This window comes from Tinamus guttatus, unplaced genomic scaffold (genome assembly GCF_059628265.1).
Source record: "Tinamus guttatus ecotype Peru unplaced genomic scaffold, ASM5962826v1 Tinamus_guttatus_pri_ptg000087l, whole genome shotgun sequence".
Taxonomy (NCBI): Eukaryota; Metazoa; Chordata; class Aves; order Tinamiformes; family Tinamidae; genus Tinamus; species Tinamus guttatus.
The window spans coordinates 1,770,781-2,049,330 of record NW_028288621.1 but is presented as its reverse complement, the minus strand read 5'-3'; the positions used below and the strand labels follow the sequence as shown (position 1 = coordinate 2,049,330).

Below are 278,550 nucleotides of genomic sequence, written 5' to 3'. Positions count from 1 at the left end.
CCTGTGGCATTTCTGGATATGGGATCAAAAGCTAGGAAAAGGGTCTAGAAAATACTTTCAAGGGCTTGGGCAAATGCATGTGGATGGGTGTCTTACCAACAAGCAAGTGCCCTGGTTGATGCCAAGATTGAAGATACTCTGTGCCAAGTGAAGTGGCTGAAGTAGGAGGGACCATGCAACCTTATGTTACTCATTGGGGACTCATTGAGTGTTTAGGAATCTTAAGAGAGAAATAAGTTAGAAAGTAACTTCCAGAAATGCCTGTGATGGGCTGAACTGCCATTGTTGTCTCAGGCTGAATCAGTTAATCACTTCCAGCCTTGATTTGGTCAGGGTTTGAACAGCTTTTACAGAAGCTGTGCTCAGTGTTATCAGGACTTAGTGTGCTCAGGGATGTTATCAGGACTTCTCTGTGCATGCTGGAAAAAAAGTGTGTGAAAATGTCCTGTAGGGCTTAGACAATTTTGAGAGGTATTAAAAGGCATCGATTTACCTGGCTGCTCCTGCCAAGCTGGGTGTGTGAGAGGGGTGCCCAGCTGTAGCCGGGGGAGTGAGTTACGCACCCCCAAACACAAGTGTGAGGGTTTGAGATGTGGAAGAGCAGCCGTCGGCAGCATCCAGGTGACAGCCCCACTCAGATGCTGTGAAACAGCCTCTCGTGTGCCCGTAGTCGTGTACCCTGCCCGCCTTGATGTGCCCCTCTGAAGGGGGGCTCTCTCGATAAGAGCTTGTTCCTCACCGCGCTGTTTCTCGAATCCAGGGAAGTTGCTAGCTGGGATAACTCCTCTAGGATGGTACTAAAATGCTTTTGGAAAGCAGCCCTTGGATTCCTGCAGTGCTAGCTGCAAGGAGTAGGCACGTTGATGTGATCAGTTTGTCTTTGCAGTGCCACAGTATTTTTGAAGGTCTCTTTTCTAGACACATTGAGCAGCCTGGGCCAAGGAACCTTTGCAGCTCACACTGTGGTGGTGCTGATAGAGATGCATGGTCCCAGCCTGCACTATGTGAAAATATTTCTGTCAAATTTCATCAGAAAGCAATAGCTAATTTGTTCTGAATATTTGCCCTAGTTTGTTCTGAATATTTTGTACTGATACATTAGTTTTGTATAATCAGTAGGGCTAGGATGCCTCGCTGCAGTGCTCTTTGGAGGACATTAATGTTTGGAGCAGCACTAGCAAGTCACAGTTATCATTTAGTCCTAATTTAGGATCATGGGTATTTTTTTCTTTTGAAAAGTAAAAAACCTCAGACAAAAATACAGCTCCTGTCCTGGAGATTTGTTAAGCACTGAGTGTTTCTTGTGATGTGCCGAGTGTCCTTGGCTCATAAGCACTTATCACTCAAGGAAAGAAATATTACTATAGGACTAAGCCCTATATTAAGTGGTTTTTCACAGTGATGAAACTCGATTGCTACTTCCATGCCATGTAGATCCACAGGAAGTGGAACATTTTTTTCCAAGTCCAGAGCTGTTTTCATTTTGTGAATTAAGTTGTTGTAAGCCATTCTTCTTAATTAAATTTTGCTGAGCTGCAAGAATTGATTCCTAACTTCCATCTTGGGTTTTTAAATGTATAGTTTGTCTGTGTTCAGCATGAAAAGCAGTCCTTGGCACCCCATGTCCAAAGCTAGACAGTTATTTCAGTGATCCTCTTGTTCCTGTGTTTATCCTTCCTCCTTGGTTTCTGCCTAGCTTGACTGAGTCCAGTTAGAATAACCTCTGCCCATGTTACTTTTTTCTTCAGGACTTCTTGACAGATTTGGTGATGTCTGAGATAGATCGTTGTGGGGACCACGATGTCTTGATCCTCAGGGAGAACACACTTGCTACCAAAGCTGTTGAGGAATACCTAAAATTGGTAGGGCAAAAGTATCTTCACGATGCACTAGGTAAGAAAGTGCCAACCTGTCTTTTTTTTTTTTTTTTTTTTTGGTATTGCAAGGGCTAATCCAGTTGCAGAGAACAAGAACTCAAGGAACTGGACTGGACTCTGTGTGCTGGGGTCTGGGAGGTGACCCATCCAAGGACCACGGCTGTAGTGGTGAAGCAGGAATGAAAATTAATGACTTTTATCCCGTGGTCTAGAACATTGGTGCTGAGTGATAAGACTGTAAATCACCGATGTTAGAGATGGAAATACGCCGTCGGTTGTGCAGCCTGTCTGGTGCCCAGGGCAAGGCTGCTCGTGACAATATATCCCTCTCATTCTTCATCACGTGCTGAGTGTCGCTAGGCAGTTCACTCCGATGCCGTGCTCTTTGAAAGAGTTAGTGACATTACGTTGGTGTGAGCTGTTTATTTTATCTGCGAGAGCGTCTCAATACACGATTAATACAGAGCCTCATGGACCACAAAGAATGTCTTTCAAAGACATTTAAGGGAAAAAAATAACCCAGGAAGCAACAGTTAAAACAGAGCTCACCCACAGAAGTGATGCTGATTGGTTTAGCAAGTAAGTGATCTAGATGCCCTCAGCAGGAAGATTTTGGACCTAAGCAAAACAGTTTAAGAAAATGTGGCAGCTGATCTGCTTGCAAGAACACTGCTGGCTTTAGCTTGGACGGGCTTGATGGTTGGTTAAGGCTTTTTAAGAAAACAGAGGTCGAAAAACACAACCCCTTTGCACGAACAAGCCTTGGAGTGTTAGCTCAGAGCCGGCAAGGTCATGGCAGGAGGTGAACTCGGAAGACACTGAATCATTAAACAAATGAATGAAGGTTTTGTCTGGTGAACAGCAGCAGTTTAAAAAACATTTCTTAGCATAAGTCCAAAAAAAAAAAAGAGAAAAAACGGTGAATGGTGCATTTAAATATATTAAGCAAAAGAAACCTCATCCTTTTTCGAATGTGTGTCCAAGGACTACAGAAACGCAAAGGACTTTGAAAGATGCAGGCGACAGAGGCATTGTGAGATGTTCCTGTAAGAAACTGAGAAAACAAGCAGAATTTATCTCACGCTGGAGTATTAGTCTTATTCCTGAGACAGATTTGAAATGTAAGGAGAGCGAGTTTAGAGATAATAAAAATAAGCATCACTGTCAAGTGCATTTCCTGGGGAAGGCCTGAGGACAAGTAGCAAAGCCTCATTCCTCTGGGAGAGCCAGAGGAGCCAGGCCGCCAAGGTCTGGTGTCTGGAGGCCATGTCGCAAGGCAGCGAGGTTGCTCTGGAAAGGCACAAGCAGGATTGAAAGGTGCGTCAGGGAGGCTGTTCCTCTAGTGACTGTGGTCTGTCATCCTCTTCCCTGTGTCCAGGAGAGTTCATCAAAGCTCTGTATGAGTCAGATGAAAACTGCGAAGTGGATCCCAGCAAGTGCTCACCCAGTGAATTAACAGACCATCAGAGCAACCTGAGAAAGTGCTGCGAGCTGGCCTTCTGCAAGATCATCAATTCCTACTGGTGAGGCGCTCTCTCCTCCTTCTCCCTCACAGCTCTTTTGAGTGGAAAGTGTGAATTCCTCTTCTGAGGATGTGAAGCCAGCAGTCGTGCTAGGAAGTAGCCGTCTATCTTCTGAGACTGCCTTGTTTCCTTTTCTTGCTGCCTTATTACCTGGGGCGCAATATCGTGGGTGACTTTTCTGCCTAAACCAGGGGGTTCCAGCAGGAGCTTCTGCTGAAATCCTCTGCAGGGGACAGATAGTGAGTTGTGCCTGAACAAGGAGGGAGTTAAGGGAAAAGACAGCTTAGTGGGAGCTCGGAATAAAAAGTGGGTTTGGTATGTATAGACAACTCTGTCTCAGCCCCTTTAGAATGGTAAAACCAAAAAGTGTGGGAAATCACACTGGCCGAAAGATTAATAAAAATCTCTGCTAGTGAGTGTCCTTGGAAAAAAAATGTCCTTTCTGCTTCAGGGCAAAATATATGCAAAGCAGTGGAAGAGCTTTACAAGCAAAATACAAATTTCAATTATAGTTCATATAGAGTTATATAGTTCATTTTGATCCAGTTTGTTTTAAATATCTGGAGCACTCTGTTCCAGCGTGGTCGTGGTGGTTTTTAGTCTGCACATCGGTGGGTCTGAAAACAGCTTCATTTCACATGTTTGAACAAGGGATGATTTAACCAGTACTTAAGAATCACCAGATTAAATGGTGGTCTAAGAATAGATGTTTAATGACATTTTCTGGCCTAGAGAGGTGGAGTGAAAATATAAGTCAAGGATGATTTCTCACAGTTAATTATTTCAAGCGATTGGTCACCATTTGGACTTTCTGCCTGTCATTGCCCACACGGTTTTGTGTCTCTGCTTGCTGTTTTTCAGCGTGTTCCCTCGGGAGCTGAAGGAGGTGTTTGCATCGTGGAAGCAGCAGTGCCTGAGCAGGGGCAAGGAGGACATCAGCGAGCGCCTGATCAGCGCCTCACTCTTCCTGCGCTTCCTGAGTCCTGCTATCATGTCCCCCAGCCTCTTCTACCTCATGCAGGAGTATCCTGATGACCAGACATCCCGCACCCTCACTCTTATTGCTAAAGTGGTTCAGAATCTGGCCAATTTTGCTAAGTAGGTGGTGGGGATGACCTTGAAATCTCTACTTCTAGGGGTGCAAATCAGGTCAAGTAAGGAGAGCCCTGCCTAGTGGTCATTTTTGCAGACTGCTGATTCTTGGGCAAATTGGAACAGACTTTAGAAAGGAAGAAATTTCCTCCGTTCTCTTTGGAACAGCCCAGAGCTGAGTTAGGCAGAGTCAATTTGAATGCAGACTGGAGGTGCACTGAATTCAGTAGAGGGACACAGGAGAAAAGCACAAAGAGGTTAATGGTTTAGCATGCCTGTGTGTGCCTGTTCTTTGCTATTTTAAAAAAAAAAATGCCGTTCCTGCCAAGGATCATGGTTTTTTTCCCCTTCTACCTCCCAGGTTCCCAGCTGAATGTAGGCCCAGGAGCACTTCTCCGTTAGGGAAAGGGGTACAGGGAAGGTGCTGGAGAGAAACCAAGTCTGTGGGAGGGAAGAGATGTTACCAACCCCCTTGTTGACAGTATGAGTGGTGAGTTACTAGTATTTAACCAAGTCGAGAAAGCAGGGAATCTCTTAAATTGCCCATTTTCTCCCCTTCCAGACACCTTTTCAGAAAGGCAAGTCAAAAGATAACCATGAAATGTTTTCGGACAGTTATTTTACTCTTGTGCTTTTTTGTGGTGGTTGTTGACTGAGTTTTCCCTCCCCTTTCTTGCAGGTTTGGTAACAAGGAAGAGTACATGGGCTTCATGAATGACTTTCTGGAACATGAGTGGGGAGGAATGAAGCATTTTCTGCTCAAGATTTCTAATCCAGAGAGCATTTCCAACATGCCCGGATTTGAGGGCTACATCGACGTGGGCAGAGAGCTCTCTGTTCTGCATTCCCTCTTGTGTGAGGTTGTTTCCCAGCTTGATGAGGTAAAGTGGAGCGGAGGCCTGGGAGGGCGAACGCGGCGATTGTAGCGTAGCGACCGTAAACACGAGGAGACATCAGGGGAGCAGCCGGAGCCGCGCTGGGGAGAGAGTGCCCAGCGGCTGGGGAGAGGAATGTGCGATAGGGCCATTGCCCAACGGTTCCCTCGCGCTCCCGCTGCGGCCCCGCCGGCTCCGGGAGGCCCCAGGGCGGCTGCTGGGGGCGGCTGGGCCCCATTCCTGGTGCAGACACCCAAATCAGGCAGAGAGGGCAGCACTCGAGTGCTTGGCTGGGAAATGGAAATGCTGGGGGGTGGCTCTTTTGGATGCAAGTTGAGGCACCTGGCTGGACCCTCCCCTGCCCAGCTTGGGCTGAAGTCGTGTCCTGGCCAGGCAGAACTGCTCTCCTGGAAGACCAGGGCCAAACCCGCTGAGATTCGTCCATTTCTGTGATGTTTACATTAGCTTTTAGCTTAGGGGGTGGCCTTGCCAGAGCCACGCTCCTTCCTCCCCACGGGAGACGCTCGGCTGCAGCTCTGAGCACTGGGGCCATTGAACTGCACAAGAGCAGAGTCTGGGTTGTTCTACCCCAGCTACATTCCCTGCAAGACCCCAGATCATTAAAACCTTGTTAACAAGTAAAGCTGACAAGAGTCAGAAAAGCTGAGCTCCATGTCAGCATTTTTTTTTCCTGAAAGTACTTAAAACTGTTCCATATTTGCACATCTGAAGCTGCATTATCTTGTCTGTATTCCGTGTCTTTTGAAACTGGAGAGCTGAGGTGACTTGCAATGTGTTGCTAATAATTTTTGTTGCTAGAAGGGTCTGCCAAGATAATGATTTGTTGGATATTTGTTTTCTCACAGCACATTATCTAAAAGAAGGCACTGAGCTTTGTGCATCAGAGTAAATCTAAATTTCCTTGACTCAGAAGGATAATGTATATTAATCTCAGTTAATCTTAGGCTGGTAACAGTTTGTGGTCTTGTTTATCTGTTTCCGTCACACATGTGCAGAGTTTGCACTCCTGGTGTCACAGGCAATAAAATCTTTGTTATAAAGACAGCTCAGCAAGCTCGGAAAAACAGGCAAAGGGAGCATGTAAAAGACCAGTTCCACCATTTCCATAAGTCGGGGTAAATCCATCAGTGCCACAAACTGTTCCACCTTCCTCCAGCTGCTCAGGCCATCAGGTCAAGGGAAACCCAGTTTCTGCAGGGCAAATGGGTACTGCTCTCCAAACGAAAACGTCCTAAATGTCTCGGGCAGCTGGAAGGGGAAGGAGCCAGACGTAAAGCTTTAAAGCAGATGTGCTTTGTCCTTTCTGTAGGTTAGATGTATGGATCTATCCTAGCAGGCCCCTGGGAGCTGGCATAGTGGATTGCTATAAAGAGAACTAAGGGATAAAGTTACACTGCAGTGCTGTTCTACTGTGGGTAGTGAGTGGGAACTGAGGAGACAAGTAACCTCACAGATCTTAATAGAGCAGGAGATGCTCTGTAAGAAAGCTTCTGTAAAGAGACCTCTCTCTGGAGTGACCGGATCCTTGCTCAAGGGGAAAATAAGGACATCTTTGAAAAGAGGAATGTCTTTGAGGGAGTTTTACTTCAGCATTAAGTCTGTACTGCTTTTGTCTCCTGCTTTGGGCGCAAGAGCAAGCAGCACCGTGTAGCTGCTACAACCAGTCTTGACCCAGAAAGGGCAAAAATAAAGGAGAAACTTCCCCTTCGGGCTGGTGCCGTGCTCGGCCTGGCCAGCACCAGGCTAGGGCAGGATTAAACCTGAAGCCAAGCGTTTAATCCCACCTTCCATGGCAGTGTTGGAATGAGGGTCGCTGGTGTTTTCATGCAGTTGCTTTTAAGAAGGGAGGAGCGCCTTAGTTTTTGATAACCGTTTGCTGCAGGAGATGGCATCAGCGTGACATGCCAAGCCCAAAGGCTTCTGAAATGAAAACCTTCTTTTCCCCACCTCCCTGAACCCTCTCAAGTCTCTCATGACCCTCGAATGCCGCATCCCTTGTCTGTTGGCATGCATTTGTTTTACCACATGACTCGCTTTGCCTGGAAAGTTCCCTCCCACTAGCTGAATCTGTAGCCTTTAAACCCCCCTTAATGAGTAGATACTGTAGTTTTCACTTTGACCTCACCCAGCCTGGCTTTAGTTTGCTTTGCATGATAGTTTTGCATTGGAATGGCCACAGTTTGGTTTTGTTGAGCATGATTTTTGTTTGTTTTGTATTGTTTTGGGGGATCAATCCTAATTTCTTTTCTATTTCCTTTTCTTTCCTCAATGTCTGCTGCACCCCGTTGGTCTCCTCCATCCATCTCGTCGCCGTGATTACGCTGCTCCATAACACTGCCTCCTGGTCCGGGCACACCCGCACACAACCACCCACCCTCCTTCCTTCCACCTCCACCCCTCCACCTCTGGGCATCGTGATCCAAAACCTGGCGGGTGTCACGGTGCTTGTTGTCCAATTAGGGTGAAAATTCCTTCCTACAGGCGACCGTGGCAAAGCAGGGACCTCTGCCTCGCATTCTTGCGGACATCACCAAGTCCCTGACCAACCCTCCGCCCATACAACAGCAGCTGAGACGTTTCACTGAGTGCAGTTGTAGTCCCAGCATCAGTGGCAGTCTCTCCTCAGGGCTTCAGAAGATATTTGAGGACCCCACTGACAGGTTGGTCACGGCCGGAGCTGGAGGGGAGATGGGGGATGAGGAGGATTCACTTCAGAGCGCCCAGGCAGTGGTGAATGCCTTGTTGCTTGAACCTTCCCACACCATAGGAGTGATTCATGTGAAGCAAAAAGCTGGGAGGTGGCAGAAACACCAGAGATCTTGCACAGGGTGGCCTGTGCCAAGCTTCTGCACCGTCAGGTGTAGCTCCCGTTGCAAATGCCGTCCCTCCAAGCTGCCTCGATTTACAGGAGCTTTCAGATAGCTCCTGCTGAATTTTTAGACATATGCAATAATATAGAGCTGGGGAAGGGTTAAATAGGGTCTGAAATGTTCCAAAGTCTTGCTGAGAAGAGAAGAGTGTGAGAGATGGGGGAATTGGTGGGAATGGTTTGCATTGCACCTGTGAAAAATAAATGTGAAGCACTTCTTGAATCAAGCCTAATGCTCAGAGGTAAGTGGTAATTAAGGAAGAGTGTGTTGCAACTTGAAACACTAAGAGCTCATAAAAGGAAATCTGGTTCCTTGAGTCTTTCAGAGCGAGGAAGTTGGCGCAGGGGTTAAATGAGGTAGAGAGGCTTCTCTGGGACAGATCTTGTAGGGATGCGGCTCAGTTAAAAAATAACCAAATTCCTTTTTACTCCACAGTGACTCGCATAAGATGAAATCTCCAACACAGGAAAATGTAGATGGACATTTTAGAGGCAAGACCTTGCTGTTGGCTCAGGAGGCATCTACCCAGAGCATGAGTTACTCAGATGAGGACGAAAGGGAGAGCATCCTGCCCAACGGCCGCAGCATCTCCCTCGTGGACCTGCAGGACCTGCACACAGCCCACGGCGAGCACGGCGCGCTCGTGAGCGAGGCACTGCTGTGCCTGGCGGGCAGCCAGGTCTCCGTGGCCCAGGTGGCCACCATCAAGCAGCTGTGGGAGACACAGAACACACCCCAGAGCGCTCCCCTGTTGAGAAGGCCTCTGCGCCCAGCTTTGAACCGACAGGGCAGTCTCCAGCCCCTCTCCTTCCAGAGCCCAGTTTAGCACCTCAACAACCCTCCCGTGCCAATGCTGAAGGCCTCGGTGGACTCCAGCCTGGAGAACTTGAGCACTGCCAGCTCCTGGAGCCGAAGCAGCAGCAAAGACTTCAAACTCAGCGGGCCCAGCAACAGCAGCCTGGAAGACTCCAGCAAGCGCAGCACGCAGAGCGAGGACTTGTCGCGGCGGTGCGCAGCGCCCGACAGGCCCGTCCCCGTCGCTCTGCCCTGCCAGAACAGCAGCAGCCAGGAGCAGATCCGCAGAACGGAGGTGTGAGAGTGTGTTTGTCTCATGGTGCTCGTTTAAAATCAGAGCCACCTAAAAAGAGACATGAATAAATACAAAATACCACTGGGTAAACTGCTGTCTGTTGTTTTCTCTGGATTCGCTGGAGCACTCGCTCCTGCTTCCCTCACAGAGATCGGTTTGTTCCTCCCTCACCCTTACCCCGCAGACACGTCTCAGTGTGTGCCAAGCCGAGCGGCCGCAGTGTTTTGGGAGACAAGTTCCATTGCCTCCTTTTAATTGCAAATTGGGCTGTGGAATTCTCTTTTCTCCTTTTTTTTTTCTTTCTGTTCTTTCTTTCCTTCTTTTTTAATTTCAATAAGAACAGAAGCTTGGCATGTTCTTCCCGGGCGAGCTTTGTGGGCGTTATAATTATTGGACTCTGTTCTCTGCAAGCCCCACTTGTTCCTGAGCGCAGAGGCAGCCCCTTTGCTCGCTGGGAGAGGTCAGCTTTGCCTCCCATTTCCATTGGGGAGGTAGGTGGGAACAGAAGTGTCACTGTGTTCCTCTGCCAGGGGGGCATAGAGGGGGATTAATACACGTTCCTAGAGAGCCTCTCTCTTTATTCTTTTCCCCTATACCAGAATAGCTCATAACCCTTTCGCAGCTAAAGTCCTTGCCCTCCACTTCTGCTGGCTCTCTGGAGACTTTCCGTGAAACCAACAGGTTTTGCTCAGTTCCTTCTCCTCGTGTCCGCCTTTATTGCCGTGCTTGCTGCAATAAAACATCTAAGTCTGGGAGACCCTGAAACGAGGACGTTGCAGCTCTTTGCTGCTTCCAGGCAGCGCTGCATCCCGTCGCAGTCACGTGGGCCGGTGCTCCCCGGAGCCGGTAGCCAAGGCTGCTGTCCCGCTGGCTCCCAACCCTCCGAAGAAACCGGCCTCCCGCTCCTTGCGGGCGGCGAGTGACGCCGCCTTGCTCTGTTTGTGGTGTGAGAGAAACCTAGGATTGCAGTAGCCTTGCTGCAAAGCTAAGCAGGGGGTGGGTGATAACTGGGTTTGCAAATAAGAACTTCCCCAGAAAGACAGGAGCTCACCTAGGCAAAGAAGAAATTCAGGATTTCGTAGATTTCCTTCACTTTTGATTTTCAGAGGTCTCTTTTTGGGTTTTGTTTGTTTTTGAGGAACTCACATGAATGCTGTGTGTCCAAAGTCTAGTGAGGATAAGGCATCTCTGGAAGAGGGGTTTGGGGGAGGCTTTGAGACTAATAGCTTGGTGGCCATGTTTTCTGCTCTGAATAAATGTGCTTTCAGTGCTGATTCATACGTATTTTCTTTGACAAACGCTTACAGGCATCTCTGCTGCAGGTTCACACACCTGTGGACTCTGCCACGATGTCACCAATGGAGAGGACAGCTGCATGGGTCCTCAATAGCGGACAGTACAAGGAAGTGGAGGAGCACGTAGAGCAGAACCATGATGAAGCCAAGCTTGCTGAGAAGGTAGGGTTTATTCAGCACGCGACAGCCTTTCTGGCTTCCAGCACCCTTCAGCTGCTTTCAAAGTGGTTTCCAGGTGCTGCTGTGCCAGGGTCACACACTGGTCTTCCCACTGGACACTCTTTGTAGAACAATATCCCACACTACAGATTAATCTAGGTGCAGGCTGTGCCATGTCAAATGGGTGCACGCAGACATATCTGAGAGTTCCTACATTACAGGCTGATATTTGGCATTTACCTGCATCATAAATCACGCCACCTCAGTGCTCAACTGGATGTCTTTCATGACAAGATTATAGTTACAATATGCTGCCATTTTTCTGCACTTGCAATATGTATTAGTGATCGTGAACTACATTAAAAATGATCATTAACTCAGCTGAGTGCAGTTTGGTATGCCCTAAGTGCTGGTACAAGTCTCTGCAAATGCAATTCAATCTTGATAGCAGCTGCGTTCGGATTTTGTCTTGAGCTTCACCCAAGGCAAATGTCTGTCATCTAGATGGTGGAGTATTTCAGGGCTAGCCAGAAACGTCCATCATCTCCTGAGATGCACTTTTTTAAGTGTATTTATTTCCCAAAGTAAATGTGAGATGTGACTTTTTTTCCAAATAAAGGGTTTTTTCCAAATAAGAGGTTTGGTATTCTGAGAGGGCGGGATGAAAAGAGGAGAATATTTGATGGACAAGAAGTAGCAACAGAAACAATTTAAGAAAGGTGAATGAACCAAAACTGAAGTGGAATGTGCTGAGATTCATTGTACTATTGCACAAGTGATTATCCAGAGGTGGTAGGTGGAAAAAACAAAACTTCAGCCAAGTAAATTTGCAGACTATACGTAGTGAGTGATGGGCCCTGCCTTCAGCCTGGAACAATTGGTTTCATGTTCCTCAGGTCCTGAGAAACGAGTTATTTGGGTCCCTTTCACAAGTTTGGTCACCCCAGGACATCTGTTTACAGCTGAGCACCATTAGCAGCTTGTGTCTGGGAACTCATTGGGTCTGGAGTAAGTGGGGTTCTTACCAGGCAGGACTGAGGAGCCATGTCAGAGCTATTTGAGGGCTTAAACTGGGCTACAGGAAGACATTCCACAGTGTGGGAATAACCTAATGCTCAGTGGGAGCCTCCGTACTCCTTTGGGGTTGCCCACAGTTGTCTGCTTGTCATTTCCTTTGCTCCCATCAATTTATTTTTAATGAAAGCGAGCGGTGGCTTTCTCTCAGCAGCAGCAGAACATAATAATCCAATGGGTTCCTTTCTGCTTTGCATCTGACTCTTTCCTGCTCTGCTCCCGTCCCTGCACGGTACGAGCAGGAAATAGCGAAGCTGAAGAAGCGCCTGAAAGTGTCCAGCCACCAGCTGGAGAAGTACAAGCTGCGCCTCCTCGTGCAGGAGGAGAATATACAGAGGCTGCTCATGGAGTACAAGTCCACGCTGGTAGACAGGGAGGAGAGGCTACAGCGGCAGCAAGAGGAGAAAGACAGCCAGATGAAGAGCATCATCAGCAGGTGAGACTTGGCTGCAAAGTCTGCAGAACATGGAGAGCAGGAAGCTCCCCCTTGTCACATTTATCCTTGACAATAAAGAGAGCAGTTGTGTGGGCTTGATATTCCTGGACTGACACCACTCCTGCCTTAGAGATGAGGAAACTGAGATATGAGTGTTGAGACTTGCTTCAGATTGTCAGGAGAGCAGACAAAAAGATTTAGGAATTTCTAACCCCAGTCTCTGCTATACCTCTAACTGGTCCATTTGCTTTGTTTGAAAACTGTACTCATGGGGTGGTTTTACAGGACAGTTAGATTATTGGCAATACCCACTTTGAATATAATAAATTCAGCCAGCTGGGGCTGTGAGAAGGATCGATAACCTTTCTTGAATGCAGCAGACTTCTTGCAGAAAAGAGGACAACCGGAGAAGTCAAAGCAACAGCCCCAGAGTAGCCAAAACACCCAGGAATAGTTTTAAACTGTCCTAATTCTCTCTTTTTGCACATCAGACTCATGGCAGTTGAAGAGGAGCTGAAAAAGGATCATGCTGAGATGCAAGCCATCATTGATGCAAAGCAGAAAATCACTGATGCCCCCGTAAGGAGCTCAGGATCTCCAGGAACTGAGTGCCCTGTGCCTAGAACCCATCATTCTTCCCTATCCTCCTGTCCCAACGTTATGATCTAGATGCCAAGGCAGTACTGGCCATGGTGTTGCACATACGACTTACTGCCTCCTAGGAGAGAATTGAGAGTTCTGTACAATAAAGACCCTACTGTCTGAGAGCAGGCTTTGAAAAGTCAGAATCACAGGACTTCTCTACTTGAGGAGAACCCAAGTGGTGAAGGAGCAGTGGAGCATTGTGTGGACACTGCTCCAAGCGTGGGCCTGGCAGCTCTGGAGCAGCTGTGCTTCTTAGCAGCATAGGTCAGTGGCCATGTGCATGCAGCCCAGCTGTGCACGCTCAACCATGGCTCGGAATGGCAAGGGAATGGCACGCTTGCCATGGAGCTTGCCCTGTCTCGCTTGTGTAGCATTTCACCTCATCTGACTCTCCGCGTCAGCCCGCTTGGCCACCAGGCCAAGACAACACCCGGTCAACACAAGTCACTTGTGGGAAGTGGGACCCAACGGGTGTGATGCATGTGAATGTGTCATGTGGGGTAGTGGTGTGTCTGCTGTGCCCTTGCTGATGCCAGAGAGCAAAACTTAGACAACAGAACCTGAGGCCGATTTGATATATGCCTGTTAATGGGGGCGAATTTTGTGTTTAGGGAGCATCTTTCCTGTTGCTGGGCTTTTTAATCGCTCCAGCTGGATGATTTTTTCATAGATGATCTTTTAAGAGGATTACACGTTTCAGCAAAGAACACCTTAAAAAAGTAACAAACCTGTTTTTCAAGCTGTATTTTTATGCTAGTAGCACTGGACTGTGTGGTCTGTGAGATCCATCTCTGCATTTCATTGCCTGGCTTTGTTCTAAAGAAGATTTATTTTTGTTCTGTGAATAATTTTTGAAGGTTCTTGTATATGTACAGACACAGATACCTTTGAGATCTTTTATGGATATTCCTACAAAGAATACAAAATAACTTTAAACAGTTTAAACCTCTTGAACCTGTGCTGATTCAAAATGCTGTTCTGTGTCGTGAAGCTGGATTTTGTGTAGCTGGGGGTGGTGCGGGAGCACCAGGCAGCGCCGGTCAAGGTTTCGGGTGACGGGCGCCGAGGCCGGGCAGCCCCTGGGCAGAGCGAGTCCCCAATCGCGTGTCCGGGCGCCAGGACCTGTATGGGGAGAGCCACGGGGTGCAGGGCTGCGGCCCCAAGCTCTGCCTCCCTGCTACAGGAGCCGCCCGTTCCTGAAGCCTTCCACATTCCTGGGAATAGCTGGGATGTGGAGGCAGAGAGCGACAATCCATGGCAACGCGGAGAACTGCTCCCGGCTCTGACGTTCTGTACAAGACTGGGCCTTTTTCTTTCTTTTTTTTTTATGAAGCTGAAAGACTTCCTGGACTGAAATCCTATCTTAGGCAGGGGATTTTTGGTTGCTTCATTACTAGCAACTTCAGTGGTGAAAAAGGAACTACATTGCATTAATTGGGCAGGGCGGCGCGCAGTGCCTTTTCCTGGAGGAAACAGAGGGCACCCCAAAAGTTACCCCGTGGCAATGGCTGAGGCAAGCCCAGCACAACCAGCTCCAGGCCTCGTGTGGTGGCTGCTGCTGCATCTGTGGGGGCTGGAGCCTGCCCAGCCACGAGGGCACAGGGCAACTTTTGGGGCCCCAAGAGAGGGGCTTCAGCTGGCACAGGCGGCCACGGCCTCCACACTGCAGAGCCCCCATAGCCTGAAGGGCCACAAGCAGAGCCTAGTCCTGCTGGGGACGGCACAAGAGGGGCGCTCGGGGCTCCCCCGTCCCCCTCCCCGCCGCCACCCCACCCCATTGCCAAGGAGCTCCCAGTCACAGAGGAGCTGCTGCAGTCACAACGGAGGGGCTGCTGTGCTGTCGCCCTGGCTCGCGGCGCCTGCCAGTCTGCGCCTCCTGGCCACGGCGGCAGCATGGCGCACGTGCGGAGGCCAGGCCGTGCTGCGGGCAGCGGAGCCAGGGATGCGTCCCAGGCGCTCCCCGAGCCCGACAGGAACGGGCCGCGCACGCTTGCGCGGCGCCCGGCACCTCCCCTGCTGCGTGCGCCCGACTACCAGAGCCTGGAGCAGGGCGGGCAGCGCAGGAGGAAGCTGGGGGCTCCCCAGGACAGGTGAGCGCTGCTCGTGCTGCGCACCCAGCACAGGGCGCTGCCCTCGCGCAGCCTCCCGGCCCCCAGAGCCCCAGACGCCCCGGGCTGAGCCACCACTTCAGCCTCTGTGGAGGGGCAGCTGCAGCCAGGAGCTGCCTGGGCCACCCCTTGGCCACCAGCTGCCCTTGAGCAGTGTCCCGGGCCCTGCCAAGGGAGCTGCCCGTGCCCACGTGCACCTGCCCCGCGCTGACCCTCTCTGCGGAGGGCAAAAAGTCCCTGGCAGCTCTCGCACAGCCCTGCTCCAGGGCCAGCCGCACGCTGCATCGGGGAGCACTTGCTTGCCCAGCTGGGGCAAGCTCAGCAGGCAGCCGGGAGGCCAATGCCAGCCCAAGCTTCTGCTGCCGCCCAGGGCCTGGCTGCCTCTGGGGCCCTGCCAGGTGCCCGGGGCAGCTCTCAGCAAGGACGCTGCTGCCCAGTGCGCAACCTCGGGGCTCTCTCTGCTCTCTTGCAGCGTGGACACCTTCTCCCGCATCTTCCATCGGGAGAGAGAGCCGCGAAATGTCCTGGAGGCAGAGAAATGCACCCCCAAGCCACCAGAAAGGCTCCCCGAGCTGCGCAACAGCCCCCATCCCCGCCACATCCGCAGGATCCCGGCCATTGGGCAGGGCGGCGCGCAGTGCGTTTTCCTAGTGGAAACAGAGGGCACCAAGGAAGATCAGGTAGGAAGTGCTGCCTCGTGGGACTGCAAGCAAGCAGGGGCCATGGGGAACAAGAGCTCTGGGCAGGCCACAAAGGGCAAGGAGAAGCAGTGGGTGCTCCGTGGCCTCCCATCCAGGCCAGGGGCCACTGCCTCCAGCACCCCCAAAGCTGCCTGCCCCGTGGAAGACACACGAGCTCCTTCCGACCCTTCCCTCCCTTGGCAGGCTCGCTGGTGGCAGTGGGCGCGCACCTGCAGCCCCAGGGATCGCTTCAGGAGGCCGGCGGGTAAGTTGTGTCCACCGCAAAGAGCCCGCGCAGAACCACCCTCCCCTTGGGGGCTGCTGAGGAGCCGGGTCCCTCGGGCCGAGCCCCTGTGGCGGGGGTTTCCCCGCTGCCCTGGAGAGGCGCCAGCCCTCCCTCCGTGCCAGCGGGACCACAAGGCCCAAAGCTCTGGCCGGACTCTCCAAGGGCACCAGGTGCTTGGCACCTCCTCTCAGGCAGCCGCAGCGCTGCTGTCTCTGGCTTGTCAGGGCTGCAGCAGGGCAGCCCTTCCTCACGCACTGCTGGTCCCTCGGCCAGCCTTCCTGTGGCCCCTGCACGTGTCCCCCTTGCAGCCACCTTGCTCTGAGCCTCAGCAGCTCTCAGCCTCCTCTGGGGGCCTGGGCTCCACAGTGCCACCTCCTTGCCCTACAGGGCCCCTCACAGCTTGCCCAGCAAGAGCGAAGCAGCCTGAGATGAGCCTGCTCAACAGGCCCCGCAGCGTTTCTCACCGCTTGCCTTCCTCTCTTTTCCCAGGGCCACAGGAAGCCTCTGTGGAGGCCGTCAGGTTTCCCAGCCTCTCCTGAGCTGCACGTGTTGTGCAGTCCATGCCCAGGGGAAGGCAGGAGGCACGGGGACCTGCCCAGGAACAGCAGCTTGGAGGGAAGCAGCTGGAGCAGCCCCCGAGTTACCGACTGCCCCTGCACAGCCCAGTCGAGCTGCTGGGGGCCTGCAGAGCCCTGTGAGGGCCAACACCTCCTTTCCCTTGCAAGCCAAGGCTCTGTTCATGCTGGAGGCTGCAAGGAAGGCCCAGTTCATCAGGGCTCTCAGCACTTACCTACTCTTTCTTATTGTTGACAGTAATGTTGTTGTTGTGTTTATTGTTGTTATTTTTGATGTTACACTATTGCTGTTTTTCTTGTTGATGTTGTGGTTAGTGTACACATTGTTGTTTTCATTGTTGGTGTTGCTGTTTAAGTAAATATTCCTGTTCCATTCTTTGGGTGTTGTGTGTTTTTTCCCAGGGAGCTCAGGCACAAAAGCATCCCCACTGCAGCTATGTCTGTGCAGAGCTGTCTTCTCAGGCTCCAGGTGCAGGGGAGCACCAGCAAAAAGCTCCCTCTCGGATTTCCCTTGGAACGTGGCTCAGGGGATGCCCAAAGAGGAAGGTGCCACAGCCCTAGTGCAGGGCAGCCCTGATGCTCTCAGGGTGCCTGAGACAACAAGTCCTCGCAGTGCCCAGGCCACGGGCAAAGGGCAGCTCTTGGGTGTCAGGGACACGGGGCTGTGAGATGCAGAGCCGAGTGCCCCAGCCCCTGGGTGAGCACAGGGCCCATCAGGACTGGGACATGCTCAGGGATGGCAGGAAGAGGGTGTGTGCAGTCTCCCCTCAGGAGCTGCTGCAGAAATTGCCTCCTGTCAGGAACAGCCCCGTGCTGGGGACCATCATGGAGGCTGCTCTGTCCCTCTGCAGCCCCACGGACAGGGACCACATCACCAAGGCAGGTCCTCCTGCTCCATGGGGATTCTGGGCTTTCCTGTGGAGGGCCCATTTGCTCTGCTGCATTTGTGTGACACTCAAGTCCTCGGGCTGCCAACAGCCTTTCCCAGCCTTTCTCTATCCTGGGCTGCCCGCCATTCCCTCTGCCAGGAGCTCGAGGCAGAGCTCAGCGCTGCGTGTGAGCGCTGGCCCAGAGGAGCTGGGCTGGCCAAGGGGCCGCCCCTGTGCAGAAGACCCAGAGCGCAGCAGTGCAAGCTGCGAGCTCCCTGCCGTGGGGAGAAGGCAGGAGCTGCCCAGAGCAGGGCCCGGCACTGCCACAGCTGGGAGAGCAGGTGCCACAGCTGCTCTCTGCAATGCACCACTTTGCAGAGGCACCTTTGGCACCAGGGTGCAGTGGGGCCCTGCGTGCAGCAGCCAGGGAGGTGTCCCCATGCTGGGGGAAGGTGTCCTGCCCTCACCACCACAGGGAAGAGCTTGGCCCCATCCTCTTTACATTCTCCCTCAGCTATTCAGACCTGTTGATAAAACCTCCTATCAATCTCTTCTCCTCGCTAAAAAGGCCTGGCCTGTTTAGTCTTTCCTCATAAGAGGGATATATGTGTCCCTCAATCACAAATGCTCACCATCGGGATGGAAGTTGTCGCTCTGTGCTGCTGGCTCTGGAGAGCCCAGGAGAGGTGAAACGGCCTCTCCTCGAGCAGAACAAGGGCCCCAGGCCCTTGGTGCCTCCTAGGACAGAAGGAGAGAAGCTGATGTTAGGTACGGTTTTCGAATTGACAGAGAAAGAGGCAAACACCATCGATATATTGTGCTTTTTAATAATAGGAGAAAGATAATAAGTATTACCAGCTAGCTGGGTTCCGGGCTTTCCCACGCAGGGGTCACACCACGGACCCCGACTACTTCGGTCTTCCCTCTTTTATACCGTTTTCACCCCAAAAATGTTCCCCCCTCCCGTTTCTCTGTTCTACTTTCATGTTAATGTTATCTATATTTTATTGCTAACTAGGAGATCTGGACAGGCAACCCCTCCATGTGGAACCTCCTGACTTGCCATTTTTCAGGAGTCGTCCTTGTAGATAGGCAACCCTTCCATGCAGAGCCATCTGTCATGCCATTTATCAAGAGTCCTTGCATTTTGAGACTAAGTATTGACTAGCTTATTAGTACACTCTACATTAACTATTTAATCCCCATTAGTACACTCTACATTAACTATTTAATCCCTACACTGGGTGCAGTATCTTTGGGCTGGAGAGCATTCCCCAGGGCAGCAGGACCTCAGCTCTGCTGCACACCGAGGCGCTCCCGGCTGAATGCCTGCGCTCAGGCAGTGCAAGAGAGGACAAGCTGATCCTCAGGAGAGCACACACTGCTCTCTGCATGGGAAGGGAGCTCCCAAGGCCCTGCCTGAAAAGCAACAACGTCACCAGCGTTTCCTTTGTAGCCAAGTGGATCCATCGCACAGAGGGGCAGTAGAAGGACTCACTGGGGTCCGGAGATGGGAGGGAGCGGGTGCTGCAGGGCAAAACGGCACAAGCAAGGCAGGAGACCAGGAGGCTGCGGGTAGATGAGCTCTAAGGCAGCACTGCCAGCCCAGCGGCGCGTGGCACACAGGGAGCAACTGCGTGCGCGGAGCAGCCTGCGTCACTGCGGGCAACGCTGCAGCGACCACCCCTCGGGAACCAGCTGGCCCCGTTCTTGCTGGACTCGTTCAGCCCTCTCTTCAGCTTCCCACAACGAAGCTGCCGTGGTTCTTCGGCCTCTGTGCATGTCTCTTGTTTATGGAGACAGGCCCAGAGGGCAGCCTGACATCCTCCAAGAGCCACATTGTCCTGATGAGGGGCAGGATGTTCCCTCCTTCCAGCAGCTTGGAACACAGGAATAAGGAGGTGGGGAAAGGAGGCAGAGGAGAGGAGGAGGGCAGCTTTGGCCCAAAGCGCGCTCTCTTGAGATACCCCAGGGCAAGAAAATGACCCTACTCTCTGCAAAGCTCCAGCCCCAGCTGCGCTTCAGCTGTGAGCGCATTTTGTGCACACTGAGGCCTTGTGCTAGTTTGCCCATGAGCCAGGCCACAAAATGGGCTGTGGGAAAGAGGATGGGCTCTGCCCTCATCGCCTGCAGCCCCGGCCCTGGCCTGCTGGCTCCAGGCTCCCTGCTCTTGGAGGCCTGGGCTCCAACCTGGGGTTCTATCTCCTTCCCAGTTAAGAGCTTCCCATCCACAAAGCCATTGTGTGGCACCAGCCCACGCAGCATAGGAGCCTACACAGACAACCCTTGCTCCATTTTGTGTAGCTAAAACTACTGCTCTTAACTCTGCTATTTGTGCACTGCCTTCACTTTCTTCTATTACTTCTTCACCAATGGTAATATTTAATGCAACAGCCTTTTATAGCTGTTTACCATTTAGTCTTTTTGCTGAAGCGTCTCTAAACCACGTTTTCTGTTGGTGTTTCATCGATGACAGATGGTACATTCAGAAAGCTTAAGAAAGTTTAAGAGCTTGTCCCAGTGCTAAAGGATTTGTTTTTACAGGCATCTGCAATTTGTGAACCTTAGTGTGCCCTTCAGTTAGCTGCATATTTTCTGCTACTCCTGTTAGGTAGGCACATCATTTTGTGGTAGTGGGGTTTGGTGCAATTCCTTCTGGGGGAGCAGTCCCCTTTAGGATTGCTTCTAGTAAATTAAACGGTCCTCTAGTTTGCACAGGTTGTCCTTGATGTATTATCTCAACCTGTTTAACTACTGGGACTAAGGATAAAAGTCTTTTTTCTCCCATTCAGAATATTGTAGTTACCTTTCTTAAATGCAGTCAAGCTAAACAATAAAGAATAAACAATATACTTTTGTTCCATAAGGGACAGCCTGTAAGCAAGTTACACTAAGTAACAGTAAGTTACTGTAACAACAAATTACAGTAAGTTCATAGCAGTAAGTTACTTGTTGTAACTTACAGTAAGTAGCATGATCAGCAAAACCCCATTCAGCTGTAAGAGGGTCGTGGGGGTGTTCTGGTCCCAGTGACTGAAATGTTTCTAATTCTCCAGTCGGAGTTTTGGCTGACTCTTTGTGTTCTAATTCCCACTTCCAAGGTTTGCTTTTCCTTAAGAGCAAATATAAAGGAGGGGCAGTGATAGAAAATCCAGGTAGGTATTTTCTCCAATATCCTAAAGTTCCCATCAATTGTTGTAATTCTTCCCTTGACCGGGGCATTTGCAGCTCTTCAATATTTCTTAAGGTATCTGCAGGAATCCCTGCACTGCCAGCTATCCACCAGGTCCCTAGGAATTTTACCTCTTTGCTTGGTCCCTGGCATTCCTCAGGTGGTACCTCAATGTCAGCTTCAGGTAGGATTTGCCATACTGCTGTGGCTACTTTCCCAACCTTCTTGGGAAAATCACCCCCAATTAAGGATGTCATCTATGTACTCGCATATGCATTGGCATATGTATATGCATTATAAAATATAAATGGTCACACACTACTCTACCAATAACTGAAGGAAATATTATGGCAGACAAATTGATGATGGCAGCAGTACTGCCGTGCAGTTTGGAGCAAGCCCGATTATCTCACCATTTCTTTCATAAAAATGCCTCTTCCTTACATAAACAACTTGCTTTGCCCTGAGAACAAGCCACAGAAATTGTCAGTGCATGCCCTGATTGTCAATGTATTACACCAGTATCATCATACACAGGAGTGAATCCTCGAGGTTTACGAACTAATGAATTTTGGCAGAGTGATATCACACATATATCAACATGTGGCCAACTGCGTTACGTGCATGTTAGTGCGGATACCTTCCCAGGGTTTCTGGTAGCCACTGCACATACTGCAGAAAAGGCACGGAATATGAAACACCTCTGCTTAAGATGTTTTGCCACTATGGGCATTCTGAAAGCAATTAAAACTGATACTGGTCCTACTTATGTTTCACAAACAATTTCTGTCTTCCTAGAAGACTGGGGTATACAACACGTTACAGGTATACCGCATTCCCCCACTGGACAAGCCATTACTGAACGTGTCCATGGGACTCTCAAGGCTATGTTAAATAAAAAGACAAAGAGGAAATCCTATGGACAGTGCTACCCCACAGGAACAGTTAGACAAAGCATTATATGTGCTTAATCTTTTGAATCCTTCTGATCCTCAGTTATTTACACCAGCAGCTGACTGACAATTCAAGATGGTCCCTGCAGTTGTGCCTCCACCAAAGGGATGGTATAAAGAATTTGGAGAACCACCAGGGAGAGGCTCCATAGAGCTAATAACATGGGGAAGGGGGTATGTGTGTGTTCTCCTTCCCACAGGTGCTCACTGGTTACCAGCAAAAGATGTAAAGCCTCAGCTGGCAACAGAGCAGTCACAGCCACAGGAGAATTCCAGCCAAGTCTAGGAGTCAAAAACCATTGAGCCATCAGAGTGAATCATGAATCATTTATAAACATTTGGTGCAGCAGGGAATAGATGTAGTGATGTTTGCAATTCTATGCTTTTATGTGTATTGGTCTTAACCTATATAATTAAGAGTTTATGTTTCTATGTACTTTGATCTTCACCTATATTCTCTCTATATATAACCTATATATATTCCCTGGTTCTCATGGGGGACTTCAACTACCCCGACATCAACTGGGAGGACAACACAGCCAGGCACAAACAGTCCTGGAGGTTCCTGCAGAGCGTCGACGATAACTTTTTGACGCAGGTTGTGGAGGAGCCGACGAGGAGAGGTGGGCTACTGGACCTCGTGCTATCAAATAGGGAGGGCCTAGTAGGAGATGTTAAGGTGGGGGGTAGCCTCGGCTGCAGTGACCATGAGTTGGTGGAGTTCAGGATTCAACGAGGAGGAGGCAGGGCTGTAAGTAGCCTTGCGACGATGGACTTCAGGAGGGCCAACTTTAGCCTCTTCAGAGACCTCCTCGGAAGAATCCCATGGGCTAGTGCTCTAGAAGGCAGGGGGGCCCAAGAGAGCTGGTTAGTTTTCAAGCGGCACTTCCTCCACGTCCAGCAACAGTGCATCCCTGTGTGTAGGAAGGGAGGCAGAGGGGGCAGGCGACCTGCGTGGATGAGCCGGGAGCTTGTGGCAATGCTCAAGCAGAAGGCAGCGGTATACAGAATGTGGAAAAAAGGACAGGGCCCCTGGGAGAAATACAGGAACGTAGTCAGGGAGTGCAGAGATGCGACAAGGAAAGCTAAGGCATGTCTGGAAGGCAAGCTGGCAAGGGACGTTAAAAATAACAAAAAAAAATTTCTTCAAATACATTAACAGCAAAAGGAAGATCAGGGAGAACGTGGGTCCGCTGGAGGACGGGATGGGCACCTTGGTTACAAATAACACAGAAAAAGCAGAGTTGCTCAATGCCTTCTTTGCTTCGGTGTTTACCAAGGGCAGCCCTTTAGAGCCCCAGGCCCTAGAGGCAAGAGAAGAAGCGGGTGGAGAGGAAGACTTGCCCTGGGTAGAGGAAGATTGGGTCAGAGAGCACCTAAGGAACCTCGATACCCACAAATCCATGGGCCCTGATGGGATGCACCCCAGAGTGCTGCGGGAGCTGGCAGATGCCATAGCTAAGCCGCTCTCCATCATCTTTGAAAGATCCTGGAGAACGGGGGAGGTGCCGGAAGACTGGAAGAAGGCCAATGTCACGCCAGTCTTCAAAAAAGGCAAGAAGGAGGACCCAGGCAACTACAGGCCAGTCAGCCTCACCTCCGTCCCCGGAAAAGTGATGGAACGGCTCATACTGGCTGTTGTCTCCAGGCACATGGAGGACAAGAAGGTGCTCAAGAGTAGTCAGCATGGATTCACCAAGGGGAAATCTTGCCTGACTAACCTGATAGCCTTCTATGATGAAATGACCGGCTGGATAGACGAGGGGAGAGCGGTGGATGTCGTCTATCTCGACTTCACCAAGGCTTTTGACACCGTCCCTCACAACATCCTCCTGGGCAAGCTCCGGAAGTGTGGGATAGATGAGTGGACAGTGAGATGGATTAGGAACTGGCTGGATGGCAGGGCCCAGAGAGTGGTGATCAGCGGTGCAGAGTCTAGTTGGAGGCCTGTGGCTAGTGGGGTCCCCCAGGGGTCAGTCCTTGGTCCAGTCCTGTTCAATTTATTCATCAATGACCTGGATGAAGGCACAGAGTGCTCCCTCAGCAAGTTTGCTGATGATACCAAACTGGGAGGAGTAGCCGATACCCCAGAGGGCTGTGCTGCCATCCAGAGGGACCTGGACAGACTGGACAACTGGGCGGTGAAAAACCTCATGCAGTTCAACAAGGCCAAGTGCAAGGTCCTGCACCTGAGGAGGAATAACCCCAGACACCAGTACAGGCTGGGGACCGAGCTTGTGGAGAGCAGCTCTGCGGAGAAAGACCTGGGTGTCATGGTGGACGACAAGTTGACCATGAGGCAGCAGTGTGCCCTCGTGGCCAAAAAGGCCAATGGGATCCTGGGCTGCATTAAGAAGAGCGTCTCCAGCAGGTCGAGGGAGGTGATCCTGCCCCTCTACTCAGCCCTGGTGAGGCCGCATCTGGAGTTCTGTGTCCAGTTCTGGGCTCCACAGTACAAGAGGGATGTGGAGCTGCTGGAGAGAGTCCAGCGCAGGGCTACAAGGATGATCAGGGGCCTGGAACATCTGCCCTATGAGGAGAGGCTGAGGGAGCTGGGCCTGTTCAGCCTGGAGAAGAGAAGGCTGAGAGGGGATCTAATCAGTGTATATAAATACCTCAAGGGAGGGAGTGCAGAGGACGGTCATGGTATCTTTTCAGTGGTGGCCACTGATAGGACTAGAGGAAATGGCCGGAAACTGAAACATCAAAAATTCCATAGGAACTTAAGGAAAAATTTCTTAACAGTGAGGGTGACAGAGCACTGGAACAGGCTGCCCAGAGAGGTTGTGGAGTCTCCTTCTCTGGAGATCTTCAAAACCCGCTTGGATGCAGTCCTGTGCCACGTGCTTTAGGTGTCCCTGCGTATGCAGGGGGGTTGGACTAGATGATCTCTAGAGGTCCCTTCCAACCCTAAGCATTCTATGATTCTATGATTCTATGATATTCAATTTATTCCTCAATGACCTGGATGAAGGCACAGAGTGCTCCCTCAGGAAGTTTGCTGATGATACCAAACTGGGAAGAGTAGCTGATACCCCCAAGGGCTGCACTGCCATCCAGAAGGACCGAAACAGACTGGACAACTGGGAGGTGAAAAACCTCATGAAATTCAGTAAGTCCAAGTGCAAGGTCCTGCACCTGGGGAGGAATAACCCCATGCATCAGGACAGACTGGGGACTGACCTTCTGGAGAGCAGCCCTGCCAAGAGGAACCTGGGCGTCGTGGTAGACGAAAAGTTGACCACAAAGCAGCAGTGTGCCCTCGTGGCCAAGAAGGCCAATGGGATCCTGGGGTGCGTTCAGAAGAGCGTCTCCAGCAGGTCGAGGGAGGGGATCCTGCCCCTCTACTCAGCCCTGGTGAGGCAGCATCTAGAGTATTGTGTCCTGTTCTGAGCCTCACAGTACAAGAGGGACGTGGAGCTGCTGGAGAGAGTCCAGTGCAGAGCTACAAGGATGATCAGGGGCCTGGAACATCTTCCCTATGAGGAGAGTCTGAGGGAGCTGAGACTGTTTAGCCTGGAGAGGAGAAGGCTGAGAGGGGATCTAATCAGTGTCTATAAGTACCTCAAGGGAGGCAGTGAGGAGGATGGTGCTGGCCTCTTTTCACTGGTAGCCACCGACAGAACTAGAGGGAATGGCCACAAACTGAAACACCAAAAGTTCCACAGGAATTTAAGGAAAAAATTCTTGACAGTGAGGATGACAGAGCACTGGAACAGGCTGCCCAGAGAGGTTGTGGAGTCTCCTTCTCTGGAGATCTTCAAACCCGCTTGAACGCAGTCCTGTACCACGTGCTCTAGATGGCCCTGCGTGTGCAGGGGGTTTGGACTAGATGACCTCTAGAGGTCCCTTCCAACCTTAAGCATTCTATGATTCTATGTAAGGATAAAGCTGGGGGGTGGGAGAGGCTTTGCTGACTGCTGTGAGGGGTAGCAAGGGGCCAGGTTATTGGCTTCAGCCTGCTGCAGAGAGCACGTGCCCAACTCTTCTAAGAGGGGGACCCCAATCCCTTCACAACCTGCGTTTTCTACTGCTTGGTTTGCCAAAGAAAAGACACGACACACGGTGAAGAGACAGGATCGTTTCTTTAAGGAGGCCTGTGTGCAGAGCAGCCTGGCATCAGGACGTGGCCGAGCGCCAGCAGCAAAGACTGACACCTTGCAGAGGGCAGTGCCGCCTCTCCCACGCTCTCCTCAGGCGGTTGCACAGGCCTTCCTGGGTGCCCGTGGATGCAGCCCCCTTCCCTGCAGCTCTCAGGATCAGCATGGTTTGGGTGGCCAGGGAAGAGATGGATGGGCTGCTGTCCTCCTGCAGGCCTTTCAGGGCTGAGGGGGGAAGCACGAGCTCACATGAAGCCCCCATATCCCCCAGGCCCCAGGCCTCTCCTCCTAACACCACCAGTCCCACCCAGCTCTTGCCACAGCCAGGATGGACCCAGGGGCTCTACTGGATTAGCTGGCAGCTGCTGCCCAGGAATGTGCCCAAGGTGCCTGAAATCTCTCTCTACTCTCCCCGCACCACCCCTGATCCGCTCCTCTCGGGCAGCAGAGCCCTCCTCACCTACGCAGGGATGGGAGCTCCTTGGCCAGGGTCTCTCTTCATCCCCCCAGCCCCGTGTGACACCCTGCTTGCCCTCACTCACTCTCACAGATGACCTCCACCGTCTCCTTGCTCTGCTCCCTGGTGTGCTGCCCAGCATGCCCTAGGCACACACACAGCGCCCCATAAATGCTGCTGCTCAAAGATGTTGCCCCCAGTCCTGCCCACCTGGCCAGGCACCCACCTCCCCTCAGGCAGGGCTCACCCCAGTTCCCTTTCCCCAGTGTAACCCGCAGGGCTCCTGCTGCGAGGGACTCCCACCAGCCCCACCGCTGTGGGCAGAGATGGCTGAGGGTGGCACGGAGCCTCCAGGCGCCCAGGCGCTGCCTCAGGCACGCGGGGCTGCAGCAGTCACAGGGCTGCTTTTGCTGCCAGCGCAGCAGCCGGGGCTGAGGCCGAGCTGTCCCAGAACAGAGATGGAGCCCAGGGCTCAGGGCTCACCCAGAAACCTCACGGCCGCCTCGCGCAGGGACTCCTGGCTGCTCTCCAGGTAGGACAGGCTCTGGCGCAGGTATTCGTCCGCCCTCCTCCTGCCCCTGCTCCCGGCCAGCTGGGGAGAGCACAAGGCTCAGCGCACAACATCCTCTCACCGTCCTTCCCCAGGAGCAGCCGGCCTCCCCCTGCCACCACACTCAGGACCCCGCGCAGACGCTGGGCAGCACCGAGCCAGCATTGGAGGCAGCAGAGGGACGGCTGCTGCCCAGGCATGCTGAGGGGCCCTCCTGCTGCAAGGCCCTGCTGGGCCAGGGGCAGCTTCAGCATCCCAGGGCTCAGCAAAGGCAGAGGAGCCTGCAGAAGAGTCCGCGAGTGCTGCTCCTGCACCCAGAGCCGTCAGCCCCACACACTGGGCACGGAGGAGGAAAGAGCTGCTCCGGGCTGGGCTGCAGCCTGGGGACTGTCCTTACCAGGCACTTGCTGATCAGCCAAGTCTGCTGGCTCTGAGCCAAGCGCCTCAGCTCCTTCCACTTGAGGAGCTTGGCGGCACCAAGGAGGGCTTCCTGAGCAGCCTGCACATGGGAAAAATGGGGAGATGCCACCGCAGCCCATGGGACAAGAGCCTGTGTCCCCCCACCACCCTCCTCTTGACAAGACTCAGGGCATTTGCCCTTCATGGTAACGCAGGGCACTGAATCTGCTTTGGGGTCCTTGGCCCCCCTCGCTGGGCGGAAACATGGAGCAAGCACCACCTGAGCCACCCTGTCCCGAACAGGCAGCACAGCAGAGACTCCCAAGAGCTGCTGAGCTGCAGCCAAGGCCAGCAGGAGGCTGAAGGGCTGCAGCCCCAGAGACATCCAGGCAGGACTCAGCCAGGACTACCTCCCACGGCTATTCCCAACGTGGCTACTCGGGTCCCCAGTGTGCCCCATTGCTCAGCCATACCTCGACCACACTGGGGCTCTCATCCTGAAGATGGAAGAGCAGTGGCAGCGTGCTCGTGTGCACATGCTGCTTCATCTGCTCCTTTGCAGTGCCCGCTGCTGTCTCCACGAGCTTGCTGAAGAGCTGCATGGAGAGCTTTCGTGTGTGCTCGCGCTCCTGGTGGCAAGGAAGAGAGAACTCCTCAGCACTGGCACCGCACGTGGCAGCTTCCTGCACAAGCTGCATTGGTGCAATGCAGCCGTGCAGCCCAGGACAGCACGGGCAGCACAGGACAGTATCCCAAGGGCCCCGGGCAGAAAGGCTCCTGGCAGCCTCCCACACACCAGCCAGCCCCACGGCTCTGCCCCCCGCCTTACATCCTCAAAGAGTGGCAGGAGTTTCTCAGCCAGTTCTGGAGCCATGTCCGTGAGTGCTGGTCTCTCCAGGACACGGACCACATGACTGAGCACGAGAAGAGCCTGGCTGCTCATGTCCCTGTCCTCGTCCTGCAAGTGTCTCATGACCAGAGGCATCAGGACATGCATTTTTGTGACCTGTAAGTGGGAAGTACAAGCTCAGTTTAAAAAAAAAAAAGAAAAAAGAAAAAAAAACAGAAAAAAAAGACTACCCTGGCACCTTATTAGACAGCAGCTTCCCTCAGTCTCACACCCTTTCAGACATGGCTTGCTAGGTGCTGGGCTGAGATCTGCAGCCCCCTCAGCTCCCGAGGCCCAGCAAAGTCCAAGCCAGCCTGTTCCTTAGCACCCAGCACCCAGCTCACACAGCTTCCCCCCAGTGATGCCCTGCTCACCATCTCCTGTCTGCTGCACAGCATGAGGAGGCTTCTGAGTCCCAGCTTATGCATTACCCTGCTGTGACTCTTCAGGGACACCACAGAGATTCCCAGCAAGACATCTTCATCCGCCTGAAGGTCACTGCAGGCCAGCAGCTGCAATGCACAGCACAGAGAAGGTGGCAATGGCTACAGCACTGCCTGTGTCGGACACCACTGGATCCCAGCAGTAGCTCAGGGCAAGGGCAGTGGGCTCAGAGGAAGGCTGGCCCAAAGGCAGCAGTGACTGCAGGGAGCCCCTGGGACCTCCCTCCCTGCCTGGGGCCTCAGGACACAGCTCAGGGCACAGCTTTGGCCTGCTCCTCCCCTCCCTGCACCAGCCTCCTGTCCTCATGCTTTGGAGGAGCCCTTCAACAGAGACGCGACACAAAAGAGACATCAAAAACACGTGGGGACAAGAAGGAGCCCGCTGCAGAGGGGTGAAGGCCGAGGGGACTCATGGCAGATCACCCACTGCCCCACTTGCGCTCGTTGCCCTCCATCCCACAGCTGGGGCTCGCAGAGAGCACTGGAGCTAGAAGCACCCCAGAAGGGCAGTGCCCACATGAGGCTCACCTCCACCAGGAAAGCCATGGCAGGGATCTCCGTGCAGGGCTCCTCGCCCAAGAGCAGCACTGCCAGCTGTTGAAATAGCAGAAGGCGCAGCGCTCTTGGGCTCTTCCTCATCTCTCTGGCAGAGGGAAGAAGGCACTGTGAGGCCTGAGCAGCCCAGGCAAAGCTCTCCTGAGACTGCACCCTCATTCCTCCCATCACATCCCTTGGGCCACCACGCACAGAACAAAGCCACCTTTGCGTGGAGAACTGGGCACCCCTGTGGGCTCTGAGAGTCACCCTGTGCGCAGGGGCGAAATGCTGCAGCAGAGCAGGGAGACAGGGGCTCTCACCTGGCCAACAAACCCACTCCCTGGTGATGGGTCTCAGCATGCAGGAGCATATCCCAGCTGCCCTTCTTTGCCATTGCCAGCACCACGTTCTCATAGCCGGCACGGCACAGCAGTGCTTTCAAGGTCTGCACTGCAAGCCTGTGTGCAGAGAAAACACCCGCTCACACTCGCACCCCTGGCCCTGCCTGCAGCCCTGCGTGCCAGGGACAGTGAGGATGTGATGGAGCACCTCACGGGACTGCTGCACGTGGACTCCTCCCTTCTGCATCTCCCCCACAGCGCGTCCGACTGCTCCTGCTCCAGCGCTGCCAGGAAAGAGCTCTGGAAGAGGAGCGCTAGCAGCAGCTGGGGGAAGAACGCCCCTAGCACGTGCAGGCAGTGGGGCTGGTGGAGGATCTCCTGGAGCACACGCGTTGCCTGCAGAAAAAGCCCAGAGACAGCCCTTGCTGCTGACATGTCCCTCCCGTGCTGCTGGAGCTCGGGGGTGAGGCTCCTAGCAGTGCCCTGTGCCTTGGCAGAAGCAGGAGGGGCTGCCTGGGCTGCCTGGCCAGAGCAGAGCCATGGCAGCTCCTGGGGCTCGGCGCCTGGGTGCCACAAAGCCACCACAAGCCTTCCTGGGCAGTGAGGACATCCCCGGGAGGGCCACACGTAGCCTGGAAGCTACCCTGGTTCCCCTGACTTGGCCCTGATGATGTTTCTGCTGCTTGGAACCCTAACGTGGCCCCGGACCCTAATCCTGTCCCCAGAGCAGGCTGAGCGCGTGCTGCACGAGGCAGGGCCATGCAGAGGTGGAGGGAGACAGCCAGCCGCTCAGGCCAGCTCCATGTGTCTGGGTGTGCAGAGGGCCCCAAGCAGGCCCAGTAGCCCAGCAAGCTGGCGCTGGCCAGGGCCCTGCCAGCCGTAGCCCCGTCCCGCGCTGGGCCTGTGCATCCCGGGGGAGGCCCTGGCCTGGGGCTGCATGGAGAAGGGCAGCGGGAGCCCTGCCTCTCGCCCGCAGGGGCAAGGGCAGCCCGAGGGGAGAGCGGGGCTTCCTCCACAAACTCACGGCCAGGGAAGAGACAGGCGAGGCCGTTTCCTCGGGCAGCCACCAGTCCTGCAGCGCAACGAGCAGCTCCGGCAGCACCCGCTCCGCGGCGCCAGGCCTGGACACCAGCACCTTCCACATGGCCCTGGCGGCGCTGCGGGCCCAGAGCACTTTGTCAGCGGCTGCCGCGGCTGCAGCCCCGTGGCCTGCGAGGCCGCAGCCCTGTCCCTGCCCCTGCCCCGGCCAGCACAGACCTGTCACATGAGGGGCAGCAGCTCAGCAGGCTCGCAACCACCTTGTCTGGGCACGTGCTGCTCAGCAGGAGAAGAGCCCTGTCCAGGCTGAGCCGTGCAGATGCATCTCGCACGGCCAGGATGTTTTCCCACACGTTCTTCACGAGCCTTGGTGCCTGCAGACCACATGGCAAAGTGTGAGGCTGCTGCCGCACTGCAGCCCTTTGCCCAGCTCCCACGGAGAATGCCTGCCCTTGCCACCACTCTGGGCTGGCCACAGAGGCAGTTGGGTGCTGGTACACGAGCACTCAGGGGAAAAACAAGCCCCCAAAGGGCCTGAACCCCGGCCGTGCCACCCGCAGGCTACTCACATGCTCCAAAAGGCACGCGTCATCCATGACAAGCTCGTCCAGCATGTGAGCAGCCGCCTGCGTGTCATAGCTGCTGCAAGCTCTCATGCCCCTGATGGCTACGAGGATGGCCTCTGCCTTCTCGTCTGGCTGGAGGTGTTTCCCAAACATCTAGGGCACAAAAGAAGGCAGCCCCGAGAGAGATGTCACAGCCAGGCTCCCAACTGTGTTGCCTGGCTGAGCAGCTCGTGGCCCTGGAGAGCGACATGGGGCAGCGAGTCCCTCCGAGGCAGGAGCTGGGGCTCTGCTGGCTTGGGTGATGGTGCTGGGATTGGGCTGGGTGCTTGGGGTTAAGGTCTCCACCCGCTGCTCCTGCAGGGAAGCAGGGCTTGCAGGATGCAGGAAGGAAGCCCCTGGCTAGTCCTGGCCTAATGAAAGTGCAAGCCCTCTCCTCAGCCCCACCTGGCAGCCACCCCTCTCTGCGTCCAAGTTGCAGGCTGACCCCACAGCTAGAAGTCCCAGCCAGGGAGGTGCTCCTTACCCTGCTCATTTCCCTGGAGTCCTTGGACCGGGAAAGCCTCAAGGTGCCTGCAGTTTCCCACTCCTCTCGGAGCTCTTGCTGCCAGGCACTCTCCTGTGACGGCTCCCTGCCTGCACAGGAAGGGAAACACAGGGCATTCAGCATGAAGGCTGCACAGCTGGACACAGCCCACGAAAGGCGTCAGGGACAAATATCCCCTGGCAGGCGAAAAGGCCCTAGCAGGGAAGAGTGCGCAGCAGGACGCCCAGGGAGGCGCTGGGCCTATTGCAAGGGGTGGGCAAGGGGAATTGCTTGCAACCACACAGAAATTCTTACTCTCTCCCTGCAGCAGGAACTCATAGAGGTGCCACAGGGCCTCCGCGGCCTCATCGCTGCTTCCCTCGTCCTTGCAGGCGCTGCACAGGGTGAGATGTCCCACCAGCTGCCCCAGGACTGGCACGCTCTTCTCCAAGAAGCTGCCACAGCTGGCACCGCCTACTTGGAAGCATTCGCGCACCTGGGGGAGGGAGGCAGTGCTGACACGAGGCCAGAGGGGCAGCGCTCAGGATCAAAGCCCTGGGCCCATGCTCCTTGCAGGCTTGGATCCGGCTGAGCCAGAGCCTTGGTGGCTTCCCTTGGAGGCAGCCTGGAGCTACAGGACATGGCTGCACACTGACAAGGGACAGGCAGTGGCTGCAGCTTGCCTGCACCATAGGCTCCTTACCGACACCAAAGAAGAGCTGGTCAGGAGATCCCCCAGCTTCACAAGGCGTCCCACAGCCCTCTCGTGCACAGCTGCTTGCCGGCACTCAGCGTAGGGCAGTAGGAGCTGCAAGGAGAAAAGCTGCTGCTCTGTCCTGTGTCCCAGAAAATGCCTGGCAGGTTTGTGCCTTGGAGCACCGGCAGAGCCCGGAGAGGGGATCTTGCATCCAGAGTCCTTTGTGACTGTGGAGCAAATCTCCCAGACAGGCCTGATGTGACAGCAGGAGCCCATGGGGGTTGTAATGAGTGCAGGAGCGGGTTGAGGAGGAGGGGATGTTGGCTGTAGCCAAGGGACACTGGGCTCGCACAGGAGAACTGTGGGGATCCCCAGTCCCATGCGGGAGCTTGTCCCCTCTCAGCACTGGGCTTTCTCCAGTGGCTGCTGGACTACTCCCCCCTGTCCCACCACAGGGCCTGGAGCTGACAACTCTGCTCCTGGCAAATAGCAGACCTGCAGGATGGTCTTCATGTCCACCACGCTGGAGGAAGGGCTGCCAAGCATCAAGGCCTTCAGCATGCCGTCCATGGCATCCAGCAGCTGCAAGGGGGACAGAGGGTTGAGGCACTTCTTCCTCAGTGCCCCACAGCTGTCAGAGAGGGCTTTGAATTCCTCCTGTGCCAGGGGCACATGTAGAGTAGTGCTGAGGGCAGGAGAGCCCTCAGGACAGGGGAGCTGCTGCTGCTGCTGCACAGGGCGCAGCTTGGTGACACTGCCCATGGCCCTGTCCAGGGCAAGGGGCAGAGGGCATGGGCGAGGGAGAGGCAAGCTGGGAGCCTGCCCTGAGCCTCACTTAAGCAGCCAGCACCCACCTGGGAGTAGAGAGCAGGATCCAGATGCTCCCGTGGAGGCAGGGAGAAGACGCTGGAGAAGCAGGCTTCCAGCAGGCTCTCCAGCTCGCTCTCCAGAAGCAGCCCAGCTTTGCTGCAAGCACAGAGAGGGGCCTTTCAGTCCCTGGGGCTGAAGCAGCCAGCAACACCCTTCTGTCCTGGGAAGGTGGATGCACCCAGGGCTTGGGAGGCCCATGAGGGCTAGCCACGCCAGGTGGGGAGGGAGCCCCATAGAGAGTCACCTCTTCTCACTAGCATGCTGTCCAGGGACAGAGGACACAGCTGGCAGGTGGGGCCCAATGATCTCCCCACCTCCCGCCTCACCCCTGGGGAAAGATCCCGCACCCACGGGAGAGCTCCAGGGCCCTCTCTGCTCTCCCGGCTCCAACCCTCTCTGTCCCACCAGATGCCAATGGGAGACTCCCTCAGGAGGAGGGAAGGCTCCCTGCCAGGACTGGGGCCCTATGGGATATCTGCTGGGGAGGCTGTGGCCAAGCCAGGCTCTGGGGCAGCTACCTCATGGCACTGATGCTGAGCATGACTTGCTGCCGCACTGCCGTGCCCAGGTGGTTCCTGGGCTCCTCTTGCAGCAGCACCTGGAGAGCACAAGCGGGAAGGCTCTTACGGAGCTGCCAGGGCCCCACAAGTGGCTCTGCCCACCAGCCAGCACCCCACACCTCCCCGCACTCTTCTGCCTGCAGAACTGGGCCGGTGCCCTCCCAAGCAGGCCTCTGGGAGTCCCGCGCGCCCTCACCTCCAGCGCCTCTGCCAGCTGGGATTTGCACTGCCACAGCTCCTGGCGCAGCAGCAGAGCAGGCAGGCTAGGCGAGCAGGACGCTGTGCAGAGGGTGCAGATGCAGGCCAGAAACTGCAGCTTCTCGGCCTCTTCCTGCTGCCAGGAGAAGAGGGACGAAGAGAGAGCGTAAGAGGGGCAGGCACACAGCCAGCAGCACCAGCACACGGCAGGGGCTGCAGCGACACGTGGGCACCTGGGAGGGAGCAGCCCCCAGCGCCAGCAGCCACGTGGGGTCGTCTGAGCGTGGAGCGCCCCGAGGGAGACGGCAGGAGATGCCGGTGCAGCCCCGAGCGGGATGGCGACACTCACCTTCCCTCCACGCCTGAGAAAGGCGCGCACGTGCTCCAGGGCTTCCTCTGCCTCCTCTCCAGGCAGATCCGCACTGGGAGCTGACAGGGAAAGAGAGCGGGCAGAGCTGCAGGGCTGGCGCGGAGAGGGCAGGAGGCAGCGGAGCGCTCTCCCCCAGCGCACGCTGCTGCCAGCCGCACAGCGAGAGCTCGTGGCCCCCGGCGCGGCCAGCGCTGCCCCCGCACTCACCCGACGGCGCCTCCTCGGGCGCACGGCTCGAGTGGGGCTCCAGGTCGCACACGCTCGCTGCAACCGCCCCATCCTCCTCCTCCTCAGCAGCCACTGAGCGGTGGCTGGGGAGTCGCTCCGCCATCCTGGCCGCGTGGCCAAACTCTGCGGAGCTGCCCGGGGGCAACAGGGAAATTCTTGGGTGCGCTCAGGGGGCTTTTTGGCCAGCACCTTCGCTCCCGTCCTCTCCCGTTGCCGTCGTCCCGAACACTGCGGGCCGAGCCCCCTGGGCCAGGATGTCACAGCAGCGCAGTCACAAAGGGCCCCGCTGTCACCTGAGGCCACCTGTGACCCCGCAGCGGGTGTCCCTTCAGGGGCGCACACCTGAGGGGTGGCTGCAGCAGGCTGGAGACCTTCTTGCCCGGGCACATGCTGCTCGGCAGCAGAAAGGTCCGTGCTCGGCCACGCAGACGTGTCCATTGGACGTTTCTGCACCCGCGCTGCACCAGCCTTGGCACCTGCAGCCAGGATGGGCTGCTGAGTGTGGGGCTGCCACCAGGCTGCAGCCATTTGCACAGCTCCCACCGCCAACGGCAGCCCTTGCCACCCCTCTGGGCTGGCCCCGGAGGCTGCTGGGGGCCTGATATTCTGGGCACCAGCTTGAATGTCAAAGTTTCTGAACAGACAGTCAAAAAAAAAAAAAAAAAAAAGAGTAGGGGTGGATTTTCAACCCTGGCAAAATAATCCAAGAAACTGAATACCCACCAGCTGACTCTTCCATGCATGAGTTGACAATGGTATAGAATCACAGAATCATAGAATGCTTAAGGTTGGAAGGGACCTCTAGAGATCATCTAGTCCAACCCCCCTGCACACACAGGGTCACCTACAGCATGTGGCACAGGGCTGCGTCCAAGCAGGTTTTGAAGATCTCCAGAGAAGGAGACTCCACAACCTCTCTGGGCAGCCTGTTCCAGTGCTCTGTCACCCTCTCTGTTAAGAATTTTTTCTTTAAGTTCCTGTGGAACTTTTGGTGTTTCAGTTTGTGGCCATTACCTCTAGTTCTGTGAGTGGCCACCACTGAAAAGAGGCCAACACCATCCTCCTCACTGTCTCCCTTGAGGTACTTATAGACACTGATTAGATCCCCTCTCAGCCTTCTCCTCTCCAGGCTGAACAGGCCCAGCTCCCCCAGCCTCTCCTCACAGGGCAGATGTTCCAGGCCCCTGACCATCCTTGTAGCCCTGCGCTGGACTCTCTCCAGCAGCTCCACATCCCTCTTGTACTGTGTGGCCCAGAACTGGACACAATACTCCAGATGTGGCCTCAGCAGGGCTGAGTAGAGGGGCAGGATCACCTCCCTCGACCGGCTGGAGATGCTCTTCTTAAGGCACCCCAGGATCCCATTGGCATTCTTGGCCACGAGGGCACACTGCTGCCTCATGGTCAAGTTGTCGTCCACCATGATGCCCAGGTTCCTCTCTGCAGGGCTGCTCTCCAGAAGGTCAGTCCCCAGCCTGTACTGGTGTCTGCGGTTATTCCTCCCCAGGTGCAGGACCTTGCACTTGGCCTTGTTGAATTGCATGAGGTTTTTCACTGCCCAGTTGTCCAGTCTGTTCAGGTGCCTCTGGATGGCAGCACAGCCCTCGGGGGTATCACTTACTCCTCCCAGTTTGTTATCATCAGCAAACTTGCTGAGGGAGCACTCTGTGCCTTCATCCAGATCATTGAGGAATAAATTGAACAGAACTGGACCGAGGACTGACCCCTGGGGGACACCGCTAGCTACAGGCCTCCAACTAGACTCTGCACCGCTGATCACCACCCTCTGAGCTCTGCCATCCAGGCAGTTCCTAATCCACCTCACTGTGCACTCATCTATCGCGCACTGTCGGAGCTTGCCCAGGAGGATGTTGTGAGGGACAGTGTTAAAAGCCTTGGTGAACTCGAGATAGACGACATCCACCGCTCTCCCCTCATCTATCCAGCCTGTCATTCCACCATAGAAGTCTATCAGGTTAGTCAAGCAAGATTTCCCCTTGCTGAATCCATGCTGACTACTCTTGAGCACCTTCTTGTCCTCCATGTGCCTGGAGACAACGGCCAGTATGAGCTGTTCCATCACTTTTCTGGGGACAGAGGTGAGGCTCATTGGCCTGTAGCTGCCTGGGTCCTCCTTCTTGCCTTTTTTGAAGACTGGTGTGACATTGGCCTTCTTCCAGTCCTCCAGCACCTCCCCTGTTCTCCAGGATCTTTCAAAGATGATGGAGAGTGGCTTAGCTCTGACATCCGCCAGCTCCCACAGAACTCTGGGGTGCATCCCATCAGGGCCCATGGATTTGTGGGTATTGAGTTTCCTTAGGTGCTCTCTGACCCCATCTTCCTCTAACCAAGGCAAGACTTCCTCTCTCCAGGCTTCTTGTCTTGTCCCTAGGGCCTGGGACTCTAAAGGGCTGCCCTTGGTAAACACCAAAGCAAAGAACGCATTCGGCAACTCTGCTTTTTCTGTGTTATTTGTAACCAGGGTGCCCATCCCCTTCACCATCGGACCCACCTTTTCCCTAATCTTCTTTTTGCTGTTAATATATTCGAGGAAGTTTTTCTTATTATTTTTAACGTCCCTTGCCAGATTGTGTTCCAAATGTGCCTTAGCTTTCATTGTCACATCTCTGCATTCCCTGACTGCGTTCCGGTATTTCTCCCAGGGCGTCTGACCTTTTTTCCACATTCTGTATACCACCTTCTTCTGCTTGAGCATTGCCACAAGCTCCCTGCTCATCCACGGAGGTCTCCTGCCCCCTCTGCCTGACTTCTTACACACAGGGATGCACTGTTGCTGGGCATGGAGGAAGTGCCGCTTGAAAACCAACCAGCTCTCTTGGGCCCCTCTTCCTTCTACAGCTCTAGCCCATGGGATTCTTCCGAGGAGGTCTCTGAAGAGACTTAAGTTGACCCTCCTGAAGTCCATTGTTGCAAGGCTACTTACAGCCCTGCCTCCTCCTCATTGGATCCTTAACTCCACTAACTCATAGTCACTGCAGCTGAGGCTACCCCCCACCTTCACATCTCCTATAAGTCCCTAATGTCAAAATGTCAGTGATGGAGAAGAGCACTGTGGTCTCGACAAGGTTCTGCCTGGAGAAGGTATGAGAAAGGGCTCCTGAGGGCAGGCCCCAGTGCTGACCCCTCAGCAGCGACGGCTTCCCTTGCTGCGGCCAAGCCCAGGAGGGAGCAGGCTGCTGCGGTGCTCTGGCTACAGCAGCCAAGCCAGCTCCCATGCTGAGAAACTTTCCTGCAGCAGGAGGCAAGGCTGTGCCCCTTGCTCTCCCCTGCAGTCTCCCCTCCTGCACTGCGAGAGCAGGAGCCGCTGGGCTCTCCTTTGCACACCAAGGGCTGCGAGTGCCTGTGGCTCAGCACCACAGAACTTGCCCAGAATTTGCAGGCACTTGTGCATCACAGCCTAGAGCTCTGTCTGGGCACTGGAGGCTCCAGTGTCTCCACGGAGGAAACTCTTCACTGCCACTGCCTGCAGAAGCCAAATGCACCAGCAGGAAGATATTGGAGTCCCTCCTTTGCAGTATTTGCCCAGAGATTTGACACCTTTCAGATGAGGTTTTGGCACCTCGTGATTTCTCTCCTACAAGGCCCTTCTTCTTCAAGGCTACACTGTGGTCTCTCCCCACCCCACAGGGCATGACTGATCAGCCAGAATTCAAGCAGGAATCCTTACGTGGCCATGCCTAAAGGAGATCGTGTCACCCCATCCAGGAGGCATCAGGCCTCCAGGGCCCTTTTACAGCCAGTGCTTCTCAGTACATCAGTGTCATAGGGAGGAGGCCTCATTGTACCCAAGGGGTCAATGTGAAGGGCTCAGCAGACAGATGTTCAAAGTTCTTCTTGCAGAGAAGTAGATAACATTCTCAACTCATGCATGAAAGAGTCAGCTGGTGGGTCTTCAGTTTCTTGGATTATTTTGCCAGGGTTGAAAATCCACCCCTACTCTTTTTTTTTTTTTTTGACCTGTCTCTTCAGAAACTTTGACATTCAAGCTGGTGTCCAGAATATCAGGCCCCCAGCAGCCTCTGAGGCCAGCCCAGAGGGGTGGAAAGGGCTGCTGTTGGCGGTGGGAGCTGTGCAAATGGCTGCAGCCTGGTGGCAGCCCCACACTCAGCAGCCCATCCTGGCTGCAGGTGCCAAGGCTGGTGCAGTGCGCGTGGAGAAATGTCCACACTGCCACGGACACGTCTGCGTGGCCGGGCACGGACCTTTCTGCTGCCGAGCAGCATGTGCCCGGGCAAGAAGGTCTCCAGCCTGCTGTAGCCACCCCACAGGTAGCTATTTCCACCTGCCAATATTGAAACATTTTTTTTAAAAAAGATTAAATTATCGGGGTTCTTTAAAATCACTATAGACTACAAAATAGATGGTATACCAGATTAAGTACATATTGTTTAATGCCATGTATCCTACTTAAATACTGAGATCATAGTGGATTCTTCTAGCTAAGAATGCTATCAGCTTCTTTATATGCGCTAATTACTAGTCCCCCCCCCCTTTTTTTTTTTTTGAATTCTGCATATAAACGAGGACTTTATTTCACCCAAGGACTTTATTTCACCCAAATGTCAAGTTAAACAGTTTTTAATTATTTATTTTAATCATGGGACACAGGAGACTAAAAATCCACTAAAATGGCCAGGCAGACTCTCCCTTTAAATAAATTATCTCTATGTCTTAAGCAAATGATTTCTACTCCTCACAATTAAATAGTCTAAGATTTTTGGAGGGGGGTTCTGGCTTCAAATCCAAAGCTGAAGAATTTCAGTGGCTGAATGTCAGCCAATATCTTCATGGTCATCTCGGCACTAATCCCTGACTATTGCTCGGTAAACAACTAGTGGCTAACAGAAAGTTTTCTTAACGCCCTCAGACTATCACAGGAATAGTCACGATTATTCTCTAATTCCCACCCATCTGAAAACTCTTTAAAGCACCATTTAGTGACATGACTAATCATCAATCAAGTGAAGGAGAAATCCCAAGAGAGGTCGGAAAAGAGGTAGGATTTTTATAGGAGCGGATGACCTTCTCTGGAAAAGTCACCCCACTTCTAGGGTGCGGACGTTAAGGTTAATGTAATCACGGTTCTTTTGTAGCATTTCAGCTGCAGATTTAACATAGCACCATTCACTGTATATACTATTACACTTCCTTTTTAAAGGTATTAAATGACCAGACATAGGAAACATAGGAATATATTACCTGGTAAAGTTAAATTCCATCTCAAAGGAAAAGGGTGGAAGCATGTCTGAGGACAATGAGGTATCCGAAAGAGGTGGAATCATTTCTTCCATTGATGATGAAGCATTTTCATTGAGATATTGTCTTAATGAAGGTTCCTAAGAAAAGAAGGACATTCAAATATATTTATCTGAATCATGTATAGTCAGCTGAGAAGGAATTTCTGCCTGACTGAGGCACTTTGGTTCTAAAATTCTCCTGACTGGTAGAGGGGCAACTAATAGCTGGTAAATGCGGATCCACTTCTGCACCTACAAGCAGCTTTCGGAAAAACAACACATTAAAAAAAAATCTTTCAAAGTTAGTGTTTCCCCCTCAGCTTTTCTTGTAGATGAGGTAAGCACGAAAACCTGTTCAGCTTCAATACAGAGACAGGGAAAAAACTTCCGCACCTCCATAGGGCACCCAGGTTCAAACACTCCTGACAAACTTTCAAACGAGGAGCGACATTTAAAGGAGGGGTTTGTTTATCAGCACACAACCAATGTAAGCAACTAAAACCCCTCTAGTTCTGCTGTGTGGAAACTGGGCTGCACAACAAGCAGGGCTCCAGGGCAGGGCTCCCCGGAAGAGCAGAGTTTGGGTCTGTATCCGATGGGCCCTCCCTCGCCCCGGCAGTGTGGAACATCCCGTTGGGAAGAGCCCTGCCTGGGAAGAATGCAAGGGGGTGGCAGATTTTGAAAGATGCATTAAAATCAACGAGCTTTTCCACCTGAAATTTTTCACTTAGGAGTGGTAACAGCGCGGGGATGTAGACAGCACAGACATGTAACCCCCTTTAGAACTGTGCAAGCTGGTGATTCCCAAGGTTTTGCCCTTAGGTTGTTTAAAAAATAATAATAACAAAAAATCTTTAACCATTTTGGGCTATGCAAATGGCTGACGTAATTAAGTACAAAGTAAACATGATTTCTAAGCACTGCTTTGCTTTAAAAGCCCCCCCAATGGTAACTCTACACTTTTCCCTGGAGCGTGTGTCACACCTAACTCCCATTGCCCACTGGAAAGCAGTTACAGATAAAACACTCCATGTCAAACATTATTTTTGATGTACATAAGCCATTAAAATGATACAAACTCTCCCTGTAAGTGTCACCTTGGTTATCTTAAAAGGTTTCTAAGGTCTTTTCAGGATGATTACTTTTTTTTATTATTTTTTTTCCCCCCCCGAGGAATGAAGCTAACCAAAGCAAGCTGTGATCAGGAAGCAAATTACACTGAATTACGGTACTCAGACCTGCTTTGGAGCACTTCCTGCCGCTGCAGGCAGCTCAGGGACTGCCTATCAGCAGGGATCAGTTCAGGCTGCCTGGAGCTGCCCTCCTTGCGCAGCAAAAATGCATCAGTTTGGGTGATGCTGATGCCCTCTGCACCAGGCGGATGCAGAGCAGGGGCTTTTCTAGCTGCAGCGGCTCAAGCCCTGTGGAAACTTCCTTTAAAGGCTTTGCTTTCCCTCACAGGCAGCCCTGCCCCGGGGTACCACAGCCAGAGGGGGCGGGTGAGGGGCTGCCCTGGGGCCGCCACGGCCCCTCTGCGCGCTCCGGGCCGCCCTCCTGCAGCCACCCGCGCCCTCTGCCGCGCTCACTCCCTGCTCCTCCGCTCTCGGCGCCGGCTCCTCCGTGGCACCATCCGAGGCGGCGGCAGCAGCGGGCCCGGGTGGGTCCAGGCGTGAGGGCCGCCGTGCGGTGGGGGGAGCTCATGGTTGGCCTGTACGTCCTGAGTGCTCCCCAAGAGTCACTTCTGGATTCATAGGTGAGAGGGACACGAGCATGTCCTGATGTCCCTCCACAAGGAAAACATATCCTTTTTGCCCAAGGCAACATATGGCACCGCACACCTAAAAAGTCACAGAAAGTCCAAAAAAGAGCTGCAGTCCCAACCACTCACAACTCACTCCTTGCCTCCAGAGGTTAAAGCTTTGCAGGTGAGAGCTGGCAACCAGGCACCTATAGAGGAATGGTTAGACAGCTGGGGCCATGCTCTCCCGGAGGACCTGTACAACCCAGGCCTTCAGGTGGAGACTTGCCCCTAACCTTTCCTTGATCCGGTAACAAGAGGGAATTAGGCTGCCTAAAGAAGTAAACCGGATGCCTAGGCAACCGCAAATTGGGAGGAGCCCTGTTGTAATCCAAGGCACGGAAACATAACGCCAGCCAATGATACGTATACACGAACATGGGCTGTAGCCAATAGGGAGCTGTTTGAGGCGCGTGCACACCACGTGGGCGAGGTTAAACTGTATAAAAGTGCTGTTATTGAGTTAAATAAACGAGTAAGATTCTTAACTCACATTGAGTGTACATCTTGACTCCAGCTGACTTCCAACATCTGGCACTCGAACAGAGACACTGGAACTATGCTTTAATGCAGCTTGCCTAAGCACTGAGAACCCTTGAATCTGCATCCCGAGGACATGGGTCAAGGAGACAGACGAAGGGTTGGAAGTCAGAGGCAGAAGGTCGGCCCAGATAGAGCACGCAAAAGGCACAGACCTACTGTGGTAAGACTGCCGAGAAAGGAAAAGAGAAGGGCGAGACAATGTATCGAGAGGCGGCACTCACTTTGCTGGGGCAAATTCTCGCTAAGCGAGAGGCCAGCGTGAGTATGAAGAAGCTTTATGAGCTATGCAAATGGGCACGAGACAAGGGACACTTGCAAAGCCCCAAGCTCCTCCAACATATTCTCTCTAAGAGATGAATTAAGCATGATGAACAGACCCTCTGCAAGCTTTCAATCTGGTGCAGAGAGAATGGGTTCAAAGCCAAGCCCCACCTAGTATTCGATGTGGAAACATGGGAAGACGTGGGGCGGCAGCTTTGGGATCGCATCACCAGCGAGGATAAAAATGTGAGAGACCTGACGACTACATGGAAGTTGGTCTTGTCTATCCTATCGAGCACTTCAGGCACAGGGCCACCGTGGCATTGGAAGATGCTGGTGTTTGAGGAGCAACTTGCGCCTGCTCCATCCGCGCCTCCATTGCCGGACCCTCCACCCGAGAATGAAGAACGGCCTGGCTGGGCCAAAGGCTTACTGGATCATCTTGAGACGCTTAAAAAGGGGACTGAGAGCGGAGGGGAAGCGGATATGGTAAAAGAAACTTGCTTTGATATGGGAGAAACAAGTGAGTGGGGAGTCATACATGTCATTCCTTGATCGCTTAAAGGAAGCCTTAGTGGGTGTCTCCCTGACACCTCAGGCAAGGGAGGCTATACTGATGTAATGAATATGTCATGCTCTTAAAGCAGATTGTTAGTTATACCCAAGTTAAGAGTTGTTGGCTTTGTGGAACAGGAGACCAATGTGACAACTTGTTAAGTGGATGGGGAATTTCAGGATGGTTACAATTGTTAATCCGAAGTGCAGGGATGGTGGTGTTGATATTGTGTTTTGTTGATGTTGTGTTAATTGTATCTTGCTTGTTGAAATGTATGTCTAATACGATTGAAAAGGCCTTAGGGAAGGGTTGGCTGGCTGAAGAACAAAAAGGGGACAGGGTTACTGTAGGTCATGAGCTGCAGAAAAGAGGAAGCAGCAAGGAACGAAACTGAAAGCAAGTTTGGGGAGGTGTGGCTTATGTACAGGCCAATCAAATAAACGCGTGAGCGGCTAGCAACAACCAATCCCGTGCGTCACATTGCGCAAAGACAGCTGTGTGTAACCAATCACAAGCGGCAGAGCGGCAGGGAGCAGCCTGTGGCCCGTGTCTGCTGGGCCAGGCCAAGGGCTGGGCCTGTGGTCTAGCGGGGATGGCAGAGCAGAGCGGGGGCACTGTGGTGGGGGGAATGGGGCCTTGCTGCCCTTTGGGCTGTGCTCCCAGGGGTCGGGGGCTTGCCTGTGCTGCAGGCCAGGCAGCCCTTGGCCCTGGAGGCTGCAGTGGGTTGGTCTCCTAAGCACGTCGATGTGCGCTCTCTCTCTGTGGCAGTCATCGGCCAGAAGGTGAACTTGGCAGCCCGGCTGATGGAGTGCTATCCTGGAGGGAGCCTTCCCTATGTCCTTGCTTTCCCTAGGGGATGCAGTGCTAGTGCTGTGGCGAGTAAATGAAGCCCAGGTGAGCGACACCATCAGCTTGGTGCTGAGGTGTAGCCAGCGGATCCAGCAGATGTACAGGGTGCGGAAGACAGATGTGGGCCTGAAGCTGTGCCTCAAGATAGGTATGGGGAGTGCTGGGTTGGCTGCAGCGGGCGCAGAGGCGTGCGTGGGGCTGTGCAGAGCCACAGGGCACTTTGCAGCGTTGGGGAGAGGTGCTGATCCCTCCCTGCTCGGGCGGCTGCAAGTCTTTGCTGTGGGAGGCCCCTGTGTGTTCTCAGGCAGCCATTTAGGAGCTGCCTGCATGCAAACCATGCAGAGAGTGAGCACAAGTGCCAGTGTGCTGAGCCCATGGTGGAGTTTCCAATGGAGCCTGGGAAGAGTCCAACTGTGGGGGGCTGGGGAGGTGCAAAGGCAGTGTGCCTCAGCTCTGCCTGTCTCTCCCCAACAGGGATCTCCGCAGGGCACATGTCCTATGTGACTGTAGGAGATGAAAAGGAGAGGCGCTTCCTGATCCTTGGCCAGGCTGTGGATGACGTTTGGCAGGCCCAACATGCTGCCAATGCGAGCGACGTTATCCTGTCAGCCCACTGCTGGGAGCTCTGTGACCAGAGCAGGATCAGGACAAGGAGAGTTGATGGTTGTGCAGTGAAGGTGGGTGGGATGGCCTCTAGAGCAATTTGGAGGCCCTAGATGTGGGCCTGAGTTTGGAAGGTGTGAGAAGGCTGAGGAGATGAAGGTGGATGGAGTGGCAGGTGTTGATGTAGATGGGGAGCTGTAGCTATTGCCCTTCTATCTCAGGGATAGCACTGGACTCTGCTTACTGGGTTTGAGGAGGGGGTCGGGGCACCTGGAAGGCTTTGGCCTTCGTCCTCTGTGGGTCATGGAGCTGTTCTTGAGCCCTTTTTGTTCTCTGTGCCTTTAGGCTACAGGCATGGACCAGGTGTTTGAGGGTGAATATGAAGACATCTTGCCCCAAGTGAAATGAGGCCGGCTGAACTCCTCTGTGCCTCAACGGGCAGGTAAGGGCCAACTCTGTGCTCTTCTGGGGCCACCCAGAAAGATAGGGGTGGGCTTCTCCAGGGGCCAGCGAGGAATGCCCTGTGCCCTCTCTCGCTTGCGCTTAGTGCTCATGCCTGTGAGCTTCATCCAGGGGCTGGCTGCTCCCTCCTCCTAGAAGGGGGCTGCTCTGGCTGAGCACCTGCAAGAGGAACAGAGATGCCAGTGGAGAAGAATTGTTTTCCCTGCGTTCCCGTGCCAGCCCCTGCTTCCCAGCACCCTCCTAGGCAGGCTCATGGCACCATGGCACCCGTGACCACGTGGCTCTTCCTCCCTTAGGCATCCTGAGGCCTGCTGTAACCCTACCCCCTTATAATGTTCTGGGGAAGCAGCTGCACAAGTACATCCCAGCAACTGTTGTGCGGAAGGTAAGCCTGAGCTGCTGGGAGATGCATTTTGGGAGGGGAGGAGGGCTTGTGCACTGCACAGAGGGAGTTCTCGAGAAAGCAGGCAAAGAAAAGGCTGGCTTAGAGAGAGCCTGGGGCTATTGGGCACTGAGTGGCCCATGCCAGGAGCCTGCCCGCCCGGTGCTCCTGCAGAGAGAGGTGGGTGGTGGGAGGTGGATTTCCCTCTGCGTTTTCCAGTGCTACGGCTCTGGACATGCCTGTGGGCTAAGAAGGAGCTTCCCCTGGATTCCTAAGAGCATCACTGAGGGTGGCCTGTTGTGTCCATACCTGTAGCAAGGTGGTGTGTTCCTGGCAGTCATTTCTCTGCTTAGTGATTCATTGCAGGATTGTGTTGCTTGTGCTGATGCTGGCTTTGCCCAGAGGGGAGGATTTATTCCTTGCTCTGACAGCACCTGCTCCTGCCCAGCCGTGCGCTCTGCCCTGGTCACTGCTGCAGGCAGCGGGGCCTCAGGCAGAGGCGGCTGCTGAAACTCTCCTGCTCTTGTCCTCCACATCAATGACGGACAGACGCTGGACTGCTTATCTGAGCTGCGTCCGATCAGCTGCCTCTTTGTCAAGCTGCACTTTGCAAGGGACGTCAGCTTAGAGCACATGTGCAAGGGGATCCAGGACAGCAGCGTCATTATATCGGATATCATCTGTCCTTACAAGGGCGAGATCAACAAAATCTGCCTGTTTGACAAAGTGAGTGTGGGGGAGCTGTGCACCCCACAAAAGTGTGGGCAGCGAAGCAAAGGGAAGTGGCTCTGCCTCTTGAGCAGTGGGCAAAAGCAAAGCAGCTCTGCCTTGGTGCTGGGATCAGCAGGCTTTTGCTTGAGGCTGCTCTGAAGCTCCACTGGGCTCCACGGAGCCTGGAATCACTTGGAAAGAGCTGATTGCTGTCGCCCTTGTCTCAAGGTGCGCTGCCTCCATCCTTGGCAGGGCTGCACGCTGCTGTGTGTGTTTGGACTCCCTGGAGACAAGGTGCCCAGCAAGAGCATCCACGCCTTGGAAAGTGCTCTCCGAATCTCCAAGGCGTGCGTCTCGAGGTTCACGAAGATCGAGTGAGTGGGCAGGCGTGAAGGGAGGTGGGCAGGCGTGAAGGGAGGTGGGCAGGCAGGGCTGTGCCCGGACCCTGCTGAATCCCTGTCCCTCTCTGTGTGTGCCAGGGCGGTGTCCGTTGGGGTCACGACCGGGACGGTGTTCTGTGGAGTCGTCGGCCACCGCGTGAGGCACGAGTACACAGGTAGGACTGGGTCACCCGAGGAGCGCGCGCCTGGGGGCTCTGTGCAGGCAGAGCCGCGCGCCAAAGGAAGCGGCGGAGCGGCAGGGAGCAGCCCGTGGCCCGTGTCTGCTGGGCCGGGCCTAGGGCCAGGCCTGTGGTCTAGCGGGGATGGCAGAGCAGAGCGGGGGCACTGTGGTGGGGGGAATGGGGCCTTGCTGCCCTTTGCGCTGCGCTCCCAGGGGTCGGGGGCTTGCCTGTGCTGCAGGCCAGGCAGCCGTTGGCCCTGGAGGCTGCAGTGGGTTGGGCTCCTAAGCATGTCGATGTGCGCTCTCTCTCTGTGGCAGTCATCGGCCAGAAGGTGAACTTGGCAGCCCGGCTGATGGAGTGCTATCCTGGGGTAGTGTCATGCGACACAGCGACCTACGCTGCCTCTCAGCTGCCCCATAGCTGCTTCAAGGAGCTGCCCGAGGTGAAGATGAAGGGCGTTGTTGATCCTGGCCCCATCCATCAATATCTGGGCATCTCGGAGGAGCTGTGAGTGTCCTTGTTGAGCAGGCTGCTTGGGGGCACGTGGAGTCATGGGTCAACTCTTGGTCAGCACAGAGCAGCTGTGCAGAAAGAGAGCAAGCTGGGCCCTGCCTGGGCCTCCGTCCCTGGGGTTGAGAACATAGAAAGCCAGGACAAGGCTCTGCTTTTGGCCTGCCTACCCATGGGTCTCCTGCTCTTAGGAGACTAGGAGTGATGCCGTAGGGATGGAGAAGGCTGGTGGGTGTCTGTAGGCACACAGGGCCTTGCAGCCCCTCTCCAGGTAGCAGGTGCTTTCCGCCTGTTGTGCTTGCTGCATTTGAATGTTATCCTGGCTTGAACAGATAGTTTTTTTCTCTTGTTCGTCTTCACCTTTGCAGCATCTGCTGTAAGGCCCTGCTTCTCCAAGTTGCTCCTTGTGAGCAAAGTCCAGGGAAGCAGTTGGCAGGAACAACTGCTGGAGTGTGGGCAGCACACGAGGCCACTGCAAAGAAGAGTGGGCACCCAAGGGCACACCCACAGCTCCATGCGTGACACTACACCCTCCAGCTTCTGCCTACTCAATTGACTTTATTTTTTCTCTTTCTCCTGCTAGCATGTTTGGCATGGAGCTCAAAAAGGAGAGGCCCAAGAATTCCCCCTTGCTCGGTAGGTAGAGAACACCTTGGTCTCCTGAACGCCCATCTCCTGCCCTTGAGACCAGCTAGTCCCACAGAGGAAATGGGGAGGCAGGGAGGGAGGGCATGTGCCATGGTGGCAAGAGGGAAGGGTGCCAACGGTTCTTTGCTTTTGAGCTTGCTGCAACTGCCTGCTCTCTTGCTTGCCTTTGCAGGCCGGGAGGAGATTGCCCTCTTTCGAAGCTATGTGCAAGGCTACGTGGCTAGGAAGGAAAGCTGCATCCTGGCACTTGAGGGCATGAAAGGCTCTGGAAAGAGCCATTTACTCGCTGAGCTTGCCAATTTAAGTCGGGCTGCTGGGCACAGGTGAGTGCAGTTGAGCAGTGTGGGTGCATTGCCTCCCCTGCCTTCCTACTGATACTCACAGGATCCTCAAGGTCCCCTGCCAGTGTGCCTGGCCCTTGGGCTCTAGCAGCCCTCATAAGGCAACGTCTCCGTGCGCCTGGGAGCAGAGCAGCCGCGTGCTCCCCTCCTAGGTCTTGAGGCCTTCTGCAGCCCCTGCTGTTGAGCTTTGGGCCAGGCACAAAGCGAAGTAGAGCCTGAGCCCATGGCATTTCCTGCAGCTGCAGATTGAAGGGAAGAAGCCCAAGTGGCCTGCCTGACAAATGCTGCAAGCACTGAGGGGCTGGCCTGGGGCTGTATGTCCAGAGTGCCCTTGTTCTCAGCCCCACATTGTGCCTCTCCCTAAGAGTGTTGCTTTAGAGGTCTGGGACTCTTGGGGGCCTGTCTGAATCTCGGTGCCTTTTGCTTTTGCGCAGCAGGGTAGTGGCTGTGGAGCTGACGGAGCTCAGCCTGAAGCAGGACTACTCCGTCGTACGAGTGATGCTGGCCATGGCAATGGGTCTGCAGGCCTGCAAATCCTGCAGCGCCAGGCAACTCGTACTGCAGGAGAATGTGGAAGAGTGGCTGGCTGATCAGGGACATCTTGGGATACACAACCCGTGCCTTGTCAAGTAATGTACAGGGGGGTGGCAATGATCTGTGCTTGACCAAGGTGAAATAAGGAAGCTGCTGTTTCTAAGCAAGCAACTTGCTGAAACTTGCCCGTACCGGTTAAGGAAGGAGGCTTGTGATTGGGCCATGCAAATGCAGTTTAGCAATCTGCTAAGCAACAGCCAACAGCCAATCCTGTGAGCTTGGGAAAGCCCCTGGATACCTGTAGGGTATAAATGTTCACATACCTGGGTTAATAAACGGAGCAAGATGGAAAACTCACACTGAGTCTCTATCTTGTAATCCGGGTCGATCTCCTTCAGGAGAAGCTCAAAGGAGTCCTGGAAGAGAGCAGCTACTGCCTCCTCAATGCCCCTTTCCTGGTGAAGGTGAGAGCGAGAGCCCTTTCTGGCCAGGGCCAAGGTCTGCTTGTGAGACGTCCCACGGCATTGGTAATTTGGCTGCTCTCCTAGGCAGTGGCCTTAGCTTCTGGTGGAAGAGCCGGGGGATAGCACACAGCTGGTGTAGTCCCAGCGTGCAGCTCCCTGTTTGGAGTGAGTTCAAGTGCCAGGCTGCTGCTGGCAGTTCAGCGGCCTGGAAAGGCCATTGCAGAGAGGCGGCTCTGAGATGGGGCTTATGAGCTACTGCTGAGCTCGCCACTGCCTGAGCGCTCTACCCCATCCCAGAATACCCACTGTGAGGAAACAAGCTCTTCTCCTCTTGCCACCCTCTGCCTTCCTCCCTCACTTCCAACACACTGGCTAGAAGCCCTCTGCCAGAGAGCCTCAGCAGGAGCTCTTCTCTAGGCTCAAGCTGGCGTCCACACTGTCTCCTCCCCATTGTGTGGAGGAGAGCTAAGAGGCTGAGGGCAGCACCGTTTTGTTCGGTTGGGCTTGCGTGCTGGGTTGTCTTGCTGAAATGCCCTGAAAGGCTGTTTCTCTGTGCCTGTGCTTTTTGGCCAGTTCCCCGTCTCAGAGGTTTCACAGATGAGCGGCGCTCAAAGGGCAGTAGAAGAGGAGCTGGCTTTTAAGAAAGTGCTGCAGAAGGTGAGCAATTCTCTCCCTCACGGACCAGAGAAGGAAAGCAAGCCAACAGGTTGAGGGTTCTGCAGCAGAGTGCTGGGAGGTGGCAGGAGGATGATGTACTGGAGTCATTGCCCATCAGAGGCTAAACGTCCCGTGCCAACCCCCGGGTAACTTTCCTCCTGTCAAGACAGAGGACTCGTAGTCAGGAGGAGGAATGGAGTCTTTCTGCACCCCCTTGTCCGAGAGACCTTCAAGTCTCAGAGAAAGAAAGAGTTGGGGAGATACTGAACCGCTAAGTAGCTAGGGAGAGGAAAGAGGCTGCAGAGCGTTCTCTGTCTGGAGAGGGGCTGGCCAAAGTCCCTCCCAGTGAAGATGCATGAGAATTGCTCAGAATCCAGCTTGAATAACCTGTTTGTTTCAGACTTTTGAAGACAACATCCTCTTTCTCGTTGACAACGCGCACCACATCGACTCTTCCTCCTGGGCTGTTATGTCACACGTGCTCAGAGACGTCCCAAGTTTTATGGTCATGGGCTTTGCTCCTGATCCCTGCAGAGGACAGAGGCTCTGCAAAGCTGCAGCAGACATCATGAAGTTGCAGCAAACAACCTGTATTCATCTGGAGGAGCTGAACCCTGCAGCAGTCGTGCAGAAAGCCTGCCAGTACCTCGGAGTGGTCAGTGTGCCCCATGACCTAGAGACGTAAGTGGCAGGCAGGGCCGCTGAGCTCTGTTTTTTCTGTGGCTTTCAGCAAGCGCTGTGTCTTCAGGACAGCTCACGTGCCAAAGACAGGGGGAGTCACAGCTGGTGAAGAGGCTGCTCTGAGGAGGGTCCTGCCTTCCTTTGCCTGTGTCACTCCCAGCTGCATCTGCTCCTTTCCAGGTTCCTGATGCAGAGAAGCAGTGGGATGCCCTACTACTGTGAGGAACTGCTGCGCTACCTCCACGAGCACAACATGCTCTTGCTCCGTCCCCTACGGAAGGATGATGGAACGGAGGCCAAGTGGGAGACCCTCTTCAGTAAGCACCTTTGTGTCTGACTGCCTAGTTGGTGTGGTCCATCTTCCACTGCCCCTTCTTGTCGTGTTCCCCTGTGAGTTTGGCACGGCCAGATGGGGCAGGAGTCCAGAGCCTGGTCTCCATCAGGTGTGGGTTCCTGTGTGCCTTGCTGCTGCAATAGGCCAAGCACATGCTGGGGACTGGGGTGGCTTTGCGAGGGTCAACAGCAATGCCAATGTGGCAGAAAATGTCAAATGGCGAGAAGAGGTGCTCCCTGGCACTAAGCTAAGCCCTGCTGTGGTCAGGAACGAGCATGAGCTGAGGTGGTTCATACCTGGAGCAGTGCTGCGAGTCCCGTGGCTGCAGTTTCCCTTGTCTGCAGCCCTGCAGCCAAACATGGCAGGATTCATCCTGCTGCTGCCAGGCCTCGGCTGCTCTAAGCCCTGCTGGGGGTGAATGCGAAAGAGAGGAGGATGGAGGGAGGGAAGATCCGTAATCCTCACAAGCTCAAGCTGCGGGACGAAGGGTCTCCCTCGTGATAACCGCTTTATCCTGCTCTCTTGCTCCGCTCAGCTTCTGTGATGGAGGCTCCTCGTGTCGGCCCATCCAGAAGGTCCAGCATGCGCCAGGACTGCAGGGTGTGCACCATCAAAGCTGATGTGAACCTGCAGCACACCGTGCTTCCACCCACCCTGAAAGGTGAGGGGCTGAGCCCTGCTGTACCTGCAGCATTCGCTCGGGGGTTTCTCCTTTCCCCGGTCCCTGCTCCGTGTGATTGCAGGGGAGCTGCGCCGTGTTCAAGATGTGTGCCTTGCATTGCCCTTGACCAATGGGTTTGGTCCCAAGGAAGCAAGGCTAAATGCCAGTGCTTCCTGCATTGAAGAGAATGCAGCCTCGCTGGGCTCAGCCTTGGGAGAGGGCAGGAGACAGATGCCTGTCCTGTTTTTGTCAGGGATTGCGCTGACTGAGCTGGACAGCATGAATTTCTCAGAACGGATGGTTCTGAAGTGTGCAGCCATCATTGGGCCGATGTTCACCACGGAGCTGCTGTTCCACATCCTTCCCAAGTGGACCAGGGCCAAGATGAATCAGATCCTGACCATGTTGGTGAAAAGCAACATCTTGAGGTGGCAGAATTCCAAAACGGTGGCAGAAGACAGCAGTGTTTCCCTCAAGTGGTCTGCCACAACTCAGGAGGAACAGAAAGGTAAGTGGTGATAAGAGGAGCCCAGGAGCACCATGGGCTTCTGCTGCTCCTGGCACTGCTCCTGCTGGGGCTCCGCAGGGCACGGCGCACTGCCCCTCTGGCCGTGTGTAATGGCCAGGGCAGCCTCACTGTTGGGGTTGGGTTGGGATGGGGAGCATAGCAGGGAGGGACTGCTCTTCAGAGATTGCAAAGCAGGAGCTGTCTGAGGCTTCCTTGTGCTGATGGTTGCAGTGCAGCTGACTGCTGTCTGTTGGGACGCAGAGCAGAGCAGCAGCCTGTTGCATGGGCCATGCTAGTCTCAGCGAGGCAAGGGGACCCTTTTGCTCAAGTGCGGCGGGGCACTGAGTGCAGGAGCGCTGCTTTCCTGCCAAGGATCCCCGCCGAGGGCTCCCCGTCCTTCATGCGCTGGCTGTGACGGCCCTGAGCCGTGGCCCCAGCTCTGGCTGTTGCAGCACCCCGTTGCCTTTCAGAGGAGCAGCAGAGCGAGGAGCTGCAGGCTGACGTCCTGGCCTTCCGCGCGCCGCTGCTGCGGGAGGCCGCCTACGAGCTGTGGCCCAAGGCGCAGAGGGCGGCCATGCACCGCAAGTGCGCAGCCTTCCTGGAGGAGCAGGCGCACAAGTGCCAGTGCTGCGGCGGAGGGGACTTTGTGGCCTTCCACCACTTGGCCGTCAGCAGCACCCAGGAGGGAGAGAGCTGGGACAACGATGCTGGCAAAGGCTGTCCTGCCAGCTGGACAAACGTGGAGACCGTGGGGGATGAGCTCCTTGCCACTACGGGTATGCTGCCTGCGTGCTCTGCAGCCTGGGCCTTCCCACGGTGCTTGCACTGTTCCTGGGGGTGCTCCTCTGTCTCCAGCCGTGTCTGCAGAAGCAGTTCCCCGAAACACAGGGGTGCTTTCAGTGCCGTGCACATGCTTTCCCAAGACTAGCTGAGTCCTCCCCTGAGCACAGCTGCACAGCTCAAGGCATGCTGTGCACAGAGCAGAGAGCATCTGTCCCCTTGGGCACCTTCCTGCCTTTCCCTCGAATCACCAGAGAGCAGCCCCTCTCCCGGCAGTGACAAGAGCCTTGGGGTGCACCCCGCAGCCCAGCAGGTCAAGGTGCATTTCCTGATGGGTGCGCTACCCTTGCCCAAAACATAACACACCTGCAGAGAAGGGAGATCTTGGGGAAAAGTGGCCAGGAAAGGAGGTGCCGTCCATGCCGTGGCTCTCCTTTCTTGCTGACAGATTATGCAAGATGCAACTTGTGCCCCTTGAGAACTGAGGGAATATTTAACTCACGCTTTGTTTGCAGATCCTGCAGGATCCCAGCAGAATAAAATGAGCTTCTGGGATGAGACCTTACGGTGAGGAGAGCAGCATTTGATTATTAGTGGAAGTCAGTGGCCTCAGGGTCTCCAGCGGGGCATTGGAGTTCCCAGCTTTGCCTACTGGCTGTGACCCCAGCCGAGGAAAGGGCCAGCCTGCTGGGTGGGAGCTGGGATGTGATGGCTTGAGGAAGCCGGGGGGATCACAGTGAGGACCGTCCCATTGTGGTGCAGCAGCCCTGGCATCCTAGGGTTTTCTGGCTGTAAGAGAGCCCTGCTGCAAGCTGGGCATTGCAGTGCTAGAATGCGAGTGTCAGGTGCGCTAGGACGTGCTCTTCCTCGAGGCAGGCAGAGCAGGGCAGGTGATGCTAGCGTGTCTCCTCTTTCTCTGTGATCTTGTCTCCAAACAGAACCACAGAACAGTTTATGGCCAGGACAGAGCCGACGGTGCCCAACAAGACCAAAGAGATGCCCAGTGCCACCTGCTCCTGTGAATGCAAGGCCACTGTGGACTTGGTGCTCGTGCCCTTGGCTCACCACCACCTGGAAATGGGCAATGATGCCAGGGCAATTTATTACCTGCTGGAGAGTGCTGCTGCCTACTTGCACGTCTCCAACAACTACCTGGTGAGCCGGCCTGCTTGCCAGAGCCCCCTGCACATGGAGTCCTCCCAGTTGCCTTGCCCTGGGCAAGCCCATTTCCCCCTTGAGAAAGGACAGGCCTCTGTGGCACCTGGGCATGAATGACTGTGCTCAGACCCAGGCTCTTCCTCCTGCTTGCCTCTCCTGTGGCAAGAGGAGCACGACCTTGGCACGAGGTGCACCTGCAAGGAGTGCTGTGCTGTGTGTGAGGGTGGGCATTGCTGGGGCAGAGGTGACCCGTCCTCAGAGAGATGCGGGAGGCAAGCAGGTGGCAGTGGTGGGGCTTCATGCAGGATCCGCACCGACGCTCACCTGCTCTCCGTGTGATTGTCCAAAGGCCTTCACCAGCCTGAAGAAAGCCGAGGCCCTGAGGAGCTCCTTGAGTAAGGAAGGCAAGGGGCTGGCCAGCTTTGAAGAAGCCGCCTTCCTCAGCCTGAAAGGGGAGGTAAAGTGACAGAGAGGACCTGAGGGCTCTGCTGGCGGGAGGACTTGCACAGCCTCCTGGGGGCCCTGGGGCGGTTGTGGGGACATTCCTGGCATTTGGAGGCACGGGCGGCTGCTCTGCACAGTGTCTTCTGTGAGCCCTTCGCCCTCCAGCCAAAGGCAGTCAAGGCCCTTGGCCCTGAATCAGCCACAGCCTTGAAAGTTGGTGTGTCCTCAGTGGGAGCCCCTTGGGACTGTCCTTACAGCCCTTCTCCCATGCAGGTCTGCTACAATATGGGGTGCATGGACTTGGCAGAGAAGACCATCAGAAAGGCACTGAGCCTGCTGAAGAGGAAATTCCCAGTCACCTCGGCGGGTGTCTTCTTCAAGTCTCTGCTGGAGAAGTCACCCCATGGCTCTTATAGGAAGAGCAGAGACTCCTCCACCCCTCAAGAAGCAGGGTAAGACCCTGACGGGAAAGGGAAGGCAAGAACGAGCCATTTCCGTGCTGGCCTGAGGCCCTTGGCCCACACCTGCCTCAGCTTCACTGCAGAGCGTAGCTCTTAGCATGGGGAAAGGTGCAGAAGGCCCTGGAGGCTGATGGATGGTGGGGTGGCCTGTGCTGGGTGTTCGGGATGGTGTGGGTGAGAGCAGGGAGCTGTTAGCCGGGGTAGAGGCTGCAAAGGCAGTAGCCAGTGACCAGGCTGCCATGCAGCAGCCCTTTTGCTCCCTGCACCGTGGTGCCAGCACGTCCTTGTGAGCAGTCATCTTTCCCCGGTGCTGCTTATTGCCCCCCTCCCACAAGCCCTGCCTGCCTGAGCAGCCTCCTGTGCTCCCCGGCTGCCCCTGGCCCCTTCACTCAGCCCCCTGTAGCTCGTAGCTGGGCCCAGCAGCTTCTCTTGTGCGGCAGGAGGGAGAGGCTCCCCTGGCTGTTCCGGCAGAGCCGCTGCCTTGCCCTCCTGCGGCAGCTCTTCAGCCAGCGGAACACGTCCAGCGGGCAGAGGCTCTCGCGCCTGGCAGCGCGCATGAAGCTCCGCGCGGACGTGGAGTCTGCGCACGCGAGTCACGTGAGTGCTGTCTCTCTGCAGCAATAGCAGACGTGTTTCTGACAGAGCTCCTTTGCCCTGCTGGCAAGAAGAGGCCAAATGCCACGGGGATGGCCACATGGTTGAGGTTTTTTTTTTGCAAGCCTCTAGGAGGCATGGGTGTTGTTGGTTTGGGTTGCTCCTCCCATGGGACTGGTTTCCTGATTGTAACCAGTTTCTGTACTGTGGGATTTCCTTGTGACCATTTATATAAACCTAGTGTTTAGAAGCACTCTGTGGCCCTTGTCGTGACATGGCCATAATCAGAAGAGCATAAGAAGAGTTGGTCATCTGAGACCAACTCTTGGGTGAGAGGCTTGTGAGTAAAAGAGAAGAGAGAAAGCGCCCATTGGATTCATGGCCTGTGTCCCCTAGGCCAGAGAATCCCCTTGGGGAGATTTAGTGTTTTGCACACTCACCTCTTTGGACCATTTCAGATCCTGCGGTCCTACATGGAGCACGCGCAGCACTGCCAGGAGCTGGGCAGCCTGGATGAGTGGCTGCAGTATGGGTGGGCGGCCGTGCGGCTCAGCGCTGACGTGGAGCCTTTTGAAGGAGGGGTGCTCAGTGCTGCGGAAAGGGCCCAGGCCCTGTCCCATCTGAACCTCAGCCTGGGAAATCTGCCCCTCTCTGTCACCGTCGGTAGGTAGTGCCCGCACTCCCTGTGAGAAGAGCTCTCTGCAGAGAGAGCCTGTGCGAGTCTGCTTCTGTCTCGCCAGGCTATCGCGCCATGAGCCTGAGCATGGAGCTGGAGAAGCCCGACCTGGACTCCAAGGTCCTCAACCCGCTCTTCACCGCGCTCTTTCTGCAGATGAGGTAATCCTGCTGCTGCACACCCTGCCCTTGCGCGGTGTCAGGGGGTCACTGCAAAGGCCAATGGAGTTGGCAGAAAGAGCAAAGGAGGGAAAGGGCGGGAAGATGGGAGGGGAATGGGAAGCATTTGGAGGTGCTGGCTTGGATGCCACACCAAGGAGGTGCTCCATGGAGTCTCGTTGTGTTCCTACGCAGGTACCCAGAGTGTGCAGAAGTGCTCTCCAGGCTAGAGAAGCAGGTGGCTGGAGAGCACAGGATCTCTGGGCAGGCCTGCTTCTTCTCCTGCTGCCTCGACCTCCTGCTTTATGCTGGTAAGTGCTCAGTGAGGAGGTCTGCAGAGAGGCAGGAGGCTTGCAGAAATGGCTTTTCTCCTGATACAACACTGAGCCCAGAGGCTCCAAGCAATCCTTTGGCTCCTTCAGCAGTGTGCTTGCCCATTTGGCTCTGTGGGTGTCTCTCTTTCCTTCCCTCTCCCGCTTCCTCTCTCTTTTTCTGCATTGTATACAGATGATCCCAGAGTAAAGGTCAAAATGCTTGCAATTCCCATCTTTGCTTGGTGTGTTTCGGGAGGTTCTCCCTTCTGAAAATTCTTCTCAGGCTCCCTCTGCTCTGGCTCCTGGGGAAGCGGGCACAGTTGTGCTCGTGTGTGCCTGACCAGGAGGTCCCTTGGAGCCCATGCACTGCAGTCACTCTCATTTGCTGATCAATGGCAACAGCTCTCGGTTGGTGCTAGCAAGCTGCTCCTTAAAAGGACACTGATGTGAAGATTGAATAGCCCTGAGGAGCTGGGGGAGAGCTCCAGGCCTTGCATTGCTCCTCTTAGTTTTTGCTTGCCCTCTGAGTGCTTCCCAATCCTAAAATGGGCCAGCTGTGCTTGAGCTTTCTCCTACTATGAGGGCCTGAGGAAAAGCAAGGCAGCGGAGGGCAGTGCTGCTTCTCTGAGATATGTTTGTATTACACAGGCTGGGAGTACAAGTCATTTGAGGAGTGCTGGAGATTCATAGAGAAGAATAAAGACAACTGCACCCTCAAGTCTCAGAATAGCATCCTGCTGCGGCTGTATTCGTCCCTGGCTCTTTGGTACGTTACACACTTGCTCTGAGTGGAGTGGCAAGAGGCCCCCAGCAGTGAGTGATTCTCATGGGGGAGGTGGGAGCTGTGGGTTTTTCATGTCACTCGTCCTGTGTCCAACAAGGCGGCTGTCCCTGGGGATGAAAAGGACTAGTGGGGAGAGGCTTTGCACTGGGAGCAAGATGGCCGGGAGAGAGCCCAGAAGAGAGCCCAATTCCTGCTCGTCTCTACACAATGCACAATGTGTGCCTGTTTCTCTGTAGGTTTGCGAGGCTTGGGCAGTGGGACAGCTTCCAGCAGCCCTTTGAAAAGGCCAAGTGGCTGCTGAAGAGAGCCGATAGCTCCTTTTTGGCTACCCAAGCCCGCACGCGGATGCTGGAGTGCTACACCCTGGTGCTGAAGAATGATCTGGAGCACAGCTTGTCGAGGGCCCATGAGAGAAGCCGAGGGGCTCTAAGGGTGAGGGACAAGGAGGAAGGGCATGTGCTGTGAGGGGGTGCAGGGAAAGCTGCCGTGGCCTAACAAGGCCGGGTGGAAGCAGCTGTGATGGGATGGAGCCAGGGCACAGGCAGAGCAGAGTGGCTTAAGAGAAGACCATGGCAAAAGCCTCCTGCTGTAATGCCTGCTCTAAAGGAGGGCTTGTGGCTCCGCAGAGCTTTGTGCACTTTGCCTGCCTTGCCAGCTGTGCACTCCTGGTTGCTTTGTGGCTGCTTTTCTCCTTGGGGAACAGGTGCTGCAGTGGAGCTCCATGCCTTATCCTGACGTTCCTCTCCCTTGTTCTCTCGGTAGCTTGCAGAAGAGGTTCTCTGTCGCTGCTTTGCATGCCCCGTCTTCTACCCCAGAGTCCAACACCTGAGAGCCTACCTTTTCCATGTGCTGGGGAACAAAGCAGAGAGCCTTGCATGCCTCAACCAGGCCCTCCAAGCCTCTAAGGTGCATGGCAACCTTCTGGAGAAGACATGGCTGGAGATGAGCACCGTAAGTTGATGTTCCTTGTCTCTGAGTTGCTTCCTGGGCAGAGGAGCAGCATGCCCTAGGAGAAGGTGGCACCAAGAGCACTGCAGCAGGTGGATGTAGGGCCAGCACCCAAGAGAGCCTCAAGAGCAGGCTCTGACAGCCCTTGGGGAGCCCCTCAGCAGGAGGGCAGTGGCAGCTGCGCTGTGTCTCACGCAGGCAGGGCTGGAAGGGCACCTGAGGAAGCAGCAGGCACTGCAGCTGCTCCTCTGCGGCATCTCTGCTGTGCTGAGGAGAGGTGAAGCTGAATCTTTGCCTCTCCCTTAAGGCAGCTGTGGGAGCCTAGCAGTCGTCACTTGCTTTCCCTCTCCTTGCCCTCCCTCATGGGCTTTTGCAGTATGGCAAGAGGGTTGGGGGAAGGAACAAGCTCCCACGAGAGGCTGTGCTTCCTTTTCCAGACAGCAGTTACAGCTCCGGGGCTCTCCTGTTCTTCTCAGCTATCACTTTTTTTTTTATTTTTCCTTAGGAGTTGTGGTTCAGTGAACGGGGCCCTGTGGAAGATCTGTGGCTGAAGACAGCACCCCATTTTCCACATCTGTTTGAAGCAGAGCCAGAAGAGTGCAGCTGCAGGTACCTGCTGAAGCTGCCCACACTGCAGCGTGAGGATGCGTTCTGAGGAATTAAATAATTAAACCATGCCGTTCTCTCTGTGGTCTGTGGATCCAGGCAGAACACTGAAAGAGGACGCTGAAGGCGTGCAAGGAGTGTCTGGGGCCTGGGTGGTTTATGGAGAAAGCTAGACTGTGGGGAAGCTGTCACTGAATCTTGGAGTCTTTAAGAGATCCAAGAACGGCTGTAAAGCAGTTCAAAGTATTGTCCCCCCCGTCACTGCCTCTGTCCAAATGAGCATTGGGAAAAAGGCACCACAAAGCAGGTGGGCTCTGAGGGCTGCCTGTCTGTGTGGTGTGGATGCTCACACATCAAAGACATCCATACATCATTGCACGGAAGGCCCCCATGGAAGGCTCCAAATAGCCTGCAGCCGTGCGGTTTTGTACTCTAAGCGCGAGGCTACTGTCTGGGACAGTTGACTTCAAGGTGGCACCCTGGAGAGCTGGCTTTTTCAGACTTTCTTTTGGGCAAGAAATCTGTAATAAACTGCTCCCAGGTAGAGGAAGGCTGCTCCAAGAAGAAACAGGGAAGCCTTCCAAGTGTGGGCGCAATCCTATGTGTTGTACTCTATGTAAGCTAGCTGTGAAGTGGAAAAGCTGCTAGCCTTCTATGCTAAAGAAGGATGCTAAAGAAGGATGGCCAAGAAGCAGGAAAAAGGGCACAGTCCTGCAGCGTATGATGTGCATGGACTCCAGTATAATGAACCAAAGATGTTTTATCAAGCATCAGATACAACTTATATACCATACTAAACCAAATATAATTCCTTATTTGCAAAAAGCATGCGAAGTGCAGTTACTAAATAAGCCAATAGTATAAAGAATCCATCAAAATTATCTAATAAGCTTCTTAATCACATGCCATGTGTGCGGTTGCAGTTTTCCTCTTTTTTTTGCTTTGTTCCTTATCCGTTGATAAGATGTTCTGTACTGTCGTCCCTGAGGTGAATTAACAAGACACCTGGACTGCCACCCTTGAGGTTGGTTATCTGCTAACAAGGCATCCTGTACTGCTGTTCTTGAGGTGGGCCTCCACACATGGGGAGATCTCTGGCCCCGGGGAGATCTCCTTCCCCATCTGCCCTCGGCTTTCGCATCGTTACCTCAAGGCTGGGAATTGCGCTCCCTTGGAAGCCAACCTTTCAGCACAGTGCTCAGCAGAGCTGCAGCAGCTGCAGGGCCCTGCTGCTTGGGGCATGTATGTGCCTGCCCTCCCCTCTGCAGCCCCACCAAGCCAGGCCATGGGCAGGAGGGCAGGACCAGACCAAGGCTGGGCTCAGCCACAGGCCACGGTGCCTGCAAGGTGCCCGGCAGCTGAAGAGAAGGAGACCAGTTTTACATCAGGGCTCCCAGGCCACTACCAACCCAAAAGGGCTCTGCTGAGGACATGCACACCTCCCAGCTGGCCAGAGTTGCCCTTTGGGCTCATTGGGCTACCAGGGAACATGTCTCCACCATGGAACACAAACCTTTCTGGAGGAATCACATGGGAAGGGCCATACTGGAACAGGGACGAAGGAGCAAAAAGATGAAGAATGCTTGTGGAGGCCGAAGCAGCACGCCAAGTGGAGCTCAGTCTCGGAGGCAGGCACCCACCAACACCATCATGGGACTGCGTGAGGAGACCCCATGGCCACCCGGCAAGCCCAAGCCCACGCATTACTCTCTGCCGCCGTGCTCATCAGTGTGGGGTGAGTCCAGCACACAAACACCCTTCCTCACTGCATCCCCCTGTCCCCTGCCGCTGCCCTCTTCCCTCCCCACCTCGATGCTGGAACATCCCAGAGGGGCAGTTATCGCCATGGGAACACGGATGCTTCCCAGGGCTCCGTCCCGCTCTGCCCCAGGGCTGCCCAGGCAGCAGCAAGGCCACATGTGGAGCAGGGCCACACAGCACCAGGGGCCACCAGCGGTGCCCAGGAGATGCAGGGAGCTGCTGGGCTCCAGGGCAACCTGCACGATGGCTCACAAGGTAGGACCCAAATCCACCGCGGGTCTCATGGCCCTCAGACCACTGACATTTCCCTTTTCTCTCCTCCACTTTTCCCTCGTTCCCTTCCTGCAAAAGGGGCTGTCCATGGCAGGGAGGGAGGGAGGGAGGGAGGCTGATGCAGCTGAGCATGATCTCTGCCATGCCACACTGCTTGAGAGTGTTTTTGTTGTTGTTACCCTGGATGTTGTTTAGTTGATGATTTTTTTGATGTTTCTAAAATATCTATTAGTTACATATTTATTAAAGATATAATCTTGCAGTGTTGTGTGTTGATTCCAAGTGAGCTCTAGCACAAAAGCCTTTGCCACTGCAGGTATGTCCACAAAGACCCATTGTCACCATTTGGAACAATGGTAGAAATGTGTTAGCAGAACACCTGGTGGTTGAAAGTGCTCTTACAAGGGAAACTATGGCCTGGATGAATTAACTGAAAACTCATCAAAACTGAAAAAGGAAGCTGAATAGAGCAGCCTGAGCAAAACAAAACCATACATGGAAATAAGCAGCAAAAAGTTCATGAAAAGGACATCCGGAACCGTAATAAAGAGAATGCTTCCTAAATCTACCCTGGTGTTAATAGTTTTATTCCTGATTAGGGTGACAAGCTGTTTCTTGTGCCTAACAGATAGATGACTGCAATAAACAGTTCTTTTTCTCTAATTTCAAACAACTTACTTGACTGCTGTCAGGGGGACCATTCTCTTAGGTACCAACCAACAGCACCATCTTCTAAGGCACCAGGATTCAAAGGGAAGGCTAAGCAACGGATGGGGAGGTGGACTGCTCCAGGCTCTTGTCATTGCAGTTACAGTTGGCAAAACTTGTGCTTGTCTTCATATAACTGAACACTTCTGAGAACCAGATCTTTTCTCTTAATACTTCTGGACTGCAGGAGACCAGAATGGTCCTTTTGTTCAAATTCCCCCACAGTTCCAGTTCTAAGGAGCTCTCCTCCCATCATCCATTTCAGGGGAGCTTCCTGGCAAGTGCCTCGTCCCCCAGCTGAGCAGTTCTACATGCGGCATAAAGGGGATCACAGTGCCGGCAGAAGGAGTGGGCAAGAGCAATCCTCCTGCGAGGTGAGAGCCTGGGAGGAGGCAATGGAGCAAATCCTGTGTTCTGGTACTTGTGGGAGGCAGATGCGTCTCTCGGAGTGGTTGCTCCGTCCCACCACACGCTGGGCTTTCTTGCTGCACAACCAGCAGGTAGCAGTGTCAGGATCATCTCTCTCTCTTCTTCTTCATTCCAGGGGCGCATGCAAGCTCTTGCCAAGACCTCCACCCCTGAGAGCAGTCAGTTCACATGGAAGACTGAACCCAAAGAAGAGTGGGCAAGAAGAGGCTGGTGATGACAACATCAGCAAAGGTAATGTAAGACCTGGTAGGAACTTGTTCAGAGGTTTGCTCCCCTTGCTAGGAAATTCTAGTCAAGGCACTAAAGTCATGCATGGACTAGCACAGGTGTTCAGCTCTCTCTTATCCCCACTTTCAGGAAGCTCTCTTGGGTAGAGCCTGCTTCCCCAGCAGAGCCACTGTTCAGGGAGTCTGAGTGGGGTCACAGCACCAGCTGAAAGAGAAGGGAAGAGCAAGGCTCCCGTGAGGTGAGAACCTGGGAGAGGGCCCTTGACCTAATACTGTGCGCTGGTACTTGTGGCACGGGGATGTGTTTCCTGCACACATTGTCCTTCTGAATTAAGAAGGGTGGTTACCCCCTCCCACCATGCCCTGTGCTTTCTTGCTGCAGGATGAGCACGTACCTGGAAACAGTGAGTCTCTCCTCTTAGGCTGCTTTTTCTCTTCTGGCTTCCAGGTCCAAATACAAGCTCTTCCCAAGACCTCCAGCAGCAGTAGCAGCAGTGGCCCGTGCTCCTGTTATTCCCAGCACCCAAAGGAAGGTGGAAGTAGCGGCTGGTAAGGACAGTTCCAGCAAAGGGAATATAACACCTGACAAGATTTTTTAGTCCTCTTTGCAGAGTATTCAAGCCAGGACAGAAATGGTAGAGTATGGCTGATGTTCTCTCTCCTATGCCCTTTCAGGGAATCTTTCTGGGAAGACCCTCTTTTCCCATCAGAGCCATTCTTCCAGAGACGTAGTGGGCTCATGGTGACAGCAGAAGGGAGAGAGAAGAGCAAGTGTCCCAGGAGGTGAGAGCCTTGGAGAAGGCAAGAGGGCTGCTGCTGTGCTCTGATCCTTGTGGATGGGAGATGTGTGACTGGGGTGTAAAGCCCTTCTTGACTCGGAAATGCTGTTACATGCTGCCACCATGCCCTCTGCTTTCTTGCTGCATGGCAAACATCTAGCAGCATCTAGTGAAACTGTCATGAAGTTTCCCTGGGACACAAAGTCTCCCTACGCTCTGGAAGGCTATTGCCTTCCTGTCACTATGACCTGGCTTTTCCTGGTGCCAGGCAGGCAAGTGCAGAGCAGCAGGCGAGTGCTGCAGATCCTCTTTCCCAGAGACTGTCCTATCTGATGCATCGTTATATGCTTCCTCTTTCCAGGTGCGAGCTTGAGAGGTTACCAGAAAGAGCAGGCTGTAAATACACCGTCGCCTATGCTTCACCTGCCCAAGGTAGTAAGCTGCCAGATGAAGGAAGCACTGCCATTAAGGTCCCGAGGGGACAGGAGCTGAGGGCCTTGGCAGAGGGGGAAGCATTGTATGACTGTCTTCAGCTACCCAATGGGCCCTTTCTCCTGATCCATCCTTTCAGGGAGTCCAGCAAAGTGCGTCATTACCCTGAGGAGACTTCGTGCTCAAAAGTGGGCACAAGTTCATGTGCTGCCCACCATCCAGGAGGAAGCAAGGGAGGCAGCCAAAACACTAGTGTTTTTTCCCAGGTGAGAGTCTTGGAAAAATGGTTTTGAGGAGCCCTGTGTTTCCGTACAGTGTTTCATGCTCAGGATAACAGTGGCGCGGAAGCACCTCCTGTTGCAGAAGCAGGTGTGCTGTCCGGGAGCGCAAGGAGAAGAAACTCATCCCACACGCTCATGTCCTCCTCTCCTCATATGTTTTCAGATTGCCACGCTGTCCCAGCAATTCCTGAGGGCAGACAAGCCCTGCAACCCAAGGCCAGGCAGCAGCGCCTCGTTGTGAAGGATGTCCAACTACAGCACAGGTAGATCGGTTGAATGGATGGGTAGGATGTTTGTGTCAGCCTGGAGACAGCTCTGTGCACACACTTGACTGGCTGCTGAGGAGTGAGCACGTGCTTTGAGGCCACTGGAATAAGCAGTACCTTCTTCAGACTCTGATTTTCAAGATGCCACTTGTTCCAAATTTTCACGGGGTATTCTTCCTACAGATATTCTCAGGAATATCTTCAGAGCATTTTCTTTGGGCAATATTTCTCCCAGCAATATTAATCGTGAAACTTTATGTGATAGAAAATATACAGTTTCCTTGTAGATCAGTGATCGTTTAGATCTCTATTCAATGCAGAACGGGGCCCTGCACTGTGCCTTGTGAGCAAAACACTGCTGACAGAAAGGCACAAAGAGAAGGCACAGAAGAGCACAAGCTACCCCTCTGAAAAGGAAAAAAAAAAAAAAAAAAAAGATAAAATCTGAGACTCATATTCTGTGATATTGCCTTTCTGTGGCCTGCAGGAAATGTGCGCCCACTGCCTGAAGGAGGAGAAAAAGATCTTCTGGGCTTCAGTGGCCAAAGATATAAAAAGGAAGGAAAGGGAAGAAAGAAGAAGATGGCAGGAGGGGCGCAGAGCAATGTTAAATAGAAGCAATCTTCAAACAAACAGTATGTTCTCCTCTGTCCTTTTCCATTGAAGTGTTTCCTGCTTGCTCAAGAGACGGGTTAGAGAGCTTTCCAGCTGAAGGGCCTTGGTGCTGCTCACTGGAACGCCCAGTCTGTGGCAACAAAAAATTGGGAGGTCACTGGGGAACCTGGGAGGACTGTTAGAGAACCTGGGCTAAGGGAGGAACTCCTGGCCTTAGGGGCCGTTAACATGAAGTGGGGCTAAAGAGAACATTCTCCCTTGGAATTATTTATTTATCAGTCTAAACCTTTCTAAATTATCGAGTAAAGTCAAAAGAGTAAAGTGAAAGGAGCAGTAAAGACAGAGGAGCATCTCCATCAAAGCAACCTGTTTCCATTGCATTGGAGTAGGATGCAGATGTCCCTCAACTAGAAAAAAGCTCTTGATTTCTGTATCTGTTGGTGTGTACAGTGTGTGTGGTGTGCCTAGACGCTCTGAGAAGAAAGGTAGGTGAGATGTCTGAGAGAGAAGAAACAAAAGAGAAGCCAAAGAAGCGGTGAGGGCAATGCCTGTGCCTGGCTACCACAGGAAGGCTGTATTTTGGCCACGAAAGCCCTTCCTTGACAAGCCTCAATCTACTTGCTTTTCTTAGTCCAAGCAGGTGTAAAAGCCCTTTGAGCCTTTCGTTTGCCTTCAGTGGGGTCAAGCACTCTCAGTGTTTCTTCTGCATTGTGCTTGCCTCTTTCACCAGCAGTCCCTCTGGATGTGGGGCAGCTTGGGTTTGCAAGAATTGGGAGGGACTTTTCTGTAGACTTCTGTAGTGTGTGGGGGGGGCACTTAGTTCCACTCTGCATGTGGAAAGACTTTCTCTTGCAAGAAACACTGCTATGGCAGTGATGCTGCGTGAAGAAAAATATTGGAGAGGCTGGTGCTGAAGTCCCATTGAGCTCTGTAAATGCAGGAAATAGCACCAGTCACTGGGGCTGAGGAGTGAGGAGGAAGAACAAACATGAGGGGAACGTGACAACTATGGAACTGCTCTCATTCCTGTGGGATATTCTCCTTCCTTCCTCAGGGAGGTGGAGCACTGCTGAGGACATGGAACACTTCTAGGGTTTACTTTGTGTTGTGAGATAGATAGGAAATTGTAAAGAAAGAGGGTAAGGGCAGTTGCTTGTCGTGTAGCACTCCTGAACTGAGAGCCTCTGCAGCTTCTCTTGGCAGCCTGAGGAAGTTCCGTGGGCAGATCCATATGGTCCAGCAAGTATAGGAATATGTAGGAAGAAAAGTAGGTGTAGCCAGGGATGAAAACAGTGGCCTAATTACTTGATGGATAAAGGATTTTCTGAGGCCAACCAATATGGGAACATATAGGATGAGAGAGAAAGAGCTGTGAGGATATAAAGGTCACCTGGGAAGGTTGTTGAAATACCCTGGATCCTGGGTTTAGAGGGAGCCTCAGTGTCAGTCCTGCTCCTCTGGCTCCCCACAATCAAGTGCCTAATGCTCCTGGATTTCAGAGGCACCTGAGAGTCACCTACTTGATAGTGAGCATTTGGAGCCACTTTCTTGCCTAGCCAGAATGCATAGCATTTCATCGCCCTTTCCCATCTCCTGCTGGTCATGGACACGGTTAACAGTCAGGAGTCTGTCTGTCTGCAAAGCCTTTATCCAAAGCAGTGCAGAGCAAAGGAAAGCAGATAGAGAGCACGCTGTCCTTGTGCTGCCCATGGGAGTGAGAGGTTTAGGCACGGGAGGGCAGAACGGTGCCTCTCTTGGTGCCGTCTCCGTGCTGTGCTGGAGGCAGCTTTCCTGCTCTCAGCAGAGAAGTGGGTGGTGGCAGGGGGACGAGGAAGAGGCGACCCGACCTGCGCAAGCTTGGCAAGGCTGCAGAATGGAGAGGCCTCTCATTTAGGTCCTTTCACCATTTTAGAGCTCTCGTTTGGATGGTATTCCCAGTGCCTTGACTCATGGCAGCTCTACGAGCTTTTTTTTGGGACTGGAATTGACGGATCCTCTTCTGACATCAGCTTGAGGAATCCCACCTATATGCAAGCATCATTGCACAGTGTTCTTCTCATCTAACAAGGCTTTTATTTGAAAATTCTAACCTTTGTTTTTAAAACTAACGTAATTTTAATTAATTTAATCCTGGCACTTAGAAAACAATTTTGATATTACAATTCTACCCCTTTGACGAAGAGCACATTTTTGTCCTTGCCAGAGTTGGAGATGGAGTAGCGATGAATGAAGCTCCATTAAATCTAGCTGCTCCACTTGTAACTAGTATTTTGTGTAATGCTTTTCATGTCATTCTCTTCTCATTCATGCTCTCATATCATTCACTCTAATCCTCAGAGTCATTTGAGCCTAATTTAAAGAAAGGCTTAATTATTTGACTGGAATGCCATTCTTCTAGGTGTGGCAGAATGTCCCTGTACCCTCCTCCTCCTCCCCCAAGAGCTTGCTTAGGAGCAGTTTTTACATAGCCGATAGTCGACAGACAAAGGAACACACACGAGAGGGTAAGTTGATAACAACACCAGTCATTTTATTTGGAAAACGTAAGGGACTATCTAGAAAGGAAGGGGAAAAATAAAAAAACGAGAGTTTCTGGAGGTGGCTGAGGCAGCAGTGCTGGGAAGGGCAGGTTGGGTGCAGATGCTCAGGGGCTGGCACGCTGCAGAGAGCGGCAGCTCGCCGTAGCAGAGGGAAACCCTTGCTTCCCTCCTGGCAGCAGGAGCGATAGCGCTTCTTCGGCGGGAGCTGTTCAGGACACCTTTCCTCTGGAGACTGCTCCGTAGGTGTGGGAGGGGAGGAGGGGGAAGCGAGGCTCCTCTTGCGATTCCCTCTTGGATTCTGCTTGTGGCTGCTGCCTGATGCTGCTCCCAGCTCAGGCTGAGGGTGGTCGGTGTCTTTGCTGGCCACAGTCCATAGCACATTGTGTGGCTGAGCAGCAGTACTGGGTGTGCTGCAGCCTCAACACGACAGCAGTGCTCTGGTGGGAGTGGAGTGCTGTTTTTCACCTCTGCGGCCCTTTCTTTGTCACGACGCACCTCAATATACATCTTCCTGTTGTGGGGTAACAGCCTTGGTCTCTTCTTGGTGGAGGTTGAAAGCATCAAATCTGTAATGCAGATTTGGACAAGCTCCTCCTTTTCCAAGGGATCTTTGAATTCTTCCTTGGAGATGTCTTGCAAATCCTCTTTGCAGGAAGGGATGTTTAGTGGCTTGTCGCCTGTTGGAAAGGGGTTGGTCTCGTGAGCCGATGTGCCATCTGTATGCTTGGGAGAGCCCGGTGATTCTGAAAGAGATGGGGGTGTCAGATCCCAGGGCTCTTCTAATTCTTCTTCAGAAATTTCCTCCAGATCCTCAATGTGGTTGAAGACAATGTTCATGGGGGCATTGCCTGTGGGATCGGGATGCATCTCGGGAGGCAATGTGCCATGTGTGTGCTTGGCAGAGCCCGGTGCTCCTGGCAAAGCTGTGGGCGCCAGATGCCAGGGCTCTTGTGGAGCTGGCACCTGGAGCTGGTCAGCCCTTGTGGTGGAGCTGCAGCTGGGCTGCTGCCCCTCATGGGCAGCACAGAGAGGTGCAGGCGCGGGTGCTGGCTGCAGCTCTTGCGTGGAGGTGCCGCTGGCTGCCTGGCTGGCTGTCAGCGGAGGAGCAGAGGAGCTCTCGCCCGGCTCCTGCTCCTGCTCTCCAGGGCAGGCACGCATGCTGGCGCCTGCTGCACCTCGGCCGCTGCGCTCCGTTTGCTCAGCCCTTGCTTTAGCCAGGCCGCCTGTCCCTTGGAAGGCTCTTGCTGGCTTGAGATGGGAGGGAAAAGGAGCAGTTGTCCTTTAAAGAAGGCAGGGCAAAGTAGCGATGCTCCAGCTTAGGGAGGAAACGGTGTCGAAGCACAAGCGCTGTCCAGGGAGACTGCAGGTTCCAGAGCAAACATTCCGCCAGAGCAGCTGGCAACCAGCTGCGGGGGCCAAGCAGCCCTTTGAGCCTTGGATGTCACAAACACAGAGCCATCGGTGTGGTGCCTTTGCGACGTGCCATCCCTGAGCAACGGCCTCTCCAGTAGGATGGAGGCTGCTCCCAGCCATAGCAAGTGCTTTGCCACCAAAGGCACCTCTGTCAATTCTGCAACAACAGCTCTCTGCTGTGTTTTGTTTCAAAAGGCCAGTCCAGCTCCCCACTGCAGGACTGAAAGTTACGCCTGACCATGTCTAAGGGACTTGTCTAAGGGTAGCTTAACCTTTAGCTTCAGTGCTTCCATATTTCATTGACTTAAAACAATTCTGTATGAAACCTATCTAGCTTTCAGCTAGAGAGAAGCCACCCTAGGTATGAAACGCACTGCAAGGAAAACAGGGACTGCGTCTGCCTTAAAGCCACCCTCATCCCTCAGTGTGTGCAGGGGAAGGAGAGGAGGATTGAAGCACAAGAAAGCACATGCCCTTTAGCTGTGCTCTCCCTAACGCAGGACTCAAGAGGTAGGAAGATGCCATTGAACTACCCTTGGGCCTTTCTAGAAATGCTCCAGAAATGTTCCCACTGCTCTCATCACTCCATCGGTTACTCACCAGGGTTATGGCTGTGGTTACTGATCTGGCAGGATTAAAGTGAGGCAAGGTTTGCAGGGCCACCTATCTTCCCTTTGCTTTTTCTGCACTCATTCGACACAGAGGAGCAAAAGGGATTTTTTGTATCCGATAGCCAAGAAGGAGCACACACCAGAGTGTAACTTAAAAACGCCAGTCATTTTATTTAGAAAACATAACGAACTTCCTAGAAAGGGAAGAGAAGAAAAAGAGAGTTTGCTGGAGGTCGCTGAGGCTGCGTGATGTATGGCAGGAACAGCATTGGGACTGTCTATGAATACTGTGATAATGAAATCCAAGCAAAACAAGACACACACACACCCCAAAGGAAAGCAAACAGAGCAGCACCGGCTCCCATCACCCCCAGCTACCACCAAACAGGAGTGTCCTGCATCTATGCACAGTGTCATCACTCTGATTAGAGAATGGCATTCAACATGGGGAAGTACAAGTAAGCTCATCATTCCAAGGCCCTTTGGCCCTATTGCCCTAGGGCTTTATCCTGAGCCTTTAGTCTTATCCCTTTAGCCTAAATTTCTAACTCTTTCTTCCTATCTCTTTAGCCCCAAGCTGTAGCCCTAGCCCTTTCATCCTAGCCCTTTCCCACTGCTTCTCCCATCCTAGCCCATGGGGAAATCACAGAGGAGCAGGAACAGCTCAGCAACCTCTTCTAACTTCAGGGTTTCGGTATTTCTACAACCTTCTTACCTGGGGTGCCAATAACCCAGTGACCAATCCCAGAGAAGGGCACTCCCTAATCTTCTACAGGTGACCTTTATATCACCACATCTCCTTACCTTCACGAGGTGATCCTTATTAACCTTTCCTCCTAACTATTCCCATAATTATTGGCCTCAGAAAATCCTTTATCCACCAAGCAAGCAGATAATTGTTTTCATCCTTGGCCATAACAACCTTTAATCTATATATTCCTATACCCACCTTTTTGCCCTTCATTCCTGTCCTAGCCCTTTAGGCCTAAGCCCTAGCCCTTTAGCCCTAGTACTAGAGCTTTTTACCACCAGCCTTTTTGCCCTGGACTTTTAGTCACAGATCTAGTGCCCTAAGCCCTTTAGCCCTGGGCCTTTGGCCCTAAGATCTTGTTAACCTTAGCCCTTTAGCCATTCCCTATAGCCCTTTACCACTAGGTCTTTCTCCCTAAGCACTATCCTTGCAGTCCTAAGGCCTTAATCCTAAGGCCTTTAGCCCTAAGCCCTTTTCCCTGTAACCATAAGCTCTTTAGTCCTAAGCCTCTTAGCTCTCACACTTTAGCCCCAAGGCCTTTAGCGCTAACTCCCTTAGCCCTTTAAGCCTAGCCCTTTAACCCTGAGTCCTAGCCCTTCAGCGCTGGCCCTAAGCCCCTTAGCCCTAAACCCATTTAGTCCCAACTGCTAGCCCTCTAATCCCAGCCATTTAAAGCTAGCGTTGAATGGTACCCTTTTAAGTCTAACTCTATAGCTTTTTAGGCATTTAGTGCTAACTGTTTAGCGCTAAGCCCTAGCTTTTTATACCTGGAGCATTTAGCTTTTTCCCTTTAGTCTCAGTCCTCTAGTCCTAACCCTTTAATCTTTGCCCTTTAGCCCTATAGCTTGTTATCGCTAGCCCTCTAACCCTAAGCCCTAGCCATCCAGCTCTACCCCTTTAAGCACTTTCACTCTAGCCCTTTAGCTCTTGGCCCTTTAACTGTTGCCCGTTAATCCTCACCACTAGCGCTTTAGCCCAAACCTCTTCAGCCCTATCTCCTTAGCCCTAGTCCTGTAGCCGTAAACCTGTTAATCCCAGCCCTTTAAGACTAGCCCTTGAATCCTGGCTCTTTAACCCAAGTCCTTCAGCTGTTTGGCGCTTTAGCCCAAGCCCTTTAGCCCAAGCCCTTTATCCCCACCCCTTTAGCCCTGAGCTCTAGCCCTTTGGCCCTATCCCTTTAGGGCAGCCTCTACTTCAATGAAGGCAACAAAACAACACCTCTATCTTTATTTGAAATGAGACACCACACAAACATCTTTATTTGAAATGAGACACCACACAAACATCTTTATTTGAAATGAGACACGCACTCCAGCACTTTCTGCATCTTTATTGCTCAAAAGAACGTACAACCGTGCCATTCTCGCAACCTACTTCGCAAATCTAAACTTACCCTATAGACTTAGGAGGATCCTATAGGGATGCTATAAGGCTGAGGGCTCTGAGCCTAACGGGCTAAAGGGCTGACGCCAACAGGGCTAGGGCGAAGGGCTTGGCCTGAAGGGCTAGGGCTGGAAGGCTGAGGCCTATAGGGCTTAGGATCTTCCTTTCCATTTGGCCCCCCATCTTCTGCACCTGCAAAACCAAAAAACAGGTCAGTTAGCATGCGTGTTCCTTTTTAATGTAAAGCCTAACAACCCCCCAGGGTGCATCAGCGGGACATCCCCCTCAACAGCCGCCTCTGCAGCCTCACCACTACTACTCACAGCCCCCGGCACACACTCTGCCTTCCTGCTCTAATGGGCAAAGGCCACCGGATTCCCAGAGGGCACCTGGAAACGGGGTAACCAAGCGCCTCCAAAACCTCCCTGCTTTGAAAACCCCAGCTCCAGGACGGAGCTCCCTGCAGGCGCTGGAGACGATCGACACCTCACAGAGCAGCCAGGACAGAGGGAAAAGCCCCGACTGAGGTTAAAAAAAACAGATCTATTCCTTACCTTATTTCTAATGCTTAAACAATTCTAAATGCTATCTACAACCTGGAAAAGAAAAAAAAAATCACTGCACACAAAGTTAGACCAAACAACCTGCAACACCCGTCCATCCCCACAGCATCACAGCCAGCAGCACTCTACCTTCCTGCTCTAAGGGGCAAACACCACCAGATTTGCAGAGAGCACCCGGGAATGGGCTGACCAAGCGCCTCCGAAAACCGCCCTGCCTAGGAAACCCAGCTCCAGGACCCAGCTCCGTGCAGACACATTCAATAGCAAAAGCAGCCAAAGCGCAACTGCCCACCAAAGCTCAGCATAACTCCTGCTATTAGATCCACCTGCTTCCAGCATTTGCTACATAAGAGTGTATTGGCATGGTGGGGAACACCCCAAAATGACAACCAAAGATCAATCAGTCAAACAAGCAAACAAAATCTTTAACCCCAACCTAAACCCTAACCCTAAACCCTAATTCTCCAATGGTTTTTGCTCCAAGGCAAAAAGGATAATGATGCTGCTCGGTTCTTCTTGTCTGGGAAGAGGGATCACTCCTCTGCCGACCTGTGGTCCCGCTCGTCACTCTCCAAAAATCCACAGCACGTTGACTCCTGAAGCACCGAGACTGACGCGCCTGCAAAAAGAACATCACAGTCACAAACCAGCGGCAAGTTAAAGCTCCTGTTTACACCCCATCTTCCTTACAAGGAAAACTTCTTCATCTGCAGCTGGCACAAGACCAAGGAGAAACCTAAAACGTTTCCCGTGTGCTCACGCTCACCCAACTGACACAGTCCTACAGAACGGCTGCCCTTACTTAAAACGCCAGCAGGATTTTAAAACCGTCACCGCCGTCCCACGGAGCAGCCTCACGGCACCTCAGCACCCAAAGCTGCTGCTCAGCTCTCGCCGGCAGCACGAGGGGACCCACGGGGCGACACTTACCCGAGCATGCCCGATTCCCTGGTCTTGATGATGTAGAGGAACAGGAGCAACGCGTGGAGCAGGTTGTTTCTGCCCTGAATGCGTGGGAAGAGAGAAGACTTTGGGAGCGACTGCAGGGACAAGCACTCACACCACTATCTTAGAGAGAATGTCTTATGCAAACGAACGGGCACATCCTGCCCTTAGCTTAGCCACAGCTGTACAGCTTTTCCTTCAAATCTTTTGGCAAGGTACGTATGCAGGGGGTGTGCACCATAATAGAAAAGGTTTAATAACCTGAGATGAGGAAAGACTATAATAGAAACCTCAAAAACATGGTACAACAGCCTGGGGGATTGCCTCAATATTTACCTCTCACTTAGACAAACATCAGAAAAAAATGATTTTTGAGGAGTTTTTTTGATGGCAACCATCCTCAAATACTCAGGAGTTCTTATGGCATTTTTCTGAAATTGGCGACCAAGTCACAACCCAGGGCTCAAGAGAGTATGAAAATGTGCAGGAAAAATCTGGTAGCTTGGCATTGAGACGAGATGGTTCCCTCCACAAACTCCTAGAAGGAAGCCTCCGGCTTGTTGGCATTCAGGAATAACAGCTCACATCAGAGCTTACAGAAATTAGGGTCTTAGAAGAAGTCATGAGAAAATGCACAGGAAGCTGCTTTCTGCACTGAGCCAGCCCACATCTAAATGTAGATGTGGCTAGTTACAATAAATAAATAAATAAATAGAACAAAAAAAAAAAACCCAAATCAGTTCTGCTGAACATTTCCTGTCAGCAGAACACACCTAACATGCTCCTACCTCCTGCACGTTGTAGACGTGGCCGTGGTAGATGACCTGGTAGTGTGGTGGGTTGATGCTGCTCTGGTAGATGCAGAAGAGCTTCTCATCCGTCAGGTCTGGGAATGAAGGTCAGAAAAGAAAAGAGGGATTTTAAGGGTGCCCATGGGATGCAAGGGGCAAACAGCAGCTAAAGCAGCAGCCCAAGAATGCCAGTACCTGGTTCATGGGGTGTCTGGACGAAGTGCTGGGCAGTGAAGGTTTTGCCATCGGGATATTGGATGTTCCATGGCAGCCTGGAGTCCAGATAGGTGCAGAAGATGTGCATAAGGATCTGTGCAAACAAACCCAAAATTCACTTGAATGCCGTCAGAAAGACCGAGGAACCAAAGGCTACAATGCAGCAGCAACTCTCTTGCCATAATCTCAGGCATGAGAACAAATACAGGACACAGTCAATCACATGACTGATTTCATGCTAGTTTAATTGGTTTAATGCCTTTTTTCTTTCTTTCTTTTTTTTTTTTTTTCAGTGCTGGTTTTCCTTCAAATACAGGCTAAGAGGGACAGTGTAACGATTGTTTTCCACTCCCTGGCTTATTCTGCAGTCTCTCTTTTAACTATTTCAGGTGAATTATCTCAGGCTGCTGCCCTCACAGTTACCTGTGGGACATCCCACAGGAGTCTAAAGAAGAGGCCGCCCCCAGACTAACACACACAAGTGCATTTTTGTGATCTGCACCACGTCCAGGCCCCTTTGCATTATTCAAAACTGCGATTCTGAGGATAAGCGAGGCAAAGAGGATTTGGACTTCTTGCAGCCACCCACAAATGCCTCATCCTGAAAGACGAGCAGCTTTAGGAAGTTTTACCAAGGCATCTTTGAAAACTTACAGCGGAGTCGGTGGGCAAGTCAGCTCCCCACTGCCGGCCTCTGAAATCCCCTCCTCTGCCCCAGCGGAAGCTTCCCTGGGACAGCTCTGGAAACAACAACACCTATTCAGGTACTGGCGGTGGAAGGTGCAAGGAAGACCTATTTTGCACTAGCTTTGGGAACCCCACACCTCCGTGTGCATTGCCAGGGCACCACATTCACTGGGAGGAATAACTGAACTCATTAAATGCTTGCATATATTATATATACTCAAGGCAGTTGAGTTTACAAGGGAAGTTTTATTCCTAATTAACAAAGAGATTGAATAGGACACTTCTTGCCCGGCTCCGATTGAAATGAGAAATAAAACCTTCTAAAACCAGTCCCGGGCCCACACCACCACATTGCTACGAGCAGAGAAAGCTGTCAAAACACCCAGCGCTGCTCCTTGCAAAGCAGCTCTCTGCCCTGCTGGGACTGCAGCCCGAGCGTCTCCACTGACGGGGCATCTGGCACCACCAGTGCTTGACCCAGCTCAGCGAAACGCTCCCGAGTCTCCAAGGGGAGCACGTACCTTTGATCCGTTGAACCAGGTACTCCTGGTTGGCCGTGACGCCCAGGTACCGTGTGATGGTGAGCAGGCTCTGCCGAATGGCTGTGGCTTCAGCCAGCGCTGCCTGTTTCATGCTGCTCGTGCTGACTTGTGCGCGGAAGAAGAGCCAGCGCGTCACCTGCACCCACGACTCGAACGGGATCAGCCGCCCTGCCAAGGGGTCAACAAACGCACTGTTACAAAGAGGAACTGCCTCCTCTGCTCTAACTACTTGCTAAGCTCAGAGCTCAAGCTCACACCTTAGGCAGTGCCCCACACGCTCCCTACCTGGCCCCATGGAGCACTCGCTGCCTCCCTCCCAGCACAGAGCAGAAACCCTGTGCAGGGCTGGGCAGGCACAAAACCCTCCCTTGAAGGCTGCCTGGCGTAAGGAAGGAGAAACAGAGAGAGGCTGGAAAGGGAAGAATCAAAAGGAATTTTTAACAGAGAGCAGCAGAGGAACAGGGAGGTGCACAAGAGGCCAGCAACGGGGCAGTTCTTCACAGGCATCACAAGGGATGCGGGTCTCAGTGGAGACTACAAACCGGAGCACAAAAAAGCAGCCCATGTTGAAATGCAGCCAATCGAACCCTGCTCTGGGGGAAGGAGATGTCCGTGTGAGCTGCCCATGGAAGGGGCCCCTTCAGACTTGGCCTGGGAAACTGCAGCTGCAATTTCAACTCAGGGAAATGGAAAAACAAATAAACAAAATACCCTCAAAACATAAAAACACCCAGAACAAACCCAAAATAACAAAGCCACCACCAACAAAAAACAAAATTATCCCCAACAAAAACACCATTTCCTCCTACCCCCGACCAAGACCATTTCTTCTAATGCTCAGAGCTCTCTCAAATCCACCTCAGATTGCCCTGCCCAACCCCATCAGCATGACAAAAATCTACTACCAAGATCTTAAAGATGCTACATAACAGACAGGAAGAGCTCAGAGACAGCTCTCCTCATAACACAGAATTGTGTTTGGACACTTGAACTTCCACATATCTTAGGAATAACCCTTCCAGGAAAACACAATGCAACCCCATGGCTCCTCCTATCATCCTACCTCCGCTTGGCATTGCGGGGTACCCCATTCTTCTCAGCTGAGCGCTCACAGACTCCATCTCTTGGACAAGGGGCTCTAGAATTGTCTGCAAAATCCACTAGCAAAGAGAAATGCAAGCAGTGAAAAGGTTAGAAGCAACAAGGTGCTCAGGAAGCTGCTAAAGGACACCATCTCAGATCTCAAGAATCTTTACTGTTCAACCCCCCCACTCCTTTTAAAACAAACAAACAAACAAACATGCAATTGTATTTCCTTTGCTACAATGACTCCTGCTCCCAAGACTAAAATGTTCTTTTTTTTGTTTGTTTTCATTTCTTTCTTTATTATGCTCCTCGAGACTGTCAGGAAAAGCCACTGTGCTGGCATTTTCCATGCTTTACTTGAGCCCAGGAGAAGGAGGTTGAAAGTCAGGAGGAAAAAAAGCAGTTTGGAAATCTGCATTTTAGAAAGAAAAAAAAGCAGTCTTATCACATGCAGTGTGCATTAAGATATATTTGTCTCCTGCACGTGGCCTCCTCCCATCGGCATCTCCCCCACAGCGCGTCCGACTGCTCCTGCTCCAGCGCTGCCAGGAAAGAGCTCTGGAAGAGCAGCGCCAGCAGGAGCTGGGGGAAGAACTTCCCTAGCTCGTGCAGGCAGGGGGGCTGCTGGAGGATCTCGTGCACGCGTTGCCTGCAGAGAAAGCCCAGAGACAGCCCTTGCTGCTGACATGTCCCTCCCGTGCTGCTGGAGCTCGGGGTGAGGCTCCTCGCAGCACCCTGCGCCTTGGAGGGGCTGCCTGGCCAGAGCAGAGCCACGGCAGCTCCTGGGGCTCGGGTGCCACAGAGCCACCGTGAGCCTTCCTGGGCAGTGGGAACATCCCCCTGGAGGGCCACACGTAGCGTGGAGGCCACCCTGGCTGCCCTGACTGGGCCCTGGTGACGTTTCTGCTGCCTGGAGCCCTCACGTGGCCCTGGCCCCTAGTCCTGTCCCCAGTGCAGGCTGAGCGCGTGCCGCACGCGGCAGGGCGATGCAGGGGTGCAGGGGGACACGCACCTGCTCCGGCCAGCTCCGTGTGTCCGGGTGTGCAGAGGGCCCAAAGCAGGCCCAGCAGCCCAGCAAGCTGGCGCTGGCCAGGCCCTGCCAGCCGCAGCCCCCGTCCCGCGCTGGGCCTGTGCGTCCCGGGGAGCCCCCACTTGGGGCTACATGGAGAAGGGCAGCGGGAGCCCTGCCTCTCGACGCAGGGGCAAGGGCAGCCCGAGGGGAGAGCGGGGCTTCCTCCACAAACTCACGGCCAGGGAAGAGACAGGCGAGGCCGCTGCCTTGGGCAGCCGCCAGTCCTGCAGCGCAATGAGCAGCTCCCGCAGCACCGGCTCCGCGGCGCCAGGTCTGGACACCAGCACCTTCCACGTGGCGCTGGCGGCACTGCAGGCCCAGAGCGCTTTGTCAGTGGCTGCCGCGGCTGCAGCCCCGTGGCCTGCGAGGCCGCAGCCCTGTCCCTGCCCACTGCCCCTGGCCAGCACAGACCTGTCACATGAGGGGCAGCAGCTCAGCAGGCTGGCGACCACCTTGTCTGGGCATGTGCTGCTCAGCAGGAGAAGAGCTCTGTCCAGGCTGAGCCGTGCAGATGCATCTCGCACGGCCAGGATGGTTTCCCACATTGTCTGCACCAGCCTGGGCGCCTGAAGCCCACATGGCAGAGTGTGAGGCTGTGCCGCACTGCAGCCCTTTGCCCAGCTCCCACAGAGAAGGTCTGCCCTTGCCATCGCTCTGGGCTGGCCACAGAGGCAGTTGGGTGCCTGGTACACGGGCACTCAGGGGAAAAACAAGCCCCCAAAGGGCCTGAACCCCGGCCGTGCCACCCGCAGGCTACTCACATGCTCCAAAAGGCACGCGTCGTCCATGACGAGCTCATCCAGCATGTGAGCAGCCGCCTGCGTGTCATAGCTGCTGCAGGCTCTCATGCCCCGGATGGCTACAAGGATGGCCTCTGCCTTCTCGTCCGGCCACAGGTGCTTCCCAAACATCTAGGGAAGAGAATAAGGCAGCCCCGAGAGACGTCACAGCCAGGCTCCCGACTCCATGGCCTGGCTGAGCAGCACGTGGCCCTGAGAGCGACACGGGGCAGCGCTGGCACAGCGAGTCCCTCCGAGCCAGGAGCCGGGGCTCTGCTGGCTGGGGTGACGGCGCTGGGATGGGGCTGGTGCCTGGGGTTAAGGTCCCCAGCCGCTGCTCCTGCAGGGAAGCAGAGCTTGCGGGATGCAGGAAGGAAGCCCAGGGCTAGTACTGGCCTAAGTGCAAGCCCTCTCCTCAGCCCCACCTGGCAGCCGCACCTCTCCGCGTCCACGTTGCAGGCTGACCCCACAGCTGGAGGTCCCAGCCAGGGAGGCCCTCCTTACCCTGCTCATTTCCCTGGTGTCCCTGGACCGGGAAAGCCTCAAGGTGCCTGCGGTTTCCCAGTCCTCTCGGAGCTCCTGCTGCCAGGCACTCTCCTGCGACGGCTCCCTGCCTGCACGGGAGGGGAAACACAGGGCACTCGGCATGAAGGCTGCACAGCTGGACACGGCCCACGGAAGGCATCAGTGACACACCTCCCCTGGCAGGGGAAAAGGCCCCAGCAGGACAGAGAACGCAGCAGGACGCCCAGGGAGGCGCTGGACCTATTGCAAGGGGTGGGCAAGGGGAATTGCTTGCAACCACACAGAAATTCTTACTCTCTCCCTGCAGCAGGAACTCATAGAGGTGCCACAGGGCCTCCGCGGCCTCGTCACTGCGCCCCTCATCCTTGCAGGCACCACACAGGGTGAGATGTCCCACCAGCTGCCCCAGGACTGGCACGCTCTTCTCCAAGAAGCTGCCACAGCTGGCACCGCCAACTTGGAAGCATTCGCGCACCTGGGGGAGGGAAGCAGTGCTGACACGAGGCCGGAAGAGCAGCGCTCAGGATCAAAGCCCTGGGCCCACGCTCCTAGCAGGCTTGGATCCCAGCTGAGCCAGAGCCTTGGTGGCTTCCCTTGGAGGCAGCCTGGAGCTACAGGACATGGCTGCACACTGACAAGGGACAGGCAGTGGCTGCAGCTTGCCTGCACCATAGGCTCCTTACCGACACCAAAGAAGAGCTGGTCAGGAGATCCCCCAGTTTTGCAAGGCGTCCCACAGCCCTCTCATGCACAGCTGCTTGCCGGCACTCAGCGTAGGGCAGTAGGAGCTGCAAGGAGAAAAGCTGCTGCTCTGTCCTGTGTCCCACAAAATGCCTGGCCAGGTTTGTGCCTTGGAACACCTGCAGAGCCCAGAGAGAGAGATCTTGCATCCAGAGTCCTTTGTGACTGTGGGGCAAATCTCCCAGACAGACCTGATGTGACAGCAGGAGCCCATGGGGGTTGTAATGAGTGCAGGAGTGGGTTGAGGAGGAGGGGATGTTGGCTGTAGCCAAGGGACACTGGACTCACACAGGAGAAATGTGGGGATCCCCATTGCCATGAGGGAGCTTGTCCCCTCTCCACACTGGGCTCTCTCCAGCCACTACTGGACAACTCCCCCCTGTCCCACCACAGGGCCTGGAGCTGGCAACTCTGCTCCTGGCAGATAGCAGACCTGCAGGATGGTCTTCATGTCCACAACGCTGGAGGAAGGGCTGCCAAGCATCAAGGCCTTCAGCATGCTGTCCATGGTGTCCAGCATCTGCAAGGGGGACAGAGGGTTGAGGCGCTTCTTCCCTATTGCCCCACAGCTGTCAGAGAGGGCTTGGAATTCCTCCTGTGCTAAGGGGACATGTAGAGTAGTGCTGAGGGCAGGAGAGCCCTCAGGCCAGGGGAGCTGCTGCTGCTGCTGCTGCTGCACAGGGCGCAGCCTGGTGACACTGCCCATGGCCCTGTCCAGGGCCAGGGGGAGAGGGCATGGGCGAGGAAGAGGCAAGCTGGGAGCCTGCCCTGAGCCTCACTTTAGCAGCCAGCACCCACCTGGGAGTAGAGAACAGCATCCAGATGCTCCCTTGGAGGCAGGGAGAAGACGCTGGAGAAGCAGGCTTCCAGCAGGCTCTCCAGCTCGTTCTCCAGAAGCAGCCCGGCTTTGCTGCAAGCACAGAGAGGGGCCTTTCAGTCCCTGGGGCTGAAGCAGCCAGCAACACACCTGTGGGGTGGCTGCAGCAGGCTGGAGACCTTCTTGCCGGGGCACATGCTGCTCGGCAGCAGAAAGGTCCGTGCCCAGCCACGCAGACGTGTCCGTGGCAGTGCGGACATTTCTCCACGCGCGCTGCACCAGCCTTGGCACCTGCAGCCAGGATGGGCCGCTGAGTGTGGGGCTGCCACCAGGCTGCAGCCATTTGCACAGCTCCGACCACCAACGGCAGCCCTTGCCACCCCTCTGGGCTGGCCTCAGAGGCTGCTGGGGGCCTGATATTCTGGACACCAGCTTGAATGTCAAAGTTTCTGAAAAGACAGGTCAAAAAAAAAAAAAAGGGGGGGGGGGGCGGGTAGGAGTGCATTTTCAACTGTGGCAAAATAATCCAAGAAACTGAAGAGCTGACTCTTCCATGCATGAGTTAAGAATGGTATAGAATCATAGAATCGTAGAATGCTGAAGGTTGGAAGGGACCTCCAGGGATCATCTAGTCCAACCCCCCTGCACTCGCAGGGTCACCTAGAGCACATGGCACAGGACTTCATCCAGGCGGGTTTTAAAGATCTCCAGAGAAGGAGACTCCACAACCTCTCTGGGCAGCCTGTTCCAGTGCTCTGTCACCCTCACTATCAACAATTTTTTCCTTAAGTTCCTGTGGAATTTTCGGTGTTTCAGTTTGTGGCCATTACCTCTAGTTCTGTCAGTGGCCACCAGGGAAAAGAGGCCAGCACCATCTTCCTCACTGGCTCCCTTGAGATACTTACAGACACTGATTAGATCCCCTCTCAGCCTTCTCCTCTCCAGGCTGAACAGGCCCAGCTCTCTCAGTCTCTCCTCATAGGGCAGATTTTCCAGGCCCCTGATCATCCTTGTAGCCCTGCGCTGGGCTCTCTCCAGCAGCTCCACATCCCTCTTGTACTGTGGATCCCAGAACTGGACACAAGGAATCTGCTCTCCTGAGACAGGCTCCACAGGCCCTGTGCTTTTAACCGTGCTCAGCAAGGTTCCTTGGTTTGTGCTACCTGAGCTAGAGATGCTCTGTCAGGAAAGAGCAGACGTGCCCTTAACTCCTTCCTTCCTTCCTTCCTTCCGGAGGGCTTTAGCTGGGAGGCTGGTTCCTGCCATGCTCCAAAACTATGACTCATGCCAGGATTTTTGTATCTCATGAATATTTCCCAGCTTTCCTTTGTCTGATGCCTAGGAAAGCCATTTCTCATCTTGGGCCTGCATTTCAGCTTGGTCACAAGTTGGGGAGATGACTGTCTCCCAGCTCCCCAACTGCTGAAGCTTGTGAGCATCCCCACAAGCAACATCCCTCTCCTCCATGTCCTTGCACAGTCCTGGGGCCAATCTTGCAGAAGAGAAACCCCATCCCCCTTGAATGCTGTCAGAGCTGCAGCTTTGCAAGCCACTGCAAAGGACAGCAGGACCTTTACTCATTTCTTTGGGTTGCTTATTTGGCCTCTAGCACCCTGTCTATGTCACAGGGGGCTGCACTTTACACCTGGGGCCTCTCCCCTTTCTCTCCCCTTTCTCCTGTGTGTGTGCTCAGCTTCCTCTATGCACCAGGATCATGGGAAATAGTGGTTTGGGCGAGTTTCCTTGAAGCTGTGACAAGTTGTGGAGCTGAAGGCCTCATGGAGGGAATTCTGGCACATGGCTGTTTCCCCATGCTCCCTCCTGCTCCCAGCCTGAGGGCTTCAGAAGGTCTCCAGGAAGAGCAGAGCTTTTGGTGTTGGTGGCTTGGGCTTCCTTTGACATCCCCAAGTCCTGCATGGGTTCCTCTGAGCAGCCAAGGAAATCTCTCTTCTCTAGGGTCCTGCATCAGAGGTTTCTCCCTACTTTTGCACAGAAGCGCAGGCGACTCCAGGATCCCCATGAAGAGCATTTGCCCACATCAGGGCCCAGGACTCCCAGGAGCTGGTGGCTCTCCCAGTCCCATATGTCCTGCTTAAGCTGACAAATTCTAACATCACCTTTCATCTACCCTCCCTAAACCTTTCCAATTAGCTGTACAAGACTTGGAGAACATTACAGGAGGAAACAGTTGGCCAGAGCTTTTTGCTTTTCAGTGAGCCCTATGGCATATTTTATGCTGAGTTCATGAACCTCTCTTGGTGAGGGGACAATGAACAAAACATTCAAGAATTCAAAGTCAGGCGTTGACTCCTCCAGGGCGGCCAGTTGCACCACAGCACTAGCCTTCAAGTGACATTTCTTCATCATAATGTTCAGTCTGAACTTTCCAAGCTGTTTTATTATTGTTTTTTTCTCCAGACATTTTCCAATCTGCTTCCCACTATCAAGGAAATCTCTTGGCCGTCCCACAGTGTTGGGAACAATATAACCTTGTCTATCAGGACAGACTGGAATGTGAGGAAGTGGGGACTGGCCTGAGGAGAAGAGCCTGGGTGTTAGGAGCAAGGCCATATGAGCCAGTGGTGCGTGTGCATGTGAATAAGGTGTAAGGGACTGTTTTGGAGTGTGTTTGTCTCAACATGGTGGCTGTACCATTTAGGACTTCTTGACCTTCCTATTGCTGTTAGCAATATGGAAATGTAGAATGCAAGAGAAGATGACAAACAGCTCGTCCTAGAGACCATCTCTAGGCACATGAAGGAAAAGAGGGGGCTCAGGAGTAGTCAGTGTGGATTCCCCAAAAGGGAGTCATGACTGGCTGGTTGGATGAGAGGAGAGCGGTGGATGTTGTCTGCTTTGACTTCAGCAAGGCTTTCGACATTGTCTCGCACAACATCCATGTGGGCAAGCTCAGGAAGTGCGGGTTAGACGAGTGCACGGTGAGGTGGACGGAGAACTGGCTGGACGGCAGCACTCAGAGGGTTGTGATAAACGGTGCCTAGTCTAGTTGGAGGCCTGTGGCCAGTGGCGTCCCTGAGGGGTCAGTACTGGGCCCAGTGCTGTTCAATATATTCATCAGTGCTGTGCAATTTATTCATCAATGACTTGGAGGTGTGGACAGAGTGGCCCCTCAGCAAGTTTGCAGATGATACCAAACTGGATGGAGTGGTTAACACTCCAGGAAGCTGTGCTGCCCTTCAGAGGGACCTCGACATGTTGGAGAGTTGTTCAAAGAGGAAGCTCATGAGGTTCAACAAGGACAAGTGCAGCTCCTGCACCTAGGGAGGATTAACCCCAGGCAGCAGTGCAGGTTAGGGGCTGACCTGCTGGAAAGCAGCTCTGGGGATAGGGATTGGGAGTTTTGGTGGGCAACAAATTCACCATGAGCTAGCAGTGTGCCCTTGTGGCCAAGAATGCCAATGGGATTGAGGCCTGCATTAGAGCAACCAAAAGGATCAAGGGACTCGAGCGTCTATCTTACAAGGAAAGACTAAGCGAGCTTGGCCTGTTTAGCCTGTTTAGGAGAAGACTGAGACCTTCTCAACATGTACAGGCACCTGAAAGGAAGATGTAGAGAGGATGGGGCCAAACTGTTTTTGGTGACGACCAGTGCCAGAACAAGGGGTAATGGGTACAAACTGAAACACAGGAAGTTTCATCTCTATGTGAGGAAGAACTTCTACTACCGTGAGGGTGACAAAGCTCTGGAACACGCTGCCCAGGCAGGTTGTGGATTCTCCTTCTCTGGAGATATTCAAAAACTGTGTGGATGCAACCCTGCGCCACGTGCTCTGTGGTGTCCCTGCTAGAGCAAGGGGTGTTGGACTAGGTGATCTGTAGTGGTCCTTTCTGACCTCAACCATTCCATGATTCTGGGATTCTGGGAAGGAGCCTTGCTCCTTGTGCTCTTGGCCCTGTGGCCAGTGCGGAGCTGAGCGTATGCGATGCCCTGTGCTCCCTTCTCAAGGGGACGCCTGGAGTGCCCGCTCTTAGGATGCTGACTAGGCCAGTGTTTGTGCTTGGGAATGCAGGAAGCAGCTGCTTCAGGCACAGGCAGACATCAGTGAGCACGTGAGCCTCCCTCCAGCTCCATACGGGAGACGCCAGCATTGCGCTGGAGTAAGGAGGAAGTTGGGCAGCTCTGCAACACGGGCTGGTGAAGCAATGCCTTGCACAGGTGATCTCTGTTAGCCAGACCTGTAGCGTGGTGTCAGCTTATGGGTAACTGCTGACACGTGGCCGATGTCACTGTGAGCCGCTTGTGACCCTGCGTTGGTGGCAGAGGGCTGGCCGTGCCTCACAAGGGCCCGGGCTCAGTGCGCGAGTCTGCACAGCGCTGTCTGGTTGTCCTTCCTGCTGGGCACGGTCGTCTTCTTCTGAGGTACCGCAGATACCACAGGGCGCTGACGATGGCTTGTGCTTGGAAGCAACGCTCAAAGCGCTGCTCGCTGCTGGGGGAAGTAGTTGCTTTCGTCCCCGACTTGGTGTTGGCTGAGGACTTGAAGCATGAGATCCGCCTTGCTCAGGGCTTCCATGGAGTCCTGCTCTTTGCGGATGTCTCAGGTGGGTGCAAGTGTTACGATGGGTAGGCATTGAGGAGAAGTCAGCGGCCCGTGCCACTGGGATTTAGTGGGCCTTTTGGAGCATCGTAGCGAATGGCTCAAAGGTGATCTCTTTGCTGCTGAGGTCTTCCCTTTGGGAGAAGTACCACTTGGATATTGCATGGCCATAGGCATGAGGTGAGGTGGCTGTGGGACATGCTAGAGAGCCCCAGCCAAGGGCTGGCGCTTGCTTATAATGTCTAGGGGTGAGAAGGGGCAAGCCATGCGCTCATGAGTGCGGGTGGAATGAGGCGGCTGTGCCCGCTGCCAGGGGCCCCTGCCTGTTCTCCTGGCTTGTGTCTCTCTCTTGAGTGGGTGCAAGTGATGTGGGAAGTGCCGTGTCCTTGGTCCATGGAGACACTTGCTGATTTCTCTGTGCCGCTGTGTCCTTGTTTCAGGCTTCACTGCTCTGACAGAGAAGTTCAGTCAGAGCACCAGCCTCGACCGGGGTGCGGAGGAGGTGACGCAGACCCTCAACCTCTATATGGGTGACATCTTGGAAGGTAAGTGCTGCTCTGCAGGCGTGTGTGGGATTGGGCCATGAGGAGATGATGGTGCTGGGCAGCTGCTGCTGCCTCCTTGAGCGGGCTGGGCCTTTCTGTGGCCCTGAGGGCCAGTGAGGACAGCTGGGCAATGCTTCTCCTGCTTTCTTTTGTGTGCAGAGATGTTGGCTTTTGGAGGGGACATCCTGAAGTTTGCTGGTAAAAGAGACTCAGCGCGGTGTGCTGCAGCTGCAGAGGAGCGCTGGGGGAAAGGAGGCCGGAGGCGCGGGGTGGCAGGGCCCGCAGGGGTGGCTCTCTTGGCTCCGTGGTGCTCGGGGGAGCTCTACATGGGGACCCAGGCTGGAGCTGCAGTGGGACGGCAATGACGGCAGCGGCTGTCAGGGCACCCTGGGAGCCTGGGCGTCGGGGCAGCCCGTGGGAGAGGAGGGGTGGGGGTTGTGTCTGGGCTGCATGGCACCGGCTAGGAGGGAGGCCCATGTTCATCCAGCCGCCCGGGGCACCCTCTTCCTCTGCCCATGTGGCTGCTGCTGCAGCTGGCCAGGACGCGGGGAGGGTGTCCCCGTGCACAGGGTGCTGCAGTTTGGGAGCAGGTCTTCACCCAAACACTGTTTCCTCCGCGTGCCTGCTGGCTTCTGCTGTCGCGGCAGCTGCGGGAGGACTGTGTCTGATGGGAGCCTTCCCTGTGCCCTTGCTTTCCCTAGGGGATGCTGTGCTAGTGCTGTGGCGAGTAAATGAAGCCCAGCTGAGCAACACCATCAGCTTGGTGCTGCACTGTAGCCAGCGGATCCAGCAGATGTACAGGGTGCGGAAGACGGATGTGGGCCTGAAGCTGCGCCTCAAGATAGGTATGGGGAGTGCTGGGCTGGCTGCAGTAGGCGCAGAGGCGTGCGTGGGGCTGTGCAGAGCCGCAGGGCACTTTGCAGCGTCGGGGAGAGGTGCTGATCCCTCCCTGCTCGGGCGGCTGCAGGTCTTTGCTGTGGGAGGCCCCTGTGTGTTCTCAGGCAGCCGTTTAGGAGCTGCCTGCATGCAAACCATGCAGAGAGTGAGCACAAGTGCCAGTGTGCTGAGCCCATGGTGGAGTTTCCAATGGAGCCTGGGAAGAGTCCAACTGTGGGGGGCTGGGGAGGTGCAAAGGCAGTGTGCCTCAGCTCTGCCTGTCTCTCCCCAACAGGGATCTCCGCAGGGCACATGTCCTATGTGACTGTAGGAGATGAAAAGGAGAGGCGCTTCCTGATCCTTGGCCAGGCTGTGGATGACGTTTGGCAGGCCCAACATGCTGCCAATGCGAGCGACGTTATCCTGTCAGCCCACTGCTGGGAGCTCTGTGACCAGAGCAGGATCAGGACAAGGAGACTTGATGGTTGTACAGTGAAGGTGGGTGGGATGGCCTCTAGAGCCATTTGGAGGCCCTAGACATGGGCCTGAGTTTGGAAGGTGTGAGAAGGCTGAGGAGGTGAAGGTGGATGGAGTTGCAGGTGTTGATGTAGATGGGGAGCTGTAGCTATTGCCCTTCTGTCTCAGGGATAACACGGGACTCTGCTTACTGGGTCTGAGGAGGGGGTCGGGGCACCTGGAAGGCTTTGGCCTTCGTCCACTGTGGGTCATGGAGATGTTCTTGACCCCTTCTTGTTCTCTGTGCCTTTAGGTTACAGGCATGGACCAGATGTCTGAGAGTGAATATGAAGACATCTTGCATCACGTGAAGCGAGGCCGGCTGAACTGCTCTGTGCCTCAACAAACAGGTAAGGGTCAACTCCGTGCTCTTCTGGGGCCACCCAGAAAGATAGGGATGGGCTTCTTCAGGGGCCAGCGAGGAATGCCCTGTGCCCTCTCTCGCTTGCGCTTAATGCTCATGCCTGTGAGCTTCATCCAGGGGCTGGCTGCTCCCTCCTCCTAGAAGGGGGCTGCTCTGGCTGAGCACCTGCAAGAGGAACAGAGATGCCAGTGGAGAAGAATTGTTTTCCCTGCGTTCCCGTGCCAGCCCCTGCTTCCCAGCACCCTCCTAGGCAGGCTCATGGCACCATGGCACCAGTGACCATGTGGCTCTTCCTCCCTTAGGCATCCTGAGGCCTGCTGTAACCCTGCCCCCTTATAACATTCTGGGGAAGCAGCTGCACAAGTACATCCCAGCAACTGTTGTGCGGAAGGTAAGCCTGAGCTGCTGGGAGATGCATTTTGGGAGGGGAGGAGGGCTTGTGCACTGCACAGAGGGAGTTCTCGAGAAAGCAGGCAAAGAAAAGGCTGGCTTAGGGAGACCCTGGTGCTACTGGGCACTGAGTGGCCCGTGCCAGAAGCCTGCCCGCCCAATGCTCCTGCTGAGAGAGGTAGGTGGTGGGAGGTGGATTTCCCTCTGCGTTTTCCAGTGCTACGGCTCTGGACATGCCTGTAGGGTAACAGGGAGCTTCCCCTGGAGTCCTAAGAGCATCACTGAGGGTGGCCTGTTGTTTCCATACCTGTAGCAAGGTGGTGTGTTCCTGGCAGTCATTTCTCTACTTAGTGATTCATTGCAGGATTGTGTTGCTTGTGCTGATGCTGGCTTTGCCCAGAGGGGAGGATTTATTCCTTGCTCTGATAGCACCTGCTCCTGCCCAGCTGTGTGCTCTCCTCTAGGCACTGCTGCAGGCAGCAGGGGCTCAGGCAGAGGTGGCTGCTGAAACTCTCCTGCTCTTGTCCTCCAGATCAATGACGGACAGACGCTGGACTGCTTATCTGAGCTGCGTCCAGTCAGCTGCCTCTTTGTCAAGCTGCACTTTGCAAGGGACGTCAGCTTACAGCACATGTGCAAGGGGATCCAGGACAGCAGCGTCATTATATCGCGTATCATCTGTCCTTACAAGGGCCAGATCAACAAAATCTGCCTGTTTGACAAAGTGAGTGTGGGGCAGCTGTGCACCCCACAAAAGTGTGGGCAGCAAAGCAAAGGGAAGTGGCTCTGTGTCTTGAGCAGTGGGCAAAAGCAAAGCAGCTCTGCCTTGGTGCTGGGATCAGCAGCCTCGCACTTGACGCTGCCCTGAAGCTCTACTGGGCTCCACGGAGCCTGGAATCGCTTGGAAAGAGCCGATTGCTGTCGCCCTTGTCTCAAGGTGCGCTGCCTCCATCCTTGGCAGGGCTGCACGCTGCTGTGTGTGTTTGGACTCCCTGGAGACAAGGTGCCCAGCGAGAGCATCCACGCCTTGGAAAGTGCTCTCCGAATCTCCAAGGCGTGCGTCTCGAGGTTCACGAAGATTGAGTGAGTGGGCAGGCGTGAAGGGAGGTGGACAGGTGTGAAGGGAGGTGGGCAGGCAGGGCTGTGCCCGGACCCTGCTGAATCCCTGTCCCTCTCTGTGTGTGCCAGGGCGGTGTCCGTTGGGGTCACGACCGGGACGGTGTTCTGTGGAGTCGTCGGCCACCGCGTGAGGCACGAGTACACAGGTAGGACTGGGTCACCCGAGGAGCGCCTGGGGGCTCTGTGCAGGCAGAGCCGCGCGCCAAAGGAAGCGGCGGAGCGGCAGGGAGCAGCCCGTGGCCCGTGTCTGCTGGGCCGGGCCTAGGGCTGGGCCTGTGGTCTAGCGGGGATGGCAGAGCAGAGCGGGGGCACTGTGGTGGGGGGAATGGGGCCTTGCTGCCCTTTGGGCTGTGCTCCCAGGGGTCGGGGGCTTGCCTGTGCTGCAGGCCAGGCAGCCGTTGGCCCTGGAGGCTGCAGTGGGTTGGTCTCCTAAGCATGTCGATGTGCGCTCTCTCTCTGTGGCAGTCATCGGCCAGAAGGTGAACTTGGCAGCCCGGCTGATGGAGTGCTATCCTGGGGTAGTGTCATGCGACACAGCGACCTACGCTGCCTCTCAGCTGCCCCATAGCTGCTTCAAGGAGCTGCCCGAGGTGAAGATGAAGGGGGTTGTTGATCCTGGCACCATCCATCAATACCTGGGCATCTCGGAAGAGCTGTGAGTGTCCTTGTTGAGCAGGCTGCTTGGGAGCACGTGGAGCCGCGGGTCAACTCTTGGTCAGCACAGAACAGCTGTGCAGAAAGAGAGCAAGCTGGGCCCTGCCTGGGCCTCCGTCCCTGGGTCTGAGAACATGGAAAGCCGGGGCATGGCTCTGCTTTTGGCCTGCCTAGCCATGGGACTCCTGCTCTTAGGAGACTAGGAGTGATGCCGTAGGGAGAGAGAAGGCTGCTGGGTGTCTGTAGGCACAGGGGGCCTTGCAGCCCCTCTCCAGGTAGCAGGGGCTTTCTGCTTGTTGTGCTTGCTGCATTTGAATGTTATCCTGGCTTGAACAGATAGTTTTTTTTCTTGCTCATCTTCACCTTCTCAGCATCTGCTGTAAGGCCCTGCTTCTCCAAGTTGTTCCTTGTGAGCAAAGTCCAGGGAAGCAGTTGGCAGGAACAATGGATGGAGTGTGGGCAGCACACGAGGTCACTGCAAAGAAGAGTGGGCACCCAAGAGCACACCCACAGCTCCATGCGTGACACTACACCCTCCAGCTTCTGCCTACTGAATTGACTTTATTTTTTCTCTTTCTCCTGCTAGCATATTTGGCATGGAGCTCAAAAAGGAGAGGCCCAAGAATTCCCCCTTGCTCGGTAGGTGGAGAACACCTGGGTCTCCTGAACGCCCATCTCCTGCCCTTGAGACCAGCTAGTCCCACGGAGGGAAATGGGGAGGCAGGGAGGGAGGGCAGGTGCCATGATGGCAAGAGGGAAGGGTGCCAATGGTTCTTTGCTTTTGAGCTTGCTGCAACTGCCTGCTCTCTTGCTTGCCTTTGCAGGCCGGGAGAAGGAGATTGCCCTCTTTCAAAGCTATGTGCAAGGCTACGTGGCTAGGAAGGAAAGCCACATCCTGGCACTTGAGGGCATGAAAGGCTCTGGAAAGAGCCATTTACTCGCCGAGCTTGCCAATTTAGGCCGGGCTGCTGGGCACAGGTGAGTGCAGTTGAGCAGTGTGGGTGCATTGCCTCCCCTGCCCTCCTACTGATACTCACAGGATCTTCAAGGTCCCCTGCCAGTGTGCCTGGCCCTTGGGCTGTAGCAGCCCTCGTAAGGCAACGTCTCCATGCACCTGGGAGCAGAGCAGCCGCGTGCTCCCCTCCTAGCTCTTGAGGGAGCTAGAAGGGTCTTCTGCAGCCCCTGCTGTTGAGCTTTGGGCCAGGCACAAAGCAAAGTAGAGCCTGAGCCCATGGCATTTCCTGCAGCTGCAGACTGAAGGGAATAAGCCCAAGTGGCCTGCCTGACAAATGCTGCTGGCATTGAGGGGCTGGCCTGGGGCTGTTATGTCCAGAGTACCCTTGCTCTCAGCCCCAGATTGTGCCTCTCCCTAAGAGCGGTGCTTTGGAGGTCTGGGGCTCTTTGGGGCCCTCTCTGAAGCTTGGTGCCTTTTGCTTTTGCATGGCAGGGTAGTGGCTGTGGAGCTGACGGAGCTCAGCCTGAAGCAGGACTACTCTGTTGTGCGAGTGATGATAGCCATGGCAATGGGTCTGCAGGCCTGCAAATCCTGCAGCGCCAGGCAACTCGTGCTGCAGGAGAAACTCCAAGGAGTCCTGGAAGAGAGCAGCTACTGCCTCCTCAATGCCCGTTTCCTGGTGAAGGTGAGAGCGAGAGCCCTCTCTGGCCGGGGCCAAGGTCTGCTTGTGAGACGTCCTGTGGCAGTGGTCATTTGGCTGCTCTCCTGGGCAGTGGCCTTAGCTTCTGGTGGAAAGAGCTGGGGATAGCACAGACTTGTGTGTGGTCCCAGCGTGCAGCTCCCTGTTTGGAGTGAGTTCAAGCACCAGGCTGCTGCCGACAGTTCAGCGGCCTGGCAAGGCCATTGCAGAGAGGCTTTGAGAAGGGGCTGATGAGCTGGTGCTGAGCTCGCCACTGCCTGAGCACTCTGCCCCCTCCCAGAATACCCACTGTGAGGAAACAAGCTCTTCTCCTCTTGCCACCCTCTGCCTTCCTCCCTCACCTCCAACACACTGGCTAGAAGCCCTCTGCCAGAGAGCCTCAGCAGGAGCTCTTCTCTAGGCTCAAGCTGGCGTCCCCACTGTCTCCTCCCCATTGTGTGGAGGAAAGCTAAGATGCTGAGGGCAGCGGAGTTTTGCTTGGTTGGGCTTGTGTGCTGGGTTGTCTTGCTGAAATGCCCTGAAAGGCTGTTTCTCTGTGCCTGTGCTTTTTGGGCAGTTTCCTGTCTCAGAGAAGATTTCACGGATGAGTGGAGCTCAAAGGGCACTGGAAGAGGAGCTGGCTTTTAAGAAAGTGCTGCAGAAGGTGAGCAATTCTCTCCCTCACAGACCAGAGAAGGAAAGCAAGCCAACAGGTTGAGGGTTCTGCAGCAGAGTGCTGGGAGGTGGCAGGAGGATGATGTACTGGAGTCATTGCTCATCAGAGGCTAAACGTTCCGTGCCAACCCCCGGGTAACTTTCCTCCTGTCAAGACAGAGGACTCGTAGTCAGGAGGAGGAATGGAGTCTTTCTGCACCCCTTTGTCCGAGAGACCTTCAAGTCTCAGAGAAAGAAAGAGTTGGGGAGATACTGAACTGCTAAGTAGCTAGGGAGAGGAAAGAGGCTGCAGAGCGTTCTCTGTCTGAAGAGGGGCTGGCCAAAGTCCCTCCCAGTGAAGATGCATGAGAATTGCTCAGAATCCAGCTTGAATAACCTGTTTGTTTCAGACTTTTGAAGACAACATCCTCTTTCTCATTGACAACGCGCACCACATCGACTCTTCCTCCTGGGCTGTTATGTCACACGTGCTCAGAGACGTCCCAAGTTTTATGGTCATGGGCTTTGCTCCTGATCCCTGCAGAGGACAGAGGCTCTGCAAAGCTGCAGCAGACATCATGAAGTTGCAGCAAACAACCTGTATTCATCTGGAGGAGCTGAACCCTGCAGCAGTCGTGCAGAAAGCCTGCCAGTACCTCGGAGTGGTCAGTGTGCCCCATGACCTAGAGACGTAAGTGGCAGGCAGGGCCGCTGAGCTCTGTTTTTTCTGTGGCTTTCAGCAAGCGCTGTGTCTTCAGGACAGCTCATGTGCCAAAGACAGGGGAAGTCGCGGCTGGTGAAGAGGCTGCTCTGAGGAGGGTCCTGCCTTCCTTTGCCTGTGTCACTCCCAGCTGCATCTGCTCCTTTCCAGGTTCCTGATGCAGAGAAGCAGTGGGATGCCCTACTACTGTGAGGAACTGCTGCGCTACCTCCACGAGCACAACATGCTCTTGCTCCGTCCCCTACGGAAGGATGATGGAACGGAGGCCAAGTGGGAGACCCTCTTCAGTAAGCACCTTTGTGTCTGACTTGCCTAGTTGGTGTGGTCCATCTTCCACCGCCCCTTCTTGTCGTGTTCCCCTGTGAGTTTGGCACGGCCAGATGGGGCAGGAGTCCAGAGCCTGGTCTCCATCAGGTGTGGGTTCCTGTGTGCCTTGCTGCTGCAATAGGCCAAGCACATGCTGGGGACTGGGGTGGCTTTGCGAGGGTCAACAGCAATGCCAATGTGGCAGAAAATGTCAAATGGCGAGAAGAGGTGCTCCCTGGCACTAAGCTAAGCCCTGCTGTGGTCAGGAACAAGCATGAGCTGAGGTGGTTCATACCTGGAGCAGTGCTGCGAGTCCCGTGGCTGCAGTTTCCCTTGTCTGCAGCCCTGCAGCCAAACATGGCAGGATTCATCCTGCTGCTGCCAGGCCTCGGCGGCTCTAAGCCCTGCTGGGGGTGAATGCGAAAGAGAGGAGGATGGAGGGAGGGAAGATCCGTAATCCTTGCAAGCTCAAGCTGCGGGACAAAGGGTCTCCCTCGTGATAACCGCTTTATCCTGCTCTCTTGCTCCGCTCAGCTTCTGTGATGGAGGCTCCTCGTGTCGGCCTATCCAGAAGGTCCAGCATGCGCCAGGACTGCAGGGTGTGCACCATCAAAGCTGATGTGAACCTGCAGCACACCGTGCTTCCACCCACCCTGAAAGGTGAGGGGCTGAGCCCTGCTGTACCTGCAGCATTCGCTCGGGGGTTTCTCCTTTCCCCGGTCCCTGCTCCCTGTGATTGCAGGGGAGCTGCGCCGTGTTCAAGATGTGTGCCTTGCATTGCCCTTGCCCGGTGGGTTTGGTCCCAAGGAAGCAAGGCTAAATGCCAGTGCTTCCTGCATTGAAGAGAATGCAGCCTCGCTGGGCTCAGCCTTGGGAGAGGGCAGGAGACAGATGTGTGTCCTGTTTTTGTCAGGGATTGCGCTGACTGAGCTGGACAGCATGAATTTCTCAGAACGGATGGTTCTGAAGTGTGCAGCTGTCATTGGGCCGATGTTCACCACGGAGCTGCTGTTCCACATCCTTCCCAAGTGGACCAGGGCCAAGATGAATCAGATCCTGGCCATGTTGGTGAAAAGCAACATCTTGAGGTGGCAGAATGCCAAAACGGTGGCAGAAGACAGCAGTGTTTCCCTCAAGTGGTCTGCCACAACTCAGGAGGAACAGAAAGGTAAGTGGTGATAAGAGGAGCCAGGAGCACCATGGGCTTCTGCTGCTCCTGGCACTGCTCCTGCTGGGGCTCCGCAGGGCACGGCACACTGCCCCTCTGGCCGTGTGTAATGGCCAGGGCAGCCTCACTGTTGGGGTTGGGTTGGGATGGGGAGCATAGCAGGGAGGGACTGCTCTTCAGAGATTGCAAAGCAGGAGCTGTCTGAGGCTTCCTTGTGCTGATGGTTGCAGTGCAGCTGACTGCTGTCTGTTGGGACGCAGAGCAGAGCAGCAGCCTGTTGCATGGGCCATGCTAGTCTCAGCGAGGCAAGGGGACCCTTTTGCTCGAGTGCGGCGGGCACTGAGTGCAGGAGCGCTGCTTTCCTGCCAAGGATCCCCGCCGAGGGCTCCCCGTCCTTCATGCGCTGGCTGTGACGGCCCTGAGCCGTGGCCCCAGCTCTGGCTGTTGCAGCACCCCGTTGCCTTTCAGAGGAGCAGCAGAGCGAGGAGCTGCAGGCCGACGTCCTGGCCTTCCGCGCGCCGCTGCTGCGGGAGGCCGCCTACGAGCTGTGGCCCAAGGCGCAGAGGGCGGCCATGCACCGCAAGTGCGCAGCCTTCCTGGAGGAGCAGGCGCACAAGTGCCAGTGCTGCGGCGGAGGGGACTTTGTGGCCTTCCACCGCTTGGCCGTCAGCAGCACCCAGGAGGGAGAGAGCTGGGACAACGATGCTGGCAAAGGCTGTCCTGCCAGCTGGACAAACGTGGAGACCGTGGGGGATGAGCTCCCTGCCACTACGGGTATGCTGCCTGCCGTGCTCTGCAGCCTGGGCCTTCCCACGGTGCTTGCACTATTCCTGGGGGTGCTCCTCTGTCTCCAGCCGTGTCTGCAGAAGCAGTTCCCCGAAAACCCACGGGTGCTTTCAGTGCAGTGCAGTTGCTTTCCCAAGACTAGCTGAGTCCTCCCCTGAGCACAGCTGCACAGCTCAAGGCATGCTGTGCACAGAGCAGAGAGCATCTGTCCCCTTGGGCACCCTCGTGCCTTTCCCTCGAATCACCAGAGAGCAGCCCCTCTCCCGGCAGTGACAAGAGCCTTGGGGTGCATGCTGCAGCCCAGCAGGTCAAGGTGCATTTCCTGGTGGGCGTGCTACCCTTGCCCAAAACATAACACACCTGCAGAGAAGGGAGATCTTGGGGAAAAGTGGCCAGGAAAAGAGGTGCCGTCCATGCCGTGGCTCTCCTTTCTTGCTGACAGATTATGCAAGATGCAACTTGTGCCCCTTGAGAACTGAGGGAATATTTAACTCACGCTTTGTTTGCAGATCCTGCAGGATCCCAGCAGAATAAAATGAGCTTCTGGGATGAGACCTTACGGTGAGGAGAGCAGCATTTGATTATTAGTGGAAGTCAGTGGCCTCAGGGTCTCCAGCGGGGCATTGGAGTTCCCAGCTTTGCCTACTGGCTGTGACCCCAGCCGAGGAAAGGGCCAGCCTGCTGGGTGGGAGCTGGGATGTGATGGCTTGAGGAAGCCGGGGGGATCACAGTGAGGACCGTCCCATTGTGGTGCAGCAGCCCTGGCATCCTAGGGTTTTCTGGCTGTAAGAGAGCCCTGCTGCAAGCTGGGCATTGCAGTGCTAGAATGCGAGTGTCAGGTGCGCTAGGACGTGCTCTTCCTCGAGGCAGGCAGAGCAGGGCAGGTGATGCTAGCGTGTCTCCTCTTTCTCTGTGATCTTGTCTCCAAACAGAACCACAGAACAGTTTATGGCCAGGACAGAGCCGACGGTGCCCAACAAGACCAAAGAGATGCCCAGTGCCACCTGCTCCTGTGAATGCAAGGCCACTGTGGACTTGGTGCTCGTGCCCTTGGCTCACCACCACCTGGAAATGGGCAATGATGCCAGGGCAATTTATTACCTGCTGGAGAGTGCTGCTGCCTACTTGCACGTCTCCAACAACTACCTGGTGAGCCGGCCTGCTTGCCAGAGCCCCCTGCACATGGAGTCCTCCCAGTTGCCTTGCCCTGGGCAAGCCCATTTCCCCCTTGAGAAAGGACAGGCCTCTGTGGCACCTGGGCATGAATGACTGTGCTCAGACCCAGGCTCTTCCTCCTGCTTGCCTCTCCTGTGGCAAGAGGAGCACGACCTTGGCACGAGGTGCACCTGCAAGGAGTGCTGTGCTGTGTGTGAGGGTGGGCATTGCTGGGGCAGAGGTGACCCGTCCTCAGAGAGATGCGGGAGGCAAGCAGGTGGCAGTGGTGGGGCTTCATGCAGGATCTGCACCGACGCTCACCTGCTCTCCGTGTGCTTGTCCAAAGGCCTTCACCAGCCTGAAGAAAGCCGAGGCCCTGAGGAGCTCCTTGAGTAAGGAAGGCAAGGGGCTGGCCAGCTTTGAAGAAGCCGCCTTCCTCAGCCTGAAAGGGGAGGTAAAGTGACAGGGAGGACCTGAGGGCTCTGCTGGCGGGAGGACTTGCACAGCCTCCTGGGGGCCCTGGGGCGGTTGTGGTGACATTCCTGGCATTTGGAGGCACAGGCGGCTGCTCTGCACAGTGTCTTCTGTGAGCCCTTCGCCCTCCAGCCAAAGGCAGTCAAGGCCCTTGGCCCTGAATCAGCCACAGCCTTGAAAGTTGGTGTGTCCTCAGTGGGAGCCCCTTGGGACTGTCCTTACAGCCCTTCTCCCATGCAGGTCTGCTACAATGTGGGGTGCATGGACTTGGCAGAGAAGACCATCAGAAAGGCACTGAGCCTGCTGAAGAGGAAATTCCCAGTCACCTCGGCGGGTGTCTTCTTCAAGTCTCTGCTGGAGAAGTCGCCCCATGGCTCTTATAGGAAGAGCAGAGACTCCTCCACCCCTCAAGAAGCAGGGTAAGACCCTGACGGGAAAGGGAAGGCAAGAACGAGCCATTTCCGTGCTGGCCTGAGGCCCTTGACCCACAACTGCCTCAGCTTCACTGCAGAGCGTAGCTCTTAGCATGGGGAAAGGTGCAGAAGGCCCTGGAGGCTGATGGATGGTGGGGTGGCCTGTGCTGGGTGTTCGGGATGGTGTGGGTGAGAGCAGGGAGCTGTTAGCCGGGGTAGAGGCTGCAAAGGCAGTAGCCAGTAACCAGGCTGCCATGCAGCAGCCCTTTTGCTCCCTGCGCCGTGGTGCCAGCACGTCCTTGTGAGCAGTCATCTTTCCCCGGTGCTGCTTATTGCCCCCCCTCCCACAAGCCCTGCCTGCCTGAGCAGCCTCCTGTGCTCCCCGGCTGCCCCTGGCCCCCTCACTCAGCCCCCTGTAGCTCGTAGCTGGGCCCAGCAGCTTCTCTTGTGCGGCAGGAGGGAGAGGCTCCCCTGGCTGTTCCGGCAGAGCCGCTGCCTTGCCCTCCTGCGGCAGCTCTTCAGCCAGCGGAACACGTCCAGCGGGCAGAGGCTCTCGCGCCTGGCAGCGCGCATGAAGCTCCGCGCGGACGTGGAGTCTGCGCACGCGAGTCACGTGAGTGCTGTCTCTCTGCAGCAGTAGCAGACGTGTTTCTGACAGAGCTCCTTTGCCCTGCTGGCAAGAAGAGGCCAAATGCCACGGGGATGGCCACATGGTTGAGGTTTTTTTTTTGCAAGCCTCTAGGAGGCATGGGTGTTGTTGGTTTGGGTTGCTCCTCCCATGGGACTGGTTTCCTGATTGTGACCAGTTTCTGTACTGTGGGATTTCCTTGTGACCATTTATATAAACCTAGTGTTTAGAAGCACCCTGTGGCCCTTGTCGTGACATGGCCATAATCAGAAGAGCATAAGAAGAGTTGGTCATCTGAGACCAACTCTTGGGTGAGAGGCTTGTGAGTAAAAGAGAAGAGGGAAAGCGCCCATTGGGTTCATGGCCTGTGTCCCCTAGGCCAGAGAATCCCCTTGGGGAGATTTAGTGTTTTGCACACTCACCTCTTTGGACCATTTCAGATCCTGCGGTCCTACATGGAGCACACGCAGCACTGCCAGGAGCTGGGCAGCCTGGATGAGTGGCTGCAGTATGGGTGGGCGGCCGTGCGGCTCAGCGCTGACGTGGAGCCTTTTGAAGGAGGGGTGCTCAGTGCTGCGGAAAGGGCCCAGGCCCTGTCCCATCTGAACCTCAGCCTGGGAAATCTGCCCCTCTCTGTCACCGTCGGTAGGTAGTGCCCGCACTCCCTGTGAGAAGAGCTCTCTGCAGAGAGAGCCTGTGCGAGTCTGCTTCTGTCTCGCCAGGCTATCGCGCCATGAGCCTGAGCATGGAGCTGGAGAAGCCCGACCTGGACTCCAAGGTCCTCAACCCGCTCTTCACCGCGCTCTTTCTGCAGATGAGGTAATCCTGCTGCTGCACACCCTGCCCTTGCGCGCTGTCAGGGTGTCACTGCAAAGGCCAATGGAGTTGGCAGAAAGAGCAAAGGAGGGAAAGGGCGGGAAGATGGGAGGGGAATGGGAAGCATTTGGAGGTGCTGGCTTGGATGCCACACCAAGGAGGTGCTCCATGGAGGCTCGTTGTGTTCCTCCGCAGGTACCCAGAGTGTGCAGAAGTGCTCTCCAGGCTAGAGAAGCAGGTGGCTGGAGAGCACAGGATCGCTGGGCAGGCCTGCTTCTTCTCCTGCTGCCTCGACCTCCTGCTTTATGCTGGTAGGTGCTCAGTGAGGAGGTCTGCAGAGAGGCAGGAGGCTTGCAGAAATGGCTTTTCTCCTGATACAACACTGGGCTCCAAGCAATCCTTTGGCTCCTTCAGCAGTGTGCTTGCCCATTTGGCTCTGTGGGTGTCTCTCTTTCCTTCCCTCTCCCGCTTCCTCTCTCTTTTTCTGCATTGTCTACAGATGATCCCAGAGTAAGCTCAAAATGCTTGCAATTCCCATCTTTGCTTGGTGTGTTTCGGGAGGTTCTCCCTTCTGAAAATTCTTCTCAGGCTCCCTCTGCTCTGGCTCCTGGGGAAGCGGGCACAGTTGTGCTCGTGTGTGCCTGACCAGGAGGTCCCTTGGAGCCCATGCGCTGCAGTCACTCTCATTTGCTGATCAATGGCAGCAGCTCTCGGTTGGTGCTAGCAAGCTGCTCCTTAAAAGGACACTGATGTGAAGATTGAATAGCCCTGAGGAGCTGGGGGAGAGCTCCAGGCCTTGCATCGCTCCTCTTAGTTTTTGCTTGCCCTCTGAGTGCTTCCCAATCCTAAAATGGGCCAGCTGTGCTTGAGCTTTCTCCTACTATGAGGGCCTGAGGAAAAGCAAGGCAGCGGAGGGCAGTGCTGCTTCTCTGAGATATGTTTGTATTACACAGGCTGGGAGTACAAGTCATTTGAGGAGTGCTGGAGATTCATAGAGAAGAATAAAGACAACTGCACCCTCAAGTCTCAGAATAGCATCCTGCTGCGGCTGTATTCGTCCCTGGCTCTTTGGTACGTTACACACTTGCTCTGAGTGGAGTGGCAAGAGGCCCCCAGCAGTGAGTGATTCTCATGGGGGAGGTGGGAGCTGTGGGTTTTTCATGTCACTCGTCCTGTGTCCAACAAGGCGGCTGTCCCTGGAGATGAAAAGGACTAGTGGGGAGAGGCTTTGCACTGGGAGCAAGATGGCCGGGAGAGAGCCCAGAAGAGAGCCCAATTCCTGCTCGTCTCTACACAATGTGTGCCTGTTTCTCTGTAGGTTTGCGAGGCTTGGGCAGTGGGACAGCTTCCAGCAGCCCTTTGAAAAGGCCAAATGGCTGCTGAAGAGAGCCGACAGCTCCTTTTTGGCTACCCAAGCCCGCACGCGGATGCTGGAGTGCTACACCCTGGTGCTGAAGAATGATCTGGAGCACAGCTCGTCGAGGGCCCGTGAGAGCAGCCGAGGGGCTCTAAGGGTGAGGGACCAGGAGGAAGGGCATGTGCTGTGAGGGGGTGCAGGGAAAGCTGCCGTGGCCTAACAAGGCCGGGTGGAAGCAGCTGTGATGGGATGGAGCCAGGGCACAGGCAGAACAGAGTGGCTTAAGAGAAGACCATGGCAAAAGCCTCCTGCTGTAATGCCTGCTCTAAAGGAGGGCTTGTGGCTCCGCAGAGCTTTGTGCACTTTGCCTGCCTTGCCAGCTGTGCACTCCTGGTTGCTTTGTGGCTGCTTTTCTCCTTGGGGAACAGGTGCTGCAGTGGAGCTCCATGCCTTATCCTGACGTTCCTCTCCCTTGTTCTCTCGGTAGCTTGCAGAAGAGGTTCTCTGTCGCTGCTCTGCATGCCCCGTCTTCTACCCCAGAGTCCAACACCTGAGAGCCTACCTTTTCCATGTGCTGGGGAACAAAGCAGAGAGCCTTGCATGCCTCAACCAGGCCCTCCAAGCCTCTAAGGTGCATGGCAACCTTCTGGAGAAGACATGGCTGGAGATGAGCACCGTAAGTTGATGTTCCTTGTCTCTGAGTTGCTTCCTGGGCAGAGGAGCAGCATGCCCTAGGAGAAGGTGGCACCAAGAGCACTGCAGCAGGTGGATGTAGGGCCGGCACCCAAGAGAGCCTCAAGAGCAGGCTCTGACAGCCCTTGGGGAGCCCCTCAGCAGGAGGGCAGTGGCAGCTGCGCTGTGTCTCACGCAGGCAGGGCTGGAAGGGCACCTGAGGAAGCAGCAGGCACTGCAGCTGCTCCTCTGCGGCATCTCTGCTGCGCTGAGGAGAGGTGAAGCTGAATCTTTGCCTCTCCCTTAAGGCAGCTGTGGGAGCCCAGCAGTCGTCACTTGCTTTCCCTCTCCTTGCCCTCCCTCATGGGCTTTTGCAGTATGGCAAGAGGGTTGGGGGAAGGAACAAGCTCCCACGAGAGGCTGTGCTTCCTTTTCCAGACAGCAGTTACAGCTCCGGGGCTCTCCTGTTCTTCTCAGCTATCACTTTTTTTTTTTATTTTTCCTTAGGAGTTGTGGTTCAGTGAACGGGGCCCTGTGGAAGATCTGTGGCTGAAGACAGCACCCCATTTTCCACATCTGTTTGAAGCAGAGCCAGAAGAGTGCAGCTGCAGGTACCTGCTGAAGCTGCCCACACTGCAGCATGAGGATGCGTTCTGAGGAATTAAATAATTAAACCATGCCGTTCTCTCTGTGGTCTGTGGATCCAGGCAGAACACTGAAAGAGGACGCTGAAGGCGTGCAAGGAGTGTCTGGGGCCTGGGTGGTTTATGGAGAAAGCTAGACTGTGGGGAAGCTGTCACTGAATCTTGGAGTCTTTAAGAGATCCAAGAACGGCTGTAAAGCAGTTCAAAGTATTGTCTCCCCCGTCACTGCCTCTGTCCATTGGGAAAAAGGCACCACAAAGCAGGTGGGCTCTGAGGGCTGCCTGTCTGTGTGGTGTGGATGCTCACACATCAAAGACATCCATACATCATTGCACAGAAGGCCCCCATGGAAGGCTCCAAATAGCCTGCAGCCGTGCGGTTTTGTACTCTAAGCGCGAGGCTACTGTCTGGGACAGTTGACTTCAAGGTGGCACCCTGGAGAGCTGGCTTTTTCAGACTTTCTTTTGGGCAAGAAATCTGTAATAAACTGCTCCCAGGTAGAGGAAGGCTGCTCCAAGAAGAAACAGGGAAGCCTTCCAAGTGTGGGCGCAATCCTATGTGTTGTACTCCATGTAAACTAGCTGTGAAGTGGAGAAGCCGCTAGCTTTCTATGCTAAAGAAGGATGCTAAAGAAGGATGGCCAAGAAGCAGGAAAAAGGGCACAGTCCTGCAGCGTATGATGTGCATGGACTCCGGTATAATGAACCAAAGATGTTTTATCAAGCATCAGATACAACTTATATACCATACTAAACCAAATATAATTCCTTATTTGCAAAAAGCATGCGAAGTGCAGTTACTAAATAAGCCAATAGTATAAAGAATCCATCAAAATTATCTAATAAGCTTCTTAATCACATGCCATGTGTGCGGTTGCAGTTTTCCTCTTTTTTTTGCTTTGTTCCTTATCTGTTGATAAGATGTTCTGTACTGTCGTCCCTGAGGTGAATTAACAAGACACCTGGACTGCCACCCTTGAGGTTGGTTATCTGCTAACAAGGCATCCTGTACTGCTGTTCTTGAGGTGGGCCTCCACACATGGGGAGATCTCTGGCCCCGGGGAGATCTCCTTCCCCATCTGCCCTCGGCTTTCGCATCATTACCTCAAGGCTGGGAATTGCGCTCCCTTGGAAAGCCAACCTTTCAGCACAGTGCTCAGCAGAGCTGCAGCAGCTGCAGGTCCCTGCTGCTTGGGGCATGTATGTGCCTGCCCTCCCCTCTGCAGCCCCACCAAGCCAGGCCATGGGCAGGAGGGCAGGACCAGCTGGGCTCAGCCACAGGCCACGGTGCCTGCAAGGTGCCCGGCAGCTGAAGAGAAGGAGACCAGTTTTACATCAGGGCTCCCAGGCCACCAACCCACAAGGGCTCTGCTGAGGACATGCACACCTCCCAGCTGGCCAGAGTTGCCCTTTGGGCTCATTGGGCTACCAGGGAACATGTCTCCACCATGGAACACAAACCTTTCTGGAGGAATCACATGGGAAGGGCCATACTGGAACAGGGACGAAGGAGCAAAAAGATGAAGAATGCTTGTGGAGGCCGAAGCAGCACGCCAAGTGGAGCTCAGTCTCGGAGGCAGGCACCCACCAACACCATCATGGGACTGCGTGAGGAGACCCCATGGCCACCCGGCAAGCCCAAGCCCACGCATTACTCTCTGCCGCCGTGCTCATCAGTGTGGGGTGAGTCCAGCACACAAACACCCTTCCTCACTGCATCCCCCTGTCCCCTGCCGCTGCCCTCTTCCCTCCCCACCTCGATGCTGGAACATCCCAGAGGGGCAGTTATCGCCATGGGAACACGGATGCTTCCCAGGGCTCCGTCCCGCTCTGCCCCGGGGCTGCCCAGGCAGCAGCAAGGCCACATGTGGAGCAGGGCCACACAGCACCAGGGGCCACCAGCGGTGCCCAGGAGATGCAGGGAGCTGCGGGGCTACAGGGCAGCTGCACGATGGCTCACAAGGTAGGACCCAAATCCACCGTGGGTCTCATGGCCCTCAGACCACTGACATTTCCCTTTTCTCTCCTCCACTTTACCTCGTTCCCTTCCTGCAAAAGGGGCTGTCCATGTCAGGGAGGGAGGGAGGCTGATGCAGCCGAGCATGATCTCGGCCATGCCACACTGCTTGAGAGTGTTTTTGTTGTTGTTACTATGGATGTTGTTTAGTTGATGATTTTTTTGATGTTTCTAAAATATCTATTAGTTACATATTTATTAAAGATATAATCTTGCAGTGTTGTGTGTTGATTCCAAGTGAGCTCTAGCACAAAAGCCTTTGCCACTGCAGGTATGTCCACAAAGACCCATTGTCACCATTTGGAACAATGGTAGAAATGTGTTAGCAGAACACCTGGTGGTTGAAAGTGCTCTTACAAGGAAAACTATGGCCTGGATGAATTAACTGAAAACTCATCAAAACTGAAAAAGGAAGCTGAATAGAGCAGCCTGAGCAAAACAAAACCATACATGGAAATAAGCAGCAAAAAGTTCATGAAAAGGACATCCGGAACCGTAATAAAGAGAATGCTTCCTAAATCTACCCTGGTGTTAATAGTTTTATTCCTGATTAGGGTGACAAGCTGTTTCTTGTGCCTAACAGATAGATGACTGCAATAAACAGTTCTTTTTCTCTAATTTCAAACAACTTACATGACTGCTGTCAGGGGGACCATTCTCTTAGGTACCAACCAACAGCACCATCTTCTAAGGCACCAGGATTCAAAGGGAAGGCTAAGCACCGGATGGGGAGGTGGACTGCTCCAGGCTCTTGTCATTGCAGTTGCAGTTGGCAAAACTTGTGCTTGTCTTCATATAACTGAACACTTCTGAGAACCAGATCTTTTCTCTTAATACTTCTGGACTGCAGGAGACCAGAATGGTCCTTTTGTTCAAATTCCCCCACAGCTCCAGTTCTAAGGAGCTCTCCTCCCATCATCCATTTCAGGGGAGCTTCCTGGCAAGTGCCTCGTCCCCCAGCTGAGCAGTTCTACATGCGGCATAAAGGGGATCACAGTGCCGGCAGAAGGAGTGGGCAAGAGCAATCCTCCTGCGAGGTGAGAGCCTGGGAGGAGGCAATGGAGCAAATCCTGTGTTCTGGTACTTGTGGGAGGCAGATGCGTCTCTCGGAGTGGTTGCTCCGTCCCACCACACGCTGGGCTTTCTTGCTGCACAACCAGCAGGTAGCAGTGTCAGGATCATCTCTCTCTCTTCTTCTTCATTCCAGGGGCGCATGCAAGCTCTTGCCAAGACCTCCACCCCTGAGAGCAGTCAGTTCACATGGAAGACTGAACCCAAAGAAGAGTGGGCAAGAAGAGGCTGGTGATGACAACATCAGCAAAGGTAATGTAAGACCTGGTAGGAACTTGTTCAGAGGTTTGCTCCCCTTGCTAGGAAATTCTAGTCAAGGCACTAAAGTCATGCATGGACTAGCACAGGCGTTCAGCTCTCTCTTATCCCCACTTTCAGGAAGCTCTCTTGGGTAGAGCCTGCTTCCCCAGCAGAGCCACTGTTCAGGGAGTCTGAGTGGGGTCACAGCACCAGCTGAAAGAGAAGGGAAGAGCAAGGCTCCCGTGAGGTGAGAACCTGGGAGAGGGCCCTTGACCTAATACTGTGCGCTGGTACTTGTGGCACGGGGATGTGTTTCCTGCACACATTGTCCTTCTGAATTAAGAAGGGTGGTTACCCCCTCCCACCATGCCCTGTGCTTTCTTGCTGCAGGATGAGCACGTACCTGGAAACAGTGAGTCTCTCCTCTTAGGCTGCTTTTTCTCTTCTGGCTTCCAGGTCCAAATACAAGCTCTTCCCAAGACCTCCAGCAGCAGTAGCAGCAGTGGCCCGTGCTCCTGTTATTCCCAGCACCCAAAGGAAGGTGGAAGTAGCGGCTGGTAAGGACAGTTCCAGCAAAGGGAATATAACACCTGACAAGATTTTTTAGTCCTCTTTGCAGAGTATTCAAGCCAGGACAGAAATGGTAGAGTATGGCTGATGTTCTCTCTCCTATGCCCTTTCAGGGAATCTTTCTGGGAAGACCCTCTTTTCCCATCAGAGCCATTCTTCCAGAGACGTAGTGGGCTCATGGTGACAGCAGAAGGGAGAGAGAAGAGCAAGTGTCCCAGGAGGTGAGAGCCTTGGAGAAGGCAAGAGGGCTGCTGCTGTGCTCTGATCCTTGTGGATGGGAGATGTGTGACTGGGGTGTAAAGCCCTTCTTGACTCGGAAATGCTGTTACGTGCTGCCACCATGCCCTCTGCTTTCTTGCTGCATGGCAAACATCTAGCAGCATCTAATGAAACTGTCATGAAGTTTCCCTGGGACACAAAGTCTCCCTACGCTCTGGAAGGCTATTGCCTTCCTGTCACCATGACCTGGCTTTTCCTGGTGCCAGGCAGGCAAGTGCAGAGCAGCAGGCGAGTGCTGCAGATCCTCTTTCCCAGAGACTGTCCTATCTGATGCATCGTTATATGCTTCCTCTTTCCAGGTGCGAGCTTGAGAGGTTACCAGAAAGAGCAGGCTGTAAATACACCGTCGCCTATGCTTCACCTGCCCAAGGTAGTAAGCTGCCAGATGAAGGAAGCACTGCCATTAAGGTCCCGAGGGGACAGGAGCTGAGGGCCTTGGCAGAGGGGGAAGCATTGTATGACTGTCTTCAGCTACCCAATGGGCCCTTTCTCCTGATCCATCCTTTCAGGGAGTCCAGCAAAGTGCGTCATTACCCTGAGGAGACTTCGTGCTCAAAAGTGGGCACAAGTTCATGTGCTGCCCACCATCCAGGAGGAAGCAAGGGAGGCAGCCAAAACACTAGTGTTTTTTCCCAGGTGAGAGTCTTGGAAAAATGGTTATGAGGAGCCCTGTGTTTCCGTACAGTGTTTCATGCTCAGGATAACAGTGGTGCGGAAGCACCTCCTGTTGCAGAAGCAGGTGTGCTGTCCGGGAGCGCAAGGAGAAGAAACTCATCCCACACGCTCATGTCCTCCTCTCCTCATATGTTTTCAGATTGCCACGCTGTCCCAGCAATTCCTGAGGGCAGACAAGCCCTGCAACCCAAGACCAGGCAGCAGCGCCTCGTTGTGAAGGACGTCCAACCACAGGACAGGTAGATCGGTTGAATGGATGGGTAGGATGTTTGTGTCAGCCTGGAGACAGCTCTGTGCACACACTTGACGGGCTGCTGAGGAGTGAGCACTTGCTTTGAGGCCACTGCAATAAGCAGTACCTTCTTCAGACTCTGATTTTCAAGATGCCACTTGTTCCAAATTTTCACGGGGTATTCTTCCTACAGATATTCTCAGGAACAACTTCAGAGCATTTTCTTTGGGCAATATTTCTCCCAGCAATATTAATCGTGAACCTTTATGTGATAGAAAATATACAGTTTCCTTGTAGATCAGTGATCATTTAGATCTCTATTCAATGCAGAACGGGGCCCTGCACTGTGCCTTGTGAGCAAAACACTGCTGACAGAAAGGCACAAAGAGAAGGCACAGAAGAACACAAGCTACCCCTCTGAAAAAAAAAAAAAAAAAAAAAAAGATAAAATCTGAGACTCATATTCTGTGATATTGCCTTTCTGTGGCCTGCAGGAAATGTGCGCCCACTGCCTGAAGGAGGAGAAAAAGATCTCCTGGGCTTCAGTGGCCAAAGATATAAAAAGGAAGGAAAGGGAAGAAAGAAGAAGATGGCAGGAGGGGCGCAGAGCAATGTTAAATAGAAGCAATCTTCAAACAAACAGTATGTTCTCCTCTGTCCTTTTCCACTGAAGTGTTTCCTGCTTGCTCAAGAGACGGGTTAGAGAGCTTTCCAGCTGAAGGGCCTTGGTGTTGCTCACTGGAATGCCCAGTCTGTGGCAACAAAAAATTGGGAGGTCACTGGGGAACCTGGGAGGACTGTTAGAGAACCTGGGCTAAGGGAGGAACTCCTGGCCTTAGGGGCCGTTAACATGAAGTGGGGCTAAAGAGAACATTCTCCCTTGGAATTATTTATTTATCAGTCTAAACCTTTCTAAATTATCGAGTAAAGTCAAAAGAGTAAAGTGAAAGGAGTAGTAAAGACAGAGGAGCATCTCCATCAAAGCAACCTGTTTCCATTGCATTGGAATAGGATGCAGATGTCCCTCAACTAGAAAAAAACTCTTGGTTTCTGTATCTGTTGGTGTGTACAGTGTGTGTGGGGTGCCTAGACACTCTGAGAAGAAAGGTAGGTGAGATGTCTGAGAGAGAAGAAACAAAAGAGAAGCCAAAGAAGCGGTGAGGGCAATGCCTGTGCCTGGCTACCACAGGAAGGCTGTATTTTGGCCACGAAAGCCCTTCCTTGACAAGCCTCAATCTACTTGCTTTTCTTAGTCCAAGCGGGTGTAAAAGCCCTTTGAGCCTTTCGTTTTCCTTCAGTGGGGTCAAGCACTCTCAGTGTTTCTTCTGCATTGTGCTTGCCTCTTTCACCAGCAGTCCCTCTGGATGTGGGGCAGCTTGGGTTTGCAAGAATTGGGAGGGACTTTTCTGTAGACTTCTGTAGTGTGTGTGGGGGGCACTTAGTTCCACTCTGCATGTGGAAAGACTTTCTCTTGCAAGAAACACTGCTATGGCAGTGATGCTGCGTGAAGAAAAATACTGGAGAGGCTGGTGCTGAAGTCCCATTGAGCTCTGTAAATGCAGGAAATAGCACCAGTCACTGGGGCTGAGGAGTGAGGAGGAAGAACAAACATGAGGGGAACGTGACAACTACGGAGCTGCTCTCATTCCTGTGGGATATTCTCCTTCCTTCCTCAGGGAGGTGGAGCACTGCTGAGGACATGGAACACTTCTAGGCTTTACTTTGTGTTGTGAGATAGGAAATTGTAAAGAAAGAGGGTAAGGGCAGTTGCTTGTCGTGTAGCACTCCTGAACTGAGAGCCTCTGCAGCTTCTCTTGGCAGTCTGAGGAAGTTCCGTGGGCAGATCCATATGGTCCATCAAGTATAGGAATATGTAGGAAGAAAGGTAGGTGTAGCCAGGGATGAAAACAGTGGCCTAATTACTTGATGGATAAAGGATTTTCTGAGGCCAACCAATATGGGAACATATAGGATGAGAGAGAAAGAGCTGTGAGGATATAAAGGTCACCTGGGAAGGTTGTTGAAATACCCTGGATCCTGGGTCTAGAGGGAGCCTCAGTGTCAGTCCTGCTCCTCTGGCTCCCCACAATCAAGTGCCTAATGCTCCTGGATTTCAGAGGCACCTGAGAGTCACCTACTTGATAGTGAGCATTTGGAGCCACTTTCTTGCCTAGCCAGAATGGATAGCATTTCATCGCCCTTTCCCATCTCCTGCTGGTCATGGACATGGTTAACAGTCGGGAGTCTGCCTGTCTGCAAAGCCTTTATCCAAAGCAGTGCAGAGCAAAGGAAAGCAGATAGAGAGCACGCTGTCCTTGTGCTGCCCATGGGAGTGAGAGATTTAGGCGTGGGAGGGCAGAACGGTGCCTCTCTTGGTGCCGTCTCCGTGCTGTGCTGGAGGCAGCTTTCCTGCTCTCAGCAGAGAAGTGGGTGGTGGCAGGGGGACGAGGAAGAGGCGACCCGACCTGCGCAAGCTTGGCTTCCTGCAAGAAAGCTGCGAGGCTGCAGAATGGAGAGGCCTCTCATTTAGGTCCTTTCACCATTTTAGAGCTCTCGTTTGGATGGTATTCCCAGTGCCTTGACTCATGGCAGCTCTACGAGCTTTTTTTTGGGACTGGAATTGACGGATCCTCTTCTGACATCAGCTTGAGGAATCCCACCTATATGCAAGCATCATTGCACAGTGTTCTTCTCATCTAACAAGGCTTTTATTTGAAAATTCTAACCTTTGTTTTTAAAACTAACGTAATTTTAATTAATTTAATCCTGGCACTTAGAAAACAATTTTGATATTACAATTCTACCCCTTTGACGAAGAGCACATTTTTGTCCTTGCCAGAGTTGGAGATGGAGTAGCGATGAATGAAGCTCCATTAAATCTAGCTGCTCCACTAGTAACTAGTATTTTGTGTAATGCTTTTCATGTCATTCTCTTCTCATTCATGCTCTCATATCATTCACTCTAATCCTCAGAGTCATTTGAGCCTAATTTAAAGAAAGGCTTAATTATTTGACTGGAATGCCATTCTTCTAGGTGTGGCAGAATGTCCCTGTACCCTCCTCCTCCTCCCCCAAGAGCTTGCTTAGGAGCAGTTTTTACATAGCCGATAGTCGACAGACAAAGGAACACACACGAGAGGGTAAGTTGATAACAACACCAGTCATTTTATTTGGAAAATGAAAGGGACTACCTAGAAAGGAAGGGGAAAAATAAAAAAAAATGAGAGTTTCTGGAGGTGGTTGAGGCGGTAGTGCTGGGAAGGGCAGGCTGGGTGCAGATGCTCAGGGGCTGGCACGCTGCAGAGAGCGGCAGCTCGCCGTAGCAGAGGGAAACCCTTGCTTCCCTCCTGGCAGCAGGAGCGATAGCGCTTCTTCGGCGGGAGCTGTTCAGGACACCTTTCCTCTGGAGACTGCTCCGTAGGTGTGGGAGGGGAGGAGGGGGAAGCGAGGCTCCTCTTGCGATTCCCTCTTGGATTCTGCTTGTGGCTGCTGCCTGATGCTGCTCCCAGCTCAGGCTGAGGGTGGTCGGTGTCTTTGCTGGCCACAGTCCATAGCACATTGTGTGGCTGAGCAGCAGTACTGGGTGTGCTGCAGCCTCAACACGACAGCAGTGCTCTGGTGGGAGTGGAGTGCTGTTTTTCACCTCTGCGGCCCTTTCTTTGTCACGACGCACCTCAATATACATCTTCCTGTTGTGGGGTAACAGCCTTGGTCTCTTCTTGGTGGAGGTTGAAAGCATCAAATCTGTAATGCAGTTTTGGACAAGCTCCTCCTTTTCCAAGGGATCTTTGAATTCTTCCTTGGAGATGTCTTGCAAATCCTCTTTGCAGGAAGGGATGTTTAGTGGCTTGTCGCCTGTTGGAAAGGGGTCGGTCTGGTGAGCCGATGTGCCATCTGTATGTTTGGGAGAGCCCGGTGATTCTGAAAGAGATGGGGGTGTCAGATCCCAGGGCTCTTCTAATTCTTCTTCAGAAATTTCCTCCAAATCCTCAATGCGGTTGAAGACAATGTTCATGGGGGCATTGCCTGTGGGATCGGGATGCATCTCGGGAGGCAATGTGCCATGTGTGTGCTTGGCAGAGCCCGGTGCTCCTGGCAAAGCTGTGGGCGCCAGATGCCAGGCCTCTTGTGGAGCTGGCACCTGGAGGCAGTGGTCAGCCCTTGTGGTGGAGCTGCAGCTGGGCTGCTGCCCCTCAAGGGCAGCACAGAGAGGTGCAGGCGCGGGTGCTGGCTGCAGCTCTTGCGTGGAGGTGCCGCTGGCTGCCTGGCTGGCTGTCAGCGGAGGAGCAGAGGAGCTCTCGCCCGGCTCCTGCTCCTGCTCTCCAGGGCAGGCACGCATGCTGGCGCCTGCTGCACCTCGGCCGCTGCGCTCCGTTTGCTCAGCCCTTGCTTTAGCCAGGCCGCTTGTCCCTTGGAAGGCTCTTGCTGGCTTGAGATGGGAGGAAAAAGGAGCAGTTGTCCTTTAAAGAAGGCAGGGCAAAGTAGCGATGCTCCAGCTTAGGGAGGAAACGGTGTCGAAGCACAAGCGCTGTCCAGGGAGACTGCAGGTTCCAGAGCAAACATTCCACCAGAGCCGCTGGCAACCAGCTGCCGGGGCCAAGCAGCCCTTTGAGCCTTGGATATCACAAACACAGAGCCATCGGTGTGGTGCCTTTGCGACGTGCCATCCCTGAGCAACGGCCTCTCCAGTAGGATGGAGGCTGCTCCCAGACATAGCAAGTGCTTTGCCACCAAAGGCACCTCTGTCAATTCTCTAACAACAGCTCTCTGCTGTGTTTTGTTTCAAAAGGCCAGTCCAGCTCCCCACTGCAGGACTGAAAGTTACGCCTGACCATGTCTAAGGGACTTGTCTAAGGGTAGCTTAACCTTTAGCTTCAGTGCTTCCATATTTCATTGACTTAAAACAATTCTGTATGAAACCTATCTAGCTTTCAGCTAGAGAGAAGCTGCCCTAGCTATAAAACGTGCTGGAAGGAAAACAGGGACTGCATCTGCCTTAAAGCCACCCTCATCCCTCAGTGTGTGCAGGGGAAGGAGAGGAGGATTGAAGCACAAGAAAGCACATGCCCTTTAGCTGTGCTCTCCCTAACACAGGACTCAAGAGGCAGGAAGATGCCATTGAACTACCCTTGGGCCTTTCTAGAAATGCTCCAGAAATGTTCCCACTGCTCTCATCACTCCATCGGTTACTCACCAGGGTTATGGCTGTGGTTACTGATCTGGCGGGATTAAAGTGAGGCAAGGTTTGCAGGGCCACCTATCTTCCCTTTGCTCTTTTTCTGCACTCATTCAACACAGAGGAGCAAAAGGGATTTTTTGTATCCGATAGCCAAGAAGGAACACAACAAGAGTGTAACTTAAAAACGCCAGTCATTTTATTTAGAAAACATAACGAACTTCCTAGAAAGGGAAGAGAAGAAAAAGAGAGTTTGCCGGAGGTCGCTGAGGCTGCGTGATGTATGGCAGGAACAGCATGGAACTGTCTATGAATACTGTGATAATGAAATCCAAGCAAAACAAGACACACACACACACCCCAAAGGAAAGCAAACGGAGCAGCACCGGCTCCCATCACCCCCAGCTAACACCAAACAAGAGTGTCGTGCATCTATGCACAGTGTCATCACTCTGATTAGAGAATGGCATTCAACATGGGGAAGTACAAGTAAGCTCGTCGTTCTAAGGCCCTTTGGCCCTATTGCCCTAGGGCTTTATCCTGAGCCTTTAGTCTTATCCCTTTAGCCTAAATTTCTAACTCTTTCTTCCTATCTCTTTAGCCCCAAGCTGTAGCCCTAGCCCTTTCATCCTAGCCCTTTCCCACTGCTTCTCCCATCCTAGCCCATGGGGAAATCACAGAGGAGCAGCAAGAGCTCAGCAACCCCTTCTACCTTCAGGGTTTGGGTATTTCTACAACCTTCTTACCTGGGGTGCCAATAACCCAGTGACCAATCCCAGAGAAGGGCACTCCCTAATCTTCTACAGGTGACCTCTATATCCCCACATCTCCTTACCTTCACCAGGTGATCCTTATTAACCTTTCCTCATAACTATTCCCATAATTATTGGCCTCAGAAAATCCTTTATCCACCAAGCAAGCAGATAATTGTTTTCATCCTTGGCCATAACAACCTTTAATCTATATATTCATATACCCGCCTTTTTGCCCTTCATTCCTGTCCTAGCCCTTTAGGCCTAAGCCCTAGCCCTTTAGCCCTAGTACTAGAGCTTTTTAGCACCAGCCTTTTTGCCCTGGACTTTTAGTCACAGACCTGGTGCCCTAAGCCCTTTAGCCCTGGGCCTTTGGCCCTAAGATCTTGTTAACCTTAGCCCTTTAGCCATTCCCTATAGCCCTTTACCACTAGGTCTTTCTCCCTAAGCACTATCCTTGCAGTCCTAAGGCCTTAATCCTAAGGCCTTTAGCCCTAAGCCCTTTTCCCTGTAACCATAAGCTCTTTAGTCCTAAGCCTCTTAGCTCTCACACTTTAGCCCCAAGGCCTTTAGCGCTAACTCCCTTAGCCCTTTAAGCCTAGCCCTTTAACCCTGAGTCCTAGCCCTTCAGCGCTGGCCCTAAGTCCCTTAGCCCTAAACCCATTTAGTCGCAAGTGCTAGCCCTCTAATCCCAGCCATTTAAAGCTAGCGTTGAATGGTACCCTTTTAAGTCTAACTCTATAGCTTTTTAGGCATTTAGTGCTAACTGTTTAGCGCTAAGCCCTAGCTTTTTATACCTGGAGCATTTAGCTTTTTCCCTTTAGTCTCAGTCCTCTAGTCCTAACCCTTTAATCTTTGCCCTTTAGCCCTATAGCTTGTTATCGCTAGCCCTCTAACCCTAAGCCCTAGCCATCCAGCTCTACCCCTTTAAGCACTTTCACTCTAGCCCTTTAGCTCTTGGCCCTTTAACTGTTGCCCGTTAATCCTCACCACTAGCGCTTTAGCCCAAACCTCTTCAGCCCTATCTCCTTAGCCCTAGTCCTGTAGCCGTAAACCTGTTAATCCCAGCCCTTTAAGACTAGCCCTTGAATCCTGGCTCTTTAACCCAAGTCCTTCAGCTGTTTGGCGCTTTAGCCCAAGCCCTTTAGCCCAAGCCCTTTATCCCCACCCCTTTGGCCCTGAGCTCTAGCCCTTTGGCCCTATCCCTTTAGGGCAGCCTCTACTTCAATGAAGGCAACAAAACACCACCTCTATCTTTATTTGAAATGAGACACCACACAAACATCTTTATTTGAAATGAGACACCACACAAACATCTTTATTTGAAATGAGACACGCACTCCAGCACTTTCTGCATCTTTATTGCTCAAAAGAACGTACAACCGTGCCATTATCGCAACCTATTTCGCAAATCTAAACTTACCCTATAGACTTAGGAGGATCCTATAGGGATGCTATAGGGCTTAGGGCTCTGAGCCTAACGGGCTAAAGGGCTGACGCCAACAGGGCTAGGGCGAAGGACTTGGCCTGAAGGGCTAGGGCTGGAAGGCTGAGGCCTATAGGGCTTAGGATCTTCCTTTCCATTTGGGCCCCCATCTTCTGCACCTGCAAAACCAAAAAACAGGTCAGTTAGCATGCGTGTTCCTTTTTAATGTAAAGCCTAACAACCCCCCAGGGTGCATCAGCGGGACATCCCCCTCAACAGCCACCTCTGCAGCCTCACCACTACTACTCACAGCCCCCGGCACACACTCTGCCTTCCTGCTCTAATGGGCAAAGGCCACCGGATTCCCAGAGGGCACCTGGGAACGGGGTAACCGAGTGCCTCCAAAACCTCCCTGCTTAGAAAACCCCAGCTCCAGGACGGAGCTCCCTGCAGGCGCTGGAGACGATCGACACCTCGCAGAGCAGCCAGGACAGAGGGAAAAGCCCCGACTGAGGTTAAAAAAAATAGATCTATTCCTTACCTTATTTCTAATGCTTAAACAATTCTAAATGCTATCTACAACCTGGAAAAGAAAAAAAAAATCACTGCACACAAAGTTAGACCAAACAACCTGCAACACCCGTCCATCCCCACAGCATCACAGCCAGCAGCACTCTACCTTCCTGCTCTAAGGGGCAAACACCACCAGATTTGCAGAGAGCACCCGGGAATGGGCTGACCAAGCGCCTCCGAAAACCGCCCTGCCTAGGAAACCCAGCTCCAGGACCCAGCTCCGTGCAGACACATTCAATAGCAAAAGCAGCCAAAGCGCAACTGCCCACCAAAGCTCAGCATAACTCCTGCTATTAGATCCACCTGCTTCCAGCATTTGCTACATAAGAGTGTATTGGCATGGTGGGGAACACCCCAAAATGACAACCAAAGATCAATCAGTCAAACAAGCAAACAAAATCTTTAACCCCAACCTAAACCCTAACCCTAAACCCTAATTCTCCAATGGTTTTTGCTCCAAGGCAAAAAGGATAATGATGCTGCTCGGTTCTTCTTGTCTGGGAAGAGGGATCACTCCTCTGCCGACCTGTGGTCCCGCTCGTCACTCTCCAAAAATCCACAGCACGTTGACTCCTGAAGCACCGAGACTGACGCGCCTGCAAAAAGAACATCACAGTCACAAACCAGCGGCAAGTTAAAGCTCCTGTTTACACCCCATCTTCCTTACAAGGAAAACTTCTTCATCTGCAGCTGGCACAAGACCAAGGAGAAACCTAAAACGTTTCCCGCGTGCTCACGCTCACCCAACTGACACAGTCCTACAGAACGGCTGCCCTTACTTAAAACGCCAGCAGGATTTTAAAACCGTCACCGCCGTCCCACGGAGCAGCCTCACGGCACCTCAGCACCCAAAGCTGCTGCTCAGCTCTCGCCGGCAGCGCGAGGGGACCCACGGGGCGACACTTACCCGAGCATGCCCGATTCCCTGGTCTTGATGATGTAGAGGAACAGGAGCAACGCATGGAGCAGGTTGTTTCTGCCCTGAATGCGCGGGAAGAGAGAAGACTTTGGGAGCGACTGCAGGGACAAGCACTCACACCACTATCTTAGAGAGAATGTCTTATGCAAACGAACGGGCACATCCTGCCCTTAGCTTAGCCACAGCTGTACAGCTTTTCCTTCAAATCTTTTGGCAAGGTACGTATGCAGGGGGTGTGCACCATAATAGAAAAGGTTTAATAACCTGAGATGAGGAAAGACTATAATAGAAACCTCAAAAACATGGTACAACAGCCTGGGGGATTGCCTCAATATTTACCTCTCACTTAGACAAACATCAGAAAAAAATGATTTTTGAGGAGTTTTTTTGATGGCAACCATCCTCAAATACTCAGGAGTTCTTATGGCATTTTTCTGAAATTGGCGACCAAGTCACAACCCAGGGCTCAAGAGAGTATGAAAATGTGCAGGAAAAATCTGGTAGCTTGGCATTGAGACGAGATGGTTCCCTCCACAAACTCCTAGAAGGAAGCTTCCGGCTTGTTGGCATTCAGGAATAACAGCTCACATCAGAGCTTACAGAAATTAGGGTCTTAGAAGAAGTCATGAGAAAATGCACAGGAAGCTGCTTTCTGCACTGAGCCAGCCCACATCTAAATGTAGATGTGGCTAGTTACAATAAATAAATAAATAAATAGAACAAAAAAAAAACCCAAATCAGTTCTGCTGAACATTTCCTGTCAGCAGAACACACCTAACATGCTCCTACCTCCTGCACGTTGTAGACGTGGCCGTGGTAGATGACCTGGTAGTGTGGTGGGTTGATGCTGCTCTGGTAGATGCAGAAGAGCTTCTCATCCGTCAGGTCTGGGAATGAAGGTCAGAAAAGAAAAGAGGGATTTTAAGGGTGCCCATGGGATGCAAGGGGCAAACAGCAGCTAAAGCAGCAGCCCAAGAATGCCAGTACCTGGTTCATGGGGTGTCTGGATGAAGTGCTGGGCAGTGAAGGTTTTGCCATCGGGATATTGGATGTTCCATGGCAGCCTGGAGTCCAGATAGGTGCAGAAGATGTGCATAAGGATCTGTGCAAACAAACCCAAAATTCACTTGAATGCCGTCAGAAAGACCGAGGAACCAAAGGCTACAATGCAGCAGCAACTCTCTTGCCATAATCTCAGGCATGAGAACAAATACAGGACACAGTCAATCACATGACTGATTTCATGCTAGTTTAATTGGTTTAATGCCTTTTTTCTTTCTTTCTTTTTTTTTTTTTCAGTGCTGGTTTTCCTTCAAATACAGGCTAAGAGGGACAGTGTAACGATTGTTTTCCACTCCCTGGCTTATTCTGCAGTCTCTCTTTTAACTATTTCAGGTGAATTATCTCAGGCTGCTGCCCTCACAGTTACCTGTGGGACATCCCACAGGAGTCTAAAGAAGAGGCCGCCCCCAGACTAACACACACAAGTGCATTTTTGTGATCTGCACCACGTCCAGGCCCCTTTGCATTATTCAAAACTGCGATTCTGAGGATAAGCGAGGCAAAGAGGATTTGGACTTCTTGCAGCCACCCACAAATGCCTCATCCTGAAAGACGAGCAGCTTTAGGAAGTTTTACCAAGGCATCTTTGAAAACTTACAGCGGAGTCGGTGGGCAAGTCAGCTCCCCACTGCCGGCCTCTGAAATCACCTCCTCTGCCCCAGCGGAAGCTTCCCTGGGACAGCTCTGGAAACAACAACAACTATTCAGGTACTGGCGGTGGAAGGTGCAAGGAAGACCTATTTTGCACTAGCTTTGGGAACCCCACACCTCCGTGTGCATTGCCAGGGCACCACATTCACTGGGAGGAATAACTGAACTCATTAAATGCTTGCATATATTATATATACTCAAGGCAGTTGAGTTTACAAGGGAAGTTTTATTCCTAATTAACAAAGAGATTGAATAGGACACTTCTTGCCCGGCTCCGATTGAAATGAGAAATAAAACCTTCTAAAACCAGTCCCGGGCCCACACCACCACATTGCTACGAGCAGAGAAAGCTGTCAAAACACCCAGCGCTGCTCCTTGCAAAGCAGCTCTCTGCCCTGCTGGGACTGCAGCCCGAGCGTCTCCACTGACGGGGCATCTGGCACCACCAGTGCTTGACCCAGCTCAGCGAAACGCTCCCGAGTCTCCAAGGGGAGCACGTACCTTTGATCCATTGAACCAGGTACTCCTGGTTGGCCGTGACGCCCAGGTACCGCGTGATGGTGAGCAGGCTCTGCCGAATGGCTGTGGCTTCAGCCAGCGCTGCCTGTTTCATGCTGCTCGTGCTGACTTGTGCGCGGAAGAAGAGCCAGCGCGTCACCTGCACCCACGACTCGAACGGGATCAGCCGCCCTGCCAAGGGGTCAACAAACGCACTGTTACAAAGAGGAACTGCCTCCTCTGCTCTAACTACTTGCTAAGCTCAGAGCTCAAGCTCACACCTTAGGCAGTGCCCCACACGCTCCCTACCCGGCCCCATGGAGCACTCGCTGCCTCCCTCCCAGCACAGAGCAGAAACCCTGTGCAGGGCTGGGCAGGCACAAAACCCTCCCTTGAAGGCTGCCTGGCGTAAGGAAGGAGAAACAGAGAGAGGCTGGAAAGGGAAGAATCAAAAGGAATTTTTAACAGAGAGCAGCAGAGGAACAGGGAGGTGCACAAGAGGCCAGCAACGGGGCAGTTCTTCACAGGCATCACAAGGGATGCGGGTCTCAGTGGAGACTACAAACCGGAGCACAAAAAAGCAGCCCATGTTGAAATGCAGCCAATCGAACCCTGCTCTGGGGGAAGGAGATGTCCGTGTGAGCTGCCCATGGAAGGGGCCCCTTCAGACTTGGCCTGGGAAACTGCAGCTGCAATTTCAACTCAGGGAAATGGAAAAACAAATAAACAAAATACCCTCAAAACATAAAAACACCCAGAACAAACCCAAAATAACAAAGCCACCACCAACAAAAAACAAAATTATCCCCAACAAAAACACCATTTCTTCCTACCCCCGACCAAGACCATTTCTTCTAATGCTCAAAGCTCTCTCAAATCCACCTCAGATTGCCCTGCCCAACCCCATCAGCATGACAAAAATCTACTACCAAGATCTTAAAGATGCTACATAACAGACAGGAAGAGCTCAGAGACAGCTCTCCTCATAACACAGAATTGTGTTTGGACACTTGAACTTCCACATATCTTAGGAATAACCCTTCCAGGAAAACACAATGCAACCCCATGGCTCCTCCTATCATCCTACCTCCGCTTGGCATTGCGGGGTACCCCATTCTTCTCAGCTGAGCGCTCACAGACTCCATCTCTTGGACAAGGGGCTCTAGAATTGTCTGCAAAATCCACTAGCAAAGAGAAATGCAAGCAGTGAAAAGGTTAGAAGCAACAAGGTGCTCAGGAAGCTGCTAAAGGACACCATCTCAGATCTCAAGAATCTTTACTGTTCAACCCCCCCACTCCTTTTAAAACAAACAAACAAACAAACATGCAATTGTATTTCCTTTGCTACAATGACTCCTGCTCCCAAGACTAAAATGTTCTTTTTTTTGTTTGTTTTCATTTCTTTCTTTATTATGCTTCTCGAGACTGTCAGGAAAAGCCACTGTGCTGGCATTTTCCATGCTTTACTTGAGCCCAGGAGAAGGAGGTTGAAAGTCAGGAGGAAAAAAAGCAGTTTGGAAATCTGCATTTTAGAAAGAAAAAAAAGCAGTCTTATCACATGCAGTGTGCATTAAGATATATTTGTCTCCTGCACGTGGCCTCCTCCCATCGGCATCTCCCCCACAGCGCGTCCGACTGCTCCTGCTCCAGCGCTGCCAGGAAAGAGCTCTGGAAGAGCAGCGCCAGCAGGAGCTGGGGGAAGAACTTCCCTAGCTCGTGCAGGCAGGGGGGCTGCTGGAGGATCTCGTGCACGCGTTGCCTGCAGAGAAAGCCCAGAGACAGCCCTTGCTGTGAGATGTCCCTCCTGTGCTGCTGGAGCTCGGGGTGAGGCTCCTCGCAGCACCCTGCGCCTTGGAGGGGCTGCCTGGCCAGAGCAGAGCCACGGCAGCTCCTGGGGCTCGGGTGCCACAGAGCCACCGTGAGCCTTCCTGGGCAGTGGGAACATCCCCCTGGAGGGCCACACGTAGCGTGGAGGCCACCCTGGCTGCCCTGACTGGGCCCTGGTGACGTTTCTGCTGCCTGGAGCCCTCACGTGGCCCTGGCCCCTAGTCCTGTCCCCAGTGCAGGCTGAGCGCGTGCCGCACGCGGCAGGGCGATGCAGGGGTGCAGGGGGACACGCACCTGCTCCGGCCAGCTCCGTGTGTCCGGGTGTGCAGAGGGCCCAAAGCAGGCCCAGCAGCCCAGCAAGCTGGCGCTGGCCAGGCCCTGCCAGCCGCAGCCCCCGTCCCGCGCTGGGCCTGTGCGTCCCGGGGAGCCCCCACTTGGGGCTGCATGGAGAAGGGCAGCGGGAGCCCTGCCTCTCGACGCAGGGGCAAGGGCAGCCCGAGGGGAGAGCGGGGCTTCCTCCACAAACTCACGGCCAGGGAAGAGACAGGCGAGGCCGCTGCCTTGGGCAGCCGCCAGTCCTGCAGCGCAATGAGCAGCTCCCGCAGCACCGGCTCCGCGGCGCCAGGTCTGGACACCAGCACCTTCCACGTGGCGCTGGCGGCACTGCAGGCCCAGAGCGCTTTGTCAGTGGCTGCCGCGGCTGCAGCCCCGTGGCCTGCGAGGCCGCAGCCCTGTCCCTGCCCACTGCCCCTGGCCAGCACAGACCTGTCACATGAGGGGCAGCAGCTCAGCAGGCTGGCAACCACCTTGTCTGGGCATGTGCTGCTCAGCAGGAGAAGAGCTCTGTCCAGGCTGAGCCGTGCAGATGCATCTCGCACGGCCAGGATGGTTTCCCACATTGTCTGCACCAGCCTGGGCGCCTGAAGCCCACATGGCAGAGTGTGAGGCTGCTGCCACACTGCAGCCCTTTGCCCAGCTCCCACAGAGAAGGTCTGCCCTTGCCACCGCTCTGGGCTGGCCACAGAGGCAGTTGGGTGCCTGGTACACGGGCACTCAGGGGAAAAACAAGCCCCCAAAGGGCCTGAACCCCGGCCGTGCCACCCGCAGGCTACTCACATGCTCCAAAAGGCACGCGTCGTCCATGACGAGCTCATCCAGCATGTGAGCAGCCGCCTGCGTGTCATAGCTGCTGCAGGCTCTCATGCCCCGGATGGCTACAAGGATGGCCTCTGCCTTCTCGTCCGGCCACAGGTGCTTCCCAAACATCTAGGGAAGAGAATAAGGCAGCCCCGAGAGACGTCACAGCCAGGCTCCCGACTCCATGGCCTGGCTGAGCAGCACGTGGCCCTGAGAGCGACACGGGGCAGCGCTGGCACAGCGAGTCCCTCCGAGCCAGGAGCCGGGGCTCTGCTGGCTGGGGTGACGGCGCTGGGATGGGGCTGGTGCCTGGGGTTAAGGTCCCCAGCCGCTGCTCCTGCAGGGAAGCAGAGCTTGCGGGATGCAGGAAGGAAGCCCAGGGCTAGTACTGGCCTAAGTGCAAGCCCTCTCCTCAGCCCCACCTGGCAGCCGCACCTCTCCGCGTCCACGTTGCAGGCTGACCCCACAGCTGGAGGTCCCAGCCAGGGAGGCCCTCCTTACCCTGCTCATTTCCCTGGTGTCCCTGGACCGGGAAAGCCTCAAGGTGCCTGCGGTTTCCCAGTCCTCTCGGAGCTCCTGCTGCCAGGCACTCTCCTGCGACGGCTCCCTGCCTGCACGGGAGGGGAAACACAGGGCACTCGGCATGAAGGCTGCACAGCTGGACACGGCCCACGGAAGGCATCAGTGACACACCTCCCCTGGCAGGGGAAAAGGCCCCAGCAGGACAGAGAACGCAGCAGGACGCCCAGGGAGGCGCTGGACCTATTGCAAGGGGTGGGCAAGGGGAATTGCTTGCAACCACACAGAAATTCTTACTCTCTCCCTGCAGCAGGAACTCATAGAGGTGCCACAGGGCCTCCGCGGCCTCGTCACTGCGCCCCTCATCCTTGCAGGCACCACACAGGGTGAGATGTCCCACCAGCTGCCCCAGGACTGGCACGCTCTTCTCCAAGAAGCTGCCACAGCTGGCACCGCCTACTTGGAAGCATTCATGCACCTAGGGGAGGGAGGCAGTGCTGACACGAGGCCGGAGGGGCAGCGCTCAGGATCAAAGCCCTGGGCCCACGCTCCTAGCAGGCTTGGATCCGACTGAGCCAGAGCCTTGGTGGCTTCCCTTGGAGGCAGCCTGGAGCTACAGGACATGGCTGCATGCTGACAAGGGACAGGCAGTGGCTGCAGCTTGCCTGCACCATAGGCTCCTTACCGACACCAAAGAAGAGCTGGTCAGGAGATCCCCCAGTTTTGCAAGGCGTCCCACAGCCCTCTCATGCACAGCTGCTTGCCGGCACTCAGCGTAGGGCAGTAGGAGCTGCAAGGAGAAAAGCTGCTGCTCTGTCCTGTGTCCCACAAAATGCCTGGCCAGGTTTGTGCCTTGGAACACCTGCAGAGCCCAGAGAGAGAGATCTTGCATCCAGAGTCCTTTGTGACTGTGGGGCAAATCTCCCAGACAGGCCTGATGTGACAGCAGGAGCCCATGGGGGTTGTAATGAGTGCAGGAGTGGGTTGAGGAGGAGGGGATGTTGGCTGTAGCCAAGGGACACTGGACTCACACAGGAGAAATGTGGGGATCCCCATTGCCATGAGGGAGCTTGTCCCCTCTCCACACTGGGCTCTCTCCAGCCACTACTGGACAACTCCCCCCTGTCCCACCACAGGGCCTGGAGCTGGCAACTCTGCTCCTGGCAGATAGCAGACCTGCAGGATGGTCTTCATGTCCACAACGCTGGAGGAAGGGCTGCCAAGCATCAAGGCCTTCAGCATGCTGTCCATGGTGTCCAGCATCTGCAAGGGGGACAGAGGGTTGAGGCGCTTCTTCCCTATTGCCCCACAGCTGTCAGAGAGGGCTTGGAATTCCTCCTGTGCTAAGGGGACATGTAGAGTAGTGCTGAGGGCAGGAGAGCCCTCAGGCCAGGGGAGCTGCTGCTGCTGCTGCTGCTGCACAGGGCGCAGCCTGGTGACACTGCCCATGGCCCTGTCCAGGGCCAGGGGGAGAGGGCATGGGCGAGGAAGAGGCAAGCTGGGAGCCTGCCCTGAGCCTCACTTTAGCAGCCAGCACCCACCTGGGAGTAGAGAACAGCATCCAGATGCTCCCTTGGAGGCAGGGAGAAGACGCTGGAGAAGCAGGCTTCCAGCAGGCTCTCCAGCTCGTTCTCCAGAAGCAGCCCGGCTTTGCTGCAAGCACAGAGAGGGGCCTTTCAGTCCCTGGGGCTGAAGCAGCCAGCAACACACCTGTGGGGTGGCTGCAGCAGGCTGGAGACCTTCTTGCCGGGGCACATTCTGCTCGGCAGCAGAAAGGTCCGTGCCCAGTCACGCAGACGTGTCCGTGGCAGTGCGGACATTTCTCCACGCGCGCTGCACCAGCCTTGGCACCTGCAGCCAGGATGGGCCGCTGAGTGTGGGGCTGCCACCAGGCTGCAGCCATTTGCACAGCTCCGACCACCAACGGCAGCCCTTGCCACCCCTCTGGGCTGGCCTCAGAGGCTGCTGGGGGCCTGATATTCTGGACACCAGCTTGAATGTCAAAGTTTCTGAAAAGACAGGTCAAAAAAAAAAAAAAAGGGGGGGGGGCGGGTAGGAGTGGATTTTCAACTGTGGCAAAATAATCCAAGAAACTGAAGAGCTGACTCTTCCATGCATGAGTTAAGAATGGTATAGAATCATAGAATCGTAGAATGCTGAAGGTTGGAAGGGACCTCCAGGGATCATCTAGTCCAACCCCCCTGCACTCGCAGGGTCACCTAGAGCACATGGCACAGGACTTCATCCAGGCGGGTTTTACAGATCTCCAGAGAAGGAGACTCCACAACCTCTCTGGGCAGCCTGTTCCAGTGCTCTGTCACCCTCACTATCAACAATTTTTTCCTTAAGTTCCTGTGGAATTTTCGGTGTTTCAGTTTGTGGCCATTACCTCTAGTTCTGTCAGTGGCCACCAGGGAAAAGAGGCCAGCACCATCTTCCTCACTGGCTCCCTTGAGATACTTACAGACACTGATTAGATCCCCTCTCAGCCTTCTCCTCTCCAGGCTGAACAGGCCCAGCTCTCTCAGTCTCTCCTCATAGGGCAGATTTTCCAGGCCCCTGATCATCCTTGTAGCCCTGCGCTGGGCTCTCTCCAGCAGCTCCACATCCCTCTTGTACTGTGGATCCCAGAACTGGACACAAGGAATCTGCTCTCCTGAGACAGGCTCCACAGGCCCTGTGCTTTTAACCGTGCTCAGCAAGGTTCCTTGGTTTGTGCTACCTGAGCTAGAGATGCTCTGTCAGGAAAGAGCAGACGTGCCCTTAACACCTTCCTTCCTTCCTTCCTTCCGGAGGGCTTTAGCTGGGAGGCTGGTTCCTGCCATGCTCCAAAACTATGACTCATGCCAGGATTTTTGTATCTCATGAATATTTCCCAGCTTTCCTTTGTCTGATGCCTAGGAAAGCCATTTCTCATCTTGGGCCTGCATTTCAGCTTGGTCACAAGTTGGGGAGATGACTGTCTCCCAGCTCCCCAACTACGGAAGCTTGTGAGCATCCCCACAAGCAACATCCCTCTCCTCCATGTCCTTGCACAGTCCTGGGGCCAATCTTGCAGAAGAGAAACCCCATCCCCCTTGAATGCTGTCAGAGCTGCAGCTTTGCAAGCCACTGCAAAGGACAGCAGGACCTTTACTCATTTCTTTGGGTTGCTTATTTGGCCTCTAGCACCCTGTCTATGTCACAGGGGGCTGCACTTTACACCTGGGGCCTCTCCCCTTTCTCCTGTGTGTGTGCTCAGCTTCCTCTATGCACCAGGATCATGGGAAATAGTGGTTTGGGCGAGTTTCCTTGAAGCTGTGACAAGTTGTGGAGCTGAAGGCCTCATGGAGGGAATTCTGGCACATGGCTGTTTCCCCATGCTCCCTCCTGCTCCCAGCCTGAGGGCTTCAGAAGGTCTCCAGGAAGAGCAGAGCTTTTGGTGTTGGTGGCTTGGGCTTCCTTTGACATCCCCAAGTCCTGCATGGGTTCCTCTGAGCAGCCAAGGAAATCTCTCTTCTCTAGGGTCCTGCATCAGAGGTTTCTCCCTACTTTTGCACAGAAGCGCAGGCGACTCCAGGATCCCCATGAAGAGCATTTGCCCACATCAGGGCCCAGGACTCCCAGGAGCTGGTGGCTCTCCCAGTCCCATATGTCCTGCTTAAGCTGACAAATTCTAACATCACCTTTCATCTACCCTCCCTAAACCTTTCCAATTAGCTGTACAAGACTTGGAGAACATTACAGGAGGAAACACAGTTGGCCAGAGCTTTTTGCTTTTCAGTGAGCCCTATGGCATATTTTATGCTGAGTTCATGAACCTCTCTTGGTGAGGGGACAATGAACAAAACATTCAAGAATTCAAAGTCAGGCGTTGACTCCTCCAGGGCGGCCAGTTGCACCACAGCACTAGCCTTCAAGTGACATTTCTTCATCATAATGTTCAGTCTGAACTTTCCAAGCTGTTTTATTATTGTTTTTTTCTCCAGACATTTTCCAATCTGCTTCCCACTATCAAGGAAATCTCTTGGCCGTCCCACAGTGTTGGGAACAATATAACCTTGTCTATCAGGACAGACTGGAATGTGAGGAAGTGGGGACTGGCCTGAGGAGAAGAGCCTGGGTGTTAGGAGCAAGGCCATATGAGCCAGTGGTGCGTGTGCATGTGAATAAGGTGTAAGGGACTGTTTTGGAGTGTGTTTGTCTCAACATGGTGGCTGTACCATTTAGGACTTCTTGACCTTCCTATTGCTGTTAGCAATATGGAAATGTAGAATGCAAGAGAAGATGACAAACAGCTCGTCCTAGAGACCATCTCTAGGCACATGAAGGAAAAGAGGGGGCTCAGGAGTAGTCAGTGTGGATTCCCCAAAAGGGAGTCATGACTGGCTGGTTGGATGAGAGGAGAGCGGTGGATGTTGTCTGCTTTGACTTCAGCAAGGCTTTCGACATTGTCTCGCACAACCTCCATGTGGGCAAGCTCAGGAAGTGCGGGTTAGACGAGTGCACGGTGAGGTGGACGGAGAACTGGCTGGACGGCAGCACTCAGAGGGTTGTGATAAACGGTGCCTAGTCTAGTTGGAGGCCTGTGGCCAGTGGCGTCCCTGAGGGGTCAGTACTGGGCCCAGTGCTGTTCAATATATTCATCAGTGCTGTGCAATTTATTCATCAATGACTTGGAGGTGTGGACAGAGTGGCCCCTCAGCAAGTTTGCAGATGATACCAAACTGGATGGAGTGGTTAACACTCCAGGAAGCTGTGCTGCCCTTCAGAGGGACCTCGACATGTTGGAGAGTTGTTCAAAGAGGAAGCTCATGAGGTTCAACAAGGACAAGTGCAGCTCCTGCACCTAGGGAGGATTAACCCCAGGCAGCAGTGCAGGTTAGGGGCTGACCTGCTGGAAAGCAGCTCTGGGGATAGGGATTGGGAGTTTTGGTGGGCAACAAATTCACCATGAGCTAGCAGTGTGCCCTTGTGGCCAAGAATGCCAATGGGATTGAGGCCTGCATTAGAGCAACCAAAAGGATCAAGGGACTCGAGTGTCTATCTTACAAGGAAAGACTAAGCGAGCTTGGCCTGTTTAGCCTGTTTAGGAGAAGACTGAGACCTTCTCAACATGTACAGGCACCTGAAAGGAAGATGTAGAGAGGATGGGGCCAAACTGTTTTTGGTGACGACTGCCGAGGCCCACCCCGCGAGACGGAATGAACGACACTTCAATGTGAAGCAGGTTCAATTCGTTTACTATTCTCTACGGTGTAGCTTTATACAATTCTATCACCTGTAAGCGTACACACGCGCTAAGCAACAGCATTCTCATTGGTTAAGCTATAGTGTCCATGCATAACTAGCTTGCAGCTGGCTGACATTCCTTTCCGATGCTCTATTGCTGGTCCTCCCGGATGCTTATCTGGCTATGGCCGGCCTAGCTCATTAAAAAGTTGCTAACGAGCGTTATCTTCTCCGGGTGGCCTTGGTTCCCATCGCTTCAGTTCCCGGTTCTCACCGCCTCAGCTCCTCGGTTCTCATCACTTCAGCTCCTCGTATTCCTGTAAAAGTGCTAAGGCCCCAACATTTCCCCCTCTTTTTTCAAAAACAGAATTAGCGGTATTATGCATCAAGCGTTGCAAGTATTGGCAAAAGCAAGGTAACATAATAACAAGCACGAGTATAACCATCCCGATCACGCACAAGTGGTACAACATTTCTGTAATCCATGGTCCTAAGCCTAACGATCTGAGCCAATCTTCTAATCCCCAACTTTCTTCCTTCAACTTGTGCAGCCCTTCTTTCAAGAGCGCAATCTTTTTATGGATAGACTCTGAATGATCGGATAAGTTTAAACAACACATACCTTCAAAATCCTCACACCCATGCCCATGTGCTAAAAGCAGAAAATCTACTGCGGCTCTATTCTGCAGTACTGCATGATTTACACTAGCTACATCTTGCGATAGCTGATCTAAAATGTCTGATGTTAAATTTAGTTCATTCCTTGTCCAGCATGCTAGCTGTTTCAAGGAAGTCATTGCTCGTGCGGCAGTGCTCCCTGGGATAAGCAGGGACACGAAGATAGTTTTGACCCTTGACCAAAATCTTGGATCCCCAACTTTTGTACAATCTAACTCATGTATCGATCGTTTCTTCCTTTTGGATACAAAGGTCATCACTTGAGATATATTAGGGTGAAACAAACTCAGTCTCCCCAGATAACATGGACCTCCTTGTGGACTGGACGGTACTCCGTTCCATGCCCGGTCTCCGCATATTAAAAACACTCCTGGTGGTAGCCGTTTTGCAGAGAAGCTCGTTAATTTACATTGGGTATATGTGTGAAGATAAACATCATTAATTTTCAGCCCCGAGTTAACTATTGCCCATTGCGATGTACTTTCTTCAAGTGCACCTTTGCTATGCAGTTCAAAACTAACCCATCCACCGTTTCGGGTGGTATTTGTGGCATTCAGACTTCCCAACAAGTCTAATTCCTCCGGCGGGGAAGTCAGAGTGCCATTCAGACTTTTAATGATTTCACATTGCCAGCACCCGTCTAACTGTTCTGCCGTTCGCTTTGATCGGTAAGAGCACATAGTAGTATTTAATAGAGTATCATTAAGCACAGCAAAATTAGTTACGTATCCATTGAATTCTTGAGGTTGCCAAACAGGGACACCTATCAAACAAGTACGAAAAGGGTCTCCTGGACGTTCCAAGCTAAGACAGAAGGCACTTTGGCCTGTCTGATTAGCTATGGTGACCCAAATGTTCTCCCTCTGCTGAATTTCTGTCTGCCATTTCCCCTGCACTATTCCTGTCACTGTTATCAAGATGATTACCAAACAGCTGAACCTGGTCCATTCTGACATCCTGGTCCATTGATTGTTCCTGTCTGTTCCGCAACCACGGTCGTACCCACTTGGCTGGTACCCAGGTCGCTCCATCTCCTGCAAGTACACAAGCATAACCCCGTCCCCACGTAATTAACTCGACTGGACCTTCCCAGATCTGTTTCTGCGGCCAGAAAACTTCTACCTGCACCTTCTTTCCTGAAAGATCAGCTGGGTTTTTAGAAAAATGGGTGAAAATAGGTATACTATCATCATTTCGAGGGTTAAGCCAATTTAAAACATAACATGCTTTACTGATTAACTCGTAGGGACTCTTCTCCCCCTCTTTTTTCAAAGCAAACAATAATTGTTTTAAATTTTTATGGTGACGCTCGATAATGGCCTGACCACCAGAATTATAAGGGATACCCGTCTGATGGATTATTCCCCATTGCTGGAAAAAGGTTGCACAGGTGTTACTCTTATACGCAGGGGCATTATCCGTCTTTATAATGTCAGGCTTTCCTAAAACAGCAATTGCCTGAGTCCAATGTTTACAGGCTGACTTGGCATTTGCAGAAGTGGCTGGGGTGGCCCATAAAGCCTTTGAACAGGTATCCACAGTAACATGTAAATACTTGAGGTGCCCAAAAGGTGCAAACTCTGTTACATCTGACTGCCATATCTGTCTTGGTTGTAATCCCCTCGGGTTAGTACCCATTTCCTGTAAAGGGGTCAAGCGTGCACAATCAGGACAAGCAGCAATAATAGCACGAGCTGTTGCTCGGGAAATTTTAAATTCGCGTTGTAACGCTCGAGCAGACTGATGAAAAAATGAATGAGAAGTTGATGCCTGCTGTTCCACCGAACAAGGAATACCTGCTGCTGACACAGCACTATCTATGACTGCATTGCCTTCTGTTAAAGGACCAGGGAGTGCAGTGTGGCTACGGATATGTGATACCCAAAAAGCATACCTCCTCTGTTGTATGATGTTCCAAAGCTGAACAAACAAGGCTTGAAGACTATGGTTGTTTACGTGCCCTATAATTGCCCTATTAATTCGTTGAACAATGCCTACCACATACAAGGAATCGATGACTATATTCATGGGCCGATCGTGAAAGGTTAAAAATGCCCAAACTACAGCTTTTAGTTCTAGGACCTGTACGGACGCAGTCTCTTTCCGAATTTGTGTTTTCCAGAGATCTGACTCCCGGAAAGCATACCCATACTTTCCAGTTTTGCTACTAGCATCCGTGAATACAGTAATCGCGTTTGACAATGGTCTTGAGCTCCGGATTTCTCGCTCTTCCAGCTCCAAAGAGGTGTGGAAGAGAGGATGCTTAGGATAGTGATTGTCCACTTTAATTCCCTGAATGGCTAAGGCAAATTCTATGCTTTGCAAGCACCATTCTTCGACTAGCTCCAGAACCTTTAGAGGCAGAATAATACTGTCAGGCTCCCTACCGGCAATTGTTCGTAAACGCTGCCGGGCTTTCAAAACTCCCATTCCAATTGCCTCATGCCTCTGAGTTAAGGTGCGTCGTAGGTGACTTGGAAGAAAAACCCATTCGAGTATAAACAAGATTCCCTTCTCATTTATCTGGGCAATGATTACTGCTACCTCCCTTTTCCGATTATAAACCACCAAAGATATTGGTAACCCTTCCTGTAATCTATAGGCAGCTGTTCCGGCTATCTTCCCCTCAATTCGTTCTAAGGCTGTGGCAGCCTGTGGAGTTAAGCTCCGCTTTTCCGCAGGCTCTTTAGCTCCTCTGAGCAGTTGAAACAACGTCTCCATTTCCTCATTGGTAATACCACAAAAATTTCTGATCCATTGGATGTCTCCCACTAATTTTTGCACACAGTTAACAGTGTTAATATTTGTCTGCAATTTAAGCTTTTGGGGTCTAATTCTAGCCTCTGTGATAACCATACCCAAATAATTCCAAGGAGCTTGCCTTTGCACTTTCTCAGGGGCAACGACCAAACCAAATTCCTTTAAACAAGTAATTAATTCCTCTTCGTGCGTAGCTGGTAAAACTTCAGGGCTTGCTACTAGGATGTCATCCATATAATGATACGTAATTAAATCTGGGTGATTTTTCCTCCACGGTTTCAGGGCCAAATTCACAAACCATTGACAGATGGTTGGCGAATTTTTCATTCCCTGTGGAAGAACTACCCACTGATATCGCTCCGATGGGCCTTCCCTATTAATCGTAGGAACCGTAAAGGCAAATTTGTCACTGTCTTCCGGGTCGAGGGGTATGGTAAAGAAACAATCTTTCAGATCAATTACTAACAAATGCCATGCTTGTGGGAGCATAACAGGTGAAGGCAACCCTGGCTGTAATGCTCCCATGTTTGCCATGCATGCGTTAACAGCTCGGAGATCATGTAACAATCTCCACTTTCCTGATTTTTTCTTAATGGTGAAAATAGGGGTGTTCCAAGGACTTGTTGACGGCTTAATATGACCTTGGTCTAATTGTTCTTTAACTAGTTCCTTTAGGTAACGCAGCTTCTCCTCTGGCAGCGGCCATTGGTCCACCCACACAGGGTCCTTCGTGGTCCATGTTAACTTTAAGGTGGGGCGGAAGCTGCCCCCAATGGCCGCTAGGGAAAAGGTGTCTGCAAGATGATTCCCCACTGGGCCAGAACATCCCTTCCCAACAGCCACAGTGATGTACACATCACATAAGGTTTTATCATGGCTCTGTTTCCCTCTTTATCCATGATGGTTACAAAGCATCGACTAACCTGCGTAGGAGATTGCCCTCCGATACCTGTCGCAGGAGCATCAATTTCTTGCAGATCCCACTGAGGTGGCCATGCAAACTTGGGAACGATAGTGATATCTGAACCTGTATCAATCATCATGGCAACATCAGTAAGACGAACACCATCCGGTCCCACCATACTCACGAGTCTTGTCGGACGCTGAGTAGTTATTTTTTCACAAAAGGCAACCTGGGGGGGTCCAGAAGATCCAAAGCCTTTGTTTCCACGCTGGGCCTGTCCAGGATTAGGAACTAGAGCTCGAAAAGGTATCAATTGGGCTATCCTGCTCAGTGCTGGAATAGTAACAGGAGGATTGAAAATTTTAATCATTATGCCAATATTTCCAGAGTAATCAGCATCAATACACCCTGGTAGAACAAAAATACCCATTTTTGAAGCTGAGGAACGGCCAATCACCAAAGCGGATAGGCCCTTCCCCAGGGGACCAGTGCACGTAGATTCCAATATGTGCACATCAGAATCTCTAATTACTGTGGATTTTGCCACGGCCAAATCGACTCCTGCACTTCCGCAAGTTGCGGAGGAGAGCTCGCAGAGGCAGCCATCGTTCGGGGATATTTGTTCGCCGCGTCCCTCATAACACGGCAGCTCCCGTTTCCCTGCAACTGTGTACCGTTCTTATAACATCGTGACCGACATTCTGCTGCCTTATGCCCAAACTTTTGACATTTAGCACAGTTCCCATTAAATCCTTTCGGGCCCACACCTTCAACTCTAAATTTGTTAGGACACCTTCTTTTCACATGTCCTGGTAGGCCACATTGAAAACACACTCCATGAAATTCTTTATCCCCCTTTCCAGATATTCTCCCCTCCTTGAGTGCTGTAGCCAAAGCCACGGCATGTATTTTAGCCTTCTGCTCTTCTTCGACCAGTGGTGCTCGGGAACATATTTCTATCATTTGAATAATCGAGGCCCCTGGTGGCAGAGTAGCCAACAGTTGTTTACAGGATTGATTTGCGTTTTGTATTGCCAATTCCTTAGCCAATATTGCTTTCATCTCTGGAGGCACATTAGGTGCCATATCCAGGGCATCCTTCAGCCGGTCGACAAAACCGAAAAAAGGCTCGTCTGGCTTTTGCATTATTTTAGTATATGGCAATTGAGGTGTTCCTATCTGTGGCAGGGCAAGAAAGGTTGCTAAAGCTGCATTTTTTGATTGTTGTAATACTCTAGGGTGAAGCGCTGCTTGGGCCTCAACTGCCCGATAACGCCCATTTCCCATCAGTTGGTCGAGAGTGGCGACCCTTAACGGATCATCCATACTACAATTTAGATTTTCCAATTGCTTTTCTTCTAACCTTTCTTGCCACTTTGCTAGCCAGAGCATATAGGTAGTAGAGGAAAGCAGAAGTTCCATTATAGCCCTGCTATCTGCAGGAACCATACTCGAATATTTAAACAAAGCAGAGACTTGGTTTCGAACAAGCTTATTATCATGTCCATATTGCATCACTGTTTTTTGTAAATCTCGCACCAATTTCCAATCTAAAGGCTCCCACTTGGGGCCCTGGGCTCCCACTACTACGGGGGCTGCTATTGGAGTTAATATAAAGTCCCCCTGTAACCGAGCATTCTCTATCAACCCCTTATACCGCGCTCCCGCGTTAAAAGTTGGATCAATAGGTGGCGCCACATCCTTACTTTTTCCCGCACTATCACTTCCACTTACAGTGGCTCGGAACCACGACAACAACCCTTCTTCATCTGGATCGCTCCCTCCAGCTGCTTCCCCTTTCTTTTGAGCCTTCCATAACTCCTCAATCTCTCCACCCAAAATGTAACCCTCCATACCAAATTTTGCCTGTAGATAATTTTTTGCTTCGTCAATTGTCATACTCCCTTCTTTAACCTTCTGCAGTACCCACTCCTTTTGTCGTTTCATAACCTCTTCATTCACCTTAGAGCTAGAAGTACCTTTTCGCGCCTCCCATTGCCCCAGTTGTTTATCCACATTCTCCAACCCCTCTACGATAGCCTTATGGGCAGCCTTATATGCTGCCTTCACATCCCTTGCCCTGGACCCACAATCTAAGCGCCGCATCTGTTCCAATAACTCCGTCATTCTCTCTGTTTGCTCCCGAAGTTCTCGTCGCATTCCTTGGATGGTACTGTCATCGTCATCCGACCCATTCGGGATCGGTACTTTAATCGGATCCACGTCCATTTCGGGCGCTGTGGGGAGTGGTCGTTCCGGGGGTGGTCGTTCCTCCCCCTCCCACGGTGGAAGATACTCATCCACTCCCCCCCATACTTCACGTTCAGCTAGAGTTACTGGACACGCCTGTCGAGATGAAATCCCTTTTTCCTTATTGTCCATTTCCTCGTATGGATTCGGTTCAATAATTTCAGTCCACTCGGAGTCTCCTGAGCCACTCTCCTCCCCCTTTTCTCCGCCGAGTGCCTCTCGCAAAGCAGCAGCGACTTGAGCCTCCCCGTGCAATTGTTCAAGCATTAGCCGCACGGGACGATATATTTTCGCAAGTCGCCGAGCTTCCTTTGAACCTACTTGCACACCATCCCACAGTTCTTTTCCCACTCGCTCCCAGGACTCGAGCTTATATACCTGAGAAGTTTCTTCTATGAGTTTTTTCTGCTTACAAAACAGCAGCAAGTCAATTAAATCGTCTTTTGAGATCTCAGTTTCAGTCTTTTGAGCGAGCTTTAACAAACTTTCTATAATAGCACGCTCCGTTGCTGATGCAGCAATTTCCATCCTAGTTGCTGATGCAGCAATCCCCATCCTGCCCCTGACTCACCAGGTCAGTCCTGACTCACTAGGTCAGCCGTGGCCACGATCCGCCTCTCCCGGGCGCCCAGCTACTTCTCCGCTGGCTGCAGGATCCCTCGCGTTCTCGGCTCCACTCTACCCACGGTCGTATCACGTCGGGGTCACCAGATGCCGAGGCCCACCCCGCGAGACGGAATGAACGACACTTCAATGTGAAGCAGGTTCAATTCGTTTACTATTCTCTACGGTGTAGCTTTATACAATTCTATCACCTGTAAGCGTACACACGCGCTAAGCAACAGCATTCTCATTGGTTAAGCTATAGTGTCCATGCATAACTAGCTTGCAGCTGGCTGACATTCCTTTCCGATGCTCTATTGCTGGTCCTCCCGGATGCTTATCTGGCTATGGCCGGCCTAGCTCATTAAAAAGTTGCTAACGAGCGTTATCTTCTCCGGGTGGCCTTGGTTCCCATCGCTTCAGTTCCCGGTTCTCACCGCCTCAGCTCCTCGGTTCTCATCACTTCAGCTCCTCGTATTCCTGTAAAAGTGCTAAGGCCCCAACAGACGACCAGTGCCAGAACAAGGGGTAATGGGTACAAACTGAAACACAGGAAGTTTCATCTCTATGTGAGGAAGAACTTCTACTACCGTGAGGGTGACAAAGCTCTGGAACACGCTGCCCAGGCAGGTTGTGGATTCTCCTTCTCTGGAGATATTCAAAAACTGTGTGGATGCAACCCTGCGCCACGTGCTCTGTGGTGTCCCTGCTAGAGCAAGGGGTGTTGGACTAGGTGATCTGTAGTGGTCCTTTCTGACCTCAACCATTCCATGATTCTGGGATTCTGGGAAGGAGCCTTGCTCCTTGTGCTCTTGGCCCTGTGGCCAGTGCGGAGCTGAGCGTATGCGATGCCCTGTGCTCCCTTCTCAAGGGGACGCCTGGAGTGCCCGCTCTTAGGATGCTGACTAGGCCAGCGTTTGTGCTTGGGAATGCAGGAAGCAGCTGCTTCAGGCACAGGCAGACATCAGTGAGCACGTGAGCCTCCCTCCAGCTCCATACGGGAGACGCCAGCATTGCGCTGGAGTAAGGAGGGAGTTGGGCAGCTCTGCAACACGGGCTGGTGAAGCAATGCCTTGCACAGGTGATCTCTGTTAGCCAGACCTGTAGCGTGGTGTCAGCTTATGGGTAACTGCTGACACGTGGCCGATGTCACTGTGAGCCGCTTGTGACCCTGCGTTGGTGGCAGAGGGCTGGCCGTGCCTCACAAGGGCCCGGGCTCAGTGCGCGAGTCTGCACAGCGCTGTCTGGTTGTCCTTCCTGCTGGGCACGGTCGTCTTCTTCTGAGGTACCGCAGGTACCACAGGGCACTGACGATGGCTTGTGCTTGGAAGCAACGCTCAAAGCGCTGCTCGCTGCTGGGGGAAGTAGTTGCTTTCGTCCCCGACTTGGTGTTGGCTGAGGACTTGAAGCATGAGATCCGCCTTGCTCAGGGCTTCCATGGAGTCCTGCTCTTTGCGGATGTCTCAGGTGGGTGCAAGTGTTACGATGGGTAGGCATTGAGGAGAAGTCAGCGGCCCGTGCCACTGGGATTTAGTGGGCCTTTTGGAGCATCGTAGCGAATGGCTCAAAGGTGATCTCTTTGCTGCTGAGGTCTTCCCTTTGGGAGAAGTACCACTTGGATATTGCATGGCCATAGGCATGAGGTGAGGTGGCTGTGGGACATGCTAGAGAGCCCCAGCCAAGGGCTGGCGCTTGCTTATAATGTCTAGGGGTGAGAAGGGGCAAGCCATGCGCTCATGAGTGCGGGTGGAATGAGGCGGCTGTGCCCGCTGCCAGGGGCCCCTGCCTGTTCTCCTGGCTTGTGTCTCTCTCTTGAGTGGGTGCAAGTGATGTGGGAAGTGCCGTGTCCTTGGTCCATGGAGACACTTGCTGATTTCTCTGTGCCGCTGTGTCCTTGTTTCAGGCTTCACTGCTCTGACAGAGAAGTTCAGTCAGAGCACCAGCCTCGACCGGGGTGCGGAGGAGGTGACGCAGACCCTCAACCTCTATATGGGTGACATCTTGGAAGGTAAGTGCTGCTCTGCAGGCGTGTGTGGGATTGGGCCATGAGGAGATGATGGTGCTGGGCAGCTGCTGCTGCCTCCTTGAGCGGGCTGGGCCTTTCTGTGGCCCTGAGGGCCAGTGAGGACAGCTGGGCAATGCTTCTCCTGCTTTCTTTTGTGTGCAGAGATGTTGGCTTTTGGAGGGGACATCCTGAAGTTTGCTGGTAAAAGAGACTCAGCGCGGTGTGCTGCAGCTGCAGAGGAGCGCTGGGGGAAAGGAGGCCGGAGGCGCGGGGTGGCAGGGCCCGCAGGGGTGGCTCTCTTGGCTCCGTGGTGCTCGGGGGAGCTCTACATGGGGACCCAGGCTGGAGCTGCAGTGGGACGGCAATGACGGCAGCGGCTGTCAGGGCACCCTGGGAGCCTGGGCGTCGGGGCAGCCCGTGGGAGAGGAGGGGTGGGGGTTGTGTCTGGGCTGCATGGCACCGGCTAGGAGGGAGGCCCATGTTCATCCAGCCGCCCGGGGCACCCTCTTCCTCTGCCCATGTGGCTGCTGCTGCAGCTGGCCAGGACGCGGGGAGGGTGTCCCCGTGCACAGGGTGCTGCAGTTTGGGAGCAGGTCTTCACCCAAACACTGTTTCCTCCGCGTGCCTGCTGGCTTCTGCTGTCGCGGCAGCTGTGGGAGGACTGTGTCTGATGGGAGCCTTCCCTGTGCCCTTGCTTTCCCTAGGGGATGCTGTGCTAGTGCTGTGGCGAGTAAATGAAGCCCAGCTGAGCAACACCATCAGCTTGGTGCTGCACTGTAGCCAGCGGATCCAGCAGATGTACAGGGTGCGGAAGACGGATGTGGGCCTGAAGCTGCGCCTCAAGATAGGTATGGGGAGTGCTGGGCTGGCTGCAGTAGGCGCAGAGGCGTGCGTGGGGCTGTGCAGAGCCGCAGGGCACTTTGCAGCGTCGGGGAGAGGTGCTGATCCCTCCCTGCTCGGGCGGCTGCAGGTCTTTGCTGTGGGAGGCCCCTGTGTGTTCTCAGGCAGCCATTTAGGAGCTGCCTGCATGCAAACCATGCAGAGAGTGAGCACAAGTGCCAGTGTGCTGAGCCCATGGTGGAGTTTCCAATGGAGCCTGGGAAGAGTCCAACTGTGGGGGGCTGGGGAGGTGCAAAGGCAGTGTGCCTCAGCTCTGCCTGTCTCTCCCCAACAGGGATCTCCGCAGGGCACATGTCCTATGTGACTGTAGGAGATGAAAAGGAGAGGCGCTTCCTGATCCTTGGCCAGGCTGTGGATGACGTTTGGCAGGCCCAACATGCTGCCAATGCGAGCGACGTTATCCTGTCAGCCCACTGCTGGGAGCTCTGTGACCAGAGCAGGATCAGGACAAGGAGACTTGATGGTTGTACAGTGAAGGTGGGTGGGATGGCCTCTAGAGCCATTTGGAGGCCCTAGACATGGGCCTGAGTTTGGAAGGTGTGAGAAGGCTGAGGAGGTGAAGGTGGATGGAGTTGCAGGTGTTGATGTAGATGGGGAGCTGTAGCTATTGCCCTTCTGTCTCAGGGATAACACGGGACTCTGCTTACTGGGTCTGAGGAGGGGGTCGGGGCACCTGGAAGGCTTTGGCCTTCGTCCACTGTGGGTCATGGAGATGTTCTTGACCCCTTCTTGTTCTCTGTGCCTTTAGGTTACAGGCATGGACCAGATGTCTGAGAGTGAATATGAAGACATCTTGCATCACGTGAAGCGAGGCCGGCTGAACTCCTCTGTGCCTCAACAAACAGGTAAGGGTCAACTCCGTGCTCTTCTGGGGCCACCCAGAAAGATAGGGATGGGCTTCTTCAGGGGCCAGCGAGGAATGCCCTGTGCCCTCTCTCGCTTGCGCTTAATGCTCATGCCTGTGAGCTTCATCCAGGGGCTGGCTGCTCCCTCCTCCTAGAAGGGGGCTGCTCTGGCTGAGCACCTGCAAGAGGAACAGAGATGCCAGTGGAGAAGAATTGTTTTCCCTGCGTTCCCGTGCCAGCCCCTGCTTCCCAGCACCCTCCTAGGCAGGCTCATGGCACCATGGCACCAGTGACCATGTGGCTCTTCCTCCCTTAGGCATCCTGAGGCCTGCTGTAACCCTGCCCCCTTATAACATTCTGGGGAAGCAGCTGCACAAGTACATCCCAGCAACTGTTGTGCGGAAGGTAAGCCTGAGCTGCTGGGAGATGCATTTTGGGAGGGGAGGAGGGCTTGTGCACTGCACAGAGGGAGTTCTCGAGAAAGCAGGCAAAGAAAAGGCTGGCTTAGGGAGACCCTGGTGCTACTGGGCACTGAGTGGCCCGTGCCAGAAGCCTGCCCGCCCAATGCTCCTGCTGAGAGAGGTAGGTGGTGGGAGGTGGATTTCCCTCTGCGTTTTCCAGTGCTACGGCTCTGGACATGCCTGTAGGGTAACAGGGAGCTTCCCCTGGAGTCCTAAGAGCATCACTGAGGGTGGCCTGTTGTTTCCATACCTGTAGCAAGGTGGTGTGTTCCTGGCAGTCATTTCTCTACTTAGTGATTCATTGCAGGATTGTGTTGCTTGTGCTGATGCTGGCTTTGCCCAGAGGGGAGGATTTATTCCTTGCTCTGATAGCACCTGCTCCTGCCCAGCTGTGTGCTCTCCTCTAGGCACTGCTGCAGGCAGCAGGGGCTCAGGCAGAGGTGGCTGCTGAAACTCTCCTGCTCTTGTCCTCCAGATCAATGACGGACAGACGCTGGACTGCTTATCTGAGCTGCGTCCAGTCAGCTGCCTCTTTGCCAAGCTGCACTTTGCAAGGGACGTCAGCTTACAGCACATGTGCAAGGGGATCCAGGACAGCAGCGTCATTATATCGCGTATCATCTGTCCTTACAAGGGCCAGATCAACAAAATCTGCCTGTTTGACAAAGTGAGTGTGGGGCAGCTGTGCACCCCACAAAAGTGTGGGCAGCAAAGCAAAGGGAAGTGGCTCTGTGTCTTGAGCAGTGGGCAAAAGCAAAGCAGCTCTGCCTTGGTGCTGGGATCAGCAGCCTCGCACTTGACGCTGCCCTGAAGCTCTACTGGGCTCCACGGAGCCTGGAATCGCTTGGAAAGAGCCGATTGCTGTCGCCCTTGTCTCAAGGTGCGCTGCCTCCATCCTTGGCAGGGCTGCACGCTGCTGTGTGTGTTTGGACTCCCTGGAGACAAGGTGCCCAGCGAGAGCATCCACGCCTTGGAAAGTGCTCTCCGAATCTCCAAGGCGTGCGTCTCGAGGTTCACGAAGATTGAGTGAGTGGGCAGGCGTGAAGGGAGGTGGGCAGGTGTGAAGGGAGGCGGGCAGGCAGGGCTGTGCCCGGACCCTGCTGAATCCCTGTCCCTCTCTGTGTGTGCCAGGGCGGTGTCCGTTGGGGTCACGACCGGGACGGTGTTCTGTGGAGTCGTCGGCCACCGCGTGAGGCACGAGTACACAGGTAGGACTGGGTCACCCGAGGAGCGCCTGGGGGCTCTGTGCAGGCAGAGCCGCGCGCCAAAGGAAGCGGCGGAGCGGCAGGGAGCAGCCCGTGGCCCGTGTCTGCTGGGCCGGGCCTAGGGCTGGGCCTGTGGTCTAGCGGGGATGGCAGAGCAGAGCGGGGGCACTGTGGTGGGGGGAATGGGGCCTTGCTGCCCTTTGGGCTGTGCTCCCAGGGGTCGGGGGCTTGCCTGTGCTGCAGGCCAGGCAGCCGTTGGCCCTGGAGGCTGCAGTGGGTTGGTCTCCTAAGCATGTCGATGTGCGCTCTCTCTCTGTGGCAGTCATCGGCCAGAAGGTAAACTTGGCAGCCCGGCTGATGGAGTGCTATCCTGGGGTAGTGTCGTGCGACACAGCGACCTACGCTGCCTCTCAGCTGCCCCATAGCTGCTTCAAGGAGCTGCCCGAGGTGAAGATGAAGGGGGTTGTTGATCCTGGCACCATCCATCAATACCTGGGCATCTCGGAAGAGCTGTGAGTGTCCTTGTTGAGCAGGCTGCTTGGGAGCATGTGGAGCCGCGGGTCAACTCTTGGTCAGCACAGAACAGCTGTGCAGAAAGAGAGCAAGCTGGGCCCTGCCTGGGCCTCCGTCCCTGGGGTTGAGAACATGGAAAGCCGGGGCATGGCTCTGCTTTTGGCCTGCCTAGCCATGGGACTCCTGCTCTTAGGAGACTAGGAGTGATGCCGTAGGGAGAGAGAAGGCTGCTGGGTGTCTGTAGGCACAGGGGGCCTTGCAGCCCCTCTCCAGGTAGCAGGGGCTTTCTGCTTGTTGTGCTTGCTGCATTTGAATGTTATCCTGGCTTGAACAGATAGTTTTTTTTCTTGCTCATCTTCACCTTCTCAGCATCTGCTGTAAGGCCCTGCTTCTCCAAGTTGTTCCTTGTGAGCAAAGTCCAGGGAAGCAGTTGGCAGGAACAATGGATGGAGCGTGGGCAGCACACGAGGTCACTGCAAAGAAGAGTGGGCACCCAAGAGCACACCCACAGCTCCATGCGTGACACTACACCCTCCAGCTTCTGCCTACTGAATTGACTTTATTTTTTCTCTTTCTCCTGCTAGCATATTTGGCATGGAGCTCAAAAAGGAGAGGCCCAAGAATTCCCCCTTGCTCGGTAGGTGGAGAACACCTGGGTCTCCTGAACGCCCATCTCCTGCCCTTGAGACCAGCTAGTCCCACGGAGGGAAATGGGGAGGCAGGGAGGGAGGGCAGGTGCCATGATGGCAAGAGGGAAGGGTGCCAATGGTTCTTTGCTTTTGAGCTTGCTGCAACTGCCTGCTCTCTTGCTTGCCTTTGCAGGCCGGGAGAAGGAGATTGCCCTCTTTCAAAGCTATGTGCAAGGCTACGTGGCTAGGAAGGAAAGCCACATCCTGGCACTTGAGGGCATGAAAGGCTCTGGAAAGAGCCATTTACTCGCCGAGCTTGCCAATTTAGGCCGGGCTGCTGGGCACAGGTGAGTGCAGTTGAGCAGTGTGGGTGCATTGCCTCCCCTGCCCTCCTACTGATACTCACAGGATCTTCAAGGTCCCCTGCCAGTGTGCCTGGCCCTTGGGCTGTAGCAGCCCTCGTAAGGCAACGTCTCCATGCACCTGGGAGCAGAGCAGCCGCGTGCTCCCCTCCTAGCTCTTGAGGGAGCTAGAAGGGTCTTCTGCAGCCCCTGCTGTTGAGCTTTGGGCCAGGCACAAAGCAAAGTAGAGCCTGAGCCCATGGCATTTCCTGCAGCTGCAGACTGAAGGGAATAAGCCCAAGTGGCCTGCCTGACAAATGCTGCTGGCATTGAGGGGCTGGCCTGGGGCTGTTATGTCCAGAGTACCCTTGCTCTCAGCCCCAGATTGTGCCTCTCCCTAAGAGCGGTGCTTTGGAGGTCTGGGGCTCTTTGGGGCCCTCTCTGAAGCTTGGTGCCTTTTGCTTTTGCATGGCAGGGTAGTGGCTGTGGAGCTGACGGAGCTCAGCCTGAAGCAGGACTACTCTGTTGTGCGAGTGATGATAGCCATGGCAATGGGTCTGCAGGCCTGCAAATCCTGCAGCGCCAGGCAACTCGTGCTGCAGGAGAAACTCCAAGGAGTCCTGGAAGAGAGCAGCTACTGCCTCCTCAATGCCCGTTTCCTGGTGAAGGTGAGAGCGAGAGCCCTCTCTGGCCGGGGCCAAGGTCTGCTTGTGAGACGTCCTGTGGCAGTGGTCATTTGGCTGCTCTCCTGGGCAGTGGCCTTAGCTTCTGGTGGAAAGAGCTGGGGATAGCACAGGCTTGTGTGTGGTCCCAGCGTGCAGCTCCCTGTTTGGAGTGAGTTCAAGCACCAGGCTGCTGCTGACAGTTCAGCGGCCTGGCAAGGCCATTGCAGAGAGGCTTTGAGAAGGGGCTGATGAGCTGGTGCTGAGCTCGCCACTGCCTGAGCACTCTGCCCCCTCCCAGAATACCCACTGTGAGGAAACAAGCTCTTCTCCTCTTGCCACCCTCTGCCTTCCTCCCTCACCTCCAACACACTGGCTAGAAGCTCTCTGCCAGAGAGCCTCAGCAGGAGCTCTTCTCTAGGCTCAAGCTGGCGTCCCCACTGTCTCCTCCCCATTGTGTGGAGGAAAGCTAAGATGCTGAGGGCAGCGGAGTTTTGCTTGGTTGGGCTTGTGTGCTGGGTTGTCTTGCTGAAATGCCCTGAAAGGCTGTTTCTCTGTGCCTGTGCTTTTTGGGCAGTTTCCTGTCTCAGAGAAGATTTCACGGATGAGTGGAGCTCAAAGGGCACTGGAAGAGGAGCTGGCTTTTAAGAAAGTGCTGCAGAAGGTGAGCAATTCTCTCCCTCACGGACCAGAGAAGGAAAGCAAGCCAACAGGTTGAGGGTTCTGCAGCAGAGTGCTGGGAGGTGGCAGGAGGATGATGTACTGGAGTCATTGCTCATCAGAGGCTAAACGTTCCGTGCCAACCCCCGGGTAACTTTCCTCCTGTCAAGACAGAGGACTCGTAGTCAGGAGGAGGAATGGAGTCTTTCTGCACCCCTTTGTCCGAGAGACCTTCAAGTCTCAGAGAAAGAAAGAGTTGGGGAGATACTGAACTGCTAAGTAGCTAGGGAGAGGAAAGAGGCTGCAGAGCGTTCTCTGTCTGGAGAGGGGCTGGCCAAAGTCCCTCCCAGTGAAGATGCATGAGAATTGCTCAGAATCCAGCTTGAATAACCTGTTTGTTTCAGACTTTTGAAGACAACATCCTCTTTCTCATTGACAACGCGCACCACATCGACTCTTCCTCCTGGGCTGTTATGTCACACGTGCTCAGAGACGTCCCAAGTTTTATGGTCATGGGCTTTGCTCCTGATCCCTGCAGAGGACAGAGGCTCTGCAAAGCTGCAGCAGACATCATGAAGTTGCAGCAAACAACCTGTATTCATCTGGAGGAGCTGAACCCTGCAGCAGTCGTGCAGAAAGCCTGCCAGTACCTCGGAGTGGTCAGTGTGCCCCATGACCTAGAGACGTAAGTGGCAGGCAGGGCCGCTGAGCTCTGTTTTTTCTGTGGCTTTCAGCAAGCGCTGTGTCTTCAGGACAGCTCATGTGCCAAAGACAGGGGAAGTCGCGGCTGGTGAAGAGGCTGCTCTGAGGAGGGTCCTGCCTTCCTTTGCCTGTGTCACTCCCAGCTGCATCTGCTCCTTTCCAGGTTCCTGATGCAGAGAAGCAGTGGGATGCCCTACTACTGTGAGGAACTGCTGCGCTACCTCCACGAGCACAACATGCTCTTGCTCCGTCCCCTACGGAAGGATGATGGAACGGAGGCCAAGTGGGAGACCCTCTTCAGTAAGCACCTTTGTGTCTGACTTGCCTAGTTGGTGTGGTCCATCTTCCACCGCCCCTTCTTGTCGTGTTCCCCTGTGAGTTTGGCACGGCCAGATGGGGCAGGAGTCCAGAGCCTGGTCTCCATCAGGTGTGGGTTCCTGTGTGCCTTGCTGCTGCAATAGGCCAAGCACATGCTGGGGACTGGGGTGGCTTTGCGAGGGTCAACAGCAATGCCAATGTGGCAGAAAATGTCAAATGGCGAGAAGAGGTGCTCCCTGGCACTAAGCTAAGCCCTGCTGTGGTCAGGAACAAGCATGAGCTGAGGTGGTTCATACCTGGAGCAGTGCTGCGAGTCCCGTGGCTGCAGTTTCCCTTGTCTGCAGCCCTGCAGCCAAACATGGCAGGATTCATCCTGCTGCTGCCAGGCCTCGGCGGCTCTAAGCCCTGCTGGGGGTAAATGCGAAAGAGAGGAGGATGGAGGGAGGGAAGATCCGTAATCCTTGCAAGCTCAAGCTGCGGGACAAAGGGTCTCCCTCGTGATAACCGCTTTATCCTGCTCTCTTGCTCCGCTCAGCTTCTGTGATGGAGGCTCCTCGTGTCGGCCTATCCAGAAGGTCCAGCATGCGCCAGGACTGCAGGGTGTGCACCATCAAAGCTGATGTGAACCTGCAGCACACCGTGCTTCCACCCACCCTGAAAGGTGAGGGGCTGAGCCCTGCTGTACCTGCAGCATTCGCTCGGGGGTTTCTCCTTTCCCCGGTCCCTGCTCCGTGTGATTGCAGGGGAGCTGCGCCGTGTTCAAGATGTGTGCCTTGCATTGCCCTTGCCCGGTGGGTTTGGTCCCAAGGAAGCAAGGCTAAATGCCAGTGCTTCCTGCATTGAAGAGAATGCAGCCTCGCTGGGCTCAGCCTTGGGAGAGGGCAGGAGACAGATGTGTGTCCTGTTTTTGTCAGGGATTGCGCTGACTGAGCTGGACAGCATGAATTTCTCAGAACGGATGGTTCTGAAGTGTGCAGCTGTCATTGGGCCGATGTTCACCACGGAGCTGCTGTTCCACATCCTTCCCAAGTGGACCAGGGCCAAGATGAATCAGATCCTGGCCATGTTGGTGAAAAGCAACATCTTGAGGTGGCAGAATGCCAAAACGGTGGCAGAAGACAGCAGTGTTTCCCTCAAGTGGTCTGCCACAACTCAGGAGGAACAGAAAGGTAAGTGGTGATAAGAGGAGCCAGGAGCACCATGGGCTTCTGCTGCTCCTGGCACTGCTCCTGCTGGGGCTCCGCAGGGCACGGCACACTGCCCCTCTGGCCGTGTGTAATGGCCAGGGCAGCCTCACTGTTGGGGTTGGGTTGGGATGGGGAGCATAGCAGGGAGGGACTGCTCTTCAGAGATTGCAAAGCAGGAGCTGTCTGAGGCTTCCTTGTGCTGATGGTTGCAGTGCAGCTGACTGCTGTCTGTTGGGACGCAGAGCAGAGCAGCAGCCTGTTGCATGGGCCATGCTAGTCTCAGCGAGGCAAGGGGACCCTTTTGCTCGAGTGCGGCGGGCACTGAGTGCAGGAGCGCTGCTTTCCTGCCAAGGATCCCCGCCGAGGGCTCCCCGTCCTTCATGCGCTGGCTGTGACGGCCCTGAGCCGTGGCCCCAGCTCTGGCTGTTGCAGCACCCCGTTGCCTTTCAGAGGAGCAGCAGAGCGAGGAGCTGCAGGCCGACGTCCTGGCCTTCCGCGCGCCGCTGCTGCGGGAGGCCGCCTACGAGCTGTGGCCCAAGGCGCAGAGGGCGGCCATGCACCGCAAGTGCGCAGCCTTCCTGGAGGAGCAGGCGCACAAGTGCCAGTGCTGCGGCGGAGGGGACTTTGTGGCCTTCCACCGCTTGGCCGTCAGCAGCACCCAGGAGGGAGAGAGCTGGGACAACGATGCTGGCAAAGGCTGTCCTGCCAGCTGGACAAACGTAGAGACCGTGGGGGATGAGCTCCCTGCCACTACGGGTATGCTGCCTGCCGTGCTCTGCAGCCTGGGCCTTCCCACGGTGCTTGCACTATTCCTGGGGGTGCTCCTCTGTCTCCAGCCGTGTCTGCAGAAGCAGTTCCCCGAAAACCCACGGGTGCTTTCAGTGCAGTGCAGTTGCTTTCCCAAGACTAGCTGAGTCCTCCCCTGAGCACAGCTGCACAGCTCAAGGCATGCTGTGCACAGAGCAGAGAGCATCTGTCCCCTTGGGCACCCTCGTGCCTTTCCCTGGAATCACCAGAGAGCAGCCCCTCTCCCGGCAGTGACAAGAGCCTTGGGGTGCATGCTGCAGCCCAGCAGGTCAAGGTGCATTTCCTGGTGGGCGTGCTACCCTTGCCCAAAACATAACACACCTGCAGAGAAGGGAGATCTTGGGGAAAAGTGGCCAGGAAAAGAGGTGCCGTCCATGCCGTGGCTCTCCTTTCTTGCTGACAGATTATGCAAGATGCAACTTGTGCCCCTTGAGAACTGAGGGAATATTTAACTCATGCTTTGTTTGCAGATCCTGCAGGATCCCAGCAGAATAAAATGAGCTTCTGGGATGAGACCTTACGGTGAGGAGAGCAGCATTTGATTATTAGTGGAAGTCAGCGGGCTCAGAGTCTCTGGGGGGGCAAGTGGAGTTCCCAGCTTTGCCTACTGGCTGTGACCCCAGCCGAGGAAAAGGCCGGCCTGCTGGGTGGGAGCTGGGATGTGATGGCTTGAGGAAGCCGGGGGGATCACAGTGAGGACCGTCCCATTGTGGTGCAGCAGCCCTGGCATCCTAGGGTTTTCTGGCTGTAAGAGAGCCCTGCTGCAAGCTGGGCATTGCAGTGCTAGAATGCGAGTGTCAGGTGCGCTAGGACGTGCTCTTCCTCGAGGCAGGCAGAGCAGGGCAGGTGATGCTAGCGTGTCTCCTCTTTCTCTGTGATCTTGTCTCCAAACAGAACCACGGAACAGTTTGTGGCCAGGACAGAGCCGACGGTGCCCAACAAGACCAAAGAGATGCCTGGTGCCACCTGCTCCTGTGAATGCAAGGCCACTGTGGACTTGGTGCTCGTGCGCTTGGCTCACCACCACCTGGAAATGGGCAACGATGCCAGGGCAATTTATTACCTGCTGGAGAGTGCTGCTGCCTACTTGCACGTCTCCAACAACTACCTGGTGAGCCGGCCTGCTTGCCAGAGCCCCATGCACATGGAGTCCTCCCAGTTGCCTTGCCCTGGGAAAGCCCATTTCCCCCTTGAGAAAGGACAGGCCTCTGTGGCACCTGGGCATGAATGACTGTGCTCAGACCCAGGCTCTTCCTCCTGCTTGCCTCTCCTGTGGCAAGAGGAGCACGACCTTGGCACGAGGTGCACCTGCAAGGAGTGCTGTGCTGTGTGTGAGGGTGGGCATTGCTGGGGCAGAGGTGACCCGTCCTCAGAGAGATGCGGGAGGCAAGCAGGTGGCAGTGGTGGGGCTTCATGCAGGATCTGCACCGACGCTCACCTGCTCTCCGTGTGCTTGTCCAAAGGCCTTCACCAGCCTGAAGAAAGCCGAGGCCCTGAGGAGCTCCTTGAGTAAGGAAGGCAAGGGGCTGGCCAGCTTTGAAGAAGCCGCCTTCCTCAGCCTGAAAGGGGAGGTAAAGTGACAGGGAGGACCTGAGGGCTCTGCTGGCGGGAGGACTTGCACAGCCTCCTGGGGGCCCTGGGGCGGTTGTGGTGACATTCCTGGCATTTGGAGGCACGGGCGGCTGCTCTGCACAGTGTCTTCTGTGAGCCCTTCGCCCTCCAGCCAAAGGCAGTCAAGGCCCTTGGCCCTGAATCAGCCACAGCCTTGAAAGTTGGTGTGTCCTCAGTGGGAGCCCCTTGGGACTGTCCTTACAGCCCTTCTCCCATGCAGGTCTGCTACAATATGGGGTGCATGGACTTGGCAGAGAAGACCATCAGAAAGGCACTGAGCCTGCTGAAGAGGAAATTCCCAGTCACCTCGGCGGGTGTCTTCTTCAAGTCTCTGCTGGAGAAGTCGCCCCATGGCTCTTATAGGAAGAGCAGAGACTCCTCCACCCCTCAAGAAGCAGGGTAAGACCCTGACGGGAAAGGGAAGGCAAGAACGAGCCATTTCCGTGCTGGCCTGAGGCCCTTGACCCACAACTGCCTCAGCTTCACTGCAGAGCGTAGCTCTTAGCATGGGGAAAGGTGCAGAAGGCCCTGGAGGCTGATGGATGGTGGGGTGGCCTGTGCTGGGTGTTCGGGATGGTGTGGGTGAGAGCAGGGAGCTGTTAGCCGGGGTAGAGGCTGCAAAGGCAGTAGCCAGTAACCAGGCTGCCATGCAGCAGCCCTTTTGCTCCCTGCACCGTGGTGCCAGCACGTCCTTGTGAGCAGTCATCTTTCCCCGGTGCTGCTTATTGCCCCCCCTCCCACAAGCCCTGCCTGCCTGAGCAGCCTCCTGTGCTCCCCGGCTGCCCCTGGCCCCCTCACTCAGCCCCCTGTAGCTCGTGGCTGGGCCCAGCAGCTTCTCTTGTGCGGCAGGAGGGAGAGGCTCCCCTGGCTGTTCCGGCAGAGCCGCTGCCTTGCCCTCTTGCGGCAGCTCTTCAGCCAGCGGAACACGTCCAGCGGGCAGAGGCTCTCGCGCCTGGCAGCGCGCATGAAGCTCCGCGCGGACGTGGAGTCTGCGCACGCGAGTCACGTGAGTGCCTGCTCTCTGCAGCAGTAGCAGACGTGTTTCTGACAGAGCTCCTTTGCCCTGCTGGCAAGAAGAGGCCAAATGCCACGGGGATGGCCACATGGTTGAGGTTTTTTTTTTGCAAGCCTCTAGGAGGCATGGGTGTTGTTGGTTTGGGTTGCTCCTCCCATGGGACTGGTTTCCTGATTGTGACCAGTTTCTGTACTGTGGGATTTCCTTGTGACCATTTATATAAACCTAGTGTTTAGAAGCACCCTGTGGCCCTTGTCGTGACATGGCCATAATCAGAAGAGCATAAGAAGAGTTGGTCATCTGAGACCAACTCTTGGGTGAGAGGCTTGTGAGTAAAAGAGAAGAGGGAAAGCGCCCATTGGGTTCATGGCCTGTGTCCCCTAGGCCAGAGAATCCCCTTGGGGAGATTTAGTGTTTTGCACACTCACCTCTTTGGACCATTTCAGATCCTGCGGTCCTACATGGAGCACGCGCAGCACTGCCAGGAGCTGGGCAGCCTGGATGAGTGGCTGCAGTATGGGTGGGCGGCCGTGCGGCTCAGCGCTGACGTGGAGCCTTTTGAAGGAGGGGTGCTCAGTGCTGCGGAAAGGGCCCAGGCCCTGTCCCATCTGAACCTCAGCCTGGGAAATCTGCCCCTCTCTGTCACCGTCGGTAGGTAGTGCCCGCACTCCCTGTGAGAAGAGCTCTCTGCAGAGAGAGCCTGTGCGAGTCTGCTTCTGTCTCGCCAGGCTATCGCGCCATGAGCCTGAGCATGGAGCTGGAGAAGCCCGACCTGGACTCCAAGGTCCTCAACCCGCTCTTCACCGCGCTCTTTCTGCAGATGAGGTAATCCTGCTGCTGCACACCCTGCCCTTGCGCGGTGTCAGGGGGTCACTGCAAAGGCCAATGGAGTTGGCAGAAAGAGCAAAGGAGGGAAAGGGCGGGAAGATGGGAGGGGAATGGGAAGCATTTGGAGGTGCTGGCTTGGATGCCACACCAAGGAGGTGCTCCATGGAGGCTCGTTGTGTTCCTCCGCAGGTACCCAGAGTGTGCAGAAGTGCTCTCCAGGCTAGAGAAGCAGGTGGCTGGAGAGCACAGGATCGCTGGGCAGGCCTGCTTCTTCTCCTGCTGCCTCGACCTCCTGCTTTATGCTGGTAAGTGCTCAGTGAGGAGGTCTGCAGAGAGGCAGGAGGCTTGCAGAAATGGCTTTTCTCCTGATACAACACTGGGCTCCAAGCAATCCTTTGGCTCCTTCAGCAGTGTGCTTGCCCATTTGGCTCTGTGGGTGTCTCTCTTTCCTTCCCTCTCCCGCTTCCTCTCTCTTTTTCTGCATTGTATACAGATGATCCCAGAGTAAGGTCAAAATGCTTGCAATTCCCATCTTTGCTTGGTGTGTTTCGGGAGGTTCTCCCTTCTGAAAATTCTTCTCAGGCTCCCTCTGCTCTGGCTCCTGGGGAAGCGGGCACAGTTGTGCTCGTGTGTGCCTGACCAGGAGGTCCCTTGGAGCCCATGCGCTGCAGTCACTCTCATTTGCTGATCAATGGCAGCAGCTCTCGGTTGGTGCTAGCAAGCTGCTCCTTAAAAGGACACTGATGTGAAGATTGAATAGCCCTGAGGAGCTGCGGGAGAGCTCCAGGCCTTGCATCGCTCCTCTTAGTTTTTGCTTGCCCTCTGAGTGCTTCCCAATCCTAAAATGGGCCAGCTGTGCTTGAGCTTTCTCCTACTATGAGGGCCTGAGGAAAAGCAAGGCAGCGGAGGGCAGTGCTGCTTCTCTGAGATATGTTTGTATTACACAGGCTGGGAGTACAAGTCATTTGAGGAGTGCTGGAGATTCATAGAGAAGAATAAAGACAACTGCACCCTCAAGTCTCAGAATAGCATCCTGCTGCGGCTGTATTCGTCCCTGGCTCTTTGGTACGTTACACACTTGCTCTGAGTGGAGTGGCAAGAGGCCCCCAGCAGTGAGTGATTCTCATGGGGGAGGTGGGAGCTGTGGGTTTTTCATGTCACTCGTCCTGTGTCCAACAAGGCGGCTGTCCCTGGAGATGAAAAGGACTAGTGGGGAGAGGCTTTGCACTGGGAGCAAGATGGCCGGGAGAGAGCCCAGAAGAGAGCCCAATTCCTGCTCGTCTCTACACAATGTGTGCCTGTTTCTCTGTAGGTTTGCGAGGCTTGGGCAGTGGGACAGCTTCCAGCAGCCCTTTGAAAAGGCCAAGTGGCTGCTGAAGAGAGCCGACAGCTCCTTTTTGGCTACCCAAGCCCGCACGCGGATGCTGGAGTGCTACACCCTGGTGCTGAAGAATGATCTGGAGCACAGCTTGTCGAGGGCCCGTGAGAGCAGCCGAGGGGCTCTAAGGGTGAGGGACCAGGAGGAAGGGCATGTGCTGTGAGGGGGTGCAGGGAAAGCTGCCGTGGCCTAACAAGGCCGGGTGGAAGCAGCTGTGATGGGATGGAGCCAGGGCACAGGCAGAACAGAGTGGCTTAAGAGAAGACCATGGCAAAAGCCTCCTGCTGTAATGCCTGCTCTAAAGGAGGGCTTGTGGCTCCGCAGAGCTTTGTGCACTTTGCCTGCCTTGCCAGCTGTGCACTCCTGGTTGCTTTGTGGCTGCTTTTCTCCTTGGGGAACAGGTGCTGCAGTGGAGCTCCATGCCTTATCCTGACGTTCCTCTCCCTTGTTCTCTCGGTAGCTTGCAGAAGAGGTTCTCTGTCGCTGCTCTGCATGCCCCGTCTTCTACCCCAGAGTCCAACACCTGAGAGCCTACCTTTTCCATGTGCTGGGGAACAAAGCAGAGAGCCTTGCATGCCTCAACCAGGCCCTCCAAGCCTCTAAGGTGCATGGCAACCTTCTGGAGAAGACATGGCTGGAGATGAGCACCGTAAGTTGATGTTCCTTGTCTCTGAGTTGCTTCCTGGGCAGAGGAGCAGCATGCCCTAGGAGAAGGTGGCACCAAGAGCACTGCAGCAGGTGGATGTAGGGCCAGCACCCAAGAGAGCCTCAAGAGCAGGCTCTGACAGCCCTTGGGGAGCCCCTCAGCAGGAGGGCAGTGGCAGCTGCGCTGTGTCTCACGCAGGCAGGGCTGGAAGGGCACCTGAGGAAGCAGCAGGCACTGCAGCTGCTCCTCTGCGGCATCTCTGCAGCGCTGAGGAGAGGTGAAGCTGAATCTTTGCCTCTCCCTTAAGGCAGCTGTGGGAGCCCAGCAGTCGTCACTTGCTTTCCCTCTCCTTGCCCTCCCTCATGGGCTTTTGCAGTATGGCAAGAGGGTTGGGGGAAGGAACAAGCTCCCACGAGAGGCTGTGCTTCCTTTTCCAGACAGCAGTTACAGCTCCGGGGCTCTCCTGTTCTTCTCAGCTATCACTTTTTTTTTTTATTTTTCCTTAGGAGTTGTGGTTCAGTGAACGGGGCCCTGTGGAAGATCTGTGGCTGAAGACAGCACCCCATTTTCCACATCTGTTTGAAGCAGAGCCAGAAGAGTGCAGCTGCAGGTACCTGCTGAAGCTGCCCACACTGCAGCATGAGGATGCGTTCTGAGGAATTAAATAATTAAACCATGCCGTTCTCTCTGTGGTCTGTGGATCCAGGCAGAACACTGAAAGAGGACGCTGAAGGCGTGCAAGGAGTGTCTGGGGCCTGGGTGGTTTATGGAGAAAGCTAGACTGTGGGGAAGCTGTCACTGAATCTTGGAGTCTTTAAGAGATCCAAGAACGGCTGTAAAGCAGTTCAAAGTATTGTCCCCCCCGTCACTGCCCCTGTCCAAATGAGCATTGGGAAAAAGGCACCACAAAGCGGGTGGGCTCTGAGGGCTGCCTGTCTGTGTGGTGTGGATGCTCACACATCAAAGACATCCATACATCATTGCACAGAAGGCCCCCATGGAAGGCTCCAAATAGCCTGCAGCCGTGCGGTTTTGTACTCTAAGCGCGAGGCTACTGTCTGGGACAGTTGACTTCAAGGTGGCACCCTGGAGAGCTGGCTTTTTCAGACTTTCTTTTGGGCAAGAAATCTGTAATAAACTGCTCCCAGGTAGAGGAAGGCTGCTCCAAGAAGAAACAGGGAAGCCTTCCAAGTGTGGGCGCAATCCTATGTGTTGTACTCTATGTAAGCTAGCTGTGAAGTGGAGAAGCTGCTAGCTTTCTATGCTAAAGAAGGATGCTAAAGAAGGATGGCCAAGAAGCAGGAAAAAGGGCACAGTCCTGCAGCGTATGATGTGCATGGACTCCGGTATAATGAACCAAAGATGTTTTATCAAGCATCAGATACAACTTATATACCATACAAAACCAAATATAATTCCTTATTTGCAAAAAGCATGCGAAGTGCAGTTACTAAATAAGCCAATAGTATAAAGAATCCATCAAAATTATCTAATAAGCTTCTTAATCACATACCATGTGTGCGGTTGCAGTTTTCCTCTTTTTTTTGCTTTGTTCCTTATCTGTTGATAAGATGTTCTGTACTGTCGTCTCTGAGGTGAATTAACAAGACACCTGGACTGCCACCCTTGAGGTTGGTTATCTGCTAACAAGGCATCCTGTACTGCTGTTCTTGAGGTGGGCCTCCACACATGGGGAGATCTCTGGCCCCGGGGAGATCTCCTTCCCCATCTGCCCTCGGCTTTCGCATCGTTACCTCAAGGCTGGGAATTGCGCTCCCTTGGAAAGCCAACCTTTCAGCACAGTGCTCAGCAGAGCTGCAGCAGCTGCAGGTCCCTGCTGCTTGGGGCATGTATGTGCCTGCCCTCCCCTCTGCAGCCCCACCAAGCCAGGCCATGGGCAGGAGGGCAGGACCAGACCAAGGCTGGGCTCAGCCACAGGCCACAGTGCCTGCAAGGTGCCCGGCAGCTGAAGAGAAGGAGACCAGTTTTACATCAGGGCTCCCAGGCCACTACCAACCCACAAGGGCTCTGCTGAGGACATGCACACCTCCCAGCTGGCCACAGTTGCCCTTTGGGCTCATTGGGCTACCAGGAAACATGTCTCCACCATGGAACACAAACCCTTCTGGAGGAATCACATGGGAAGGGCCATACTGGAACAGGGACGAAGGAGCAAAAAGATGAAGAATGCTTGTGGAGGCCGAAGCAGCACGCCAAGTGGAGCTCAGTCTCGGAGGCAGGCACCCAGCAACACCATCATGGGACTGCGTGAGGAGACCCCATAGCCACCCGGCAAGCCCAAGCCCACGCATTACTCTCTGCCACCGTGCTCATCAGTGTGGGGTGAGTCCAGCACACAAACACCCTTCCTCACTGCATCCCCCTGTCCCCTGCCGCTGCCCTCTTCCCTCCCCACCTCGATGCTGGAACATCCCAGAGGGGCAGTTATCGCCATGGGAACACGGATGCTTCCCAGGGCTCCGTCCCGCTCTGCCCCGGGGCTGCCCAGGCAGCAGCAAGGCCACATGTGGAGCAGGGCCACACAGCACCAGGGGCCACCAGCGGTGCCCAGGAGATGCAGGGAGCTGCTGGGCTCCAGGGCAGCTTGCACGATGGCTCACAAGGTAGGACCCAAATCCACCGCGGGTCTCATGGCCCTCAGACCACTGACATTTCCCTTTTCTCTCCTCCACTTTTCCCTCATTCCCTTCCTGCAAAAGGGGCTGTCCATGGCAGGGAGGGAGGGAGGGAGGGAGGCTGATGCAGCCGAGCATGATCTCTGCCATGCCACACTGCTTGAGAGTGTTTTTGTTGTTGTTACCCTGGATGTTGTTTAGTTGATGATTTTTTTGATGTTTCTAAAATATCTATTAGTTACATATTTATTAAAGATATAATCTTGCAGTGTTGTGTGTTGATTCCAAGTGAGCTCTAGCACAAAAGCCTTTGCCACGGCAGGTATGTCCACAAACACCCATTGTCACCATTTGGAACAATGGTAGAAATGTGTTAGCAGAACACCTGGTGGTTGAAAGTGCTCTTACAAGGGAAACTATGGCCTGGATGAATTAACTGAAAACTCATCAAAACTGAAAAAGGAAGCTGAATAGAGCAGCCTGAGCAAAACAAAACCATACATGGAAATAAGCAGCAAAAAGTTCATGAAAAGGGCATCCGGAACCGTAATAAAGAGAATGCTTCCTAAATCTACCCTGGTGTTAATAGTTTTATTCCTGATTAGGGTGACAAGCTGTTTCTTGTGCCTAACAGATAGATGACTGCAATAAACAGTTCTTTTTCTCTAATTTCAAACAACTTACATGACTGCTGTCAGGGGGACCATTCTCTTAGGTACCAACCAACAGCACCATCTTCTAAGGCACCAGGATTCAAAGGGAAGGCTAAGCACTGGATGGGGAGGTGGACTGCTCCAGGCTCTTGTCATTGCAGTTACAGTTGGCAAAACTTGTGCTTGTCTTCATATAACTGAACACTTCTGAGAACCAGATCTTTTCTCTTAATACTTCTGGACTGCAGGAGACCAGAATGGTCCTTTTGTTCAAATTCCCCCACAGCTCCAGTTCTAAGGAGCTCTCCTCCCATCATCCATTTCAGGGGAGCTTCCTGGCAAGTGCCTCGTCCCCCAGCTGAGCAGTTCTACATGCGGCATAAAGGGGATCACAGTGCCGGCAGAAGGAGTGGGCAAGAGCAATCCTCCTGCGAGGTGAGAGCCTGGGAGGAGGCAATGGAGCAAATCCTGTGTTCTGGTACTTGTGGGAGGCAGATGCGTCTCTCGGAGTGGTTGCTCCGTCCCACCACACGCTGGGCTTTCTTGCTGCACAACCAGCAGGTAGCAGTGTCAGGATCATCTCTCTCTCTTCTTCTTCATTCCAGGGGCGCATGCAAGCTCTTGCCAAGACCTCCACCACTGAGAGCAGTCAGTTCACATGGAAGACTGAACCCAAAGAAGAGTGGGCAAGAAGAGGCTGGTGATGACAACATCAGCAAAGGTAATGTAAGACCCGGTAGGAACTTGTTCAGAGGTTTGCTCCCCTTGCTAGGAAATTCTAGTCAAGGCACTAAAGTCATGCATGGACTAGCACAGGTGTTCAGCTCTCTCTTATCCCCACTTTCAGGAAGCTCTCTTGGGTAGAGCCTGCTTCCCCAGCAGAGCCACTGTTCAGGGAGTCTGAGTGGGGTCACAGCACCAGCTGAAAGAGAAGGGAAGAGCAAGGCTCCCGTGAGGTGAGAACCTGGGAGAGGGCCCTTGACCTAATACTGTGCGCTGGTACTTGTGGCACGGGGATGTGTTTCCTGCACACATTGTCTTTCTGAATTAAGAAGGGTGGTTACCCCCTCCCACCATGCCCTGTGCTTTCTTGCTGCAGGATGAGCACGTACCTGGAAACAGTGAGTCTCTCCTCTTAGGCTGCTTTTTCTCTTCTGGCTTCCAGGTTCAAATACAAGCTCTTCCCAAGACCTCCAGCAGCAGTAGCAGCAGTGGCCCGTGCTCCTGTTATTCCCAGCACCCAAAGGAAGGTGGAAGTAGCGGCTGGTAAGGACAGTTCCAGCAAAGGGAATATAACACCTGACAAGATTTTTTAGTCCTCTTTGCAGAGTATTCAAGCCAGGACAGAAATGGTAGAGTATGGCTGATGTTCTCTCTCCTATGCCCTTTCAGGGAATCTTTCTGGGAAGACCCTCTTTTCCCATCAGAGCCATTCTTCCAGAGACGTAGTGGGCTCATGGTGACAGCAGAAGGGAGAGAGAAGAGCAAGTGTCCCAGGAGGTGAGAGCCTTGGAGAAGGCAAGAGGGCTGCTGCTGTGCTCTGATCCTTGTGGATGGGAGATGTGTGACTGCGGTGTAAAGCCCTTCTTGACTCGGAAATGCTGTTACGTGCTGCCACCATGCCCTCTGCTTTCTTGCTGCATGGCAAACATCTAGCAGCATCTAGTGAAACTGTCATGAAGTTTCCCTGGGACACAAAGTCTCCCTACGCTCTGGAAGGCTATTGCCTTCCTGTCACCATGACCTGGCTTTTCCTGGTGCCAGGCAGGCAAGTGCAGAGCAGCAGGCGAGTGCTGCAGATCCTCTTTCCCAGAGACTGTCCTATCTGATGCATCGTTATATGCTTCCTCTTTCCAGGTGCGAGCTTGAGAGGTTACCAGAAAGAGCAGGCTGTAAATACACCGTCGCCTATGCTTCACCTGCCCAAGGTAGTAAGCTGCCAGATGAAGGAAGCACTGCCATTAAGGTCCCGAGGGGACAGGAGCTGAGGGCCTTGGCAGAGGGGGAAGCATTGTATGACTGTCTTCAGCTACCCAATGGGCCCTTTCTCCTGATCCATCCTTTCAGGGAGTCCAGCAAAGTGCGTCATTACCCTGAGGAGACTTCGTGCTCAAAAGTGGGCACAAGTTCATGTGCTGCCCACCATCCAGGAGGAAGCAAGGGAGGCAGCCAAAACACTAGTGTTTTTTCCCAGGTGAGAGTCTTGGAAAAATGGTTATGAGGAGCCCTGTGTTTCCGTACAGTGTTTCATGCTCAGGATAACAGTGGCGCGGAAGCACCTCCTGTTGCAGAAGCAGGTGTGCTGTCCGGGAGCGCAAGGAGAAGAAACTCATCCCACACGCTCATGTCCTCCTCTCCTCATATGTTTTCAGATTGCCACGCTGTCCCAGCAATTCCTGAGGGCAGACAAGCCCTGCAACCCAAGGCCAGGCAGCAGCGCCTCGTTGTGAAGGACGTCCAACCACAGGACAGGTAGATCGGTTGAATGGATGGGTAGGATGTTTGTGTCAGCCTGGAGACAGCTCTGTGCACACACTTGACTGGCTGCTGAGGAGTGAGCACTTGCTTTGAGGCCACTGCAATAAGCAGTACCTTCTTCAGACTCTGATTTTCAAGATGCCACTTGTTCCAAATTTTCACGGGGTATTCTTCCTACAGATATTCTCAGGAACAACTTCAGAGCATTTTCTTTGGGCAATATTTCTCCCAGCAATATTAATCGTGAACCTTTATGTGATAGAAAATATACAGTTTCCTTGTAGATCAGTGATCATTTAGATCTCTATTCAATGCAGAACGGGGCCCTGCACTGTGCCTTGTGAGCAAAACACTGCTGACAGAAAGGCACAAAGAGAAGGCACAGAAGAACACAAGCTACCCCTCTGAAAAGGAAAAAAAAAAAAAAAAAAGATAAAATCTGAGACTCATATTCTGTGATATTGCCTTTCTGTGGCCTGCAGGAAATGTGCGCCCACTGCCTGAAGGAGGAGAAAAAGATCTCCTGGGCTTCAGTGGCCAAAGATATAAAAAGGAAGGAAAGGGAAGAAAGAAGAAGATGGCAGGAGGGGCGCAGAGCAATGTTAAATAGAAGCAATCTTCAAACAAACAGTATGTTCTCCTCTGTCCTTTTCCACTGAAGTGTTTCCTGCTTGCTCAAGAGACGGGTTAGAGAGCTTTCCAGCTGAAGGGCCTTGGTGTTGCTCACTGGAATGCCCAGTCTGTGGCAACAAAAAATTGGGAGGTCACTGGGGAACCTGGGAGGACTGTTAGAGAACCTGGGCTAAGGGAGGAACTCCTGGCCTTAGGGGCCGTTAACATGAAGTGGGGCTAAAGAGAACATTCTCCCTTGGAATTATTTATTTATCAGTCTAAACCTTTCTAAATTATCGAGTAAAGTCAAAAGAGTAAAGTGAAAGGAGTAGTAAAGACAGAGGAGCATCTCCATCAAAGCAACCTGTTTCCATTGCATTGGAATAGGATGCAGATGTCCCTCAACTAGAAAAAAACTCTTGGTTTCTGTATCTGTTGGTGTGTACAGTGTCTGTGGGGTGCCTAGACACTCTGAGAAGAAAGGTAGGTGAGATGTCTGAGAGAGAAGAAACAAAAGAGAAGCCAAAGAAGCGGTGAGGGCAATGCCTGTGCCTGGCTACCACAGGAAGGCTGTATTTTGGCCACGAAAGCCCTTCCTTGACAAGCCTCAATCTACTTGCTTTTCTTAGTCCAAGCGGGTGTAAAAGCCCTTTGAGCCTTTCGTTTTCCTTCAGTGGGGTCAAGCACTCTCAGTGTTTCTTCTGCATTGTGCTTGCCTCTTTCACCAGCAGTCCCTCTGGATGTGGGGCAGCTTGGGTTTGCAAGAATTGGGAGGGACTTTTCTGTAGACTTCTGTAGTGTGTGTGGGGGGCACTTAGTTCCACTCTGCATGTGGAAAGACTTTCTCTTGCAAGAAACACTGCTATGGCAGTGATGCTGCGTGAAGAAAAATACTGGAGAGGCTGGTGCTGAAGTCCCATTGAGCTCTGTAAATGCAGGAAATAGCACCAGTCACTGGGGCTGAGGAGTGAGGAGGAAGAACAAACATGAGGGGAACGTGACAACTACGGAGCTGCTCTCATTCCTGTGGGATATTCTCCTTCCTTCCTCAGGGAGGTGGAGCACTGCTGAGGACATGGAACACTTCTAGGCTTTACTTTGTGTTGTGAGATAGGAAATTGTAAAGAAAGAGGGTAAGGGCAGTTGCTTGTCGTGTAGCACTCCTGAACTGAGAGCCTCTGCAGCTTCTCTTGGCAGTCTGAGGAAGTTCCGTGGGCAGATCCATATGGTCCATCAAGTATAGGAATATGTAGGAAGAAAGGTAGGTGTAGCCAGGGATGAAAACAGTGGCCTAATTACTTGATGGATAAGGGATTTTCTGAGGCCAACCAATATGGGAACATATAGGATGAGAGAGAAAGAGCTGTGAGGATATAAAGGTCACCTGGGAAGGTTGTTGAAATACCCTGGATCCTGGGTCTAGAGGGAGCCTCAGTGTCAGTCCTGCTCCTCTGGCTCCCCACAATCAAGTGCCTAATGCTCCTGGATTTCAGAGGCACCTGAGAGTCACCTACTTGATAGTGAGCATTTGGAGCCACTTTCTTGCCTAGCCAGAATGGATAGCATTTCATCGCCCTTTCCCATCTCCTGCTGGTCATGGACATGGTTAACAGTCGGGAGTCTGCCTGTCTGCAAAGCCTTTATCCAAAGCAGTGCAGAGCAAAGGAAAGCAGATAGAGAGCACGCTGTCCTTGTGCTGCCCATGGGAGTGAGAGATTTAGGCGTGGGAGGGCAGAACGGTGCCTCTCTTGGTGCCGTCTCCGTGCTGTGCTGGAGGCAGCTTTCCTGCTCTCAGCAGAGAAGTGGGTGGTGGCAGGGGGACGAGGAAGAGGCGACCCGACCTGCGCAAGCTTGGCTTCCTGCAAGAAAGCTGCGAGGCTGCAGAATGGAGAGGCCTCTCATTTAGGTCCTTTCACCATTTTAGAGCTCTCGTTTGGATGGTATTCCCAGTGCCTTGACTCATGGCAGCTCTACGAGCTTTTTTTTGGGACTGGAATTGACGGATCCTCTTCTGACATCAGCTTGAGGAATCCCACCTATATGCAAGCATCATTGCACAGTGTTCTTCTCATCTAACAAGGCTTTTATTTGAAAATTCTAACCTTTGTTTTTAAAACTAACGTAATTTTAATTAATTTAATCCTGGCACTTAGAAAACAATTTTGATATTACAATTCTACCCCTTTGACGAAGAGCACATTTTTGTCCTTGCCAGAGTTGGAGATGGAGTAGCGATGAATGAAGCTCCATTAAATCTAGCTGCTCCACTAGTAACTAGTATTTTGTGTAATGCTTTTCATGTCATTCTCTTCTCATTCATGCTCTCATATCATTCACTCTAATCCTCAGAGTCATTTGAGCCTAATTTAAAGAAAGGCTTAATTATTTGACTGGAATGCCATTCTTCTAGGTGTGGCAGAATGTCCCTGTACCCTCCTCCTCCTCCCCCAAGAGCTTGCTTAGGAGCAGTTTTTACATAGCCGATAGTCGACAGACAAAGGAACACACACGAGAGGGTAAGTTGATAACAACACCAGTCATTTTATTTGGAAAATGAAAGGGACTACCTAGAAAGGAAGGGGAAAAATAAAAAAAAAATGAGAGTTTCTGGAGGTGGTTGAGGCGGTAGTGCTGGGAAGGGCAGGCTGGGTGCAGATGCTCAGGGGCTGGCACGCTGCAGAGAGCGGCAGCTCGCCGTAGCAGAGGGAAACCCTTGCTTCCCTCCTGGCAGCAGGAGCGATAGCGCTTCTTCGGCGGGAGCTGTTCAGGACACCTTTCCTCTGGAGACTGCTCCGTAGGTGTGGGAGGGGAGGAGGGGGAAGCGAGGCTCCTCTTGCGATTCCCTCTTGGATTCTGCTTGTGGCTGCTGCCTGATGCTGCTCCCAGCTCAGGCTGAGGGTGGTCGGTGTCTTTGCTGGCCACAGTCCATAGCACATTGTGTGGCTGAGCAGCAGTACTGGGTGTGCTGCAGCCTCAACACGACAGCAGTGCTCTGGTGGGAGTGGAGTGCTGTTTTTCACCTCTGCGGCCCTTTCTTTGTCACGACGCACCTCAATATACATCTTCCTGTTGTGGGGTAACAGCCTTGGTCTCTTCTTGGTGGAGGTTGAAAGCATCAAATCTGTAATGCAGTTTTGGACAAGCTCCTCCTTTTCCAAGGGATCTTTGAATTCTTCCTTGGAGATGTCTTGCAAATCCTCTTTGCAGGAAGGGATGTTTAGTGGCTTGTCGCCTGTTGGAAAGGGGTCGGTCTGGTGAGCCGATGTGCCATCTGTATGTTTGGGAGAGCCCGGTGATTCTGAAAGAGATGGGGGTGTCAGATCCCAGGGCTCTTCTAATTCTTCTTCAGAAATTTCCTCCAAATCCTCAATGCGGTTGAAGACAATGTTCATGGGGGCATTGCCTGTGGGATCGGGATGCATCTCGGGAGGCAATGTGCCATGTGTGTGCTTGGCAGAGCCCGGTGCTCCTGGCAAAGCTGTGGGCGCCAGATGCCAGGCCTCTTGTGGAGCTGGCACCTGGAGGCAGTGGTCAGCCCTTGTGGTGGAGCTGCAGCTGGGTTGCTGCCCCTCATGGGCAGCACAGAGAGGTGCAGGCGCGGGTGCTGGCTGCAGCTCTTGCGTGGAGGTGCCGCTGGCTGCCTGGCTGGCTGTCAGCGGAGGAGCAGAGGAGCTCTCGCCCGGCTCCTGCTCCTGCTCTCCAGGGCAGGCACGCATGCTGGCGCCTGCTGCACCTCGGCCGCTGCGCTCCGTTTGCTCAGCCCTTGCTTTAGCCAGGCCGCTTGTCCCTTGGAAGGCTCTTGCTGGCTTGAGATGGGAGGAAAAAGGAGCAGTTGTCCTTTAAAGAAGGCAGGGCAAAGTAGCGATGCTCCAGCTTAGGGAGGAAACGGTGTCGAAGCACAAGCGCTGTCCAGGGAGACTGCAGGTTCCAGAGCAAACATTCCACCAGAGCCGCTGGCAACCAGCTGCCGGGGCCAAGCAGCCCTTTGAGCCTTGGATATCACAAACACAGAGCCATCGGTGTGGTGCCTTTGCGACGTGCCATCCCTGAGCAACGGCCTCTCCAGTAGGATGGAGGCTGCTCCCAGACATAGCAAGTGCTTTGCCACCAAAGGCACCTCTGTCAATTCTCTAACAACAGCTCTCTGCTGTGTTTTGTTTCAAAAGGCCAGTCCAGCTCCCCACTGCAGGACTGAAAGTTACGCCTGACCATGTCTAAGGGACTTGTCTAAGGGTAGCTTAACCTTTAGCTTCAGTGCTTCCATATTTCATTGACTTAAAACAATTCTGTATGAAACCTATCTAGCTTTCAGCTAGAGAGAAGCTGCCCTAGCTATAAAACGTGCTGGAAGGAAAACAGGGACTGCATCTGCCTTAAAGCCACCCTCATCCCTCAGTGTGTGCAGGGGAAGGAGAGGAGGATTGAAGCACAAGAAAGCACATGCCCTTTAGCTGTGCTCTCCCTAACACAGGACTCAAGAGGCAGGAAGATGCCATTGAACTACCCTTGGGCCTTTCTAGAAATGCTCCAGAAATGTTCCCACTGCTCTCATCACTCCATCGGTTACTCACCAGGGTTATGGCTGTGGTTACTGATCTGGCGGGATTAAAGTGAGGCAAGGTTTGCAGGGCCACCTATCTTCCCTTTGCTCTTTTTCTGCACTCATTCAACACAGAGGAGCAAAAGGGATTTTTTGTATCCGATAGCCAAGAAGGAACACAACAAGAGTGTAACTTAAAAACGCCAGTCATTTTATTTAGAAAACATAACGAACTTCCTAGAAAGGGAAGAGAAGAAAAAGAGAGTTTGCCGGAGGTCGCTGAGGCTGCGTGATGTATGGCAGGAACAGCATGGAACTGTCTATGAATACTGTGATAATGAAATCCAAGCAAAACAAGACACACACACACACCCCAAAGGAAAGCAAACGGAGCAGCACCGGCTCCCATCACCCCCAGCTAACACCAAACAAGAGTGTCGTGCATCTATGCACAGTGTCATCACTCTGATTAGAGAATGGCATTCAACATGGGGAAGTACAAGTAAGCTCGTCGTTCTAAGGCCCTTTGGCCCTATTGCCCTAGGACTTTATCCTGAGCCTTTAGTCTTACCCCTTTAGCCTAAATTTCTAACTCTTTCTTCCTATCTCTTTAGCCCCAAGCTGTAGCCCTAGCCCTTTCATCCTAGCCCTTTCCCACTGCTTCTCCCATCCTAGCCCATGGGGAAATCACAGAGGAGCAGCAAGAGCTCAGCAACCCCTTCTACCTTCAGGGTTTGGGTATTTCTACAACCTTCTTACCTGGGGTGCCAATAACCCAGTGACCAATCCCAGAGAAGGGCACTCCCTAATCTTCTACAGGTGACCTCTATATCCCCACATCTCCTTACCTTCACCAGGTGATCCTTATTAACCTTTCCTCATAACTATTCCCATAATTATTGGCCTCAGAAAATCCTTTATCCACCAAGCAAGCAGATAATTGTTTTCATCCTTGGCCATAACAACCTTTAATCTATATATTCATATACCTGCCTTTTTGCCCTTCATTCCTGTCCTAGCCCTTTAGGCCTAAGCCCTAGCCCTTTAGCCCTAGTACTAGAGCTTTTTAGCACCAGCCTTTTTGCCCTGGACTTTTAGTCACAGACCTAGTGCCCTAAGCCCTTTAGCCCTGGGCCTTTGGCCCTAAGATCTTGTTAACCTTAGCCCTTTAGCCATTACCTATAGCCCTTTACCACTAGGTCTTTCTCCCTAAGCACTACCCCTGCAGTCCTAAGGCCTTAATCCTAAGGCCTTTAGCCCTAAGCCCTTTTCCCTGTAACCATAAGCTCTTTAGTCCTAAGCCTCTTAGCTCTCACACTTTAGCCCCAAGGCCTTTAGCGCTAACTCCCTTAGCCCTTTAAGCCTAGCCCTTTAACCCTGAGTCCTAGCCCTTCAGCGCTGGCCCTAAGTCCCTTAGCCCTAAACCCATTTAGTCGCAAGTGCTAGCCCTCTAATCCCAGCCATTTAAAGCTAGCGTTGAATGGTACCCTTTTAAGTCTAACTCTATAGCTTTTTAGGCATTTAGTGCTAACTGTTTAGCGCTAAGCCCTAGCTTTTTATACCTGGAGCATTTAGCTTTTTCCCTTTAGTCTCAGTCCTCTAGTCCTAACCCTTTAATCTTTGCCCTTTAGCCCTATAGCTTGTTATCGCTAGCCCTCTAACCCTAAGCCCTAGCCATCCAGCTCTACCCCTTTAAGCACTTTCACTCTAGCCCTTTAGCTCTTGGCCCTTTAACTGTTGCCCGTTAATCCTCACCACTAGCGCTTTAGCCCAAACCTCTTCAGCCCTATCTCCTTAGCCCTAGTCCTGTAGCCGTAAACCTGTTAATCCCAGCCCTTTAAGACTAGCCCTTGAATCCTGGCTCTTTAACCCAAGTCCTTCAGCTGTTTGGCGCTTTAGCCCAAGCCCTTTAGCCCAAGCCCTTTATCCCCACCCCTTTGGCCCTGAGCTCTAGCCCTTTGGCCCTATCCCTTTAGGGCAGCCTCTACTTCAATGAAGGCAACAAAACAACACCTCTATCTTTATTTGAAATGAGACACCACACAAACATCTTTATTTGAAATGAGACACCACACAAACATCTTTATTTGAAATGAGACACGCACTCCAGCACCTTCTGCATCTTTATTGCTCAAAAGAACGTACAACCGTGCCATTCTCGCAACCTATTTCGCAAATCTAAACTTACCCTATAGACTTAGGAGGATCCTATAGGGATGCTATAAGGCTGAGGGCTCTGAGCCTAACGGGCTAAAGGGCTGACGCCAACAGGGCTAGGGCAAAGGGCTTGGCCTGAAGGGCTAGGGCTGGAAGGCTGAGGCCTATAGGGCTTAGGATCTTCCTTTCCATTTGGGCCCCCATCTTCTGCACCTGCAAAACCAAAAAACAGGTCAGTTAGCATGCGTGTTCCTTTTTAATGTAAAGCCTAACAACCCCCCAGGGTGCATCAGCGGCACATCCCCCTCAACAGCCGCCTCTGCAGCCTCACCACTACTACTCACAGCCCCCGACACACACTCTGCCTTCCTGCTCTAATGGGCAAAGGCCACCGGATTCCCAGAGGGCACCTGGAAACGGGGTAACCAAGCGCCTCCAAAACCTCCCTGCTTTGAAAACCCCAGCTCCAGGACGGAGCTCCCTGCAGGCGCTGGAGACGATCGACACCTCACAGAGCAGCCAGGACAGAGGGAAAAGCCCCGACTGAGGTTAAAAAAAACAGATCTATTCCTTACCTTATTTCTAATGCTTAAACAATTCTAAATGCTATCTACAACCTGGAAAAGAAAAAAAAAATCATTGCACACAAAGTTAGACCAAACAACCTGCAACACCCGTCCATCCCCACAGCATCACAGCCAGCAGCACTCTACCTTCCTGCTCTAAGGGGCAAACACCACCAGATTTGCAGAGAGCACCCAGGAATGGGCTGACCAAGCGCCTCCGAAAACTGCCCTGCCTAGAAAACCCAGCTCCAGGACCCAGATCCATGCAGACACATTCAATAGCAAAAGCAGCCAAAGCGCAACTGCCCACCAAAGCCGAGCATCATTCCTACTATATGAACCACCTGCTTCCAGCATTTGCTACATAAGAGTGTATTGGCATGGTGGGGAACACCCCAAAATGACAACCAAAGATCAATCAGTCAAACAAGCAAACAAAATCTTTAACCCCAACCTAAACCCTAGCCCTAAACCCTAATTCTCCAATGGTTTTTGCTCCAAGGCAAAAAGGATAACGATGCTGCTCGGTTCTTCTTGTCTGGGAAGAGGGATCACTCCTCTGCCAACCTGTGGTCCCGCTCGTCACTCTCCAAAAATCCACAGCACGTTGACTCCTGAAGCACCGAGACTGACGCGCCTGCAAAAAGAACACCACAGTCACAAACCAGCGGCAAGTTAAAGCTCCTGTTTACACCCCATCTTCCTTACAAGGAAAACTTCTTCATCTGCAGCTGGCACAAGACCAAGGAGAAACCTAAAACGTTTCCCGCGTGCTCACGCTCACCCAACTGACACAGTCCTACAGAACGGCTGCCCTTACTTAAAACGCCAGCAGGATTTTAAAACCGTCACCGCCGTCCCACGGAGCAGCCTCACGGCACCTCAGCACCCAAAGCTGCTGCTCAGCTCTCGCCGGCAGCGCGAGGGGACCCACGGGGAGACACTTACCCGAGCATGCCCGATTCCCTGGTCTTGATGATGTAGAGGAACAGGAGCAACGCGTGGAGCAGGTTGTTTCTGCCCTGAATGCGCGGGAAGAGAGAAGACTTTGGGAGCGACTGCAGGGACAAGCACTCACACCACTATCTTAGAGAGAATGTCTTATGCAAACCAACGGGCACATCCTGCCCTTAGCCTGGCCACAGCTGTACAGCTTTTCCTTCAAATCTTTTGGCAAGGTACGTACGCAGGGGGTGTGCACCATAATAGAAGAGGTTTAATAACCTGAGGTGAGGAAAGACTATAATAGAAACCTCAAAAAAATGGTACAACAGCCTGGGGGATTGCCTCAATATTTACCTCTCACTTAGACAAACATCAGAAAAAAATGATTTTTGAGGAGTTTTTTTGATGGCAACCATCCTCAAATACTCAGGAGTTCTTATGGCAGTTTTCTGAAATTGGCGACCAAGTCACAACCCAGGGCTCAAGAGAGTATGAAAACGTGCAGGAAAAATCTGGTAGCTTGGCATTGAGACGAGATGGTTCCCTCCACAAACTCCTAGAAGGAAGCCTCCGGCTTGCTGGCATTCAGGAATAACAGCTCACATCAGAGCTTACAGAAATTAGGGTCTTAGAAGAAGTCATGAGAAAACGCACAGGAAGCTGCTTTTGCACTGAGCCAGCCTACATCTAAATGTAGATGTGGCTAGTTAAAATAAATAAATAAATAAATAAATAGAACAAAAAACAAACCCAAATCAGTTCTGCTGAACATTTCCTGTCAGCAGAACACACCTAACATGCTCCTACCTCCTGCACATTGTAGATGTGGCCGTGGTAGATGACCTGGTAGTGCGGTGGGTTGATGCTGCTCTGGTAGATGCAGAAGAGCTTGTCATCGGTCAGGTCTGGGAATGAAGGTCAGAAAAGAAAAGAGGGATTTTAAGGGTGCCCATGGGATGCAAGGGGCAAACAGCAGCTAAAGCAGCAGCCCAAGAATGCCAGTACCTGGTTCATGGGGTGTCTGGACGAAGTGCTGGGCAGTGAAGGTTTTGCCATCGGGATATTGGATGTTCCATGGCAGCCTGGAGTCCAGATAGGTGCAGAAGATGTGCATAAGGATCTGTGCAAAAAACCCAAAATTCACTTGAATGCTGTCAGAAAGACCGAAGAACCAAAGGCTACAATGCAGCAGCAACTCTCTTGCCATAATCTCAGGCATGAGAACAAACACAGGACACAGTCAACCACATGACTGATTTCATGCTAGTTTAATTGGTTTAATGCCTTTTTTCTTTCTTTCTTTTTCTTTTTTTTTTCAGTGCTGGTTTTCCTTCAAATACAGGCTAAGAGGGACAGTGTAACGATTGTTTTCCACTCCCTGGCTTATTCTGCAGTCTCTCTTTTAACTATTTCAGGTGAATTATCTCAGGCTGCTGCCCTCACAGTTACCTGTGGGACATCCCACAGGAGTCTAAAGAAGAGGCCGCCCCCAGACTAACACACACAAGGGCATTTTTGTGATCTGCACCACGTCCAGGCCCCTTTGCATTATTCAAAACTGCGATTCTGAGGATAAGCGAGGCAAAGAGGATTTGGACTTCTTGCAGCCACCCACAAATGCCTCATCCTGAAAGACGAGCAGCTTTAGGAAGTTTTACCAAGGCATCTTTGAAAACTTACAGCGGAGTCGGTGGGCAAGTCAGCTCCCCACTGCCGGCCTCTGAAATCCCCTCCTCTGCCCCAGCGGAAGCTTCCCTGGGACAGCTCTGGAAACAACAACACCTATTCAGGTACTGGCGGTGGAAGGTGCAAGAAAGATCTATTTTGCACTAGCTTTGGGAACCCCACACCTCCGTGTGCATGGCCAGGGCACCACAATCACTGGAAGGAACAACTGAACTCATTAAATGCTTGTATATATTATATATACTCAAGGCAGTTGAGTTTACAAGGGAAGTTTTATTCCTAATTAACAAAAGGATTGAATAGGACACTTCTTGCCCGGCTCTGATTGAAATGAGAAATAAAACCTTCTAAAACCAGTCCCGGGCCCACACTACCACATTGCTATGAGCAGAGAAAGCTGTCAAAACACCCAGCGCTGCTCCTTGCAAAGCAGCTCTCTGCCCTGCTGGGACTGCAGCCCGAGCGTCTCCACTGACGGGGCATCTGGCAGCACCAGTGCTTGACCCAGCTCAGCAAAACGCTCCCGAGTCTCCAAGGGAGCACGTACCTTTGATCCGTTGAACCAGGTACTCCTGGTTGGCCGTGACGCCCAAGGGGTCAACAAACGCACTGTTACAAAGAGGAACTGCCTCCTCTGCTCTAACTACTTGCTAAGCTCAGAGCTCAAGCTCACACCTTAGGCAGTGCCCCACAGGCTCCCTGTCCGGCCCCATGGAGCACTCGCTGCCTCCCTCCCAGCACAGAGCAGAAACCCTGTGCAGGGCTGGGCAGGCACAAAACCCTCCCTTGAAGGCTGCCTGGCGTAAGGAAGGAGAAACAGAGAGGGGCTGGAAAGGGAAGAATCAAAAGGAATTTTTAACAGAGAGCAGCAGGGGAGCAGGGAGGTGCACAAGAGGCCAGCAACGGGTCAGTTCTTCACAGGCATCACAACGGATGCGGGTCCCGTCGGAGACTACAAACTGGAGCACAAAAAAGCAGCCCCTGTTGAAATGCAGCGAATCGAACCCTGCTCTGCGGGAAAGGGGATGTCCGTGTGAGCTGACCATGGAAGGGGCCCCTTCAGACTTGGCCTAGGAAACTGCAGCTGCAATTTCAACTCAGGGAAACGGAAAAACAAACAAACAAAATACCTTCAAAACATAAAAACACCCAGAACAAACCCAAAATAACAAAGCCACCACCAACAAAAAACAAAATTATCCCCAACAAAAACACCATTTCTTCCTACCCCTGACCAAGACCATTTCTTCTAATGCTCAGAGCTCTCTCAAATCCACCTCAGATTGCACTGCCCAACCCCATCAGCATGACAAAAATCTACTACCAAGACCTTAAAGATGCTACATAACAGACAGGAAGAGCTCAGAGACAGCTCTCCTCATAACACAGAATTGTGTTCGGACACTTGAATTTCCACATATCTTAGGAATAACCTTTCCAGGAAAACACAATGCAACCCCACGGCTCCTCCTATCATCCTACCTCCGCTCGGCATTGCGGGGTACCCCATTCTTCTCAGCTGAGCGCTCACAGACTCCATCTCTTGGACAAGGGGCTCTAGAATTGTCTGCAAAATCCACTAGCAAAAAGAAATGGAAACATTAAAAAGGTTAGAAGCAACAAGGTGCTTAGGAAGCTGCTAAAGGACACCATCTCAGATCTCAAGAATCTTTACTGTTCAACCCCCCCACTCCTTTTAAAACAAACAAGCAAACAAACAAACAAACATGCAATTGTATTTCCTTTGCTACAATGACTCCTGCTCCCAAGACTAAAACGTTCTTTTTGTTTGTTTGTTTTCATTTCTTTCTTTATTATGCTCCTTGAGACTGCCAGGAAAAGCCACTGCGCTGGCATTTTCCATGCTTTACTTTCAGCCCAGGAGAAGGAGGTTGAAAGTCAGGAGGGAAAAAAGCAGTTTGGAAATCTGGATTTTAGAAAGAAAAAAAAGCAGTCTTATCACATGCAGTGTGCATTAAGATATATTTGTCTCCATTCAAAGGTGGGTGAACTTTACAACTGGAAGGTTTGCAGAATACACAACACCCAGGTCAGCCAGGGCATAAGTTGAGGTGGGAAATTTGTTTTACTCCTCCTTTGGTACTAGCATGCTCTTTGAATCTCCGTGGCCAAGCCCACCCTCATCCCCAAGAGTCCCAAAGATCAAAGTCTCTTAGAGATGAGGCCCTTCTCCACCCGGCCGCACCTCTTCGAGCAGCACGAACAGGCCGTCTATGGACACAGGACTTACCCTTCGGAGCCGATCGGTCCAGAAATCCAGGGCATCCAGCTGCCACCCATGCGCCAGCACCCTTGACCAAACCTACACAAACAACACAGTCATTATCCACCTACAGAGAGAAACCTGAGAGAAAAACAAAGGAGCTTTTAGGGCCTACAATGTTTTTGGAGCTCAACCACAGCCCACAGGGCAAACTGCAGATGTTCCAGAGCCCTCACACATCTCCTGGCTGCAGCATGGGGAGCCCTCAGCACCTGGCCATACTGCACTCCTACTCTCTCCTCACAGGACACCACATGTCACCCGAGGCCACAGTCACTGCCTGGAGCTCCCGGATCTCGCAGAACAAAACTGGGGCAGAGGTGCAGGACACATGAAAGAGGTACTTGAAGAAGAAGCTTTCTTAGATTAAGGGATGAGATCAAGACATGGATCCAATTTAATTAAAGCTCCCTTAACCCTACCCCTTTGAATGAGACTTTGTCCAGACACAAGTGTAAAGGAGTGTGATGGAGATCATGGCCAACCCTTTGGAGGAGCTCTATGGTTCTGGGCTCCTCTGGTGCTGAACTTACCTCTTCGCCAGCCTGTGGCATGTCCAGACGACCTTCCTCCCTGCGGCCCAGGGGACACCATGACACCTGGTACTGGAACCTCCGCAGCACCTTGGCCTGCTCCACCAGCAAACGTGTCAGGTTGCAAAACGCTGGGCAGTCGAATGGGGAGCTGCTGTAAACTGAATTTGCTGAAATGACATTCAAGGCACGCACAATTAGTACAAGCAGGAGGACAAGAATCACGCAATAGGGCAGGCAATAACTGCACAGATTCAACTCTGACTGGAAAGATGAGCTCACGAATTATGGTAAGGGAGGAGAATTTTCTGAAGTCCCTGAGGCACAGAGATGTGGAGAATTTACAAAATTCTGCCTCCTATCTCAATTACTGCCTAGAAGACTAAAGTGGTCAGCAGTCACCTTGACCACATCCAGGGGGAATACCAGAGCAGGGAGGTCATTTTATTTACTAGCACTTCAGGAGCTCTCTCCCTTTCCCAAAATCCCTTCCAGCTATTCTCACCCACAACTCTCTCCAATAACGACTAATAAAACCTACATCCTCTCCTCGCCCATCCTTTCAGGCCAAGCAAAGGGATTTCTTTACCCATCTGACGGCTGCGCTCTTTCTCCTCTTCCCTTTGCAGGTATCTTTGCAGGGACTTCTGGTCTGTGATCTCCTCCTCTTGGCTCAGGAGGAAACGAGGCCGAACTGGTGAAGGGCAGTGACGGCTCCTGAGCTCACTTCTCACTGCTTCAATACTCATATCATGTGAAGAAGCCGCAGGAGAAGGGCTGAAGCTGGGAAGCTTGGGCAAACAGAAGCAGACACTTGTGTCATATGAGGAAGATAAGACTTCCACTTTGATTTTACAAACTGCAGGAATCGATTGACTCAACAGATGAATTTATGGCTCTGGAGTTTGCTGCTATCAAGCCTAGTCTGAATCAGGGGAATTGGTTTTCTACTCCTCAGCATTTACATTTGCATTCCTCATTCAGGCTTTTTGTCTGAAACCCACCAACTCCCCCAAAACAAATAAATTAACTCTAGGGAAAGGATGAATCCTGGAAGGGCGAATGTGCAAAGGGAGCAGACAGCTGCCGGGCACCTCCAGCAGCTCAGGGCCCAGCACGAGCACACGAGGAGCCAAGCCAAGGCGCTCCCTCGCAGAGCGCCGTCCTTACCTGGATGCAGCTGCTGCTGGGCCGGGAGCTCAGAGAACTGCTGGAAGAGGCTCTGCTAGCGGGCAGAGCCGGCAGCTGAGGGTCACAGTCTGGGGCAGGAGCCGAGGCCAAGCTGGGACGGGAGCTCAGAGAACTGCTGGAAGAGGCTCTGCTGGCGGGCAGAGCCAGCAGCTCAGGGTCACAGTCTGGGGCAGGAGCCGAGGCCAAGCTGGGACGGGCCCCGCGGGGGCGGCCTGGGCTGTAGCTCAGCACGTTCTGGCCCTGCATCGCAGCCCCACACCAAGGGACTCTCCTCGCTGACGGCTCCTGCACTGGAGCTATCGGCACCGCTGCAAGAAGCACAAAAACACAGTGAGTCCTGCACATGCAGCAGCCTCCAACTCCCCTGCTTCCTCTGAATCCACACTGCAAAACACAGACACGCAGCTTGCCCTGAAGGAAATACAATGGTGCTAAAAAGCCCTCTTCCCAGCTCCATGGGGAGGCCACAAATTCCTTCTCCAGTTTCACAGAGAGTCTCTCCAGCTGCCCTTTAACAGGCTGCTGTCCCCTCCTTTGTTAGGGCTTCTTCCCTCTTCAGTTCTCCCCTCAATCCCTCACCAATTTTGCACTTCTACTTTAAATTTTAACATGCTGCAGGGAATTTGTCTGACTGCTGTGTTCAGACAAAGAAGCTGAGAATTGTACTTGACCAAGACACCAACTGCAAAGAACACAGATAAACAGGCGTTTATACTACCTACCTGAGTTCTGCATCCCCAGAAGGACCTGCTGCCTGTGAGTCATAACCAGGTGAGTTGGTGCCCTCGTGTATTTGAAATACAGCCAGAGATCAAACACGGCATTCAGGCTGAACAGAGACACCAGTGCAAGTTCTAGAATAAAGAAAAAAAGGTTTTATCATGCTAGATGGCATGACCATGAGTAATAACTTATTGTTAATACTAAAAAACAGGTTAAAAATGCATAAAAACTGCTCCTGTAAGTGCTAGTCTGAGGACGGAGGTCAGGCTTCTTCATGGGTTCTTTTTATTCGAGAACCAGTTGAGACAAATCTCCTTTCTATATTAAAATTCATTTATGTGGCTAAAATTCATTTATGGGGCTTTAATGCTTATTTGCAAAAGTGCAAGGTATTTTCCAGGCAGAACACAACTCTCTACAAGGAAGTTTCACGCTCCTTAGCAAGGCTCTTCCATCAAACCTTCTGTCCCTCATATCTGCATTTGCCTCACTCCTCCTCCTTTCCATCCTCCAAGGGGATTTGATACAGCTCCTTTGGAGTCTACTCCATTGAAAGGAACTTTCATTACCTGGAAATGTCACACAGCCCCACAACAGGGCCGCCAAGAGACTCTTCCATGTCACTGCAGTGAGGAAGTTCCCACAGCTCCAACAGGGGTAAAAGAAAATGAAATCAAGTTGTGCCTTTTTTTTTTTAAGCTGTCTTTAAAACAACTTCTCCAGGAAGAAAACAGAAGTGCGAAATATTCTCTTCCCCCAAAACTCATCCACAGGCAGCGACAACTCACCAATGAAGCAGAGAGGCCAGAAGGGGATATTGTAATACGTGCTGAGAAGTTTTCCAGTCCTGGTAAGGAAATACAATAAAACAGGAAAAGTTACCAGCGGGCAGTAATGGGGTTTTGGGAAGTACCGAGGCCTGCACAAGGCAGGATGTTTTCTGTAACGCAGTCACATTCGCAGCCAACATACATGTCCACGCAGATCATGCCGGCAGTGCAGATATTGAGGAGCCCCCAGGCCCAGAGCACCTTCCGCTCTCCAGCCTCTCTCCTCATCCTCATGCTCCTGTCAAGGAGGGCACCTGCCGAAAGCCCTGGGGCTGCCATGGTCTGCGGCAAGAGGGAGACAAACACCCCACAGTTTAGACAGCCACATCCTGGCTCAGCACCACGCTGAGGAGAACAGCAAGAACCAAGAGCAACCTGGACAGAAGGACTTCACCTGAGGAGCTCCCGGTCCCGATTCCCGAGCGGGGAGCAGGGCTTTTGGCCAGCAACACTCTCCTGCAAAGCCTGTGAGCGCCGTCACCCTCTCCAGGGAGAGCACGTCCGTTTTCCCCAGCGGGCTGCAGGGCACAGGGCCCCCTTCCCATTCCGAGGGCACTTTTGAAAACCAACATTCCGCAGGGGGCCCAGGCAGCGCTGCCTTCCCCTTTCCTGCTCAACATCCCCCCGCTCCGGGAGGCCCCGCGAGCGACACGTCCCGCCTGCACCGCTGCCTCCTGCCCCCTCTGCACCTCCACGTCCCGCCTCGGCGCCCCACAAATTACACACGACGCCCCCGACGACGGGGACTTTTCCTGAGCCTCCCGGCCCCACGAGGCCCTCCTGAGCCTCCTGCCAAGCCCCCGACGGCCTAAAAACACCTCGAGTTCCCCAATGCCAAACAGGAACATAAACCTGTAAAAGTGACTTCAGCGAAATAATGGGGCTTTGAGGGGAAAAAAAGGGAAAAAATGAAAGAAAAACGCTAAAAATGAGGGGGAAATGGAATAAAAAGGTGAAAAATAGAGGGGGAAGGAAAGAGAAAAGCTGAAAGATGTGAAAAAAATGAAGGTAAAAACTAAAAATAAAACTGGAGGAAAAAATCTAGAAGAGAAAAAAACATGAAAAATGGAGAAAGGTAGAAAAAAAAAGAAAAAACTTATGGGGGAAAGAAAAAAGCTAAAAGGGGGCAAAAATTAATGAAAAAATAAGCTAAAGGAGGGAAAAAATATGGAAAAGAGCTAAAAGGGGGGAAAAAAGAAGGAAAAAATCTAAAAGGGGAAAAATAGGAAAAAAATGATAAAAAGAGTGAAAACAAAATAAAAAGGGTGAAAACAAGATAAAAAGGATAAAAGGGGCACAATGAAAGAAAAAGTCTTAAAACAGAGAAAACAGAAAGAGAAAAATATATAAGAAAAAGAGAGAAAAAAAGGAAAACCAATTGAAAACAAGCAAAATGAGTAAAGGTCCTGCTGTCCTTTGCAGTGGCTGCAAAGCTGCAGTTCTGACAGCATTCAAGGGGACGGGGTCTCCCTTCTGCACAATTGGCCCCTGGACTGTGCAAAGACACGGAGGAGAGGGACGTTGCTTGTGGGGATGCTCACAAGGTTCAGCACTTGGGGAGCTGGGAGACGGTCATCTCCCCAACCTGTGACCAAGCCGAAATGCAGCTCCTGAGGCCGGCAGTGCCTCACGGGCTCCGTGCAGGAGGCTGCACAGCAGCACTGCAATGTGGGGGCCTGTCCTGAGGTGCCTGGGGTCAAAGTGCGGCAGATCCAGGGTGCCGGGGGTCTACAGATCCCAAAGACAGGCAGGGTGCCAGGAGAATCCAGGGTGCCTGGAGGTGTCAAGGAAAATCCCCGGGATCAACTAAGGCCCAAGATGAGAAATGGCTTTCCTCGGGATCTGACAAAGGAAAGTTGGGAAATAGCCATGGGATACGAAAATCCTGGTGTGGTTCATGGTCTTGGAGCCTGGCAGGATCCAGGCTCCCAGTTAAAGCCCTCCGGAAGGAAGGAAGGAAGGTGTTAAGGGCACGTCTGCTCTTTCCTGACAGAGCATCTCTAGCTCAGGTAGCACAGACAAGGAACCTTGCTGAGCACGTTTAAAAGCACAGGGCCTGTGGAGCCTGTCTCAGGAGAGCAGATTCCTTGAGTCTGCAACAGGGTGTCCAGTGCCCTGCGCAAGGCAGCTCCCAGCACAGGAACCATCTTGGAGCCTTTTCCAGGCAAGTCTGGGTTACCTCCAAGGAGGAAGCTCTGAGCATCTCTCTGTGTCTCTGCACCACATTTTGGCCTCGCTCATGGAGAAGAAGCTCCTGTTCTCAGCCTCTAGGAAGCGTTTCCCACTGCCTGTTGTTCCCCTGCTGCCCGTGGTGCCATCAGGGCGCCTCTCCTTGCAGAGGGCACATGTGGCTGCTCCCAATCCGGCAGCTGCCCCGATGGGATGGAGGAGAGCTCCATGGCGGGTGCCAAGCCCAGCACATCCCTGCTGCTGCCCGTGGCCACCAGAGCCAGGAGTCTCCTCCAAACGCCTCCCGCAGCCAGGAGCCGCCGCTGCCCTCACGGGCGCTCTGGCAGGAGAGCCCTCGCGGCCGGCGCTCAGCCCTGCCTGCCTGCTGCTGGCCTGCCCGGCGCTCCGAGCACACGAGCTCCTGCTGGCCGCGCGGCTCCTGCCAGCCCTGCTCGGAGCCTGCTGCTCCCGCAGCCCCGCGCGCAGGGACAGCTGGAACCTCCCTGCCCGCCCGGCCACGGCGCTGCTGCCGCCCCCAGCGGCCCTGCCCGCCCCGTGCCTCAGCCCGCCCCAGAGCGGCCACCACCGCCCGCCTCGTGGCTCCCATTGGCTGGCGCAGCCGTCAGTCGGAGCCGGCCCGGCCCTCAACCCCAGCCCCAGCCAATGGGAGGGCCGAACCGGGTGCTGCCATGGCAACACTGCACCCTCCCGCGGTACCGGCAGCCCTGGCCCGGCCCTGCCGTTGGCGGCGCCATCTTGCGGGGGCTGCGCGGGGCGTCGCGGGGCTGGGGGCAGCCGGGCCCCGTGTGCGGGGCTGTGGGGCCGCCATGTCAGGGCTGGGACTACCCGGCAGGAGGGGCCCTGCAGGGCTCCGAGCTGCGCTGGGGCCTGCGCGGGGCAGCCCTGGCACTGAAGCTGGTGCTCGCCCTGCTGCTGACAACTGATGGATAAAGGATTTTATGAGGCCAACCATTATGGGAATAGCTAGGAGGAAAGGTCAGGAAGGATCACGTGGTGAAGGTAAAGAGATGTGGGGATATAGATGTCACCTGTGGAAGATTAGGGAGTGCCCTTCTCTGTGATTGGTCCCTGGCTAATTGGCAACCCTGGTGGGAAGGCTAAATAAATACCAAAAGCCTGAAGGACCTGGTCGCCTGTGAGGGGCTTCTTCGGTCGCCTGTGAGGGGCCTCTTCCCCTGACACATTCATCCTCCACAGCATCAGTCCCCCACTCTGGATGTGACAAGGTAGGGACATTCTCATCACTTCGGTTGTCCCCGTCGAGGTGGTTTCTTGGGTCAAGGCAGGCATGAGCTTGTCGTGGGCTGATTTCTGAGCACGGTCTTCTTTGGCGCGTCGCGTGGGGCAGGAGCTGCGGCTGCGTGTGCCGCAGTCGGTGCTGCTCTCTGCCCTTGCAGGGATGTGGCTCTGCTGCCAGGTGCTTTCTGCATCCACCCAGTTGCAGCTTTGGTGCTGGAGGAGCAAGCCGTGTGTGCCGGGCAGCGTCCCGAAGGGCAGCGCTCAGGGCCAACTTCATGGGCAGCAGGAAAGGCGGGACGGCCGCCCCGGGCTCTCACGGTGCTGCTGCGTGCGCTGCTCCCAAGGCTGGTTTTGCTGCCTTTGCCTCCCCCTCGGTGCGGCTGTGGCGTGACAGGAGCGCTTGGCCGGGGCCTTGACTGATGCTCCTGGAGCTTCCTAAGGGGATCGATGGTGAACTGGGCATGGCCGTGCTCAGCTGCTGTTCCCCTGCCCCCCTCCCACCAAGTAGCACAGCTAGCAGGTGTCAGGGATTAAAAACAGAGGAGGAGAATATGCAGGATGGGAAAATGTCTCTAAGAAGCAGTGATAGATGGAGCTCTATTGCCATGGCTCTTCCCAGGCTCTGCTGCTCAGGAGAGCTCAGAGGAGGCCGCGGGCAGGGTGTCTTGTTGCAGAGCAGCTGTGCGCAGCAGCACGTGGGCGTCCTGGGGACACCGAGGTGCTCAGGAGCCTGCCCTGTGTGTGGGTGACCAAGAAGGCCAGCGGTGCTGCGGGTGCATGAGGAGCAGAGTTGCCAGCAGGTGGAGAGAGGGGATGGTTCCCCTCTGCTTGTCCCTGCTGAGGCCACGGCTCAGCTGAGAGAAGAGAAGGCTGAGAGAGACCTTCTGGATGGGCACAAATCTCTTAAGGGAGTGTGTCACAAGGTCAGGACCGTTTGGGGACTCTTTGTTTGTAGCGCTAGGGCTTGGGCTTCAGAATATTCTGGAGGAGTGAGCTCTGGGAGTAGAATCTTGTTTCCTTGGGCTGTGATTTCCTTCTGACTCTCAGGCTGGTTCAAAGTGAGAGGAAAAGCTCCGCTCTTGGAGTCTGTTCTTTCCTCACATGCTTTCACAGACATCCTGCAGCCATTTAGAAATCATCCTGAGGAGTCCGTGTGTGGTGAATGATTACATGGACTCCAATTTGTAGTTAATCAGTATCAGAATCCCTTATTGGAATCCCTTATTGGAATCCATTATAGGAATTCCCCATTATTGGAATCCCCCCCTTGCTCCAGTGAACACCTTATATATTAAGGCAGTGTCTGCTCGAGCCGATCACAGACATTTGCATTAAAGGCCAGGTCATTGTCCCTCCATGTTGATTAAGAATAGAAATGTTGGTGCCATATCCACCAGTCCTGTAAATGCTTTACCACCGGTCATAATCGTTAGCATGGGTTGCCCTGGTAATACTTTCTGCGTCCAAAAAATACCCGGTGCCCCTGCACTACCCAACACTCCTTCTTGCCTTTGTTTATTGTCTGCCACATCAGCATGATACGGTAATAAAATCAAGTGTGCAATGCACTCCCCTTTCGGGATAGTACAGGGAGGATTTGCAGCCCAGACCGTTATTTTAATCTGCCCAAGAAAATGGGATCGCTAATTCCAGGCAATAAGAAAAGTCCTGACTTGGTGGCTGAAGAATGTCCAATTAACAGACCGCATCCATTGCGAGGTAGGGGCCATGTACCAAGGCAGGTTTAAGGTTTACTGATCCATCTGATATTGTAGCCGTTGTCGCTGTGGCCAGATCCAGCCCGGCGCTGCGGGCTGTGCTGTGTCGGAGGCGCTGAACGGTTTTTGCGCCGGAATTCAGTGTGGTTTTTTTTGCATTTTCCATGGCAAGCTGAAGTAACAAAATCTCATCTTGGAGAAGGGACAGATGATCTCCAGAAGCTGCTCCCCATATAACTCACCTGTCTGGTCAGTTTGGAAACCAGATGGGAGGTGGCGACTGACAATTGATTATGGGTGCCTCAGTGCTGATACTGCCCCATTAACAGCTGTGTACCAAATCTTGCAAACTTAACGGCTTCCTTACAAGCAGCTGCACACCCGTAGATGGCAGCACTAGATGCAAAGCACATGTTTTTCACAGTTCCCTTACCAGAGAAGAACAGGGAGAAATTTGCTTTCACGTGGCATGGCACACAATACACATTCAAACGACTTCCCACAGGGTATAAACATTCATATCCCATTGCACCCACTGCATTGGCTGAGCTTTTACAGGCAGTCTCACTTCCACAGGATGTGAAATTGTACCAGTTCATAGATGACATCTAATTGGGGGTGATTTTCCCAAAAAGGTTGGGAAAGCAGCCACAGCAGTATGGCAAATCCTACCTGAAGCTGACATTGAGGTACCACCTGAGGAATGCCAGGGACCAAGCAAAGAGGTAAAATTCCTAGGGACTTGGTGGATAGCTGGCAATGCAGGGATTCCTGCAGATACCTTAAGAAAAATTGAAGAGCTGCAAATGCCCTGATCAAGGGAAGAATTACAGGGATTGATGGGAACTTTAGTATATTGGAGGAAGCACCTACCTGGATTTCCTATCATGGCCCGTCCATTATATTCGCTCTTAAAGAAAGGCAAACCTTGGAAGTGGGAATTAGAGCACAAAGAGTCAGTGAAAACTCCAACTGGAGAATTAGAAACATTTGAGTCACTGGGACCAGAACCGCCCCCATGACCCTCTTACAGCTGAATGGGGTTTCGCTGATCATGCTACTTACTGTAAGTTACAACAAGTAACTTGTTACTAAGTTACAGTAACTTACTGTTACTTAGTGTAACTTGCTTACAGGCTGGCCCTGATGGAACCAAAAGATATTTATTGTTTAGTTTGACTGCCTTTAAAGGGAACTGCAATATTCTGAATGGGAGAAAAGGGACTTTTATCCTTAGTCCAAGCAGTTAAACAGGTTGAGAAAATGCATCAAGAACAACCTGTGCAAACTAGAGGACTGTTTGATTTACTAGAAGCAATTCTAAAGGGGACTGCTCCCCCAGAAGGAATTGAACCAAACCCCACTACCACAAAATGATATGCCTATCTAACAGGAGTTGCAGAAAATATGCAGCTCACTTTACAGGCATCTGCAATTTGGGAACCTTAGTATGCCCTTCAAACAGATCCTTTAGCACTGGGATGAGCTCTTAAACCTTCAGGAATTCTGAATGTACCATCCGTCATTGATGGAACACCAACAGAAAACATGTGGTTTAGAGATACTTCAGCAAAAAGGTTAAATGGTAGACAGCTATAAAAGGCTGTTGCATTAAATATTACCACTGGTGAAGAAGTAATAGAAGAAGGTGAAGGCAGTGCACAAGCAGGAGAGTTAAGAGCAGTAGTTTTAGCTACACAAAATGGAGCAAGGGTTGTCTGTGTAGGCTCCAATGCTGCGTGGGCTGGTGCCACACAATGGCTTTGTGGATGGGAAGCTCTTAACCGGGAAGGAAATAGAACCCCAGGTTGGAGCCCAGGCCTCCAAGAGCAGGGAGCCTGGAGCCAGCAGGCCAGGACAGGGGCTGCAGGGGATGGGGGCAGAGCCCATCCTCTTTCCCACAGCACATTTTGTGGCCTGGCTCATGGGCAAACTAGCACAGGGCTCAGTGTGCACAAAATGCGCTCACAGCTGAAGCGCAGCTGGGACTGGAGCTTTGCAGCGCGTAGGGTCCTTTTCTTGCCCTGGGGTATCTCAAGAGAGCGCGCTTTGGGCCAAAGCTGCCCTCCTCCTCTCCTCTGTCTCCTTTCCCCACCTCCTTATTCCTGTGTTCCAAGCTGCTGGAAGGAGGGAACATCCTGCCCCTCATCAGGACAATGTGGCTCTTGGAGGATGTTCAGGCTGCCCTCTGGGCCTGAATCCATAATCAAGAGACATGCACAGAGGCTGAAGAACCACGGCAGCTTCGTTGTGGGAAGCTGAAGAGAGGGCTGAATGAGTCCAGCAAGAACGGGGCCAGCTGGTTCCTGAGGGGTGGTCGCTGCAGCGTTGCCCGCAGTGACGCAGGCTGCTCCGCGCACGCAGTTGCTCCCTGTGTGCCACGCACCGCTGGGCTGGCAGTGCTGCCTTAGAGCTCATCTACCCGCAGCCTCCTGGTCTCCTGCCTTGCTTGTGCCCTTTTTCCCTGCAGCACCCGCTCCCTCCCATATCCCGACCCCAGCGAGTCCTTCTACTGCCCCTCTGTGCGATGGATCCACTTGGCTACAAAAGAAATGCTGGTGATGTTGTTGCTTTTCAGGCAGGGCCTTGGGAGCTCCCTTCCCATGCAGAGAGCAGTGTGTGCTCTCCTGAGGATCAGCTTGTCCTCTCTTGCACTGCCTGAGCGCAGGCATTCAGCCGGGAGCGCCTCGGTGTGCAGCAGAGCTGAGGTCCTGCTGCCCTGGGGAATGCTCTCCAGCCCAAAGACACTGCACCCGGCTTCTCTCCTTCTGTCCTAGGAGGCACCAAGGGCCTGGGGCCCTCGTTCTGCTCGAGGAGAGGCCGTTTCACCTCTCCTGGGCTCTCCAGAGCCAGCAGCACAGAGCGACAACTTCCATCTTGATGGTGAGCATTTGTGATTGAGGGACACATTGTATCCCTCTTATGAGGAAAGACTAAACAGGCCGGGCCTCTTTAGGGTGGAGAAGAGATTGATAGGAGATTTTATCAACAGGCCCAAATAGCTGAGGGAGAATGTAAAGAGGATGTGGCCAAGCTCTTCCCTGTGGTGGTGAGGGCAGGACACCTTCCCCCAGCATGGGGACACCTCCCTGGCTGCTGCACGCAGGGCCCCGCTGCACACTGGTGCCAAAGGTGCCTCTGCAAAGTGGTGCATTGCAGAGAGCAGCTGTGGCACCTGCTCTCCCAGCTGTGGCAGTGCCGGGCCCTGCTCTGGGCAGCTCCTGCCTTCTCCCCACGGCAGGGAGCTCGCAGCTTGCGCTGCTGCGCTCTGGGCCCTGCGCACAGGGGCGGCCCCTTGGCCAGCCCAGCTCCTCTGGCCCAGCGCTCACACGCAGCGCTGAGCTCTGCCTCGAGCTCCTGGCAGAGGGAATGGCAGGCAGCCCAGGATAGGGAAAGGCTGGGAAGGGCTGTTGGCAGCCCGAGGACTTGGGCGTCACACAATTCCAGCAGAGCAAATGGGCCCTGCACAGGAAAGCCCAGAATCCCCACGGAGCAGGAGGACCTGCCTTGGTGATGTGGTCCCTGTCCGTGGGGCTGCAGAGGGACAGAGCAGCCTCCATGATGGTCCCCAGCACAGGGCTGTTCCTGACAGGAGGCAATTTCTGCAGCAGCTCCTGAGGGGAGACTGCACACACCCTCTTCCTGCCATCCCTGAGTGTGTCCCAGCCCTGATGGGCCCTGTGCTCACCCAGGGGCTGGGGCACTCAGCTCTGCATCTCACAGCCCCGTGTCCCTGACACCCAAGAGCTGCCCTTTGCCCACGGCCTGGGCACTACGGGGACTTGTTGTCTCAGGCCCCCTGAGAGCGTCAGGGCCGCCCCTCACTGGGGTTGTGGCACCTTCCCCTTTGGGCATCCCCTGAGCCATGTTCCAAGGGAAATCCGAGAGGGAGCTTTTTGCTGGTGCTCCCCTGCACCTGGAGCCTGAGAAGACGGCTCTGCACAGACATAGCTGCAGCGGGGATGCTTTTGTGCCTGAGCTCCCTGGGAAACAACACACAACACCCAAAGAATGGCACAGGAATATTTACTTAAACAACAGCAACATCAACAATGAAAACAACAATGTGCACAATAACCACAACATCAACAATTAAAAGAACAATAAAGGTAATAACATCAAAAACAACAGCAATCAAAGCAACAGCAACACCAATATTAACAATAACAACAGCAGAAAGAGTAGGTTATTGCTGTGAGCCCTGATGAACTGGCCCTTCCTTGCAGCCTCCAGCGTGAAGAGAGCCTTGGCTTGCAAGGCAAAAGGAGGTGCTGGCCCTCGCAGGGCTCTGCAGGCCCCCAGCCGCCCGACTGGGCCGTGCACGGGCAGTCGGTAACTCGGGGGCTGCTCCAGCTGCTTCCCTCCAAGCTGCTGTTCCTGGGCAGGTCCCCGTGCCTCCTGCCTTCCCCTGGGCAGGGACTGCACGACACGTGCAGCTCAGGAGAGCCTTGGAAACCTGACGGCCTCCACAGAGGCTTCCTGCGGCCCTGGGAAAAGAGAGGAAGGCAAGCGGTGAGAAACGCTGCGGGGCCTGTTGAGCAGGCTCATCTCAGGCTGCTTCCCTCTTGCTGGGCAAGCTGCGAGGGGCCCTGTAGGGCAAGGAGGTGGCACTGTGGAGCCCAGGCCCCCAGAGGAGGCTGAGAGCTGCTGAGGCTCAGAACAAGGCGGCTGCAAGGGGGACGCGTGCAGGGGCCACAGGAAGGCTGGCCGAGGGACCAGCAGTGCGTGAGGAAGGGCTGCCCTGCTGCAGCCCTGACAAGCCAGAGACAGCAGCGCTGCGGCTGCCTGAGAGGAGGTGCCGAGCGCCTGGAGCCCTTGGAGAGGCCGGCCAGAGCTCTGGGCCTTGTGGTCCCGCTGGCACGGAGGGAGGGCTGGCGCCTCTCCAGGGCAGCGGGGAAGCCCCCGCCGCAGGGGCTCGACCCGAGGGACCCGGCTCCCCCAGCAGCCTCAAGGGGAGGGCGGTTCTGCGTGGGCTCTTTGCGGTGGACACAACTTACCCGCCGGCCTCCTGAAGCGCTCCCTGGGGCTGGAGGTGCGCGCCCACTGCCACCAGCGAGCCTGCCGAGGAAGAGAAGGGTCAGAAGGAGCTCGTGTGGCTTTCGTGGGGCAGGCAGCTTTGGGGGTGCAGGAGGCAGTGGCCCCTGGCCTGGATGGGAGGCCACGGAGCACCCACTGCTTCTCCTTGCCCTTTGTGGCCTGCCCAGAGCTCTTGTTCCCCATGGCCCCTGCTTGCTCCCAGCCCCACAAGGCAGCACTTCCTACCTGCTCTTCCTTGGTGCCCTCTGTTTCCACTAGGAAAACGCACTGCGCGCCGCCCTGCCCAATGGCCGGGATCCTCTGGATGTGGCGGGGATGGGGGCTGTTGCGCAGCTCGGGGAGCCTTTCTGGTGGCTTGGGGGTGCATTTCTCTGCCTCCAGGACATTTCGCGGCTCTCTCTCCCGATGGAAGATGCGGGAGAAGGTGTCCGCGCTGCAAGAGAGCAGAGAGAGCCCCGAGGTTGCGCACTGGGCAGCAGCGTCCTTGCTGAGAGCTGCCCCGGGCACCTGGCAGGGCCCCAGAGGCAGCCAGGCCCTGGGCGGCAGCAGCAGCCTGGGCTGGCATTGGCCTCCCGGCTGCCTGCTGAGCTTGCCCCAGCTGGGCAGGCAAGTGCTCCCCGACGCAGCGTGCGGCTGGCCCTGGAGCAGGGCTGTGCGAGAGCTGCCAGGGGCTTTTTGCCCTCCACGGAAAGGGTCAGCGTGGGGCAGGTGCACGTGGGCACGGGCAGCTCCCTTGGCAGGGCCCGGGACACTGCTCAAGGGCAGCTGGTGGCCAAGGGGTGGCCCAGGCAGCTCCTGGCTGCAGCTGCCCCTCCGCAGAGGCTGAAGTGGCGGCTCAGTCCGGGGCGTCTGGGGCTCTGGGGGCCGGGAGGCTGCGCGAGGGCAGCGCCCTGTGCTGGGTGCGCAGCACGAGCAGCGCTCACCTGTCCTGGGGAGCCCCCAGCTTCCTCCTGCGCTGCCTGCCCTGCTCCAGGCTCTGGTAGTCGGGCGCACGCAGCAGAGGAGGTGCCGGGCGCCGCGCAAGCGTGCGGGGCCCGTTCCTGTCGGGCTCGGGGAGCGCCTGGGACGCATCCCTGGCTCCGCTGCCCGCAGCACGGCCTGGCCTCCGCACGTGCGCCATGCTGCCGCCGTGGCCAGGAGGCGCAGACTGGCAGGCGCCGCGAGCCAGGGCGACAGCACAGCAGCCCCTCCGTTGTAGTTGCCCCGTGCCCTCCTGTCTGGGCAGGCTCCAGCCCCTGCAGATGCAGCTGCCACACGAGGCCTGGAGCTGGTTGTGCTGGGCTTGCCTCAGCCACTGCCATGGGGCAGCTTTTGGGATGCCCTCTGTTTCCACCAGGAAAAGGCACTGCGCGCTGTCCTGCCCAATTAATGCAATGTAGTTCCTTTTTCACCACTGAAGTTGCTAGTAATGAAGCAACCAAAAATTCCCTGCCTAAGATAAGATTTCAGTCCAGGAAGTCTTTCAGCTTCATAAAAAAAAAAAAAAAAGAAAGAAAAAGGAAAAGGCCCAGTCTTGTACAGAGTGTCAGAGCCAGGAGCAGTTCTTCGCGTCGCCCTGTGCCTCCACATCCCAGCTATTCCCAGGAATGTGGAAGGCTTCAGGAACGGGCGGCTCCTGTAGCAGGGAGGCAGAGCTTGGGGCTGCAGCCCTGCACCCCGCGGCTCTCCCCATACAGGTCCTGGCGCTCGGACACGCGATTGGGGACTCGCTCTGCCCAGGGGCTGCCCGGCCTCGGCGCCCGTCACCCGAAACGTTGACCGGCGCTGCCTGGTGCTCCCGCACCACCCCCAGCTACACAAAATCCAACTTCATGGCACAGAACAGCATTTTGAATCAGCACAGGTTCAAGAGGTTTAAACTGTTTAAAGTTATTTTGTATTCTTTGTAGGAATATCCATAAAAGATCTCAAAGGTATCTGTGTCTGTACATATACAAGAACCTTCAAAAATTATTCACAGAACAAAAATAAATCTTCTTTAGAACAAACCCAGGCAATGAAATGCAGAGATGGATCTCACAGACCACACAGTCCAGTGCTACTAGCATAAAAATACAGCTTAAAAAACAGGTTTGTTACTTCTTTAAGGTGTTCTTTGCTGAAACGTGTAATCCTCTTAAAAGATCATCTATTAAAAAATCATGCAGCTGGAGCGATTAAAAAGCCCAGCAACAGGAAAGATGCTCCCTAAACACAAAATTCGCCCACATTAACAGGCAGATATAAAATCAGCCTCAGGTTGTGTTGCCTAAGTTCTGCTCTCTGGCATCAGCAAGGGCACAGCAGACACACCACTACGCCACATGACACATTCACATGCATCACACCCGTTGGGTCCCACTTTCCACAAGTGACTTGTGTTGACCGGGTGTTGTCCTGGCCTGGTGGCCAAGCGGGCTGACGCGGAGAGTCAGATGAGGTGAAATGCTACACAAGCGAGACGGGGCAAGCTCCATGGCAAGTGTACCATTCCCTTGCCATTCCTAGCCATGGTTGAGCGTGCACAGCTGGGCTGCATGCACATGGCCACTGACCTATGCTGCTAAGAAGCACAGCTGCTCCAGAGCTGCCAGGCCCACGCTTGGAGCAGTGTCCACACAGTGCCCCACTGCTCCTTCACCACTTGGGTTCTCCTCAAGTAGAAAAGTCCTGCGATTTTGACTTTTCAAAGCTTGCTCTCAGAAAGTAGGGTCTTTATTGTACAAAACTCCCAATTCTCTCCTAGGAGGCAGTAAGTCATGTGTGCAACACCATGGCCAGTACTGCCTTGGGAGCTAGATCATAACATTGGGACAGGAAGATAGGGAAGAATGATGGGTTCTAGGCACAGGGCACTCAGCTCCGGGAAATCCTGAGCTCCTTACCTGCGCATCAGTGATTTTCTGCTTCACATCAATGATTTTCTGCTTCACATCAATGATGGCTTGCATCTCAGCATGATCCTTTTTCAGCTCCTCTTCAACTGCCATGAGTCTGATGTGCAAAAAGAGAGAATTAGTGCAGTTTAAAACTATTCCTGGGTGTTTTGGCTACTCTGGGGCTGTTGCTTTGACTTCTCCGGTTGTCCTCTTTTCTGCAAGAAGTCTGTTGCATTCAAGAAAGGTTATCGATCCTTCTCACAGCCCCAACTGCCTGAATTTATTATATTCAAAGTGGGCATTGCCAGTAATCTAACTGTCCTGTAAAACCACCCCATGAGTACAGTTTTCAAACAAAGCAAATGGACCAGTTAGAGGTATAGCAGAGACTGGGGTTAGAAATTCCTAAATCTTTTTGTCTGCTCTCCTGACAATCTAAAGCAAGTCTCAACACTCATATCTCAGTTTTCTCATCTCTAAGGCAGGAGTGGTGTCAGTCCAGGAATATCAAGCCCACACAACTGCTCTCTTTATTGTCAAGGATAAATGTGACAAGGGGGAGCTTCCTGCTCTCCATGTTCTGCAGACTTTGCAGCCAAGTCTCACCTACTGATGATGCTCTTCATCTGGCTGTCTTTCTCCTCTTGCTGCCGGTGTAGCCTCTCCTCCCTGTCTTCCAGCCTGGACTTGTACTCCACGAGCAGCTTCTGCATCTGCTCCTCCTGCACGAGGAGGCGCAGCTTGTACTTCTCCAGCTGGTGGCTGGACACCTTCAGGCGCTCCTTCAGCTTCGCTATCTCCTGCTCGTACCGTGTGGGGAGGGGAGCAGAGCAGGAAAGAATCAGATGCAAAGGAGAAAGGAACCCATCGGATTATTATGTTCTGCTGCTGCTGAGAGAAAGCCACCGTTCACTTTCATTAAAACTAAATTGATGGGAGCAAAGGAAATGACAAGCAGACAACTGTGGGCAACAACAAAGGAGTACGGAGGCTCCCACTGAGCATTAGGTTATTCCCACACTGTGGAATGTCTTCTTGTAGCCCAGTTTAAGCCCTCAAATAGCTATGACATGGCTCCTCAGTCCTGCCTGGTAACAATCCCACTTACTCCAGACCCAAGGAGTTCCCAGCCACAAGCTGCTAATGGTGCTCAGCTGTAAACAGATGTCCTAGGGTGACCAAACTTGTGAAAGGGACCCAAATAACTCATTTCTCAGGACCTGAGGAACATGAAACCAATTGTTCCAGGCTGAAGGCAGGGCCCATCACTCACTACATATAGCCTGCAAATTTACTTGGCTGAGGTTTGTTTTTTCCACCTACCACCTCTGGATAAGCACTTGTGCAATAGTACAATGAATCTCAGCACATTCCACTTCAGGTTTGGTTCATTCACCTTTCCTAAATTGTTTCTGTTGCCACTTCTTGTCCACCAAATATTCTCCTCTTTTCATCCCACCCTCTCAGAATACAAAACCTCTTATTTGGAAAAAAAAATCTTTATTTGGGAAAAAAGTCAAAAAGTCACATCTACTTTGGGAAATACACTTTAAAAAGTGCTTCTCAGGAGATGACGGACGTTTCTGGCTAGCCTTGAAATACTCCACCATCTAGATGACAGACATTTGCCTTAGGTGAAGTCCAAGAAAAAATCCAAATGCAGCTGCTGATCAAGATTGAGCTGTGGATTGAACACTGTGGAGTAAAAAGGAATTTGGTTATTTTTTAACTGAGCCGCATCCCTACGAGATCTGTCCCAGAGAAGCTTCTCTACCTCATTTAACCCCCCCTGCCAACTTCCTCGCTCTGAAAGACTCAAGGAACCAGACTTCCTTTTATGAGCTCTTAGTGTTTCAAGTTGCAACACACTCTTCCTTAATTACCACTTACCTCTGAACATTAGGCTTGATTCAAGAAGTGCTTCACAGTTATTTTTCACAGGTGCAATGCAAACCATTCCCACCAATTCCCCCATCTCTCACACCCTTCTCTTCCCAGCAAGACTTCGGAACATTTCAGACCCCATTTAACCCTTCCCCAGCTCTATATTATTGCATATGTCTAAAAATTCAACAGGAGCTATCTGAAAGCTCCTGTAAGTCGAGGCAGCTTGGAGGGACAGCATTTCCAAAGGGAGCTACACCTGACGGTGCAGAAGCTTGGCACAGGCCACCCTGTGCAAGATCTCTGGTGTTTCTGCCACGTCCCAGCTTTTTGCTTCACATGAATCACTCCTACAGTGTGGGAAGGTTCAAGCAACAAGGCATTCACCACTGCCTGGGTGCTCTGAAGTGAACCCTCCTCATCCCCCATCTCCCCTCCAGCTCCGGCCATGACCAACCTGTCAGTGGGGTCCTCAAATATCTTCTGAAGCCCTGAGGAGAGACTGCCACTGATGCTGGGACTAGAATTGTGCTCAGGGAAACGTCTCAGCTGCTGTTGAATGGGTGTAGGGTTGGTCAGGGACCTGGTGATGTCCGCAAGAATGCGAGGCAGAGGTCCCAGCTTTGCCACGGTCGCCTGTAGGAAGGAATTTTCACCCTAATCGGACAACAAGCACCACGACACCCGCCAGGTTTTGGATCACGATGCCCAGAGGCGGAGGGGTGGAGGTGGAAGGAAGGAGGGTGGGTGGTTGTGTGCGGGTGTGCCCGGACTAGGAGGCAGCGTTACGGAGCAGCGTAATCACGGCGACGAGATGGATGGAGGAGACCAACGGGGTGCAGCAGACATTGAGGAAAGAAAAGGAAATAGAAAAGAACTTAGGATTGATCCCCCAAAACAAAACAAAAACAAAAAATCATGCTCAACAAAACCAAACTGTGGCCATTCCAATGCAAAACTATCATGCAAAGCAAACTAAAGCCAGGCTGGGTGAGGTCAAAGTGAAAACTACAGTATCTACTCATTAAGCAGGGGGGTTTAAAGGCTACAGATTCAGCTAGTGGGAGGGAACTTTCCAGGCAAAGGGAGTCATGTGGTAAAACAAATGCATGCCAACAGACAAGGGATGCGGCATCTGAGGGTCATGAGAGACTTGAGAGGGTTGAGGGAGGTGGGGAAAGGAAGGTTTTCATTTCAGAAGCCTTTGGGCTTGGCGTGCTACGCTGATGCCGTCTCCTGCAGCAAACGGTTATCAAAAACTAAGGCGCTCCTCCCTTCTTAAAAGCAACTGCATGAAAACACCAGTGACCCTCATTCCAACACTGCCATGGAAGGTGGGATTAAACGCTTGGCTTCAGGTTTACTCCTGCCCTAGCCTGGTGCTGGCCAGGCTGAGCACGGCAGCAGCCCGAAGGGGAAGCTGCCCCTTTGGATTCTTTATTTTTCCCCTCTCTGGGTCAAGACTGGTTGTAGCAGCTACACGGTGCTGCTTGCTCCCGTGCCCGAAGCAGGAGACAAAAGTGGTACAGACTTAATGCTGAAGTAAAACTCCCTCAAAGACATTCCTCTTTTCAAAGATGTCCTTATTTTCCCCTTGAGCAAGGATCCGGTCACTCCAGAGAGAGGTCTCTTTACAGAAGCTTTCTTACAGAGCATCTCCTGCTCTATTACGATCTGTGAGGTTACTTGTCTCCTCAATTCTCACTACCCACAGTAGAACAGCACTGCAGTGTAACTTTATCCCTTAATTCTCTTTACAGCAATCCACTACGCCAGCTCCCAGGGGCCTGCTAGGATAGATCCATACATCTAACCTACAGAAAGGACAAAGCACATCTGCTTTAAAGCTTTACGTCTGGCTCCTTCCCCTCCCAGCCGCCCGAGACATTTAGGACGTTTTCGTTTGGAGAGCAGTATCCATTTGCCCTGCAGAAACTAGATTTCCCTTGACCTGATGGCCTGAGCAGCTGGAGGAAGGTGGCACAGTTTGTGGCACTGACGGATTTACCCCAACTTATGGAAATGGTTTTTTGCATGTTTTTCCGAGCTTGCTGAGCTGTCTTTATAACAAAGATTTTATTGTCTGTGACACCAGGAGTGCAAACTCTGCGCATGTATATGACGGAAACAGATAAACAAGACCACAAACTGAGATTAATATACATTATCCTTCTGAGTCAAGGAAATTTAGATTTACTCTGATGCACAAAGCTCAGCGCCTTCTTTTAGATAATGTGCTGTGAGAAAACAAATATCCAACAAATCATGATCTTGACAGACCCTTCTAGCAACAAAAATCATTAGCAGCACATTGCAAGTCACCTCAGCTCTCCAGTTGCAAAAGACACGGAATACAGACAAGATAATGCAGCTTCAGAAGTGCAAATATGGAACAGTTTTAAGTACTTTCAGGAAAAAAAAATGCTGACATGGAGCTCAGCTTCTCTGAGTCTTGTCAGCTTTACTTTTTAACAAACAAGGTTTTAATGATTTGGGGTCTTGCAGTGAATGTAGCTGGGGAAGAACAACCCAGACTCTGCTCTTGTGCAGTTCAATGGTCCCAGTGCTCAGAGCTGCAGCCGAGTGTCTCCCATGGCAAGCAGGGAGTGCAGCTCTGGCAAGGGCCCCTCTAAGCTAAAAGCTAATGCAAACATCACAGAAATGGACGAATCTCAGCGGGTTTGGCCCTGGTCTTCCAGGAGAGCAGTTCTGCCTGGCCAGGACGTGACTTCAGCCCAAGCTGGGCAGGGGAGGGTCCAGCCAGGTGCCTCAACTTGCATCCAAAAGAGCCTCCCCCCAACATTTCCATTTCCCAGCCAAGCACTCGAGTGCTGCCCTCTCTACCTGATTTGGGTGTCTGCACCAGGAATGGGGCCCAGCCGTCCCCAGCAGCCGCCCCGGGGACTCCCGGAGCCGGCGGGGCCGCAGCGGGAGCGCGAGGGAACCGTTGGGCAATGGCCCTATCGCACATTCCTCTCCCAAGCCGCTGGGCACTCTCTCCCCAGCGCGGCTCCGGCTGCTCCCCTGATGTCTCCTCGTGTTTACGGTCGCTACGCTACAATCGCTGCGTTCGCCCTCCCAGGCCTCCGCTCCGCTTTACCTCATCAAGCTGGGAAACAACCTCACACAAGAGGGAATGCAGAACAGAGAGCTCTCTGCCCACGTCGATGTAGCCCTCAAATCCGGGCATGTTGGAGATGCTCTCTGGATTAGAAATCTCGAGGAGAAAACGCTTCATTCCTCCCCACTCATGTTCCAGAAAGCCATTCATGAAGGCCATGTACTCTTCCTTGTTACCAAACCTGCAAGAAAGGGGAGGGAAAACTCAGTCAACAACCACCACAAAAAAGCACAAGGGTAAAATAACTGTCTGAAAACACTTCGTGGTTATCTTTTGACTTGCCTTTCTGAAAAGGTGTCTGGGAAGGGGAGAAAATGGGCAATTTAAGAGATTCCCTGCTTTCTCGGCTTGGTTAAATACGAGTAACTCGCCACTCATACTGTCAACAAGGGGGTTGGTAACATCTCTTCCCTCCCACAGACTTGTTTTCTCTCCAGCACCTTCCCTGCACCCCTTTCCCTAACGGAGAAGTGCCCCTGGACCTACATTCAGCTGGGAACCTGGGAGGTGGAAGGGGAAAAAAAAAAACATGATCCTTGGCAGGAACAGCACTTTTTTTTTTTTTCTTTTAAATAGCATAAAACAGTCACACACAGGCATGCTAATCCATTAACCTCTTCTTGCTTTTCTCCTGTGTCCCTCTACTGAATTCAGTGCAGCTCCAGTCTGTATTCAAATTGACTCTGCCTAACTCAGCTCTGGGCTGTTCCAAAGGGAATGGTGGAAGTTTCTTCCTTTCTAAAGTCTGTTCCAATTTGACCAAGAATCAGCAGTCTGCAAAAGTGACCACTAGGCAGGGCTCTCCTTACTTGACCTCATTTGCACCCCTAGAAGCAGAGATTTCGAGGTCATCACCACCACCTACTTAGCAAAATTGGCCAGATTCTGAATCACTTTAGCAGTAAGTGTGAGGGTGCGGGATGTCTGGTCATCAGGATACTCCTGCATGAGGTTGAAGAGGCTGGGGGACATGATAGCAGGACTCAGGAAGCGCAGGAAGAGTGAGGCGCTGATCAGGCGCTCGCTGATGTCCTCCTTGCCCCTGCTCAGGCACTGTTGCTTCCACGATGCAAACATCTCCTTCAGCTCCCGAGGGAACACGCTGAAAAACAGTAAGCAGAGACACAAAACCGTGTGGGCAATGACAGGCAGAAAGTCAAAATGGTGACCAATCGCTTGAAATAATTAACTGTGAGAAATCATCCTTGACTCATATTTTCACTCCACCTCTCTAGGCCAGAAAATATCATTAGACATCTATTCTTAGATCACCATTTAATCTGGTGATTCTTAAGTACTAGTTAAATCATCCCTTGTTCAAACATGTGAAATGAAGCTGTTTTCAGACTCACCGATGTGCAGACTAAAAACCACCACGACCACGCTGGAACAGAGTGCTCCAGATATTTAAAACAAACTGGATCAAAATGAACTATATAACTCTATATGAACTATAACTGAAATTTGTATGTTGCTTGTAAAGCTCTTCCACTGCTTTGCATATACTTTGCCCTGAAGCAGAAAGGACATTTTTTTTCCAAGGACACTCAGTAGCAGAGATTAATAAAAATCTTTCGGCCAGTGGGATTTCCCACACTTTTTGGTTTTACCATTCTAAAGGGGCTGAGAAAGAGTTGTCTCTACATACCAAACCCACTTTTTATTCTGAGCTCCCGCTGTCTTTTCCCTTAACTCCCTCCTTGTTCAGGCACAACTCACTATCTGTCCCCTGCAGTGGATTTCAGCAGAAGCTCCTGCTGGAACCCCCTGGTTTAGGCAGAAAAGTCACCCACGGTATTGCACCCCAGGTAATAAGGCAGTGAGAAAAGGAAACAAGGCAGTCTCAGAAGATAGACGGCTACTTCCTAGCACAACTGCTGGCTTCACATCCTCAGAAAAGGAATTCACACCTTCCACTCAAAAGAGCTGTGAGGGAGAAGGAGGAGAGAGCACCTCACCAGCAGGAATTGATGATCTTGCAGAAGGCCAGCTCGCAGCACTTTCTCAGGTTGCTCTGATGGTCTGCTAATTCACTGGGTGAGCACTTGCTGGGATCCACTTCGCAGTTTTCATCTGACTCATACAGAGCTTTGATGAACTCTCCTGGACACAGGGAAGAGGATGACAGACCACGGTCACTAGAGGAACAGCCTCCCTGACGCACCTTTCAATCCTGCTTGTGCCTTTCTGGAGCAACCTCGCTGCCTTGCGACACGGCCTCCAGACACCAGACCTTGGCGGCCTGGCTCCTCTGGCTCTCCCAGAGGAATGAGGCTTTGCTACTCGTCCTCAGGCCTTCCCCAGGAAATGCACTTGACAGTGATGTTTATTTTTATTATCTCTAAACTCGCCCTCCTTACATTTCAAATCTGTCTCAGGAGTAAGACTAATACTCCAGTGCGAGATCAATCCTGCTTGTTTTCTCAGTTTCTTACAGGAACATCTCACAATGCCTCTGTCGCCTGCATCTTTCAAAGTCCTTTGCGTTTCTGTAATCCTTGGACACACATTCGAAAAAGGATGAGGTTTCTTTTGCTTAATATATTTAAATGCACCATTCACCGTTTTTTCTCTTTTTTTTTTTTGGACTTATGCTAAGAAATGTTTTTTAAACTGCTGCTGTTCACCAGACAAAACCTTCATTCATTTGTTTGATGATTCAGTGTCTTCCAAGTTCACCTCCTGCCATGACCTTGCCAGCTCCGAGCTAACACCCCAAGGCTTGTTCGTGCAAAGGGGTTTTGTTTTTCGACCTCTGTTTTCTTAAAAAGCCTTAACCAACCATCAAGCCCGTCCAAGCTAAAGCCAGCAGTGTTCTTGCAAGCAGATCAGCTGCCACATTTTCTTAAACTGTTTTGCTTAGGTCCAAAATCTTCCTGCTGAGGCCATCTAGATCACTTACTTGCTAAACCATCAGCATCACTTCTGTGGGTGAGCTCTGTTTTAACTGTTGGTTCCTGGGTTATTTTTTTTCCCTTAAATGTCTTTGAAAGACATTCTTTGTGGTCCACGAGGCTCTGTCTTAATCGTGTATTGAGACGCTCTCGCAGATAAAATAAACAGCTCACACCAACGTAATGTCACTAACTCTTTCAAAGAGCACGGCATCGGAGTGAACTGCCTAGCGACACTCAGCACGTGATGAAGAATGAGAGGAATATATTGTCACGAGCAGCCTTGCCCTGGGCACCAGACAGGCTGCACAACCGACGGCGTATTTCCATCTCTAACATCGGTGATTTACAGTCTTATCACTCAGCACCAATGTTCTAGACCACGGGATAAAAGTCATTAATTTTCATTCTGGCTTCACCACTACAGCTGTGGTCTTTGGATGGGCCACCTCCCAGATCCCAGCACACAGAGTCCAGTCCAGTTCCTTGACTTATTGTTCTCTGCAACTGGATTAGCCCTTGCAATACCAAAAAAAAAAAAAAAAAAAAAAGACAGGTTGGCACTTTCTTACCTAGTGCATCGTGAAGATACTTTTGCCCTACCAATTTTAGGTATTCCTCAACAGCTTTGGTAGCAAGTGTGTTCTCCCTGAAGATCAAGACATCGTGCTCCCCACAACGATCTATCTCAGACATCACCAAATCTGTCAAGAAGTCCTGAAGAAAAAAGTAACATGGGCAGAGGTTATTCTAACTGGACTCAGTCAAGCTAGGCAGAAACCAAGGAGGAAGGATAAACACAGGAACAAGAGGATCACTGAAATAACTGTCTAGCTTTGGACATGGGGTGCCAAGGACTGCTTTTCATGCTGAACACAGACAAACTATACATTTAAAAACCCAAGATGGAAGTTAGGAATCAATTCTTGCAGCTCAGCAAAATTTAATTAAGAAGAATGGCTTACAACAACTTAATTCACAAAATGAAAACAGCTCTGGACTTGGAAAAAAATGTTGGCATACTTGCTGTGGATCTACATGGCATGGAAGTAACAATCGAGTTTCATCACTGTGAAAAACCACTTAATATAGGGCTTAGTCCTATAGTAATATTTCTTTCCTCAAGTGATAAGTGCTTATGAGCCAAGGACACTCGGCACATCACAAGAAACACTCAGTGCTTAACGAATCTCCAGGACAGCAGCTGTACTTTTGTCCGAGGTTTTTTACTTTTCAAAAGAAAAAAATACCCATGATCCTAAATTAGGACTAAATGATAACTGTGACTTGCTAGTGCTGCTCCAACCATTAATGTCCTCCAAAGAGCACTGCAGCAAGGCATCCTAGCCCTACTGATTATACAAAACTAATGTATCAGTACAAAATATTCAGAACAAACTAGGGCAAATATTCAGAACAAATTAGCTATTGCTTTCTGATGAAATTTGACAGAAATATTTTCACATAGTGCAGGCTGGGACCATGCATCTCTATCAGCACCACCACAGTGTGAGCTGCAAAGGTTCCTTGGCCCAGGCTGCTCAATGTGTCTAGAAAAGAGAACTTCAAAAATACTGTGGCACTGCAAAGACAAACTGATCACATTAACGTGCCTACTCCTTGCAGCTAGCACTGCAGGAATCCAAGGGCTGCTTTCAAAAAGCATTTTAGTACCACCCTAGAGGAGTTATCCCAGCTAGCAACTTCCCTGGATTCGAGAAACAGCGCGGTGAGGAACAAGCTCTTATCGAGAGAGCCCCCCTTCAGAGGGGCACATCAAGGCGGGCAGGGTACACGACTACGGGCACACGAGAGGCTGTTTCACAGCAGCTGAGTGGGGCTGTCACCTGGATGCTGCCGACGGCTGCTCTTCCACATCTCAAACCCTCACACTTGTGTTTGGGGCTGCGTAACTCACTCCGCCGGCTACAGCTGGGCACCCCTCTCACACACCCAGCTTGGCAGGAGCAGCCAGGTAAATCGATGCCTTTTAATACCTCTCAAAATTGTCTAAGCCCTACAGGACATTTTCACACACTTTTTTCCAGCATGCACAGAGAAGTCCTGATAACATCCCTGAGCACACTAAGTCCTGATAACACTGAGCACAGCTTCTGTAAAAGCTGTTCAAACCCTGACCAAATCAAGGCTGGAAGTGATTAACTGATTCAGCCTGAGACAACAATGGCAGTTCAGCCCATCACAGGCATTTCTGGAAGTTACTTTCTAGCTTATTTCTCTCTTAAGATTCCTAAACACTCAATGAGTCCCCAATGAGTAACATAAGGTTGCATGGTCCCTCCTACTTCAGCCACTTCACTTGGCACAGAGTATCTTCAATCTTGGCATCAACCAGGGCACTTGCTTGTTGGTAAGACACCCATCCACATGCATTTGCCCAAGCCCTTGAAAGTATTTTCTAGACCCTTTTCCTAGCTTTTGATCCCGTATCCAGAAATGCCACAGGCACCTTCTGCTGCTGTGTGCGGTCAGGCCAGCCCAGGCTTCCTACTTTCTGCAGCCCCAGAGACACCCACTGCGAGCAGCAAGAGGGAGTCACTCGGACAGGGGCCGCCTGCTCTTACCTTTGCTCTCCCTGTGCTCTGCAGGATGTGCACCAAAGCACCAGCCATCTCCTCCTTTTTCCTGATGCTGATCACTGGTTCGAGCACGGAGCACAGCGTAGTGTAGTTGCTGGTAACAAACTCTGCAAATTCTTTGTATTGCTCCATGGGCAAGATGATTATGGTCTGGTAATGGGACTTGATCCGAATGGAAGGTCCCCCTGCTTTCCCTTTCTTGGGTGCAGATGGGCTCACTGGGTACCATTTTTCCATAAACTGGTGACCAGTTATGCTGGCCACAGGAATGTTGACCAAGCCCACATAGTTGTTCTTGTCCTTCTTCTTCTTCTTCTCTGCATCCTTGTAGATGTGAACTGCGATACTTTGAAGAGGCGGGAGGCTGTAGAACTCAAAGTGCTCTCCCCAGAAAATGTTGTCAGCTTTTGTTTTGCTGGTGGTGCGGGCGAAGAGAGTGTCATCAAGGCACAGCTCACAGAAGTACTTTTTCTTAGGGGTCAGGTCCTTTGCCTCCATGATCCAAAGACGAAGCACATTCTCAGCTCCACGGCAGTTGTCCTGCATGGAAGAAAGATCTCAGCTTTGATTCAGAATCTCTAGGAAATTCAACATATTCTCTCCTAAAGCAGAAGCAACTTGCTGTCTTCTGCATGTCCAAGGTAGGGGCTAGAACATTTTTCTTCTCAGAAAGCTCCCAGGGAGGCAGCATGCCAGCTCTAGAGCTGACCTACCTCAAGTTTACCCATGGAAAACCTGACTTTCTTTCACCCAGCTCTGAAATGCCTTTTCCTTTTGCCAGCGCTGTACTGCCCCATTAACCCATGGAGCTCCATGTCCTTTGCTTCCTTATTTCTGCAATTTCCATTACCTTATTTGGCTGCACTGCTCTGCGTATGTTTTCCATCCACTTGTCTCTCTCTGCTGCTGAGGAACAGCTGAAACATTTACTGCCAGTGGAGCAGGTTACCTGCAATATATAAGTGATCAGCTGAGATCAAGCAAGTCCAGAAGACATGGACGATCCTGCAAAAAGTAAAGATGACAACTAGGAATGTTTGAGAAACAGGGAGTAAATATGAAAAAGGCAGGAAAGCATTAGAAGATCGCAGAAAGCAGAGATGGAGAGGCCCACAGAAAACAGAGAAAAAAAAAAGTCAGTTCAAATTAATATCAAACTAAAAGGAAACATATGAAGGGCCAAAGGTTACTCTTAAAAGACTCTTAAACATCTTACAATACATCTGGCTATAATCAGCCAGTCAATTATTTTTTACACTTGTTAATTGATCCATAGCTATGAAATGCTTGCAGTTTTCCCCAGAAAATCCCAGGTACTGGATGATTTGGTCACAAACAGCGCAAAGACAGAACTAGCAGTGTGTTGACACAAGGAAAAACTCCCTGGAAATGGTGACTTCAGGGAGCTAATGCCAAGTGAGTGGGAACAGCTCCTGGCCAAGGCTCAGAGAAGAGCCTGCTACCCGCTGGCTTTCTGCCAGGGCTGCTTCCAGGTTGTACTGCAGAGCTTTAGACACAGGCAAAGGACTCAGCTGAAGCCACATTGACTCTCCCCTGCCACAGCTGCCTGCAATGGCCTTGGCTGCATCCAGCTTGGTGCTGCCCTTGCAGGGAAATGACTGTGGGAGCAAAAACAGCCTGTTCTGGAGGCAGCCCGGGTTGAAAAGCAAAGAGGAGCTTTGCTCCCCGCTGCCCGGTGCAATGGAAATGTGCTCAGCTGCCGAAGCTTCTCCTCAATCAACCTGGGAAGGGGCTGCGCTGCTGCAAGATGCTTCACAGTGGAAATGACACTTCTCAGTTACGGTATATTTTCAAGTGAATTTAGGTGACAGGAGGAAAATCCAGCTTACAAGCAATAGCTACGCTTAGGGCGTACATATGTGTGCTGACTACAAATGCCTAGAGATTTCCCAAGGTAAGAGAAGTTCAATTAGAAGATGCAGTAATTGAGAATGTTTTCTCTTTGCTGACTGGCTGAAGCCATCAGGACTTGGGGATCTCATGCCAATTCAGCGGACCTCAGGAGAACATGTGTTCCCAGTTTGCTCTCAGCTGCCTCATCACAGGCCAGCATGCTCTAAGTACATTTTTGAGTACATAAGCACTCAAACTGACTGACAGCATATAATCTGCTGGGTGTATGGAAAGTGCTCACCTCAAAGCAGAAGTCTTGTCCAAGGATGCTGCTGTGAAGTGGTTTGACAAATACTTTTTCTTCTGCCCCAAGATCCAAGGTCTCCACCGCGCTGCCCGGGCTCAGTAAAGACACATGGGAACGGGACTCTTTCAGCTTTGGCAATCCACGTGACCTGAAGAACAACAATGGGGAAAGGAAACGTTATTTTTCTGACCATTTCTAAGAAATGTGGCAGCATCTCGCAGAAAGCTACAACTTGTTGGTGTTTCTTCAACTAGGGAAATATTTGCTAACAGCAAAAAGCACACTTACATCTCTACATCTCTAAACCAACGCAGAACGGTAGCTGCTCTTGTTGGAGCAAAAATAGCCCCTGCTAGATACAATTTTTTTTCTTAAGATATAGAGTCTTTGACCTAAAGTCAAACACACTTATTTCCCACTTTATGGCGCTCAAGTCATTTAGCTATACTGAAGTTTTGCAATTAATGCTTCCCCTTTTCTTCCTCCCCATGTCTCCACTACTCACTTTTGGCCCCCAGCTCGACACCTGCAGCTCTTCTCTCTTTTAGCTGACCAGCTCCTGCGTCCCTTGGCTTGGGCAGGGTCACCTCCACGACACCGTTACCAGTGCAGGCTCCTCTTTGTCCCTAGAAATACCCCTCCCTCCTCCACGCATTTTGGAACCAACTACCCAAGGCACTGAAAATTTTTCTGTATTCTCCCAGTTCGATTTTACGGTGACATCTGTGTGCAGTAGGAAGATCTGCTGTCAATAGCCCAGTAAACAGGTGATGGCATCTTTACCTTGGGCCCTTCTTCCCCAGGGCCGACACCGAGCTGATAAGCTACAATAAAGACACAATACTTTTAGGCCTAAACTAATGCTTTCACTTCCGAAAACAAACTACAGGTGAACTGGATTTTGCCCCAGCAGCACGCGAAAAACAACATAAGGACAGCCTCGATTTCCTTCTCAACCTCACAGGGCTTTGCTTTATAAAGCTACACAATAGTTTCTTTGAAGGCAGGGCTCCGTGTTTGTCAGAGCAAGAAAAGGTAGATGTTATCAGTCACCCTGGCCCTGGAAGCCTGCACAGCACCATGGTGCCACCGAGCACTACCTGCTTAAAATGGGAAAGGGCTGATTCACGGGGCAGGATAGGGATGCTCCTACTGCCCTGCAAGGAGAAAAAAACAGGGGCAGGAAGAGCAGGAGGTGGGGAGGAAAGGGGCATTCCCTCCTATGAATTCCAAATAATTACACAGACTCAGCTACTTTATGCTACCTTCTTTTGCACCCAAACAATTGGAGCTGGCTTTGCTTTTGGAAAAACCCCCAAAGAGCAGCATAGTTCAAAACACAGATGAGATCTTGTTGGCCGCCTCTTCCCTCCAGCCCTTCTCCTTCCAGCATCCTAATCTCTGCTTCAGCTTAGGAGCTTCATTCCCACATGACTTCAGAGTTGTTTTTCTTGCTATTGGATCCACCAATTGCATTTTCCAGGTGCTCTGAGATACACACTGACACTTTGGGGTAGTGGCAGGCGGTGATGGGGAGAGAAGAAACTATTTTCAAGTTTATCTTTATGATGGAACCGAGTTTCCCTTGTGGTTTGATTGATGAAGCATCCTTAGAAAAGCACTAGACTTAACTACAACCTTTCAGCACCCCTACATGCAGCTGCCTGCGTGGCCAACCAGCGGGAGCAGAACTCCATGAAGCCTCAGGCTTTCCAACAGAAGGTACCTATGAGGTCGAGCAGTGCCTAGACACTTCCCTTCTCCAAGCAGGACTCATCAGTGCTCTTGACCCTCATGATCCTGCAGCACGAGGTTTCACCAACCCAGCAGTCAAGCCTGGCACAGGGCTCATGCTTTTGAGCCGTGCTGCTCATTCGCACAAAGGTCTCTCTCCAAAGAAAGCTCCTCTCGGCTTCTTCCTGCTCTGCTGCTCTCCGAGGACGTTCCTTTTCCACGCTGCGTGCCCTCCGCTTGCTTCTGCGGACACACGGCCAAAAGGAGGAGGATCACGTGGACACTTGTCCTTATCCAGTGTCCTCTGCACTGCTGGCTTTCCGGGTCGCTCCTTCCCAAATCCCAGTGTTGGGCCCTGCCACCCTGTTCATTTGCCTCCTGGATCCTTGTTTTTAAATCTGCGCACAGGAGACTTGGAGGACAAAGGGAACAGAGCAGTGCCGGGCCGTGCCAGCCCCCATGGATGGAGTTTTATGCTTCACACACAACTGGAGAAAACCCACGTGCCACTCAGGCCTAGCTGACAATTTATGCCCACGCTGGCATGCAGTAGAGGAAGATTCATTTTTGAAGAGAGGAGAGGGCTTTGTTGTGGAGCAGATCATGCATCAAAGCAAAGTCATAGCGACTCATTGTAAATGTGCTTATTGACCTTCCTAAAATAGTATCCTTTCCACTGGAAGAGGATGCTTCATGAGTCCACATTTACCAGGAGTGCCATGTTACGGAAACACTTATGTCCTTTACATTATTTATGGCAGAGATTTTTGCATCACAGAACTTGAAAGAAAGCTGGCGACAGAAGTCACTAAAAGCAAAAAGTACTTTACCACAGGGTAACCTTATTTAATATGGTTATGCTCACTGCACTGTTTCATACAGCCAAGTTGTAGCTTCCTGAAAATAGGGATTTATAACAAAATTCACTCCAAACGGACTGCATGACATTGCCACGACTAAAGGAACAGCATCAGCCACCACGGGTGAGCAGCAGCCGTCCGCTCCCCAGCTCCTCACGTCAACAAGACCTCCAACACCCACAGCCATCTCCACGATTTTATGGCACTGCCTTTCAGATGGAGAAGACAGAATCATCAATTGAAATGGCACAGCATGACAGGCTCAGCTAATGAATTCTGCTCAGCTAAGGGAGAAGCAAAAATGCACTAAACAGCAGAAGGGCAGAGAGCTCTTAAGTACAGGGCAACCTATTTTTCACTCTGTCTGATACTCCTGCTGAGCTACTGTGGAATAAAATGCACTCTAAGGTTTAATGAAGACAATTAAGAGACTTTACAAATAGTTAGGAAAAAGCAGCTTTTACCTGCCTCTTATATAATCCATTTCCAACCCAAAGTTCCAGCAAGAGACACAAGCAAGAATTTAGCAGAAGGAGCTCTTAGATGGAGAGAATTAAGCTCCTTATTGAGTTCTCTCATTTTCTGAGAAATAGATGCTCTGTTCACTGTTGGACTCCACCCTGCAGCAGCTACACAACTACGGCCTTAGCCAGGTCCCTTCGCATGCCGGAGTGGCACCGCGCGTCCTCGAGGCTGGCCAGGGCTGCTCACTCCAACCTGCCTGCACCAGCAGCCCCGGGGCAACTGCGTGCACTAAACCACCCGATCCAGTGGTTTTCTATCATGAAATCTAAGGCCCAGTGTTTACTTGCAGGGATGCTGAAGAAGAAAAAGGTATTTGACTGCAGATGCTTAACCTGACCTTTTTTGTCAACTGTTAAGAGTAGTTAAAGGTTTCAGCCTTGTGTTGGTGCTGCATCGCATATCCTAACATATCAGTCAGTTCCAAACACACCCATCTGCCAGCTGGCAATAAAATCCTTCCCTCACTTACCTCTCTGGGCTTGTGCTCAGCAATACTCACGCCGTAGGTGCACTCTGTGGGTGACATCACCTGGGAGATGCTCTGACTCTTTTACCTGTCATCGGCGTTGTGCAGAGTAGCGAGACGGAAACTCATGTTCCTGTCCAGTTTTGACTGGCTCTTTGTCCTCTTCACGGAGCCTTTCAGACGTTTACTGAAGAGGCCCTAAAACGAGAAGTCACAGCAGTGAAGCAGGGAACCTCTTGCACCGGGAACAAATCAATCAGGGCAGTGTCACTGCATCCACACTCAGTGATTCCCACTGACCGCTGTGAGGGATCTGCTGTATTGGGATTCCCAGAACAGAAAGAGGGGCAGGACAGGATCGTTGATGACCGTTCCCCTGCGTGACAGCTTTGAATCGCTACAAGCGGCACTGCTCATGTTACAGGTGAACTTCAGTGAACTCCAATTACTACTCAAAAGACTCAAAAATTAAACAAACAACCCCCCTCCGCTATTAGCGAGCAGTAGTCTTCGGTACTCACCATTTGACCCTATGCTCCCCTTCACACACCATGTTTTTAGTTCTTGGATTAAGATTAGAAGATGCCTTGTGTCCATTGCATCCAAGCTCTCTTTTTGGACTGGGATACAACAAGCCTTAACCAAAAAACAGGCAGTTTCAAAACTCTCACTATCCACACTTGAAAAATCTCTGAAGATTTCAGTATTAGTGACTTCAGATACTTGTCCAGGTGCTGTTTTGAAGCAAAACTCAATCCCAAATCTAGCCAGGACCTAAACATATTACATGTCCAGCTAACCTGCCTTCTAAACAACTGCTGCTGGGCTGCCTGCACCTCCTCCTCCGAGCCCGCGCTCCGCAGGCCACGAGGACAGGGAGCCACGTGTTCCCCTGGCAGCGCCGCTGCAGCTCCAGCTGCTGACGGGCAGCGCCAGGCACCTCCGCGCGCGGGGAAGTCACGGCTGTTTCCAGCAGGCATCGCTCCACCCTGCGCCACAGCCCCGCGCGGGGCTTGGAAGACAACACGCATTTTAAACCATATTGCATCCAGCTCCTTCCAGGGCTTGCAGGCACACGTGCGCGCGTTCCTCGGCGTGATCCGAGCAAACGGAGAGCTCCTTAATCCAGTAGGATTCAGCAGCACTTGAGGGGTGGAATCAGCTCTCCCCCTCCGCAGAGCAGCTGCACGGAGCCGCCGTGGGTGCCCCTTCCTTTACCCCCTTCATTAAGAACATTACAGGCTCAGCAAAAATAACATGCCATTACCAACTTAGAGGAACTATTCTCCTAGCCAAAAATTGAATATAGAATGCAAACCCTGGCAGCAACTTCAGAAGTATTTATATAGGTTGCTGCCCATGTTAATGCTGATGGGTCACTATTTGCAGCCTTAGATCCATCCAGGAGAAAAAAACAAACTACAGATCTACCAGAAATATTACCGGTAATATATAGCAGCAGGTACCAAAACCACCTGAAAAAATGGAAATACTAAGTAAATACCCTTCCCTCTCAGAGCCTGTTTATATGTTATGGTATTTCAACCTCCACCTCCAGTTCAATGGGAAAATTTGCTCCCCTGCAGAAAAGCGGGACTCACCGGCACTTTGAAAGGAGACGTGTTTGCCGCATCCACGGAGTTGGTCTTCTCCGACGTGCTGGTCCCCGAGATGCTCTGTCTGCAAGGAGACCTCTCTGCCGGGACCTCTGAGAGAGAAGAGGAGGGAGGTGAGTGGGCGCAGGAGGGCTCTGCGCCGCACCGCGCGGGCGCCCCGACACAGTTTTGAGTGCATTAAAACACTGCCCAATTCCTCCATCTCTGATTTACTCGCTAAATTACAACGGCATTTCCGCTCACAGACTCAAGGTTGTGAATCCCACTTGCTCATAGGCAGTAAGCAGTTAAAATAAAAAAAACACTGGTGCAGATCAATACTCGCTGGTATTTATGATTCAATTGCTGTTTGTTCGCTACTATTCCAAAAACTTTATATTATCACGAGCTTTCTTCAGGGATGGCGTTACCCACGATGCCCTGGCACGTGGGGTTTGGATGGCGCCGGAGCCAGGACATGCAGCCCCCGCGGGTGCCGCAGGACAAGATGGAGCATCACGGCGGGTAAGCAAGCCGGCCCTGCAGCGCGGCGCTGCGGCTCCAGGCTGCCTGTTAATTAGGGAAATAAGCTGAGCATGCCAGCAGTTTTGGAGTTTTCTTACAAGCTTTGAGAATGAATGCTAAGGAGCTGGAGGCAACTGCAGTATTAGGCCTGAAGTTGAAACTAGTCTGGGGCAGCGTGACAGATTTGGGCTGAAGAGCCCCCGTGGTGCCCCGCAGCAGCTCACCCCCATAACGGTGCTGTGGGGCTGCCCGCTGCGGGGACGCCGCCGAGCCCGGGGAGCCGCTGCCTGCACAGGGGTACCCGAGCCCCGCTCCCCCGCCGCGGGCGCGCAGGACGCAGGGCGAGCAGCACCTCTGGATGCAGAGCTGGCATAAAGCTCCGGTCGCACCCTCCTGCGCCGCGAGACACGGCCCCGGCGCAGGGGACGCAGCGTGAACGGCAAGCAGCAGCACACGATACAGCGCTGCAGGGAAGCTCCCATCGCGCCCTCGGCGTCGCGCTCCTCAGCGCAGCGGGCGGGAGCATGAAGACAAGCGCCCGGTCGCGCTGGGAACCCGCGGGACACGCAGGTGCGCGGCGCTGCGGACTGGCAGCGCCTTGTGACATCACGACAACAACGGTTCCGAGCTGCACAAAACGCAGTGCCATTCCCCGGTTCCCAGGGTTCCAAACAACAGGCTGAAACTACAGCTCCTCAAAGGCAGCCCTAGGGCCCGCGACAGCGCTCAGCGGCTTCGCTCCCCTCCCATCACCATCCTCTGCCCCGACCACTCATCTTTGTTCCTGAAAATTCAAGTTATGTTTTTCGCTCACAGTTAAATTCCCATTTGACCCACAACACACATTGGATTCCCAGAAGAGAAATGGATCTTATAAACCAGTAGAAAGGATTATAAAGGATTACATGCCCTTATTACCCTGCTGCCAGCTGTGGGAAGAGTCTCGAGTGCCCCTTCTCCCTACAGCAAGTGCAGACTTTCATTAGAGGTCTAGGAAGAGGAAAAAATGGAGAGCAGGAGAAATGTTAATTATTCTCAGGAGAAAACCTGCACTTCTTCTGTTCATTTCTGCACAAACCTTCTCTTGCGCAGCTCTACACCCTTCCCTGCTCTAAAACTCACTTTTCCTGCCTAGCCGCTAGGACATACTCAGATTTCAGGTCACACACCCTATTTAATACGTTGTGGTGGTTTGGATGGCACAAGTATGGATGTGTATGTTTGGAGGGCACAAGTTCGCAAAGCTGCAACAGGCGCCCTGTACTTGGTTTGCACCCGGGATGACAACACGAGCACATTCAAAACACTTGAGCCACGTGAGACGACGGTGTTACTCTGCAGCAGCTCTGCTTAGAAGGGGGTTGTGTGGGAGCGTTTGGCCATCCTGCTTTTTTTTTTTTTTTTTTTTTAAATAAAGCTTTCACTTCGGTTTGCCATGTGGCTTCATGGGTGAATAATTCCTTAAATGGGTTTTGCTACTGAAATCAGGCTTCCAGGGAATGGCAAGCCTGGAGGAGGTTTTCCAGAAAGAGTGTCAAAATATAGACAGAGGATGACTGCACACCAATTCCTTACCCAGCAACTTACTGTTACATTCAAGAAATAGCCCAGCCTTCATTTCTCAGCCTTCCGATTTTTATCTTTTCCATCAGCTCTCCCTTGTGCTCTTCTTTCAACGTAAGAACTTGATTTCTTTCAAACAAATCAATCAAGGGATTAAATGATACAACCTTTCCCATTGTATTTGCTCTTTTACTACAGTAGACTAGACCATCCCCATTCCATTCCAAGTTCTATGTATTTTAAGAGATTACGTATTGCTGACATTGAGAGTTCCCACACACACATTCTTGCTCTGAGGCTGCATGCAGACACCAGGACTGCTAAGACGTTCATTTACACTTAGTCCATATTTGAAAGATCTTCTTCTAATCTCAACTGCAAACCATTAAGGGAACTACAATTCAGCTGCTTCACCAATTTCTGCTTCTGCTTTTTTCTCCATGCTTTTCAAAATCAACAATGAAAGGAATTTCTCTTCTGAACAAAGAGAATTTCTGAAGGAATAACTTCCAATCCCAAAGCAACTTTCAGTGCTAACTGCATGCAAACTTCAAATTTGCTCAGCCTTCTTCCTACACTCTTGCCTGATTTGGTATCTCCCTGCAGGCCCCTTTAAGCCTGGAAATCTCTTTCCAAAGTTAATTTTATCTTCCTTTTATCTGATAACAGCCCTCAGGATTGCACATTCAATCGTGCTACCAGCAAAAACGAACAAGGGAATCTGAATGCTTTGTGCGTCTGCAACATCAGGAGTAATTAGGGTTTATTTACTCAGTGGCAGTAGCAGAGAGCTGGTTGGTGAATGCAAACCGGGTTCACAACACACCTGATGTTATAACCAGTCTCTGAGAATTTCAGGTGAATTAATAATTCAGCGATTAATAATTTAACACAGACAGTGCAACACAAAAAAAGCACCAAGCTCTTCACAAGTGTGCCACTATTCAGAAATAATGTGCCTTTCCTCCAACAGAGCTTGACTCCCCTCGTACCTGAACAGAGAGAAATTCAGTCCATCCCTAACAAACTTGCTTGAAACAACAGAGACATCCACAGGAAACACAGAAAATCCCTCAACCCTTTGCTCGGGCTGTAAAGACTCTCCAAGTGCAAACACAGACAGGACGCTAAGAATCACTACTCTTAGTCCAGTGTTAAAGCCAGTGTAGAAGGTGGAACATTTCGCTAACTCCTGAAGCAGCTGAATGTTAAATCCATCGCTTATCTGGGAAGGAGAGTCTAACCCGCTCTCCGGCCGGGAATGCAGCCTGCGCGCAGGGAACGGCGGCAGAGCCGTCGCCGCACCGAGCCGGGCGACAGAATTCCCGCCGGAGCTCGTTCAGCCGCGGAGCTGGGAACGGCACGGAGGCACGGCCGCTTCCTCTTGTACATCACCTTTACAGTCGGCTTAAAAGACCACGCGATTTCATGCATGGTCCCTTACTGGAAAGGTCCCCACAATGTTAGCTGGGGCATTCTCAAATGGAAGATATTCCTTATTGTGCTTAAAAATCCCCTATGTTGGTGGAGATTCCTGGTACACTGGCACTACCGACCCACCAAGAGAGCAATGGAAGATGGTGAAACCATAAACCTGCGGCTTTTTGCTACTTGGGAGCTTTGAGGGGACCACTTCAGCTTTCACTTAGCAGCTTTTTGTAGCCAGCACCATCCTGCCTTCCGACGATACAGCAGCATCCTTCCCACCGCTGAAATAAGGGGCATCCTCATTCCCAGCATTAACTGGAAGAAAATGAAGTAGAAAGTTAGCCAAATCCTACTTTATAGGTCTTTACTGCCACAGTTCTTTCATGTGGTAAGTTTTCCATACAGTTTGCCTTTTTTTTTTTATTTTACAAGGCAAACACTCACAATGTTTAAGAGCAGCTGACTTAACCATCTCTTCAGCTAGGGTAGGACTCAGACTATTTTCAAATATTCCAAGCTTAAATTATTTCCTGCAAACTGCTTTCTGGATTTGCATTTTCTCCTGCAGGTGAAGACCAGCAGACAGCCAAATTAAATCACGTTTAAGAAGTGACAGGATCTCAAGAGAAGAGAGTGAAACACACTTTCATTCTTACAGCTGGCAGGATGCCATTTACCCTTGACTTTCTTTCTGTGTTTTTCTTTTTTGGTTGGTTGGTTTTGTTTTCTGTTTTAAAATAAAGACCTAAACCTTAATATTTCCAGTTTAATCAGCAATTCTCAAGACGTTCACAAATTCACTTCCGTAACCACCCTTAACCATATATACACAGAGGAGTCATTAAAAAACATAGTGGCTGGAGTAAATGGCAGGTAAGACCTGCTAAAAGACCTGTGACCATCCCTGCTCTCGTGAGGAAGACCACCTTCCTGAAGGGACAGATTGAGACTCTTCCATGCTGTTCATCAAAACCTCTGGAAAAGAGCTGCTGCCTGGGTCTGTGGTTGAACAAATGCATAAATTGGAACTAGACAAGCCCCAAAATGAAGAAATAAGTGTCAAGTAAAGTAACTACAGGAAAAAACAAGGTAGACTAGTCAGTCAAATTAAAGGAATGTTCTTACATTTCGAGCTGCCCATTACATCTGCATTTTCATGAGGATCAACATCTCTCAAATTGTGTAATATACAGTTAAGGGATTCTGATTTCTGAGAGAATATTAATCCTCTGTAAGAAGCAGCTGGAAGATGAGAAGTACACGGCTAACTGAATCTGGGGTTGTATGCAAACGCTGACTCTCCAGCCAGGGCACGGGCTCTCGTAACAAGCTATAAAAAAAGGAGCTTCAGGCTTTGTCTCTGAGTGCAAGAAGCATGAAGTGACCTCAGCACAAACTGCTGTGCCTTATGGACTATACATGCTCCAGGCCTAAAACATGTTAGCCAATAGAGGTACCCAGTCAGCTACACCAGTAATAGTCAAAACAATTACTCACTGCAAAGAGTTTAAGAGTTTGCTAAATAGCTTCATCCTCCGTCAACATGAGAAACCAAAGCACCAAGAAACAAAAAAGCACCAAAACACCATGGCACCTCCTGAACACTCAGTTAAATCACATTTCCCTAAGGAGAACTAATTGGGAAAGAAAACGGATTTGTCATTAGTCTGTTAGCACAAATACTCATTCTCTGGCAGTTTTTCTTACCATTCATTTCATTTTATATTTCATAATGATTTGACAGCTTGATACACAAACTCCTGCTGGCGCAAGGTGCAACGTACACAGAACAGCTATCCTCACCTCCAGCTTCTCTATCTGGTTTGTATTCTAAGGCATTGCTACAGTTTAGATCAAGATCTTTCAGAAAATCTCTTGCAGTTATATATTGGTGCAAGTCAATTTTAGAGAGAATTGTTGAAAGGTCCATTGGCTGTTTAATAACTGTGATATAATCAGGTACCTACAAATTAAATAGATGGGTTCAGAGGTTTTATTAGACTTACACAATATCTACCCACATTATTTTAAAAAATTCAAATAAATGACTTCTTAAAAACCCTGAATATTTGTGACATTATGAGCAGATAGTGGAATTAACCACTTAGCTGCTTGAAAAAGGAAGGGCTCTTTCAAAGGGCTTTGAAGAGGCACACTGGAAGGGAGAAGAAAGGCAGCAGGAAGCTGGGGAGTGTGTGTGGGACAGCGAAGGGAACAGACATGCAGAGCAGGATTTGCTTCCTTCAGCTTCAGAACATCACAGTAAATACATTGGATTGAGCCACCCGAGCCAGGCTCTGCTCTGGGCAGCAGGAAATCCGCTGCTGGAATTGCCCTTTGGAAGCAGCTGCTCTAGGCATCTCCCTTAGGAGGAGATACCTGGAGCAGAGCTAATTATGTCCTTACTGGGAGCGTGAGAGGAGCCTCAAGGGTAGTTCAGGTGAGGACACCTCTATTTGTTTAGACTATTCACATGTCAAGAGGCTGCAAGGGAAAGACGAGGGATGCCCAGAGGAAAAGGGCCCTTGCTGATACACAGCTGTATTAAAATTGCATCTAACTCTGAAGTCCAAGTCTGTTAAGATGGGGGCACAGTCAGTAAATTAAATGAGAAAAAGAGGGACTTGGAAGTTTTGGGGGAAAGATGAAACCACATGTCATTTATGGCTGATCCTGTGCTGGGGAGCCAGAGAAAAAATGGCAGGCGGAATCTTGAATTTTTTTGCAAACATCTGCTCTTCTCCTGTTCCCAGAGGAACCACTGACAGCCAACAAACACGTGGCAAGAGCTTTAGGCTTTATTCCAACAGCTCCAAAGAAATCTGACTGTTTATTTCAGAGTTGTAGCATACCTACATATCAAAGTCTTTCCCCAGGCAAACTCTGGTAGTAGCTGGTCTGACTTTCTAGGAGGAAACCAGGGCTTTCAGTGACTACTCAAAAAAAGGACATTGAAGAGCCTCAGGGAGTCAGCAAAATAAAATACAAAACACTTTTTGCTCCTCCAAAAAGAAAGCTTTTTAGTGCAGTGGTAAAGATAAGCCTTTCGCTAGAGCACACCAACACTGGGCAGTTAAAAATAGACCCAGACAGTACAGTATTACAGACCCAGAGCAGTTTACCTCATCTGCATCAACAGGGTTTGTGAAGGCCTTGAAACGTCTGTCAGTAGCAAGTCTGAGAGTAACATCCCTTAAGAAAACGCTAAGTGCACCAAGGGCCTCCTCCTCCTGCTCCTCTGCCCCTTGCGTTTCTCCCTGTGGTGGTTCCCGAGGTTCAGGCGGCGGCGCCACCGGCAGCACTTCCAGGGCCTGCCGAGCTTAAGGGAACCAGAAAAGTTCATTCCATCCGCAGCACTCAAATAGGGGCACACACATAGTTACTGATAGGAAACCCACTACCAAAACAAATACTGTAAGGCTGTTAACATACAGTTAGCAAATTTTTATCCATAGAATAGGCTCACCTGCTTTCTTTCTAGATGCAGGAGGTTTAGCAGCTTGACTTAAAATTAAGTCGTCAAAAAAGTTGCTTCTCTCTTCCTTAGTAGGCAACGGGATATCGAAAATTTCTCCATAATCTTCAATAAACAACTCCTGTATCTATGGCATGAGAAGGAAAGACATTTCAGGCACAAGATCAATACTCCAAAAAGAGGATTTTTTAAATTAAGCTTAATAATGATCTGAATAATAATAATAATAATAATAATAATAATAATGTTATCTTCCTGGTGATCAAAGGCTAGATTTCTTTAGGTCAGGATGGCAAATAAAGTATCTTCTTTGAGGAAAAGCTCTAGAATTTAAGCTCAGGGAATGGACGAGCACAGGATGCACTGACAGAGTGACGACATCCCCCACCTTTGAGGTTTCCTGCTGAAATGGAAGCGAGTCCCTTGACTCACAAAACAACCGAGACAAACGTTCTCAGCGCTGCTTTGTGTCTAAGCAAAATTACATGATTCAGAAGGGTGCCCTCGTAATAAAAGGATCCGTTTGCTTGAGGGAGGACAGTAAAGGATTCATAAAATGAAACTGAATAGAAGAATTGGGAAAAGTGTTGATAGAAATACATCTTGGAGATCCATGTACGATACGTTTGCTGTTGCAAGCATCAAATCCAGAGCAAATGGAATGTTTTCTAATAATGTTGTAAAGGTAGTTTCCAACGTAACGCCCGCCGTTTCCCATCACACATTGATCTGTGGAATATAAATTATACTTGGTGCTGTGCTCTGAGCTTCTCGTATAAACTAGTAAAATGAAAGCTTTGGTAAGAGCAATGAACCAGCAGCACAGGCTGCTCATAAATAACTACACATCAAACTGGCCTAATAGAATAGAAGTGCATTAAAAAAAAAGCCCAAAAAAAAAAAAAAAAAACACAAGGCCTCACCATGCAAAGCTTATTAATAGTAAAGCAAAATTTCTGATTTCACTCAAAAATTGATAGAGCTACACACACAGAGATCCAGATTGCTGCCTCTAATGTGAGGCCTCTAATGACCTCACAATGAACAACATCACAATAGACGACCTCACAATGGACCACCACACAATGGACGACCTCACAATGGGACTCTCGTGACCTCACAATGGACCTCACAATGGATGACCTCACAATAGACCACCTCACAATGGGCCTCTCGTGACCTCACAATGGAAGACCACAGAATGGATGACCTCACAATGGATGACCTCAAAATAGGCCTTTCATGACCTCACAATGCATGACATAACAGTTGACGACATCACAATGGACCTCTGATGACATCACAATGGACGACCTCACAATGGGCCTCTAATAACCTCAAAATGGATGACCTAACAATGGACGACATCACAATGGACCTCTAATGACATCACAATGGATGACCTCACAATGGACGACATCACAATGGATGACCTCACAATGGATGACCTCACAATGGGACTCTTGTGACCTCACAATGGAAGACCTCACAATGCATGACCTCACAATGGACGACATCACAATGGGCCTCTAATCACATCACCATAAATGACCTCACAATGGTCAACATCACAATGGAAGACATCACAATGGGACTCTTGTGACCTCACAATGGATGACCTCACAATGGACGACATGACAATGGATGACCTCACAATGGGACTCTTGTAACCTAACAATGGAAGACCTCACAATGGATGACATCACAATGGACGATCTCACAATGGGCCTCTAATGACATCACAATGGATGACCTCACAATGGACGACCTCACAATGGGCCTCTAATGACATCACAATGGATGACCTCACAATGGACGACATCACAATGGATGACCTCACAATGAGCCTCTCGTGACCTCACAATGGACAATCTCACATTGGACGACCTCACAATAGGGCTCTCGCGACCTCACAATGGATGACATTACAATGGATGACCTCACAATGGGACTCTTGTGACCTCACAATGGATGACCTCACAATAGACGACCTCACAATGGATGACATCACAATGGATGACCTCGCAATGGGACTCTTGTGACCTCACAAGGGTAGACCTCACAATGCATGACCTCACAATGGACGACATCACAATGGGCCTCTAATCACATCACAATAGATGACCTCACAATGGTCAACATCACAATGGAAGACCTCACAATGGGACTCTTGTGACCTCACAATGGAAGACCTCACAATGGACGACCTCACAATGGGCCTCTAATGACATCACAATGGATGATCTCACAATGGACAACATCACAATGGATGACCTCGCAATGGGACTCTTGTGACATCACAATGGAAGACCTCACAATGGATGACCTTACAATGGACGACCTCACAATGGGCCTCTAATGACATCACAATGGATGACCTCACAATGGACGACATCACAATGCATGACCTCACAATGGGACACTTGTGACCTCACAATGGGCCTGTAATGACATCAGAATGGATGACCTCACAATGGACGACCCCACAATGGATGACCTTACAATGGACGACCTCACAATGGGCCTCTAATGACATCACAATGGACGACATCACAATGCATGACCTCACAATGGGACTCTTGTGACCTCACAATGGAAGACCTCACAATGGATGACCTCACAATGCCGACCTCACAATGGGACTCTTGTGACATCACAATAAATGACCTCACAATGGACGACATCACAATAAATGACCTCACAATGGACGACATCACAATGGACGATCTCACAATGAGCCTCTAATGACATCACAATGGATGACCTCACAATGGACGACATCACAATGGATGACCTCACGATGGGCCTCTCGTGACCTCACAATGGACAACCTCACATTGGACAACCTCACAATAGGGCTCTCGTACCCTCACAATGGATGACCTCACAAAGGATGACCTAACAATGGACGACATCACAATGGACCTCTAATGACATCACAATGGATGACCTCACAATGGACGACGTCACAATGGATGACCTCACAATGGATGACCTCACAATGGGACTCTTGTGACCTCACAATGGAAGACCTCACAATGCATGACCTCACAATGGTCAACATCACAATGGAAGACCTCACAATGGGACTCTTGTGACCTCACAATGGATGACCTCACAATAGACGACCTCACAATGGATGACATTAGAATGGATGACCTCACAATGGGACTCTTGTGACCTCACAATGGATGACCTCACAATAGACGACCTCACAATGGATGACATCACAATGGATGACCTCGCAATGGGACTCTTGTGACCTCACAATGGTAGACCTCACAATGCATGACCTCACAATGGACGACATCACAATGGGCCTCTAATCACATCACAATAGATGACCTCACAATGGTCAACATCACAATGGAAGACCTCACAATGGGACTCTTGTGACCTCACAATGGAAGACCTCACAATGGACGACCTCACAATGGGCCTCTAATGACATCACAATGGATGACCTCACAATGGACAACATCACAATGGATGACCTCGCAATGGGACTCTTGTGACCTCACAATGGAAGACCTCACAATGGACGACCTCACAATGGGCCTCTAATGACATCACAATGGATGACCTCACAATGGACGACATCACAATGCATGACCTCACAATGGGACACTTGTGACCTCAAAATGGGCCTGTAATGACATCACAATGGATGACCTCACAATGGACGACCCCACAATGGATGACCTCTAAGGACCTCACATTGGATGACCTTAGAATGGCCCTCTTGGGACCTCACAATGGACGACCTCACAATGGGCCTCTCACGACCTCAAAATGCATGTCCTCACAATGGGACTCTTGTGACCTCAGAATGGATGACCTCGCAATGGATGACCTCAGAATGGACGAACTCACAATGGGCCTCTCATGACCTCATAAAGGATGACCTCACAATGGACCTCTCGTGACCTCACAATGGACAACCTCACATTGGATGACCTCACAATAGGGCTCTCGTACCCTCAGAATGGATAATCTCACAATGGAGGATATCACAATGGATGACCTCACAATGGGCCTCTAATGACATCACAATGGACGACATCACAATGCATGACCTCACAATGGGACTCTTGTGACCTCACAATGGATGACCTCACAATGGACGACCTCACAATTGGACTCTAATGACATCACAAAGGATGAGCTCACAATGGATGACCTCACAATGGACGACATCACAATGGGCCTCTAATGACATCACAATGGATGACCTCACAATGGACGACATCACAATGGATGACCTCACAATGGGACTCTTGTGACCTAACAATGGAAGAGCTCACAATGGAAGACCTCACAATGGATGACCTCACAATGGCACTCTCGTGACCTCCCAACGTATGACCTCATAATGGGCCCCTCGTGACCTCACAACGAATGACCTCACAATGGACGACCTCACAATGGGCTTCTCGTGACCTCACAATGGATGACCTCACAATGGACGAACTCACAATGAACGACCTCACAATGGGACTCTTGTGAACCCACAATGGAGGACCTCACAACGGATGAAGTCAAAATGGACGACCTAACAATGGGCCTCTAAAATGCACATCAAAATGGATGACCACACAATGGACGACATCACAATGGATGACCTCACAACGGGACTCTTGTGACCTCACAATGGAAGACCTCACAACGGATGACCTCACAATGGATGACCTCACCATGGGCCTCTAATGACATCACAATGGATGACCTCACAATGGACGACCTCACAATGGGCCTCTAATGACATCACAATGGATGACCTCACAATTGACGACATCACAATGCATGACGTCACAATGGGACTCTTGTGACCTCACAATGGAAGAGCTCACAATGGATGACCTCACAATGGACGACATCACAATGGATGACCTCGCAATGGGACTCTTGTGATCTCACAATGGAAGACCTCACAATGGATGACCTCACAATGAATGACCTCACAATGGGACTCTTGTGACCTCACAATGGGCCTCTAATGACATCACAATGGATGACCTCACAATGGGCCTCTGATGACATCACAATGGATGACCTCACAATGGGACTCTCGTGACCTCACAATGGAAGACCTCACAATGGATGACCTCACAATGGATGACCTCACAATGGGCCTCTAATGACATCAAAATGGATGACCTCACAATGGGACTCTCGTGACCTCACAATGGAAGACCTCACAATGCACGACCTCACAATGGGCCTCTAATGACATCACAATGGATGACCTCACAATGGACGACATCATAATGGATGACCTTGCAATGGGACTCTTGTGACCTCACAATGGAAGACCTAACAATAGATGACCTCACAATGGACGACCTCACAATGGGCCTCTGATGACATCACAATGCATGACCTCACAATGGACAACATCACAATGGGCCTCTGATGACATCACAATAGATCACCTCACAATAGACGACATCACAATGGATGACCTCACAATGGGACTCTTGTGACCTCACAATGAAAGACCTCACAATGGATGACCTCACAATGGATGACCTCACAATGGAAAACATCACAATGGGCCTCTAATGACATCACAATGCATGACCTCACAATAGATGACATCACAATGGATGACCTCACAATGGGACTCTTGTGACCTCACAATGGATGACCTCACAATGGACGCCATCACAATGGATGACCTCACAATGGAACTCTTGTGACCTCACAATGGACGACGGCCCAATGGGCCTCTAATGACATCACAATGGATGGCCTCACAATGGACGACATCACAGTGGATGACCTCAGAATGGGACTCTTGTGACCTCACAATGGAAGACCTCACAATGGATGACCTCACAATGGACGACATCACAATGGATGACCTCACAATGGGACTCTTGTGACCTCACAATGGAAGACCTCACAATGAATGACCTCACAATGGACGACATCACAATGGGCCTCTGATGACATCACAATGTATGACCTCACAATGGACAATATCACAATGGACGACCTCACAATGGGCCTCTAATGACATCACAATGGATGACCTCACAATGGGACTCTCGTGACCTCACAATGGATGACCTCACAATGGATGACCTCACAATGGGCCTCTAATGACAACACAATAGATGAACTCACAATGTACGACATCACAATGGATGACCTCACAATGGGACTCTTGTGACCTCAGAAAGGAAGACCTCACAATGGATGACCTCACAATGGGACTCTTGTGACCTCACAATGGAAGACTTCACAGTGGATGAACTCACAATGCACGACATCACAATGGATGACCTCACAATGGGACTCTTGTGACCTCACAATGGAAACCTCACAAGGGATGACCTCACAATGGAATACCTCACAATGGAATACCTCACAATGGATGACCGCGCAATGGACGACATCACAATGGATGACCTCACAATGGGTCTCTTGTCACCTCACAATGGACAACCTCACAATGGGCCTCTCGTCACCTCACAACGAATGACATCACAATGGGCCTCTCGTGACCTCACAACGGATGACCTCACAATGCACGACCTCACAACGGGCTTCTCGTGACCTCACAATGGATGACCTCACAACGGACGACATCACAATGGATGACCTTACAATGGGACTCTGGTGACCTCACAATGGAAGACCTCTCAATGGATGACCTCACAATGGACGACCTCACAATGGGCCTCTAATGACATCACAATGGATGACCTCACAATGGACGACATCACAGTTCATGGCCTCACAATGGGACTCTTGTGACCTAACAAATGGAAGACCTCACAATGGAAGACCTCACAATGGCGGCTTTGGTGCCTCCCTTGGGAGGCGTCGCGCAGGCTGCTCTGGAGCCCCGCAGCTGCCCCGCACCCTGTGGGCACCACGAGTGGCCCTGGAGCTGCGCAGACCTGCTGCTCACCTGGCCTTGCTGCTGCGTGGCCAGCGCTGGGGCCACTGCTCCACGGAGCCCTGGGAAGCATCGGTGTTCCCGTGGCGATTACTGCCCCTCTGGAACGTTCCGTACTTGCCGGGGGGTGACAGCAGTGGCAGGGGCCAGGAGGCCGCCGTGAGGAAGGCTGCTGCTGTGCTGGGCTCCTCCTGGCACGGATGAGCCCGGTGGCAGAGAGCAACGTGCGGCCTCGGCCTTGCTGGCTGCCAAGGAGGGCTCCTCAGGCAGCGCCCTGGCACGGCTGCCACCTGCCTGCCCACAGGCCGGGCTCCGCTTGGGGCTCTGCTTTGAGCCCTGCATCGTGGTGGGCTCCACATTGTTGCTCTACCCTTTAGGACTTCTTGACCCAGGCCTCACATCTATCAGCTCCACGTGTCTTATCTCCAGACACTTGACGCCTTCACATCCCGTCTCTGCAAGGACTGGGATATCTCCATACAAATTACGACTCCTTGACCTCCACATCCTGTCTCCGGGAAGACCGGGATCTCTTATCTCCATATGATTTACGACTTTTTCACCTTGGGATCCTGCTTCTGGGAGGACTGTGGTATCAGCTCCAGGTGTTCTATCTCCATCAGCACCAGGCCCAACTGATGCTCTGCAGCGTCTACGGAGCGGCGCTGGCACTGGAGCTGGAGGAAGAGGACCACCAGAGCATGCAGAAAGGGGCGGACTCTGCAGGAACGGAGACATAAAAGGAGCACGGATTTCCCCTCCTCCGCCACTGTGTGGTATTTCCCCCCAAGGTGTGTGGTTCATCCCCTGCACCCACACACACGCTTTCTTGCCCTCAACATCCCTTGCACCGAGGGCTGCGGGACAGCGCCTGCACCCAGGCACCTGTGCCCGCACTCAGGCGCAGCCAGCGACACTCAGCTGCACTGGGGGTGGTGGCAACTACAATCCTGCTGCATCTCTCCCGCTTGCTTCTCTTTTCCTTCCTTTTCCCTTCCTTTTCGCCCTGGCCTATTGCGCATATGAGAATAAAACTTACAAGCTTTTTACACATTTGACCCAGTTTGTGTTTTAATCTCGCTCTTGGGATCGTATCAAAACCTGCCCTGACACCGCGGCTTTCATCTCTGCAGACACACGCACTCCCTCGCCCCCACGTTAGCCGTGGTACTTCTTTTCCCACCGGCCCGACCCTGGGTCCGGGCCCCCCCACACACACCACAACTTTACTAGGTCGGGATGGTTCTTTTCCACCAAAATGCCGCGGCGGGGGCCCTCGTCCCCTGGCGGGGCCTCGTCAGCTTTCCTTATCCTCGTACTTTTGGCCGTTTTTCGGCCGTTTTTTGGCCATCTTTCGCGGCCGCTTCTCGGCTCGCGGCTGCGCTGGCGGCGCCTCACGGCAGAATGGCACTGCGCGTGCGCGGGGGCGGGGACTGCGGCTCCTGCCCACTGCGCAAGCGCCCTCTCGGCAGCCGGGGGCGGGGCCGGGGAGGGAGGGAGTCCTCCCGCGGTGGGGGGGGCGTGTGCGCATGCGCAGTGCGCCCCTCCCCTCCATGCCGGGGCGGGGCGGAACCGCGCGGCACCAGGAGGCCGTTGCCCGTCCCCCGCGGTCGCCATGGATACAGCGGAGCCGGTTGCGCAACGGCCTTTACTGTCACCCTGGAAACATGGGTGGGAAGAGGGGGACCGGAAGGGATTTGGGGTGGATAGAAAAAGTAAAATAATAATAATAAAAAGAAGAAATAATAACAATAAGAGGTAATAATAATAAGAGGAAATAATATGAGGAAATAATAATAATAAGAGGAAATAATAATAAGAAATAATATTAATGTTAATATTAATAATAATAATAATCCCCAGTGGCCGCTGGGGATGATTTTTGGGCCTGAGCTGGCTGGGAAAGAACACACGACACTTAAGCTGCGACACAGGAATGTAGAAAGAACAGGGACATAAAAGGAGCCCGGATTTCCCCCCCAGGTGTGTGGTTCTTCCCCTGCACCCACACGCACGCTTTCTTGCCCTCAACATCACTCGCACCGAGGGCTGCGGGACACCCCTGAAAGAAGAACAAAAATAATTAAAATTAAAAAGAAATAATTACAAAAAGAAATAAATAATAATAATAATAATGATAATAATGGCCAGCTGCCGTGGGGATTTTTTTTGGCCTGCTTCTTTAGCTTATTTAGAACGAAACCCGCTCTAGCATGAAGTTAAAAATGCAGAAAAAGCATTTTTGCTACTTAATATCTTTTAATATCATTTGTTGTATTAAGTATTTAGCAAATATGTTTTCAGGCAGATGTTTCTGAAATGCCTGTCTTTTATTACACACATTTGCTTTCCAACGCTTAAAAATAAAAGCCTTCCAGCTTTCCCTTCAGTTAGAAGGAGACTTTCTTTTTAATTCCAATCAAGTGTCTTCCCATTAACATTTGGAAAGACGACTGAAAAGGGGGTTCACGAGGCTTGAACAAGCATGAGAGCAAGTCTGGCTGATGCCAGTGCCATGCAAATAGACAGTGCCGTAAGTGATTTTAACTCGTTGTGTAAGAGGGATTTTTCCAGGGTTTCTGATGGAACCTTCTGTAGGGTGCAGCTTTCTTTAAGGTGTAAACTTATTCTGTTGACTTGATCTTTATGTTCGATTTGGTGTGGGTGTCTTTCTGAGCACGTTGCTGTGTTAAAAGAGATGGTGATTTTTCCGCTGCTTTATCCGGAAGAGAAATTCAAAATTCAGCCCCCAAGGTAACACACCTTTACAAAACTCTAATTCAGCTGTCTACGGGAGGATATTACACTGAGGCATCAATATATTTTTTTTTGTGCTTCAAACATTTGGGCATTCTTGAGTTTTTTTTTTTTTTTAGTAGTAAAAATAATTTATTTAAAATGTATAAAATCTTGAGTATACGCAGGTTCAAAATGTAAGCAAAGGCCTTGGCATGATAGAAAACCTGGTGTGTGCTGCTTTAAAAAGGGAGTATCACTTGCCTTAATCTATTAATACTAGGGGTTCTGCCTCTGCCTTTTGACTCAAGACAAGCTATAATGCAAGCACTTTGTTTCTAGGCTAGAACAGAGATTTTCAAGATTCACACACGAAACTGGACCCCTAATCCATGTGACACGTACCTTGATGAGCTGCTGGTAAGTTCAAAAATCAAGTGAGTTCCTGCATGTGACTGAGTCTGTGGGAGTTTCAGCTCGTGGCGCACGGCAGGGGGGAACCAGGCCCTTGCACCTCGCTGCACAACTAGCCAGGGAGCCAGCTCCGTGTCCTCAAAGCCATCAGAGTGAGACACTTCCATCCACTTATTGCTTTACTTTCTGTCTCTCCAAACAGTGAGTGGCTTGTGGGGCAACTTCCTCAGGAGAAAAGTTTTGCTTAGAAGGTTCAGGAGAAAAGTCTGGCTGGTTTGAAAGTGTGCAGGGTGGTAACAAAACCTCTGTAGTGCAGCAACACTTTTCACATTTCCTATTACACTGTTTTTAACCTGCATGCAAAGTCTTCGCGTGTTGCACTTTGGCACCTTGACCTTTCTGTGTTGCCAGAGCCTGACATAATGCTCCGTTTGATGTTCTGTTTTATTAGGATACTGTGGTGCTGATATCAAGTCCGCATGTGCTGAAGCCGCCCTCTGTGCTTTGTGGCACTGCTACCCTCAGATATACAGAAGCCCTGAGAAACTGCAGCTAGATGTCTCTTCAATTAAAATAACAGCAAAAGATTTTTTCATGGCTATGGAAAGAATTGTACCAGCTTCACAGAGGTCTGCAGCTTTGCCCGGACAAGCATTATCACCCATTTTTAAACCACTGCTTAATAAGACTTTTCAGAGAATTTTACGAGTCCTGCAGAGAGTATTTCCCCACGCAGAACTTGTCCTAAAGAAGGACCAGCAGCAAGGTAAGACAATAACATGTACAGCTGGTTAAAACGACTTGTTGTTTTAGCTATCATCATTTCACCTCATATGAATTGAAGTATTTGTGGATCACACTGTGCGATGTGTGAGATCACATGCATCAGATTTCCTGGCAACATCCTGCTAGCTTTTCTACCTGGAGACTTGCTAGGTTCATTTTTATTGGTAGAACAGGCAGAAAGCCACAAGTGCAAGCAGAGATGTTAGGTGATCCATAATTGCTTCCCCTCTCTCTTCTCTGCTTCTACCTTCTCCTCCCTGAGTGATCTTGGAGGATCTTTATACAGAAGATGGGTTGATCTACACACCCTGGCTTAGGAGTCTTGAGACAAAGGGCCATTGGTGGCTATCACATTCATTTAATTCCCATACTTTTACCGTGGGATACAGATTCCAGACACACAGCCTCGTGGGTTGTGTGGGGGACTAACAAGTCCAGGAGTTGTTGCCGGTAATCACAATTCTTTGTTCTTGGGGGAAAAAAATGGACATTTGGCCAATGAGGAAATATAACTTTTGCAAAATATAAGACTTAGGCGAGCTTTGTAGAGCCTTGTGCAACCTCTTTAGACTGTGGTAGGATCAAGTCTTCAAAAACAGCACTTAGTGTGAGCCCATCCAAGGGAGAAATAGAAGATAAGTGGGTTTGGGGGCTGCTTTGGAAGCTGTATTAGAGTGAGACATGCAGGCTATCCAGGCAAGTTAACAAACCCTTCTTGTCTTCCAGATGATATGAACGCTACTTTACAAAGTGATTTCATCTGGAGTGATGAGGAGTCACTTTCAGCCTTTGGAGATGAGGAGACTTTTCCTGAAAAGACTTGTCAAAAGAAGAAAAACTTCCTTGACTTCAGGAGGTAAATGCCTGTCCCCTTTTAGGTTCAGAACTTCAGCTTGCTGTGTCTTTGGAAAGAGATTAGGCTGCTTGTGTCTTCTCTCAAGAGAAACTAGAGACAGAGCAAATTAACACTGATGTCTTTATTCATCACTGTGTTTTAAGCTTGCTATTTTCTCATTTTGTTCTAGAAATGCTTCTCACCAGCCAACGTGTCACAGGCTAAGGCTCTTGCTCTCTGGAGAGCCAGACCATGGGCAAAGCTCCTACTTGGCGCCTGCAGTCACACACGCCCTGGAAAAGTTTCCAGTTTATACCCTGGACCTGCCAGTTCTGTTTGCTAGTGCCTCATCACCACAGGAAATATGTGCACAGGTATCCTTTCTTCTTCTTCTTCTTCTCTCTTTAATCTCATGAGATTCACTGACTGTCTGTAAACTGCTCAAGTGAGGTAAGTGAAATTGTTAATGGAGGTGGTCTGCTTTTACTGTACTTCGTTATTGTATTATCACATTTTGAGCTTTGATGAGAGATGGACATGTAAGCACAGATGTTCTATTGAGTCGTGCAGCTCTTTAGAAGTTAACTTACATGTAAGCAGTCTTGCAATCAGGCAGCAATCTGGATCTCTCTGTCTGTGTAGCTCTCTCAATTTTTGAGTCAAATCAGAAATTTTACACTACTATTAATAAGTTTTGCATGGTGAGGTTTTTTGTTTGTTTGTTTGTTTGTTTATTGGTACATTGCCTTTATGCACTTCTATTTTATTAGGCCAGTTTGATGTGTAGTTATTTATGAGCAGCCTGTGCTCCTGGTTCATTGTTCTTACCAAAGCTTTCATTTTACTAGTTTATCCGAGAAGCTCAGAGGACAGCACCGAGTATAATTTATATTCCGTGGATCGATGTATGGTGGGAAACTGCTGGCGTTGCATTGGAAACTACCTTTACAATGCTATTAGAAAACATTCCAGCATTTGCTCTGGATTTGTTGCTTGCAACAGCAAACGTATCGTACATGGATCTCCAAGATGAGGTATTTCTGTCAACACTTTTCCCAATTCTTTTATTCAGTTTCATTTTATGAATCCTTTAAGTAATACTGTCCTCCCTCAAGCAAATGGATCCTTTTATTACGAGGGCACCCTTCTGAATCATGTAATTTTGCTTAGACACAAAGCAGCGCTGAGAACGTTTGTCTCGGTTGTTTTGTGAGTCAAGGGACTCGCTTCCATTTCAGCAGGAAACCTCAAAGGTGGGGGATGTCATCACTCTGTCAGTGCATCCTGTGCTCGTCCATTCCCTGAGCTTAAATTCTAGAGCTTTTCTTCAAAGAAGACATTTTATTTGCCATCCTGACCTAAAGAAATCTAGCCTTTGATCACCAGGAAGATAACATTATTATTATTATTATTATTATTAATATTTTTCAGATCATTATTAAGCTTAATTTAAAAAATCCTCTTTCTGGAGTATTGATCTTGTGCCTGAAATGTCTTTCCTTCTCATGCCATAGATACAGGAGTTGTTTATTGAAGATTATGGAGAAGTTTTCGATATCCCGTTGCCTACTAAGGAAGAGAGAAGCAACTTTTTTGAGGACTTAATTTTAAGTCAAGCTGCTAAACCTCCTGCATCTAGAAAGAAAGCAGGTGAGCCTATTCTATAGTTAAAAATTTGCTAACTGTATGTTAACAGCCATAGAGTATTTGTTTTGGTAGTGGGTTTCCTATCAGTAACTCTGTGTGTGCTCCTATTTGAGTGCTGCCGATGGAATAAACTTTTCTGGTTCCCTTAAGCTCGGCAGGCCCTGGAAGTGCTGCCGGTGGCGCTGCCGCCTGAACCTCGGGAACCACCACAGGGAGAAACGCAAGGGGCAGAGGAGCAGGAGGAGGAGTCCCTTGGTGCACTTAGCGTTTTCTTAAGGGATGTGTAGGGTACGGCGCTCGGAAGATCTCGCGATGTACGGGAAGAATAGGGAACTAAGGCATATGCCATATTAGGTAAAGAGCAACGCTTATTGGCTATATAGGCATGCTTCCGCCTTTGCTACCTTTATAAGATCCAGCCTGCGTATATTAAACGCCATTTGCAGCATCCTCATATTGGTGTCTGTGCTCTTTGGCCCAGGCACGGGTTGGACGTGCCTGGCCGCCTCGGCAGACGGAGTCGATTGCCAATGTCAGGCAACAGGGATGTTACTCTCAGACTTGCTACTGACAGACGTTTCAAGGCCCTCACAAACCCTGTTGATGCAGATGAGGTAAACTGCTCTGGGTCTGTAATACTGTACTGTCTGGGTGTATTTTTAACTGCCCAGTGTTGGTGTGCTCTAGCGAAAGGCTTATCTTTAGCACTGCACTAAAAGGATTTCTTTTTGGAGGAGCAAAAAGTGTTTTGTATTTATTTTCCTGACTCCCTGAGGCTCTTCAATGTCCTTTTTTTGAGTAGTCACTGAAAGCCCTGGTTTCCTCCTAGAAAGTCAGACCAGCTACTACCAGAGTTTGCCTGGGGAAAGACTTTAATATGTAGGTATGCTACAACTCTGAAATAAACAGTCAGATTTCTTTGGGGCTGTCTGAATGAAGCGTAAAGCTCTTGCTACGTGTTTGTTGGCTGTCAGTGGTTCCTCTGGGAACACGAGAAGAGCAGATGTTTGCCAAAGAAATTCAAGATGCCACCCACTGTTTTGTCTCTGGCTCCCCAGTACAGGATCAGCCATAAATGACATGTGGTTTCATCTTTCCCCCAAAATTTCCAAGTCCCTCTTTTTCTCATTTAATTTACTGAATTAGCCTGTTAAGATGGGGGCATATACTTCAGAGTTACTTGCAATTTTAATACAGCTGTGTATCAGCAAGGGCCCTGTTCCTCCGGGTATCCCTCGTCTTTCCCTTCCAGGCTCTTGACATGTGAATAGTCTAAACAAATAGAGGTGTCCTCATCTAAACTAGCCTTGAGGCTCCTCTCACGCTCCCAGTAAAGACCAAATTAGCTCTGCTCCAGGTATCTCCTCCTAAGGGAGATGCCTAGAGCAGCTGCTTCCAAAGGGCAATTCCAGCAGCGGATTTTCTGCTGCCCAGAGCAGAGCCTGGCTCGGGTGGCTCAATCCAATGTATTTACTGTGATGTTCTGAAGCTGAAGGAAGCAAATCCTGCTCTGCATGTCTGTTCCCTTCGCTGTCCCACACACACTCCCCAGCTTCCTGCTCCTTTTCTTCTCCCTTACAGTGTGTCTCTTCAAAGCCCTTTGAAAGATCCCATGCTTTTTCAAGCAGCTAAGTGGTTAATTCCACTATCTGCTCATAATGTCACAAATACTCAGGGTTTTTAAGAAGTCATTTATTTGAATTTATTAAAATAATGTGGGTAGATATTGTGTAAGTCTAATACAACCTCTGAACCCATCTATTTAATTTGTAGGTACCTGATTATACCACAGTTATTAAACGGCCAATGGACCTTTCAACAATTCTCTCTAAAATTGACTTGCACCAATATAAAACTGCAGGAGATCTTCTGAAAGATATTGATCTAATCTGTAGCAGTGCCTTAGAATACAAGCCAGATAGAGAAGCTGGAGGTGAGGATAGCTCTTTATCCCTCATTTAGACAACATTTAAAATGCATAGATTGAGAAGAGTTGTCTCTTTACAATGGCCTTGTGATTAGCTCACTTAAAACATCCACAGAGAGCATTTCTCGCCACTTCAAAAACTGCCGTAGTGTTAAATTATTTAGAGATGAAATTATGTGCAATAGGTGCTAATGAAGATGTAGTGCCTCTGCCTTGATTATTAACTTTTATGTACTTCTGCCAAAACTATTCACTGAAATAGCTTGCAAAACCTCTTTGGGAAAAGAGTTCATCTTTTCCATATGATCCAAATCAAGGATTTCACTTAGCTAGTGGCAAACACTCAGTTCTGACTGTCAACTTTCAGATCGTCTCATTAGAGACAAAGCTTGTGCTCTGAGAGATGTTGCCCATGCCGTAGTGAAGGAAGAAATGGATAAAGACTTGGAACAACTTTGTGAAGAAATTAAAGAGTCTCGTGAGAAAAGAGGTATGTATTCCAACCCTCAGGATTTGAAGACTTGCCTCAGTATTTGTAACTAGAAACGTGAGACCAACTTCTTTGCTGTCTGTTCTTCATTGCAAGGCTGCAGCTCTTCACAGGATGTGCCATCTCACTACGAGGTGATGCCACAGCAGCCCTCTGTTTCTGGATGTAATAAACAAGATAACAAGTGTAACGAAAGAACAGAGATGCCAGTGATGCCTGGAGCCTGCCCTACACCACTGCCTAATGGCAAGTTGCTTTTTCTTTTTAGAATTCTTTTTTCTTTTTTTCTCCCCCACCAAGAGGCTTTCTGGGTGATATTGCTAATGCCATTGGTATCCTTCTTATGACAAGGTTTCTGCCGGTGGAAACTTTGCCAAGGATTTCACCCGTCTGTTTTGTGCAATATTCTGTAAATAGAAAGAAGGGTGGGTTTTTTGTTTTCCTTTGTGGAAGGCATAAGGACAAAGACTGTTTTAAACAGGTTATCTGAATCATAAAATGTTGGGGCCTTAGTACTTACTGTAAGAATATAAGAAACTGGAGTAATGGGAGTCACCTAGAAGAGAAGAACGTGTTCGTGGGGAACTGGACCGATGCCCGGGAACCAAGCACCGGGAGGAGCACCAATCAGCTGGGAGCCTGTAGCCGACCAATGAGAGTGCTGCTGCTTAGCGCACGCCCACAAGTACTGGTATAAAGCTCTGCTGCAGGTGACAGCAGGGTGGAGTTGATCTCTCTTTGTGTAGAGGTGTTGTTCACTCTGGCTCGTGGAGGAAGCTTCGGCACTCGACATGAGTTAAACCCGCTTCATATTAAAGTGTTGCTCGCTCCGACTCATGGAGTGAGCCTCGACATTCGACACTCGACAGAGTGAGCCTCGAAATCTGGTGACCCCGACGTGATCGTGCGAGAACGCGAGGGATCCTACTGAAGAAAGGCGGATTGTGGCCACGACTGACCTGGTGAGTCAGAATGGGATTTGCTGCGTCTAGAATGGAAGTTGCTACAACAGCAATGGAACATGCTACTGTTGAATGCTTCTTAAGGCTTGCTCGAAAAACTAAGACTGAGATCTCAAAAACCGATTTAACTGATTTACTGCTGTTTTGTAAGCAGAGAAAAATCATAGAAGAAGCTTCCCAGGCATATAAGTTTGAGTCATGGGAGCGAGTAGGAAAGGAACTATGGGATGGTGTGCAATTAGGCTCAGAGGAAGCTTGGCGACTCACGAAAACATATCGTTTTATATGGCCAATGTTTGAACGGTTAGTTGCTGCCGCTTTCTGGGAAGCACTCCATGGAGAAGAAGGAGAGGAGAATGGGTCAGAAAGTTCTGAGTGGACTAACATTACTGAGCCGAGTCAATGCGAGAAAATAGATAATAAGAAAAAAGGGGCTTCATCTAAACAGGCGTGTCCGGTAACTATAGCCGAACGAGAAGTATGGGGGGGAGTGGATGAGTATCTCCCCCCATGGGAGGGGGAGGAGCGACCATCCCCCACAGCGCCCGAATGGGAGGGGGAGAAACGACCACCCCCCAGAGTGCCCAAAATGGACGTGGATAAGGCCCGATCCCAGATGGGTCGGACGACGAGGCACGAAAAGGTACTTCTAAGATTCAAAAGAAAGCAGGTGGAGGAAGCGACCCAGCTGAAGAAGGATTGTTGCCGGGGCTCCCAGCCACTACAGGTGGAGGTAATGATGAGGGAAAGTGTGAGAATGTAATGCCACCTGTTGATCCAACCTTTAATGCAGGAGCACAGTACAAGGGATTGATAGAAAATGCTCAGCTACAAGGAGAATTTGTATTAACCCCTCTAGCAGCTCCTGTAGTAATGGGAGCCCAGGGCCCCAGGTGGGAACCCCTAGATTGGAAACTGGTACAAGGTTTACAAAAGACAATAATGCAATACGGACATGATAATAAGTTGGTGCGAAATCAAGTCTCCGCTCTGTTTAATATTCCCATATGGTGCCTGCAGATAGCAGAGCTATAATGGAACTTCTGCTCTCCTCTACTGCTTATATGCTTTGGCTGGCAAAATGGCAAGAAAGACTAGAAGAAAAACAATTGGAAAATTTAAATTGTAGCATGGATGATCCATTAAGGGTCGCCACCCTTGACCAATTGATGGGGAATGGGCGTTACCGGGCAACCGAGGCCCAGGCAGCGCTCCACCCTAGGATACTACAACAATCAAAAAATGCAGCGCTAGCAACCTTTCTTGCCCTACCGCAAATAGGAACGCCTCAGTTACCATACACCAAAATAGTACAAAAGTCGAACGAGTCCTTTTTCAACTTTGTCGATTGGCTAAAGGAGGCCCTGGATATGGCACCTAATGTGCCTGCAGAAATGAAAGCAATATTGGCCAAAGAATTAGCAGTTCAAAACGCAAACCAAACTTGTAAACAACTATTGGCTACTTTGCCACCAGGAGCTTCAATTGTTCAGATGATAGAGACATGTGCCCGAGCACCAATGATGGAGTAAGAGCAGAAGGCGAAAATACATGGCGTGGCTTTGGCTGCAGCACTTAAAGGAGAGAGAATGTCTAGAAAGGGGGATAAAAGATTTCATGGAACATGTTTTCTATGTGGTCGATTAGGACATATGAAAAGGAAGTGTCCTAACAGATTTAGGATGGAAGGTATGGGCCCGAGAGGATTTGATGGGAACTGTACAAGATGCCAAAGGTTTGGGCATAAGGCAGCGGAGTGTCGATCACGGTTTCGTAAGAACAGTATGCCGCTGCAGGGAAACGGGAGCCACTGCGTTGAGGGACGCGGCGAACAAGTATCCCCAAACGATGGCTGCCTCTGCGAACTCTCCGCGGCAACCCGCGGAAGCGCAGGAGTCGATCTTTCCGGGGCAAAATCCACAGTAATTAGAGACTCTGATGTGCACATATTAGAATCGACGTGCACTGGTCCCCTGGGGAAGAGCCGAAGAGCCAGCGACCCCCCCCCCCCCCCCCCCCAACCGCCGCCCTCTCCTCCTTCTCCCGCCCCCTGAGCCGCGGTGTCGCCGGGAGCAGACGAGCGCGGACGGCTCCCCACACCCTCCGCCCCCTTCCCCTGCCCAGCCCGCGGGGGCGCAGGCAGAGCAGGCCGGGGCGGGCGGACGAACCGGGCCTGTTCATGAGCAGCGGATGGAAGGGCAGATTTGTGGTCCTCTCAGAGGTGGCAGTGAAGTGCAACTTTAGCACGGGAAAATGAGTGAGCTTGACCAGTTATGCCAGGAGGCCAAGCAACTGAAAAACCAAATCAGGGATTCTAGGAAAGCATGTGCTGACGCCACCTTGGCTCAGATCACAGCCAACATTGACCCTGTGGGGAGAATTCAAATGCGTGCTAGAAGAACACTCTGGGGACACTTGGCTAAAATTTATGCAATGCACTGGGGGACTCATTCCAGGCTTCTAGTCAGTGCCTCCCAGGATGGCAAGCTTATAATCTGGGACAGCTATGTCTCCTCCTAGCTGGTTATGACGACTTCAACTGCAATGTCTGGGATACACTGAAAGCTAATAGAGCAGGTGTCCTTGCCGGTCATGATAACCGTGTCAGTTGCTTAGGTGTGACTGATGATGGAATGGCAGTGGCAACAGGATCGTGGGACAGCTTTCTCAAGATCTGGAACTGAAAAGAGCGGCGGACTCCGTGACTGAAAGAACTTCCCAGTGGTTGAAAACTAAACATGATAGCATATCCAGTCTGACCATACTAACTTGGACCCCCATCCTCCCCAGCTCCAAAGGGCAAGATTTTTTCCTTCTCCTGTTGCTGAAATGAAGAGCACAATTACCTTTCCAAGAAGAATTTCTGTGGTTGTAAGCAAAATGAAATTGTGTATTCCTTTGGGACCATTTTCTTTTGTCTTGGGAATTTAAAAATGAAACACTATCATAAAAGCTTGACCAGAATGATTATACTTGTGTTTGTAGCTATGTTGCTTGTTTTTTGTTTGTAATGTTTTGATGCATGATATTGCCAATTTTTGTTTTTGAAAAAAGAGGGGAAAATGCTGGGACTTGCAACTATGTTACTTGGTTTTTTGTCAAAGTTTGCAACGTTTATTGTTAATTTTCCTTTTTCAAAAGAGGGGGAAATGCTGAGGCTTACAGCTATGTTGCTTTGTTTTGCCAATGTTGCAATGTTTATTGCTAATTTTCTTTTTTGGAAAAAAGAGGGGCAGATGTTGGGGCCTTAGTAAGAATATAAGAAAGTGGAGCAATGGGAGTCACCTAGAAGAGAAGAACGTGTTCGTGGGGAACTGGACCGATGCCCAGGAACCAAGCACCGGGAGGAGCACCAATCAGCTGGGAGCCTGTAGCCGACCAATGAGAGTGCTGCTGCTTAGCGCATGCCCACGTGCACCGGTATAAAGCTCTGCTGCAGACGACAGTGGAGTGGGGTTGACCTCACTTCGTATAGAGGTGTTGTTCACTCCGGCTCGGGGAGTAAGCTTCGGCACTCGACACGAGTTAAACCCGCTTCATATTAAGTGTTGCTCACTCCGACTCGTGGAGTGAGCCTCGACATTCGACACTCGACAGAGTGAGCCTTGACACATCCCCTTCTCCAACAGCCCCCTTTGCCCCATTGCCTGCCCACCCATGGACAGAACAGGGTTGACCCCGTGACAAGGGAGTCACGGGGTGGGCAGCCAGCACAGGGATACAGCCCCAGCACACAGCTCACTCACCAGGTGTCTGCAGATCTCGTCCTGCGTCTCCTCTGCACTCAGCCCAACGCTGATGTTGAGGCGCCTCGGCAGCCTCTTCGACCCCAGAAATGGGGCACACAGGTGCAGGGTCACCTTGCAGGCCTGCAAAAGAGCCCCAGGCCCTGTCATGGGGATGCTCTGCACCTGCCCGGACACTGAGGAAGGAACCTTGCCAGTGAGGCAGCATCATCCAGGGCCTGTGAAGACTCCTGTAGCCCCACCCGGAAGGGAGCAAGTGCTCCTATGGCTCAGCCAGCTCCACGGGGCTTTCTGTGGGGCGCCTGGGGCTCTTACATTGCACACAGCTGGGGATGGGTCGCAAAGGTGGAGCACCAGGCTGGGAAAGGCCTCCTCCACCTCCCTGCTGAAAAATGACCTCCTCCCCAGGGCAGAGGAGGCCAGGGCGCCATAGAGGCCGAAGGCCGAGCAGCGCAGCTCCTCTTCCTCCTGTGACGAGAAAGACCGTCGGGCAGGCTGCTAGCACACACTGCTCGGCACCCGCTGCCCACAGGGCAGGCGACCGGCAACAGCTGCCCCTTGCCAACAGCAGCCCGCAGGGGACGGCAACCCGTGTGGGCTCCCGCCTGCCCACGGAGAGACAGTGGCTCCACTTACCGCCCCCCACAGTGCCCGGCAGTTCCTGGCCACCTCTTCAAAGGCAGAGCCCATGGCTCTCGCCTCCAGCCGTGCCAGCACCTTTGTAAGAGCCACCAGGCTCTCTGCAGCCACCTCGGGGCTGCCCACGTCCTCCAGGCCCCCGAGCAGCGCTCTCACCACCGTGGCCCAGTGCATCCGCAGCTGCAGAGCAACATGCACATGAGCTCTTGCCTCTCAGTGCTGCTCCCAACTGCGGCACCAGTGGCAGCGCTTTCCAGAACAAGCCCAGGGGAGAGCCCCGATGCCAGGGCATTGCCTCAGTGTAGCCCTGCACCTGCCTCGGCTCCTCGAGCACCTCCGTGCTCCTCCCCAGCTCGGCTTGCGCTCAAAGCCCACCAGAGGCTGCCTCACCTTGGTGGGTGCTCCTGTGGCCACGTTGCCCAGGCCCCTCATGGCCATTTGTCGCACGTTGCTGACGGGGTTGTGCGATCTCTCTGCCAGCGCCTCCAGGAGGGGTGTCACAATCTTCCTCTCCCTCACCAGTCGGTCCTTCATGAGCTACAATCGAGACACGTGAGCGCTAGCATGGAGCACCCCTCACCTGGGTGAGACGCAGGAAGCCCTGCGAGCCCCCTCGCCCCGCGGCTGCCTCACCTCGGCACAGAACGCGGTGGCTGTGAGCCGCAGGTTCACCGAGCGGGAACGCAGCCAGCAGAAGAGCCGCTGCACCAGGCGCTGCGGGACCTGCTCCGCGCACAGCAGCACACTGCACACAGAGCACAACAGCCTTGTAGCACGTGCTCACACAGCACGGCCCCGCGGCACTGCTCCCAGCTGCGCCCACCCCGGTGCAGACGCTGCTCGCGCTGGAGCAGAGCTCGGGGCAGGCCCCAGCTCCCAGCAGCCCTTCCTCTAGCACGGTCCCCACCAGGGGCTCTCACCTCGCCAGGAGACACACGCCGGCCGTGTGAGCCTGGGGCGCTGCCAAGGACGCCCACACTCCCTGCTCCCGCAGCAGCCACAGCCACCGGTGCTCCAGGCTCTTGGCCAGCACCAGCTCCAGGGCCTCCACAAACGCTGCAGGGAGAAGCCAAAGAAAGCTCCAGGCACAGCACTTTGTGAGAAGCTGCTCTTTAGCACAGCCCCACCATGGATCCCAGCAGCAACACCCAGCTGAGATACAGAAACGGCCCAATGCCCAGTGCGCTGCCCTACAGAGCCCAGCTGCACCTACCACGGAGGCAGCCCAGCACCAGGGCAGTAGGCAGGTGGCTCCTGCAAAGCCATGGGCCGCACATGCAGATTCTGCCCCTGCCCCAGCCGCTCCTCACCTGCCTGGTGGGTCACTCCTCAGCTCTCCAACAGGCAGGTCCATGTCCTCCCCCAGTGTCTCGCTGAGCTGCTCCAGGAGGTTTGGAAGCAGCCAGGGAAGCAGGCGCGGAACCAGGGTGTCACTCCTCAGTGTTGACACCACCTCACGGAGGGCGCAAGTGATCTACAGAGAAATTCAGTCAAGAACCACCCGGTAAAACAAGGCCATTGCCCACGGACCACGTCCCCCTGACAGCCCAGGGGCTTCTACTCTGTCTAGTTCTCACTGCAGGGAGAGCCTTTCAGCCTGGCAGCTGCAAGCTGTCCCAGCTCCCCACACTGCTACCACACCAGCACCCCACAAGGCTCCACGGGCCCTCACAAAGGGCAGGAATCCCGCTCGCACTCAAGCACCGCTTGGAAAGCACATGCAAAGCGGCATGGCCGCCGGGGCTGCTGGCCGTACCGTGCGAGGCTCCAGGGCCGCCTGGCTGCTGCCCAGCTCCCCAGCGCAGCGGTTGCTCCCGTTGCTCTTTCCGGCTGCTCCCAACTTCTGCGTTAAGCAGACCAGGATCGGGTAGCCTATGGCGCTTCTCCTGAGGCTCCTCCACACTTCTGCTGTGTTGCTGCAAAGGAACACACGCTAGGACGTGAGCCCGCATCGCCGGCTACCCAAAGTACCCCTGGAGAAGCCATACACCCTCCTTGTGCCCACGAGCACTGTTGGTGCCCAGGTCCCGGCAGGGACACGAGCTGCAGCGCTCAGCCTTGCGTGGGGCAGAAGCAGTGGCTGCCGAGAGGGCCACCCACGCAGGCGAGCCCCGCGGCTGGCTCTGACGGCATCGGGAAGGGCGGCTGCACAGACCTGTCCATGGGCAGCGGTGTCTGCAGGAGGCTGCCCAGCACCGGCTCTTGGTGAGAGCGGCAGAGCAGGACCATGGCCCGCAGCACCACGCGCCGGGGAGTGCTCAGCTGGGTGCTCCGCAGGCACGTGCACAGGATGGACACCAGCTCGGGCACCTGAAAGGAGGTGGGAGAGAGAGAAAGGCTCGGTGTGTCCTTTCCCCATTGTGCTTCAGGGCCAACACGCTACCACAGAGAACAGCCAAAGGCAAACCTAAAAAATGCCTCTCTTACCTCCTCCTGGAATATCTTGTCGACACAATCCCACAGGAAGGTCAGTGTCCATCGACCCGCAGCCCACATGCACACAGGCCTGGCGCACAGCAGGCTCTCCACAATACTGCTCATGAAGCCTCTGGCCTGGCCTCATGGGAAATGTTTGCAGACAAGCTGGGGAGAAATCAGAAACACAAAAGAGCGTGTCACAGGCGTTGCTCAGCTGCAAAACATGTGTCCAGAGAGCAGGACTCCCACACACACGTGCACACAAACATATAATGGCCTCCCATGCGCTTTTCGAGGGCCAGGTACCTTGGCAATGTTGGTGGAGGTTGCCAGCAGAGACCCAGAGGTGACAGCGCGGAGACTCTTGGACAGAGATGCGACCTGGGTCCACAGCGCGACGTCCATGTTTTCGTCTGGAACTATCAGAAAGGGGAGTGACGTTGATGGGGAGCTATCAGAAAGGGGAGTGATGTTCACGAGGAGCCAACCTCCAGATCCCTGGGCGCTGAGCGAAGACATGAGGGAGGCCAGCAAAGGCCACGCAAAGCCAGTGTCCCTCAAGGCAACACAGTGGCTTTGCAAGCTGGACAAGGTGCTACGGCTCAGGGGGACAGGGCCTGGTGCTGGGCTCCTTCCCGCAGGGAGCAGCAGGGGCAGCCCTGCCTATTCCTCTCACCAACTCTCTGGAGAAGGAGGCAGAGGCAGGTCGCTGCCCGCCGACGGGATGCGGCTGACTCCTCGCATGTCAGAGGCCCCAGCAGTCCCACCAAGGAGCCAAACTCTTGGCAGGCACCGCCTCGCTGTGGGAGCAAGACACAGGCACGAAGGTCACCGGCATCGCCACGGCCGCTGGCCCTCTCCCGACTGCAGCGCCCCGAGCACTGGCGGAGCCGGGCGGGAACAAGGGGCCACCCTGCAGCCCTGGGACACCCAGAACCCGCCGCCCGCCCACGCAGAGCTCCCGGCACAGGGTCCCCGCTCACCCTCTGCTCGTGTCTCTCTTTGCAGGTGCTCAGCACCTGGACACACACTTGCAGCGCTCCGTCCCGCTCACACAGGTGGGCCGAGGTGAGCCAGCGCCGCAGGACCTGCCACAACAGCGTCTGCTTCACCACGGCCTGAATTTTGCCCTGCACCCCTCCCAGGGGCCCTGCTGCTTTTGAGGCCCTGCTTTCCCTGGGCACCGCAGCCCCACGTGAGGAGCCCTCGCTGGGGCCACCTCCCCAGTCCAGGCTCTCACCACGGGCAGCCTTCATTTGTGCATCAGCCCTTGCTCACAGCTGCACAAGTGGGAGAAGCTCTGCTCATCTAGGGGGCTGCAGGACACTGCAAGCTGCCTGCAAGAACGTTGCTGCAGACGGGAAAAGCGTGGATGCAAACCTAGGGTGAGGGGTCCTGAAGCTAGGACCATTTCACTTCCCACTGATGTGCACGGATGGCACGGAGTTAGAGAAGAGCTCCCCTCCACGCACCAGGCCCGCAGGCGTGATTCCCCTGGCTCTGCTGTGTTCTGGCAGCAGCAACGCCTTCCCCGCTGCCCCAGGACACTCACCTGCACCATGTCCCCCAAGCAGATGGGGACCGGCTCTGCCTGCAGGAGGGCTGCCGTGAGCTGTGCCAGGGCTCGCAGGGATGGCGCCTGTCACCAGAAAGCAGAGGAGAGGCCATGTACCCCACAAAGATGCCACAGCTGCCAGTGGTGATTCCCATTGCCAGTGTGGGGTGCCTGGTGCTGGCTCCCCACTCAGGGGTGACCCAGCAGGCCAGTACCTACCGCTGTGCATGAAGCAGTCGCCATCGTCTTCCCTGTCACATGCAGCTGCTCCAGGCAGGGAAGGCACAGGATGGCCTGGCAGCACTGAGCCAGGAGGCTGCACTTTTCCCCGCTGCTCAGACAGGGTTTCAGCTTGCTGAAAGGAGAAAAGGGCAGAGAACACAGAGAGGGGGCTTACTAGCGCTCCCCAGAGTGAGCCAGAGGACATCTTCCTTTGGCCCAATCCACAACCCCAAACCCAGTGCCCACAGCCCCAACCAGACCAGCCAGCTGTGCTGGGACACACACTGGCATCCACAGTGCCAGGAACAGACCCTACCTCAACTGCTCCATGGCCACGAGGGCCCGGGGCTGCACCGGGGACTCCCGCGGCTCCTCCTGAATCACCTCCTGCAAGGCACAGACAGACAGGCACAGGGTGGGCAGTGGGCAGGAGAGCGGGAGGGAGCTCCTACCAGGCCAAGCCACAGGCTGAGCTGCCCGAGCCCACAGACATCAGCCCTGCCGCCCCCTCACGACTCCCACAGAGACTCTACAGGAAAAGGTAGCAGCTCTGCAGCGCCGGGACGCACTCTGCTCCCCAGCTGCGACCCCCAGCGCCAGCCCCCACGTGCCCTGCCAGCTGGGGATGCAGCTCGTGGCCGTCAGGAGCTTGCATACCACCCTGCAAGAGCATCGCGCCCCTGCGCAAACCTGTTCCATGGCCCAGCCCTTGGCTCCCCTGCACCGTGGCCCAGGTTCTGGGCACTCACCACCAGGGTCTGCAGCAGCTCCCACTTGCGGCAGAGCTCAAACCTGGGGCTGCTGCCTGCAGCCTGCAGGGTAAGGCTGGTCTCCGTGATGCTCTGCACCAGGGAGAGTCTCAGCTGCGTGTCCTGATGTCAGGGAAAAAAAATCTACCTGAGCTCCTCGAAGGGCCCAGGGCAGAAAGAACAAGGGAGACGGAGGCAATCTGTCTCCAAGCACAGTGCGCAGAGGACACTGCAACCCCTGGGAGCCCTGTGGAGCCTGGCTTGACACCTGCGCTCCACCAGGAAACCTCCTCTTCCCTCCCGACAAGAAGCCTCCCAAGGGTAGGGAAGCGGCTGCCTTGGCTGTCTGCCGAGAAGACCCCATGGATCCTGGCCCAGGGGAGCAGGGCAGGCAGCACTGGCACTGCTGCAGCAGGAGAGGGGTGCATGGGAAGCACAAGGAGAGGCTGGAGCTGGTGGCAGCACTCTGGCTCTGCCACGCGCCCCAAGCTCTCACCTGGCCACCCTCCTTATAGAGCCACAGGACGTTGCCCACAATGTCTATCCCCACGTGGGCCAGCAGCTGCTCCTTGGGGGCTCGCAGCGCCATCCGGCCATAAGCCACCATGAGCGCCGCGCGGGTAGCCCGGCTCGTCACTGTGTCGCTCTGCCAGGGGTTCGTGGGAAAAGCCCGGTGAAGCACCGAGATGTTGGCCCGCAGCCCTGCTGCGCCCAGGACCCTCCGTGCTCCCAAGGTTGGAGCTGCCCGAGCCCAGCCGGTGCTGCAGCTCCCCGCACACCTTCTGGGAACTCCCTGCAGCAACGCCCAGGGCCCTTTACCTTCTGGGGCTGCAGAGTTCCCAGGAACTGCTTGATGGATGATAAGGCCAGCTGGAAGTGCCTCTCAGCACAGTGGGACACAACTGAAACCACTCCCTGCAACGCACCAAAAATGGGGAGTCAATGTCACCCCAATGCCCAGCCCTGGCCAGCTCCACTAGCCAGGCAGGACCTTTCCTAAGGCAATGGCAGCAAACAGGAATGCAGCAGGAACAGAGCAGGGAACACAGAGCCACTGAGCCCCAGGACACGCAGCACAACACAAGGAACCCTCACCTGTGCCTCCCACAGCTCCAGGAAGTTGGCTGCTTGCAGATGGCCCAGGGTCCGCCCTTGTACAAAGCAGGGACTCCCACAAGCTGCCAGGGCCGTGCCAAGAGCCTTGTACAGGAACCTCTGCAAGAGAAAAGACCAGGCCCCAGATGCAGGGTCAGCTCTGCCCGGCAGGACAGGGCCAGGCCATGGCAGCCCCACGGTGCCAGGACCCGCTGAGGCACCTGCAGCACCAACAATAGCCACTGGCCAGAATGGCTCCGGGGTCAACTTAGCATGGAGGGGGCACAAGTGCCTTCCTGGGAGAAGAGAGAAGGCAGCAGCAAAACCAGCCCAGGGCAGAGCAGCGCCACCAACCCAGTCCTGCCTACGCCCCGGGGTTTTGTCGCCGCAGCCCTTGGGGTACATGAATGGGAGCAGCGCTGTGCAGGGAACAAACCTTTTCCCAGGACAGGCGCGGAGAGCAGTGCAGCTGGTGGCTCATTTCCCGGATCAGGTCAATAATCCAGTCGTCACTCGCAATGAGGTCCAGGGATGTTTGCAGGAACTAGGGTGAAGTGGGAGATGAAGCAAATGCCCCCCCGTCCCAGGCCAGGACCTTTTGCCCACCCCAGTGACCCTGGAGACGGCCAGGGGAGAGCAGCCCCTCACGACTGCCCCTCTGCCCACCAGCCCCTCCTGTAACTGCCTCTCGCTCTTCCCCTCAGGATCCGCTCCAGCCCCGTGGGTGCTGCACATGCCAGGAGCAGGCAGTGCCACAGCACAGGGCCTCGTGTAGGGGGCTTCTGCCCCCGCCTCCAGCTGCCTTTATGCCCAGCTGTTCTGCACATGCCAAGAGCAGCTCTTCCAAGCGCCCATGGCAAGGGCAGGCACTGGGGCCTCGGGACCTGCTTGTGCCACTCAGTGCCTCAACAGGGAGCCCCAAGGTTCCTCCCAGCACTTTTCCTGGCCCTGCTTGCCCCATCCACGTGTATCCCCACAGGGATGCTGTACCTTCAGCAGAAGGCTCTCCCACTCCGCCATGTTCAGGTTCCTCGCAGTTGTTTCTGCAAAGCCAGAGAAATCAGAAGCCCTTGCCGTGTCTCATGTCCCGGAGCCTCAGGCCATCGGGCTGGTAAGTGCTGGCAAACACAACTTCATACCCTCCTCCAGACTCGGCGCTGCCCTCTCCGTGCGCAGCCTCTCCCTCCCGCGGGCACTTTACCTGCCAGGTGCTGCAGCAGCAGGGGGATCTCTGCAGCCCAGCTCGCCCCCACACGCCCGTGGATCCTGCTGGGAAGGGCCTGCAGCAGCTGCAGGGCCGCAGCGCCACGGCCACCGCCTGCGTGGGGAGTCACCGCTGCCACCACCTAGAGCAGAGGAGAGACGGGCTTGTGCAAGCCGCAGGAGCCGTGGCCACCCCGCAGGCAGGCGGGCAGGGAGGCTGGCATTGCCCTGGATGCCAGGAGGCAGCCGACAGCCTCGCCTGAGTGCTGCCACCCCCGCGAGGAGCAGCAGCTCCCAATGGGCAGGGGCAGCCCTGGCACCCTCTGACATCCTCCTGCCTCCTCCCAGGGTGCCCTGCACTGGCCACGGCACCATCTCTCCTGCCTCTCCCCTCTCTGCAGCCACAAAAGAGCTTTCCTGGGGCCCTGTTACTCACCAACAGGCGAACCAGGAGGGCCTGAGGCGCTGGCAGAGCAGCTGTGGGCACAAAGAAAAGCTACATAAGATGCCCAGCCCCACCAGGCCCTGCCCGCACCATGTCCCACGACCCCACGCACAGCTGAAGGGGACCCCAGCTGCGCCGCCTGCGCCTTCGCTGCCCACCTTGCTCTTCAGCCTCCAGGAGCTCGTGTGCTGCCTCCTCTTCGTGGCACTCTGCTCGCTCCCGCCTCTGGGCCAGCGCACACAGGCAGCGGCAGAGTGGGACCAGCAAGCCCGTGTACTGGGCCGGCACCACGTACCGCAGCAGTTTGGGCCACAGGAGCTGCAGGCAAGAACCGGGCCACTGGGCACTCCGCTATTTCCACCTCTTCCTCCCAGTCCGCCTGTTATTGATGCTTCTGCGGCACCAGCCCAGCCCCTGGGCCTCGCTCCTTCCCTCAGCCTCACCCCGGCTGCCTCCTCCACCTGCTCTCCCTATCACCCACCCAGCTTTGTTCCCCTTTCCCCTCGCTTTGGCTGCCTGCTTGCCGAGAGCGGCCACCACAACTCACCCCCGGGGACAGCTCTCCTCCCTGCTGCAATGGGGTGCCCTGTGGCCCCACCAGTCCCTATGTCTCATTTACAGAAGGCAGCCAAGACGTGCCCAGCCATGCTCCTTTCAGCCACAGTGTGCACTGAACAAGCAAGGGTAGCCCTAGCTCTTCCTGGCTGCTTTAGGGGCTTGGATGGGTGGTGTAAAAACCCAAGGGAAAGAGAAGCAGCAGCAGTGTGCAGCAGCAGACAACTCACTTTGGCCACTGCTCCGGTGGAGACATCCAGGGTGCCCAGGATGTGCATGCACAGACGCCAAATGGTCTTTTCTTCCTGGGCCTCCAGCTCAGAAAGGTTTCCTGATGTCTGCGGGACAGAGGTGGGAAACACCCGTTGATGCCCATTCCCAGCCCTCTGGGTGCATGGTGATGGGAGGCTGCTCCCACTGCGGCTGCTCCTGCTCACCAGGCAGGATGCCGAAGGCTAGGGACGCCCATGGCAGCGCTGCAGCAGAGCAGTGCCACCCTCTGCCCTTACCAGTTTGTCTGAGGAGCGGCTGAACTCGAGGAAGATGTGCCCCACCACGTCCCATGCCGAGCAGCCCGGGGCGCTGGAGTGCAGCAGCTCCTCAATGAAACGCAGCACTGCTGTTCTCACCTGCGGCAGGGGCGGCAGTCACAACCCGCACCAAACGCACGGGTTTGACGGCCCTCCCAGCGCTGCAGCCCCTCTGGCCAGGTCGAGACAACGAGGGAGCAGCAGCAGCCCTTGCTCCGCAGCTGCCACTGGGCTCCGGCCCCAGGCCCTGCCTTTGGCTACTGCTTTGGCCTCGACAGCCTCTGCCCTGGGGAAAGGGCTGCTCGGCCGCTGCAGCGCTACCGTCCCTGTCCAAACCAGCTCACCTGCGCTGCGGGGTCATGGCACACGGACTGTGCCAGCTTCACCAGCACCGACACGTTCTCCCTCGCGTTGGGGACTGCAGGAAACAAGGGAAGGCGGGTGCTGAGGCTGAGCCCCCATTTCCACAGGGACTTGTCACAGCTGCCCGGCCTTTTGTGCACAAGTAGGGCAGAAAAGTAGGGCCACATTGACAATTCAGAGGAAGCAGCAGCATCCCAGGGGCACTCCCTTTCTCCAGCACGTGTTACTTACTGTTAGAACAGACTAGAGCCTGCAGCATTTGCACGGCTGCCGCGCGATCAGCCCTGCTCCCGTTCCTCAGCTTGTAGTAGAGGAACACAATCACCTCCGCTGGGCAGATTTGGGCTGCAGGGAAGACATCATGCTTGGTGTTAGGGGCCAGCATCGCACACCTGCACGTTGGCAGGACAGCAGCTGGGACATAGTGGCACAGGGCCAGCTCTCCTTCCCTACCCTGCAGCACGACGCAGCGGCACAGCTCTGCTCGGTGCTCTGGGCTGGGCGGCTCCATCTCATCACAGAGCTGTGGGGACAAGGTGCGTTTTAGGGAAAGCCAGAGCAGCGTGGAGTGGGACAGAAACAAGCTGTGCTCCCAGTGATCCTCTCACGAGCAGCTCTGGCCACAGACCCATGACCAAAAGCCCAGAGCCCCGTACACACACAGGCCAGTGATGCAGCATTGGGCCTTACCTGCTCGTGCACAGCAGCGTTGATGGCCAGAAGCCTGGCACAAGGCACGTGGCTCTGAACGTCTGCCACGGCCCCCAGGAAATAGCGCAGACTCTGCAAGGGAGCACGGGAGGGAGAGGGCAGCTGTCACCGCCAGCCACGGGGAAAGGAAATCGGCCCCGCTGGGAGCTGCCCCGGCCTGAGCCCACTTCCAGGGAGACCCCAGCCTGCACGGGGCTGCTGGCTCGACCACGAGGTCTCTCTACTCCGTGCAGCCCTGCTGGGATGGCCTTTCCTGGCACACCGCCCCCCTCACACCTCTCCCATCACAGGGGCTGGAAACGGCCCTGCCTGTGAGGACAGAGCTCCCTACATGCCCTGACGCGGGAGGTGGCACAGCCTCCCCTCTGGAGCCACTCGTCCCAGGATCCATCCTCTCTACCCCAGCCTCCTGCCAGGCAGTTTCTTTTAGCGAGCCCCTGCGAAACCCCAGCCTCCTCTTCCCGCTCAAAGGTGTTCAAACCCCAGAGGTTCCTGCTCCTTCTGGCACCCTGCAGCTTCTCAACGCCTTGCACCATCCCCATGGCCCCAGCAGTGCTGTGCCCCTCACAGTGCCTCACCACGGTCACCCCAGCAAGGTCCCGCACTTCCCGGTACTGATGCAGCAGCCAGGGAAGCCTCTGCCATGCGCGCTCGCGGTGCTCCTCCAGGCGCACGAGGACACCCATCATGGCCCCCATGGCCCAGAGCACAGCCTGCTTGCCCTGACGAGGAACAGGGACACGCCACGTTGAGGGCTCAGCATCTCTCCAGCGCTTGCCTCTCCCACACACCAGCCTGCCCTTCCCATGTGGAGTCCTCCCCTTCCCCTTCACCCCTGCTACAAGGGCTCGCTCACCAGCACAGGGAGCATCTCCTCCTGAACCCCTTGCCTGCCCTGACAAACACTCCCAGGATTTGGGCTCTTCCCAGCAGGCAGCCCCAGCCCCTGGCAGATGCCTCAGGGCCACCACGGACAGCTGCACTCCTGCCCGCTGCCTATATATACAGAATGTGTATGCAGAATGTGGAAAAAAAGACAGGTCCCCTGGGAGAAATACAGGAACGTAGTCAGGGAATGCAGAGATGCGACAAGGAAAGCTAAGGCAGGGCTGGAAGGCAATCTGGCAAGGGACGTTAAAAGTAACAAAAAAAAAATTCTTCAAATACATTAACAGCAAAAGGAAAATCAGGGAAATCGTGGGTCCACTGGCGGACGGGATGGGCACCCTGGTTACAAATAACACAGAAAAAGCAGAGTTGCTCAATGCCTTCTTTGCTTTGGTGTTTACCAAGGGCAGCCCATTAGAGCCCCAGGCCCTAGGGACAAGAGAAAAAGCTGGTGGAGAGGACGACCTGCCCTGGGTAGAGCAAGATTGGGTCAGAGAACACCTAAGGAACCTCGATACCCACAAATCCATGGGCCCTGATGGGATGCACCCCAGAGTGCTGCGTGAGCTGGCAGATGCCATAGCTAAGCCGCTCTCCATCATCTTTGAAAGATCCTGGAGAACGGGGGAGCTGCCGGAGGACTGGAAGAAGGCCAATGTCACGCCAGTCTTCAAAAAAGGCAAGAAGGAGAGCCCAGGCAACTACAGGCCAGTCAGCCTCACCTCTGTCCCCGGAAAAGTGATGGAACAGCTCATACTGGCCGTTGTCTCCAGGCACATGGAGGACAAGAAGGTGCTCAAGAGTAGTCAGCATGGATTCACCAAGGGGAAATCTTGCCTGACTAACCTGATAGCCTTCTATGATGAAATGACCGTCTGGATAGACGAGGGGAGATCAGTGGATGTCGTCTATCTCGACTTTACTAAGGCTTTTGACACCATCCCTCACAACATCCTCCTGGGCAAGCTCCAGAAATGTGGGTTAGATGAGTGGACAGTGAGGTGGATTAGGAACTGGCTGCATGGCAGAGCTCAGAGGGTGGTGATCAGCGGTGCAGAGTCTAGTTGGAGGCCTGTAGCTAGCGGGGTCCCCCAAGGGTCAGTCCTTGGTCCAGTCCTGTTCAATTTATTCCTCAATGACCTGGATGAAGGCACAGAGTGCTCCCTCAGCAAGTTCGCTGATGACACGAAACTGGGAGGAGTAGCCGATACCCCAGAGGGCTGCGCTGCCATCCAGAGGAACCTGGACAGACTGGACAACTGGGCGGTGAAAAACCTCATGCAATTCAACAAGGCCAAGTGCAGGGTTCTGCACCTGGGGAGGAATAACCCCAGACACCAGTACAGGCTGGGGACTGACCTTCTGGAGAGCAGCTCTGCAGAGAAAGACCTGGGTGTCATGGTGGATGATAAGTTGACCATGAGGCAGCAGTGTGCTCTTGTGGCCAAGAAGGCCAGTGGGATCCTGGGGTGCATTAAGAAGAGTGTCTCCAGCAGGTCGAGGGAGGTGATCCTGCCCCTCTACTCAGCCCTAGTGAGGCCGCATCTGGAGTATTGTGTCCAGTTCTGGGCTCCACAGTATAAGAGGGATGTGGAGCTGCTGAGAGTGTCCAGCGCAGGGCCACAATGATGGTCAGGGGCCTGGAACATCTGCCCTATGAGGAGAGGCTGAGGGAGCTGGGCCTGTTCAGCCTGGAGAAGAGAAGGCTGAGAGGGGATCTAATCAGTGTATATGAATACCTCAAGGGAGGGAGTGCAGAGGACAGTGCTGGTCTCTTTTCAGTGGTGGCCACTGATAGGACTAGAGGAAATGGCCAGAAACTGAAGCACCAAAAATTCCAAGGGAACTTAAGGAAAAATTTCTTAACAGTGAGGGTGACAGAGCACTGGAACAGGCTGCCCAGAGAGGTTGTGGAGCCTCCTTCTCTGGAGATCTTCAAAACCCGCTTGGATGCAGTCCTGTGCCACATGCTTTAGGTGACCCTGCGTATGCAGGGGGGTTGGACTAGATGATCTCTAGAGGTCCCTTCCAACCCTAAGCATTCTATGATTCTATGATTCTATGATTCTATTAATCCTTTGAGTGTAGCCAGGGATGTCAGGGATAGCCAGAAGGGCTCATTTGAACACATCCAGGGCTCCTGTCTGGAAGGGGGCGCTGTACACAGGAACTGCTGGGGGCTCCATCCTGGCATCTCCCATAACTTTCCTCTTCTGGCAGGCATTTATTGTTGTGCAGCCATGGACGGGCACCTCCTTGAGCGCAAGCTCAAGGTCCTGGGTCCTGGCCCGAGGCATGAAGAAGCGCACGTACCAGGGCAGCCTGGGAGTTGACCTGCTGGTGGAGAGAAGCTCTGCAGAGAAGGGGCTGGGAGTCCTGCAGGACAACAAGGTAAGCATGGGCCATCAGTGATGTGACAGCTCATCAGTGTGGCCCTACACAGCCTGGGGGAGGCAACTTCTGAAGCAGTGTGCCCAGTTCTGAGACCTCTCCAGTACAAGAGAGACATTGCACTGCTGCAGGGAGACCAGTGGAGGGTCTTGGAGCATCTCTCTTACAAGTAAAGGCTGGGAGAATTGGGCCTCCTTAGCCAAGGGCAGGTGTCAAGAGGATGTGGGTGTCCAACCACAGCACACGGGGCAGTAGGCACAAAATGAAACACAGGAAGTTCATTTGCGTAAGGAAAAAAGCTTGTTAACTGTGTGCAAATGGGTGTGCGCACAATTGTGTGCAACCTGCTCTAGGGGACTACGCCTACATGGCGTGGGTGTGTGTGTGCATCTGTGGACTAGCTGATCCTTGGAGGTCCCTACCACCCTGACTCTTTTGGTCAAGGGAACCATGCAAAGACTCTACAAATAAAGAGATAAGCAATGTGCAATTTTAAATAACACAGGAAATATTTTATTAAATTCTTTTTTTTTCCTTTTAAAAGTGTGATCCTGACTTGTCTCTGTCTTTTTCTTCCTTGGTCAGTCCCCTATGCTGGGGACAGCAAATGTCCAACAACAGCTCCCTGAATGAGTTCCTCCTCCTGCCATTCGCAGTCACGTGGGAGCTGCAGCTCTTGCACTTCTTGCTCTTCCTGGGCATCTACCTGGTTGACCCCCAGGCAGCGGCCTCCTCATATCACACTATTCTCTTTCTCATACAGTAATGGGTAGGTCATTACCTTGCTTATTTTGTCTGTTGCTAAAACTAAGTGTGTAGTAAGGTTAATGTTTTGTTAAATGTATCAATTCATTTCTGTATTGCCTTAATATTAAGAGTGAAATTAGACCATACTTTCCACTGATGCCTGGTTCTTTCCATTGCCCCCCGCCCCGTCAATTGGCAGAACATGTCTGGCAGTTGCATGCAAAGCCTGGCAAACCGAGGGAAAAGCAATGCTGCAAACACAAATTCCCCCTTGTCAAAGACACTGCAGTCTTTTTCCCCTTCCTTCTTGCTGTGACAGGTCCCACAGCAAGTCTCTTTCTCTCTGAGTCCCTGAGGTGAGATGCTGCATGTTGTGCAGCCCCGCTTTTCCTTCTGCCTGCCAGGCTTTGCATGCAATTGGCAGCCACAGTCTTGGCAGCTTGTGACCTGATGTCATCAGGTTCTGGGTGCTAGTGAGGCTTCCCAGGCAGCCGAATGACCTGGTACTTGTGTGAGCAGAGGCCTGAGCAGCTCCTGGGTTCTTTCTGCTAGAGCGATTGCCCCTGTGCAATGGCAAGGGACAGTCACCACTCAGAAGGGCTGGGGGCCAAGGAGCAACTGTGAGTGCTGCAGCCTGGGGCAGTGCCACGTTTAGGGAACAGGAGGCCCCAGTGTCTGCCACTCCATCCCTGCCCATGCCCACGTTGCCAGCAGCCCTCTGTGAGGCGTCACAGCGGTCCCCACAGGTCACAGTGGCCCCCGCGGGTGACCTGTCCCTCCCGGCCCTGCTGCTGCGTCAGTGGCTTGTGATTCCCGTGGGAGGAGGTGCTGCTGGAGCAGTGCATCCGCAGAGGGAGTCGTGCCGCGATGGGGGTGCTGCGAGCACTCCGAGGTGGGGGCGTCCCCGCGCTCAGTGTCTCACGGGGGCGACGGAACCTGCCAGCGCCCACGTTCCAGGCTTGGGCAGAGCGTGCCTGAGCCCCTGGGGCCGGCCCCGAGCTGCTGCAGCCTCCTCTTCCCCAGCCTGAGCAGGGCTGGCACCAGCAGCCTCTCCTGTCGTCCCGTGCTGCAGCTGTGCAGGCTCTTGCCCTGAGCTGGGCTCTGTCCCTGCGGCTGCTGGAGTGACACAAAGCCGGCGCTGCTTTCCTTCCAGGTTGCTTCACTTGTGCGGGTGCCCGGTCGAGACCTGCACGCGGTGAGGATGGCGGGAGTGTGGCCGGCTCTGTTCCTGTGGCCATTACTACCTTTGCCGCCATCGTGACCTCGCTGTTGGACCGCCTGCAAGACGCCGAGGTGAGCAGGGGTGTCTTGATGGGCTCTGTGGGGTTCGAGGGCTCCCTGCAGCACCCTGACTTCCCTGGGTGCCGCAGACTGATCTCCTGCAATGCTGCCTCTCCCCTTGGGCTGCACCTCGTTCCAAAACGTGGATGCTGTGTGGAGAATCCCTTGCGCCCTCCTTGATGGCAGGAGGTGGCCGCATCTCTGGGCTTGGGTGTCCACATTAGGATTTGGGTTCGCACGAGGAGGTCACAGAGCAGGGCTTCTCGCCCGCTGCCGACGGCTGTGCTGAGCAGTGCCAGCAGCTGCTCCCTGGCATCGGCGTGGCCGAGCTGCTGTGTGTGGGGCAGCACGTCCCATGGCTGCTGTGTCCCTGTGCCCCCAGGATGGCAGAGCGGAGGAGACCTACCGCAAGCTGGAGGGCGTCTTATGGGGCGAGGAGAGCCACCTGCAGAGCTCTGTTGTGGACAGAGCCATAGCGGTGGCATTGAAGGACCTGCGAGCGGCGCAGGTGAGCTCGTTCTCTCTGAGGGTGACCTCAGGTGCTGGCCCCTGTCCCGGCCGTCCCGTGTAGGAGCTTCGCAACGCATTGCGGTGTGGGGCCAGGGAATGTGCAAAGAGGAGCTGTGGGGCTGTGTGTGCGCAAGCCATAGCAGAGCCCTGCTAGCGCCTGTATGTCCTGCCTGGAGGCCGAGCCCTGGCAAAGGGTCAGTCCCGCTCCTGCCACATGCAAAATGCTTCTTCCAGGATGCGCCGCTTGCTGTGAGGACGGCCGCTAGCGACGTCCTGGTGGCGCTGGCCCGCAGCCATCTGCGAGATGTGGTGTCGGCGCTGCAGGGCCACCTGCAAACCCTGCAGGAGATGTCGGAGGAGTTCGTCCTCATCACGCTGCGCAACGTGGCTGCCCGCTATGGTAGGGCCCCCCAGCTGGGTGCCAGCGGGTGCCAAGCAGGAGAACGGACTCCTAGCCCTGCCCCAAAGACCCAGGGCTGCACCAGAGGGAAACCAGCAAAGAGCCAACACACCAGGCTGTGCCCCACGCTGTCCTCCCCAGTTTAGGGCTTCCCCACTCCCCGTGCCCCTCGAGGAAGGTGGTTGGCACAAAAGTGGGCTGGCAGGAGCCTCCCTGCAGCGGGCTCTCCCCCTGGCCCAGTGCTGTCCTGGCAGCGGTGACGGGAGATGGAGCCCGTTGGCCGCCGCGGCTCTGGGTGGCCGGGCTGCCCACACGCTGCTCTCTCTGCAGCCCTGCAGTGCGTGCCCTTTGCGGGGAGCACGCTGTCGGCCCTGCAGCACGTGCTGAGCGCGGCGGGGAGCAGCCGCACGCTGCGTCTCGTCTGCGACGGTGAGTGTTGGTGCTGCAGCGCTGCCACCAGCAGCTCTGCGGCCGGAGCCGACGGCACTGGGTGCCGCTGGCTGGAGGAGCTCCTGGCTCCCTGCCCGGCCTCTGCTGCCACGCGTGCCTCCCGGTTCAGCTGCCTTTGGCCACGCTCTGCCCAGCCTGGGCTCCCCTGTTCCCTTCCCTTCCCTTTCATCAAGCACAGCCTGCTTTGCTGTTTGTGGGCTTAAAGGCAGAGCCCAGGAAAAAAGGGCCAAAACCGTGAAGCTTGCGCTGAGGGGCAAACGCTGGGGGCAGGAAGAGGCTGGGGCTGCAGCGGGCAGTGTTGGAGGGGAGCTAAGCCTTGGGGAGGAGAAGGTGTGCGGGGGTGGAAGAAGGGAGAAACAAGGCAGGGTTTCCACCTGGCCGTCTCGTGCCATGGCGCAGGGTGTCTCTGAAGCCAGATCTCCGTGCCACCCTTGCAAGGCCATAGTGGGTGGAAGGAGGCCTGGGGGCCACTGCAATGTGTGGTGCTGGTCAGAGGTTTTGAGGCGATCCTGTTTCCCTTCCTGTGCTGCAGTTCTGGAGCAGTGGTGCAGCGGGATAGCCGGGTACCTGCATGAGTGGGACAAACAGGTCTTCCCTCGCCTGGAGGCCACCCAGCTCTGCGCCCCGGTTTATCCGCTCTTCTGCTACGTGGGCAGACACTGGCAGCGGTGCAAGGAGGAAGAGGTGAGCCTTGCTGCCCTCGCAGCCATGGGCAGCCACGGGGACGTCCGCAGGGGCCAGCGGGGCTGTGCACGGGGCCGGGTGAGGGCTTGGAGGGAGCAGGCTGGTTGGAAAGCATCCCGAGCCGGGAGCCTTCAGGGAGCGCCGACGTGAGCGGTGCTGACAGGCAGGAGGGGACATCCGTGCAGCAGCCCTGGGCCAAGCGCTTGGGGCAGGCAAGAGGCGAATGCTGGGGCCTTCTAGCAGGGCAGCTGGGGTGGTGGGAGGAAACGCTCCCTGTGCCGGCGAGCGAGGCCTTCTTGCCGGGACTGAGAGGAAAGGGAGAGCCCTGTGCGGGAAGTGCAGGCTGGGTGTCTCATGGGGAGGCGGGTGCTGGAGAGAGCCTCATCCCTGCATGTGGCGGCGTCTTGCTTTCCCTCGGCAGGCCAAGCAGGCCGTGCTCAGGGCAGTGGGTGCCATGATGGCCGTCCTGCTGCACGCGGAGCAGTACTGCCAGCGCGTCTGGGAGCAGCTGCTCTGGCTGCTGCACCAATATCGAGAGGTCCGAGAGCCCCTTGGTGTGACCATGGTGAGGCACTGTGCGGGACACGGCGCGACCGGGGCCTGCGGGGGAGCAATGAGGTGTCGGGGGGTTGCAGGGCGCCAGCAGGAGCTGAGTCCCTTGGAGATGGGAAGAGGGAACAGGGCCCTGCGGCTTCCCCGGCTCCTGCTGGCAGAAAGCAGCAGGGCAGAAGGGCTGGGAGGGCGCGTTGAGTGGCTGGGGCACGTGGCTCTGCAGGGGACCCTGCGGTGCCTCCCAGGGCGCGGGTGTGTGAAGAGCTCTGTGAGTGCGTTCAGGCCGTGGTTTTCCCAGCGACGCCTGTTTCTGCCTTCCTGGGGGCTCGCGGTAACTGCTGCCCTCTCTCTGCCGCGCTCCCTTGCAGAGCCTGGGCCGTTTCCTGGCAGCTGTGGCTGGCATTCAGAGCCGCGGGCCACGGGCCCACCTGCAGGCCGTCAGTGCTGCTGTGCACGAGCAGGTAAGGCCTGGCGGCGCCTCCCTGGCCTGGGGCTCCTGGGCAGCCTCGGCTGCTGCCCAGCCCTGCGTGTGCCCAGGGCGCTGCGCTTGGCACATGGCTCCGTGCCCAGAGATGCCCGCGACAGGTTTCCTTTCTGTCCCCCTCTCTGCCAGTGCAACCTGCTCTGAAAAACACTTTGTTCCCACAGCTCTGTGACGAGATCGATCCACCCCAGCCTGAGCACAGGGCAGAGCTGTGCCGCTGCATGGTGCTGCAGGGTAAGGAGAGGAGAGCCGGGGCCGCACTGCTGCGTCGCCGCAGCTCTCGCAAAGCTGCGCACATGGGAAGACGCTGGGCTCTCCTCACCAGCAGGATTTCTTTCTTCCCCACAGCCCAAATCTGCCCCGAGGAGACAATCGTCTTCCTTTATTTCAAACTGAGGAACGGGAGCAAGGCCGATCGTGTAGCAGCTGTGGGAGTGCTGCAAGCTCTGGTCCGCTCTGATGGTCAGTAGTCCAGGCAACAAAAAGATCAGCATCCCCCCGGGAATGTGCTGCTTCCTTTGAGGCACAGGCTGGCACCCCTTTTCTGCCCTGCTTGTGCGTGGGAAGCCAGGGAGCTGTGTGAAATCCCTGCGGAAACGGGGGCTTGGCTTCAGCACCGCCTCTCCGTGTCTCTTGCAGTGCCTGCCATGCGGGAGAACTTGGCCCTGTTTGTCAAATTCGCGGAGTCCGTGTGCCACGACCCCACGTGCCAGGTGAGCTGGTCTGGACAGGGCCATTGCAGGGCAGAGCAGGGCTGTTCCAAGGCAGAGCCTGGCCAGGCCTTTGCCATAGGCGGAGGCAGGCTCTGGGGCAGGGGGCCGGCGGCAGCAGCAGAGCAAGGGCTGCTGCTGTTGCCTCCTTGTCCCGGCCTGGGCAGAGGGGCTGCAGCGCAGCGCAGGCAGCTCCCCTGGGGCTTGGGGCCGGCTCGTGACGGCAGCCTGCCCTGCCTGCAGGTGAGGATGGCCGTCCTGCATTTCATCGGGGAGCTGTTGCGCTCCAGCGGCCTGGGCTGCTCGTCGTGGGACGTGGTGGGGCATCTCTTCGGCGAGTTCGGCCGTGCCTCGGGCAGGCTGGTAAGGCAGAGCACAGCGCCACGGCTGCACCTCGTGTCTGTGCCGCACTGCCATGGGTCTCCCTGAAGGAGCAGAGCCCAGCGCAGCCGGGCTGCCAGTACCGGTGCCGTGGTGGGGGTCCTCCCCATCGCCAGGCACCGTGGGGCCTGGGAAGGGGCAGTGACAAACATTTGCCACCCTATCCCGCAGGCTACAGGGAATCTTTGTGCTGCGGAAGCACATGAAGAACGGGCCATTCGGCGCCTGTGCTGGCACATGGTCAGCACGATGGATGTCTCCAACAGAGCGGTAGCCCAAGTGAGTTGTTCTCGCCACGTGCACCGGGACGTCCACCTTAGGCATGAAAGCAATCAGGGAGAGCTGGGTGTGAGCTCTGTGTGGCCAGACTCGCTCATCCTGTGCGTGCTGCAGCGCATGAGCACCACTGGGCACGCGCCTTGGCTGCGTCCCGTAGCCCATAGAGATCTTGGGAGGGGCTGGCGAGGCCGAGTGGCTCCCGCATCCCTTTGCCGCAGGGAAGGGAGCTGCCCCGGGGGCAGAGGTGTGCCAGCCGCTCTCAGCAGGCAGCCAGAGCGAGGGAGAGGGAAAGGGGTGCGAAGCGCGGCAGGGAGAGGGGCAGGAGGGGGAGGAGGAGGGCAGAGCAGGAGCAAAGCTCCTGAGCTCGTGAAGGAGCGAGGCCGAGGGCCCAGGCCAGGGCTGGAGACATGGAAATGACGCAGAGACTGGGACGGAGAGGCAGGAATGCCCTCGTGCCAAATGGCCTGGTTCTTGCCCGCAGCTCCTGTGGCCGAAGCTGCTGCACTACGTGGTGCCAGTGCAGTACACGGGCTTGCTTGTGCCACTGTGCCGCTGCCTGCGCGCCCTGGCCAAGAAGCACCAGGAGACTGAGCACGGGGAGCCCGAGGCCCTGGAGCCTGAGGAGCAAGGTGGGGAGCAGCATGTGCCGGGCAGCAGTGCCGGGCTGGTGGCGCGGGACAGCGCGTGTCCCTGCAGCCCTACCAGGCCCTTGCGGGAGGCGCGGGGCTGCAGAGGGCAGAGCAGTGTCTGCTGCCAGGCGTGAGGGCTCTTTCCATGCGGCCCTTCCTGGCGGAGGCGCTGGGCACTGCTGCTCGCAGCTCTCTGGGGCCCTGGGGCTGGTTCCTGCCATACCAGGGCTGTCCTTGTCTCTGTGTGCATAGTGCCGGGAGCCCGGCAGTGCCGCTGTGCAGGCGCTGTGGCCAGGGTGCCCTTTAGTCCTGCGTGGCAGCACGGGAAGCGGCACGGGCAGGGCCCAGAGGGGCTGGGAATCTCACACTGCCTTCCTTTGTGCCCATAGCGGCTCTGCCGGCTCCCCAGGCGCTGCTGGCTCGCCTGCTGGTGAGTTCGAGGAGCGGGGAAGGAGCGTTCGTGGCCGGGCAGAGGGTGGGAGAGATGGTGCCGAGGCCGGTGCAGGCACCTCGGGAGGAGGCAGGAGTGTGCGAGAGGCGCCTGGGGCTCCCTGCCTGCCTGCCTGGCTGCCTGCGGCGCAGCCGCGGCTTCTGAGGCGGGTGCGAGCCCCCCATCTCTCTCGTGCTCTGCTAGGTGACGGCAGCGGTGGCTCCGCATGCGGGCGGTGGCCGTGGCACTGCGGCCCTGCAGCTGCTGCAGGTGCTCCCCGGCATGATCCACAGAGCCGTGGGAATGAGCTGGGCTGCAGAGATCCCCCTGCTGCTGCAGCACCTGGCAGGTAAAGTGTCGCTGCCAGGGACAGGCTGGCGGCAGAGGACGCAGCAAAACGCCGTCAGCTCCCAGCTTGGCACTGGGGAATGGTGGCAGGTTTAGGGATGCTTGTCAGCCCCCTGGGCTGAGCCTTTGGGCTGCTGGATTGCAAAGGAGACCCTGGGGCTCTGCTGGGGGCTCAGGGGGCTGAGAGCACAGGGTCTGCCTCCTTGGGCTTTGCAGGAACAACCGCCAGCTCCCTGGACGTGGCGGAGTGGGAGAGCCTTGTGCTGAAGGTACAGCATGTGTGTGGGGGCCACAGCTGGATCGGGCGCCCAGGGTGTAGAAGAGTGCTGGGAGGAACCTGGGGGCTCCCTTTTTGGACACTGAGCAGCACAAGCTCCTGCCAATTCCCCGGGCTCAAGCATCGTGTTGGGGGAGAGCCAGAGGCAGATTTTAGAGGGCTGGTTAGGGAGCTCTGCCCATTAGATGTGCAAAAGGGCCCAGGCAAGGGCAGGGGGTGTTTGCTTCATGTCCCCCTCTGCCCTAGTTCCTGCAAACGTCGCTGGAAGCCATCAGGAGCGACGCCTGGATTGTGGGCCTGATCCAGGAGCTGAGCCAGCAGCTGGGCAGCTCTCCCCGCCTGTCCTGGGAGAAGGTTTGTTCCCTGCGCGGTGTCGCTGCCGCTGCTGGGGCGCCCTGAGGGCTGCAGCACCAGCAGAGCCCTGGGAGGCTGGGATCCGCACATGGGCTGGCAGCGCTGCTCTGCCCGGCGGGCTCCTGTCCCTGCTGCTCTCGCTGCCCAGGAAGGCGCTTGCTCTCCCCTCCGCGCCAGGCTGGTGGCTGTGCCGGGCTGGCCAGCGCGTGCAGTTGGGGCTGCTGCCGCAGGCGCCTGTGCGGCTCTCGGCACGGTGGCACCGCTGCGGCCTGGCCCTGTCCCGCCGAGCAGGGCTGTCCCTGCAGCTGGGGCCTGGCCTCTCCTCTTGCAGCGCTTCCTGTACAAGGCTCTCGGCACGGCCCTGGCAGCTTGCGGGTGTCTGCGCCACGTGCGAGAGCAGACCCTGAAGCACCTGCAAGCAGCCAACTTCCTGGAGCTGTGGGAGGCGCAGGTGAGGGCTCCTCGCACTGCCCTGCTGTGCGGCAGGGTGTCTCCTGCATGTGCCTGGGGTGCAGGGGGTCTGTGTGACCCTGCTCCAGCACAGCTGGTGTCCTGTTTGTGTCCCTTTCCCTGGGGAAGGGTCCTTCCTGACCACTGGAGCTGGTCACGGCTGGGCGCTGGGCTGGGAGCGACTCCCTGCTTCTGCTGCCTTGCAGGGAATGGTTTCTGTCCTGTCGCGCTGTGCCGAGAGCCACTTCTCGCTTTCCTTGGCCTGCGTGAAGGAGTTCCTGGCAACTTTGAAAACCCAGAAGGTAAAGGGCCCAGGGTGCCCCTGCCGGGAGGTGCCGCTGTTGGGGCAGGGGCAGCTCCTGCCTTAGGAGCACACGAAGTCTCGGGGCAGAGCAGGGCAGCGGGCTGACGTCTCGGTGCTTCTCTGGTGATCCCCCGGCAGGGCGACACGGTGAGGACACGCGCTGCTCGTGCCACGCTCATGGTCACCTACGGGCGGATGTCGCTGCGCGCCCCCAGGGAGCAGCTGCTGGCCCACGTTGAGAGAGACGTCGTGGGCAACGTGCTGGGGCTCTACAGAGAGGGCTGCCAGGTGGGAGCTCGCGGCGTGGGGCAGAGGCGTGTGGGTGCTGCCAGCTGCAGCCCCTCCTGCTCCTCCCGTCACGCATCTCTGCTGCTGCAGCCAGGCGAGCGCTGCTCAGCCTGCTGCCCGTGTCCGCGATGCACGGGGTCTTCCCAGGCAGCACGTGGGGCAGCAGCTTCCCCTCCCATGGGAGGCTCCTTGCCAGCAAGGGAGAGGGAGGGGACGTTTCCGTGTTGGGGGGCAGGTACCCAGGGTGCCGCAGGGCCCCCAGAGGGCACCATGTCCTCCCTGCGCTGCTCTTAGAGGCAGATTAGCCCCAGCCCCGCTGCCCTTCCCACCCTGGGGCCCTGGCTGAAAGCCTCTTTGTCTCCCGTGGCATCAGGACGCGCAGCTGAGGCTCTCCCTGGTGCAGAGCATCACGGAGATCAGCCTTGCCCTGCAGGCTGCAGGCGGCAGCCCCAGGTTTGAGCTCTGCCGCAAGCGGGAGCTGCTGCAGACCCTGGTGGTGAGTGCCCAGAGCCGGGGCCGCGGTGCAGGGGAGCCAAGAGCTGTGCCATGGGGTGGGTTTGTGCAGGGGTGTGATGCTCTTGCAGGGTGGTATGCAAGCTCCTGACGGCCACGCGCTGCATCCCCAGCTAGCAGGGCGCATGGGGCCTTGCGCTGGGGCCACAGTGGGGGAGCAGAGTGCGTCCCAGCGCTGCAGAGCTGCTGCCTTTTCCTGTAGAGCCTCTGTGGGAGTCATGAGGGGGCAGCAGGGCTGGTGTCTGTGGGCTCGGGCAGCTCAGCCTGTGCCTGTCTGTCTGTGCCTTGCAGGAGGTGATTCAGGAGGAGCCGCGGGAGTCCCCGGTGCAGCCCCGGACCCTCGTGGCCATGGAGCAGTTGAGGTAGGGTCTGTTCCTGGCACTGTGGATGCCAGTGTGTGTCCCAGCACAGCTGGCTGGTCTGGCTGGGGCTGCGGGCACTGGGTTTGGGTTGTGGATTGGGCCAAAGGCAGTTGTCCTCTGCCTCACTCTGGGGAGTGCTAGTAAGCCCCCTCTCTATGTTCTCTGCCCTTCTCTCCTTTCAGCAAGCTGAAACCCTGTCTGAGCAGGGGGGAAAAGTGCAGCCTCCTGGCTCAGTGCTGCCAGGCCATCCTGTGCCTTCCCTGCCCGGAAGAGCTGCATGTGAGAGGGGAGACGATGGTGGCGGCTTCACGCACAGCGGTAGGTGCTGGCCTGCTGGGTCACCCCTGAGCGGGGAGCCAGCACCAGGCACCCCACACTGGGAATGGGAATCCCACTGGCTGCTGTGGCGTCTTTGTGGGGTACATGGCCTCTCCCCTGCTTTTTGCTGACAGGCGCCATCCCTGCGAGCCCTGGGACAGTTCACAGCAGCCCTCCTGCAGGCAGAGCTGGTCCCCATCTGCTTGGGGGACGTGGTGCAGGTGAGTGCCCTGGGGCAGCGGGGAAGGCGTTGCTGCTGCCAGAACACAGCAGAGCTGCAGGAATCAGGCCTGCGGGCCTGGTCCATGGAGGGGAGCTCTTCTATAACTCCGTGCCATTGGTGCACATCAGTGGGAAGTGAAATGGTCCTAGCTTCAGGCCCCCTCACCCTAGGTTTGCATCCACGCTTTTCCCGTCTGCAGCAAAGTTCTTGCAGGCAGCTTGCAGTGTCCTGCAGCCCCCTAGATGAGCAGAGCTTCTCCCACTTGTGCAGCTGTGAGCAAGGGCTGATGCACAAATGAAGGCTGTCCATGGCGAGAACCTGGAGTGGGAAGGTGGCCACAGCAAGGGCTCCTCACGCGGTGCCCGGAGAAAGCAGGGCCACAAAAGCAGCAGGGTCCCTGCGGAGGGCTGTAGGGCAAAATTCAGGCCGTGGTGAAGCAGGCGCTGTCGTGGCAGGTCCTGCGGCGCTGGCTCACCTCGGCCCACCTGTGTGAGCGAGATGGAGCACTGCAAGTGTGTGTGCAGGTGCTGGGCACCTGCGAAGAGAGGCATGAGCAGAGGGTGAGCGGGGACCCCGTGCCGGGAGCTCTGCGTGGGCGGGCGGCGGGTTCTGGGTGTCCCAGGGCTGCGGGGTGGCCCCTTGTTCCCACCCGGCTCCGCCAGTGCTCGGGGCCCTGCAGTCGGGAGAGGGCCAGCGGCCGTGGCGATGCCGGTGACCTTCATGCCTGTGTCTTGCTCCCACAGCGAGGCGGTGCCTGCCAAGAGTTTGGCTCCTTGGTGGGACTGCTGGGGCCTCTGACATGTGAGGAGACAGCCGCATCCCGTCGGCGGGCAGCGACCTGCCTCTGCCTCCTTCTCCAGAGAGTTGGTGAGAGGAATAGACAGGGCTGCCCCTGCTGCTCCCTGCGGGAAGGAGCCCAGCACCAGGCCCTGTTCCCCTGTGCCGTAGCACCTTGTCCATCTTGCAAAGCCACTGTGTTGCCTTGGGGGACCCTGGCTTTGCGTGGCCTTGGCAGGCCTCCCTCATGTCCTTGCTCAGTGCCCAGGGATCCGGGAGTCGGCTCCCCATGAACATCACTGCCCTTTCTGATAGCTCCCCATCAACGTCACTCCCCTTTCTGATAGTTCCAGACCAAAACATGGACGTGGCACCGTGGACCCAGGTCACGTCTCTGTCCAAGGGGCTCAGCGCTGTCAACTCTGGGTCTGTGCTGGCAACCTCCACCAACATTGCCAAGGTACCTGGCCCTCAAAAAGCACGAGTGGGGCCATAATATGTTTGTGTGCACGTGTGTGTGGGAGTGCTGCTTGCAGGACACGTTTTGCATCTGAGCAACTCCTGTGACACGCTCACTTGTGTTTCTGATTTCTCCCCAGCTTGTGTGCAAATATTTCCCACAAGGCCAGGCCACAGGCTTCATGAACAGCATCATGGAGAGCCTGCTGTGCTCCAGGCCCATGTGCATGCGGGCTGCGGGTCAGTGGACACTGACCTTCCTGGGGGATTGTGTTGGCAACATATTCCAGGAGGAGGTGAGGGAGGCATTTTTTAGGATGCCTTTGGCTGTTCTCTGCAGTAGTGTGTTGGCCCCGAGGCACAATGGGGAAAGGACACACCGAGCCTTTCTTTCTCGCCCACCTCCTTTCAGGTGCCCGAGCTGGTGTCCATCCTGTGCACGTGCCTGCGGAGCACCCAGCTGAGCACTCCCCGGCGCGTGGTGCTGCGGGCCATGGTCCAGCTGTGCCGCTCTCACCAAGAGCCGGTGCTGGGCAGCCTCCTGCAGACACCGCTGCCCATGGACAGGTCTGTGCAGCCACCCTTCCCGCTGCCGTCAGAGCCAGCCGCGGGGCTCGCCTGCGTGGGCGGCCCTCTCGGCAGCCAGTGCTTTTGCCCCACGCAAGGCTGAGCGCTGCAGCTCGTGTCCCTGCCGGGACCTGGGCACCGGCAGTCCCGTGGGCACAAGGAGGGTGTATGGCTTCTCCTGGGGTACCTTGGGTAGCCGGGGATGTGGGCTCACGTGCTGGCATGTGTTCCTTTGCAGCAACACAGCAGAGGTGTGGAGGAGCCTGGGGAGAAGCACCGTGGGCTGCCCAATCCTGGTCCACTTAACACAAAAGTTGGGGGCAGCCGGAAAGAGCGACGGGAGCAACCGCTGCGCTGGGGAGCTGGGCAGCAGCCAGGCTGCCCTGGAGCCTCGCGTGGTACGTCCAGCAGCCTCGGCGGCCATGCCGCTTTGCACGTGCTTTCCAAGTGGTGCTTGAGTGCAGGCGGGATTCCTGCCCTTTGTGAGGGCCTGTGGAACCTTGTGGGGTGCTGAGCTGCTGTGGTAGCACTGTGGGGAGCCGGGACAGCTTGCGGCTGCCAGGCTGAAAGGCTCTTCCTGCAGTGAGAACTAGAGAGAGTAAAAGCCCCTGGGCTGTCAGGGGGACGTGGTCCATGGGCAAGTGCCTTGTTTTACCAGGTGGTTCTTGGTTAAATTTCTCTGTAGATCACTTGCGCCCTCTGTGAGGTGGTGTCAACACTGAAGAATGACACCCTGGTTCGGCGCCTGCTTCCCTGGCTGCTTTCAAGCCTCCTGGAGCAGCTCAGTGAAACACTCGGCAAGGACATGGACCTGTCCCTCAGAGAGCTGAGTAGGAGTGACCCACCGGGCAGGTGAGGAGCGACAGGGGCAGAATCTGTGTGTGCGGCCCATGGCCTTGCAGGAGCCACCTGCCTATTGCCCTGGTGCTGGGCTGCCTCCGTGGTACCTGGGACTGGGCTCTGTAGGGCAGCGCACTGGGCATTGAGCTGTTTCTGCACCTCAGCTGGGTGTTGCGGCTGGGATCCTTCGTGGGGCTGTGCTAAAGAGCACTTTCCCACAAAGTGCTGTGCCTGGAGCTTTCTTCGGCTTCTCCCTGCAGCCTGTTTGTGGAGGCCCTGGAGCTGGTGCTGTCCAAGAGCCTGGAGCACCGGTGGCTGCGGCTGCTGCAGGAGCAGGGAGCGTGGGTGTCCTTGGCAGCGCCCCAGGCTCACACGGCCGGCGTGTGTCTCCTGGCGAGGTGAGAGCCCCTGGGGGGGCCGTGCTGGAGGAAGGGCTGCTGGGAGCTGGGGCCTGCCCCGAGCTCTGCTCCAGTGCGAGCGGCGTCTGCACTGGGGTGGGCGCAGCTGGGAGCGTTGCCGCGGGGCCGTGCTGTGTGAGCACGTGCTACAAGGCTGTTGTGCTCTGTGTGCAGTGTGCTGCTGCGTGCGGAGCAGGTCCCGCAGCGCCTGGTGCAGCGGCTCTTCCGCTGGCTGCGTTCCCACTCGGCGAACCTGCGGCTCACAGCCACCGCGTTCTGTGCTGAGGTGAGGCAGCCGCGGGGCAAGGGGGCTCGCAGGGCTTCCTGCGTCTCACCCAGGTGAGGGGTGCTCCATGCTAGCGCTCACGTGTCTCGATTGCAGCTCATGAAGGACCAGCTGGTGAGGGAGAGAAAGATCGTGACACCCCTCCTAGCGGCCCTGGCAGAGAGATCGCACGACCCCGTCAGCAGCGTGCGACAAATGGCCATGAGGGGCCTGGGCAACGTGGCCACAGGAGCACCCACAAAGGTGAGGCAGCCTCTGGTGGGCTTTGAGCGCAAGCCGAGCTGGGGAGGAGCGTGGAGGTGCTCGAGGAGCCGAGGCGGGTGCAGGTCTGCACTGAGGCAATGCCCTGGCATCAGGACTCTCCCCTGGGCTTGCTCTGGAAAGCGCTGCCGCTGGCACTGCAGCAGGGAGCAGCACTGAGAGGCAAGAGCTCATGTGCGTGTCGCTCTGCAGCTGCGGAAGCACTGGGCCACGGTGGTGAGAGCGCTGCTCGGAGGCCTGGAGGACGTGGGCAGCCCGGAGGTGGCTGCAGAGAGCCTGGTGGCTCTGACGAAGGTGCTGGGACGGCTGGAGGCGAGGGCCATGGGCTCTACCTTTGAAGAGGTGGCCAGGAGCTGCCGGGCACTCTGGGGGGCGGTAAGTGGAGCCGCTGTCTCTCCGTGGGCAGGCGGGAGCCCACGCGGGTTGCCGTCCCCTGCGGGCTGCTGTTGACAGGGGGCAGCCGTCGCCGGTCGCCTGCCCTGTCGGCAGCGCTGCGCGGTGCCGAGCAGTGTGTGCTAGCAGCCTGCCCGACGGTCTTTCTCGTCACAGGAGGAAGAGGAAGTGCGCTGCTCGGCCTTCGGCCTCTACGGCACCCTGGCCTCCTCTGCCTCGGGGAGGAGAGCGTTTTTCAGCAGGGAGGTGGAGGAGGCCTTTCCCAGCCTAGTGCTGCACCTTCGTGATCCGTCCCCGGCTGTGTGCAATGTAAGAGCTCCAGGCGCCCCACAGAAAGCCCCGTGGAGCTGGCTGAGCCATGGGGGCACTCGCTCCCTTCCGCGTGGGGCTGCAGGAGTCTCCATGGGCCCTGGGTGATGCTGCCCTGCCAGCAAGGTTCCTTCCTCAGTGCCCGGGCAGGTGCAGAGCATCCCCATGACAGGGCCCGGGGCTCTTTTGCAGGCCTGCAAGGTGACCCTGCACCTGTGCGCCCCGTTTCTGGGGTCGAAGAGGCTGCGGAGGCGCTTCAACATCAGCGTTGGGCTGAGCGCGCACGAGACGCAGGACGAGGTCTGCAGACACCTGGTGAGTGAGCTGTGTGCTGGAGCTGTGTCCCTGTGCTGGCTGCCCATCCTGTGAGTCCCTCGTCATGGGGTCAACCCTGTCCTGGCCATGGGTGGGCAGGCAATGGGGCAAAGGGGGCTGTTGGAGACGGGGATGAGCTCCCACTGCCTGCACTGTGTGTTGTCACAGGCCCAAGACTGCCCCGCGCTGTTCGAGCGGCTCCTGAGCACATCTTGGAGCTGCTGCATGGGAAGCCACCAGGCACCGCAGGCGGCAGCCGTCCACGTCCTGGGTGAGCAGCAGTGCGGGGCTGAGACCCTGCTCCTGGCCGAGGCCCCAGGTTGGGTTCAAGGTCGGGCTCTGTGGCAGGTCGGGGCTGTGGCCATGCCCGTGCCCTGGTGGCCATGTCCCCATGCCAGGCCTGCTCCAGGACACAGCGCCAGCCACGTGGCTACAGCAGTGGGGCCTGGCTAGCGAGGCGACCAGAGGTTCCGTGGGTGCCAAAATCCAGGGGGCTCGGGGATGGGGGCCTGTGTGGCCCCAGGGCTGCGTCAGGGAAGACACCCCAGCCGGGCACCGTGGGGTATCAGGGGCCTTGTGCCCATGCTGCTCCCCTCAACGTCGGTGTCTTTGCAGCTCACCTTAGGCCGGAGCACGTCGAGGAGCCCCGTGCTCGACGGGCGGTAGCTGCAGAGGTCTGCGCCGGGGGAGGCCAGCAGCACACAGCAGGAGGGAAATAAAGCTGTGTCCCTGTGGAGAGGCACTGTCTGTCCGTGTGGGGCTGTGTGCGGTGCGGCAACGGCCCTGGCCCTCCCTCCCTGGGGATGTGGGCCCTGCGTGGAGCTGCCTGGGGACAGCGGAGAGCAGGGACTGGAGGGAGGGGGTTTGCAGGCACTGAGCTTAGGCGGCCACTGCCAGGTGCTTTGGGGCACCAGGGTCACTGGGAGCACTGGGAAGAACCTGGGATCCCAAGCCAGTGAAGGATCCCAAAGCAAAGCCAGCTCCGCTCTCCATCGGCAGCAGCCTGCGGCAGTGGATGAGCAGATCTGCTGTCCCGCAGCCCTGCTCTGCTGCACTGCTGGCCTGGCACAGCTGCAGGCGCCAGGGAGAACCCCCTGCCGCACGGTTTGTTGGTGCCAGCAGCGTGCAGGCAGAGCTGCACAGCCCCTCTGCGGCACCAGGAGGCTCCATCTTCACCAGAAATGGGAACAAACCCACCCACCCTGCCCCAGCTTCCCCCAAAGCACCCACCAAGGACATTCGCTGCCAGCAGTTTCCTCCAGCCCCTTTCCCTCTCAGCGCCCAGCAGCTCCCACAACCCATAGTGGGGCTGGAAGGCCCAGCAGTGACCGGCTGTTGTCTCATGTGCCATTACACAGCAGTCAGAGGTGGCCCATCCACAGGCAGGCCCATCACTCCAGAGCACAGGGTGAAATAAAGCCCCCAGGCCACCAGCAGGCACTTCCAAACGCCGCTTTCAAACCTGCATCAACAAGTCTCCTGCTTGGGAACGGGAGGCTGCCACAGAAGTGCTTCCAAAAGGAAGCACTACCTTACAAAGGGTAAGGAGAAACAGTAGATTCTAAGTGTCCCATGTGGGACTCGGAAAATCCTAGAATCCCAGGATTTTTGACGTTGGAAGGGACCTCTAAAGATCATCTCCTGTCACAGGTGCATGACGTGGCACTTGCCTTTGTTGACCCTCAGGAGGTTCCTGTGTGCCCAACTCACCCACCTGTCCAGGTCCCTCTGAAGGCAGCGCAGCCCTCTGCTGTGTCGCCCACTCCCCCCTGTTTTGGATCACAGGCAAACTTGAGCACTCTGTCCCATCTTCCAAGTCATTGATGGATAAGCTGAATAGCACCGGGCTAGAGGAGTACTGGCCCCTGGGAGATACCACTGGCCACAGGCCTCCAACTAGACTCGGCCCCATTTATCACAACGCTGCGAGCTCTGCCATTCAGCCAGTTCCCAATCCACCTCAATGACGCTGGCTTTCCTCCAGGCCTCTGGCACCGCTCCTGTTCTCCATGACCTCTTGAAGATGATAGAGAGGGGCTGAGCAATAACGCCTGCCAATTCTCTCAGCATCCGTGGGTGCATCCCGTCGGGGCCCATAGATCTGTGGGTGTCCAGTTTGCCTAAATAATCTCTACAGCAATGCTCTTCAACCAGGGGAGGGTGTTCCTCCCTCCAGATTTTCTCTCTTGTTCTGAGCTCTCTAGTCCATGGGGACTGACCTCAGCAGTGAAGGCTGAAGCAAAGAAGGCATTTAGTAACTCTGGCATCTCTTTAATCTCCATCACCAAGACACCCACCCCATTCAGCAGTGGGCCCACATTTTCTCTCGTCTTCCTCTTGCTGCTGATGTATTTGTTATTGGTTGTCATGGAATGAGTGGTGGTGGGGGTGAGTGACACAGTGCACTTCATTCGTGCATTGAAAGAAATAGTAATAGGTTTTGTTCATGTGGGCGATGGTTTCACGAGATTCTAAAGGCAAGGTCACTTATTATTTACTGTGTGGGGTACAGAATATACAGAGAATTACCAAGGAAACCCTTGCATTAAGCCATGGGGTTCAGATTGGACCCCCTTGCTTTGCAAACTCTTTGTGAGAGGAGTCTGGGTGCAGCTGGATGCAGTCCTAGTCCCTGACCAGATCAACAGTTTAGGACTAAGGAAAATTGTGCACTGTTATGTCAGTAAAGTTTACAAGTTCAAAAAGAGAGCACACTATAGTCACTTACCATGAATCTGTTAGGATCTGGAAAGGATCTCTTAATGCTGAGGAGCATCCTTGGGAGGTGTCTGTGCTCAAGGGGAGACCCTGGCATGCAGCCAGCTGCGATGCAAGGAAGGCTCAAGGGGTTTTGGGGCTATCCCCATATTTATGGGAGATGATGATTGACTTAGAGTCATTCTTTCATCTCAGAGCAATTCTGGCTGGTGTATGCACAATCAACTTTATCTCCCCCCGAAAATGCAGCCATCAGGACCCTTAATATTGGTTAATACCTGAGTGGGGGAAGAAATCAGGGAGCTACCCACCAGGATCAGATATGTCACTGGTGATTAACACCTGAATAGGGCTACATGAGAACAGTCAGGTTGAGCTGGGGAAGGAGCACACTGGTCACACTCTGCCCCATGACTATAGTCAAGTCATCTAATCGTCACAGAGTGGTGCTATGGTCACCTCTTGGCTCTGTGCCATAAATAGTCTATTGATAATTTTTACACTTACAGGTCCATAGCAAGTAAACGTTTTTAACATGAAGTATTGCTATTATGTACAAATTTGTACCTTTTGGGTGGCTGAGTTTGGGTTATTTGTTTTGTCATGCCCTGGATCTTTATATACAATATATAATTAATATAACTTATAGATTATAAGTAATGGAACTAATAGCACTGGAGTTAGTAAAACAAATACAGCATTTCCATCTGCCATCCTGCACGCTACTGCAAGAGAAAATAAAAACTTGTTTCGGTGGGGTGAGGCGGAACAGGTTACCCCACTTAAAAAGAAGGGAAAATCCATTGTGCCATTTTTCTGTCTTTTGTACCACTGCTGTCAGTAGCTTCCCAGGCAAGTGGGCCACGAGCTTTACCTAGAGTCCTAGGCACAGCACCGATGGATGGTAAATTGACCATCACAGGCTCTCCAGCTGTAACGTTGTTAGACATCCTCTTTTACCTGTAGATTGAGCACTAAGCTCAGCTTTCACAAAGAATGCTGGGCTTACAGGCCTTCGAGCAGGCCCACAATGATTATTTAATTGAGGGAGTACTTTGGGAAGTTGGTTGTCCCACTGAGCCTTGTGTGGGTTGAGGCTCTTTTTTAACAAGCCAATAGCTCTTTCTACTATCCCATTTGATTGGGGATAGTTTGGGGTGTGGAATACCAACTGAATTCCTTCTTGCTTTGCCCAATCTTGCACTTTTTTACATGAGAAATGTGAGCCGTTATCACTCTGGATAATAACAGGAGTAGGTAGATGTGAGAACCAAAGCAATAGTCCTTGCACCATATTCCGCCCCTTGGCTTTCCTACACTTAGTTGCTGTAAGCAAGCCAGAGACCCCTTCCACTCCTGTGAGGAGGCCCATTGGCCTTCTTGGCCATGAGGGCACATTGCTGACTCATGGGTAACTTGTGCACTGCCTTCACCTTCTTCTATTACTTCTTCACCAGTGGTAATATTTAATGAAACAGTCTTTTATAGCCATTTACCATTTACCCTTTTTGCTGAAGCATCTCTAAACCACATGTTTTCTGTTGGTGTTCCTTCAATGACGGATGGTACATTCAGAATTCCTGAAGGTTTAAGAGCTTGTTCCAATGCTAATGGATCTGTTTTTACAGGCATCTGCGATTTGGAAACCTTAGTATGCCCTTCAGTTAGCTGCATATTTTCTGCAACTCCTGTTAGATAGGCATAGCATTTTGTGGTAGTGGGGTTTGGTGCAATTCCTTCTGGGGGAGCAGTCCCCTTTAGGACTCCTAGTAAATGAAATGGTCCTCTAGTTTGCACTGGTTGTCCTTGATGTATTTTCTCAACCTGTTTAACTGCTCGGACTAAGGATAAAAGTCCTTTTTCTCCCATTCAGAACGTTGTAGTTCCCTTTCTTTAAATGCAGTCAAGCTAAACAATAAATTTCTTCTTGTTCCATAAGGGCTAGCCTCTAAGTAAGTTACAGTAAGTAACAGTAAGTTACTGTAACTTAGTAACAGTAAGTTACTTGCTGTAACTTACAGTAAGTGGCATGTTCAGTGCAACCCCATTCAGCTATAAGAGGGTCGTGGGGGTGTTCTGGTCCCAGTGACTGAATTTTTTCTATTTCTTCTGTCAGAGTATTCACTACCTCTTTGTGTTCTAATTCCCACTTCCAGGCTTTGCCTTTCCTTAAGAGTGAATATAATGGACGGGCAATGATGGAATATCCAGGTAGGTGCTTCTCCAGTATCCTAAAGTTCCCATCAATCCTTGTAATTCTTTCCTTGATCGGTGCATTTGCAGCTCTTCATTTTTTCTTAAGGTATCTGCAGAAATCCCTGCACTGCCAGCTATCCACCAAGGAAGGACAAGCTGCTGTACTCTTAAGAGATGTGAAGCCAGAACAGTTCCCCCATTCTCCATTTACCTATACTGAACATGAACACACTTTCAACCCCTCACTAAGATCTATAAATGACATTTTAGGAATGACACTTAATCCGTTAATTTCTTATATCTAGCCCTTAGCAAAGCCATATCAGCACTGACGTATAGGAGAATAGAGCTTACACCTCCCTCAAAAACCAGGTAGAGCCTGTAGTTCGATTAGACTGCTCTTATTAGGAGTGAAATTTAAGTCATGAAAGTGGAGCACCTTTGAAATTATAGGTCAGAGTCAAGCCTGAATTTCACATGTGAGTATAGAAAATGATTTCTTCTAATTGTCTTACATGAGCTGCAATAAGCAGCCCAGCTGTTCTCTTTATTCAGGTGCAGTTTCCTTGACTTCTGGGGTCTCAGTTAGAAAAATCTGCAATTTGTTTGATTCACATGATGTTTTCCTCCAGACATCCTGATGTGTTTTCATGGGCTCGCCCTGCAAGGCAGGCACACTTATCTCCCAGTGCATTATCAGGCCATTCCGTGTATTTGCTTCTTGTAAGCTAGAGGATAATTTACAGACTGTTATTATATGCAGAGAGTGAGATGTTTGAATGAAGTGAAAACAGGCTTCAGACTAACCAAGTATGAACTAGTTGTTTATATAAGGACATTTTCATAGATTTGGAGCTTTCTGAAGCTGTATCATTGCCCATGCTAGCTATGGTTTCCTTGTAGCGTTCTCAAAACTTGTCATAGACAGGGCAGGCTAGATCTCAAACATGAACCTGCTCAGCTGGGTGAGCTGCAAGCTGAAGTTTTGCCTTGCATTCACTCTTACCTGTCCTCCAATGCCAGCAGTAGCCAGTCGGCATTTTATGATATTACGCCTGGAAATGCTATTGCGTGACTGCTGCCCTGGTAATATTCTTGCTGACATAAAATTTCAGTTAACGTAGCTGAGGATATGATTTCAGATTCAATTTCTTGTCCAAATACAGTCATCTAGTATTAACTAATCTGTGCATCTTCAGGGCTTTTCCAAAGACATTGTATGAACGAACATGTAGTGGGAGAAAAAAAAATGTTTTCTATGCTTTGTTGAATATTAGGTTTCACTCTGGCACAGGAATAACATGATTCTCTTATAGCATCCAAAGTTCATAAAACTTTTAATTAAGTGGCACTAGCTTTGAATCCCAGATCTGAACAGGAGTATAAAATTAGAAGCAAACATTGGTCTGCCCTGATACCAGAAGATTCTGCTCTGAGGAGTGACAATCTCAGGAGGAACTTTCAGATCAGATACTTTAGCTTTTAACTTTCTTGAGATAGTCTTGATCCATGGTTCTGTGTGTGTAAAATTTGAGACAAGATTCCCTTTTCTCTCTGCTTTTACTAGATACATGTCTAAGTGCCTGAGATCAATCTCAGTGTCCGGCCAAAATTGCCTGGATCTAAATCTTTGTGCTGATCTCTGCACTCAAATAACGTTGGAGGTTGCTAATTCCTGCTTGCCATTGGAAGTACATTACAACATCCTCGTGTTGTAATTGTGTTTAAATTCAGGTTACTTGCATAAAGTGTGGAAGATTGAAAAATCATGAAGTTTCTCTGGAAGCAGAACACTTCGTATTCTTCCTCTAGAGAGTTTGTGTAGGGTGGAATATGGAGGGAATATGCTTTGAAATGCTGGTCAGCAAATCTAGGTATTTAAAGTAACAGTGTTTAATAAGGAAGCAGAAGGACTTTGTGAAGACAGGACGAGAAAGCATGTTCTTGTTTTCTCAAGAGTTTCCAACATCAAGCTTCAGACTAAGCTTTGATTTATTTTTTTCACTTGTGTCACTCTATGATATAAATATATTAGCATACTGCCTTCAGGTCTTCAGTAGGCATGTTCAGGAAAAGATATTTGTTAAAGAGCCCAATATTTGACAGGGAGCACTTGCCACCTGCAGATCCTCACCCTGGTAAGAGCAAAAGCAGCTCCAGCAGTGAAACACTGTCTGGGCTGATTTCTCTGCCATCTCCAGGCTCTCCTGTCCTGTGGAAATGGAGCACTGATGAGCCAAGTCCATTCTTTCCTTCTTGATAGCTACGGGGAAATGATTGATTTTAAAGTGCTTTCTTCCAGCAGGGTTATTCATAGACATATGAAAATTTCTGAACAAACAGGTTATAAAAAAGAGGCTGTGAAAAAAAACCAAAACATTATTTTAGGTGAGGGCAGAGAGTTGACACTAAAAATCTGCTTTGTCCTTGAAGTCATCTTTGGTGCATAGAACTGCAGTGGAAATTCTGTTTTGATTCTTTCTTTTGGCTGTTGGAGTGTCAGAAAAGAAGCACAGACCATGTCAGAAAATGATAGCAAAACAAGAAATGCCCTGTCGGAGCAACAACTCTATCTAGGTGGAATTACTGATTTGGGCAAAACTCGCTGTATCCACAGCCCTGGGGCTATAATTTCCTCTCTGCAGTATATTGATGCCATGGCAGATGAAGCCCAAACCTCATTTTTCAGTTCTCCAAAGTCAGTGTTAGTGGCCCCTGTGAGGTAAAAGCGCACAATAAAATCTGGGGTTTGATTCCACAAACATGCATATCCCAATTGCCCACCCAAGGAACTCCATTGAGTTCCAGTGGGATGGATCAGAGGTGTCAAACTATCCATCTGTACAGATTCATATGTGCAGGTATCCATATGTGCAGATTCAGGGCTGTATGCTGTTGCAGTAGACAGGAAACCACTTCAGAGAAGAATAAAATGGTTGCTGAAAGCACAAATAAAATACATATTTGTTTAAATTAATAGGGAGACTTTTTTAAATAAACCATTGGGAAAACTTTCAGTTTTCTTAGGAATATCAAAGCTTTTCTAAAGTATTAGCAAATCTTGTAACATTCCTGGTATGTAGGTAAACATATTAATGCATTTCACAAAAGTCTCATTTATGGGATGGAATGGACAAGCAATTTTTCAAGAGTACAGGGTCACAAATCAGTGTCGTAGGTGAGGGCCTGATTCACCAGATCATACTCCTATGGGAATATATTTCCATGTTCAAAAGAACAAAGAGAGATTGGGCTGGGAGGGGAAACTCTTGCACATTTATATTCCTTTCCAATAACCATTTCTGATCACAGAGAGGCTTTGTGCTCAGCAGCACACAATTCAAGCCTGCTCTTTTGAATCCCCTAACTAATACAGTACAAAATCATAGCTCTACTATTTTGTGATGCTGAAGTGATGCATATACCATTCCCATGCATATACCATTTCCATATACCATATCTTTATTGATGCGGTACCTCTTCATCGTCACTTTTTGCACTGTGTTCATTTCTGCTCTTGTATTAGTTTCTGATACTTTATTAGGAGAACAGTATTTTACAGTAGTGTTACACTCAGCTGAGGTGAATATTTAAACCCTTTACAAATACAGCTATTATCTGTGTGTGTCCCCATAGTTATATCCATTCCTTCAAAGCTATGTGAATGATATATCTATAGGTCTCCTTTTTTCTTTTTTTTTTTTTTAAATACAGTGTAACAGTGTATACATATAGCAAATACTACTCTTTTGGCTTTCATCACTTGCATGGTTTTACTGCCACATAATGTTGGTGGTATTTGTGTAGTGTGTGGGCTTAAAGTGCAGAATTTGGGTTGAGTTGATTCATCACAGAGTACATTTGCACAGTGCTTTACAGAAATGCTGCACAAGCTCAACGTGAGGATCTGTATCTCCACAAAGAGTCAGTCGAAGAGGTGGCACTGCCCTGGTCTAGCAGGGACAGACACGTAGCTTCAGGGGTAGGGAAGAGCAGCAGCAACTTATACTTACCATTTCGCTTGTCCGTCAGAGATGTGAATGTGGTCTGGAAGAGATGCTCTAGTGCACTAGAGAGCAGGGAGCTGGCTCTTTGTTCAAGGCTTTGAAAGATTTTGATCTTTTTATTTGTTTTAGGCTGACAGGACACGTCCTTGGTTCTAGGTGTAGATTCATCTGTTTAATGTCCTCCAAGCTGAAAGTGGTGGTTATCAGGTAAAACAGGGAATAAGGCAAGGGGTTCTTCAAGGAGACAGGAGTGTGTCCTTGAAGACTTTCTGCCTTCCACAGAAAGCTTGTTAAGCTTTGCTTTGGAGGGATGGGAAGCTGCTATTTTTTTTTAGCAGTGCTTTACTAGTGTCTCTACAGTCACACAAAGGAATTAATGCATTTCTGTAAAGTACCTTATTCTGATATTGTACATTCATGAGTAACAGCTTAGGCTTCAGCTTCTGTTGCGTAGAAGTGCTGAATGTTTGGTGCAAACTCCATATGTTTGTGTGTGTTTCAGATTCCAAAAGTCTGCAAGTCTCAGAAGTCTTAGTCTTTGACATGATATTCCCTCTTTTCATAAGGCACTCTGAGGAAAGTATATCTAGACTGTATGGACACTTAAATTTCATCTTCCTCATGAAGTATTGCTCCCATCACTACGGGAGCTTTCATGGCATTGAAGTCTGTCACTTGGAAAGTCCTTTTTCAGCAGAATTATGTTTTGATTGCTGCTGTAGCAGATGCCAACAGCCATGCTTCTCGTGTTGGCCTGCCTAACAGCATGCTTCCCAATTAATTTGGCACATTCAGTCTAATGCTTTTTTCTGTACTGCAGCCCTGCACTTGCAGTCTTGGAGATGGAGTTTTGGGAGGCTCCTGCTGGGAGAATAGGTCCAACTTGCCTCCTCACCCACAGAGTGGAAGCCCCTGTATCCATCATTGATCTGATTGGAGCTGCTTCTTCCTGTTCTGATTCTCATCTGTGGATCGTTGCCTCCAAGTTCAGCTCAGCTCTGGAAGGAAGCAGGGTAGAAGTGGACTAGGAAATATCAGGCCCTCTGCTAGATGGGAAAGGGGAGATAGTGACAAAGGACTTGGGAAGGGGCGAGATGCTTAGTGCCTTTTTTGCCTCTGTCTTCCCTGGCAAGACTGGCCTTCAGCAATCTCACCTTTAAATCTCCAGCCAGTCTTTCTTTGCTTGTATAAAGCCCAGAAGAACACCAGTGCTTCTCCTTTGCCCACAAAATCTCTTGCCTCCAGCTAAACTTTGTGCCCCCGAGTACAACCCTTAGCTCTGCCTTCTGCCAAGTAAAGGAGATAGTGTCCAAAGTGCTGCAGAAGATGAGATAGACCACATGCTCTGCCCTCCCCTCACCTACCCAGACATCATGGAGGGCTCTCGAGTGGTTAAGCATGGTTTCCCCTTGTGGATGCGTGTCACTACCCTGAGCTCCTTCTTCCCAGGCTGGAGCTGGCATGCCCACGGAGCCGCCGGGTGCCCCGGGGCTTCTGCGGGGCTGCAGGTGAGGCTGCTGGGCCTGCTGTTGCCAATGGCGGTGCCTTGCCTGGCAGGAGCTGGTCCCGCAGCCAGAGCATCTGCGCAGGCAGTGCGGGGCAGAGTGCTCAGGGAGGCATCACTGCTGCCATGAGCAGGGCCAGGAGCAGGGGACCTTCCTGCCGCTCCATCCCAGTGTCCCCTGTCTGTGCGACTGTTGAGATCAAGGGGAGGGTGAGATTGGGGAAGAAGAATCTCTCGACTCCTGCTATACAGCACACAAGTGTTTATTGCACATTTACTGCACTGACCCCCGGTGAGAGGGACACCGGGCTCAGCGCGGGGCTGGTTAGTGGTGTCTCTGCCCCGCGCTGAGCTCTCCGGTGTCCCACAGCTGCTCCTCCTGGCCTGGCAGCTCCATCAACTTCAACAGGACCAAGGCCAGGAGGAGCCGGGGAGGCCCCCACAAGCTCCGGGCCTCCCCCAAGTCTGTGTCCTGAGCTCAACTCGGAGCTCGGCTGTTTGGCCACTTCTCAGGCCATCTTCTGGCTGCTCGTCTCGCCCACGCTTCCTGAGGTGGCCGAGGATCCTTGTTAGGGGAGCCCGTGTGCAGGGAGGGGTCACTGTTGGCAGGGCCAGGAGCAGGGGGCTTCCTGTGGCTCTGTGCTGGTGCTCCCTGCCTGGCTGTCTGGCAAAGGCGAGAAGTTTTGTGGGCAGAGGAGAGGCCCAGGGAGAGGCACTGGTGTCCTGGGCCTCTCCCTGATGACGAGGGCCCCATGTTCTCCATCGCGGTGCACAGATGTTTTTTGCACCACCCAAGGGGACAGGGTACCAGGAGGCCCAGGGAGAGGCACTGATGGGCTGCACCTCTCCCAGATGACAAGGGCCTCGGGTACCCTGTTGTGGTGCACAGATGATTTGTGCACCACCCAAGGGGACAGGGCACCAGGAGGCCCAGGGAGAGGCACTGATGGACTGCGCCTCTTCCAGTTGACACGGGCCTCAGGTACCCTGTTGTGGTGCACAGATGTTTTGTGCACCGCCCAAGGGGACAGGGTACCAGGAGGCCCAGGGAGAGGCACTGATGGGCTGCGCCTCTCCCAGATGACAAGGGCCTCAGGTACCCTGTTGTGGTGCACAGATGTTTTGTGCACCGCCCAAGGGGACAGGGTACCAGGAGGCCCAGGGAGAGGCACTGATGGGCTGCGCCTCTCCCAGATGACACGGGCCTCAGGTACCCTGTTGTGGGGCACAGATGTTCACCCCAGGGGGACAGGGACGCCGGGCCGGTGGGCGCTGCTCAGCACAGCCTCTGTACAGGGGCTGTGCTTCACAGCGTCCCACTGGTGTCATGGGCGGCCCGGCGGTCCCTGCGCCCTCTCCTCCTCCTTAGGGCGGCGACGCGGCGGCGGAGCCCCCTGCCCAGCGCCCGCCAGCCCCCGCAGGAGCAGCCGGGGCAGAGCAGGGAGCGAAGCGCCGCTCGCCAGCCGGAGCCGGCTGCAGGAGGGGAGGGAGCCTCCGTGTCCCCGGAGTCCACCGTTTCCCAGCGCTGCGGCGCTGGGACAGTGGAGGGCTCCTCGCTCCCGGAGCTGTTGGGAGACTCGGGCTGGGGTGGAGACCCAGATGGGCTGGTCTCCACCACCAGGATAGGTGCCCAGAGGCGCTGCAGGATGGATTTGCGCGCCGCAGTTGGGGGCCAATCCAGGTGGGGCTCCCTGGGGATGAAGTCAAGGAGTTCCTTGCCCGGCCCCAGGAACACCACCTGGATGGCCCCCAACTGCACACGGCGGCGAGGTGGGGAAGGGCCATGAGGCTCCCCGGTCACCCCGCCGTCCGTGCCTGGGCACCTGGGAGGGAGAAGGCAGGTCAGGAGGGGGCTGAGGCTGCCCAGTGTCCCCAGCAGGAGGCCCTGGCGCTGGCGGGTGCAAGGGAACCCGGCCCAACTCTTGACCTCCTGGCCCACCCTGCTCCTGCTCGTGGGACCAAGCCAGCACCTCAGGGCAGCCCTGGCAGGGCCAGGGTCCACTTACCCTTCCAGCCCCCTCCCAGCAGGCTCCTCCGGGAGCTCAAAGGGGAACACGGAGACTGTGGGAGAGAAGGCAAGAGGCCGTCAGTGCCGTGGGGCAGCCCCTGCGCAACCCCAGCCAGCAGAGGGGTGGGCGCCGGCAGCCGGGGTGCTGGCCAGGAGCCACTACCGTGGCTACGCTCAGGACAGGGCCGCTCACCTCCAGGGATGAACATCAAGGCCATCCAAAAAGACGCCAGGACGCGGCAGGCCGAGGGGATGCCCAGGATGGTAAGGAGCACGAGGCTCAGGGCCACAAGCTGGCACGCGGCTCGCACGCGAGAGTCCATGTCACCGAGGTGACAGGGCCTCGCGTGCGGCCGGCGCCAAGCTCTTCACCCAAGGCCTGTTTGCAGAGGAAAACACGGCCCAGCTCATGTTAGTGGCCCCAGCAGTGACCCGCAAGCCCAGCCCCAGGTTGGGCAGTGGCACCACAACCCTGCCCAGCAGCTGCCTTCCCACCCACTGCACCCGCTCCTGGCCCCAGCCCCTCTGCTCTGGACTCACCCTCGCGCCTGGCGTCCGCAGCAGAATAAATCCAATAATAAAATCAGCTCAAGGCCGACGAGAGGATATCTGGGAAGAGAAGGGCACCCTGTACTCACTCCATGTGCCCTCCCTGGCACCAGGCAGCAGCTGGGGGCCCTTGGGAGGTCACTGAGCAAAGGGAGGCTGGAGAGGGGGCCCTGGAGTGGCTCTTACCTCGCAGCCTCACTCCTTGACCACAAGGTCAAGTCTTTGCCCATTCGCAAACGGGCAAAGTGACCCAAGGCCACCCCAGCACCACCTTTATAACGGGCCTGGGACTGTGATGCAATAGTGGTGTCACAGCAACAGCCCTGGGCCATACGGCAGGTGTTCTGATGTGATGCCAACATCATGGCAACATCCCTGACTCTGGTGACACCCGAGGGCTTGGAATGTTGTGTGATGCAGACATCCCGGCAACATCCCTGGGCCTAGTGATGCCCCTGTGCTGTGCTGACACTGTCATCACCCAAACACCAACACTGCCCAGCACTGCAAGGAGAAGCCCAAGGCAGCTCTGGCAGCAGATCCAAAGCGGCACCTAAGATCCATCATGGCCAAGCCCATGTGCAGGTTGCGGCCTTTTCCTGGCGATGATGGACTCTGGTGTCCCGGTCTTGCAGGGAAAGGCTGCACGGATGTGTCTCCAAATGCTTTGCTTCCCAAAAAGACCTTGTTCCCGTCAACGCTGTCTCTTCTTACAGACTCCATCTAAGGAATGACTTTTAGGCAGGAAAATGATGCACTCAATATCCACCTCCCAGTCCTCCCTGGCCCAGTAGTTACTGTGAGTGCCCATGATCACAGATTCACTGAATTAAGTGGAGAGCAGAGGAAGCGTGTGTGTGATGCAGAGGATTACCCTGGGGTAAAGGAGGTGTGAAAAGTCAAAACGCATGCAAAAAGTTAGCTGGGTCTTTCTGTACTTTCATTGCATATTATTTCCTCTTCTACAACTCAATATATGTGCCTTGAACATTGCCTTAGAGTACAATAAGAGCAGTTATGTAGACCGTTACTTTTGCAGCATAAAATAATCTTTTAAAAACTGCAATCCAGTAACAAAGCCCTAGGAGATAAACAGCCTTTACAACTGTCAAACTCTGAGCAAATGCTCATTTTTTTTATTGCTGCAAAGCATGCCTTATTCTGAGAAAGGAGAGAGAATAGCCAGTATCATGCCTAATATTTGAATGATCTGTTTGCAAGAACAGATATTGATGTTACCTTAAAAAAAAATGGTTGAGGGCTAAAAGGTAATAAACAAAAGTGCTGAAATACCAAGCACTACGTCTAACCCTACAGCTCAAGGGCTGTAAATTAATGGCATACTTTTTCAACATAGCAATGAACTACAAAAATTCTGCAGGCTCTTATTCCTTGCAAGGCCAACACAGCTCTGAAATTTAAGTGACCTTTTGCCACGTAAGACTGATCTTGGAAACACGTGAGTGTTTCAAATCCTGCTTCTGGAAGGGTCTGTGTGAAACCTTTTGTAATGACGTTTCAGTTTTGGTGGTAATGCTGACCGTCATTTTTACTGGCCCAAAGCAAAACCAAACATAGTTAACTAAGTCTCTTGTAGTGAATTCTATCAGCTAGATAAGACATGCAGCACTTAATGTACAGAACATTTGCTGTTTGTGGATGTAGTCCAAGAACGTGAGGCCAGCTCATCTTTTTTGGTTAAAAGCTCTGATCAGGACAGTTCCGTCTCTGCATAAGGAGACTATCATTACGTCACAGATTGGTTCACCTCTGTTCCCATTATTCAGGCTTATGCATGCAGTAAAAAGTTTATACAATGCATGCTGGAAATTGGTGGAAGAATTCCTACTGATTTCCATTAGATTGTGCCATAATATGGGGCCTTGTGTTTTATTGCATTGCCTTAGCACTTGGTCATCAGTACTGAAGGGTCCCCTAATAAAAAGTAAGGAGCCTTGGTAATTTTTTTTTCTTGTATGACTCATAAACAGCTGCATATAAAAATGAGAATATCAGACAAAGGTAAGTTCTTATATCATTTATACCTCCTTAATTATCTTTGCCAGAAGATAATTAAAACCAAAGATATCATTGCTTTTAATTAAGCAAACGTCCTTAGAATGGCAAGACGTGCTGCCTTGTGTTTATCCCTGCTGGAAATGTTTATTTCTGTTTAGAAATTTTAATATGAAATACCAGGAGGAAGGAAGGACAGTAGAGGCTTCAAATATCCTGGCAGCTGGTCCTGTATATTATGTTTTCCAAACTGTGCCTTCAAGGTGAGCAGTCAAGATAAGCCACTCCTCTGCAGCCCATCTAATTTGTTTTTCCATCATTTTCTTAAGTTGGCTTACATGCAATAATCATTATAATGCAAGTAACACTGCTGGGAAAATCATTTCTTCCTCACTGAATAGAAAATAACTTATACTACATTTGAATCATGATTGGCCTTGTGTTTATTTCACGGACTTGCAGTCAACCTATGACTTCTCTAGCTGAGGGAGTTCTGTGTCTTCTGGCTAAGATCCTGCTTGTTACAAAATATCATGAAATCTTCTTCTCATTAAATGTAATAAAAAACATTTAGGAATCTGAACTGATTTTTTTATGTCAGATGTTCAATATTATGTTCCTGAAGATTTAAGACGTTTCTGAATATTTATTAAGAAGGTGGAAGCCTATTCTACACAGGCTTTGAACTGTGCTCCTTGCTAGAGTAACTGAACGACTTTCCGCAATAGATTTGTCACATCTTCTATTATTATAAGGTTATTATTCCCTTTCACTGTTTCTCTATAATTCAGCTGCAACAATGGAAACGACTCTTATGTGCTATATATGAGCACAAAGCCCGTATAAATGACGTAAGCTATTCAGCCAGAGGATGAACAGTAGTTGACAGAGGTTATCAGTACCCTGCATTGCACTCACACCTCTGGGATGTCATGCAGCGTGCCAGAAACATCTTCAGCTACACTCTATTTGATTAAACATATTCAGGGCTGGTGGACTGCACTTAGCTTAATTTAAATGAGAAAGTGGTATCTGAGAAAAAAAAAGCGAGTTTTTAAATTGTTTTTGTTTTGTTTTGTTTTATTCATTTCAGTGATTTAGTTTCCTATGGAGTGCTTATGCTCCTGAGCTAATGCTCAGGGTGTTTGAGATAAAACCCCATTGCGGGGGGAGCTCATGGGTTTCTTTTTCTGTGATGAGCCGTATAAACCCTCTGCATGCAGCAGACTCAGGAAAGACATGGGTTGGTCACCTTGAGTCCAAGAGAGGCTTGAAAAGCTGTTTATCACTGGAATATGGTTTTTCTCAGTTTTGTTATTTGGGGAGGAGAGCACTATTAAGCACTTTTTCAAGTAAAGTCCTCCCTTTGTTACCCAGAGGCAGCTGGGGATACTCCTTTTTTTATTCCTCCCTTTTAGGGTGTCTCTGTGCTGTAACTTTGCACTTTGCTATGAAGCTCCAGCTGAGGTCTTGCCGGGAGCAGCCGTGCGCCTCAGTGCCTGGGGGAAGGCGTTTGCAGAGCTGGGCTCCTGCTGCTGAAACCTGCCAGCCCTGCTCCAGCAGAATTGCATGTAAATTAGTAAGTGGAATTAAAACAGCTGTCAAAAGCTACAATAGCTTTAAACTATACACCAGGGGACCTCAAACTACGGCCGGCGGGCCGGATATGGGCCGGATAGTCAAGAGCAACTGTCTAGAGGTCATCTTGACCCTTCGCTACATCTCAATAATCTCAGGCCATACCACAACCACCCAGCGCTTCCATCTGTGCTTCCTACAATCTCCAGACTTTCCAACAGCAAGAAAGGTGCCAGCACAACAGCACATGCCATACATCCTGAGGTTGTACGCAGTCATAGCAAATAGATTCACACTGATCAAACCACCTTTCCCTGGATGGCCAGTCACTTACCCATTGGCAAGCATATCCAGTGCAGATACATGCAGCTTCTCCCGCTCAGTCGCTGCCTGTGATTTTGCCTGCCTCATCATCTTTCTCACTGCACTGTCCAGCTCTTTGTGGAGCTGTGCTCAACTTGCAGTGCCAAGCAGCTCCAAACCATTAGCCATGGCATGTAGGTGAAAGGAGTCCCAGGCTTTAAGGCATCATCCAGTAGAATCACGCTGAAGAAGTAGAGGTTACACTCACTAAAACTTGGATCTGCTGCTTTTAACTTGGAGAGACATCCCTCCATAAATCCTAGAGTCTCCTTATTGGTCCAGGTTGCATACTGTAACAGAGAAAGACAATTGCTAGAAAGCAGATGATGCTGAACTTCTTGTCATTCGCACAAGCAAGTCAAGCTCAAAAGTAAGCAAGCCAAAAGAGGAAAAGAGAAACTCTATTTTCAGGTAGAAGTTAGCTTAGTAGGATGATGGAGATCCTGGCTTCTTTAAGGCAAGCCGGCAAGTAGAAGAACTTACATTCTAGGGGTTATGCAGTTTATGTCTGGTGGTAGATTTTCCAGTGTTGAGTAGAAAGAGTTGACTGCCTGGAGGTTTGCCCTGCAGCTGGAGTATTTAGCATAGCTCTCTGAAAGAGAGATTTTTTATTTTTTTTTATTATTTTTTTGCTCTCTATTATTGGCTGGCATTAGTAGCCATGTGGCAGATGGCTTCTGAGGTTTCCCCTTCTCTTCTCAGACAGCCACTTTAACTCACAAGCCTTGCATGAAGGTCACATCTGGGAGTCCACCAGCTTCTGCTTACATCTGGATGAAATTGCTTAAAACACTCCCATATTGCTGGAAGAACAAGGGACACCTGTGCATGCACGCATGCACAGGCCTTGCTGAAGCCTTCTTTCCTGAAGATTCTCACGTAAAAATAGCTTTTTTTCTAATCTTTTGATTGCTAAGAAATTTAAAGAATGTATGCAGTTGTTCATATACATGGCCCTTCATTTCACGAGCTGTCACTTTTCCCTCATTTTTCACCTTTAGGTGTGCTTCCACCGTGGTTAAAAAAAGGAGCAAGAAAAAGCTGGGAGGAAAATGTGAAGAGCCATCTAAAACCCTTATGGAGTAACAATCATACAGGAGAATCAATTAAATAGAGTCAGCAGTGGTGGAAGAGGAGACGCCCTTTAGAAGGTAGAAGATTTCCCCAGGTTATGAACCTTGTAAGCCCAGAACCATCCTGAATGCAATACAATGCAATGTTGGCCTAGTCACCTCATCGCAAGCAGTGACACAGCAAAAGAAAAGCGTGCTTTGCTTCTGATGAAATCAAGACCACGGGTAGCACACAGGCCCCATAATCTGACACATAAATCCACCAAGCGCCTGCATTTAAGCCAGCTACTAACTGCCCCCTGGACCTGTGCACAGTCCTTATGTAAAGGAAGAACATGCACATCCCATCAAGATAAAATGCAATAAAACTCACATTTGAGGCTCACAAACAGAAAAATAAATGGGAAAAAGGTGGTTTATCTTGTTATATGAGGAAGGCAGAATATTTATTTCACACTTACTTTACTCTGTGCCATGTACTTTTCAAATAAATGCTCCTCCATGTTTAACTTCATTAGTTGTTCTTGCCTAAATTGGTCAGTAAGTATTAAGGATTTCTTAACACTCAGACATTTGCTTTGGACTACGTTCTGGTTTTCTCCTGAATTTTGGTCTTGTATCCACCTCAGTGGTACTTTCCCATCGTGGCAGCTGATACCTCTTTTACATAGACAATGACTAGAGAATAAGACTATGAGGGGTAATCTTGCCTCTGCCAAAGAGGGTATGAGCACATCTACGCTAATCTATACTGAGAGAGGACTAAAAAAGGTGAGTGCTCTAAAAATGCTCATAAAGCCTTTGCTCCTCAAAGCATTAGGCATAAAAGACAAGAGGATCATTTATTGTGCTTTGACCTGGCACACTGAAAATAGGAGTTCTTAACACTGCATTTACATTTGTATGTGTGTGAAACTACCTCAAGGGAGGCAGTGAGGAGGATGGTGGCGGCCTCTTTTCAGTAGTGGCCACTGACAGAACTAGAGGAAACGGCCAGAAACTAAAGCATCAAACATTAAACAGGAACTTAATGAAAATTTTCTTAACAGTGAGGGTGACAGAGCACTGGAACAGGCTGCCCAGAGAGGCTGTGGAGTCTCCGTCTCTGGAGATCTCCAGGGGCCGCCTGGACGCAGCCCTGTGCCACATGCTCTAGTGACCCTTGTGTGTGCAGGGGTTGAACTAGATGATCCCTAGAAGTCCCTTCCAACCTTAAGGATTCTATGATTCTATGATCTCCTTGCAAACCAACGACCATTTGCTTTCTTTTATTGCACGTGCATCTTTCCAATAACGAGCAGCTTAGAATAAGAAGCTGTAACCTGTGTACATTTAGTCATAATCTAGCAGAGATGACTTACATCCTAATGCTTGCTTCAAATGGGAGATGTGTTTTCTTAACATTCAACTTCCTTAAGTACGCCCTGCTGTAATGGCAACGTATGACTATTGCTTTTTTTCTCCTCTCAACCCTGGGCTTTTCACTCCTACTGCTTTTTTATCTTGGTTCCTAATTTTTATGGAGGAGAAAGTAGAATCCAAGTATTTCTCAGTGAACAAATAACAGGGAACTGCAGAGAAAGACTGGATGCCCCTTGTGGGATAGCTGATGGATAGCCATGTGCCAGACAAACAGAAATCATCATCTAAGAAAGTGTTTTCATTCCAGAAACTTACATGGGTTGTGAGAGTCCAGCGGGATGTTCTCAGGCAGAACAGCAGCAACGGATGAACAGGGAGAAAGCCGTGGGAATTCCTGAAGAGCCAGATGCCCCAGTTGTGAGGGATTACAGCAAGCTTGTGGTATGTCTGTTTTCAGTGTTCTGTAGAACAAAGTGGGGAACTCTCTCCCCTCGCTGCTGTGAGGGAAGCAGAGGCTGATCGGCAGTTGTGGGCACTATTTCCACTTGCCTGGTTGCTGTCTGTGGGTCCGACAGCCTCACTCCACGCACAGCTCCTGAACAGTGTTGGCAGTCAGTTGTGCTGTGATGTGATTGTTT

At 53.2% G+C, this 278,550-nt stretch overlaps 9 protein-coding genes and 2 pseudogenes across 9 annotated transcripts; 6 read left to right on the top strand and 5 right to left on the bottom strand.

The window, feature by feature from the left end:
- Positions 1 to 46,782: 46,782 nt before the first annotated feature.
- Positions 46,783 to 58,661, top strand: LOC148595576 (adenylate cyclase type 10-like). Its single transcript, XM_088520401.1, has 23 exons — positions 46,783 to 46,858; positions 47,445 to 47,497; positions 47,682 to 47,832; positions 48,288 to 48,420; positions 48,789 to 48,848; positions 49,422 to 49,505; positions 49,906 to 50,186; positions 50,367 to 50,503; positions 51,056 to 51,181; positions 51,435 to 51,689; positions 52,127 to 52,465; positions 52,985 to 53,036; positions 53,408 to 53,624; positions 53,977 to 54,084; positions 54,345 to 54,523; positions 54,973 to 55,129; positions 55,585 to 55,789; positions 55,867 to 55,963; positions 56,156 to 56,271; positions 56,923 to 57,040; positions 57,295 to 57,490; positions 57,821 to 58,009; positions 58,512 to 58,661. Exons 1-23 carry the CDS (start codon positions 46,800 to 46,802, stop codon positions 58,659 to 58,661), a joined length of 3,462 nt encoding a protein of 1,153 aa, XP_088376527.1. The 5' UTR covers positions 46,783 to 46,799.
- An 18,412-nt stretch (positions 58,662 to 77,073) lies between these two features.
- On the top strand, positions 77,074 to 88,873 carry LOC148595575 (adenylate cyclase type 10-like; annotated as a pseudogene).
- An 896-nt stretch (positions 88,874 to 89,769) lies between these two features.
- Positions 89,770 to 100,309, top strand: LOC148595574 (adenylate cyclase type 10-like). The gene is made up of 20 exons (XM_088520400.1): positions 89,770 to 89,846; positions 90,316 to 90,508; positions 91,080 to 91,166; positions 91,567 to 91,847; positions 92,028 to 92,164; positions 92,718 to 92,843; positions 93,097 to 93,351; positions 93,787 to 94,125; positions 94,647 to 94,698; positions 95,070 to 95,286; positions 95,639 to 95,746; positions 96,007 to 96,185; positions 96,636 to 96,792; positions 97,248 to 97,452; positions 97,530 to 97,626; positions 97,819 to 97,934; positions 98,577 to 98,694; positions 98,942 to 99,137; positions 99,468 to 99,656; positions 100,160 to 100,309. Exons 1-20 carry the CDS (start codon positions 89,779 to 89,781, stop codon positions 100,307 to 100,309), a joined length of 3,270 nt encoding a protein of 1,089 aa, XP_088376526.1. The 5' UTR covers positions 89,770 to 89,778.
- Positions 100,310 to 113,847: 13,538 nt separating this feature from the next.
- Positions 113,848 to 171,151, bottom strand: LOC148595570 (transmembrane protein 209-like). The gene is made up of 15 exons (XM_088520399.1): positions 171,015 to 171,151; positions 170,831 to 170,889; positions 170,042 to 170,173; positions 169,481 to 169,627; positions 169,299 to 169,387; positions 168,718 to 168,919; positions 168,129 to 168,298; positions 167,563 to 167,634; positions 166,794 to 166,890; positions 116,440 to 116,628; positions 115,886 to 115,971; positions 115,213 to 115,327; positions 115,015 to 115,112; positions 114,214 to 114,287; positions 113,848 to 113,902 (listed from the first exon to the last, which is right to left on the bottom strand). Exons 1-15 carry the CDS (start codon positions 171,149 to 171,151, stop codon positions 113,848 to 113,850), a joined length of 1,722 nt encoding a protein of 573 aa, XP_088376525.1.
- LOC148595573 (adenylate cyclase type 10-like) lies at positions 118,852 to 138,257 on the top strand (annotated as a pseudogene).
- On the top strand, positions 139,154 to 149,694 carry LOC148595572 (adenylate cyclase type 10-like). Its single transcript, XM_088520374.1, has 20 exons — positions 139,154 to 139,230; positions 139,700 to 139,892; positions 140,464 to 140,550; positions 140,951 to 141,231; positions 141,412 to 141,548; positions 142,102 to 142,227; positions 142,481 to 142,735; positions 143,171 to 143,509; positions 144,031 to 144,082; positions 144,455 to 144,671; positions 145,024 to 145,131; positions 145,392 to 145,570; positions 146,021 to 146,177; positions 146,633 to 146,837; positions 146,915 to 147,011; positions 147,204 to 147,319; positions 147,962 to 148,079; positions 148,327 to 148,522; positions 148,853 to 149,041; positions 149,545 to 149,694. The coding sequence occupies exons 1-20, from the start codon at positions 139,163 to 139,165 to the stop codon at positions 149,692 to 149,694; spliced, it is 3,270 nt and encodes a 1,089-aa protein (XP_088376500.1). The 5' UTR covers positions 139,154 to 139,162.
- On the bottom strand, positions 163,263 to 166,024 carry LOC148595571 (transmembrane protein 209-like). Its single transcript, XM_088520373.1, has 7 exons — positions 166,004 to 166,024; positions 165,859 to 165,961; positions 165,306 to 165,391; positions 164,631 to 164,745; positions 164,433 to 164,530; positions 163,629 to 163,702; positions 163,263 to 163,317 (listed from the first exon to the last, which is right to left on the bottom strand). Exons 1-7 carry the CDS (start codon positions 166,022 to 166,024, stop codon positions 163,263 to 163,265), a joined length of 552 nt encoding a protein of 183 aa, XP_088376499.1.
- A 9,305-nt stretch (positions 171,152 to 180,456) lies between the features above and the next one.
- LOC148595569 (ras GTPase-activating protein nGAP-like) lies at positions 180,457 to 202,761 on the bottom strand. Its single transcript, XM_088520398.1, has 17 exons — positions 202,581 to 202,761; positions 201,761 to 201,867; positions 200,248 to 200,357; positions 196,569 to 196,722; positions 195,264 to 195,362; positions 194,399 to 194,953; positions 192,386 to 192,530; positions 190,878 to 191,022; positions 189,785 to 190,021; positions 188,899 to 189,100; positions 186,256 to 186,455; positions 184,521 to 184,724; positions 183,921 to 184,029; positions 182,016 to 182,203; positions 181,282 to 181,489; positions 181,017 to 181,077; positions 180,457 to 180,506 (listed from the first exon to the last, which is right to left on the bottom strand). Exons 1-17 carry the CDS (start codon positions 202,759 to 202,761, stop codon positions 180,457 to 180,459), a joined length of 2,955 nt encoding a protein of 984 aa, XP_088376524.1.
- A 26,745-nt stretch (positions 202,762 to 229,506) lies between these two features.
- LOC148595568 (protein maestro-like) lies at positions 229,507 to 230,272 on the bottom strand. The gene is given in 4 exon segments (XM_088520397.1): positions 229,507 to 229,600; positions 229,602 to 229,663; positions 229,832 to 230,014; positions 230,225 to 230,272. Coding segments are annotated over 4 exon segments (387 nt in total).
- Positions 230,273 to 230,410: 138 nt separating this feature from the next.
- LOC148595567 (maestro heat-like repeat-containing protein family member 2B) lies at positions 230,411 to 239,136 on the bottom strand. The gene is given in 25 exon segments (XM_088520396.1): positions 230,411 to 230,579; positions 230,755 to 230,913; positions 231,145 to 231,308; positions 231,591 to 231,750; positions 231,990 to 232,144; positions 232,559 to 232,671; positions 232,929 to 233,052; positions 233,236 to 233,340; positions 233,805 to 233,891; positions 234,027 to 234,162; positions 234,346 to 234,430; positions 234,433 to 234,535; positions 234,538 to 234,558; positions 234,737 to 234,901; positions 235,275 to 235,424; positions 235,598 to 235,693; positions 235,874 to 235,993; positions 236,277 to 236,417; positions 236,864 to 236,916; positions 237,075 to 237,153; positions 237,513 to 237,553; positions 237,680 to 237,872; positions 238,307 to 238,414; positions 238,586 to 238,705; positions 238,951 to 239,136. Coding segments are annotated over 25 exon segments (3,033 nt in total).
- A 3,727-nt stretch (positions 239,137 to 242,863) lies between these two features.
- Positions 242,864 to 259,204, top strand: LOC148595566 (maestro heat-like repeat-containing protein family member 2B). Its single transcript, XM_088520372.1, is given in 38 exon segments — positions 242,864 to 242,959; positions 245,212 to 245,325; positions 245,370 to 245,495; positions 245,732 to 245,897; positions 246,228 to 246,326; positions 246,880 to 247,031; positions 247,453 to 247,596; positions 247,952 to 248,044; positions 248,232 to 248,301; positions 248,416 to 248,529; positions 248,707 to 248,780; positions 249,021 to 249,140; positions 249,330 to 249,437; positions 249,919 to 250,066; positions 250,456 to 250,496; positions 250,701 to 250,845; positions 251,061 to 251,113; positions 251,368 to 251,475; positions 251,807 to 251,926; positions 252,132 to 252,227; positions 252,368 to 252,517; positions 252,891 to 253,072; positions 253,294 to 253,392; positions 253,575 to 253,717; positions 253,720 to 253,931; positions 254,389 to 254,493; positions 254,677 to 254,800; positions 255,058 to 255,170; positions 255,582 to 255,736; positions 255,975 to 256,134; positions 256,422 to 256,588; positions 256,837 to 256,974; positions 257,149 to 257,284; positions 257,357 to 257,503; positions 257,714 to 257,896; positions 258,071 to 258,223; positions 258,416 to 258,538; positions 259,154 to 259,204. Coding segments are annotated over 38 exon segments (4,728 nt in total).
- The last annotated feature ends 19,346 nt before the right edge of the window (positions 259,205 to 278,550 follow it).

Excerpts from the sequence above, each read along its gene's own strand:
- LOC148595576 (XM_088520401.1), top strand. The coding sequence starts at position 46,800 with ATGAAGGGCGTTGTTGATCCTGGCCCCATCCATCAATATCTGGGCATC. Across the intron at positions 48,849-49,421 it reads ATGCCCCTTTCCTGGTGAAG|TTCCCCGTCTCAGAGGTTTC; the intron begins GTGAGAGCGAGA and ends CTTTTTGGCCAG. Across the intron at positions 57,491-57,820 it reads GAAGCCGAGGGGCTCTAAGG|CTTGCAGAAGAGGTTCTCTG; the intron begins GTGAGGGACAAG and ends TTCTCTCGGTAG.
- LOC148595574 (XM_088520400.1), top strand. The coding sequence starts at position 89,779 with ATGAAAGGCTCTGGAAAGAGCCATTTACTCGCCGAGCTTGCCAATTTA. Across the intron at positions 90,509-91,079 it reads ATGCCCGTTTCCTGGTGAAG|TTTCCTGTCTCAGAGAAGAT; the intron begins GTGAGAGCGAGA and ends CTTTTTGGGCAG. Across the intron at positions 96,186-96,635 it reads TCCACCCCTCAAGAAGCAGG|GAGGGAGAGGCTCCCCTGGC; the intron begins GTAAGACCCTGA and ends CTTGTGCGGCAG.
- LOC148595572 (XM_088520374.1), top strand. The coding sequence starts at position 139,163 with ATGAAAGGCTCTGGAAAGAGCCATTTACTCGCCGAGCTTGCCAATTTA. Across the intron at positions 142,736-143,170 it reads AACTCAGGAGGAACAGAAAG|CTCTGGCTGTTGCAGCACCC; the intron begins GTAAGTGGTGAT and ends CCGTGGCCCCAG. Across the intron at positions 143,510-144,030 it reads TGAGCTCCCTGCCACTACGG|ATCCTGCAGGATCCCAGCAG; the intron begins GTATGCTGCCTG and ends CTTTGTTTGCAG.
- LOC148595571 (XM_088520373.1), bottom strand. The coding sequence starts at position 166,024 with ATGGGGCCGGACAGGGAGCCT. Across the intron at positions 164,746-165,305 it reads ACTTGCCCACCGACTCCGCT|ATCCTTATGCACATCTTCTG; the intron begins GTAAGTTTTCAA and ends TTTTTTGCACAG. Across the intron at positions 164,531-164,630 it reads CCAGACACCCCATGAACCAG|ACCTGACCGATGACAAGCTC; the intron begins GTACTGGCATTC and ends CTTCATTCCCAG.
- LOC148595570 (XM_088520399.1), bottom strand. The coding sequence starts at position 171,151 with ATGGCAGCCCCAGGGCTTTCGGCAGGTGCCCTCCTTGACAGGAGCATG. Across the intron at positions 169,628-170,041 it reads TCTGGGGATGCAGAACTCAG|CGGTGCCGATAGCTCCAGTG; the intron begins GTAGGTAGTATA and ends TGCTTCTTGCAG. Across the intron at positions 168,299-168,717 it reads AGAGCGCAGCCGTCAGATGG|CAAATTCAGTTTACAGCAGC; the intron begins GTAAAGAAATCC and ends ATGTCATTTCAG.
- LOC148595569 (XM_088520398.1), bottom strand. The coding sequence starts at position 202,761 with ATGGGAGCTTCCCTGCAGCGCTGTATCGTGTGCTGCTGCTTGCCGTTC. Across the intron at positions 201,868-202,580 it reads GGCGGGGGAGCGGGGCTCGG|AGGTCCCGGCAGAGAGGTCT; the intron begins GTACCCCTGTGC and ends CTTCTCTCTCAG. Across the intron at positions 195,363-196,568 it reads GACAAGACTTCTGCTTTGAG|GTAACCTGCTCCACTGGCAG; the intron begins GTGAGCACTTTC and ends TATATATTGCAG.